Below are 277,478 nucleotides of genomic sequence, written 5' to 3'. Positions count from 1 at the left end.
TAAGATTCTATTGATAGTTTTCTATGTGTGCTTATTTGGAAAGTGCAGTGACAAGATATAAAAATGGCAACAGAGTTTGGACTTGTCTGATCGATAAAACCCAAGACTTGTAAAAAGCTATGTGTAAATCATGCATAAATAGAAGAAAGGCAATAGGAAAATGATGAAGGCAAGATTCATAAGTATGTACAAATTCTATTGGGAGTATGGCAAAAACAAAACTCAGTTGATGCTATTGACTTAGCCAATTGAGAAAATCAGATATATATAAACCATGAGATGCACTGTAAAAAGAAAGAGAGGGCTCATCAGGGAATTGAACCAGGGACCTGTCGCGCCCAAAATGAAAATCATAGAAGCGTCAAGTAAGCATGTTTTATTTGATATGTTAACCAATTTTATGTGAAAATTAAATTATTTTAAAGCAGTCACTAATGTGTACAAGGAGGAAATATTAGCATAAATAAAATATTTCCTAATAGTCAATAATATTCTAAGTATACTTGCTTGAAAATTGCTGTGCAAAGTTTTATGATGCCCAGAGGAGTTTTTCTGATGGATAAAACCCAAGACATGTCACATGCTGTGTGCAGATAAGTACTTACAAATAATTTTAGCAGTTTGACAAAAAACAAAATTCAATTGTGCAAATTAGTAAATACAATCTATTTTGAGAGTTTTGAAAAAACAACATTCAGTTGAAATTCACTCAGGAAATTGACTACAATTAGATAATAGAACCATTTCAAATAATCTGAAAATTTGGGCTCGTCCGGGATTTGAACCCGGGACCTCTCGCACCCGAAGCGAGAATCATACCCCTAGACCAACGAACCACCTACCTGAATATTTTTCTTTGGATTTTTCAATTGATTTTAAGAAAATAGCTTTTTGTTTTTAAAACACCATATACATTTATGTAAAAATTAATTTGTAGAATAAATAAAATATTTCCTTATGGTCCAGTAGATAGTTTTCTAAGGTATGCATATAGGAAAAGTGCAGGGACAAGATTTGTGAGTGCCTACAGAGTTTGGACTTCTCTCATGGACGAAGCTATAGTCTTGTCATATGCAATGTACAAATCATGCTTCCAGACACAGAAGAAAGGCAAAAGAATACCTTGCAATTTCATTTTTAAACTTTTTGTGTTTCAAAGTGAGACTATTCTTTTAAAACATTCAAAGCTATTTAGACAGAAGAGAACTTGCAGTTTTCCGGATATACCACAATACGGTTGAAATTTTAATAAGTATGCTCTTATTTGTAGTACAACTAAAATGTTTTCGTAAGATTCTATTGATAGTTTTCTATGTGTGCTTATTTGGAAAGTGCAGTGACAAGATATAAAAATGGCGACAGAGTTTGGACTTGTCTGATCGATAAAACCCAAGACTTGTAAAAAGCTATGTGTAAATCATGCATAAATAGAAGAAAGGCAATAGGAAAATGATGAAGGCAAGATTCATAAGTATGTACAAATTCTATTGGGAGTATGGCAAAAACAAAACTCAGTTGATGCTATTGACTTAGCCAATTGAGAAAATCAGATATATATAAACCATGAGATGCACCGTAAAAAGAAAGAGAGGGCTCGTCAGGGAATTGAACCAGGGACCCGTCGCGCCCAAAATGAAAATCATAGAATCATCAAGTAAGCATGTTTTATTTGATATCTTAACCAATTTTATGTGAAAATTATATTATTTTAAAGCAGTCACTAATGTGTACAAGGAGGAAATATTAGCATAAATAAAATACTTCCTAATAGTCAATAATTTTCTAAGTATACTTGCTTGAAAATTGCTGTGCAAACTTTTATGATGCCCAGCAGAGTTTTTCTGATGGATAAAACCCAAGACATGTCACATGCTGTGTGCAGATAAGTACTTACAAATAATTTTAGCAGTTTGACAAAAAACAAAATTCAATTGTGCAAATTAGTAAATACAATCTATTTTGAGAGTTTTGAAAAAACAACATTCAGTTGAAATTCACACAGGAAATTGACTACAATTAGATAATAGAACCATTTCAAAGAATCTGAAAACTTGGGCTCGTCCGGGATTTGAACCCGGGACCTCTCGCACCCGAAGCGAGAATCATACCCCTAGACCAACGAGCCACCTACCTGAAGATTTTTCTTTGGATTTTTCAATTGATTTTAAGAAAATAGCTTTATGTTTTTAAAACACCATATACATTTATGTAAAAATTAATTTGTAGAATAAATAAAATATTTCCTTATGGTCCAGTAGATAGTTTTCTAAGGTATGCATATAGGAAAAGTGCAGGGACAAGATTTGTGAGTGCCTACAGAGTTTGGACTTCTCTCATGGACGAAGCTATAGACTTGTCATATGCAATGTACAAATCATGCTTCCAGACACAGAAGAAAGGCAAAAGAATACCTTGCAATTTCATTTTTGAACTTTTTGTGTTTCAAAGTGAGACTATTCTTTTAAAACATTCAAAGCTATCTAGACAGAAGAGAACTTGCAGTTTTCCGAATATACCACAATACGGTTGAAATTTTAATAAGTATGCTCTTATTTGTAGTACAACTAAAATGTTTTCGTAAGATTCTATTGATAGTTTTCTATGTGTGCTTATTTGGAAAGTGCAGTGACAAGATATAAAAATGGCAACAGAGTTTGGACTTGTCTGATCGATAAAACCCAAGACTTGTAAAAAGCTATGTGTAAATCATGCATAAATAGAAGAAAGGCAATAGGAAAATGATGAAGGCAAGATTCATAAGTATGTACAAATTCTATTGGGAGTATGGCAAAAACAAAACTCAGTTGATGCTATTGACTTAGCCAATTGAGAAAATCAGATATATATAAACCATGAGATGCACCGTAAAAAGAAAGAGAGGGCTCGTCAGGGAATTGAACCAGGGACCCGTCGCGCCCAAAATGAAAATCATAGAATCATCAAGTAAGCATGTTTTATTTGATATCTTAACCAATTTTATGTGAAAATTATATTATTTTAAAGCAGTCACTAATGTGTACAAGGAGGAAATATTAGCATAAATATAATATTTCCTAATAGTCAATAATTTTCTAAGTATACTTGCTTGAAAATTGCTGTGCAAAGTTTTATGATGCCCAGCAGAGTTTTTCTGATGAATAAAACCCAAGACATGTCACATGCTGTGTGCAGATAAGTACTTACAAATAATTTTAGCAGTTTGACAAAAAACAAAATTCAATTGTGCAAATTAGTAAATACAATCTATTTTGAGAGTTTCGAAAAAACAACATTCAGTTGAAATTCACTCAGGAAATTGACTACAATAAGATAATAGAACCATTTCAAAGAATCTGAAAATTTGGGCTCGTCCGGGATTTGAACCCGGGACCTCTCGCACCCTAAGCGAGACCAACGAGCCACCTACCTGAAGATTTTTCTTTGGATTTTTCAATTGATTTTAAGAAAATAGCTTTTTGTTTTTAAAACACCATATACATTTATGTAAAAATGAATTTGTAGAATAAATAAAATATTTCCTTATGGTCCAGTAGATAGTTTTCTAAGGTATGCATATAGGAAAAGTGCAGGGACAAGATTTGTGAGTGCCTACAGAGTTTGGACTTCTCTCATGGACGAAGCTAAAGACTTGTCATATGCAGTGTACAAATCATGCTTCCAGACACAGAAGAAAGGGAAAAGAATACCTTGCAATTTCATTTTTGAACTTTTTGCGTTTCAAAGTGAGACTATTCTTTTAAAACATTCAAAGCTATCTAGACAGAAGGGAACTTGCAGTTTTCTTGATATACCACAATACGGTTGAAATTTTAATAAGTATGCTCTTATTTGTAGTACAACTAAAATGTTTTCGTAAGATTCTATTGATAGTTTTCTATGTGTGTTTATTTGGAAAGTGCAGTGACAAGATATAAAAATGGCGACAGAGTTTGGACTTGTCTGATCGATAAAACCCAAGACTTGTAAAAAGCTATGTGTAAATCATGCATAAATAGAAGAAAGGCAATAGGAAAATGATGAAGGCAAGATTCATAAGTATGTACAAATTCTATTGGGAGTATGGCAAAAACAAAACTCAGTTGATGCTATTGACTTAGCCAATTGAGAAAATTAGATATATATAAACCATGAGATGCACCGTAAAAAGAAAGACAGGGCTCGTCAGGGAATTGAACCAGGGACCTGTTGCGCCCAAAACGAAAATCATAGAATCATCAAGTAAGCATGTTTTATTTGATATCTTAACCAATTTTATGTGAAAATTATATTATTTTAAAGCAGTCACTAATGTGTACAAGGAGGAAATATTAGCATAAATAAAATATTTCCTAATAGTCAATAATTTTCTAAGTATACTTGCTTGAAAATTGCTGTGCCAAGTTTTATGATGCCCAGCAGAGTTTTTCTGATGGATAAAACCCAAGACATGTCACATGCTGTGTGCAGATAAGTACTTACAAATAATTTTAGCAGTTTGACAAAAAACAAAATTCAATTGTGCAAATTAGTAAATACAATCTATTTTGAGAGTTTTGAAAAAACAACATTCAGTTGAAATTCACTCAGGAAATTGACTACAATAAGATTATAGAACCATTTCAAAGAATCTGAAAATTTGGGCTCGTCCGGGATTTGAACCCGGGACCTCTCGCACCCTAAGCGAGACCAACGAGCCACCTACCTGAAGATTTTTCTTTGGATTTTTCAATTGATTTTAAGAAAATAGCTTTTTGTTTTTAAAACACCATATACATTTATGTAAAAATTAATTTGTAGAATAAATAAAATATTTCCTTATGGTCCAGTAGATAGTTTTCTAAGGTATGCATATAGGAAAAGTGCAGGGACAAGATTTGTGAGTGCCTACAGAGTTTGGACTTCTCTCATGGACAAAGCTAAAGACTTGTCATATGCAATGTACAAATCATGCTTCCAGACACAGAAGAAAGGCAAAAGAATACCTTGCAATTTCATTTTTGAACTTTTTGCATTTCAAAGTGAGACTATTCTTTTAAAACATTCAAAGCTATCTAGACAGAAGGGAACTTGCAGTTTTCTTGATATACCACAATACGGTTGAAATTTTAATAAGTATGCTCTTATTTGTAGTACAACTAAAATGTTTTCGTAAGATTCTATTGATAGTTTTCTATGTGTGTTTATTTGGAAAGTGCAGTGACAAGATATAAAAATGGCGACAGAGTTTGGACTTGTCTGATCGATAAAACCCAAGACTTGTAAAAAGCTATGTGTAAATCATGCATAAATAGAAGAAAGGCAATAGGAAAATGATGAAGGCAAGATTCATAAGTATGTACAAATTCTATTGGGAGTATGGCAAAAACAAAACTCAGTTGATGCTATTGACTTAGCCAATTGAGAAAATCAGATATATATAAACCATGAGATGCACCGTAAAAAGAAAGAGAGGGCTCGTCAGGGAATTGAACCAGGGACCTGTCGCGCCCAAAACGAAAATCATAGAATCATCAAGTAAGCATGTTTTATTTGATATCTTAACCAATTTTATGTGAAAATTATATTATTTTAAAGCAGTCACTAATGTGTACAAGGAGGAAATATTAGCATAAATAAAATATTTCCTAATAGTCAATAATTTTCTAAGTATACTTGCTTGAAAATTGCTGTGCCAAGTTTTATGATGCCCAGCAGAGTTTTTCTGATGGATAAAACCCAAGACATGTCACATGCTGTGTGCAGATAAGTACTTACAAATAATTTTAGCAGTTTGACAAAAAACAAAATTCAATTGTGCAAATTAGTAAATACAATCTATTTTGAGAGTTTCGAAAAAACAACATTCAGTTGAAATTCACTCAGGAAATTGACTACAATAAGATTATAGAACCATTTCAAAGATTCTGAAAATTTGGTCTCGTCGGGGATTTGAACCCGGGACCTCTCGCACCCTAAGCGAGAATCATACCCCTAGACTAACGAGCAACCTACCTGAAGATTTTCCTTTGGATTTTTCAATTGATTTTAAGAAAATTGCTTTTTGTTTTTAAAACACCATATACATTTATGTAAAAATGAATTTGTAGAATAAATAAAATATTTCCTTATGGTCCAGTAGATAGTTTTCTAAGGTATGCATATAGGAAAAGTGCAGGGACAAGATTTGTGAGTGCCTACAGAGTTTGGACTTCTCTCATGGACGAAGCTAAAGACTTGTCATATGCAATGTACAAATCATGCTTCCAGACACAGAAGAAAGGCAAAAGAAAACCTTGCAATTTCATTTTTGAACTTTTTGTGTTTCAAAGTGAGACTATTCTTTTAAAACATTCAAAGCTATCTAGACAGAAGGGAACCTGCAGTTTCCTGATATACCACAATACGGTTGAAATTTTAATAAGTATGCTCTTATTTGTAGTACAACTAAAATGTTTTCGTAAGATTCTATTGATAGTTTTCTATGTGTGCTTATTTGGAAAGTGCAGTGACAAGATATAAAAATGGCGACAGAGTTTGGACTTGTCTGATCGATAAAACCCAAGACTTGTAAAAAGCTATGTGTAAATCATGCATAAATAGAAGAAAGGCAATAGGAAAATGATGAAGGCAAGATTCATAAGTATGTACAAATTCTATTGGGAGTATGGCAAAAACAAAACTCAGTTGATGCTATTGACTTAGCCAATTGAGAAAATCAGATATATATAAACCATGAGATGCACCGTAAAAAGAAAGAGAGGGCTCGTCAGGGAATTGAACCAGGGACCTGTCGCGCCCAAAATGAAAATCATAGAATCATCAAGTAAGCATGTTTTATTTGATATCTTAACCAATTTTATGTGAAAATTATATTATTTTAAAGCAGTCACTAATGTGTACAAGGAGGAAATATTAGCATAAATAAAATACTTCCTAATAGTCAATAATTTTCTAAGTATACTTGCTTGAAAATTGCTGTGCAAAGTTTTATGATGCCCAGCAGAGTTTTTCTGATGGATAAAACCCAAGACATGTCACATGCTGTGTGCAGATAAGTACTTACAAATAATTTTAGCAGTTTGACAAAAAACAAAATTCAATTGTGCAAATTAGTAAATACAATCTATTTTGAGAGTTTTGAAAAAACAACATTCAGTTGAAATTCACTCAACTGAGTTTTGTTTTGCCATACTCCCAATAGAATTTGTACATACTTATGAATCTTGCCTTCATCATTTTTCAATTGCCTTTCTTCTAGTTATGCATGATTTACACATAGCTTTTGACAAGTCTTGGGTTTTATCGATCAGACAAGTTCAAACTCTGTAGCCATTTTTAAATCTTGTCACTGCACTTTCCAAATAAGCACACAAAGAAAACCATAAATAGAATCTTACGGAAACATTTTAGTTGTTCTAAAAATAAGAGCATACTTATTCAAATTTCAACTGTATTGTGGAATATTAGGAAAACTGCAGGTTCCCTACTGTCTAGATAGCTTTGAATGTTTTAAAAGAATAGTCTCATTTTGAAACACAAAAAGTTCAAAAATGAAATTGCAAGGTTTTCTTTTGCCTTTCTTCTGTGTCTGGAAGCATGATTTGTACATTGCATATGACAAGTCTTTAGCTTTGTCCATGAGAGAAGTCCAAACTCTGTAGGCACTCACAAATCTTGTCCCTGCACTTTTCCTATATGCATACTTAGAAAACTATCTACTGGACCATAAGGAAATATTTTATTTATTCTACAAATTCATTTTTACATAAATGTATATGGTGTTTTTAAAAACAAAAAGCTATTTTCTTTAAATCAATGGAAAAATCAATAGAAAAATGTTCAGGTAGGTGGCTTGTTGGTCTAGTGTTAAGATTCTCGCTTAGGGTGTGAGAGGTCCCAGGTTCAAATCATGGACGAGCCCAAATTTTCACATTCTTTGACATAGTTCCATTATCTTATTGAAGTCAATTTCCTGAGTAAAATCTTCAACTGAATATTATTTTTTAAAAACTCACAAAATAGATTGGATTTACTTATTTGCACAATTGAATTTTGTTTTTTGTCAAACTGCTAAAATTATTTGTAATTACTTACCTGCACATAGAATGTGACATGTCTTGGGTTTTATCCATCAGAAAAACTCTGCTGGGCTTCATAAAACTTTGCACAGCAATTTCCAAGCAAGAATACTTAGAAAAATATTGACTATTAGGAAATATTTTATTTATGCTAATATTTCCACCTTGTATACATTAGTGACTGCTTTAAAATAAAACAATTTTCACATAAAAACAGTTAAGAAATCAAATAAAACATGCTTACTTGATGACTCTATTATTCTCACTTTGGGTGCGAGAGGTCACAGGTTCAAATCCCGGACGAGCCCAAATTTTTAGATTCTTTGACATGGTTCCATTATCTTATTGAAGTCAATTTCCAGAGTGAATTTCAACTGAATATTGTTTTTTCAAAACTCTCAAAATAGATTGGATTTACTTATTTGCAGAATTGAACTTTGTTTTTTGTAAAACTGCTAAAATTATTTGTAAGTACTTATCTGCACATAGCATGTGACATGTCTTGGGTTTTATCCATCAGAAAAACTCTGCTGGGCATCATAAAACTTTGCACAGCAATTTCCAAGCAAGTATACTTAGAAAAATATTGACTATTAGGAAATATTTTATTTATGCTAATATTTCCTCCTTGTATACATTAGTGACTGCTTTTAAAGAACACCATTTTCACATAAAATAGTTAAGAAATCAAATAAAACAGACTTATTTCTGTTGGCTCGTTGGTCTAGGGGTATGATTCTCACTTTTGTGTGAGAGGTCCCAGAGTCAAATCCCGGACGAGCCCTCTATTTCTTTTTTACGGTGCATCTCATGGTTTATATATATATGATTTTCTCAATTGGCTAAGTCAATAGCATCAACTGAGTTTTGTTTTTGCCATACTCCCAATAGAATTTGTACATACTTATGAATCTTGCCTTCATCATTTTTCAATTGCCTTTCTTCTATTTATGCATGATTTACACATAGCTTTTGACAAGTCTTGGGTTTTATCGATCAGACAAGTCCAAACTCTGTAGCCATTTTTAAATCTTGTCACTGCACTTTCCAAATAAGCACACAAAGAAAACTATCAATAGAATCTTACGGAAACATTTTAGTTGTTCTAAAAATAAGAGCATACTTATTCAAATTTCTACTGTATTGTGGAATATTAGGAAAACTGCAGGTTCCCTACTGTCTAGATAGCTTTGAATGTTTTAAAAGAATAGTCTCATTTTGAAACACAAAAAGTTCAAAAATGAAATTGCAAGGTTTTCTTTTGCCTTTCTTCTATGTCTGGAAGCATGATTTGTACATTGCATATGACAAGTCTTTAGCTTTGTCCATGAGAGAAGTCCAAACTCTGTAGGCACTCACAAATCTTGTCCCTGCACTTTTCCTATATGCATACTTAGAAAACTATCTACTGGACCATAAGGAAATATTTTATTTATTCTACAAATTCATTTTTACATAAATGTATATGGTGTTTTTAAAAACAAAAAGCTATTTTCATTAAATCAATTGAAAAATCAATAGAAAAATGTTCAGGTAGGTGGCTTGTTGGTCTAGGGTTAAGATTCTCGCTTAGAGTGTGAGAGGTCCCATGTTCAAATCATGGATGAGCCCAAATTTTCAGATTCTTTGACATAGTTCCATTATCTTATTGAAGACAATTTCCTGAGTAAAATCTTCAAATGAATATTATTTTTTAAAAACTCACAAAATAGATTGGATTTACTTATTTGCACAATTGAATTTTGTTTTTTGTCAAACTGCTAAAATTATTTGTAAGTACTTATCTGCACATAGCAAGTGACATGTCTTGGGTTTTATCCATCAGAAAAACTCTGCTGGGCATCATAAAACTTTGCACAGCAATTTCCAAGCAAGTATACTTAGAAAAATATTGACTATTAGGAAATATTTTATTTATGCTAATATTTCCACCTTGTATACATTAGTGACTGCTTTAAAATAATACAATTTTCACATAAAAACAGTTAAGAAATCAAATAAAACATGCTTACTTGATGACTCTAACATTCTCACTTTGGGTGCTAGAGGTCACGGGTTCAAATGCCGGACGAGCCCAAATTTTTAGATTCTTTGACATGGTTCCATTATCTTATTGAAGTCAATTTCCAGAGTGAATTTCAACTGAATATTGTTTTTTCAAAACTCTCAAAATAGATTGGATTTACTTATTTGCACAATTGAATTTGTTTTTTGTCAAACTGCTAAAATTATTTGTAAGTACTTATCTGAACATAGCATGTGACATGTCTTGGGTTTTATCCATCAGAAAAACTCTGCTGGGCATCATAAAACTTTGCACAGCAATTTCCAAGCAAGTATACTTAGAAAAATATTGACTATTAGGAAATATTTTATTTATGCTAATTTTTCCTCCTTGTATACATTAGTGACTGCTTTAAAAGAACACCATTTTCACATAAAATAGTTAAGAAATCAAATAAAACAGACTTGTTTCAGTTGGCTTGTTGGTCTAGGGGTATGATTCTCGCTTTGGCTGCGAGAAGTCCCGGGTTCAAATCCCGGATGAGCCCTCTATTTCTTTTTTGTGGTGCTTCTCATGGTTTATATATATCTGATTTTCTCAATTGGCTAAGTCAATAGCATCAACTGAGCTTTGTTTTTGCCATACTCCCAATAGAATTTGTACATACTTACGAATCTTGCCTTCATCATTTTTCAATTGCCTTTCTTCTATTTATGCATGATTTACACATAGCTTTTGACAAGTCTTGGGTTTTATCGATCAGACAAGTCCAAACTCTGTAGCCATTTTTAAATCTTGTCACTGCACTTTCCAAATAAGCACACAAAGAAAACTATCAATAGAATCTTACGGAAACATTTTAGTTGTTCTAAAAATAAGAGCATACTTATTCAAATTTCAACTGTATTGTGGAATATTAGGAAAACTGCAGGTTCCCTACTGTCTAGATAGCTTTGAATGTTTTAAAAGAATAGTCTCATTTTGAAACACAAAAAGTTCAAAAATGAAATTGCAAGGTTTTCTTTTGCCTTTCTTCTTTGTCTGGAAGCATGATTTGTACATTGCATATGACAAGTCTTTAGCTTTGTCCATGAGAGAAGTCCAAACTCTGTAGGCACTCACAAATCTTGTCCCTGCACTTTTCCTATATGCATACTTAGAAAACTATCTACTGGACCATAAGGAAATATTTTATTTATTCTACAAATTCATTTTTACATAAATGTATATGGTGTTTTTAAAAACAAAAAGCTATTTTCATTAAATCAATTGAAAAATCAATAGAAAAATGTTCAGGTAGGTGGCTTGTTGGTCTAGGGTTAAGATTCTCGCTTAGAGTGTGAGAGGTCCCATGTTCAAATCATGGATGAGCCCAAATTTTCAGATTCTTTGACATAGTTCCATTATCTTATTGAAGACAATTTCCTGAGTAAAATCTTCAAATGAATATTATTTTTTAAAAACTCACAAAATAGATTGGATTTACTTATTTGCACAATTGAATTTTGTTTTTTGTCAAACTGCTAAAATTATTTGTAAGTACTTATCTGCACATAGCAAGTGACATGTCTTGGGTTTTATCCATCAGAAAAACTCTGCTGGGCATCATAAAACTTTGCACAGCAATTTCCAAGCAAGTATACTTAGAAAAATATTGACTATTAGGAAATATTTTATTTATGCTAATATTTCCACCTTGTATACATTAGTGACTGCTTTAAAATAATACAATTTTCACTAAAAACAGTTAAGAAATCAAATCAAACATGCTTACTTGATGATTCTATGACTCTCACTTTGGGTGCGAGAGGTCCCGGGTTCAAATCATGGACGAGCCCAACTTTTCAGATTCTTTGACATGGTTCCATTATCTTTTTGAAGGCAATTTCCGGAGTGAATTTCAACTGAATGTTGGTTTTTCAAAACTCTCAAAATAGATTGGATTTACTTATTTGCACAATTGAATTTAGTTTTTTGTCAAACTGCTAAAATTATTTGTAAGTACTTATCTGCACATAGCAAGTGACATGTCTTGGGTTTTATCCATCAGAAAAACTCTGCTGGGCATCATAAAACTTTGCACAGCAATTTCCAAGCAAGTATACTTAGAAAAATATTGACTATTAGGAAATATTTTATTTATGCTAATATTTCCACCTTGTATACATTAGTGACTGCTTTAAAATAAGACAATTTTCACATAAAAACAGTTAAGAAATCAAATAATACATGCTTACTTGATGACTCTTTGATTCTCACTTTGGGTGCGAGAGGTCACGGGTTCAAATCCCGGACAAGCCCAACTTTTTAGATTCTTTGACATGGTTCCATTATCTTATTGAAGTCAATTTCCAGAGTGAATTTCAACTGAATATTGTTTTTTCAAAACTCTCAAAATAGATTGGATTTACTTATTTGCAGAATTGAGTTTTGTTTTTTGTCAAACTGCTAAAATTATTTGTAAGTACTTATCTGCACATAGCATGTGACATGTCTTGGGTTTTATCCATCAGAAAAACTCTGCTGGGCATCATAAAACTTTGCACAGCAATTTCCAAGCAAGTATACTTAGAAAAATATTGACTATTAGGAAATATTTTATTTATGCTAATTTTTCCTCCTTGTATACATTAGTGACTGCTTTAAAAGAACACCATTTTCACATAAAATAGTTAAGAAATCAAATAAAACAGACTTGTTTCAGTTGGCTCGTTAGTCTAGGGGTATGATTCTCGCTTTGGGTGCGAGAAGTCCCGGGTTCAAATCCCAGACGAGCCCTCTACTTCTTTTTTATGGTGCTTCTCATGGTTTATATATATCTGATTTTCTCAATTGGCTAAGTTAATAGCATCAACTGAGTTTTGTTTTTGCCATACTCCCAATAGAATTTGTACATACTTATGAATCTTGCCTTCATCATTTTTCAATTGCCTTTCTTCTATTTATGCATGATTTACACATAGCTTTTGACAAGTCTTGGGTTTTATCGATCAGACAAGTCCAAACTCTGTAGCCATTTTTAAATCTTGTCACTGCACTTTCCAAATAAGCACACAAAGAAAACTATCAATAGAATCTTACAGAAACATTTTAGTTGTTCAAAAAATAAGAGCATACTTATTCAAATTTCAACTGTATTGTGGAATATTAGGAAAACTGCAGGTTCCCTACTGTCTAGATAGCTTTGAATGTTTTAAAAGAATAGTCTCATTTTGAAACACAAAAAGTTCAAAAATGAAATTGCAAGGTTTTCTTTTGCCTTTCTGCTTTGTCTGGAAGCATGATTTGTACATTGCATATGACAAGTCTTTAGCTTTGTCCATGAGAGAAGTCCAAACTCTGTAGGCACTCACAAATCTTGTCCCTGCACTTTTCCTATATGCATACTTAGAAAACTATCTACTGGACCATAAGGAAATATTTTATTTATTCTACAAATTCATTTTTACATAAATGTATATGGTGTTTTTAAAAACAAAAAGCTATTTTCATTAAATCAATTGAAAAATCAATAGAAAAATGTTCAGGTAGGTGGCTTGTTGGTCTAGGGTTAAGATTCTCGCTTAGAGTGTGAGAGGTCCTAGGTTCAAATCATGGACGAGCCCAAATTTTCAGATTCTCTGACATAGTTCCATTATCTTATTGAAGACAATTACCTGAGTAAAATCTTCAAATGAATATTATTTTTTAAAAACTCACAAAATAGATTGGAATTACTTATTTGCACAATTGAATTTTGTTTTTTGTCAAACTGCTAAAATTATTTGTAATTACTTACCTGCACATAGCATGTGACATGTCTTGGGTTTTATCCATCAGAAAAACTCTGCTGGGCATCATAAAACTTTGCACAGCAATTTCCAAGCAAGTATACTTAGAAAAATATTGACTATTAGGAAATATTTTATTTATGCTAATATTTCCACCTTGTATACATTAGTGACTGCTTTAAAATAAGACAATTTTCACATAAAAACAGTTAAGAAATCAAATCAAACATGCTTACTTGATGACTCTATCATTCTCACTTTGGGTGCGAGAGGTCATGGGTTCAAATCCCGGACGAGCCCAAATTTTTAGATTCTTTGACATGGTTCCATTATCTTATTGAAGTCAATTTCCAGAGTGAATTTCAAATGAATATTGTTTTTTCAAAACTCTCAAAATAGATTGGATTTACTTATTTGCACAATTGAATTTTGTTTTTTGTCAAACTGCTAAAATTATTTGTAAGTACTTATCTGAACATAGCATGTGACATGTCTTGGGTTTTATCCATCAGAAAAACTCTGCTGGGCATCATAAAACTTTGCACAGCAATTTCCAAGCAAGTATACTTAGAAAAATATTGACTATTAGGAAACATTTTATTTATGCTAATATTTCCTCCTTGTATACATTAGTGACTGCATTAAAAGAATACCATTTTCACATAAAAACAGTTAAGAAATCAAATAAACCACACTTATTTCAGTTGGCTCGTTGGTCTAGGGGTATGATTCTCGCTTTGGGTGCGAGAGGTCCCGGGTTCAAATCCCGGACGAGCCCTCTATTTCTTTTCTACGGTGCATCTCATGGTTTATATATATGTGATTTTCTCAATTGGCTAAGTCAATAGCATCAACTGAGTTTTGTTTTTGCCATACTCCCAATAGAATTTGTACATACTTATGAATCTTGCCTTCATCATTTTTCAATTGCCTTTCTTCTATTTATGCATGATTTACACATAGCTTTTGACAAGTCTTGGGTTTTATCGATCAGACAAGTCCAAACTCTGTAGCCATTTTTAAATCTTGTCACTGCACTTTCCAAATAAGCACACAAAGAAAACTATCAATAGAATCTTACGGAAACATTTTAGTTGTTCTAAAAATGAGAGCATACTTATTCAAATTTCAACTGTATTGTGGAATATTAGGAAAACTGCAGGTTCCCTACTGTCTAGATAGCTTTGAATGTTTTAAAAGAATAGTCTCATTTTGAAACACAAAAAGTTCAAAAATGAAATTGCAAGGTTTTCTTTTGCCTTTCTTCTTTGTCTGGAAGCATGATTTGTACATTGCATATGACAAGTCTTTAGCTTTGTCCATGAGAGAAGTCCAAACTCTGTAGGCACTCACAAATCTTGTCCCTGCACTTTTCCTATATGCATACTTAGAAAACTATCTACTGGACCATAAGGAAATATTTTATTTATTCTACAAATTCATTTTTACATAAATGTATAAGGTGTTTTTAAAAACAAAAAGCTATTTTCATTAAATCAATTGAAAAATCAATAGAAAAATGTTCAGGTAGGTGGCTTGTTGGTCTAGGGTTAAGATTCTCGCTTAGAGTGTGAGAGGTCCCAGGTTCAAATCATGGACGAGCCCAAATTTTCAGATTCTTTGACATAGTTCCATTATCTTATTGAATACAATTTCCTGAGTAAAATCTTCAAATGAATATTATTTTTTAAAAACTCACAAAATAGATTGGATTTACTTATTTGCACAATTGAATTTTGTTTTTTGTCAAACTGCTAAAATTATTTGTAATTACTTACCTGCACATAGCATGTGACATGTCTTGGGTTTTATCCATCAGAAAAACTCTGCTGGGCATCATAAAACTTTGCACAGCAATTTCCAAGCAAGTATACTTAGAAAAATATTGACTATTAGGAAATATTTTATTTATGCTAATATTTCCACCTTGTATACATTAGTGACTGCTTTAAAATAATACAATTTTCACTAAAAACAGTTAAGAAATCAAATCAAACATGCTTACTTGATGACTCTATCATTCTCACTTTCGGTGCGAGAGGTCACGGGTTCAAATCCCGGACGAGCCCAAATTTTTAGATTCTTTGACATGGTTCCATTATCTTATTGAAGTCAATTTCCAGAGTGAATTTCAACTGAATATTGTTTTTTCAAAACTCTCAAAATAGATTGGATTTACTTATTTGCACAATTGAATTTTGTTTTTTGTCAAACTGCTAAAATTATTTGTAAGTACTTATCTGAACATAGCATGTGACATGTCTTGGGTTTTATCCATCAGAAAAACTCTGCTGGGCATCATAAAACTTTGCACAGCAATTTCCAAGCAAGTATACTTAGAAAAATATTGACTATTAGGAAATATTTTATTTATGCTAATTTTTCCTCCTTGTATACATTAGTGACTGCTTTAAAAGAACACCATTTTCACATAAAATAGTTAAGAAATCAAATAAAACAAACTTGTTTCAGTTGGCTCGTTAGTCTAGGGGTATGATTCTCGCTTTGGGTGCGAGAAGTCCCGGGTTCAAATCCCGGACGAGCCCTCTACTTCTTTTTTATGGTGCTTCTCATGGTTTATATATATCTGATTTTCTCAATTGGCTAAGTTAATAGCATCAACTGAGTTTTGTTTTTGCCATACTCCCAATAGAATTTGTACATACTTATGAATCTTGCCTTCATCATTTTTCAATTGCCTTTCTTCTATTTATGCATGATTTACACATAGCTTTTGACAAGTCTTGGGTTTTATCGATCAGACAAGTCCAAACTCTGTAGCCATTTTTAAATCTTGTCACTGCACTTTCCAAATAAGCACACAAAGAAAACTATCAATAGAATCTTACAGAAACATTTTAGTTGTTCAAAAAATAAGAGCATACTTATTCAAATTTCAACTGTATTGTGGAATATTAGGAAAACTGCAGGTTCCCTACTGTCTAGATAGCTTTGAATGTTTTAAAAGAATAGTCTCATTTTGAAACACAAAAAGTTCAAAAATGAAATTGCAAGGTTTTCTTTTGCCTTTCTGCTTTGTCTGGAAGCATGATTTGTACATTGCATATGACAAGTCTTTAGCTTTGTCCATGAGAGAAGTCCAAACTCTGTAGGCACTCACAAATCTTGTCCCTGCACTTTTCCTATATGCATACTTAGAAAACTATCTACTGGACCATAAGGAAATATTTTATTTATTCTACAAATTCATTTTTACATAAATGTATATGGTGTTTTTAAAAACAAAAAGCTATTTTCATTAAATCAATTGAAAAATCAATAGAAAAATGTTCAGGTAGGTGGCTTGTTGGTCTAGGGTTAAGATTCTCGCTTAGAGTGTGAGAGGTCCTAGGTTCAAATCATGGACGAGCCCAAATTTTCAGATTCTCTGACATAGTTCCATTATCTTATTGAAGACAATTACCTGAGTAAAATCTTCAAATGAATATTATTTTTTAAAAACTCACAAAATAGATTGGAATTACTTATTTGCACAATTGAATTTTGTTTTTTGTCAAACTGCTAAAATTATTTGTAATTACTTACCTGCACATAGCATGTGACATGTCTTGGGTTTTATCCATCAGAAAAACTCTGCTGGGCATCATAAAACTTTGCACAGCAATTTCCAAGCAAGTATACTTAGAAAAATATTGACTATTAGGAAATATTTTATTTATGCTAATATTTCCACCTTGTATACATTAGTGACTGCTTTAAAATAAGACAATTTTCACATAAAAACAGTTAAGAAATCAAATCAAACATGCTTACTTGATGACTCTATCATTCTCACTTTGGGTGCGAGAGGTCATGGGTTCAAATCCCGGACGAGCCCAAATTTTTAGATTCTTTGACATGGTTCCATTATCTTATTGAAGTCAATTTCCAGAGTGAATTTCAAATGAATATTGTTTTTTCAAAACTCTCAAAATAGATTGGATTTACTTATTTGCACAATTGAATTTTGTTTTTTGTCAAACTGCTAAAATTATTTGTAAGTACTTATCTGAACATAGCATGTGACATGTCTTGGGTTTTATCCATCAGAAAAACTCTGCTGGGCATCATAAAACTTTGCACAGCAATTTCCAAGCAAGTATACTTAGAAAAATATTGACTATTAGGAAACATTTTATTTATGCTAATATTTCCTCCTTGTATACATTAGTGACTGCATTAAAAGAATACCATTTTCACATAAAAACAGTTAAGAAATCAAATAAACCACACTTATTTCAGTTGGCTCGTTGGTCTAGGGGTATGATTCTCGCTTTGGGTGCGAGAGGTCCCGGGTTCAAATCCCGGACGAGCCCTCTATTTCTTTTGTACGGTGCATCTCATGGTTTATATATATGTGATTTTCTCAATTGGCTAAGTCAATAGCATCAACTGAGTTTTGTTTTTGCCATACTCCCAATAGAATTTGTACATACTTATGAATCTTGCCTTCATCATTTTTCAATTGCCTTTCTTCTATTTATGCATGATTTACACATAGCTTTTGACAAGTCTTGGGTTTTATCGATCAGACAAGTCCAAACTCTGTAGCCATTTTTAAATCTTGTCACTGCACTTTCCAAATAAGCACACAAAGAAAACTATCAATAGAATCTTACGGAAACATTTTAGTTGTTCTAAAAATGAGAGCATACTTATTCAAATTTCAACTGTATTGTGGAATATTAGGAAAACTGCAGGTTCCCTACTGTCTAGATAGCTTTGAATGTTTTAAAAGAATAGTCTCATTTTGAAACACAAAAAGTTAAAAAATGAAATTGCAAGGTTTTCTTTTGCCTTTCTTCTTTGTCTGGAAGCATGATTTGTACATTGCATATGACAAGTCTTTAGCTTTGTCCATGAGAGAAGTCCAAACTCTGTAGGCACTCACAAATCTTGTCCCTGCACTTTTCCTATATGCATACTTAGAAAACTATCTACTGGACCATAAGGAAATATTTTATTTATTCTACAAATTCATTTTTACATAAATGTATATGGTGTTTTTAAAAACAAAAAGCTATTTTCATTAAATCAATTGAAAAATCAATAGAAAAATGTTCAGGTAGGTGGCTTGTTGGTCTAGGGTTAAGATTCTCGCTTAGAGTGTGAGAGGTCCCAGGTTCAAATCATGGACGAGCCCAAATTTTCAGATTCTCTGACATAGTTCCATTATCTTATTGAAGACAATTTCCTGAGTAAAATCTTCAAATGAATATTATTTTTTAAAAACTCACAAAATAGATTGGATTTACTTATTTGCACAATTGAATTTTGTTTTTTGTCAAACTGCTAAAATTATTTGTTATTACTTACCTGCACATAGCATGTGACATGTCTTGGGTTTTATCCATCAGAAAAACTCTGCTGGGCATCATAAAACTTTGCACAGCAATTTCCAAGCAAGTATACTTAGAAAAATATTGACTATTAGGAAATATTTTATTTATGCTAATATTTCCACCTTGTATACATTAGTGACTGCTTTAAAATAATACAATTTTCACATAAAAACAGTTAAGAAATCAAATCAAACATGCTTACTTGATGACTCTATCATTCTCACTTTGGGTGCGAGAGGTCACGGGTTCAAATCCCGGACGAGCCCAAATTTTTAGATTCTTTGACATGGTTCCATTATCTTATTGAAGTCAATTTCCAGAGTGAATTTCAACTGAATATTGTTTTATCAAAACTCTCAAAATATATTGGATTTACTTATTTGCACAATTGAATTTTGTTTTTTGTCAAACTGCTAAAATTATTTGTAAGTACTTATCTGAACATAGCATGTGACATGTCTTGGGTTTTATCCATCAGAAAAACTCTGCTGGGCATCATAAAACTTTGCACAGCAATTTCCAAGCAAGTATACTTAGAAAAATATTGACTATTAGGAAACATTTTATTTATGCTAATATTTCCTCCTTGTATACATTAGTGACTGCATTAAAAGAATACAATTTTCACATAAAAACAGTTAAGAAATCAAATAAACCATACTTATTTCAGTTGGCTCGTTGGTCTAGGGGTATGATTCTTGCTTTGGGTGCGAGAGGTCCCGGGTTCAAATCCCGGACGAGCCCTCTATTTCTTTTGTACGGTGCATCTCATGGTTTATATATATCTGATTTTCTCAATTGGCTAAGTCAATAGCATCAACTGAGTTTTGTTTTTGCCATACTCCCAATAGAATTTGTACATACTTATGAATCTTGCCTTCATCATTTTTCAATTGCCTTTCTTCTATTTATGCATGATTTACACATAGCTTTTGACAAGTCTTGGGTTTTATCGATCAGACAAGTCCAAACTCTGTAGCCATTTTTAAATCTTGTCACTGCACTTTCCAAATAAGCACACAAAGAAAACTATCAATAGAATCTTACGGAAACATTTTAGTTTTTCTAAAAATGAGAGCATACTTATTCAAATTTCAACTGTATTGTGGAATATTAGGAAAACTGCAGGTTCCCTACTGTCTAGATAGCTTTGAATGTTTTAAAAGAATAGTCTCATTTTGAAACACAAAAAGTTCAAAAATGAAATTGCAAGGTTTTCTTTTGCCTTTCTTCTTTGTCTGGAAGCATGATTTGTACATTGCATATGACAAGTCTTTAGCTTTGTCCATGAGAGAATTCCAAACTCTGTAGGCACTCACAAATCTTGTCCCTGCACTTTTCCTATATGCATACTTAGAAAACTATCTACTGGACCATAAGGAAATATTTTATTTATTCTACAAATTCATTTTTACATAAATGTATATGGTGTTTTTAAAAACAAAAAGCTATTTTCATTAAATCAATTGAAAAATCAAGAGAAAAATGTTCAGGTAGGTGGCTTGTTGGTCTAGGGGTAAAATTCTCGCTTAGAGTGTGAGAGGTCCCAGGTTCAAATCATGGATGAGCCCAAATTTTCAGATTCTCTGACATAGTTCCATTATCTTATTGAAGACAATTTCCTGAGTAAAATCTTCAAATGAATATTATTTTTTAAAAACTCACAAAATAGATTGGATTTACTTATTTGCACAATTGAATTTTGTTTTTTGTCAAACTGCTAAAATTATTTGTAATTACTTACCTGCACATAGCATGTGACATGTCTTGGGTTTTATCCATCAGAAAAACTCTGCTGGGCATCATAAAACTTTGCACAGCAATTTCCAAGCAAGTATACTTAGAAAAATATTGACTATTAGGAAATATTTTATTTATGCTAATATTTCCACCTTGTATACATTAGTGACTGCTTTAAAATAATACAATTTTCACATAAAAACAGTTAAGAAATCAAATCAAACATGCTTACTTGATGACTCTATCATTCTCACTTTGGGTGCGAGAGGTCACGGGTTCAAATCCCGGACAAGCCCAAATTTTTAGATTCTTTGACATGGTTCCATTATCTTATTGAAGTCAATTTCCAGAGTGAATTTCAACTGAATATTGTTTTATCAAAACTCTCAAAATAGATTGGATTTACTTATTTGCACAATTGAATTTTGTTTTTTGTCAAACTGCTAAAATTATTTGTAAGTACTTATCTGAACATAGCATGTGACATGTCTTGGGTTTTATCCATCAGAAAAACTCTGCTGGGCATCATAAAACTTTGCACAGCAATTTCCAAGCAAGTATACTTAGAAAAATATTGACTATTAGGAAACATTTTATTTATGCTAATATTTCCTCCTTGTATACATTAGTGACTGCATTAAAAGAATACCATTTTCACATAAAAACAGTTAAGAAATCAAATAAACCACACTTATTTCAGTTGGCTCGTCGGTCTAGGGGTATGATTCTCGCTTTGGGTGCGAGAGGTCCAAGGTTCAAATCCCGGACGAGCCCTCTATTTCTTTTGTACGCTGCATCTCATTGTTTATATATATCTGATTTTCTCAATTGGCTAAGTCAATAGCATCAACTGAGTTTTGTTTTTGCCATACTCCCAATAGAATTTGTACATACTTATGAATCTTGCCTTCATCATTTTTCAATTGCCTTTCTTCTATTTATGCATGATTTACACATAGCTTTTGACAAGTCTTGGGTTTTATCGATCAGACAAGTCCAAACTCTGTAGCCATTTTTAAATCTTGTCACTGCACTTTCCAAATAAGCACACAAAGAAAACTATCAATAGAATCTTACGGAAACATTTTAGTTGTTCTAAAAATAAGAGCATACTTATTCAAATTTCAACTGTATTGTGGAATATTAGGAAAACTGCAGGTTCCCTACTGTCTAGATAGCTTTGAATGTTTTAAAAGAATAGTCTCATTTTGAAACACAAAAAGTTCAAAAATGAAATTGCAAGGTTTTCTTTTGCCTTTCTTCTGTGTCTGGAAGCATGATTTGTACATTGCATATGACAAGTCTTTAGCTTTGTCCATGAGAGAAGTCCAAACTCTGTAGGCACTCACAAATCTTGTCTCTGCACTTTTCCTATATGCATACTTAGAAAACTATCTACTGGACCATAAGGAAATATTTTATTTATTCTACAAATTCATTTTTACATAAATGTATATGGTGTTTTTAAAAACAAAAAGCTATTTTCATTAAATCAATTGAAAAATCAATAGAAAAATGTTCAGGTAGGTGGCTTGTTGGTCTAGGGTTAAGATTCTCGCTTAGAGTGTGAGAGGTCCCAGGTTCAAATCATGGACGAGCCCAAATTTTCAGATTCTTTGACATAGTTCCATTATCTTATTGAATACAATTTCCTGAGTAAAATCTTCAAATGAATATTATTTTTTAAAAACTCTCAAAATAGATTGGATTTACTTATTTGCACAATTGAATTTTGTTTTTTGTCAAACTGCTAAAATTATTTGTAATTACTTACCTGCACATAGCATGTGACATGTCTTGGGTTTTATCCATCAGAAAAACTCTGCTGGGCATCATAAAACTTTGCACAGCAATTTCCAAGCAAGTATACTTAGAAAAATATTGACTATTAGGAAATATTTTATTTATGCTAATATTTCCACCTTGTATACATTAGTGACTGCTTTAAAATAATACAATTTTCACATAAAAACAGTTAAGAAATCAAATAAAACATGCTTACTTGATGACTCTATCATTCCCACTTTGGGTGCGAGAGGTCACGGGTTCAAATCCCGGACGAGCCCAAATTTTTAGATTCTTTGACATGGTTCCATTATCTTATTGAAGTCAATTTCCAGAGTGAATTTCAACTGAATATTGTTTTTGCAAAACTCTCAAAATAGATTGGATTTACTTATTTGCACAATTGAATTTTGTTTTTTGTCAAACTGCTAAAATTATTTGTAATTACTTTCCTGCACATAGCATGTGACATGTCTTGGGTTTTATCCATCAGAAAAACTCTGCTGGGCATCATAAAACTTTGCACAGCAATTTCCAAGCAAGTATACTTAGAAAAATATTGACTATTTGGAAATATTTTATTTATGCTAATATTTCCACCTTGTATATATTAGTGACTGCTTTAAAATAATAAAATTTTCACATAAAAACAGTTAAGAAATCAAATAAAACATGCTTACTTGATGACTCTATCATTCTCACTTTGGGTACGAGAGGTCACGGGTTCAAATCCCGGACGAGCCCAAATTTTTAGCTTCTTTGACATGGTTCCATTATCTTATTGAAGTCAATTTCCAGAGTGAATTTCAACTGAATATTGTTTTTTCAAAACTCTCAAAATAGATTGGATTTACTTATTTGCACAATTGAATTTTGTTTTTTGTCAAACTGCTAAAATTATTTGTAAGTACTTATCTGAACATAGCATGTGACATGTCTTGGGTTTTATCCATCAGAAAAACTCTGCTGGGCATCATAAAACTTTGCACAGCAATTTCCAAGCAAGTATACTTAGAAAAATATTGACTATTAGGAAACATTTTATTTATGCTAATATTTCCTCCTTGTATACATTAGTGACTGCATTAAAAGAATACAATTTTCACATAAAAACAGTTAAGAAATCAAATAAACCGTACTTTTTTCAGTTGGCTCGTTGGTCTAGGGGTATGATTCTCGCTTTGGGTGCGAGAGGTCCCGGGTTCAAATCCCGGACGAGCCCTCTATTTCTTTTGTACGGTGCATCTCATGGTTTATATATATCTGATTTTCTCAATTGGCTAAGTCAATAGCATCAACTGAGTTTTGTTTTTGCCATACTCCCAATAGAATTTGTACATACTTATGAATCTTGCCTTCATCATTTTTCAATTGCCTTTCTTCTATTTATGCATGATTTACACATAGCTTTTGACAAGTCTTGGGTTTTATCGATCAGACAAGTCCAAACTCTGTAGCCATTTTTAAATCTTGTCACTGCACTTTCCAAATAAGCACACAAAGAAAACTATCAATAGAATCTTACGGAAACATTTTAGTTTTTCTAAAAATGAGAGCATACTTATTCAAATTTCAACTGTATTGTGGAATATTAGGAAAACTGCAGGTTCCCTACTGTCTAGATAGCTTTGAATGTTTTAAAAGAATAGTCTCATTTTGAAACACAAAAAGTTCAAAAATGAAATTGCAAGGTTTTCTTTTGCCTTTCTTCTTTGTCTGGAAGCATGATTTGTACATTGCATATGACAAGTCTTTAGCTTTGTCCATGAGAGAATTCCAAACTCTGTAGGCACTCACAAATCTTGTCCCTGCACTTTTCCTATATGCATACTTAGAAAACTATCTACTGGACCATAAGGAAATATTTTATTTATTCTACAAATTCATTTTTACATAAATGTATATGGTGTTTTTAAAAACAAAAAGCTATTTTCATTAAATCAATTGAAAAATCAAGAGAAAAATGTTCAGGTAGGTGGCTTGTTGGTCTAGGGGTAAGATTCTCGCTTAGAGTGTGAGAGGTCCCAGGTTCAAATCATGGATGAGCCCAAATTTTCAGATTCTCTGACATAGTTCCATTATCTTATTGAAGACAATTTCCTGAGTAAAATCTTCAAATGAATATTATTTTTTAAAAACTCACAAAATAGATTGGATTTACTTATTTGCACAATTGAATTTTGTTTTTTGTCAAACTGCTAAAATTATTTGTAATTACTTACCTGCACATAGCATGTGACATGTCTTGGGTTTTATCCATCAGAAAAACTCTGCTGGGCATCATAAAACTTTGCACAGCAATTTCCAAGCAAGTATACTTAGAAAAATATTGACTATTAGGAAATATTTTATTTATGCTAATATTTCCACCTTGTATACATTAGTGACTGCTTTAAAATAATACAATTTTCACATAAAAACAGTTAAGAAATCAAATCAAACATGCTTACTTGATGACTCTATCATTCTCACTTTGGGTGCGAGAGGTCACGGGTTCAAATCCCGGACAAGCCCAAATTTTTAGATTCTTTGACATGGTTCCATTATCTTATTGAAGTCAATTTCCAGAGTGAATTTCAACTGAATATTGTTTTATCAAAACTCTCAAAATAGATTGGATTTACTTATTTGCACAATTGAATTTTGTTTTTTGTCAAACTGCTAAAATTATTTGTAAGTACTTATCTGAACATAGCATGTGACATGTCTTGGGTTTTATCCATCAGAAAAACTCTGCTGGGCATCATAAAACTTTGCACAGCAATTTCCAAGCAAGTATACTTAGAAAAATATTGACTATTAGGAAACATTTTATTTATGCTAATATTTCCTCCTTGTATACATTAGTGACTGCATTAAAAGAATACCATTTTCACATAAAAACAGTTAAGAAATCAAATAAACCACACTTATTTCAGTTGGCTCGTTGGTCTAGGGGTATGATTCTCGCTTTGGGTGCGAGAGGTCCAAGGTTCAAATCCCGGACAAGCCCTCTATTTCTTTTGTACGCTGTATCTCATGGTTTATATATATCTGATTTTCTCAATTGGCTAAGTCAATAGCATCAACTGAGTTTTGTTTTTGCCATACTCCCAATAGAATTTGTACATACTTATGAATCTTGCCTTCATCATTTTTCAATTGCCTTTCTTCTATTTATGCATGATTTACACATAGCTTTTGACAAGTCTTGGGTTTTATCGATCAGACAAGTCCAAACTCTGTAGCCATTTTTAAATCTTGTCACTGCACTTTCCAAATAAGCACACAAAGAAAACTATCAATAGAATCTTACGGAAACATTTTAGTTGTTCTAAAAATAAGAGCATACTTATTCAAATTTCAACTGTATTGTGGAATATTAGGAAAACTGCAGGTTCCCTACTGTCTAGATAGCTTTGAATGTTTTAAAAGAATAGTCTCATTTTGAAACACAAAAAGTTCAAAAATGAAATTGCAAGGTTTTCTTTTGCCTTTCTTCTGTGTCTGGAAGCATGATTTGTACATTGCATATGACAAGTCTTTAGCTTTGTCCATGAGAGAAGTCCAAACTCTGTAGGCACTCACAAATCTTGTCTCTGCACTTTTCCTATATGCATACTTAGAAAACTATCTACTGGACCATAAGGAAATATTTTATTTATTCTACAAATTCATTTTTACATAAATGTATATGGTGTTTTTAAAAACAAAAAGCTATTTTCATTAAATCAATTGAAAAATCAATAGAAAAATGTTCAGGTAGGTGGCTTGTTGGTCTAGGGTTAAGATTCTCGCTTAGAGTGTGAGAGGTCCCAGGTTCAAATCATGGACGAGCCCAAATTTTCAGATTCTTTGACATAGTTCCATTATCTTATTGAATACAATTTCCTGAGTAAAATCTTCAAATGAATATTATTTTTTAAAAACTCTCAAAATAGATTGGATTTACTTATTTGCACAATTGAATTTTGTTTTTTGTCAAACTGCTAAAATTATTTGTAATTACTTACCTGCACATAGCATGTGACATGTCTTGGGTTTTATCCATCAGAAAAACTCTGCTGGGCATCATAAAACTTTGCACAGCAATTTCCAAGCAAGTATACTTAGAAAAATATTGACTATTAGGAAATATTTTATTTATGCTAATATTTCCACCTTGTATACATTAGTGACTGCTTTAAAATAATACAATTTTCACATAAAAACAGTTAAGAAATCAAATAAAACATGCTTACTTGATGACTCTATCATTCCCACTTTGGGTGCGAGAGGTCACGGGTTCAAATCCCGGACGAGCCCAAATTTTTAGATTCTTTGACATGGTTCCATTATCTTATTGAAGTCAATTTCCAGAGTGAATTTCAACTGAATATTGTTTTTGCAAAACTCTCAAAATAGATTGGATTTACTTATTTGCACAATTGAATTTTGTTTTTTGTCAAACTGCTAAAATTATTTGTAATTACTTTCCTGCACATAGCATGTGACATGTCTTGGGTTTTATCCATCAGAAAAACTCTGCTGGGCATCATAAAACTTTGCACAGCAATTTCCAAGCAAGTATACTTAGAAAAATATTGACTATTTGGAAATATTTTATTTATGCTAATATTTCCACCTTGTATATATTAGTGACTGCTTTAAAATAATAAAATTTTCACATAAAAACAGTTAAGAAATCAAATAAAACATGCTTACTTGATGACTCTATCATTCTCACTTTGGGTACGAGAGGTCACGGGTTCAAATCCCGGATGAGCCCAAATTTTTAGCTTCTTTGACATGGTTCCATTATCTTATTGAAGTCAATTTCCAGAGTGAATTTCAACTGAATATTGTTTTTTCAAAACTCTCAAAATAGATTGGATTTACTTATTTGCACAATTGAATTTTGTTTTTTGTCAAACTGCTAAAATTATTTGTAAGTACTTATCTGAACATAGCATGTGACATGTCTTGGGTTTTATCCATCAGAAAAACTCTGCTGGGCATCATAAAACTTTGCACAGCAATTTCCAAGCAAGTATACTTAGAAAAATATTGATTATTAGGAAATATTTTATTTATGCTAATTTTTCCTCCTTGTATACATTAGTGACTGCTTTAAAAGAACACCATTTTCACATAAAATAGTTAAGAAATCAAATAAAACAGACTTGTTTCAGTTGGCTCGTTAGTCTAGGGGTATGATTCTCGCTTTGGGTGCGAGAGGTCCCGGGTTCAAATCCCGGACGAGCCCTCTATTTCTTTTTTACGGTGCTTCTCATGGTTTATATATATCTGATTTTCTCAATTGGCTAAGTTAATAGCATCAACTGAGTTTTGTTTTTGCCATACTCCCAATAGAATTTGTACATACTTATGAATCTTGCCTTCATCATTTTTCAATTGCCTTTCTTCTAGTTATGCATGATTTACACATAGCTTTTGACAAGTCTTGGGTTTTATCGATCAGACAAGTCCAAACTCTGTAGCCATTTTTAAATCTTGTCACTGCACTTTCCAAATAAGCACACAAAGAAAACTATCAATAGAATCTCACGGAAACATTTTAGTTGTTCTAAAAATAAGAGCATACTTATTCAAATTTCAACTGTATTGTGGTATATTAGGAAAACTGCAGGTTCCCTACTGTCTAGATAGCTTTGAATGTTTTAAAAGAATAGTCTCATTTTGAAACACAAAATGTTCAAAAATGAAATTGCAAGGTTTTCTTTTGCCTTTCTTCTGTATCTGGAAGCATGATTTGATCATTGCATATGACAAGTCTTTAGCTTCGTCCATGAGAGAAGTCCAAACTCTGGAGGCACTCACAAATCTTGTCCCTGCACTTTTCCTGTATGCATACTTAGAAAACTATCTACTGGACCATAAGGAAATATTTTATTTATTCTACAAATTCATTTTTACATAAATGTATATGGTGTTTTTAAAAACAAAAAGCTATTTTCATTAAATCAATTGAAAAATCAATAGAAAAATGTTCAGGTAGGTGGCTTGTTGGTCTAGGGTTAAAATTCTCGCTTAGAGTGTGAGAGGTCCCAGGTTCAAATCATGGACGAGCCCAAATTTTCAGATTCTTTGACATAGTTCCATTATCTTATTGAATACAATTTCCTGAGTAAAATCTTCAAATGAATATTATTTTTTAAAAACTCTCAAAATAGATTGGATTTACTTATTTGCACAATTGAATTTTGTTTTTTGTCAAACTGCTAAAATTATTTGTAATTACTTACCTGCACATAGCATGTGACATGTCTTGGGTTTTATCCATCAGAAAAACTCTGCTGGGCATCATAAAACTTTGCACAGCAATTTCCAAGCAAGTATACTTAGAAAAATATTGACTATTATGAAATATTTTATTTATGCTAATATTTCTACCTTGTATACATTAGTGACTGCTTTAAAATAATACAATTTTCACATAAAAACAGTTAAGAAATCAAATAAAACATGCTTACTTGATGACTCTATCATTCTCACTTTGGGTGCGAGAGGTCACGGGTTCAAATCCCGGACGAGCCCAAATTTTTAGATTCTTTGACATGGTTCCATTATCTTATTGAAGTCAATTTCCAGAGTGAATTTCAACTGAATATTGTTTTATCAAAACTCTCAAAATAGATTGGATTTACTTATTTGCACAATTGAATTTTGTTTTTTTGTCAAACTGCTAAAATTATTTGTAAGTACTTATCTGAACATAGCATGTGACATGTCTTGGGTTTTATCCATCAGAAAAACTCTGCTGGGCATCATAAAACTTTGCACAGCAATTTCCAAGCAAGTATACTTAGAAAAATATTGACTATTAGGAAACAATTTATTTATGCTAATATTTCCTCCTTGTATACATTAGTGACTGCATTAAAAGAATACCATTTTCACATAAAAACAGTTAAGAAATCAAATAAACCACACTTATCTCAGTTGGCTAGTTGGTCTAGGGGTATGATTCTCGCTTTGGTTGCGAGAGGTCCAAGGTTCAAATCCCGGACGAGCCCTCTATTTCTTTTGTACGGTGCATCTCATGGTTTATATATATCTGATTTTCTCAATTGGCTAAGTCAATAGCATCAACTGAGTTTTGTTTTTGCCATACTCCCAATAGAATTTGTACATACTTATGAATCTTGCCTTCATCATTTTTCAATTGCCTTTCTTCTATTTATGCATGATTTACACATAGCTTTTGACAAGTCTTGGGTTTTATCGATCAGACAAGTCCAAACTCTGTAGCCATTTTTAAATCTTGTCACTGCACTTTCCAAATAAGCACACAAAGAAAACTATCAATAGAATCTCACGGAAACATTTTAGTTGTTCTAAAAATAAGAGCATACTTATTCAAATTTCAACTGTATTGTGGTATATTAGGAAAACTGCAGGTTCCCTACTGTCTAGATAGCTTTGAATGTTTTAAAAGAATAGTCTCATTTTGAAACACAAAAAGTTCAAAAATGAAATTGCAAGGTTTTCTTTTGCCTTTCTTCTGTGTCTGGAAGCATGATTTGTACATTGCATATGACAAGTCTTTAGCTTCGTCCATGAGAGAAGTCCAAACTCTGGAGGCACTCACAAATCTTGTCCCTGCACTTTTCCTGTATGCATACTTAGAAAACTATCTACTGGACCATAAGGAAATATTTTATTTTATTCTACAAATTCATTTTTACATAAATGTATATGGTGTTTTTAAAAACAAAAAGCTATTTTCATTAAATCAATTGAAAAATCAAGAGAAAAATGTTCAGGTAGGTGGCTTGTTGGTCTAGGGGTAAGATTCTCGCTTAGAGTGTGAGAGGTCCCAGGTTCAAATCATGGATGAACCCAAATTTTCAGATTCTCTGACATAGTTCCATTATCTTATTGAAGACAATTTCCTGAGTAAAATCTTCAAATGAATATTATTTTTTAAAAACTCACAAAATAGATTGGATTTACTTATTTGCACAATTGAATTTTGTTTTTTGTCAAACTGCTAAAATTATTTGTAATTACTTACCTGCACATAGCAAGTGACATGTCTTGGGTTTTATCCATCAGAAAACTCTGCTGGGCATCATAAAACTTTGCACAGCAATTTCCAAGCAAGTATACTTAGAAAAATATTGACTATTAGGAAATATTTTATTTATGCTAATATTTCCACCTTGTATACATTAGTGACTGCTTTAAAATAATACAATTTTCACATAAAAACAGTTAAGAAATCAAATCAAACATGCTTACTTGATGACTCTATCATTCTCACTTTGGGTGCGAGAGGTCACGGGTTCAAATCCCGGACAAGCCCAAATTTTTAGATTCTTTGACATGGTTCCATTATCTTATTGAAGTCAATTTCCAGAGTGAATTTCAACTGAATATTGTTTTATCAAAACTCTCAAAATAGATTGGATTTACTTATTTGCACAATTGAATTTTGTTTTTTGTCAAACTGCTAAAATTATTTGTAAGTACTTATCTGAACATAGCATGTGACATGTCTTGGGTTTTATCCATCAGAAAAACTCTGCTGGGCATCATAAAACTTTGCACAGCAATTTCCAAGCAAGTATACTTAGAAAAATATTGACTATTAGGAAACATTTTATTTATGCTAATATTTCCTCCTTGTATACATTAGTGACTGCATTAAAAGAATACCATTTTCACATAAAAACAGTTAAGAAATCAAATAAACCACACTTATTTCAGTTGGCTCGTTGGTCTAGGGGTATGATTCTCGCTTTGGGTGCGAGAGGTCCAAGGTTCAAATCCCGGACGAGCCCTCTATTTCTTTTGTACGCTGCATCTCATGGTTTATATATATCTGATTTTCTCAATTGGCTAAGTCAATAGCATCAACTGAGTTTTGTTTTTGCCATACTCCCAATAGAATTTGTACATACTTATGAATCTTGCCTTCATCATTTTTCAATTGCCTTTCTTCTATTTATGCATGATTTACACATAGCTTTTGACAAGTCTTGGGTTTTATCGATCAGACAAGTCCAAACTCTGTAGCCATTTTTAAATCTTGTCACTGCACTTTCCAAATAAGCACACAAAGAAAACTATCAATAGAATCTTACGGAAACATTTTAGTTGTTCTAAAAATAAGAGCATACTTATTCAAATTTCAACTGTATTGTGGAATATTAGGAAAACTGCAGGTTCCCTACTGTCTAGATAGCTTTGAATGTTTTAAAAGAATAGTCTCATTTTGAAACACAAAAAGTTCAAAAATGAAATTGCAAGGTTTTCTTTTGCCTTTCTTCTGTGTCTGGAAGCATGATTTGTACATTGCATATGACAAGTCTTTAGCTTTGTCCATGAGAGAAGTCCAAACTCTGTAGGCACTCACAAATCTTGTCTCTGCACTTTTCCTATATGCATACTTAGAAAACTATCTACTGGACCATAAGGAAATATTTTATTTATTCTACAAATTCATTTTTACATAAATGTATATGGTGTTTTTAAAAACAAAAAGCTATTTTCATTAAATCAATTGAAAAATCAAGAGAAAAATGTTCAGCTAGGTGGCTTGTTGGTCTAGGGTTAAGATTCTCGCTTAGAGTGTGAGAGGTCCCAGGTTCAAATCATGGATGAGCCCAAATTTTCAGATTCTCTGACATAGTTCCATTATCTTATTGAAGACAATTTCCTGAGTAAAATCTTCAAATGAATATTATTTTTTAAAAACTCACAAAATAGATTGGATTTACTTATTTGCACAATTGAATTTTGTTTTTTGTCAAACTGCTAAAATTATTTGTAATTACTTACCTGCACATAGCATGTGACATGTCTTGGGTTTTATCCATCAGAAAACTCTGCTGGGCATCATAAAACTTTGCACAGCAATTTCCAAGCAAGTATACTTAGAAAAATATTGACTATTAGGAAATATTTTATTTATGCTAATATTTCCACCTTGTATACATTAGTGACTGCTTTAAAATAATACAATTTTCACATAAAAACAGTTAAGAAATCAAATCAAACATGCTTACTTGATGACTCTATCATTCTCACTTTGGGTGCGAGAGGTCACGGGTTCAAATCCCGGACAAGCCCAAATTTTTAGATTCTTTGACATGGTTCCATTATCTTATTGAAGTCAATTTCCAGAGTGAATTTCAACTGAATATTGTTTTATCAAAACTCTCAAAATAGATTGGATTTACTTATTTGCACAATTGAATTTTGTTTTTTGTCAAACTGCTAAAATTATTTGTAAGTACTTATCTGAACATAGCATGTGACATGTCTTGGGTTTTATCCATCAGAAAAACTCTGCTGGGCATCATAAAACTTTGCACAGCAATTTCTAAGCAAGTATACTTAGAAAAATATTGACTATTAGGAAACATTTTATTTATGATAATATTTCCTCCTTGTATACATTAGTGACTGCATTAAAAGAATACCATTTTCACATAAAAACAGTTAAGAAATCAAATAAACCACACTTATTTCAGTTGGCTCGTTGGTCTAGGGGTATGATTCTCGCTTTGGGTGCGAGAGGTCCAAGGTTCAAATCCCGGACGAGCCCTCTATTTCTTTTGTACGCTGCATCTCATGGTTTATATATATCTGATTTTCTCAATTGGCTAAGTCAATAGCATCAACTGAGTTTTGTTTTTGCCATACTCCCAATAGAATTTGTACATACTTATGAATCTTGCCTTCATCATTTTTCAATTGCCTTTCTTCTATTTATGCATGATTTACACATAGCTTTTGACAAGTCTTGGGTTTTATCGATCAGACAAGTCCAAACTCTGTAGCCATTTTTAAATCTTGTCACTGCACTTTCCAAATAAGCACACAAAGAAAACTATCAATAGAATCTCACGGAAACATTTTAGTTGTTCTAAAAATAAGAGCATACTTATTCAAATTTCAACTGTATTGTGGTATATTAGGAAAACTGCAGGTTCCCTACTGTCTAGATAGCTTTGAATGTTTTAAAAGAATAGTCTCATTTTGAAACACAAAAAGTTCAAAAATGAAATTGCAAGGTTTTCTTTTGCCTTTCTTCTGTGTCTGGAAGCATGATTTGTACATTGCATATGACAAGTCTTTAGCTTCGTCCATGAGAGAAGTCCAAACTCTGGAGGCACTCACAAATCTTGTCCCTGCACTTTTCCTGTATGCATACTTAGAAAACTATCTACTGGACCATAAGGAAATATTTTATTTTATTCTACAAATTCATTTTTACATAAATGTATATGGTGTTTTTAAAAACAAAAAGCTATTTTCATTAAATCAATTGAAAAATCAAGAGAAAAATGTTCAGGTAGGTGGCTTGTTGGTCTAGGGGTAAGATTCTCGCTTAGAGTGTGAGAGGTCCCAGGTTCAAATCATGGATGAACCCAAATTTTCAGATTCTCTGACATAGTTCCATTATCTTATTGAAGACAATTTCCTGAGTAAAATCTTCAAATGAATATTATTTTTTAAAAACTCACAAAATAGATTGGATTTACTTATTTGCACAATTGAATTTTGTTTTTTGTCAAACTGCTAAAATTATTTGTAATTACTTACCTGCACATAGCAAGTGACATGTCTTGGGTTTTATCCATCAGAAAACTCTGCTGGGCATCATAAAACTTTGCACAGCAATTTCCAAGCAAGTATACTTAGAAAAATATTGACTATTAGGAAATATTTTATTTATGCTAATATTTCCACCTTGTATACATTAGTGACTGCTTTAAAATAATACAATTTTCACATAAAAACAGTTAAGAAATCAAATCAAACATGCTTACTTGATGACTCTATCATTCTCACTTTGGGTGCGAGAGGTCACGGGTTCAAATCCCGGACAAGCCCAAATTTTTAGATTCTTTGACATGGTTCCATTATCTTATTGAAGTCAATTTCCAGAGTGAATTTCAACTGAATATTGTTTTATCAAAACTCTCAAAATAGATTGGATTTACTTATTTGCACAATTGAATTTTGTTTTTTGTCAAACTGCTAAAATTATTTGTAAGTACTTATCTGAACATAGCATGTGACATGTCTTGGGTTTTATCCATCAGAAAAACTCTGCTGGGCATCATAAAACTTTGCACAGCAATTTCCAAGCAAGTATACTTAGAAAAATATTGACTATTAGGAAACATTTTATTTATGCTAATATTTCCTCCTTGTATACATTAGTGACTGCATTAAAAGAATACCATTTTCACATAAAAACAGTTAAGAAATCAAATAAACCACACTTATTTCAGTTGGCTCGTTGGTCTAGGGGTATGATTCTCGCTTTGGGTGCGAGAGGTCCAAGGTTCAAATCCCGGACGAGCCCTCTATTTCTTTTGTACGCTGCATCTCATGGTTTATATATATCTGATTTTCTCAATTGGCTAAGTCAATAGCATCAACTGAGTTTTGTTTTTGCCATACTCCCAATAGAATTTGTACATACTTATGAATCTTGCCTTCATCATTTTTCAATTGCCTTTCTTCTATTTATGCATGATTTACACATAGCTTTTGACAAGTCTTGGGTTTTATCGATCAGACAAGTCCAAACTCTGTAGCCATTTTTAAATCTTGTCACTGCACTTTCCAAATAAGCACACAAAGAAAACTATCAATAGAATCTTACGGAAACATTTTAGTTGTTCTAAAAATAAGAGCATACTTATTCAAATTTCAACTGTATTGTGGAATATTAGGAAAACTGCAGGTTCCCTACTGTCTAGATAGCTTTGAATGTTTTAAAAGAATAGTCTCATTTTGAAACACAAAAAGTTCAAAAATGAAATTGCAAGGTTTTCTTTTGCCTTTCTTCTGTGTCTGGAAGCATGATTTGTACATTGCATATGACAAGTCTTTAGCTTTGTCCATGAGAGAAGTCCAAACTCTGTAGGCACTCACAAATCTTGTCTCTGCACTTTTCCTATATGCATACTTAGAAAACTATCTACTGGACCATAAGGAAATATTTTATTTATTCTACAAATTCATTTTTACATAAATGTATATGGTGTTTTTAAAAACAAAAAGCTATTTTCATTAAATCAATTGAAAAATCAATAGAAAAATGTTCAGCTAGGTGGCTTGTTGGTCTAGGGTTAAGATTCTCGCTTAGGGTGTGAGAGGTCCCAGGTTCAAATCATGGATGAGTCCAAATTTTCAGATTCTTTGACAGCGTTCCATTATCTTATTGAAGTCAATTTCCTGAGTAAAATCTTCAATTGAATATTATTTTTTAAAAACTCACAAAATAGATTGGATATACTTATTTGCACAATTGAATTTTGTTTTTTGTCAAACTGCTAAAATTATTTGTAATTACTTACCTGCACATAGCATGTGACATGTCTTGGGTTTTATCCATCAGAAAAACTCTGCTGGGCATCATAAAACTTTGCACAGCAATTTCCAAGCAAGTATACTTAGAAAAATATTGACTATTATGAAATATTTTATTTATGCTAATATTTCTACCTTGTATACATTAGTGACTGCTTTAAAATAATACAATTTTCACATAAAAACAGTTAAGAAATCAAATAAAACATGCTTACTTGATGACTCTATCATTCTCACTTTGGGTGCGAGAGGTCACGGGTTCAAATCCCGGACGAGCCCAAATTTTTAGATTCTTTGACATGGTTCCATTATCTTATTGAAGTCAATTTCCAGAGTGAATTTCAACTGAATATTGTTTTATCAAAACTCTCAAAATAGATTGGATTTACTTATTTGCACAATTGAATTTTGTTTTTTGTCAAACTGCTAAAATTATTTGTAAGTACTTATCTGAACATAGCATGTGACATGTCTTGGGTTTTATCCATCAGAAAAACTCTGCTGGGCATCATAAAACTTTGCACAGCAATTTCCAAGCAAGTATACTTAGAAAAATATTGACTATTAGGAAACATTTTATTTATGCTAATATTTCCTCCTTGTATACATTAGTGACTGCATTAAAAGAATACCATTTTCACATAAAAACAGTTAAGAAATCAAATAAACCACACTTATCTCAGTTGGCTAGTTGGTCTAGGGGTATGATTCTCGCTTTGGTTGCGAGAGGTCCAAGGTTCAAATCCCGGATGAGCCCTCTATTTCTTTTGTACGGTGCATCTCATGGTTTATATATATCTGATTTTCTCAATTGGCTAAGTCAATAGCATCAACTGAGTTTTGTTTTTGCTATACTCCCAATAGAATTTGTACATACTTATGAATCTTGCCTTCATCATTTTTCAATTGCCTTTCTTCTATTTATGCATGATTTACACATAGCTTTTGACAAGTCTTGGGTTTTATCGATCAGACAAGTCCAAACTCTGTAGCCATTTTTAAATCTTGTCACTGCACTTTCCAAATAAGCACACAAAGAAAACTATCAATAGAATCTCACGGAAACATTTTAGTTGTTCTAAAAATAAGAGCATACTTATTCAAATTTCAACTGTATTGTGGTATATTAGGAAAACTGCAGGTTCCCTACTGTCTAGATAGCTTTGAATGTTTTAAAAGAGTAGTCTCATTTTGAAACACAAAAAGTTCAAAAATGAAATTGCAAGGTTTTCTTTTGCCTTTCTTCTGTGTCTGGAAGCATGATTTGTACATTGCATATGACAAGTCTTTAGCTTCGTCCATGAGAGAAGTCCAAACTCTGGAGGCACTCACAAATCTTGTCCCTGCACTTTTCCTGTATGCATACTTAGAAAACTATCTACTGGACCATAAGGAAATATTTTATTTATTCTACAAATTCATTTTTACATAAATGTATATGGTGTTTTTAAAAACAAAAAGCTATTTTCATTAAATCAATTGAAAAATCAAGAGAAAAATGTTCAGGTAGGTGGCTTGTTGGTCTAGGGGTAAGATTCTCGCTTAGAGTGTGAGAGGTCCCAGGTTCAAATCATGGATGAGCCCAAATTTTCAGATTCTCTGACATAGTTCCATTATCTTATTGAAGACAATTTCCTGAGTAAAATCTTCAAATGAATATTATTTTTTAAAAACTCACAAAATAGATTGGATTTACTTATTTGCACAATTGAATTTTGTTTTTTGTCAAACTGCTAAAATTATTTGTAATTACTTACCTGCACATAGCATGTGACATGTCTTGGGTTTTATCCATCAGAAAACTCTGCTGGGCATCATAAAACTTTGCACAGCAATTTCCAAGCAAGTATACTTAGAAAAATATTGACTATTAGGAAATATTTTATTTATGCTAATATTTCCACCTTGTATACATTAGTGACTGCTTTAAAATAATACAATTTTCACATAAAAACAGTTAAGAAATCAAATCAAACATGCTTACTTGATGACTCTATCATTCTCACTTTGGGTGCGAGAGGTCACGGGTTCAAATCCCGGACAAGCCCAAATTTTTAGATTCTTTGACATGGTTCCATTATCTTATTGAAGTCAATTTCCAGAGTGAATTTCAACTGAATATTGTTTTATCAAAACTCTCAAAATAGATTGGATTTACTTATTTGCACAATTGAATTTTGTTTTTTGTCAAACTGCTAAAATTATTTGTAAGTACTTATCTGAACATAGCATGTGACATGTCTTGGGTTTTATCCATCAGAAAAACTCTGCTGGGCATCATAAAACTTTGCACAGCAATTTCTAAGCAAGTATACTTAGAAAAATATTGACTATTAGGAAACATTTTATTTATGATAATATTTCCTCCTTGTATACATTAGTGACTGCATTAAAAGAATACCATTTTCACATAAAAACAGTTAAGAAATCAAATAAACCACACTTATTTCAGTTGGCTCGTTGGTCTAGGGGTATGATTCTCGCTTTGGGTGCGAGAGGTCCAAGGTTCAAATCCCGGACGAGCCCTCTATTTCTTTTGTACGCTGCATCTCATGGTTTATATATATCTGATTTTCTCAATTGGCTAAGTCAATAGCATCAACTGAGTTTTGTTTTTGCCATACTCCCAATAGAATTTGTACATACTTATGAATCTTGCCTTCATCATTTTTCAATTGCCTTTCTTCTATTTATGCATGATTTACACATAGCTTTTGACAAGTCTTGGGTTTTATCGATCAGACAAGTCCAAACTCTGTAGCCATTTTTAAATCTTGTCACTTCACTTTCCAAATAAGCACACAAAGAAAACTATCAATAGAATCTTACGGAAACATTTTAGTTGTTCTAAAAATAAGAGCATACTTATTCAAATTTCAACTGTATTGTGGAATATTAGGAAAACTGCAGGTTCCCTACTGTCTAGATAGCTTTGAATGTTTTAAAAGAATAGTCTCATTTTGAAACACAAAAAGTTCAAAAATGAAATTGCAAGGTTTTCTTTTGCCTTTCTTCTGTGTCTGGAAGCATGATTTGTACATTGCATATGACAAGTCTTTAGCTTTGTCCATGAGAGAAGTCCAAACTCTGTAGGCACTCACAAATCTTGTCTCTGCACTTTTCCTATATGCATACTTAGAAAACTATCTACTGGACCATAAGGAAATATTTTATTTATTCTACAAATTCATTTTTACATAAATGTATATGGTGTTTTTAAAAACAAAAAGCTATTTTCATTAAATCAATTGAAAAATCAATAGAAAAATGTTCAGGTAGGTGGCTTGTTGGTCTAGGGTTAAGATTCTCGCTTAGAGTGTGAGAGGTCCCAGGTTCAAATCATGGACGAGCCCAAATTTTCAGATTCTTTGACATAGTTCCATTATCTTATTGAATACAATTTCCTGAGTAAAATCTTCAAATGAATATTATTTTTTAAAAACTCTCAAAATAGATTGGATTTACTTATTTGCACAATTGAATTTTGTTTTTTGTCAAACTGCTAAAATTATTTGTAATTACTTACCTGCACATAGCATGTGACATGTCTTGGGTTTTATCCATCAGAAAAACTCTGCTGGGCATCATAAAACTTTGCACAGCAATTTCCAAGCAAGTATACTTAGAAAAATATTGACTATTAGGAAATATTTTATTTATGCTAATATTTCCACCTTGTATACATTAGTGACTGCTTTAAAATAATACAATTTTCACATAAAAACAGTTAAGAAATCAAATAAAACATGCTTACTTGATGACTCTATCATTCCCACTTTGGGTGCGAGAGGTCACGGGTTCAAATCCCGGACGAGCCCAAATTTTTAGATTCTTTGACATGGTTCCATTATCTTATTGAAGTCAATTTCCAGAGTGAATTTCAACTGAATATTGTTTTTGCAAAACTCTCAAAATAGATTGGATTTACTTATTTGCACAATTGAATTTTGTTTTTTGTCAAACTGCTAAAATTATTTGTAAGTACTTATCTGAACATAGCATGTGACATGTCTTGGGTTTTATCCATCAGAAAAACTCTGCTGGGCATCATAAAACTTTGCACAGCAATTTCCAAGCAAGTATACTTAGAAAAATATTGATTATTAGGAAATATTTTATTTATGCTAATTTTTCCTCCTTGTATACATTAGTGACTGCTTTAAAAGAACACCATTTTCACATAAAATAGTTAAGAAATCAAATAAAACAGACTTGTTTCAGTTGGCTCGTTAGTCTAGGGGTATGATTCTCGCTTTGGGTGCGAGAGGTCCCGGGTTCAAATCCCGGACGAGCCCTCTATTTCTTTTTTACGGTGCTTCTCATGGTTTATATATATCTGATTTTCTCAATTGGCTAAGTTAATAGCATCAACTGAGTTTTGTTTTTGCCATACTCCCAATAGAATTTGTACATACTTATGAATCTTGCCTTCATCATTTTTCAATTGCCTTTCTTCTAGTTATGCATGATTTACACATAGCTTTTGACAAGTCTTGGGTTTTATCGATCAGACAAGTCCAAACTCTGTAGCCATTTTTAAATCTTGTCACTGCACTTTCCAAATAAGCACACAAAGAAAACTATCAATAGAATCTCACGGAAACATTTTAGTTGTTCTAAAAATAAGAGCATACTTATTCAAATTTCAACTGTATTGTGGTATATTAGGAAAACTGCAGGTTCCCTACTGTCTAGATAGCTTTGAATGTTTTAAAAGAATAGTCTCATTTTGAAACACAAAAAGTTCAAAAATGAAATTGCAAGGTTTTCTTTTGCCTTTCTTCTGTATCTGGAAGCATGATTTGATCATTGCATATGACAAGTCTTTAGCTTCGTCCATGAGAGAAGTCCAAACTCTGGAGGCACTCACAAATCTTGTCCCTGCACTTTTCCTGTATGCATACTTAGAAAACTATCTACTGGACCATAAGGAAATATTTTATTTATTCTACAAATTCATTTTTACATAAATGTATATGGTGTTTTTAAAAACAAAAAGCTATTTTCATTAAATCAATTGAAAAATCAATAGAAAAATGTTCAGGTAGGTGGCTTGTTGGTCTAGGGTTAAGATTCTCGCTTAGAGTGTGAGAGGTCCCAGGTTCAAATCATGGACGAGCCCAAATTTTCAGATTCTTTGACATAGTTCCATTATCTTATTGAATACAATTTCCTGAGTAAAATCTTCAAATGAATATTATTTTTTAAAAACTCTCAAAATAGATTGGATTTACTTATTTGCACAATTGAATTTTGTTTTTTGTCAAACTGCTAAAATTATTTGTAATTACTTACCTGCACATAGCATGTGACATGTCTTGGGTTTTATCCATCAGAAAAACTCTGCTGGGCATCATAAAACTTTGCACAGCAATTTCCAAGCAAGTATACTTAGAAAAATATTGACTATTATGAAATATTTTATTTATGCTAATATTTCTACCTTGTATACATTAGTGACTGCTTTAAAATAATACAATTTTCACATAAAAACAGTTAAGAAATCAAATAAAACATGCTTACTTGATGACTCTATCATTCTCACTTTGGGTGCGAGAGGTCACGGGTTCAAATCCCGGACGAGCCCAAATTTTTAGATTCTTTGACATGGTTCCATTATCTTATTGAAGTCAATTTCCAGAGTGAATTTCAACTGAATATTGTTTTATCAAAACTCTCAAAATAGATTGGATTTACTTATTTGCACAATTGAATTTTGTTTTTTGTCAAACTGCTAAAATTATTTGTAATTACTTACCTGCACATAGCATGTGACATGTCTTGGGTTTTATCCATCAGAAAACTCTGCTGGGCATCATAAAACTTTGCACAGCAATTTCCAAGCAAGTAAACTTAGAAAAATATTGACTATTAGGAAATATTTTATTTATGCTAATATTTCCACCTTGTATACATTAGTGACTGCTTTAAAATAATACAATTTTCACATAAAAACAGTTAAGAAATCAAATCAAACATGCTTACTTGATGACTCTATCATTCTCACTTTGGGTGCGAGAGGTCACGGGTTCAAATCCCGGACAAGCCCAAATTTTTAGATTCTTTGACATGGTTCCATTATCTTATTGAAGTCAATTTCCAGAGTGAATTTCAACTGAATATTGTTTTATCAAAACTCTCAAAATAGATTGGATTTACTTATTTGCACAATTGAATTTTGTTTTTTGTCAAACTGCTAAAATTATTTGTAAGTACTTATCTGAACATAGCATGTGACATGTCTTGGGTTTTATCCATCAGAAAACTCTGCTGGGCATCATAAAACTTTGCACAGCAATTTCCAAGCAAGTATACTTAGAAAAATATTGACTATTAGGAAACATTTTATTTATGCTAATATTTCCTCCTTGTATACATTAGTGACTGCATTAAAAGAATACCATTTTCACATAAAAACAGTTAAGAAATCAAATAAACCACACTTATTTCAGTTGGCTCGTTGGTCTAGGGGTATGATTCTCGCTTTGGGTGCGAGAGGTCCAAGGTTCAAATCCCGGACGAGCCCTCTATTTCTTTTGTACACTGCATCTCATGGTTTATATATATCTGATTTTCTCAATTGGCTAAGTCAATAGCATCAACTGAGTTTTGTTTTTGCCATACTCCCAATAGAATTTGTACATACTTATGAATCTTGCCTTCATCATTTTTCAATTGCCTTTCTTCTATTTATGCATGATTTACACATAGCTTTTGACAAGTCTTGGGTTTTATCGATCAGACAAGTCCAAACTCTGTAGCCATTTTTAAATCTTGTCACTGCACTTTCCAAATAAGCACACAAAGAAAACTTTCAATAGAATCTTACGGAAACATTTTAGTTGTTCTAAAAATAAGAGCATACTTATTCAAATTTCAACTGTATTGTGGAATATTAGGAAAACTGCAGGTTCCCTACTGTCTAGATAGCTTTGAATGTTTTAAAAGAATAGTCTCATTTTGAAACACAAAAAGTTCAAAAATGAAATTGCAAGGTTTTCTTTTGCCTTTCTTCTGTGTCTGGAAGCATGATTTGTACATTGCATATGACAAGTCTTTAGCTTTGTCCATGAGAGAAGTCCAAACTCTGTAGGCACTCACAAATCTTGTCTCTGCACTTTTCCTATATGCATACTTAGAAAACTATCTACTGGACCATAAGGAAATATTTTATTTATTCTACAAATTCATTTTTACATAAATGTATATGGTGTTTTTAAAAACAAAAAGCTATTTTCATTAAATCAATTGAAAAATCAATAGAAAAATGTTCAGGTAGGTGGCTTGTTGGTCTAGGGTTAAGATTCTCGCTTAGAGTGTGAGAGGTCCCAGGTTCAAATCATGGACGAGCCCAAATTTTCAGATTCTTTGACATAGTTCCATTATCTTATTGAATACAATTTCCTGAGTAAAATCTTCAAATGAATATTATTTTTTAAAAACTCTCAAAATAGATTGGATTTACTTATTTGCACAATTGAATTTTGTTTTTTGTCAAACTGCTAAAATTATTTGTAATTACTTACCTGCACATAGCATGTGACATGTCTTGGGTTTTATCCATCAGAAAAACTCTGCTGGGCATCATAAAACTTTGCACAGCAATTTCCAAGCAAGTATACTTAGAAAAATATTGACTATTAGGAAACAATTTATTTATGCTAATATTTCCTCCTTGTATACATTAGTGACTGCATTAAAAGAATACCATTTTCACATAAAAACAGTTAAGAAATCAAATAAACCACACTTATCTCAGTTGGCTAGTTGGTCTAGGGGTATGATTCTCGCTTTGGTTGTGAGAGGTCCAAGGTTCAAATCCCGGACGAGCCCTCTATTTCTTTTGTACGGTGCATCTCATGGTTTATATATATCTGATTTTCTCAATTGGCTAAGTCAATAGCATCAACTGAGTTTTGTTTTTGCCATACTCCCAATAGAATTTGTACATACTTATGAATCTTGCCTTCATCATTTTTCAATTGCCTTTCTTCTATTTATGCATGATTTACACATAGCTTTTGACAAGTCTTGGGTTTTATCGATCAGACAAGTCCAAACTCTGTAGCCATTTTTAAATCTTGTCACTGCACTTTCCAAATAAGCACACAAAGAAAACTATCAATAGAATCTCACGGAAACATTTTAGTTGTTCTAAAAATAAGAGCATACTTATTCAAATTTCAACTGTATTGTGGTATATTAGGAAAACTGCAGGTTCCCTACTGTCTAGATAGCTTTGAATGTTTTAAAAGAATAGTCTCATTTTGAAACACAAAAAGTTCAAAAATGAAATTGCAAGGTTTTCTTTTGCCTTTCTTCTGTGTCTGGAAGCATGATTTGTACATTGCATATGACAAGTCTTTAGCTTCGTCCATGAGAGAAGTCCAAACTCTGGAGGCACTCACAAATCTTGTCCCTGCACTTTTCCTGTATGCATACTTAGAAAACTATCTACTGGACCATAAGGAAATATTTTATTTTATTCTACAAATTCATTTTTACATAAATGTATATGGTGTTTTTAAAAACAAAAAGCTATTTTCATTAAATCAATTGAAAAATCAATAGAAAAATGTTCAGGTAGGTGGCTTGTTGGTCTAGGGTTAAGATTCTCGCTTAGGGTGTGAGAGGTCCCAGGTTCAAATCATGGATGAGCCCAAATTTTCAGATTCTTTGACAGCGTTCCATTATCTTATTGAAGTCAATTTCCTGAGTAAAATCTTCAATTGAATATTATTTTTTAAAAACTCACAAAATAGATTGGATATACTTATTTGCACAATTGAATTTTGTTTTTTGTCAAACTGCTAAAATTATTTGTAATTACTTACCTGCACATAGCATGTGACATGTCTTGGGTTTTATCCATCAGAAAAACTCTGCTGGGCATCATAAAACTTTGCACAGCAATTTCCAAGCAAGTATACTTAGAAAAATATTGACTATTATGAAATATTTTATTTATGCTAATATTTCTACCTTGTATACATTAGTGACTGCTTTAAAATAATACAATTTTCACATAAAAACAGTTAAGAAATCAAATAAAACATGCTTACTTGATGACTCTATCATTCTCACTTTGGGTGCGAGAGGTCACGGGTTCAAATCCCGGACGAGCCCAAATTTTTAGATTCTTTGACATGGTTCCATTATCTTATTGAAGTCAATTTCCAGAGTGAATTTCAACTGAATATTGTTTTATCAAAACTCTCAAAATAGATTGGATTTACTTATTTGCACAATTGAATTTTGTTTTTTGTCAAACTGCTAAAATTATTTGTAAGTACTTATCTGAACATAGCATGTGACATGTCTTGGGTTTTATCCATCAGAAAAACTCTGCTGGGCATCATAAAACTTTGCACAGCAATTTCCAAGCAAGTATACTTAGAAAAATATTGACTATTAGGAAACAATTTATTTATGCTAATATTTCCTCCTTGTATACATTAGTGACTGCATTAAAAGAATACCATTTTCACATAAAAACAGTTAAGAAATCAAATAAACCACACTTATCTCAGTTGGCTAGTTGGTCTAGGGGTATGATTCTCGCTTTGGTTGCGAGAGGTCCAAGGTTCAAATCCCGGACGAGCCCTCTATTTCTTTTGTACGGTGCATCTCATGGTTTATATATATCTGATTTTCTCAATTGGCTAAGTCAATAGCATCAACTGAGTTTTGTTTTTGCCATACTCCCAATAGAATTTGTACATACTTATGAATCTTGCCTTCATCATTTTTCAATTGCCTTTCTTCTATTTATGCATGATTTACACATAGCTTTTGACAAGTCTTGGGTTTTATCGATCAGACAAGTCCAAACTCTGTAGCCATTTTTAAATCTTGTCACTGCACTTTCCAAATAAGCACACAAAGAAAACTATCAATAGAATCTTACGGAAACATTTTAGTTGTTCTAAAAATAAGAGCATACTTATTCAAATTTCAACTGTATTGTGGAATATTAGGAAAACTGCAGGTTCCCTACTGTCTAGATAGCTTTGAATGTTTTAAAAGAATAGTCTCATTTTGAAACACAAAAAGTTCAAAAATGAAATTGCAAGGTTTTCTTTTGCCTTTCTTCTGTGTCTGGAAGCATGATTTGTACATTGCATATGACAAGTCTTTAGCTTTGTCCATGAGAGAAGTCCAAACTCTGTAGGCACTCACAAATCTTGTCTCTGCACTTTTCCTATATGCATACTTAGAAAACTATCTACTGGACCATAAGGAAATATTTTATTTATTCTACAAATTCATTTTTACATAAATGTATATGGTGTTTTTAAAAACAAAAAGCTATTTTCATTAAATCAATTGAAAAATCAATAGAAAAGTGTTCAGGTAGGTGGCTTGTTGGTCTAGGGTTAAGATTCTCGCTTAGAGTGTGAGAGGTCCCAGGTTCAAATCATAAACGAGCCCAAATTTTCAGATTCTTTGACATAGTTCCATTATCTTATTGAATACAATTTCCTGAGTAAAATCTTCAAATGAATATTATTTTTTAAAAACTCTCAAAATAGATTGGATTTACTTATTTGCACAATTGAATTTTGTTTTTTGTCAAACTGCTAAAATTATTTGTAATTACTTACCTGCACATAGCATGTGACATGTCTTGGGTTTTATCCATCAGAAAAACTCTGCTGGGCATCATAAAACTTTGCACAGCAATTTCCAAGCAAGTATACTTAGAAAAATATTGACTATTATGAAATATTTTATTTATGCTAATATTTCTACCTTGTATACATTAGTGACTGCTTTAAAATAATACAATTTTCACATAAAAACAGTTAAGAAATCAAATAAAACATGCTTACTTGATGACTCTATCATTCTCACTTTGGGTGCGAGAGGTCACGGGTTCAAATCCCGGACGAGCCCAAATTTTTAGATTCTTTGACATGGTTCCATTATCTTATTGAAGTCAATTTCCAGAGTGAATTTCAACTGAATATTGTTTTATCAAAACTCTCAAAATAGATTGGATTTACTTATTTGCACAATTGAATTTTGTTTTTTGTCAAACTGCTAAAATTATTTGTAAGTACTTATCTGAACATAGCATGTGACATGTCTTGGGTTTTATCCATCAGAAAAACTCTGCTGGGCATCATAAAACTTTGCACAGCAATTTCCAAGCAAGTATACTTAGAAAAATATTGACTATTATGAAATATTTTATTTATGCTAATATTTCTACCTTGTATACATTAGTGACTGCTTTAAAATAATACAATTTTCACATAAAAACAGTTAAGAAATCAAATAAAACATGCTTACTTGATGACTCTATCATTCTCACTTTGGGTGCGAGAGGTCACGGGTTCAAATCCCGGACGAGCCCAAATTTTTAGATTCTTTGACATGGTTCCATTATCTTATTGAAGTCAATTTCCAGAGTGAATTTCAACTGAATATTGTTTTATCAAAACTCTCAAAATAGATTGGATTTACTTATTTGCACAATTGAATTTTGTTTTTTGTCAAACTGCTAAAATTATTTGTAAGTACTTATCTGAACATAGCATGTGACATGTCTTGGGTTTTATCCATCAGAAAAACTCTGCTGGGCATCATAAAACTTTGCACAGCAATTTCCAAGCAAGTATACTTAGAAAAATATTGACTATTAGGAAACATTTTATTTATGCTAATATTTCCTCCTTGTATACATTAGTGACTGCATTAAAAGAATACCATTTTCACATAAAAACAGTTAAGAAATCAAATAAACCACACTTATCTCAGTTGGCTAGTTGGTCTAGGGGTATGATTCTCGCTTTGGTTGCGAGAGGTCCAAGGTTCAAATCCCGGACGAGCCCTCTATTTCTTTTGTACGGTGCATCTCATGGTTTATATATATCTGATTTTCTCAATTGGCTAAGTCAATAGCATCAACTGAGTTTTGTTTTTGCCATACTCCCAATAGAATTTGTACATACTTATGAATCTTGCCTTCATCATTTTTCAATTGCCTTTCTTCTATTTATGCATGATTTACACATAGCTTTTGACAAGTCTTGGGTTTTATCGATCAGACAAGTCCAAACTCTGTAGCCATTTTTAAATCTTGTCACTGCACTTTCCAAATAAGCACACAAAGAAAACTATCAATAGAATCTCACGGAAACATTTTAGTTGTTCTAAAAATAAGAGCATACTTATTCAAATTTCAACTGTATTGTGGTATATTAGGAAAACTGCAGGTTCCCTACTGTCTAGATAGCTTTGAATGTTTTAAAAGAATAGTCTCATTTTGAAACACAAAAAGTTCAAAAATGAAATTGCAAGGTTTTCTTTTGCCTTTCTTCTGTGTCTGGAAGCATGATTTGTACATTGCATATGACAAGTCTTTAGCTTCGTCCATGAGAGAAGTCCAAACTCTGGAGGCACTCACAAATCTTGTCCCTGCACTTTTCCTGTATGCATACTTAGAAAACTATCTACTGGACCATAAGGAAATATTTTATTTATTCTACAAATTCATTTTTACATAAATGTATATGGTGTTTTTAAAAACAAAAAGCTATTTTCATTAAATCAATTGAAAAATCAAGAAAAAAATGTTCAGGTAGGTGGCTTGTTGGTCTAGGGGTAAGATTCTTGCTTAGAGTGTGAGAGGTCCCAGGTTCAAATCATGGATGAGCCCAAATTTTCAGATTCTCTGACATAGTTCCATTATCTTATTGAAGACAATTTCCTGAGTAAAATCTTCAAATGAATATTATTTTTTAAAAACTCACAAAATAGATTGGATTTACTTATTTGCACAATTGAATTTTGTTTTTTGTCAAACTGCTAAAATTATTTGTAATTACTTACCTGCACATAGCATGTGACATGTCTTGGGTTTTATCCATCAGAAAACTCTGCTGGGCATCATAAAACTTTGCACAGCAATTTCCAAGCAAGTATACTTAGAAAAATATTGACTATTAGGAAATATTTTATTTATGCTAATATTTCCACCTTGTATACATTAGTGACTGCTTTAAAATAATACAATTTTCACATAAAAACAGTTAAGAAATCAAATCAAACATGCTTACTTGATGACTCTATCATTCTCACTTTGGGTGCGAGAGGTCACGGGTTCAAATCCCGGACAAGCCCAAATTTTTAGATTCTTTGACATGGTTCCATTATCTTATTGAAGTCAATTTCCAGAGTGAATTTCAACTGAATATTGTTTTATCAAAACTCTCAAAATAGATTGGATTTACTTATTTGCACAATTGAATTTTGTTTTTTGTCAAACTGCTAAAATTATTTGTAAGTACTTATCTGAACATAGCATGTGACATGTCTTGGGTTTTATCCATCAGAAAAACTCTGCTGGGCATCATAAAACTTTGCACAGCAATTTCCAAGCAAGTATACTTAGAAAAATATTGACTATTAGGAAACATTTTATTTATGCTAATATTTCCTCCTTGTATACATTAGTGACTGCATTAAAAGAATACCATTTTCACATAAAAACAGTTAAGAAATCAAATAAACCACACTTATCTCAGTTGGCTAGTTGGTCTAGGGGTATGATTCTCGCTTTGGTTGCGAGAGGTCCAAGGTTCAAATCCCGGACGAGCCCTCTATTTCTTTTGTACGGTGCATCTCATGGTTTATATATATCTGATTTTCTCAATTGGCTAAGTCAATAGCATCAACTGAGTTTTGTTTTTGCCATACTCCCAATAGAATTTGTACATACTTATGAATCTTGCCTTCATCATTTTTCAATTGCCTTTCTTCTATTTATGCATGATTTACACATAGCTTTTGACAAGTCTTGGGTTTTATCGATCAGACAAGTCCAAACTCTGTAGCCATTTTTAAATCTTGTCACTGCACTTTCCAAATAAGCACACAAAGAAAACTATCAATAGAATCTTACGGAAACATTTTAGTTGTTCTAAAAATAAGAGCATACTTATTCAAATTTCAACTGTATTGTGGAATATTAGGAAAACTGCAGGTTCCCTACTGTCTAGATAGCTTTGAATGTTTTAAAAGAATAGTCTCATTTTGAAACACAAAAAGTTCAAAAATGAAATTGCAAGGTTTTCTTTTGCCTTTCTTCTGTGTCTGGAAGCATGATTTGTACATTGCATATGACAAGTCTTTAGCTTTGTCCATGAGAGAAGTCCAAACACTGTAGGCACTCACAAATCTTGTCTCTGCACTTTTCCTATATGCATACTTAGAAAACTATCTACTGGACCATAAGGAAATATTTTATTTATTCTACAAATTCATTTTTACATAAATGTATATGGTGTTTTTAAAAACAAAAAGCTATTTTCATTAAATCAATTGAAAAATCAATAGAAAAATGTTCAGGTAGGTGGCTTGTTGGTCTAGGGTTAAGATTCTCGCTTAGAGTGTGAGAGGTCCCAGGTTCAAATCATGGACGAGCCCAAATTTTCAGATTCTTTGACATAGTTCCATTATCTTATTGAATACAATTTCCTGAGTAAAATCTTCAAATGAATATTATTTTTTAAAAACTCTCAAAATAGATTGGATTTACTTATTTGCACAATTGAATTTTGTTTTTTGTCAAACTGCTAAAATTATTTGTAATTACTTACCTGCACATAGCATGTGACATGTCTTGGGTTTTATCCATCAGAAAAACTCTGCTGGGCATCATAAAACTTTGCACAGCAATTTCCAAGCAAGTATACTTAGAAAAATATTGACTATTATGAAATATTTTATTTATGCTAATATTTCTACCTTGTATACATTAGTGACTGCTTTAAAATAATACAATTTTCACATAAAAACAGTTAAGAAATCAAATAAAACATGCTTACTTGATGACTCTATCATTCTCACTTTGGGTGCGAGAGGTCACGGGTTCAAATCCCGGACGAGCCCAAATTTTTAGATTCTTTGACATGGTTCCATTATCTTATTGAAGTCAATTTCCAGAGTGAATTTCAACTGAATATTGTTTTATCAAAACTCTCAAAATAGATTGGATTTACTTATTTGCACAATTGAATTTTGTTTTTTGTCAAACTGCTAAAATTATTTGTAAGTACTTATCTGAACATAGCATGTGACATGTCTTGGGTTTTATCCATCAGAAAAACTCTGCTGGGCATCATAAAACTTTGCACAGCAATTTCCAAGCAAGTATACTTAGAAAAATATTGACTATTAGGAAACATTTTATTTATGCTAATATTTCCTCCTTGTATACATTAGTGACTGCATTAAAAGAATACCATTTTCACATAAAAACAGTTAAGAAATCAAATAAACCACACTTATCTCAGTTGGCTAGTTGGTCTAGGGGTATGATTCTCGCTTTGGTTGCGAGAGGTCCAAGGTTCAAATCCCGGATGAGCCCTCTATTTCTTTTGTACGGTGCATCTCATGGTTTATATATATCTGATTTTCTCAATTGGCTAAGTCAATAGCATCAACTGAGTTTTGTTTTTGCCATACTCCCAATAGAATTTGTACATACTTATGAATCTTGCCTTCATCATTTTTCAATTGCCTTTCTTCTATTTATGCATGATTTACACATAGCTTTTGACAAGTCTTGGGTTTTATCGATCAGACAAGTCCAAACTCTGTAGCCATTTTTAAATCTTGTCACTGCACTTTCCAAATAAGCACACAAAGAAAACTATCAATAGAATCTCACGGAAACATTTTAGTTGTTCTAAAAATAAGAGCATACTTATTCAAATTTCAACTGTATTGTGGTATATTAGGAAAACTGCAGGTTCCCTACTGTCTAGATAGCTTTGAATGTTTTAAAAGAATAGTCTCATTTTGAAACACAAAAAGTTCAAAAATGAAATTGCAAGGTTTTCTTTTGCCTTTCTTCTGTGTCTGGAAGCATGATTTGTACATTGCATATGACAAGTCTTTAGCTTCGTCCATGAGAGAAGTCCAAACTCTGGAGGCACTCACAAATCTTGTCCCTGCACTTTTCCTGTATGCATACTTAGAAAACTATCTACTGGACCATAAGGAAATATTTTATTTATTCTACAAATTCATTTTTACATAAATGTATATGGTGTTTTTAAAAACAAAAAGCTATTTTCATTAAATCAATTGAAAAATCAAGAGAAAAATGTTCAGGTAGGTGGCTTGTTGGTCTAGGGGTAAGATTCTCGCTTAGAGTGTGAGAGGTCCCAGGTACAAATCATGGATGAGCCCAAATTTTCAGATTCTCTGACATAGTTCCATTATCTTATTGAAGACAATTTCCTGAGTAAAATCTTCAAATGAATATTATTTTTTAAAAACTCACAAAATAGATTGGATTTACTTATTTGCACAATTGAATTTTGTTTTTTGTCAAACTGCTAAAATTATTTGTAATTACTTACCTGCACATAGCATGTGACATGTCTTGGGTTTTATCCATCAGAAAACTCTGCTGGGCATCATAAAACTTTGCACAGCAATTTCCAAGCAAGTATACTTAGAAAAATATTGACTATTAGGAAATATTTTATTTATGCTAATATTTCCACCTTGTATACATTAGTGACTGCTTTAAAATAATACAATTTTCACATAAAAACAGTTAAGAAATCAAATCAAACATGCTTACTTGATGACTCTATCATTCTCACTTTGGGTGCGAGAGGTCACGGGTTCAAATCCCGGACAAGCCCAAATTTTTAGATTCTTTGACATGGTTCCATTATCTTATTGAAGTCAATTTCCAGAGTGAATTTCAACTGAATATTGTTTTATCAAAACTCTCAAAATAGATTGGATTTACTTATTTGCACAATTGAATTTTGTTTTTTGTCAAACTGCTAAAATTATTTGTAAGTACTTATCTGAACATAGCATGTGACATGTCTTGGGTTTTATCCATCAGAAAAACTCTGCTGGGCATCATAAAACTTTGCACAGCAATTTCCAAGCAAGTATACTTAGAAAAATATTGACTATTAGGAAACATTTTATTTATGATAATATTTCCTCCTTGTATACATTAGTGACTGCATTAAAAGAATACCATTTTCACATAAAAACAGTTAAGAAATCAAATAAACCACATTTATTTCAGTTGGCTCGTTGGTCTAGGGGTATGATTCTCGCTTTGGGTGCGAGAGGTCCAAGGTTCAAATCCCGGACGAGCCCTCTATTTCTTTTGTACGCTGCATCTCATGGTTTATATATATCTGATTTTCTCAATTGGCTAAGTCAATAGCATCAACTGAGTTTTGTTTTTGCCATACTCCCAATAGAATTTGTACATACTTATGAATCTTGCCTTCATCATTTTTCAATTGCCTTTCTTCTATTTATGCATGATTTACACATAGCTTTTGACAAGTCTTGGGTTTTATCGATCAGACAAGTCCAAACTCTGTAGCCATTTTTAAATCTTGTCACTTCACTTTCCAAATAAGCACACAAAGAAAACTATCAATAGAATCTTACGGAAACATTTTAGTTGTTCTAAAAATAAGAGCATACTTATTCAAATTTCAACTGTATTGTGGAATATTAGGAAAACTGCAGGTTCCCTACTGTCTAGATAGCTTTGAATGTTTTAAAAGAATAGTCTCATTTTGAAACACAAAAAGTTCAAAAATGAAATTGCAAGGTTTTCTTTTGCCTTTCTTCTGTGTCTGGAAGCATGATTTGTACATTGCATATGACAAGTCTTTAGCTTTGTCCATGAGAGAAGTCCAAACTCTGTAGGCACTCACAAATCTTGTCTCTGCACTTTTCCTATATGCATACTTAGAAAACTATCTACTGGACCATAAGGAAATATTTTATTTATTCTACAAATTCATTTTTACATAAATGTATATGGTGTTTTTAAAAACAAAAAGCTATTTTCATTAAATCAATTGAAAAATCAATAGAAAAATGTTCAGGTAGGTGGCTTGTTGGTCTAGGGTTAAGATTCTCGCTTAGAGTGTGAGAGGTCCCAGGTTCAAATCATGGACGAGCCCAAATTTTCAGATTCTTTGACATAGTTCCATTATCTTATTGAATACAATTTCCTGAGTAAAATCTTCAAATGAATATTATTTTTTAAAAACTCTCAAAATAGATTGGATTTACTTATTTGCACAATTGAATTTTGTTTTTTGTCAAACTGCTAAAATTATTTGTAATTACTTACCTGCACATAGCATGTGACATGTCTTGGGTTTTATCCATCAGAAAAACTCTGCTGGGCATCATAAAACTTTGCACAGCAATTTCCAAGCAAGTATACTTAGAAAAATATTGACTATTAGGAAATATTTTATTTATGCTAATATTTCCACCTTGTATACATTAGTGACTGCTTTAAAATAATACAATTTTCACATAAAAACAGTTAAGAAATCAAATAAAACATGCTTACTTGATGACTCTATCATTCCCACTTTGGGTGCGAGAGGTCACGGGTTCAAATCCCGGACGAGCCCAAATTTTTAGATTCTTTGACATGGTTCCATTATCTTATTGAAGTCAATTTCCAGAGTGAATTTCAACTGAATATTGTTTTTGCAAAACTCTCAAAATAGATTGGATTTACTTATTTGCACAATTGAATTTTGTTTTTTGTCAAACTGCTAAAATTATTTGTAATTACTTTCCTGCACATAGCATGTGACATGTCTTGGGTTTTATCCATCAGAAAAACTCTGCTGGGCATCATAAAACTTTGCACAGCAATTTCCAAGCAAGTATACTTAGAAAAATATTGACTATTTGGAAATATTTTATTTATGCTAATATTTCCACCTTGTATATATTAGTGACTGCTTTAAAATAATAAAATTTTCACATTAAAACAGTTAAGAAATCAAATAAAACATGCTTACTTGATGACTCTATCATTCTCACTTTGGGTACGAGAGGTCACGGGTTCAAATCCCGGACGAGCCCAAATTTTTAGATTCTTTGACATGGTTCCATTATCTTATTGAAGTCAATTTCCAGAGTGAATTTCAACTGAATATTGTTTTTTCAAAACTCTCAAAATAGATTGGATTTACTTATTTGCACAATTGAATTTTGTTTTTTGTCAAACTGCTAAAATTATTTGTAAGTACTTATCTGAACATAGCATGTGACATGTCTTGGGTTTTATCCATCAGAAAAACTCTGCTGGGCATCATAAAACTTTGCACAGCAATTTCCAAGCAAGTATACTTAGAAAAATATTGATTATTAGGAAATATTTTATTTATGCTAATTTTTCCTCCTTGTATACATTAGTGACTGCTTTAAAAGAACACCATTTTCACATAAAATAGTTAAGAAATCAAATAAAACAGACTTGTTTCAGTTGGCTCGTTAGTCTAGGGGTATGATTCTCGCTTTGGGTGCGAGAGGTCCCGGGTTCAAATCCCGGACGAGCCCTCTATTTCTTTTTTACGGTGCTTCTCATGGTTTATATATATCTGATTTTCTCAATTGGCTAAGTTAATAGCATCAACTGAGTTTTGTTTTTGCCATACTCCCAATAGAATTTGTACATACTTATGAATCTTGCCTTCATCATTTTTCAATTGCCTTTCTTCTAGTTATGCATGATTTACACATAGCTTTTGACAAGTCTTGGGTTTTATCGATCAGACAAGTCCAAACTCTGTAGCCATTTTTAAATCTTGTCACTGCACTTTCCAAATAAGCACACAAAGAAAACTATCAATAGAATCTCACGGAAACATTTTAGTTGTTCTAAAAATAAGAGCATACTTATTCAAATTTCAACTGTATTGTGGTATATTAGGAAAACTGCAGGTTCCCTACTGTCTAGATAGCTTTGAATGTTTTAAAAGAATAGTCTCATTTTGAAACACAAAAAGTTCAAAAATGAAATTGCAAGGTTTTCTTTTGCCTTTCTTCTGTGTCTGGAAGCATGATTTGTACATTGCATATGACAAGTCTTTAGCTTCGTCCATGAGAGAAGTCCAAACTCTGGAGGCACTCACAAATCTTGTCCCTGCACTTTTCCTGTATGCATACTTAGAAAACTATCTACTGGACCATAAGGAAATATTTTATTTATTCTACAAATTCATTTTTACATAAATGTATATGGTGTTTTTAAAAACAAAAAGCTATTTTCATTAAATCAATTGAAAAATCAATAGAAAAATGTTCAGGTAGGTGGCTTGTTGGTCTAGGGTTAAGATTCTCGCTTAGGGTGTGAGGGGTCCCAGGTTCAAATCATGGATGAGCCCAAATTTTCAGATTCTTTGACAGCGTTCCATTATCTTATTGAAGTCAATTTCCTGAGTAAAATCTTCAATTGAATATTATTTTTTAAAAACTCACAAAATAGATTGGATATACTTATTTGCACAATTGAATTTTGTTTTTTGTCAAACTGCTAAAATTATTTGTAATTACTTACCTGCACATAGCATGTGACATGTCTTGGGTTTTATCCATCAGAAAAACTCTGCTGGGCATCATAAAACTTTGCACAGCAATTTCCAAGCAAGTATACTTAGAAAAATATTGACTATTATGAAATATTTTATTTATGCTAATATTTCTACCTTGTATACATTAGTGACTGCTTTAAAATAATACAATTTTCACATAAAAACAGTTAAGAAATCAAATAAAACATGCTTACTTGATGACTCTATCATTCTCACTTTGGGTGCGAGAGGTCACGGGTTCAAGTCCCGGACGAGCCCAAATTTTTAGATTCTTTGACATGGTTCCATTATCTTATTGAAGTCAATTTCCAGAGTGAATTTCAACTGAATATTGTTTTTTCAATACTCTCAAAATAGATTGGATTTACTTATTTGCACAATTGAATTTTGTTTTTTGTCAAACTGCTAAAATTATTTGTAAGTACTTATCTGAACATAGCATGTGACATGTCTTGGGTTTTATCCATCAGAAAAACTCTGCTGGGCATCATAAAACTTTGCACAGCAATTTCCAAGCAAGTATACTTAGAAAAATATTGACTATTAGGAAACATTTTATTTATGCTAATATTTCCTCCTTGTATACATTAGTGACTGCATTAAAAGAATACCATTTTCACATAAAAACAGTTAAGAAATCAAATAAACCACACTTATCTCAGTTGGCTAGTTGGTCTAGGGGTATGATTCTCGCTTTGGTTGCGAGAGGTCCAAGGTTCAAATCCCGGACGAGCCCTCTATTTCTTTTGTACGGTGCATCTCATGGTTTATATATATCTGATTTTCTCAATTGGCTAAGTCAATAGCATCAACTGAGTTTTGTTTTTGCCATACTCCCAATAGAATTTGTACATACTTATGAATCTTGCCTTCATCATTTTTCAATTGCCTTTCTTCAATTTATGCATGATTTACACATAGCTTTTGACAAGTCTTGGGTTTTATCGATCAGACAAGTCCAAACTCTGTAGCCATTTTTAAATCTTGTCACTGCACTTTCCAAATAAGCACACAAAGAAAACTATCAATAGAATCTCACGGAAACATTTTAGTTGTTCTAAAAATAAGAGCATACTTATTCAAATTTCAACTGTATTGTGGTATATTAGGAAAACTGCAGGTTCCCTACTGTCTAGATAGCTTTGAATGTTTTAAAAGAATAGTCTCATTTTGAAACACAAAAAGTTCAAAAATGAAATTGCAAGGTTTTCTTTTGCCTTTCTTCTGTGTCTGGAAGCATGATTTGTACATTGCATATGACAAGTCTTTAGCTTCGTCCATGAGAGAAGTCCAAACTCTGGAGGCACTCACAAATCTTGTCCCTGCACTTTTCCTGTATGCATACTTAGAAAACTATCTACTGGACCATAAGGAAATATTTTATTTATTCTACAAATTCATTTTTACATAAATGTATATGGTGTTTTTAAAAACAAAAAGCTATTTTCATTAAATCAATTGAAATATCAATAGAAAAATGTTCAGGTAGGTGGCTTGTTGGTCTAGGGTTAAGATTCTCGCTTAGGGTGTGAGAGGTCCCAGGTTCAAATCATGGATGAGCCCAAATTTTCAGATTCTTTGACAGCGTTCCATTATCTTATTGAAGTCAATTTCCTGAATAAAATCTTCAATTGAATATTATTTTTTAAAAACTCTCAAAATAGATTGGATTTACTTATTTGCACAATTGAATTTTGTTTTTTGTCAAACTGCTAAAATTATTTGTAATTACTTACCTGCACATAGCATGTGACATGTCTTGGGTTTTATCCATCAGAAAAACTCTGCTGGGCATCATAAAACTTTGCACAGCAATTTCCAAGCAAGTATACTTAGAAAAATATTGACTATTAGGAAATATTTTATTTATGCTAATATTTCCACCTTGTATACATTAGTGACTGCTTTAAAATAATACAATTTTCACATAAAAACAGTTAAGAAATCAAATAAAACATGCTTACTTGATGACTCTATGATTCCCACTTTGGGTGCGAGAGGTCACGGGTTCAAATCCCGGACGAGCCCAAATTTTTAGATTCTTTGACATGGTTCCATTATCTTATTGAAGTCAATTTCCAGAGTGAATTTCAACTGAATATTGTTTTTGCAAAACTCTCAAAATAGATTGGATTTACTTATTTGCACAATTGAATTTTGTTTTTTGTCAAACTGCTAAAATTATTTGTAATTACTTTCCTGCACATAGCATGTGACATGTCTTGGGTTTTATCCATCAGAAAAACTCTGCTGGGCATCATAAAACTTTGCACAGCAATTTCCAAGCAAGTATACTTAGAAAAATATTGACTATTTGGAAATATTTTATTTATGCTAATATTTCCACCTTGTATATATTAGTGACTGCTTTAAAATAATAAAATTTTCACATTAAAACAGTTAAGAAATCAAATAAAACATGCTTACTTGATGACTCTATCATTCTCACTTTGGGTACGAGAGGTCACGGGTTCAAATCCCGGACGAGCCCAAATTTTTAGATTCTTTGACATGGTTCCATTATCTTATTGAAGTCAATTTCCAGAGTGAATTTCAACTGAATATTGTTTTTTCAAAACTCTCAAAATAGATTGGATTTACTTATTTGCACAATTGAATTTTGTTTTTTGTCAAACTGCTAAAATTATTTGTAAGTACTTATCTGAACATAGCATGTGACATGTCTTGGGTTTTATCCATCAGAAAAACTCTGCTGGGCATCATAAAACTTTGCACAGCAATTTCCAAGCAAGTATACTTAGAAAAATATTGATTATTAGGAAATATTTTATTTATGCTAATTTTTCCTCCTTGTATACATTAGTGACTGCTTTAAAAGAACACCATTTTCACATAAAATAGTTAAGAAATCAAATAAAACAGACTTGTTTCAGTTGGCTCGTTAGTCTAGGGGTATGATTCTCGCTTTGGGTGCGAGAGGTCCCGGGTTCAAATCCCGGACGAGCCCTCTATTTCTTTTTTACGGTGCTTCTCATGGTTTATATATATCTGATTTTCTCAATTGGCTAAGTTAATAGCATCAACTGAGTTTTGTTTTTGCCATACTCCCAATAGAATTTGTACATACTTATGAATCTTGCCATCATCATTTTTCAATTGCCTTTCTTCTAGTTATGCATGATTTACACATAGCTTTTGACAAGTCTTGGGTTTTATCGATCAGACAAGTCCAAACTCTGTAGCCATTTTTAAATCTTGTCACTGCACTTTCCAAATAAGCACACAAAGAAAACTATCAATAGAATCTCACGGAAACATTTTAGTTGTTCTAAAAATAAGAGCATACTTATTCAAATTTCAACTGTATTGTGGTATATTAGGAAAACTGCAGGTTCCCTACTGTCTAGATAGCTTTGAATGTTTTAAAAGAATAGTCTCATTTTGAAACACAAAAAGTTCAAAAATGAAATTGCAAGGTTTTCTTTTGCCTTTCTTCTGTGTCTTGAAGCATGATTTGTACATTGCATATGACAAGACTTTAGCTTCGTCCATGAGAGAAGTCCAAACTCTGGAGGCACTCACAAATCTTGTCCCTGCACTTTTCCTGTATGCATACTTAGAAAACTATCTACTGGACCATAAGGAAATATTTTATTTATTCTACAAATTCATTTTTACATAAATGTATATGGTGTTTTTAAAAACAAAAAGCTATTTTCATTAAATCAATTGAAAAATCAATAGAAAAATGTTCAGGTAGGTGGCTTGTTGGTCTAGGGTTAAGATTCTCGCTTAGGGTGTGAGGGGTCCCAGGTTCAAATCATGGATGAGCCCAAATTTTCAGATTCTTTGACAGCGTTCCATTATCTTATTGAAGTCAATTTCCTGAGTAAAATCTTCAATTGAATATTATTTTTTAAAAACTCACAAAATAGATTGGATATACTTATTTGCACAATTGAATTTTGTTTTTTGTCAAACTGCTAAAATTATTTGTAATTACTTACCTGCACATAGCATGTGACATGTCTTGGGTTTTATCCATCAGAAAAACTCTGCTGGGCATCATAAAACTTTGCACAGCAATTTCCAAGCAAGTATACTTAGAAAAATATTGACTATTATGAAATATTTTATTTATGCTAATATTTCTACCTTGTATACATTAGTGACTGCTTTAAAATAATACAATTTTCACATAAAAACAGTTAAGAAATCAAATAAAACATGCTTACTTGATGACTCTATCATTCTCACTTTGGGTGCGAGAGGTCACGGGTTCAAGTCCCGGACGAGCCCAAATTTTTAGATTCTTTGACATGGTTCCATTATCTTATTGAAGTCAATTTCCAGAGTGAATTTCAACTGAATATTGTTTTTTCAATACTCTCAAAATAGATTGGATTTACTTATTTGCACAATTGAATTTTGTTTTTTGTCAAACTGCTAAAATTATTTGTAAGTACTTATCTGAACATAGCATGTGACATGTCTTGGGTTTTATCCATCAGAAAAACTCTGCTGGGCATCATAAAACTTTGCACAGCAATTTCCAAGCAAGTATACTTAGAAAAATATTGACTATTAGGAAACATTTTATTTATGCTAATATTTCCTCCTTGTATACATTAGTGACTGCATTAAAAGAATACCATTTTCACATAAAAACAGTTAAGAAATCAAATAAACCACACTTATCTCAGTTGGCTAGTTGGTCTAGGGGTATGATTCTCGCTTTGGTTGCGAGAGGTCCAAGGTTCAAATCCCGGACGAGCCCTCTATTTCTTTTGTACGGTGCATCTCATGGTTTATATATATCTGATTTTCTCAATTGGCTAAGTCAATAGCATCAACTGAGTTTTGTTTTTGCCATACTCCCAATAGAATTTGTACATACTTATGAATCTTGCCTTCATCATTTTTCAATTGCCTTTCTTCAATTTATGCATGATTTACACATAGCTTTTGACAAGTCTTGGGTTTTATCGATCAGACAAGTCCAAACTCTGTAGCCATTTTTAAATCTTGTCACTGCACTTTCCAAATAAGCACACAAAGAAAACTATCAATAGAATCTCACGGAAACATTTTAGTTGTTCTAAAAATAAGAGCATACTTATTCAAATTTCAACTGTATTGTGGTATATTAGGAAAACTGCAGGTTCCCTACTGTCTAGATAGCTTTGAATGTTTTAAAAGAATAGTCTCATTTTGAAACACAAAAAGTTCAAAAATGAAATTGCAAGGTTTTCTTTTGCCTTTCTTCTGTGTCTGGAAGCATGATTTGTACATTGCATATGACAAGTCTTTAGCTTCGTCCATGAGAGAAGTCCAAACTCTGGAGGCACTCACAAATCTTGTCCCTGCACTTTTCCTGTATGCATACTTAGAAAACTATCTACTGGACCATAAGGAAATATTTTATTTATTCTACAAATTCATTTTTACATAAATGTATATGGTGTTTTTAAAAACAAAAAGCTATTTTCATTAAATCAATTGAAAAATCAATAGAAAGATGTTCAGGTAGGTGGCTTGTTGGTCTAGGGTTAAGATTCTCGCTTAGGGTGTGAGAGGTCCCAGGTTCAAATCATGGATGAGCCCAAATTTTCAGATTCTTTGACAGCGTTCCATTATCTTATTGAAGTCAATTTCCTGAGTAAAATCTTCAATTGAATATTATTTTTTAAAAACTCACAAAATAGATTGGATATACTTATTTGCACAATTGAATTTTGTTTTTTGTCAAACTGCTAAAATTATTTGTAATTACTTACCTGCACATAGCATGTGACATGTCTTGGGTTTTATCCATCAGAAAAACTCTGCTGGGCATCATAAAACTTTGCACAGCAATTTCCAAGCAAGTATACTTAGAAAAATATTGACTATTATGAAATATTTTATTTATGCTAATATTTCTACCTTGTATACATTAGTGACTGCTTTAAAATAATACAATTTTCACATAAAAACAGTTAAGAAATCAAATAAAACATGCTTACTTGATGACTCTATCATTCTCACTTTGGGTGCGAGAGGTCACGGGTTCAAATCCCGGACGAGCCCAAATTTTTAGATTCTTTGACATGGTTCCATTATCTTATTGAAGTCAATTTCCAGAGTGAATTTCAACTGAATATTGTTTTATCAAAACTCTCAAAATAGATTGGATTTACTTATTTGCACAATTGAATTTTGTTTTTTGTCAAACTGCTAAAATTATTTGTAAGTACTTATCTGAACATAGCATGTGACATGTCTTGGGTTTTATCCATCAGAAAAACTCTGCTGGGCATCATAAAACTTTGCACAGCAATTTCCAAGCAAGTATACTTAGAAAAATATTGACTATTAGGAAACATTTTATTTATGCTAATATTTCCTCCTTGTATACATTAGTGACTGCATTAAAAGAATACCATTTTCACATAAAAACAGTTAAGAAATCAAATAAACCACACTTATCTCAGTTGGCTAGTTGGTCTAGGGGTATGATTCTCGCTTTGGTTGCGAGAGGTCCAAGGTTCAAATCCCGGACGAGCCCTCTATTTCTTTTGTACGGTGCATCTCATGGTTTATATATATCTGATTTTCTCAATTGGCTAAGTCAATAGCATCAACTGAGTTTTGTTTTTGCCATACTCCCAATAGAATTTGTACATACTTATGAATCTTGCCTTCATCATTTTTCAATTGCCTTTCTTCTATTTATGCATGATTTACACATAGCTTTTGACAAGTCTTGGGTTTTATCGATCAGACAAGTCCAAACTCTGTAGCCATTTTTAAATCTTGTCACTGCACTTTCCAAATAAGCACACAAAGAAAACTATCAATAGAATCTTACGGAAACATTTTAGTTGTTCTAAAAATAAGAGCATACTTATTCAAATTTCAACTGTATTGTGGAATATTAGGAAAACTGCAGGTTCCCTACTGTCTAGATAGCTTTGAATGTTTTAAAAGAATAGTCTCATTTTGAAACACAAAAAGTTCAAAAATGAAATTGCAAGGTTTTCTTTTGCCTTTCTTCTGTGTCTGGAAGCATGATTTGTACATTGCATATGACAAGTCTTTAGCTTTGTCCATGAGAGAAGTCCAAACTCTGTAGGCACTCACAAATCTTGTCCCTGCACTTTTCCTATATGCATACTTAGAAAACTATCTACTGGACCATAAGGAAATATTTTATTTATTCTACAAATTCATTTTTACATAAATGTATATGGTGTTTTTAAAAACAAAAAGCTATTTTCATTAAATCAATTGAAAAATCAATAGAAAAATGTTCAGGTAGGTGGCTTGTTGGTCTAGGGTTAAGATTCTCGCTTAGAGTGTGAGAGGTCCCAGGTTCAAATCATGGACGAGCCCAAATTTTCAGATTCTTTGACATAGTTCCATTATCTTATTGAATACAATTTCCTGAGTAAAATCTTCAAATGAATATTATTTTTTAAAAACTCTCAAAATAGATTGGATTTACTTATTTGCACAATTGAATTTAGTTTTTTGTCAAACTGCTAAAATTATTTGTAATTACTTTCCTGCACATAGCATGTGACATGTCTTGGGTTTTATCCATCAGAAAAACTCTGCTGGGCATCATAAAACTTTGCACAGCAATTTCCAAGCAAGTATACTTAGAAAAATATTGACTATTAGGAAATATTTTATTTATGCTAATATTTCCACCTTGTATACATTAGTGACTGCTTTAAAATAATACAATTTTCACATAAAAACAGTTAAGAAATCAAATAAAACATGCTTACTTGATGACTCTATCATTCTCACTTTGGGTGCGAGAGGTCACGGGTTCAAATCCCGGACGAGCCCAAATTTTTAGATTCTTTGACATGGTTCCATTATCTTATTGAAGTCAATTTCCAGAGTGAATTTCAACTGAATATTGTTTTTTCAAAACTCTCAAAATAGATTGGATTTACTTATTTGCACAATTGAATTTTGTTTTTTGTCAAACTGCTAAAATTATTTGTAAGTACTTATCTGAACATAGCATGTGACATGTCTTGGGTTTTATCCATCAGAAAAACTCTGCTGGGCATCATAAAACTTTGCACAGCAATTTCCAAGCAAGTATACTTAGAAAAATATTGACTATTAGGAAATATTTTATTTATGCTAATTTTTCCTCCTTGTATACATTAGTGACTGCTTTAAAAGAACACCATTTTCACATAAAATAGTTAAGAAATCAAATAAAACAGACTTGTTTCAGTTGGCTCGTTAGTCTAGGGGTATGATTCTCGCTTTGGGTGCGAGAGGTCCCTGGTTCAAATCCCGGACGAGCCCTCTATTTCTTTTTTACGGTGCTTCTCATGGTTTATATATATCTGATTTTCTCAATTGGCTAAGTTAATAGCATCAACTGAGTTTGTTTTTGCCATACTCCCAATAGAATTTGTACATACTTATGAATCTTGCCTTCATCATTTTTCAATTGCCTTTCTTCTAGTTATGCATGATTTACACATAGCTTTTGACAAGTCTTGGGTTTTATCGATCAGACAAGTCCAAACTCTGTAGCCATTTTTAAATCTTGTCACTGCACTTTCCAAATAAGCACACAAAGAAAACTATCAATAGAATCTCACGGAAACATTTTAGTTGTTCTAAAAATAAGAGCATACTTATTCAAATTTCAACTGTATTGTGGTATATTAGGAAAACTGCAGGTTCCCTACTGTCTAGATAGCTTTGAATGTTTTAAAAGAATAGTCTCATTTTGAAACACAAAAAGTTCAAAAATTAAATTGCAAGGTTTTCTTTTGCCTTTCTTCTGTGTCTGGAAGCATGATTTGTACATTGCATATGACAAGTCTTTAGCTTTGTCCATGAGAGAAGTCCAAACTCTGGAGGCACTCACAAATCTTGTCCCTGCACTTTTCCTATATGCATACTTAGAAAACTATCTACTGGACCATAAGGAAATATTTTATTTATTCTACAAATTCATTTTTACATAAATGTATATGGTGTTTTTAAAAACAAAAAGCTATTTTCATTAAATCAATTGAAAAATCAATAGAAAAATGTTCAGGTAGGTGGCTTGTTGGTCTAGGGTTAAGATTCTCGCTTAGGGTGTGAGAGGTCCCAGGTTCAAATCATGGACGAGCCCAAATTTTTAGATTCTTTGACAGCGTTCCATTATCTTATTGAAGTCAATTTCCTGAGTAAAATCTTCAATTGAATATTATTTTTTAAAAACTCACAAAATAGATTGGATATACTTATTTGCACAATTGAATTTTGTTTTTTGTCAAACTGCTAAAATTATTTGTAATTACTTACCTGCACATAGCATGTGACATGTCTTGGGTTTTATCCATCAGAAAAACTCTGCTGGGCATCATAAAACTTTGCACAGCAATTTCCAAGCAAGTATACTTAGAAAAATATTGACTATTAGGAAATATTTTATTTATGCTAATATTTCCACCTTGTATACATTAGTGACTGCTTTAAAATAATACAATTTTCACATAAAAACAGTTAAGAAATCAAATAAAACATGCTTACTTGATGACTCTATCATTCCCACTTTGGGTGCGAGAGGTCACGGGTTCAAATCCCGGACGAGCCCAAATTTTTAGCTTCTTTGACATGGTTCCATTATCTTATTGAAGTCAATTTCCAGAGTGAATTTCAACTGAATATTGTTTTTGCAAAACTCTCAAAATAGATTGGATTTACTTATTTGCACAATTGAATTTAGTTTTTTGTCAAACTGCTAAAATTATTTGTAATTACTTTCCTGCACATAGCATGTGACATGTCTTGGGTTTTATCCATCAGAAAAACTCTGCTGGGCATCATAAAACTTTGCACAGCAATTTCCAAGCAAGTATACTTAGAAAAATATTGACTATTAGGAAATATTTTATTTATGCTAATATTTCCACCTTGTATACATTAGTGAGTGCTTTAAAATATTACAATTTTCACATAAAAACAGTTAAGAAATCAAATAAAACATGCTTACTTGATGACTCTATCATTCTCACTTTGGGTGCGAGAGGTCACGGGTTCAAATCCCGGACGAGCCCAAATTTTTAGATTCTTTGACATGGTTCCATTATCTTATTGAAGTCAATTTCCAGAGTGAATTTCAACTGAATATTGTTTTTTCAAAACTCTCAAAATAGATTGGATTTACTTATTTGCACAATTGAATTTTGTTTTTTGTCAAACTGCTAAAATTATTTGTAAGTACTTATCTGAACATAGCATGTGACATGTCTTGGGTTTTATCCATCAGAAAAACTCTGCTGGGCATCATAAAACTTTGCACAGCAATTTCCAAGCAAGTATACTTAGAAAAATATTGACTATTAGGAAATATTTTATTTATGCTAATATTTCCACCTTGTATACATTAGTGACTGCTTTAAAATAATACAATTTTCACATTAAAACAGTTAAGAAATCAAATAAAACATGCTTACTTGATGACTCTATCATTCTCACTTTGGGTGCGAGAGGTCATCGGTTCAAATCCCAGACGTGCCCAAATTTTCAGATTCTTTGACATAGTTCCATTATCTTATTGAATACAATTTCCTGAGTAAAATCTTCAAATGAATATTATTTTTTAAAAACTCACAAAATAGATTGGATTTACTTATTTGCACAATTGAATTTTGTTTTTTGTCAAACTGCTAAAATTATTTGTAATTAGTTACCTGCACATAGCATGTGACATGTCTTGGGTTTTATCCATCAGAAAAACTCTGCTGGGCATCATAAAACTTTGCACAGCAATTTCCAAGCAAGTATACTTAGAAAAATATTGACTATTAGGAAATATTTTATTTATGCTAATATTTCCACCTTGTATACATTAGTGACTGCTTTAAAATAATAAAATTTTCACATAAAAACAGTTAAGAAATCAAATCAAACATGCTTACTTGATGACTCTATCATTCTCACTTTGGGTGCGAGAGGTCAAGGGTTCAAATCCCGGACGAGCCCAAATTGTTAGATTCTTTGACATGGTTCCATTATCTTATTGAAGTCAATTTCCAGAGTGAATTTCAACTGAATATTGTTTTTTCAAAACTCTCAAAATAGATTGGATTTACTTATTTGCACAATTGAATTTTGTTTTTTGTCAAACTGCTAAAATTATTTGTAAGTACTTATCTGAACATAGCATGTGACATGTCTTGGGTTTTATCCATCAGAAAAACTCTGCTGGGCATCATAAAACTTTGCACAGCAATTTCCAAGCAAGTATACTTAGAAAAATATTGACTATTAGGAAATATTTTATTTATGCTAATTTTTCCTCCTTGTATACATTAGTGACTGCTTTAAAAGAACACCATTTTCACATAAAATAGTTAAGAAATCAAATAAAACAGACTTGTTTCAGTTGGCTCGTTAGTCTAGGGGTATGATTCTCGATTTGGGTGCGAGAGGTCCCTGGTTCAAATCCCGGACGAGCCCTCTATTTCTTTTTTACGGTGCTTCTCATGGTTTATATATATCTGATTTTCTCAATTGGCTAAGTTAATAGCATCAACTGAGTTTGTTTTTGCCATACTCCCAATAGAATTTGTACATACTTATGAATCTTGCCTTCATCATTTTTCAATTGCCTTTCTTCTAGTTATGCATGATTTACACATAGCTTTTGACAAGTCTTGGGTTTTATCGATCAGATAAGTCCAAACTCTGTAGCCATTTTTAAATCTTGTCACTGCACTTTCCAAATAAGCACACAAAGAAAACTATCAATAGAATCTCACGGAAACATTTTAGTTGTTCTAAAAATAAGAGCATACTTATTCAAATTTCAACTGTATTGTGGTATATTAGGAAAACTGCAGGTTCCCTACTGTCTAGATAGCTTTGAATGTTTTAAAAGAATAGTCTCATTTTGAAACACAAAAAGTTCAAAAATGAAATTGCAAGGTTTTCTTTTGCCTTTCTTCTGTGTCTGGAAGCATGATTTGTACATTGCATATGACAAGTCTTTAGCTTTGTCCATGAGAGAAGTCCAAACTCTGGAGGCACTCACAAATCTTGTCCCTGCACTTTTCCTATATGCATACTTAGAAAACTATCTACTGGACCATAAGGAAATATTTTATTTATTCTACAAATTCATTTATACATAAATGTATATGGTGTTTTTAAAAACAAAAAGCTATTTTCATTAAATCAATTGAAAAATCAATAGAAAAATGTTCAGGTAGGTGGCTTGTTGGTCTAGGGTTAAGATTCTCGCTTAGGGTGTGAGAGGTCCCAGGTTCAAATCATGGACGAGCCCAAATTATCAGATTCTTTGACAGCGTTCCATTATCTTATTGAAGTCAATTTCCTGAGTAAAATCTTCAATTGAATATTATTTTTTAAAAACTCACAAAATAGATTGGATATACTTATTTGCACAATTGAATTTTGTTTTTTGTCAAACTGCTAAAATTATTTGTAATTACTTACCTGCACATAGCATGTGACATGTCTTGGGTTTTATCCATCAGAAAAACTCTGCTGGGCATCATAAAACTTTGCACAGCAATTTCCAAGCAAGTATACTTAGAAAAATATTGACTATTAGGAAATATTTTATTTATGCTAATATTTCCACCTTGTATACATTAGTGACTGCTTTAAAATAATACAATTTTCACATAAAAACAGTTAAGAAATCAAATAAAACATGCTTACTTGATGACTCTATCATTCTCACTTTGGGTGCGAGAGGTCACGGGTTCAAATCCCGGACGAGCCCAAATTTTTAGATTCTTTGACATGGTTCCATTATCTTATTGAAGTCAATTTCCAGAGTGAATTTCAACTGAATATTGTTTTTTGAAAACTCTCAAAATAGATTGGATTTACTTATTTGCACAATTGAATTTTGTTTTTTGTCAAACTGCTAAAATTATTTGTAATTACTTACCTGCACATAGCATGTGACATGTCTTGGGTTTTATCCATCAGAAAAACTCTGCTGGGCATCATAAAACTTTGCACAGCAATTTCCAAGCAAGTATACTTAGAAAAATATTGACTATTAGGAAATATTTTATTTATGCTAATATTTCCACCTTGTATACATTAGTGACTGCTTTAAAATAATACAATTTTCACATAAAAACAGTTAAGAAATCAAATAAAACATGCTTACTTGATGACTCTATCATTCTCACTTTGGGTGCGAGAGGTCACGGGTTCAAATCCCGGACGTGCCCAAATTTTTAGATTCTTTGACATGGTTCCATTATCTTATTGAAGTCAATTTCCAGAGTGAATTTCAACTGAATATTGTTTTTTCAACACTCTCAAAATAGATTGGATTTACTTATTTGCACAATTGAATTTTGTTTTTTGTCAAACTGCTAAAATTATTTGTAATTACTTACCTGCACATAGCATGTGACATGTCTTGGGTTTTATCCATCAGAAAAACTCTGCTGGGCATCATAAAACTTTGCACAGCAATTTCCAAGCAAGTATACTTAGAAAAATATTGACTATTAGGAAATATTTTATTTATGCTAATATTTCCACCTTGTATACATTAGTGACTGCTTTAAAATAATACAATTTTCACATTAAAACAGTTAAGAAATCAAATAAAACATGCTTACTTGATGACTCTATCATTCTCACTTTGGGTGCGAGAGGTCATCGGTTCAAATCCCAGACGTGCCCAAATTTTCAGATTCTTTGACATAGTTCCATTATCTTATTGAATACAATTTCCTGAGTAAAATCTTCAAATGAATATTATTTTTTAAAAACTCACAAAATAGATTGGATTTACTTATTTGCACAATTGAATTTTGTTTTTTGTCAAACTGCTAAAATTATTTGTAATTAGTTACCTGCACATAGCATGTGACATGTCTTGGGTTTTATCCATCAGAAAAACTCTGCTGGGCATCATAAAACTTTGCACAGCAATTTCCAAGCAAGTATACTTAGAAAAATATTGACTATTAGGAAATATTTTATTTATGCTAATATTTCCACCTTGTATACATTAGTGACTGCTTTAAAATAATAAAATTTTCACATAAAAACAGTTAAGAAATCAAATCAAACATGCTTACTTGATGACTCTATCATTCTCACTTTGGGTGCGAGAGGTCAAGGGTTCAAATCCCGGACGAGACCAAATTGTTAGATTCTTTGACATGGTTCCATTATCTTATTGAAGTCAATTTCCAGAGTGAATTTCAACTGAATATTGTTTTTTCAAAACTCTCAAAATAGATTGGATTTACTTATTTGCACAATTGAATTTTGTTTTTTGTCAAACTGCTAAAATTATTTGTAAGTACTTATCTGAACATAGCATGTGACATGTCTTGGGTTTTATCCATCAGAAAAACTCTGCTGGGCATCATAAAACTTTGCACAGCAATTTCCAAGCAAGTATACTTAGAAAAATATTGACTATTAGGAAATATTTTATTTATGCTAATTTTTCCTCCTTGTATACATTAGTGACTGCTTTAAAAGAACACCATTTTCACATAAAATAGTTAAGAAATCAAATAAAACAGACTTGTTTCAGTTGGCTCGTTAGTCTAGGGGTATGATTCTCGATTTGGGTGCGAGAGGTCCCTGGTTCAAATCCCGGACGAGCCCTCTATTTCTTTTTTACGGTGCTTCTCATGGTTTATATATATCTGATTTTCTCAATTGGCTAAGTTAATAGCATCAACTGAGTTTGTTTTTGCCATACTCCCAATAGAATTTGTACATACTTATGAATCTTGCCTTCATCATTTTTCAATTGCCTTTCTTCTAGTTATGCATGATTTACACATAGCTTTTGACAAGTCTTGGGTTTTATCGATCAGATAAGTCCAAACTCTGTAGCCATTTTTAAATCTTGTCACTGCACTTTCCAAATAAGCACACAAAGAAAACTATCAATAGAATCTCACGGAAACATTTTAGTTGTTCTAAAAATAAGAGCATACTTATTCAAATTTCAACTGTATTGTGGTATATTAGGAAAACTGCAGGTTCCCTACTGTCTAGATAGCTTTGAATGTTTTAAAAGAATAGTCTCATTTTGAAACACAAAAAGTTCAAAAATGAAATTGCAAGGTTTTCTTTTGCCTTTCTTCTGTGTCTGGAAGCATGATTTGTACATTGCATATGACAAGTCTTTAGCTTTGTCCATGAGAGAAGTCCAAACTCTGGAGGCACTCACAAATCTTGTCCCTGCACTTTTCCTATATGCATACTTAGAAAACTATCTACTGGACCATAAGGAAATATTTTATTTATTCTACAAATTCATTTATACATAAATGTATATGGTGTTTTTAAAAACAAAAAGCTATTTTCATTAAATCAATTGAAAAATCAATAGAAAAATGTTCAGGTAGGTGGCTTGTTGGTCTAGGGTTAAGATTCTCGCTTAGGGTGTGAGAGGTCCCAGGTTCAAATCATGGACGAGCCCAAATTATCAGATTCTTTGACAGCGTTCCATTATCTTATTGAAGTCAATTTCCTGAGTAAAATCTTCAATTGAATATTATTTTTTAAAAACTCACAAAATAGATTGGATATACTTATTTGCACAATTGAATTTTGTTTTTTGTCAAACTGCTAAAATTATTTGTAATTACTTACCTGCACATAGCATGTGACATGTCTTGGGTTTTATCCATCAGAAAAACTCTGCTGGGCATCATAAAACTTTGCACAGCAATTTCCAAGCAAGTATACTTAGAAAAATATTGACTATTAGGAAATATTTTATTTATGCTAATATTTCCACCTTGTATACATTAGTGACTGCTTTAAAATAATACAATTTTCACCTAAAAACAGTTAAGAAATCAAATAAAACATGCTTACTTGATGACTCTATCATTCTCACTTTGGGTGCGAGAGGTCACGGGTTCAAATCCCGGACGAGCCCAAATTTTTAGATTCTTTGACATGGTTCCATTATCTTATTGAAGTCAATTTCCAGAGTGAATTTCAACTGAATATTGTTTTTTGAAAACTCTCAAAATAGATTGGATTTACTTATTTGCACAATTGAATTTTGTTTTTTGTCAAACTGCTAAAATTATTTGTAATTACTTACCTGCACATAGCATGTGACATGTCTTGGGTTTTATCCATCAGAAAAACTCTGCTGGGCATCATAAAACTTTGCACAGCAATTTCCAAGCAAGTATACTTAGAAAAATATTGACTATTAGGAAATATTTTATTTATGCTAATATTTCCACCTTGTATACATTAGTGACTGCTTTAAAATAATACAATTTTCACATAAAAACAGTTAAGAAATCAAATAAAACATGCTTACTTGATGACTCTATCATTCTCACTTTGGGTGCGAGAGGTCACGGGTTCAAATCCCGGACGTGCCCAAATTTTTAGATTCTTTGACATGGTTCCATTATCTTATTGAAGTCAATTTCCAGAGTGAATTTCAACTGAATATTGTTTTTTCAACACTCTCAAAATAGATTGGATTTACTTATTTGCACAATTGAATTTTGTTTTTTGTCAAACTGCTAAAATTATTTGTAATTACTTACCTGCACATAGCATGTGACATGTCTTGGGTTTTATCCATCAGAAAAACTCTGCTGGGCATCATAAAACTTTGCACAGCAATTTCCAAGCAAGTATACTTAGAAAAATATTGACTATTAGGAAATATTTTATTTATGCTAATATTTCCACCTTGTATACATTAGTGACTGCTTTAAAATAATACAATTTTCACATTAAAACAGTTAAGAAATCAAATAAAACATGCTTACTTGATGACTCTATCATTCTCACTTTGGGTGCGAGAGGTCATGGGTTCAAATCCCAGACGTGCCCAAATTTTCAGATTCTTTGACATAGTTCCATTATCTTATTGAATACAATTTCCTGAGTAAAATCTTCAAATGAATATTATTTTTTAAAAACTCACAAAATAGATTGGATTTACTTATTTGCACAATTGAATTTTGTTTTTTGTCAAACTGCTAAAATTATTTGTAATTAGTTACCTGCACATAGCATGTGACATGTCTTGGGTTTTATCCATCAGAAAAACTCTGCTGGGCATCATAAAACTTTGCACAGCAATTTCCAAGCAAGTATACTTAGAAAAATATTGACTATTAGGAAATATTTTATTTATGCTAATATTTCCACCTTGTATACATTAGTGACTGCTTTAAAATAATAAAATTTTCACATAAAAACAGTTAAGAAATCAAATCAAACATGCTTACTTGATGACTCTATCATTCTCACTTTGGGTGCGAGAGGTCAAGGGTTCAAATCCCGGACGAGACCAAATTGTTAGATTCTTTGACATGGTTCCATTATCTTATTGAAGTCAATTTCCAGAGTGAATTTCAACTGAATATTGTTTTTTCAAAACTCTCAAAATAGATTGGATTTACTTATTTGCACAATTGAATTTTGTTTTTTGTCAAACTGCTAAAATTATTTGTAAGTACTTATCTGAACATAGCATGTGACATGTCTTGGGTTTTATCCATCAGAAAAACTCTGCTGGGCATCATAAAACTTTGCACAGCAATTTCCAAGCAAGTATACTTAGAAAAATATTGACTATTAGGAAATATTTTATTTATGCTAATTTTTCCTCCTTGTATATATTAGTGACTGCTTTAAAAGAACACCATTTTCACATAAAATAGTTAAGAAATCAAATAAAACAGGCTTGTTTCAGTTGGCTCGTTAGTCTAGGGGTAAGATTCTCACTTTGGGTGCGAGAGGTCCCGGGTTCAAATCCCGGATGAGCCCTCTATTTCTTTTTTACGGTGCTTCTCATGGTTTATATATATCTGATTTTCTCAATTGGCTAAGTTAATAGCTTCAACTGAGTTTTGTTTTTGCCATACTCCCAATAGAATTTGTACATACTTATGAATCTTGCCTTCATCATTTTTCAATTGCCTTTCTTCTAGTTATGCATGATTTACACATAGCTTTTGACAAGTCTTGGGTTTTATCGATCAGACAAGTCCAAACTCTGTAGCCATTTTTAAATCTTGTCACTGCACTTTCCAAATAAGCACACAAAGAAAACTATCAATAGAATCTTACGGAAACATTTTAGTTGTTCTAAAAATAAGAGCATACTTATTCAAATTTCAACTGTATTGTGGTATATTAGGAAAACTGCAGGTTCCCTACTGTCTAGATAGCTTTGAATGTTTTAAAAGAATAGTCTCATTTTGAAACACAAAAAGTTCAAAAATGAAATTGCAAGGTTTTCTTTTGCCTTTCTTCTGTGTCTGGAAGCATGATTTGTACATTGCATATGACAAGTCTTTAGCTTTGTCCATGAGAGAAGTCCAAACTCTGGAGGCACTCACAAATCTTGTCCCTGCACTTTTCCTATATGCATACTTAGAAAACTATCTACTGGACCATAAGGAAATATTTTATTTATTCTACAAATTCATTTTTACATAAATGTATATGGTGTTTTCTAAAAACAAAAAGCTATTATCATTAAATCAATTGAAAAATCAATAGAAAAATGTTCAGGTAGGTGGCTTGTTGGTCTAGGGTTAAGATTCTCGCTTAGAGTGTGAGAGGTCCCAGGTTCAAATCATGGACGAGCCCAAATTTTCAGATTCTTTGACATAGTTCCATTATCTTATTGAATACAATTTCCTGAGTAAAATCTTCAAATGAATATTATTTTTAAAAAACTCACAAAATAGATTGGATATACTTATTTGCACAATTGAATTTTGTTTTTTGTCAAACTGCTAAAATTATTTGTAATTACTTACCTGCACATAGCATGTGACATGTCTTGGGTTTTATCCATCAGAAAAACTCTGCTGGGCATCATAAAACTTTGCACAGCAATTTCCAAGCAAGTATACTTAGAAAAATATTGACTATTAGGAAATATTTTATTTATGCTAATATTTCCACCTTGTATACATTAGTGACTGCTTTAAAATAATACAATTTTCACATAAAAACAGTTAAGAAATCAAATAAAACATGCTTACTTGATGACTCTATCATTCTCACTTTGGGTGCGAGAGGTCACGGGTTCAAATCCCGGACAAGCCCAAATTTTTAGATTCTTTGACATGGTTCCATTATCTTATTGAAGTCAATTTCCAGAGTGAATTTCAACTGAATATTGTTTTTTGAAAACTCTCAAAATAGATTGGATTTACTTATTTGCACAATTGAATTTTGTTTTTTGTCAAACTGCTAAAATTATTTGTAATTACTTACCTGCACATAGCATGTGACATGTCTTGGGTTTTATCCATCAGAAAAACTCTGCTGGGCATCATAAAACTTTGCACAGCAATTTCCAAGCAAGTATACTTAGAAAAATATTGACTATTAGGAAATATTTTATTTATGCTAATATTTCCACCTTGTATACATTAGTGACTGCTTTAAAATAATACAATTTTCACATAAAAACAGTTAAGAAATCAAATAAAACATGCTTACTTGATGACTCTATCATTCTCACTTTGGGTGCGAGAGGTCACGGGTTCAAATCCCGGACGTGCCCAAATTTTTAGATTCTTTGACATGGTTCCATTATCTTATTGAAGTCAATTTCCAGAGTGAATTTCAACTGAATATTGTTTTTTCAAAACTCTCAAAATAGATTGGATTTACTTATTTGCACAATTGAATTTTGTTTTTTGTCAAACTGCTAAAATTATTTGTAATTACTTACCTGCACATAGCATGTGACATGTCTTGGGTTTTATCCATCAGAAAAAATCTGCTGGGCATCATAAAACTTTGCACAGCAATTTCCAAGCAAGTATACTTAGAAAAATATTGACTATTAGGAAATATTTTATTTATGCTAATATTTCCACCTTGTATACATTAGTGACTGCTTTAAAATAATACAATTTTCACATAAAAACAGTTAAGAAATCAAATAAAACATGCTTACTTGATGACTCTATCATTCTCACTTTGGGTGCGAGAGGTCATGGGTTCAAATCCCGGACGTGCCCAAATTTTTAGATTCTTTGACATGGTTCCATTATCTTATTGAAGTCAATTTCCAGAGTGAATTTCAACTGAATATTGTTTTTTCAAAATTCTCAAAATAGATTGGATTTACTTATTTGCACAATTGAATTTTGTTTTTTGTCAAACTGCTAAAATTATTTGTAAGTACTTATCTGAACATAGCATGTGACATGTCTTGGGTTTAATCCATCAGAAAAACTCTGCTGGGCATCATAAAACTTTGCACAGCAATTTCCAAGCAAGTATACTTAGAAAAATATTGACTATTAGGAAACATTTTATTTATGCTAATTTTTCCTCCTTGTATACATTAGTGACTGCATTAAAAGAATACCATTTTCACATAAAAACAGTTAAGAAATCAAATAAACCACACTTATTTCAGTTGGCTCGTTGGTCTAGGGGTATGATTCTCGCTTTGGGTGCGAGAGGTCCCGGGTTCAAATTCCGGACGAGCCCTCTATTTCTTTTGTACGGTGCATCTCATAGTTTATATATATCTGATTTTCTCAATTGGCTAAGTCAATAGCATCAACTGAGTTTTGTTTTTGCCATACTCCCAATAGAATTTGTACATACTTATGAATCTTGCCTTCATCATTTTTCAATTGCCTTTCTTCTATTTATGCATGATTTACACATAGCTTTTGACAAGTCTTGGGTTTTATCGATCAGACAAGTCCAAACTCTGTAGCCATTTTTAAATCTTGTCACTGCACTTTCCAAATAAGCACACAAAGAAAACTATCAATAGAATCTTACGGAAACGTTTTAGTTGTTCTAAAAATAAGAGCATACTTATTCAAATTTCAACTGTATTGTGGAATATTAGGAAAACTGCAGGTTCCCTACTGTCTAGATAGCTTTGAATGTTTTAAAAGAATAGTCTGATTTTGAAACACAAAAAGTTCAAAAATGAAATTGCAAGGTTTTCTTTTGCCTTTCTTCTGTGTCTGGAAGCATGATTTGTACATTGCATATGACAAGTCTTTAGCTTTGTCCATGAGAGAAGTCCAAACTCTGTAGGCACTCACAAATCTTGTCCCTGCACTTTTCCTATATGCATACTTAGAAAACTATCTACTGGACCATAAGGAAATATTTTATTTATTCTACAAATTCATTTTTACATAAATGTATATGGTGTTTTTAAAAACAAAAAGCTATTTTCATTAAATCAATTGAAAAATCAATAGAAAAATGTTCAGGTAGGTGGCTTGTTGGTCTAGGGTTAAGATTCTCGCTTAGAGTGTGAGAGGTCCCAGGTTCAAATCATGGACGAACCCAAATTTTCAGATTCTTTGACATAGTTCCATTATCTTATTGAATACAATTTCCTGAGTAAAATCTTCAAATGAATATTATTTTTTAAAAACTCACAAAATAGATTGGATTTACTTATTTGCACAATTGAATTTTTTTTTTTGTCAAACTGCTAAAATTATTTGTAATTAGTTACCTGCACATAGCATGTGACATGTCTTGGGTTTTATCCATCAGAAAAACTCTGCTGGGCATCATAAAACTTTGCACAGCAATTTCCAAGCAAGTATACTTAGAAAAATATTGACTATTAGGAAATATTTTATTTATGCTAATATTTCCACCTTGTATACATTAGTGACTGCTTTAAAATAATAAAATATTCACATAAAAACAGTTAAGAAATCAAATCAAACATGCTTACTTGATGACTCTATCATTCTCACTTTGGGTGCGAGAGGTCAAGGGTTCAAATCCCGGACGAGCCCAAATTGTTAGATTCTTTGACATGGTTCCATTATCTTATTGAAGTGAATTTCAACTGAATATTGTTTTTTCAAAACTCTCAAAATAGATTGGATTTACTTATTTGCACAATTGAATTTTGTTTTTTGTCAAACTGCTAAAATTATTTGTAAGTACTTATCTGAACATAGCATGTGACATGTCTTGGGTTTTATCCATCAGAAAAACTCTGCTGGGCATCATAAAACTTTGCACAGCAATTTCCAAGCAAGTATACTTAGAAAAATATTGACTATTAGGAAATATTTTATTTATGCTAATTTTTCCTCCTTGTATATATTAGTGACTGCTTTAAAAGAACACCATTTTCACATAAAATAGTTAAGAAATCAAATAAAACAGACTTGTTTCAGTTGGCTCGTTAGTCTAGGGGTATGATTCTCACTTTGGGTGCGAGAGGTGTCGGGTTCAAATCCCGGATGAGCCCTCTATTTCTTTTTTACGGTGCTTCTCATGGTTTATATATATCTGATTTTCTCAATTGGCTAAGTTAATAGCATCAACTGAGTTTTGTTTTTGCCATACTCCCAATAGAATTTGTACATACTTATGAATCTTGCCTTCATCATTTTTCAATTGCCTTTCTTCTAGTTATGCATGATTTACACATAGCTTTTGACAAGTCTTGGGTTTTATCGATCAGACAAGTCCAAACTCTGTAGCCATTTTTAAATCTTGTCACTGCACTTTCCAAATAAGCACACAAAGAAAACTATCAATAGAATCTTACGGAAACATTTTAGTTGTTCTAAAAATAAGAGCATACTTATTCAAATTTCAACTGTATTGTGGTATATTAGGAAAACTGCAGGTTCCCTACTGTCTAGATAGCTTTGAATGTTTTAAAAGAATAGTCTCATTTTGAAACACAAAAAGTTCAAAAATGAAATTGCAAGGTTTTCTTTTGCCTTTCTTCTGTGTCTGGAAGCATGATTTGTACATTGCATATGACAAGTCTTTCGCTTTGTCCATGAGAGAAGTCCAAACTCTGGAGGCACTCACAAATCTTGTCCCTGCACTTTTCCTATATGCATACTTAGAAAACTATCTACTGGACCATAAGGAAATATTTTATTTATTCTACAAATTCATTTTTACATAAATGTATATGGTGTTTTCTAAAAACAAAAAGCTATTATCATTAAATCAATTGAAAAATCAATAGAAAAATGTTCAGGTAGGTGGCTTGTTGGTCTAGGGTTAAGATTCTCGCTTAGAGTGTGAGAGGTCCCAGGTTCAAATCATGGACGAGCCCAAATTTTCAGATTCTTTGACATAGTTCCATTATCTTATTGAATACAATTTCCTGAGTAAAATCTTCAAATGAATATTATTTTAAAAAAACTCACAAAATAGATTTGATTTACTTATTTGCACAATTGAATTTTGTTTTTTGTCAAACTGCTAAAATTATTTGTAATTAGTTACCTGCACATAGCATGTGACATGTCTTGGGTTTTATCCATCAGAAAAACTCTGCTGGGCATCATAAAACTTTGCACAGCAATTTCCAAGCAAGTATACTTAGAAAAATATTGACTATTAGGAAATATTTTATTTATGCTAATATTTCCACCTTGTATACATTAGTGACTGCTTTAAAATAATACAATTTTCACATAAAAACAGTTAAGAAATCAAATAAAACATGCTTACTTGATGACTCTATCATTCTCACTTTGGGTGCGAGAGGTCAAGGGTTCAAATCCCGGACGAGCCCAAATTGTTAGATTCTTTGACATGGTTCCATTATCTTATTGAAGTCAATTTCAAGAGTGAATTTCAACTGAATATTGTTTTTTCAAAACTCTCAAAATAGATTGGATTTACTTATTTGCACAATTGAATTTTGTTTTTTGTCAAACTGCTAAAATTATTTGTAAGTACTTATCTGAACATAGCATGTGACATGTCTTGGGTTTTATCCATCAGAAAAACTCTGCTGGGCATCATAAAACTTTGCACAGCAATTTCCAAGCAAGTATACTTAGAAAAATATTGACTATTAGGAAATATTTTATTTATGCTAATTTTTCCTCCTTGTATACATTAGTGACTGCTTTAAAAGAACACCATTTTCACATAAAATAGTTAAGAAATCAAATAAAACAGGCTTGTTTCAGTTGGCTCGTTAGTCTAGGGGTATGATTCTTGCTTTGGGTGCGAGAGGTCCCGGGTTCAAATCCCGGATGAGCCCTCTATTTCTTTTTTACGGTGCTTCTCATGGTTTATATATGTCTGATTTTCTCAATTGGCTAAGTTAATAGCATCAACTGAGTTTTGTTTTTGCCATACTCCCAATAGAATTTGTACATACTTATGAATCTTGCCTTCATCATTTTTCAATTGCCTTTCTTCTAGTTATGCATGATTTACACATAGCTTTTGACAAGTCTTGGGTTTTATCGATCAGACAAGTCCAAACTCTGTAGCCATTTTTAAATCTTGTCACTGCACTTTCCAAATTAGCACACAAAGAAAACTATCAATAGAATCTTACGGAAACATTTTAGTTGTTCTAAAAATAAGAGCATACTTATTCAAATTTCAACTGTATTGTGGTATATTAGGAAAAATGCAGGTTCCCTACTGTCTAGATAGCTTTGAATGTTTTAAAAGAATAGTCTCATTTTGAAACACAAAAAGTTCAAAAATGAAATTGCAAGGTTTTCTTTTGCCTTTCTTCTGTGTCTGGAAGCATGATTTGTACATTGCATATGACAAGTCTTTAGCTTCGTCCATGAGAGAAGTCCAAACTCTGGAGGCACTCACAAATCTTGTCCCTGCACTTTTCCTATATGCATACTTAGAAAACTATCTACTGGACCATAAGGAAATATTTTATTTATTCTACAAATTCATTTTTACATAAATGTATATGGTGTTTTTAAAAACAAAAAGCTATTTTCATTAAATCAATTGAAAAATCAATTGAAAAATGTTCAGGTAGGTGGCTTGTTGGTCTAGGGTTAAGATTCTCGCTTAGAGTGTGAGAGGTCCCAGGTTCAAATCATGGACGAGCCCAAATTTTCAGATTCTTTGACATAGTTCCATTATCTTATTGAATACAATTTCCTGAGTAAAATCTTCAAATGAATATTATTTTTTAAAAACTCACAAAATAGATTGGATTTACTTATTTGCACAATTGAATTTTGTTTTTTGTCAAACTGCTAAAATTATTTGTAATTACTTACCTGCACATAGCATGTGACATGTCTTGGGTTTTATCCATCAGAAAAACTCTGCTGGGCATCATAAAACTTTGCACAGCAATTTCCAAGCACGTATACTTAGAAAAATATTGACTATTAGGAAATATTTTATTTATGCTAATATTTCCACCTTGTATACATTAGTGACTGCTTTAAAATAATAAAATTTTCACATAAAAACAGTTAAGAAATCAAATAATACATGCTTACTTGATGACTCTTTGATTCTCACTTTGGGTGCGAGAGGTCAAGGGTTCAAATCCCGGACGAGCCCAAATTGTTAGATTCTTTGACATGGTTCCATTATCTTATTGAAGTCAATTTCCAGAGTGAATTTCAACTGAATATTGTTTTTTCAAAACTCTCAAAATAGATTGGATTTACTTATTTGCACAATTGAATTTTGTTTTTTGTCAAACTGCTAAAATTATTTGTAAGTACTTATCTGAACATAGCATGTGACATGTCTTGGGTTTTATCCATCAGAAAAACTCTGCTGGGCATCATAAAACTTTGCACAGCAATTTCCAAGCAAGTATACTTAGAAAAATATTGACTATTAGGAAATATTATATTTATGCTAATTTTTCCTCCTTGTATACATTAGTGACTGCTTTAAAAGAACACCATTTTCACATAAAATAGTTAAGAAATCAAATAAAACAGGCTTGTTTCAGTTGGCTCGTTAGTCTAGGGGTATGATTCTTGCTTTGGGTGCGAGAGGTCCCGGGTTCAAATCCCTGATGAGTCCTCTATTTCTTTTTTACGGTGCTTCTCATGGTTTATATATATCTGATTTTCTCAATTGGCTAAGTTAATAGCATCAACTGAGTTTTGTTTTTGCCATACTCCCAATAGAATTTGTACATACTTATGAATCTTGCCTTCATCATTTTTCAATTGCCTTTCTTCTAGTTATGCATGATTTACACATAGCTTTTGACAAGTCTTGGGTTTTATCGATCAGACAAGTCCAAACTCTGTAGCCATTTTTAAATCTTGTCACTGCACTTTCCAAATTAGCACACAAAGAAAACTATCAATAGAATCTTACGGAAACATTTTAGTTGTTCTAAAAATAAGAGCATACTTATTCAAATTTCAACTGTATTGTGGTATATTAGGAAAACTGCAGGTTCCCTACTGTCTAGATAGCTTTGAATGTTTTAAAAGAATAGTCTCATTTTGAAACACAAAAAGTTCAAAAATGAAATTGCAAGGTTTTCTTTTGCCTTTCTTCTGTGTCTGGAAGCATGATTTGTACATTGCATATGACAAGTCTTTAGCTTTGTCCATGAGAGAAGTCCAAACTCTGGAGGCACTCACAAATCTTGTCCCTGCACTTTTCCTATATGCATACTTAGAAAACTATCTACTGGACCATAAGGAAATATTTTATTTATTCTACAAATTCATTTTTACATAAATGTATATGGTGTTTTTAAAAACAAAAAGCTATTTTCATTAAATCAATTGAAAAATCAATTGAAAAATGTTCAGGTAGGTGGCTTGTTGGTCTAGGGTTAAGATTCTCGCTTAGAGTGTGAGAGGTCCCAGGTTCAAATCATGGACGAGCCCTAATTTTCAGATTCTTTGACATAGTTCCATTATCTTATTGAATACAATTTCCTGAGTAAAATCTTCAAATGAATATTATTTTTTAAAAACTCACAAAATAGATTGGATTTACTTATTTGCACAATTGAATTTTGTTTTTTGTCAAACTGCTAAAATTATTTGTAATTACTTACCTGCACATAGCATGTGACATGTCTTGGGTTTTATCCATCAGAAAAACTCTGCTGGGCATCATAAAACTTTGCACAGCAATTTCCAAGCAAGTATACTTAGAAAAATATTGACTATTAGGAAATATTTTATTTATGCTAATATTTCCACCTTGTATACATTAGTGACTGCTTTAAAATAATAAAATTTTCACATAAAAACAGTTAAGAAATCAAATCAAACATGCTTACTTGATGACTCTATCATTCTCACTTTGGGTGCGAGAGGTCAAGGGTTCAAATCCCGGACGAGCCCAAATTGTTAGATTCTTTGACATGGTTCCATTATCTTATTGAAGTCAATTTCCAGAGTGAATTTCAACTGAATATTGTTTTTTCAAAACTCTCAAAATAGATTGGATTTACTTATTTGCACAATTGAATTTTGTTTTTTGTCAAACTGCTAAAATTATTTGTAAGTACTTATCTGAACATAGCATGTGACATGTCTTGGGTTTTATCCATCAGAAAAACTCTGCTGGGCATCATAAAACTTTGCACAGCAATTTCCAAGCAAGTATACTTAGAAGAATATTGACTATTAGGAAATATTTTATTTATGCTAATTTTTCCTCCTTGTATATATTAGTGACTGCTTTAAAAGAACACCATTTTCACATAAAATAGTTAAGAAATCAAATAAAACAGACTTGTTTCAGTTGGCTCGTTAGTCTAGGGGTATGATTCTCGCTTTGGGTACGAGAGGTCCCGGGTTCAAATCCCGGATGAGCCCTCTATTTCTTTTTTACGGTGCTTCTCATGGTTTATATATATCTGATTTTCTCAATTGGCTAAGTTAATAGCATCAACTGAGTTTGTTTTTGCCATACTCCCAATAGAATTTGTACATACTTATGAATCTTGCCTTCATCATTTTTCAATTGCCTTTCTTCTAGTTATGCATGATTTACACATAGCTTTTGACAAGTCTTGGGTTTTATCGATCAGACAAGTCCAAACTCTGTAGCCATTTTTAAATCTTGTCACTGCACTTTCCAAATAAGCACACAAAGAAAACTATCAATAGAATCTCACGGAAACATTTTAGTTGTTCTAAAAATAAGAGCATACTTATTCAAATTTCAACTGTATTGTGGTATATTAGGAAAACTGCAGGTTCCCTACTGTCTAGATAGCTTTGAATGTTTTAAAAGAATAGTCTCATTTTGAAACACAAAAAGTTCAAAAGTGAAATTGCAAGGTTTTCTTTTGCCTTTCTTCTGTGTCTGGAAGCATGATTTGTACATTGCATATGACAAGTCTTTAGCTTCGTCCATGAGAGAAGTCCAAACTCTGGAGGCACTCACAAATCTTGTCCCTGCACTTTTCCTATATGCATACTTAGAAAACTATCTACTGGACCATAAGGAAATATTTTATTTATTCTACAAATTCATTTTTACATAAATGTATATGGTGTTTTTAAAAACAAAAAGCTATTTTCATTAAATCAATTGAAAAATCAATAGAAAAATGTTCAGGTAGGTGGCTTGTTGGTCTAGGGTTAAGATTCTCGCTTAGGGTGTGAGAGGTCCCAGGTTCAAATCATGGACGAGCCCAAATTTTCAGATTCTTTGACAGCGTTCCATTATCTTATTGAAGTCAATTTCCTGAGTAAAATCTTCAATTGAATATTATTTTTTAAAAACTCACAAAATAGATTGGATATACTTATTTGCACAATTGAATTTTGTTTTTTGTCAAACTGCTAAAATTATTTGTAAGTACTTATCTGCACACAGCATGTGACATGTCTTGGGTTTTATCCATCAGAAAAACTCTGCTGGGCATCATAAAACTTTGCACAGCAATTTCCAAGCAAGTATACTTAGAAAAATATTGACTATTAGGAAATATTTTATTTATGCTAATATTTCCACCTTGTATACATTAGTGACTGCTTTAAAATAATACAATTTTCACATAAAAACAGTTAAGAAATCAAATAAAACATGCTTACTTGATGACTCTATCATTCCCACTTTGGGTGCGAGAGGTCATGGGTTCAAATCCCGGACGAGCCCAAATTTTTAGCTTCTTTGACATGGTTCCATTATCTTATTGAAGTCAATTTCCAGAGTGAATTTCAACTGAATATTGTGTTTGCAAAACTCTCAAAATAGATTGGATTTACTTATTTGCACAATTGAATTTAGTTTTTTGTCAAACTGCTAAAATTATTTGTAATTACTTTCCTGCACATAGCATGTGACATGTCTTGGGTTTTATCCATCAGAAAAACTCTGCTGGGCATCATAAAACTTTGCACAGCAATTTCCAAGCAAGTATACTTAGAAAAATATTGACTATTAGGAAATATTATATTTATGCTAATTTTTCCTCCTTGTATACATTAGTGACTGCTTTAAAAGAACACCATTTTCACATAAAATAGTTAAGAAATCAAATAAAATAGGCTTGTTTCAGTTGGCTCGTTAGTCTAGGGGTATGATTCTTGCTTTGGGTGCGAGAGGTCCCGGGTTCAAATCCCTGATGAGTCCTCTATTTCTTTTTTACGGTGCTTCTCATGGTTTATATATATCTGATTTTCTCAATTGGCTAAGTTAATAGCATCAACTGAGTTTTGTTTTTGCCATACTCCCAATAGAATTTGTACATACTTATGAATCTTGCCTTCATCATTTTTCAATTGCCTTTCTTCTAGTTATGCATGATTTACACATAGCTTTTGACAAGTCTTGGGTTTTATCGATCAGACAAGTCCAAACTCTGTAGCCATTTTTAAATCTTGTCACTGCACTTTCCAAATTAGCACACAAAGAAAACTATCAATAGAATCTTACGGAAACATTTTAGTTGTTCTAAAAATAAGAGCATACTTATTCAAATTTCAACTGTATTGTGGTATATTAGGAAAACTGCAGGTTCCCTACTGTCTAGATAGCTTTGAATGTTTTAAAAGAATAGTCTCATTTTGAAACACAAAAAGTTCAAAAATGAAATTGCAAGGTTTTCTTTTGCCTTTCTTCTGTGTCTGGAAGCATGATTTGTACATTGCATATGACAAGTCTTTAGCTTTGTCCATGAGAGAAGTCCAAACTCTGGAGGCACTCACAAATCTTGTCCCTGCACTTTTCCTATATGCATACTTAGAAAACTATCTACTGGACCATAAGGAAATATTTTATTTATTCTACAAATTCATTTTTACATAAATGTATATGGTGTTTTTAAAAACAAAAAGCTATTTTCATTAAATCAATTGAAAAATCAATTGAAAAATGTTCAGGTAGGTGGCTTGTTGGTCTAGGGTTAAGATTCTCGCTTAGAGTGTGAGAGGTCCCAGGTTCAAATCATGGACGAGCCCTAATTTTCAGATTCTTTGACATAGTTCCATTATCTTATTGAATACAATTTCCTGAGTAAAATCTTCAAATGAATATTATTTTTTAAAAACTCACAAAATAGATTGGATTTACTTATTTGCACAATTGAATTTTGTTTTTTGTCAAACTGCTAAAATTATTTGTAATTACTTACCTGCACATAGCATGTGACATGTCTTGGGTTTTATCCATCAGAAAAACTCTGCTGGGCATCATAAAACTTTGCACAGCAATTTCCAAGCAAGTATACTTAGAAAAATATTGACTATTAGGAAATATTTTATTTATGCTAATATTTCCACCTTGTATACATTAGTGACTGCTTTAAAATAATAAAATTTTCACATAAAAACAGTTAAGAAATCAAATCAAACATGCTTACTTGATGACTCTATCATTCTCACTTTGGGTGCGAGAGGTCAAGGGTTCAAATCCCGGACGAGCCCAAATTGTTAGATTCTTTGACATGGTTCCATTATCTTATTGAAGTCAATTTCCAGAGTGAATTTCAACTGAATATTGTTTTTTCAAATCTCTCAAAATAGATTGGATTTACTTATTTGCACAATTGAATTTTGTTTTTTGTCAAACTGCTAAAATTATTTGTAAGTACTTATCTGAACATAGCATGTGACATGTCTTGGGTTTTATCCATCAGAAAAACTCTGCTGGGCATCATAAAACTTTGCACAGCAATTTCCAAGCAAGTATACTTAGAAAAATATTGACTATTAGGAAATATTTTATTTATGCTAATTTTTCCTCCTTGTATATATTAGTGACTGCTTTAAAAGAACACCATTTTCACATAAAATAGTTAAGAAATCAAATAAAACAGACTTGTTTCAGTTGGCTCGTTAGTCTAGGGGTATGATTCTCGCTTTGGGTACGAGAGGTCCCGGGTTCAAATCCCGGATGAGCCCTCTATTTCTTTTTTACGGTGCTTCTCATGGTTTATATATATCTGATTTTCTCAATTGGCTAAGTTAATAGCATCAACTGAGTTTGTTTTTGCCATACTCCCAATAGAATTTGTACATACTTATGAATCTTGCCTTCATCATTTTTCAATTGCCTTTCTTCTAGTTATGCATGATTTACACATAGCTTTTGACAAGTCTTGGGTTTTATCGATCAGACAAGTCCAAACTCTGTAGCCATTTTTAAATCTTGTCACTGCACTTTCCAAATAAGCACACAAAGAAAACTATCAATAGAATCTCACGGAAACATTTTAGTTGTTCTAAAAATAAGAGCATACTTATTCAAATTTCAACTGTATTGTGGTATATTAGGAAAACTGCAGGTTCCCTACTGTCTAGATAGCTTTGAATGTTTTAAAAGAATAGTCTCATTTTGAAACACAAAAAGTTCAAAAGTGAAATTGCAAGGTTTTCTTTTGCCTTTCTTCTGTGTCTGGAAGCATGATTTGTACATTGCATATGACAAGTCTTTAGCTTCGTCCATGAGAGAAGTCCAAACTCTGGAGGCACTCACAAATCTTGTCTCTGCACTTTTCCTATATGCATACTTAGAAAACTATCTACTGGACCATAAGGAAATATTTTATTTATTCTACAAATTCATTTTTACATAAATGTATATGGTGTTTTTAAAAACAAAAAGCTATTTTCATTAAATCAATTGAAAAATCAATAGAAAAATGTTCAGGTAGGTGGCTTGTTGGTCTAGGGTTAAGATTCTCGCTTAGGGTGTGAGAGGTCCCAGGTTCAAATCATGGACGAGCCCAAATTTTCAGATTCTTTGACAGCGTTCCATTATCTTATTGAAGTCAATTTCCTGAGTAAAATCTTCAATTGAATATTATTTTTTAAAAACTCACAAAATAGATTGGATATACTTATTTGCACAATTGAATTTTGTTTTTTGTCAAACTGCTAAAATTATTTGTAAGTACTTATCTGCACACAGCATGTGACATGTCTTGGGTTTTATCCATCAGAAAAACTCTGCTGGGCATCATAAAACTTTGCACAGCAATTTCCAAGCAAGTATACTTAGAAAAATATTGACTATTAGGAAATATTTTATTTATGCTAATATTTCCACCTTGTATACATTAGTGACTGCTTTAAAATAATACAATTTTCACATAAAAACAGTTAAGAAATCAAATAAAACATGCTTACTTGATGACTCTATCATTCCCACTTTGGGTGCGAGAGGTCATGGGTTCAAATCCCGGACGAGCCCAAATTTTTAGCTTCTTTGACATGGTTCCATTATCTTATTGAAGTCAATTTCCAGAGTGAATTTCAACTGAATATTGTTTTTGCAAAACTCTCAAAATAGATTGGATTTACTTATTTGCACAATTGAATTTAGTTTTTTGTCAAACTGCTAAAATTATTTGTAATTACTTTCCTGCACATAGCATGTGACATGTCTTGGGTTTTATCCATCAGAAAAACTCTGCTGGGCATCATAAAACTTTGCACAGCAATTTCCAAGCAAGTATACTTAGAAAAATATTGACTATTAGGAAATATTTTATTTATGCTAATATTTCCACCTTGTATACATTAGTGACTGCTTTAAAATAATACAATTTTCACATAAAAACAGTTAAGAAATCAAATAAAACATGCTTACTTGATGACTCTATCATTCTCACTTTGGGTGCGAGAGGTCACGGGTTCAAATCCCGGACGAGCCCAAATTTTTAGATTCTTTGACATGGTTCCATTATCTTATTGAAGTCAATTTCCAGAGTGAATTTCAACTGAATATTGTTTTTTCAAAACTCTCAAAATAGATTGGATTTACTTATTTGCACAATTGAATTTTGTTTTTTGTCAAACTGCTAAAATTATTTGTAAGTACTTATCTGAACATAGCATGTGACATGTCTTGGGTTTTATCCATCAGAAAAACTCTGCTGGGCATCATAAAACTTTGCACAGCAATTTCCAAGCAAGTATACTTAGAAAAATATTGACTATTAGGAAATATTTTATTTATGCTAATTTTTCCTCCTTGTATACATTAGTGACTGCTTTAAAAGAACACCATTTTCACATAAAATAGTTAAGAAATCAAATAAAACAAGCTTAATTCAGTTGGCTCGTTGGTCTAGGTGTATGATTCTCGCTTTTGGTGTGAGAGGTCCTGGGTTCAAATCCCGGACGAGCCCTCTATTTCTTTTGTACGGTGCATCTCATGGTTTATATATATATCTGATTTTCTCAATTGGCTAAGTTAATAGCATCAACTGAGTTTGTTTTTGCCATACTCCCAATAGAATTTGTACATACTTATGAATCTTGCCTTCATCATTTTTCAATTGCCTTTCTTCTAGTTATGCATGATTTACACATAGCTTTTGACAAGTCTTGGGTTTTATCGATCAGACAAGTCCAAACTCTGTAGCCATTTTTAAATCTTGTCACTGCACTTTCCAAATAAGCACACAAAGAAAACTATCAATAGAATCTCACGGAAACATTTTAGTTGTTCTAAAAATAAGAGCATACTTATTCAAATTTCAACTGTATTGTGGTATATTAGGAAAACTGCAGGTTCCCTACTGTCTAGATAGCTTTGAATGTTTTAAAAGAATAGTCTCATTTTGAAACACAAAAAGTTCAAAAATGAAATTGCAAGGTTTTCTTTTGCCTTTCTTCTGTGTCTGGAAGCATGATTTGTACATTGCATATGACAAGTCTTTAGCTTCGTCCATGAGAGAAGTCCAAACTCTGGAGGCACTCACAAATCTTGTCCCTGCACTTTTCCTATATGCATACTTAGAAAACTATCTACTGGACCATAAGGAAATATTTTATTTATTCTACAAATTCATTTTTACATAAATGTATATGGTGTTTTTAAAAACAAAAAGCTATTTTCATTAAATCAATTGAAAAATCAATAGAAAAATGTTCAGGTAGGTGGCTTGTTGGTCTAGGGTTAAGATTCTCGCTTAGGGTGTGAGAGGTCCCAGGTTCAAATCATGGACGAGCCCAAATTTTCAGATTCTTTGACAGCGTTCCATTATCTTATTGAAGTCAATTTCCTGAGTAAAATCTTCAATTGAATATTATTTTTTAAAAACTCACAAAATAGATTGGATATACTTATTTGCACAATTGAATTTTGTTTTTTGTCAAACTGCTAAAATTATTTGTAATTACTTACCTGCACATAGCATGTGACATGTCTTGGGTTTTATCCATCAGAAAAACTCTGCTGGGCATCATAAAACTTTGCACAGCAATTTCCAAGCAAGTATACTTAGAAAAATATTGACTATTAGGAAATATTTTATTTATGCTAATTTTTCCTCCTTGTATATATTAGTGACTGCTTTAAAAGAACACCATTTTCACATAAAATAGTTAAGAAATCAAATAAAACAGACTTGTTTCAGTTGGCTCGTTAGTCTAGGGGTATGATTCTCACTTTGGGTGCGAGAGGTCCCGGGTTCAAATCCCGGATGAGCCCTCTATTTCTTTTTTACGGTGCTTCTCATGGTTTATATATATATCTGATTTTCTCAATTGGCTAAGTTAATAGCATCAACTGAGTTTTGTTTTTGCCATACTCCCAATAGAATTTGTACATACTTATGAATCTTGCCTTCATCATTTTTCAATTGCCTTTCTTCTAGTTATGCATGATTTACACATAGCTTTTGACAAGTCTTGGGTTTTATCGATCAGACAAGTCCAAACTCTGTAGCCATTTTTAAATCTTGTCACTGCACTTTCCAAATAAGCAAACAAAGAAAACTATCAATAGAATCTTACGGAAACATTTTAGTTGTTCTAAAAATAAGAGCATACTTATTCAAATTTCAACTGTATTGTGGTATATTAGGAAAACTGCAGGTTCCCTACTGTCTAGATAGCTTTGAATGTTTTAAAAGAATAGTCTCATTTTGAAACACAAAAAGTTCAAAAATGAAATTGCAAGGTTTTCTTTTGCCTTTCTTCTGTGTCTGGAAGCATGATTTGTACATTGCATATGACAAGTCTTTAGCTTTGTCCATGAGAGAAGTCCAAACTCTGGAGGCACTCACAAATCTTGTCCCTGCACTTTTCCTATATGCATACTTAGAAAACTATCTACTGGACCATAAGGAAATATTTTATTTATTCTACAAATTCATTTTTACATAAATGTATATGGTGTTTTTAAAAACAAAAAGCTATTATCATTAAATCAATTGAAAAATCAATAGAAAAATGTTCAGGTAGGTGGCTTGTTGGTCTAGGGTTAAGATTCTCGCTTAGAGTGTGAGAGGTCCCAGGTTCAAATCATGGACGAGCCCAAATTTTCAGATTCTTTGACATAGTTCCATTATCTTATTGAATACAATTTCCTGAGTAAAATCTTCAAATGAATATTATTTTTAAAAAACTCACAAAATAGATTTGATTTACTTATTTGCACAATTGAATTTTGTTTTTTGTCAAACTGCTAAAATTATTTGTAATTACTTACCTGCACATAGCATGTGACATGTCTTGGGTTTTATCCATCAGAAAAACTCTGTTGGGCATCATAAAACTTTGCACAGCAATTTCCAAGCAAGTATACTTAGAAAAATATTGACTATTAGGAAATATTTTATTTATGCTAATATTTCCACCTTAAATACATTAGTGACTGCTTTAAAATAATACAATTTTCACATAAAAACAGTTAAGAAATCAAATCAAACATGCTTACTTGATGACTCTATCATTCCCACTTTGGGTGCGAGAGGTCACGGGTTCAAATCCCGGACGAGCCCAAATTTTTAGATTCTTTGACATGGTTCCATTATCTTATTGAAGTCAATTTCCAGAGTGAATTTCAACTGAATATTGTTTTTTCAAAACTCTCAAAATAGATTGGATTTACTTATTTGCACAATTGAATTTTGTTTTTTGTCAAACTGCTAAAATTATTTGTAAGTACTTATCTGAACATGGCATGTGACATGTCTTGGGTTTTATCCATCAGAAAAACTCTGCTGGGCATCATAAAACTTTGCACAGCAATTTCCAAGCAAGTATACTTAGAAAAATATTGACTATTAGGAAATATTTTATATATGCTAATTTTTCCTCCTTGTATACATTAGTGACTGCTTTAAAAGAACACAATTTTCACATAAAATAGTTAAGAAATCAAATAAAACAGACTTGTTTCAGTTGGCTCGTTAGTCTAGGGGTATGATTCTCGCTTTGGGTGCGAGAGGTCCCTGGTTCAAATCCCGGACGAGCCCTCTATTTCTTTTTTACGGTGCTTCTCATGGTTTATATATATCTGATTTTCTCAATTGGCTAAGTTAATAGCATCAACTGAGTTTGTTTTTGCCATACTCCCAATAGAATTTGTACATACTTATGAATCTTGCCTTCATCATTTTTCAATTGCCTTTCTTCTAGTTATGCATGATTTACACATAGCTTTTGACAAGTCTTGGGTTTTATCGATCAGACAAGTCCAAACTCTGTAGCCATTTTTAAATCTTGTCACTGCACTTTCCAAATAAGCACAAAAAGAAAACTATCAATAGAATCTCACGGAAACATTTTAGTTGTTCTAAAAATAAGAGCATACTTATTCAAATTTCAACTGTATTGTGGTATATTAGGAAAACTGCAGGTTCCCTACTGTCTAGATAGCTTTGAATGTTTTAAAAGAATAGTCTCATTTTGAAACACAAAAAGTTCAAAAATGAAATTGCAAGGTTTTCTTTTGCCTTTCTTCTGTGTCTGGAAGCATGATTTGTACATTGCCTATGACAAGTCTTTAGCTTCGTCCATGAGAGAAGTCCAAACTCTGGAGGCACTCACAAATCTTGTCCCTGCACTTTTCCTATATGCATACTTAGAAAACTATCTACTGGACCATAAGGAAATATTTTATTTATTCTACAGATTCATTTTTACATAAATGTATATGGTGTTTTTAAAAACAAAAAGCTATTTTCATTAAATCAATTGAAAAATCAATAGAAAAATGTTCAGGTAGGTGGCTTGTTGGTCTAGGGTTAAGATTCTCGCTTAGGGTGTGAGAGGTCCCAGGTTCAAATCATGGACGAGCCCAAATTTTCAGATTCTTTGACAGCGTTCCATTATCTTATTGAAGTCAATTTCCTGAGTAAAATCTTCAATTGAATATTATTTTTTAAAAACTCACAAAATAGATTGGATATACTTATTTGCACAATTGAATTTTGTTTTTTGTCAAACTGCTAAAATTATTTGTAAATACTTACCTGCACATAGCATGTGACATGTCTTGGGTTTTATCCATCAGAAAAACTCTGCTGGGCATCATAAAACTTTGCACAGCAATTTCCAAGCAAGTATACTTAGAAAAATATTGACTATTAGGAAATATTTTATTTATGCTAATATTTCCACCTTGTATACATTAGTGACTGCTTTAAAATAATACAATATTCACATAAAAACAGTTAAGAAATCAAATAAAACATGCTTACTTGATGACTCTATCATTCCCACTTTGGGTGCGAGAGGTCACGGGTTCAAATCCCGGACGAGCCCAAATTTTTAGCTTCTTTGACATGGTTCCATTATCTTATTGAAGTCAATTTCCAGAGTGAATTTCAACTGAATATTGTTTTTTCAAAACTCTCAAAATAGATTGGATTTACTTATTTGCACAATTGAATTTAGTTTTTTGTCAAACTGCTAAAATTATTTGTAATTACTTTCCTACACATAGCATGTGACATGTCTTGGGTTTTATCCATCAGAAAAACTCTGCTGGGCATCATAAAACTTTGCACAGCAATTTCCAAGCAAGTATACTTAGAAAAATATTGACTATTAGGAAATATTTTATTTATGCTAATATTTCCACCTTGTATACATTTGTGACTGCTTTAAAATAATACAATTTTCACAGAAAAACAGTTAAGAAATCAAATAAAACATGCTTACTTGATGACTCTATCATTCTCACTTTGGGTGCGAGAGGTCACGGGTTCAAATCCCGGACGAGCCCAAATTTTTAGATTCTTTGACATGGTTCCATTATCTTATTGAAGTCAATTTCCAGAGTGAATTTCAACTGAATATTGTTTTTTCAAAACTCTCAAAATAGATTGGATTTACTTATATGCACAATTGAATTTTGTTTTTTGTCAAACTGCTAAAATTATTTGTAAGTACTTATCTGAACATAGCATGTGACATGTCTTGGGTTTTTTCCATCAGAAAAACTCTGCTGGGCATCATAAAACTTTGCACAGCAATTTCCAAGCAAGTATACTTAGAAAAATATTGACTATTAGGAAATATTTTATTTATGCTAATTTTTCCTCCTTGTATACATTAGTGACTGCTTTAAAAGAACACCATTTTCACATAAAATAGTTAAGAAATCAAATAAAACAAGCTTAATTCAGTTGGCTCGTTGGTCTAGGTGTATGATTCTCGCTTTTGGTGTGAGAGGTCCTGGGTTCAAATCCCGGACGAGCCCTCTATTTCTTTTGTACAGTGCATCTCATGGTTTATATATATATCTGATTTTCTCAATTGGCTAAGTTAATAGCATCAACTGAGTTTGTTTTTGCCATACTCCCAATAGAATTTGTACATACTTATGAATCTTGCCTTCATCATTTTTCAATTGCCTTTCTTCTAGTTATGCATGATTTACACATAGCTTTTGACAAGTCTTGGGTTTTATCGATCAGACAAGTCCAAACTCTGTAGCCATTTTTAAATCTTGTCACTGCACTTTCCAAATAAGCACACAAAGAAAACTATCAATAGAATCTCACGGAAACATTTTAGTTGTTCTAAAAATAAGAGCATACTTATTCAAATTTCAACTGTATTGTGGTATATTAGGAAAACTGCAGGTTCCCTACTGTCTAGATAGCTTTGAATGTTTTAAAAGAATAGTCTCATTTTGAAACACAAAAAGTTCAAAAATGAAATTGCAAGGTTTTCTTTTGCCTTTCTTCTGTGTCTGGAAGCATGATTTGTACATTGCATATGACAAGTCTTTAGCTTTGTCCATGAGAGAAGTCCAAACTCTGTAGGCACTCACAAATCTTGTCCCTGCACTTTTCCTATATGCATACTTAGAAAACTATCTACTGGACCATAAGGAAATATTTTATTTATTCTACAAATTCATTTTTACATAAATGTATATGGTGTTTTTAAAAACAAAAAGCTATTTTCATTAAATCAATTGAAAAATCAATAGAAAAATGTTCAGGTAGGTGGCTTGTTGGTCTAGGGTTAAGATTCTCGCTTAGAGTGTGAGAGGTCCCAGGTTCAAATCATGGACGAACCCAAATTTTCAGATTCTTTGACATAGTTCCATTATCTTATTGAATACAATTTCCTGAGTAAAATCTTCAAATGAATATTATTTTTTAAAAACTCACAAAATAGATTGGATTTACTTATTTGCACAATTGAATTTTGTTTTTTGTCAAACTGCTAAAATTATTTGTAATTAGTTACCTGCACATAGCATGTGACATGTCTTGGGTTTTATCCATCAGAAAAACTCTGCTGGGCATCATAAAACTTTGCACAGCAATTTCCAAGCAAGTATACTTAGAAAAATATTGACTATTAGGAAATATTTTATTTATGCTAATATTTCCACCTTGTATACATTAGTGACTGCTTTAAAATAATAAAATATTCACATAAAAACAGTTAAGAAATCAAATCAAACATGCTTACTTGATGACTCTATCATTCTCACTTTGGGTGCGAGAGGTCAAGGGTTCAAATCCCGGACGAGCCCAAATTGTTAGATTCTTTGACATGGTTCCATTATCTTATTGAAGTGAATTTCAACTGAATATTGTTTTTTCAAAACTCTCAAAATAGATTGGATTTACTTATTTGCACAATTGAATTTTGTTTTTTGTCAAACTGCTAAAATTATTTGTAAGTACTTATCTGAACATAGCATGTGACATGTCTTGGGTTTTATCCATCAGAAAAACTCTGCTGGGCATCATAAAACTTTGCACAGCAATTTCCAAGCAAGTATACTTAGAAAAATATTGACTATTAGGAAATATTTTATTTATGCTAATTTTTCCTCCTTGTATATATTAGTGACTGCTTTAAAAGAACACCATTTTCACATAAAATAGTTAAGAAATCAAATAAAACAGACTTGTTTCAGTTGGCTCGTTAGTCTAGGGGTATGATTCTCACTTTGGGTGCGAGAGGTGTCGGGTTCAAATCCCGGATGAGCCCTCTATTTCTTTTTTACGGTGCTTCTCATGGTTTATATATATCTGATTTTCTCAATTGGCTAAGTTAATAGCATCAACTGAGTTTTGTTTTTGCCATACTCCCAATAGAATTTGCACATACTTATGAATCTTGCCTTCATCATTTTTCAATTGCCTTTCTTCTAGTTATGCATGATTTACACATAGCTTTTGACAAGTCTTGGGTTTTATCGATCAGACAAGTCCAAACTCTGTAGCCATTTTTAAATCTTGTCACTGCACTTTCCAAATAAGCACACAAAGAAAACTATCAATAGAATCTTACGGAAACATTTTAGTTGTTCTAAAAATAAGAGCATACTTATTCAAATTTCAACTGTATTGTGGTATATTAGGAAAACTGCAGGTTCCCTACTGTCTAGATAGCTTTGAATGTTTTAAAAGAATAGTCTCATTTTGAAACACAAAAAGTTCTAAAATGAAATTGCAAGGTTTTCTTTTGCCTTTCTTCTGTGTCTGGAAGCATGATTTGTACATTGCATATGACAAGTCTTTCGCTTTGTCCATGAGAGAAGTCCAAACTCTGGAGGCACTCACAAATCTTGTCCCTGCACTTTTCCTATATGCATACTTAGAAAACTATCTACTGGACCATAAGGAAATATTTTATTTATTCTACAAATTCATTTTTACATAAATGTATATGGTGTTTTCTAAAAACAAAAAGCTATTATCATTAAATCAATTGAAAAATCAATAGAAAAATGTTCAGGTAGGTGGCTTGTTGGTCTAGGGTTAAGATTCTCGCTTAGAGTGTGAGAGGTCCCAGGTTCAAATCATGGACGAGCCCAAATTTTCAGATTCTTTGACATAGTTCCATTATCTTATTGAATACAATTTCCTGAGTAAAATCTTCAAATGAATATTATTTTAAAAAAACTCACAAAATAGATTTGATTTACTTATTTGCACAATTGAATTTTGTTTTTTGTCAAACTGCTAAAATTATTTGTAATTAGTTACCTGCACATAGCATGTGACATGTCTTGGGTTTTATCCATCAGAAAAACTCTGCTGGGCATCATAAAACTTTGCACAGCAATTTCCAAGCAAGTATACTTAGAAAAATATTGACTATTAGGAAATATTTTATTTATGCTAATATTTCCACCTTGTATACATTAGTGACTGCTTTAAAATAATACAATTTTCACATAAAAACAGTTAAGAAATCAAATAAAACATGCTTACTTGATGACTCTATCATTCTCACTTTGGGTGCGAGAGGTCAAGGGTTCAAATCCCGGACGAGCCCAAATTGTTAGATTCTTTGACATGGTTCCATTATCTTATTGAAGTCAATTTCAACTGAATATTGTTTTTTCAAAACTCTCAAAATAGATTGGATTTACTTATTTGCACAATTGAATTTTGTTTTTTGTCAAACTGCTAAAATTATTTGTAAGTACTTATCTGAACATAGCATGTGACATGTCTTGGGTTTTATCCATCAGAAAAACTCTGCTGGGCATCATAAAACTTTGCACAGCAATTTCCAAGCAAGTATACTTAGAAAAATATTGACTATTAGGAAATATTTTATTTATGCTAATTTTTCCTCCTTGTATATATTAGTGACTGCTTTAAAAGAACACCATTTTCACATAAAATAGTTAAGAAATCAAATAAAACAGACTTGTTTCAGTTGGCTCGTTAGTCTAGGGGTATGATTCTCACTTTGGGTGCGAGAGGTGTCGGGTTCAAATCCCGGATGAGCCCTCTATTTCTTTTTTACGGTGCTTCTCATGGTTTATATATATCTGATTTTCTCAATTGGCTAAGTTAATAGCATCAACTGAGTTTTGTTTTTGCCATACTCCCAATAGAATTTGCACATACTTATGAATCTTGCCTTCATCATTTTTCAATTGCCTTTCTTCTAGTTATGCATGATTTACACATAGCTTTTGACAAGTCTTGGGTTTTATCGATCAGACAAGTCCAAACTCTGTAGCCATTTTTAAATCTTGTCACTGCACTTTCCAAATAAGCACACAAAGAAAACTATCAATAGAATCTTACGGAAACATTTTAGTTGTTCTAAAAATAAGAGCATACTTATTCAAATTTCAACTGTATTGTGGTATATTAGGAAAACTGCAGGTTCCCTACTGTCTAGATAGCTTTGAATGTTTTAAAAGAATAGTCTCATTTTGAAACACAAAAAGTTCTAAAATGAAATTGCAAGGTTTTCTTTTGCCTTTCTTCTGTGTCTGGAAGCATGATTTGTACATTGCATATGACAAGTCTTTCGCTTTGTCCATGAGAGAAGTCCAAACTCTGGAGGCACTCACAAATCTTGTCCCTGCACTTTTCCTATATGCATACTTAGAAAACTATCTACTGGACCATAAGGAAATATTTTATTTATTCTACAAATTCATTTTTACATAAATGTATATGGTGTTTTCTAAAAACAAAAAGCTATTATCATTAAATCAATTGAAAAATCAATAGAAAAATGTTCAGGTAGGTGGCTTGTTGGTCTAGGGTTAAGATTCTCGCTTAGAGTGTGAGAGGTCCCAGGTTCAAATCATGGACGAGCCCAAATTTTCAGATTCTTTGACATAGTTCCATTATCTTATTGAATACAATTTCCTGAGTAAAATCTTCAAATGAATATTATTTTAAAAAAACTCACAAAATAGATTTGATTTACTTATTTGCACAATTGAATTTTGTTTTTTGTCAAACTGCTAAAATTATTTGTAATTAGTTACCTGCACATAGCATGTGACATGTCTTGGGTTTTATCCATCAGAAAAACTCTGCTGGGCATCATAAAACTTTGCACAGCAATTTCCAAGCAAGTATACTTAGAAAAATATTGACTATTAGGAAATATTTTATTTATGCTAATATTTCCACCTTGTATACATTAGTGACTGCTTTAAAATAATACAATTTTCACATAAAAACAGTTAAGAAATCAAATAAAACATGCTTACTTGATGACTCTATCATTCTCACTTTGGGTGCGAGAGGTCAAGGGTTCAAATCCCGGACGAGCCCAAATTGTTAGATTCTTTGACATGGTTCCATTATCTTATTGAAGTCAATTTCAAGAGTGAATTTCAACTGAATATTGTTTTTTCAAAACTCTCAAAATAGATTGGATTTACTTATTTGCACAATTGAATTTTGTTTTTTGTCAAACTGCTAAAATTATTTGTAAGTACTTATCTGAACATAGCATGTGACATGTCTTGGGTTTTATCCATCAGAAAAACTCTGCTGGGCATCATAAAACTTTGCACAGCAATTTCCAAGCAAGTATACTTAGAAAAATATTGACTATTAGGAAATATTTTATTTATGCTAATTTTTCCTCCTTGTATACATTAGTGACTGCTTTAAAAGAACACCATTTTCACATAAAATAGTTAAGAAATCAAATAAAACAGGCTTGTTTCAGTTGGCTCGTTAGTCTAGGGGTATGATTCTTGCTTTGGGTGCGAGAGGTCCCGGGTTCAAATCCCGGATGAGCCCTCTATTTCTTTTTTACGGTGCTTCTCATGGTTTATATATGTCTGATTTTCTCAATTGGCTAAGTTAATAGCATCAACTGAGTTTTGTTTTTGCCATACTCCCAATAGAATTTGTACATACTTATGAATCTTGCCTTCATCATTTTTCAATTGCCTTTCTTCTAGTTATGCATGATTTACACATAGCTTTTGACAAGTCTTGGGTTTTATCGATCAGACAAGTCCAAACTCTGTAGCCATTTTTAAATCTTGTCACTGCACTTTCCAAATTAGCACACAAAGAAAACTATCAATAGAATCTTACGGAAACATTTTAGTTGTTCTAAAAATAAGAGCATACTTATTCAAATTTCAACTGTATTGTGGTATATTAGGAAAAATGCAGGTTCCCTACTGTCTAGATAGCTTTGAATGTTTTAAAAGAATAGTCTCATTTTGAAACACAAAAAGTTCAAAAATGAAATTGCAAGGTTTTCTTTTGCCTTTCTTCTGTGTCTGGAAGCATGATTTGTACATTGCATATGACAAGTCTTTAGCTTCGTCCATGAGAGAAGTCCAAACTCTGGAGGCACTCACAAATCTTGTCCCTGCACTTTTCCTATATGCATACTTAGAAAACTATCTACTGGACCATAAGGAAATATTTTATTTATTCTACAAATTCATTTTTACATAAATGTATATGGTGTTTTTAAAAACAAAAAGCTATTTTCATTAAATCAATTGAAAAATCAATTGAAAAATGTTCAGGTAGGTGGCTTGTTGGTCTAGGGTTAAGATTCTCGCTTAGAGTGTGAGAGGTCCCAGGTTCAAATCATGGACGAGCCCAAATTTTCAGATTCTTTGACATAGTTCCATTATCTTATTGAATACAATTTCCTGAGTAAAATCTTCAAATGAATATTATTTTTTAAAAACTCACAAAATAGATTGGATTTACTTATTTGCACAATTGAATTTTGTTTTTTGTCAAACTGCTAAAATTATTTGTAATTACTTACCTGCACATAGCATGTGACATGTCTTGGGTTTTATCCATCAGAAAAACTCTGCTGGGCATCATAAAACTTTGCACAGCAATTTCCAAGCAAGTATACTTAGAAAAATATTGACTATTAGGAAATATTTTATTTATGCTAATATTTCCACCTTGTATACATTAGTGACTGCTTTAAAATAATAAAATTTTCACATAAAAACAGTTAAGAAATCAAATAATACATGCTTACTTGATGACTCTTTGATTCTCACTTTGGGTGCGAGAGGTCAAGGGTTCAAATCCCGGACGAGCCCAAATTGTTAGATTCTTTGACATGGTTCCATTATCTTATTGAAGTCAATTTCCAGAGTGAATTTCAACTGAATATTGTTTTTTCAAAACTCTCAAAATAGATTGGATTTACTTATTTGCACAATTGAATTTTGTTTTTTGTCAAACTGCTAAAATTATTTGTAAGTACTTATCTGAACATAGCATGTGACATGTCTTGGGTTTTATCCATCAGAAAAACTCTGCTGGGCATCATAAAACTTTGCACAGCAATTTCCAAGCAAGTATACTTAGAAAAATATTGACTATTAGGAAATATTATATTTATGCTAATTTTTCCTCCTTGTATACATTAGTGACTGCTTTAAAAGAACACCATTTTCACATAAAATAGTTAAGAAATCAAATAAAACAGGCTTGTTTCAGTTGGCTGGTTAGTCTAGGGGTATGATTCTTGCTTTGGGTGCGAGAGGTCCCGGGTTCAAATCCCTGATGAGTCCTCTATTTCTTTTTTACGGTGCTTCTCATGGTTTATATATATCTGATTTTCTCAATTGGCTAAGTTAATAGCATCAACTGAGTTTGTTTTTGCCATACTCCCAATAGAATTTGTACATACTTATGAATCTTGCCTTCATCATTTTTCAATTGCCTTTCTTCTAGTTATGCATGATTTACACATAGCTTTTGACAAGTCTTGGGTTTTATCGATCAGACAAGTCCAAACTCTGTAGCCATTTTTAAATCTTGTCACTGCACTTTCCAAATAAGCACACAAAGAAAACTATCAATAGAATCTTACGGAAACATTTTAGTTGTTCTAAAAATAAGAGCATACTTATTCAAATTTCAACTGTATTGTGGTATATTAGGAAAACTGCAGGTTCCCTACTGTCTAGATAGCTTTGAATGTTTTAAAAGAATAGTCTCATTTTGAAACACAAAAAGTTCTAAAATGAAATTGCAAGGTTTTCTTTTGCCTTTCTTCTGTGTCTGGAAGCATGATTTGTACATTGCATATGACAAGTCTTTCGCTTTGTCCATGAGAGAAGTCCAAACTCTGGAGGCACTCACAAATCTTGTCCCTGCACTTTTCCTATATGCATACTTAGAAAACTATCTACTGGACCATAAGGAAATATTTTATTTATTCTACAAATTCATTTTTACATAAATGTATATGGTGTTTTCTAAAAACAAAAAGCTATTATCATTAAATCAATTGAAAAATCAATAGAAAAATGTTCAGGTAGGTGGCTTGTTGGTCTAGGGTTAAGATTCTCGCTTAGAGTGTGAGAGGTCCCAGGTTCAAATCATGGACGAGCCCAAATTTTCAGATTCTTTGACATAGTTCCATTATCTTATTGAATACAATTTCCTGAGTAAAATCTTCAAATGAATATTATTTTAAAAAAACTCACAAAATAGATTTGATTTACTTATTTGCACAATTGAATTTTGTTTTTTGTCAAACTGCTAAAATTATTTGTAATTAGTTACCTGCACATAGCATGTGACATGTCTTGGGTTTTATCCATCAGAAAAACTCTGCTGGGCATCATAAAACTTTGCACAGCAATTTCCAAGCAAGTATACTTAGAAAAATATTGACTATTAGGAAATATTTTATTTATGCTAATATTTCCACCTTGTATACATTAGTGACTGCTTTAAAATAATACAATTTTCACATAAAAACAGTTAAGAAATCAAATAAAACATGCTTACTTGATGACTCTATCATTCTCACTTTGGGTGCGAGAGGTCAAGGGTTCAAATCCCGGACGAGCCCAAATTGTTAGATTCTTTGACATGGTTCCATTATCTTATTGAAGTCAATTTCAAGAGTGAATTTCAACTGAATATTGTTTTTTCAAAACTCTCAAAATAGATTGGATTTACTTATTTGCACAATTGAATTTTGTTTTTTGTCAAACTGCTAAAATTATTTGTAAGTACTTATCTGAACATAGCATGTGACATGTCTTGGGTTTTATCCATCAGAAAAACTCTGCTGGGCATCATAAAACTTTGCACAGCAATTTCCAAGCAAGTATACTTAGAAAAATATTGACTATTAGGAAATATTTTATTTATGCTAATTTTTCCTCCTTGTATACATTAGTGACTGCTTTAAAAGAACACCATTTTCACATAAAATAGTTAAGAAATCAAATAAAACAGGCTTGTTTCAGTTGGCTCGTTAGTCTAGGGGTATGATTCTTGCTTTGGGTGCGAGAGGTCCCGGGTTCAAATCCCGGATGAGCTCTCTATTTCTTTTTTACGGTGCTTCTCATGGTTTATATATGTCTGATTTTCTCAATTGGCTAAGTTAATAGCATCAACTGAGTTTTGTTTTTGCCATACTCCCAATAGAATTTGTACATACTTATGAATCTTGCCTTCATCATTTTTCAATTGCCTTTCTTCTAGTTATGCATGATTTACACATAGCTTTTGACAAGTCTTGGGTTTTATCGATCAGACAAGTCCAAACTCTGTAGCCATTTTTAAATCTTGTCACTGCACTTTCCAAATTAGCACACAAAGAAAACTATCAATAGAATCTTACGGAAACATTTTAGTTGTTCTAAAAATAAGAGCATACTTATTCAAATTTCAACTGTATTGTGGTATATTAGGAAAAATGCAGGTTCCCTACTGTCTAGATAGCTTTGAATGTTTTAAAAGAATAGTCTCATTTTGAAACACAAAAAGTTCAAAAATGAAATTGCAAGGTTTTCTTTTGCCTTTCTTCTGTGTCTGGAAGCATGATTTGTACATTGCATATGACAAGTCTTTAGCTTCGTCCATGAGAGAAGTCCAAACTCTGGAGGCACTCACAAATCTTGTCCCTGCACTTTTCCTATATGCATACTTAGAAAACTATCTACTGGACCATAAGGAAATATTTTATTTATTCTACAAATTCATTTTTACATAAATGTATATGGTGTTTTTAAAAACAAAAAGCTATTTTCATTAAATCAATTGAAAAATCAATTGAAAAATGTTCAGGTAGGTGGCTTGTTGGTCTAGGGTTAAGATTCTCGCTTAGAGTGTGAGAGGTCCCAGGTTCAAATCATGGACGAGCCCAAATTTTCAGATTCTTTGACATAGTTCCATTATCTTATTGAATACAATTTCCTGAGTAAAATCTTCAAATGAATATTATTTTTTAAAAACTCACAAAATAGATTGGATTTACTTATTTGCACAATTGAATTTTGTTTTTTGTCAAACTGCTAAAATTATTTGTAATTACTTACCTGCACATAGCATGTGACATGTCTTGGGTTTTATCCATCAGAAAAACTCTGCTGGGCATCATAAAACTTTGCACAGCAATTTCCAAGCAAGTATACTTAGAAAAATATTGACTATTAGGAAATATTTTATTTATGCTAATATTTCCACCTTGTATACATTAGTGACTGCTTTAAAATAATAAAATTTTCACATAAAAACAGTTAAGAAATCAAATAATACATGCTTACTTGATGACTCTTTGATTCTCACTTTGGGTGCGAGAGGTCAAGGGTTCAAATCCCGGACGAGCCCAAATTGTTAGATTCTTTGACATGGTTCCATTATCTTATTGAAGTCAATTTCCAGAGTGAATTTCAACTGAATATTGTTTTTTCAAAACTCTCAAAATAGATTGGATTTACTTATTTGCACAATTGAATTTTGTTTTTTGTCAAACTGCTAAAATTATTTGTAAGTACTTATCTGAACATAGCATGTGACATGTCTTGGGTTTTATCCATCAGAAAAACTCTGCTGGGCATCATAAAACTTTGCACAGCAATTTCCAAGCAAGTATACTTAGAAAAATATTGACTATTAGGAAATATTATATTTATGCTAATTTTTCCTCCTTGTATACATTAGTGACTGCTTTAAAAGAACACCATTTTCACATAAAATAGTTAAGAAATCAAATAAAACAGGCTTGTTTCAGTTGGCTCGTTAGTCTAGGGGTATGATTCTTGCTTTGGGTGCGAGAGGTCCCGGGTTCAAATCCCTGATGAGTCCTCTATTTCTTTTTTACGGTGCTTCTCATGGTTTATATATATCTGATTTTCTCAATTGGCTAAGTTAATAGCATCAACTGAGTTTTGTTTTTGCCATACTCCCAATAGAATTTGTACATACTTATGAATCTTGCCTTCATCATTTTTCAATTGCCTTTCTTCTAGTTATGCATGATTTACACATAGCTTTTGACAAGTCTTGGGTTTTATCGATCAGACAAGTCCAAACTCTGTAGCCATTTTTAAATCTTGTCACTGCACTTTCCAAATTAGCACACAAAGAAAACTATCAATAGAATCTTACGGAAACATTTTAGTTGTTCTAAAAATAAGAGCATACTTATTCAAATTTCAACTGTATTGTGGTATATTAGGAAAACTGCAGGTTCCCTACTGTCTAGATAGCTTTGAATGTTTTAAAAGAATAGTCTCATTTTGAAACACAAAAAGTTCAAAAATGAAATTGCAAGGTTTTCTTTTGCCTTTCTTCTGTGTCTGGAAGCATGATTTGTACATTGCATATGACAAGTCTTTAGCTTTGTCCATGAGAGAAGTCCAAACTCTGGAGGCACTCACAAATCTTGTCCCTGCACTTTTCCTATATGCATACTTAGAAAACTATCTACTGGACCATAAGGAAATATTTTATTTATTCTACAAATTCATTTTTACATAAATGTATATGGTGTTTTTAAAAACAAAAAGCTATTTTCATTAAATCAATTGAAAAATCAATTGAAAAATGTTCAGGTAGGTGGCTTGTTGGTCTAGGGTTAAGATTCTCGCTTAGAGTGTGAGAGGTCCCAGGTTCAAATCATGGACGAGCCCTAATTTTCAGATTCTTTGACATAGTTCCATTATCTTATTGAATACAATTTCCTGAGTAAAATCTTCAAATGAATATTATTTTTTAAAAACTCACAAAATAGATTGGATTTACTTATTTGCACAATTGAATTTTGTTTTTTGTCAAACTGCTAAAATTATTTGTAATTACTTACCTGCACATAGCATGTGACATGTCTTGGGTTTTATCCATCAGAAAAACTCTGCTGGGCATCATAAAACTTTGCACAGCAATTTCCAAGCAAGTATACTTAGAAAAATATTGACTATTAGGAAATATTTTATTTATGCTAATATTTCCACCTTGTATACATTAGTGACTGCTTTAAAATAATAAAATTTTCACATAAAAACAGTTAAGAAATCAAATCAAACATGCTTACTTGATGACTCTATCATTCTCACTTTGGGTGCGAGAGGTCAAGGGTTCAAATCCCGGACGAGCCCAAATTGTTAGATTCTTTGACATGGTTCCATTATCTTATTGAAGTAAATTTCCAGAGTGAATTTCAACTGAATATTGTTTTTTCAAAACTCTCAAAATAGATTGGATTTACTTATTTGCACAATTGAATTTTGTTTTTTGTCAAACTGCTAAAATTATTTGTAAGTACTTATCTGAACATAGCATGTGACATGTCTTGGGTTTTATCCATCAGAAAAACTCTGCTGGGCATCATAAAACTTTGCACAGCAATTTCCAAGCAAGTATACTTAGAAAAATATTGACTATTAGGAAATATTATATTTATGCTAATTTTTCCTCCTTGTATACATTAGTGACTGCTTTAAAAGAACACCATTTTCACATAAAATAGTTAAGAAATCAAATAAAACAGACTTGTTTCAGTTGGCTCGTTAGTCTAGGGGTATGATTCTCGCTTTGGGTGCGAGAGGTCCCGGGTTCAAATCCCGGATGAGCCCTCTATTTCTTTTTTACGGTGCTTCTCATGGTTTATATATATCTGATTTTCTCAATTGGCTAAGTTAATAGCATCAACTGAGTTTGTTTTTGCCATACTCCCAATAGAATTTGTACATACTTATGAATCTTGCCTTCATCATTTTTCAATTGCCTTTCTTCTAGTTATGCATGATTTACACATAGCTTTTGACAAGTCTTGGGTTTTATCGATCAGACAAGTCCAAACTCTGTAGCCATTTTTAAATCTTGTCACTGCACTTTCCAAATAAGCACACAAAGAAAACTATCAATAGAATCTCACGGAAACATTTTAGTTGTTCTAAAAATAAGAGCATACTTATTCAAATTTCAACTGTATTGTGGTATATTAGGAAAACTGCAGGTTCCCTACTGTCTAGATAGCTTTGAATGTTTTAAAAGAATAGTCTCATTTTGAAACACAAAAAGTTCAAAAGTGAAATTGCAAGGTTTTCTTTTGCCTTTCTTCTGTGTCTGGAAGCATGATTTGTACATTGCATATGACAAGTCTTTAGCTTCGTCCATGAGAGAAGTCCAAACTCTGGAGGCACTCACAAATCTTGTCCCTGCACTTTTCCTATATGCATACTTAGAAAACTATCTACTGGACCATAAGGAAATATTTTATTTATTCTACAAATTCATTTTTACATAAATGTATATGGTGTTTTTAAAAACAAAAAGCTATTTTCATTAAATCAATTGAAAAATCAATAGAAAAATGTTCAGGTAGGTGGCTTGTTGGTCTAGGGTTAAGATTCTCGCTTAGGGTGTGAGAGGTCCCAGGTTCAAATCATGGACGAGCCCAAATTTTCAGATTCTTTGACAGCGTTCCATTATCTTATTGAAGTCAATTTCCTGAGTAAAATCTTCAATTGAATATTATTTTTTAAAAACTCACAAAATAGATTGGATATACTTATTTGCACAATTGAATTTTGTTTTTTGTCAAACTGCTAAAATTATTTGTAAATACTTACCTGCACATAGCATGTGACATGTCTTGGGTTTTATCCATCAGAAAAACTCTGCTGGGCATCATAAAACTTTGCACAGCAATTTCCAAGCAAGTATACTTAGAAAAATATTGACTATTAGGAAATATTTTATTTATGCTAATATTTCCACCTTGTATACATTAGTGACTGCTTTAAAATAATACAATTTTCACATAAAAACAGTTAAGAAATCAAATAAAACATGCTTACTTGATGACTCTATCATTCCCACTTTGGGTGCGAGAGGTCACGGGTTCAAATCCCGGACGAGCCCAAATTTTTAGCTTCTTTGACATGGTTCCATTATCTTATTGAAGTCAATTTCCAGAGTGAATTTCAACTGAATATTGTTTTTGCAAAACTCTCAAAATAGATTGGATTTACTTATTTGCACAATTGAATTTAGTTTTTTGTCAAACTGCTAAAATTATTTGTAATTACTTTCCTGCACATAGCATGTGACATGTCTTGGGTTTTATCCATCAGAAAAACTCTGCTGGGCATCATAAAACTTTGCACAGCAATTTCCAAGCAAGTATACTTAGAAAAATATTGACTATTAGGAAATATTTTATTTATGCTAATATTTCCACCTTGTATACATTAGTGACTGCTTTAAAATAATACAATTTTCACATAAAAACAGTTAAGAAATCAAATAAAACATGCTTACTTGATGACTCTATCATTCTCACTTTGGGTGCGAGAGGTCACGGGTTCAAATCCCGGACGAGCCCAAATTTTTAGATTCTTTGACATGGTTCCATTATCTTATTGAAGTCAATTTCCAGAGTGAATTTCAACTGAATATTGTTTTTTCAAAACTCTCAAAATAGATTGGATTTACTTATTTGCACAATTGAATTTTGTTTTTTGTCAAACTGCTAAAATTATTTGTAAGTACTTATCTGAACATAGCATGTGACATGTCTTGGGTTTTATCCATCAGAAAAACTCTGCTGGGCATCATAAAACTTTGCACAGCAATTTCCAAGCAAGTATACTTAGAAAAATATTGACTATTAGGAAATATTTTATTTATGCTAATTTTTCCTCCTTGTATACATTAGTGACTGCTTTAAAAGAACACCATTTTCACATAAAATAGTTAAGAAATCAAATAAAACAAGCTTAATTCAGTTGGCTTGTTGGTCTAGGTGTATGATTCTCGCTTTTGGTGTGAGAGGTCCTGGGTTCAAATCCCGGACGAGCCCTCTATTTCTTTTGTACGGTGCATCTCATGGTTTATATATATATCTGATTTTCTCAATTGGCTAAGTTAATAGCATCAACTGAGTTTGTTTTTGCCATACTCCCAATAGAATTTGTACATACTTATGAATCTTGCCTTCATCATTTTTCAATTGCCTTTCTTCTAGTTATGCATGATTTACACATAGCTTTTGACAAGTCTTGGGTTTTATCGATCAGACAAGTCCAAACTCTGTAGCCATTTTTAAATCTTGTCACTGCACTTTCCAAATAAGCACACAAAGAAAACTATCAATAGAATCTCACGGAAACATTTTAGTTGTTCTAAAAATAAGAGCATACTTATTCAAATTTCAACTGTATTGTGGTATATTAGGAAAACTGCAGGTTCCCTACTGTCTAGATAGCTTTGAATGTTTTAAAAGAATAGTCTCATTTTGAAACACAAAAAGTTCAAAAATGAAATTGCAAGGTTTTCTTTTGCCTTTCTTCTGTGTCTGGAAGCATGATTTGTACATTGCATATGACAAGTCTTTAGCTTCGTCCATGAGAGAAGTCCAAACTCTGGAGGCACTCACAAATCTTGTCCCTGCACTTTTCCTATATGCATACTTAGAAAACTATCTACTGGACCATAAGGAAATATTTTATTTATTCTACAAATTCATTTTTACATAAATGTATATGGTGTTTTTAAAAACAAAAAGCTATTTTCATTAAATCAATTGAAAAATCAATAGAAAAATGTTCAGGTAGGTGGCTTGTTGGTCTAGGGTTAAGATTCTCGCTTAGGGTGTGAGAGGTCCCAGGTTCAAATCATGGACGAGCCCAAATTTTCAGATTCTTTGACAGCGTTCCATTATCTTATTGAAGTCAATTTCCTGAGTAAAATCTTCAATTGAATATTATTTTTTAAAAACTCACAAAATAGATTGGATATACTTATTTGCACAATTGAATTTTGTTTTTTGTCAAACTGCTAAAATTATTTGTAATTACTTACCTGCACATAGCATGTGACATGTCTTGGGTTTTATCCATCAGAAAAACTCTGCTGGGCATCATAAAACTTTGCACAGCAATTTCCAAGCAAGTATACTTAGAAAAATATTGACTATTAGGAAATATTTTATTTATGCTAATTTTTCCTCCTTGTATATATTAGTGACTGCTTTAAAAGAACACCATTTTCACATAAAATAGTTAAGAAATCAAATAAAACAGACTTGTTTCAGTTGGCTCGTTAGTCTAGGGGTATGATTCTCACTTTGGGTGCGAGAGGTCCCGGGTTCAAATCCCGGATGAGCCCTCTATTTCTTTTTTACGGTGCTTCTCATGGTTTATATATATCTGATTTTCTCAATTGGCTAAGTTAATAGCATCAACTGAGTTTTGTTTTTGCCATACTCCCAATAGAATTTGTACATACTTATGAATCTTGCCTTCATCATTTTTCAATTGCCTTTCTTCTAGTTATGCATGATTTACACATAGCTTTTGACAAGTCTTGGGTTTTATCGATCAGACAAGTCCAAACTCTGTAGCCATTTTTAAATCTTGTCACTGCACTTTCCAAATAAGCACACAAAGAAAACTATCAATAGAATCTTACGGAAACATTTTAGTTGTTCTAAAAATAAGAGCATACTTATTCAAATTTCAACTGTATTGTGGTATATTAGGAAAACTGCAGGTTCCCTACTGTCTAGATAGCTTTGAATGTTTTAAAAGAATAGTCTCATTTTGAAACACAAAAAGTTCAAAAATGAAATTGCAAGGTTTTCTTTTGCCTTTCTTCTGTGTCTGGAAGCATGATTTGTACATTGCATATGACAAGTCTTTAGCTTTGTCCATGAGAGAAGTCCAAACTCTGGAGGCACTCACAAATCTTGTCCCTGCACTTTTCCTATATGCATACTTAGAAAACTATCTACTGGACCATAAGGAAATATTTTATTTATTCTACAAATTCATTTTTACATAAATGTATATGGTGTTTTTAAAAACAAAAAGCTATTATCATTAAATCAATTGAAAAATCAATAGAAAAATGTTCAGGTAGGTGGCTTGTTGGTCTAGGGTTAAGATTCTCGCTTAGGGTGTGAGAGGTCCCAGGTTCAAATCATGGACGAGCCCAAATTTTCAGATTCTTTGACAGCGTTCCATTATCTTATTGAAGTCAATTTCCTGAGTAAAATCTTCAATTGAATATTATTTTTTAAAAACTCACAAAATAGATTGGATATACTTATTTGCACAATTGAATTTTGTTTTTTGTCAAACTGCTAAAATTATTTGTAATTACTTACCTGCACATAGCATGTGACATGTCTTGGGTTTTATCCATCAGAAAAACTCTGCTGGGCATCATAAAACTTTGCACAGCAATTTCCAAGCAAGTATACTTAGAAAAATATTGACTATTAGGAAATATTTTATTTATGCTAATTTTTCCTCCTTGTATATATTAGTGACTGCTTTAAAAGAACACCATTTTCACATAAAATAGTTAAGAAATCAAATAAAACAGACTTGTTTCAGTTGGCTTGTTAGTCTAGGGGTATGATTCTCACTTTGGGTGCGAGAGGTCCCGGGTTCAAATCCCGGATGAGCCCTCTATTTCTTTTTTACGGTGCTTCTCATGGTTTATATATATCTGATTTTCTCAATTGGCTAAGTTAATAGCATCAACTGAGTTTTGTTTTTGCCATACTCCCAATAGAATTTGTACATACTTATGAATCTTGCCTTCATCATTTTTCAATTGCCTTTCTTCTAGTTATGCATGATTTACACATAGCTTTTGACAAGTCTTGGGTTTTATCGATCAGACAAGTCCAAACTCTGTAGCCATTTTTAAATCTTGTCACTGCACTTTCCAAATAAGCACACAAAGAAAACTATCAATAGAATCTTACGGAAACATTTTAGTTGTTCTAAAAATAAGAGCATACTTATTCAAATTTCAACTGTATTGTGGTATATTAGGAAAACTGCAGGTTCCCTACTGTCTAGATAGCTTTGAATGTTTTAAAAGAATAGTCTCATTTTGAAACACAAAAAGTTCAAAAATGAAATTGCAAGGTTTTCTTTTGCCTTTCTTCTGTGTCTGGAAGCATGATTTGTACATTGCATATGACAAGTCTTTAGCTTTGTCCATGAGAGAAGTCCAAACTCTGGAGGCACTCACAAATCTTGTCCCTGCACTTTTCCTATATGCATACTTAGAAAACTATCTACTGGACCATAAGGAAATATTTTATTTATTCTACAAATTCATTTTTACATAAATGTATATGGTGTTTTTAAAAACAAAAAGCTATTATCATTAAATCAATTGAAAAATCAATAGAAAAATGTTCAGGTAGGTGGCTTGTTGGTCTAGGGTTAAGATTCTCGCTTAGAGTGTGAGAGGTCCCAGGTTCAAATCATGGACGAGCCCAAATTTTCAGATTCTTTGACATAGTTCCATTATCTTATTGAATACAATTTCCTGAGTAAAATCTTCAAATGAATATTATTTTTAAAAAACTCACAAAATAGATTTGATTTACTCATTTGCACAATTGAATTTTGTTTTTTGTCAAACTGCTAAAATTATTTGTAATTACTTACCTGCACATAGCATGTGACATGTCTTGGGTTTTATCCATCAGAAAAACTCTGCTGGGCATCATAAAACTTTGCACAGCAATTTCCAAGCAAGTATACTTAGAAAAATATTGACTATTAGGAAATATTTTATTTATGCTAATATTTCCACCTTGAATACATTAGTGACTGCTTTAAAATAATACAATTTTCACATAAAAACAGTTAAGAAATCAAATCAAACATGCTTACTTGATGACTCTATCATTCCCACTTTGGGTGCGAGAGGTCACGGGTTCAAATCCCGGACGAGCCCAAATTTTTAGATTCTTTGACATGGTTCCATTATCTTATTGAACTCAATTTCCAGAGTGAATTTCAACTGAATATTGTTTTTTCAAAACTCTCAAAATAGATTGGATTTACTTATTTGCACAATTGAATTTTGTTTTTTGTCAAACTGCTAAAATTATTTGTAAGTACTTATCTGAACATGGCATGTGACATGTCTTGGGTTTTATCCATCAGAAAAACTCTGCTGGGCATCATAAAACTTTGCACAGCAATTTCCAAGCAAGTATACTTAGAAAAATATTGACTATTAGGAAATATTTTATATATGCTAATTTTTCCTCCTTGTATACATTAGTGACTGCTTTAAAAGAACACCATTTTCACATAAAATAGTTAAGAAATCAAATAAAACAGACTTGTTTCAGTTGGCTCGTTAGTCTAGGGGTATGATTCTCGCTTTGGGTGCGAGAGGTCCCTGGTTCAAATCCCGGACGAGCCCTCTATTTCTTTTTTACGGTGCTTCTCATGGTTTATATATATCTGATTTTCTCAATTGGCTAAGTTAATAGCATCAACTGAGTTTGTTTTTGCCATACTCCCAATAGAATTTGTACATACTTATGAATCTTGCCTTCATCATTTTTCAATTGCCTTTCTTCTAGTTATGCATGATTTACACATAGCTTTTGACAAGTCTTGGGTTTTATCGATCAGACAAGTCCAAACTCTGTAGCCATTTTTAAATCTTGTCACTGCACTTTCCAAATAAGCACAAAAAGAAAACTATCAATAGAATCTCACGGAAACATTTTAGTTGTTCTAAAAATAAGAGCATACTTATTCAAATTTCAACTGTATTGTGGTATATTAGGAAAACTGCAGGTTCCCTACTGTCTAGATAGCTTTGAATGTTTTAAAAGAATAGTCTCATTTTGAAACACAAAAAGTTCAAAAATGAAATTGCAAGGTTTTCTTTTGCCTTTCTTCTGTGTCTGGAAGCATGATTTGTACATTGCATATGACAAGTCTTTAGCTTCGTCCATGAGAGAAGTCCAAACTCTGGAGGCACTCACAAATCTTGTCCCTGCACTTTTCCTATATGCATACTTAGAAAACTATCTACTGGACCATAAGGAAATATTTTATTTATTCTACAGATTCATTTTTACATAAATGTATATGGTGTTTTTAAAAACAAAAAGCTATTTTCATTAAATCAATTGAAAAATCAATAGAAAAATGTTCAGGTAGGTGGCTTGTTGGTCTAGGGTTAAGATTCTCGCTTAGGGTGTGAGAGGTCCCAGGTTCAAATCATGGATGAGCCCAAATTTTCAGATTCTTTGACAGCGTTCCATTATCTTATTGAAGTCAATTTCCTGAGTAAAATCTTCAATTGAATATTATTTTTTAAAAACTCACAAAATAGATTGGATATACTTATTTGCACAATTGAATTTTGTTTTTTGTCAAACTGCTAAAATTATTTGTAAATACTTACCTGCACATAGCATGTGACATGTCTTGGGTTTTATCCATCAGAAAAACTCTGCTGGGCATCATAAAACTTTGCACAGCAATTTCCAAGCAAGTATACTTAGAAAAATATTGACTATTAGGAAATATTTTATTTATGCTAATATTTCCACCTTGTATACATTAGTGACTGCTTTAAAATAATACAATATTCACATAAAAACAGTTAAGAAATCAAATAAAACATGCTTACTTGATGACTCTATCATTCCCACTTTGGGTGCGAGAGGTCACGGGTTCAAATCCCGGACGAGCCCAAATTTTTAGCTTCTTTGACATGGTTCCATTATCTTATTGAAGTCAATTTCCAGAGTGAATTTCAACTGAATATTGTTTTTGCAAAACTCTCAAAATAGATTGGATTTACTTATTTGCACAATTGAATTTTGTTTTTTGTCAAACTGCTAAAATTATTTGTAAGTACTTATCTGAACATAGCATGTGACATGTCTTGGGTTTTTTCCATCAGAAAAACTCTGCTGGGCATCATAAAACTTTGCACAGCAATTTCCAAGCAAGTATACTTAGAAAAATATTGACTATTAGGAAATATTTTATTTATGCTAATTTTTCCTCCTTGTATACATTAGTGACTGATTTAAAAGAACACCATTTTCACATAAAATAGTTAAGAAATCAAATAAAACATGCTTAATTCAGTTGGCTCGTTGGTCTAGGTGTATGATTCTCGCTTTTGGTGTGAGAGGTCCTGGGTTCAAATCCCGGACGAGCCCTCTATTTCTTTTGTACAGTGCATCTCATGGTTTATATATATATCTGATTTTCTCAATTGGCTAAGTTAATAGCATCAACTGAGTTTGTTTTTTCCATACTCCCAATAGAATTTGTACATACTTATGAATCTTGCCTTCATCATTTTTCAATTGCCTTTCTTCTAGTTATGCATGATTTACACATAGCTTTTGACAAGTCTTGGGTTTTATCGATCAGACAAGTCCAAACTCTGTAGCCATTTTTAAATCTTGTCACTGCACTTTCCAAATAAGCACACAAAGAAAACTATCAATAGAATCTCACGGAAACATTTTAGTTGTTCTAAAAATAAGAGCATACTTATTCAAATTTCAACTGTATTGTGGTATATTAGGAAAACTGCAGGTTCCCTACTGTCTAGATAGCTTTGAATGTTTTAAAAGAATAGTCTCATTTTGAAACACAAAAAGTTCAAAAATGAAATTGCAAGGTTTTCTTTTGCCTTTCTTCTGTGTCTGGAAGCATGATTTGTACATTGCATATGACAAGTCTTTAGCTTCGTCCATGAGAGAAGTCCAAACTCTGGAGGCACTCACAAATCTTGTCCCTGCACTTTTCCTATATGCATACTTAGAAAACTATCTACTGGACCATAAGGAAATATTTTATTTATTCTACAGATTCATTTTTACATAAATGTATATGGTGTTTTTAAAAACAAAAAGCTATTTTCATTAAATCAATTGAAAAATCAATAGAAAAATGTTCAGGTAGGTGGCTTGTTGGTCTAGGGTTAAGATTCTCGCTTAGGGTGTGAGAGGTCCCAGGTTCAAATCATGGATGAGCCCAAATTTTCAGATTCTTTGACAGCGTTCCATTATCTTATTGAAGTCAATTTCCTGAGTAAAATCTTCAATTGAATATTATTTTTTAAAAACTCACAAAATAGATTGGATATACTTATTTGCACAATTGAATTTTGTTTTTTGTCAAACTGCTAAAATTATTTGTAAATACTTACCTGCACATAGCATGTGACATGTCTTGGGTTTTATCCATCAGAAAAACTCTGCTGGGCATCATAAAACTTTGCACAGCAATTTCCAAGCAAGTATACTTAGAAAAATATTGACTATTAGGAAATATTTTATTTATGCTAATATTTCCACCTTGTATACATTAGTGACTGCTTTAAAATAATACAATATTCACATAAAAACAGTTAAGAAATCAAATAAAACATGCTTACTTGATGACTCTATCATTCCCACTTTGGGTGCGAGAGGTCACGGGTTCAAATCCCGGACGAGCCCAAATTTTTAGCTTCTTTGACATGGTTCCATTATCTTATTGAAGTCAATTTCCAGAGTGAATTTCAACTGAATATTGTTTTTGCAAAACTCTCAAAATAGATTGGATTTACTTATTTGCACAATTGAATTTAGTTTTTTGTCAAACTGCTAAAATTATTTGTAATTACTTTCCTACACATAGCATGTGACATGTCTTGGGTTTTATCCATCAGAAAAACTCTGCTGGGCATCATAAAACTTTGCACAGCAATTTCCAAGCAAGTATACTTAGAAAAATATTGACTATTAGGAAATATTTTATTTATGCTAATATTTCCACCTTGTATACATTAGTGACTGCTTTAAAATAATACAATTTTCACATAAAAACAGTTAAGAAATCAAATAAAACATGCTTACTTGATGACTCTATCATTCTCACTTTGGGTGCGAGAGGTCACGGGTTCAAATCCCAGACGAGCCCAAATTTTTAGATTCTTTGACATGGTTCAATTATCTTATTGAAGTCAATTTCCAGAGTGAATTTCAACTGAATATTGTTTTTTCAAAACTCTCAAAATAGATTGGATTTACTTATTTGCACAATTGAATTTTGTTTTTTGTCAAACTGCTAAAATTATTTGTAAGTACTTATCTGAACATAGCATGTGACATGTCTTGGGTTTTTTCCATCAGAAAAACTCTGCTGGGCATCATAAAACTTTGCACAGCAATTTCCAAGCAAGTATACTTAGAAAAATATTGACTATTAGGAAATATTTTATTTATGCTAATTTTTCCTCCTTGTATACATTAGTGACTGCTTTAAAAGAACACCATTTTCACATAAAATAGTTAAGAAATCAAATAAAACATGCTTAATTCAGTTGGCTCGTTGGTCTAGGTGTATGATTCTCGCTTTTGGTGTGAGAGGTCCTGGGTTCAAATCCCGGACGAGCCCTCTATTTCTTTTGTACAGTGCATCTCATGGTTTATATATATATCTGATTTTCTCAATTGGCTAAGTTAATAGCATCAACTGAGTTTGTTTTTTCCATACTCCCAATAGAATTTGTACATACTTATGAATCTTGCCTTCATCATTTTTCAATTGCCTTTCTTCTAGTTATGCATGATTTACACATAGCTTTTGACAAGTCTTGGGTTTTATCGATCAGACAAGTCCAAACTCTGTAGCCATTTTTAAATCTTGTCACTGCACTTTCCAAATAAGCACACAAAGAAAACTATCAATAGAATCTCACGGAAACATTTTAGTTGTTCTAAAAATAAGAGCATACTTATTCAAATTTCAACTGTATTGTGGTATATTAGGAAAACTGCAGGTTCCCTACTGTCTAGATAGCTTTGAATGTTTTAAAAGAATAGTCTCATTTTGAAACACAAAAAGTTCAAAAATGAAATTGCAAGGTTTTCTTTTGCCTTTCTTCTGTGTCTGGAAGCATGATTTCTACATTGCATATGACAAGTCTTTAGCTTCGTCCATGAGAGAAGTCCAAACTCTGGAGGCACTCACAAATCTTGTCCCTGCACTTTTCCTATATGCATACTTAGAAAACTATCTACTGGACCATAAGGAAATATTTTATTTATTCTACAAATTCATTTTTACATAAATGTATATGGTGTTTTTAAAAACAAAAAGCTATTTTCATTAAATCAATTGAAAAATCAATAGAAAAATGTAAAGGTAGGTGGCTTGTTGGTCTAGGGTTAAGATTCTCGCTTAGGGTGTGAGAGGTCCCAGGTTCAAATCATGGACAAGACCAAATTTTCAGATTCTTTGACAGCGTTCCATTATCTTATTGAAGTCAATTTCCTGAGTAAAATCTTCAATTGAATATTATTTTTTAAAAACTCACAAAATAGATTGGATATACTTATTTGCACAATTGAATTTTGTTTTTTGTCAAACTGCTAAAATTATTTGTAATTACTTACCTGCACATAGCATGTGACATGTCTTGGGTTTTATCCATCAGAAAAACTCTGCTGGGCATCATAAAACTTTGCACAGCAATTTCCAAGCAAGTATACTTAGAAAAATATTGACTATTAGGAAATATTTTATTTATGCTAATATTTCCACCTTGTATACATTTGTGACTGCTTTAAAATAATACAATTTTCACATAAAAACAGTTAAGAAATCAAATAAAACATGCTTACTTGATGACTCTATCATTCTCACTTTGGGTGCGAGAGGTCACGGGTTCAAATCCCGGACGAGCCCAAATTTTTAGATTCTTTGACATGGTTCCATTATCTTATTGAAGTCAATTTCCAGAGTGAATTTCAACTGAATATTGTTTTTTGAAAACTCTCAAAATAGATTGGATTTACTTATTTGCACAATTGAATTTTGTTTTTTGTCAAACTGCTAAAATTATTTGTAATTACTTACCTGCACATAGCATGTGACATGTCTTGGGTTTTATCCAGCAGAAAAACTCTGCTGGGCATCATAAAACTTTGCACAGCAATTTCCAAGCAAGTATACTTAGAAAAATATTGACTATTAGGAAATATTTTATTTATGCTAATATTTCCACCTTGTATACATTAGTGACTGCTTTAAAATAATACAATTTTCACATAAAAACAGTTAAGAAATCAAATAAAACATGCTTACTTGATGACTCTATCATTCTCACTTTGGGTGCGAGAGGTCACGGGGTCAAATCCCGGACGTGCCCAAATTTTTAGATTCTTTGACATGGTTCCATTATCTTATTGAAGTCAATTTCCAGAGTGAATTTCAACTGAATATTGTTTTTTCAAAACTCTCAAAATAGATTGGATTTACTTATTTGCACAATTAAATTTTGTTTTTTGTCAAACTGCTAAAATTATTTGTAAGTACTTATCTGAACATAGCATGTGACATGTCTTGGGTTTTATCCATCAGAAAAACTCTGCTGGGCATCATAAAACTTTGCACAGCAATTTCCAAGCAAGTAAACTTAGAAAAATATTGACTATTAGGAAATATTTTATTTATGCTATTATTTCCACCTTGTATACATTAGTGACTGCTTTAAAATAATACAATTTTCACATAAAAACAGTTAAGAAATCAAATAAAACATGCTTATTTGATGACTCTATCATTCTCACTTTGGGTGCGAGAGGTCACGGGTTCAAATCCCGGACGAGCCCAAATTTTTAGATTCTTTGACATGGTTCCATTATCTTATTGAAGTCAATTTCCAGAGTGAATTTCAACTGAATATTGTTTTTTCAAAACTCTCAAAATAGATTGGATTTACTTATTTGCACAATTGAATTTTGTTTTTTGTCAAACTGCTAAAATTATTTGTAATTACTTACCTGCACATAGCATGTGACATGTCTTGGGTTTTATCCATCAGAAAAACTCTGCTGGGCATCATAAAACTTTGCACAGCAATTTCCAAGCAAGTATACTTAGAAAAATATTGACTATTAGGAAATATTTTATTTATGCTAATATTTCCACCTTGTATACATTAGTGACTGCTTTAAAATAAAACAATTTTCACATAAAAACAGTTAAGAAATCAAATAAAACATGCTTACTTGATGACTCTATCATTCTCACTTTGGGTGCGAGAGGTCACGGGTTCAAATCCCGGACGTGCCCAAATTTTTAGATTCTTTGACATGGTTCCATTATCTTATTGAAGTCAATTTCCAGAGTGAATTTCAACTGAATATTGTTTTTTCAAAACTCTCAAAATAGATTGGATTTACTTATTTGCACAATTGAATTTTGTTTTTTGTCAAACTGCTAAAATTATTTGTAAGTACTTATCTGAACATAGCATGTGACATGTCTTGGGTTTAATCCATCAGAAAAACTCTGCTGGGCATCATAAAACTTTGCACAGCAATTTCCAAGCAAGTATACTTAGAAAAATATTGACTATTAGGAAACATTTTATTTATGCTAATTTTTCCTCCTTGTATACATTAGTGACTGCATTAAAAGAATACCATTTTCACATAAAAACAGTTAAGAAATCAAATAAACCACACTTATTTCAGTTGGCTCGTTGGTCTAGGGGTATGATTCTCGCTTTGGGTGCGAGAGGTCCCGGGTTCAAATTCCGGACGAGCCCTCTATTTCTTTTGTACGGTGCATCTCATGGTTTATATATATCTGATTTTCTCAATTGGCTAAGTCAATAGCATCAACTGAGTTTTGTTTTTGCCATACTCCCAATAGAATTTGTACATACTTATGAATCTTGCCTTCATCATTTTTCAATTGCCTTTCTTCTATTTATGCATGATTTACACATAGCTTTTGACAAGTCTTGGGTTTTATCGATCAGACAAGTCCAAACTCTGTAGCCATTTTTAAATCTTGTCACTGCACTTTCCAAATAAGCACACAAAGAAAACTATCAATAGAATCTTACGGAAACGTTTTAGTTGTTCTAAAAATAAGAGCATACTTATTCAAATTTCAACTGTATTGTGGAATATTAGGAAAACTGCAGGTTCCCTACTGTCTAGATAGCTTTGAATGTTTTAAAAGAATAGTCTCATTTTGAAACACAAAAAGTTCAAAAATGAAATTGCAACGTTTTCTTTTGCCTTTCTTCTGTGTCTGGAAGCATGATTTGTACATTGCATATGACAAGTCTTTAGCTTTGTCCATGAGAGAAGTCCAAACTCTGTAGGCACTCACAAATCTTGTCCCTGCACTTTTCCTATATGCATACTTAGAAAACTATCTACTGGACCATAAGGAAATATTTTATTTATTCTACAAATTCATTTTTACATAAATGTATATGGTGTTTTTAAAAACAAAAAACTATTTTCATTAAATCAACTGCAAAATCAATAGAAAAATGTTCAGGTAGGTGGCTTGTTGGTCTAGGGTTAAGATTCTCGCTTAGAGTGTGAGAGGTCCCAGGTTCAAATCATGGACGAGCCCAAATTTTCAGATTCTTTGACATAGTTCCATTATCTTATTGAATACAATTTCCTGAGTAAAATCTTCAAATGAATATTATTTTTTAAAAACTCACAAAATAGATTGGATTTACTTATTTGCACAATTGAATTTTGTTTTTTGTCAAACTGCTAAAATTATTTGTAATTACTTACCTGCACATAGCATGTGACATGTCTTGGGTTTTATCCATCAGAAAAACTCTGCTGGGCATCATAAAACTTTGCACAGCAATTTCCAAGCAAGTATACTTAGAAAAATATTGACTATTAGGAAATATTTTATTTATGCTAATATTTCCACCTTGTATACATTAGTGACTGCTTTAAAATAATAAAATTTTCACATAAAAACAGTTAAGAAATCAAATCAAACATGCTTACTTGATGACTCTATCATTCTCACTTTGGGTGCGAGAGGTCAAGGGTTCAAATCCCGGACGAGCCCAAATTGTTAGATTCTTTGACATGGTTCCATTATCTTATTGAAGTCAATTTCCAGAGTGAATTTCAACTGAATATTGTTTTTTCAAAACTCTCAAAATAGATTGGATTTACTTATTTGCACAATTGAATTTTGTTTTTTGTCAAACTGCTAAAATTATTTGTAAGTACTTATCTGAACATAGCATGTGACATGTCTTGGGTTTTATCCATCAGAAAAACTCTGCTGGGCATCATGAAACTTTGCACAGCAATTTCCAAGCAAGTATACTTAGAAAAATATTGACTATTAGGAAATATTTTATTTATGCTAATTTTTCCTCCTTGTATATATTAGTGACTGCTTTAAAAGAACACCATTTTCACATAAAATAGTTAAGAAATCAAATAAAACAGACTTGTTTCAGTTGGCTCGTTAGTTTAGGGGTATGATTCTCACTTTGGGTGCGAGAGGTCCCGGGTTCAAATCCCGGATGAGCCCTCTATTTCTTTTTTACGGTGCTTCTCATGGTTTATATATATATGATTTTCTCAATTGGCTAAGTTAATAGCATCAACTGAGTTTTGTTTTTGCCATACTCCCAATAGAATTTGTACATACTTATGAATCTTGCCTTCATCATTTTTCAATTGCCTTTCTTCTAGTTATGCATGATTTACACATAGCTTTTGACAAGTCTTGGGTTTTATCGATCAGACAAGTCCAAACTCTGTAGCCTTTTTTAAATCTTGTCACTGCACTTTCCAAATAAGCACACAAAGAAAACTATCAATAGAATCTTACGGAAACATTTTAGTTGTTCTAAAAATAAGAGCATACTTATTCAAATTTCAACTGTATTGTGGAATATTAGGAAAACTGCAGGTTCCCTACTGTCTAGATAGCTTTGAATGTTTTAAAAGAATAGTCTCATTTTGAAACACAAAAAGTTCAAAAATGAAATTGCAAGGTTTTCTTTTGCCTTTCTTCTGTGTCTGGAAGCATGATTTGTACATTGCATATGACAAGTCTTTAGCTTCGTCCATGAGAGAAGTCCAAACTCTGGAGGCACTCACAAATCTTGTCCCTGCACTTTTCCTATATGCATACTTAGAAAACTATCTACTGGACCATAAGGAAAAATTTTATTTATTCTACAAATTCATTTTTACATAAATGTATATGTTTTTTTTAAAAACAAAAAGCTATTTTCTTTAAATCAATTGAAAAATCAATAGAAAAATGTTCAGGTAGGTGGCTTGTTGGTCTAGGGTTAAGATTCTCGCTTAGGGTGTGAGAGGTCCCAGGTTCAAATCAAGGACGAGCCCAAATTTTCAGATTCTTTGAAATGGTTCTATTATCTTATTGTAATCAATTTCCTGAGTGAATTTCAACTGAATGTTGTTTTTTCAAAACTCTCAAAATAGATTTTATTTACTAATTTGCACAATTGAATTTTGTTTTTTGTCAAACTGCTATAATTATTTGTAAGTACTTATCTGCACACAGCATGTGACATGTCTTGGGTTTTATCCATCAGAAAAACTCTGCTGGGCATCATAAAACTTTGCACAGCAATTTTCAAGCAAGTATACTTAGAAAATTATTGACTATTAGGAAATATTTTATTTATGCTAATATTTCCTCCTTGTACACATTAGTGACTGCTTTAAAATAATATAATTTTCACATAAAATTGGTTAAGATATCAAATAAAACATGCTTACTTGATGATTCTATGATTTTCGTTTTGGGCGCGACAGGTCCCTGGTTCAATTCCCTGACGAGCCCTCTCTTTCTTTTTACGGTGCATCTCATGGTTTATATATATCTGATTTTCCCAATTGGCTAAGTCAATAGCATCAACTGAGTTTTGTTTTTGCCATACTCCCAATAGAATTTGTACATACTTATGAATCTTGCCTTCATCATTTTCCTATTGCCTTTCTTCTATTTATGCATGATTTACACATAGTTTTTTACAAGTCTTGGGTTTTATCGATCAGACAAGTCCAAACTCTGTCGCCATTTTTATATCTTGTCACTGCACTTTCCAAATAAGCACACATAGAAAACTATCAATAGAATCTTACGAAAACATTTTAGTTGTACTACAAATAAGAGCATACTTATTAAAATTTCAACCGTATTGTGGTATATCAGGAAAACTGCAGGTTCCCTTCTGTCTAGATAGCTTTGAATGTTTTAAAAGAATAGTCTCACTTTGAAACACAAAAAGTTCAAAAATGAAATTGCAAGGTTTTCTTTTGCCTTTCTTCTGTGTCTGGAAGCATGATTTGTACATTGCATATGACAAGTCTTTAGCTTCGTCCATGAGAGAAGTGCAAACTCTGTAGGCACTCACAAATCTTGTCCCTGCACTTTTCCTATATGCATACCTTAGAAAACTATCTACTGGACCATAAGGAAATATTTTATTTATTCTACAAATTCATTCTTACATAAATGTATATGGTGTTTTAAAAACAAAAAGCTATTTTCTAAAAATCAATTGAAAAATCCAAAGAAAAATATTCAGGTAGGTGGCTTGTTGGTCTAGGGGTATGATTCTCACTTAGGGTGCGAGAGTTCCCGGGTTCAAATAACGGATGAGCCCAAATTTTCAGATTCTTTGAAATGGTTCTATTATCTTATTGTAGTCAATTTCCTGAGTGAATTTCAACTGAATGTTGTTTTTTCAAAACTCTCAAAATAGATTGTATTTACTAATTTGCACAATTGAATTTTGTTTTTTGTCAAACTGCTATAATTATTTGTAAGTACTTATCTGCACACAGCATGTGACATGTCTTGGGTTTTATCCATCAGAAAAACTCTGCTGGGCATCATAAAACTTTGCACAGCAATTTTCAAGCAAGTATACTTAGAAAATTATTGACTATTAGGAAATATTTTATTTATGCTAATATTTCCTCCTTGTACACATTAGTGACTGCTTTAAAATAATATAATTTTCACATAAAATTGGTTAAGATATCAAATAAAACATGCTTACTTGATGATTCTATGATTTTCGTTTTGGGCGCGACAGGTCCCTGGTTCAATTCCCTGACGAGCCCTCTCTTTCTTTTTACGGTGCATCTCATGGTTTATATATATCTGATTTTCCCAATTGGCTAAGTCAATAGCATCAACTGAGTTTTGTTTTTGCCATACTCCCAATAGAATTTGTACATACTTATGAATCTTGCCTTCATCATTTTCCTATTGCCTTTCTTCTATTTATGCATGATTTACACATAGTTTTTTACAAGTCTTGGGTTTTATCGATCAGACAAGTCCAAACTCTGTCGCCATTTTTATATCTTGTCACTGCACTTTCCAAATAAGCACACATAGAAAACTATCAATAGAATCTTACGAAAACATTTTAGTTGTACTACAAATAAGAGCATACTTATTAAAATTTCAACCGTATTGTGGTATATCAGGAAAACTGCAGGTTCCCTTCTGTCTAGATAGCTTTGAATGTTTTAAAAGAATAGTCTCACTTTGAAACACAAAAAGGTCAAAAATGAAATTGCAAGGTTTTCTTTTGCCTTTCTTCTGTGTCTGGAAGCATGACTTGTACATTGCATATGACAAGTCTTTAGCTTCGTCCATGAGAGAAGTCCAAACTCTGTAGGCACTCACAAATATTGTCCCTGCACTTTTCCTATATGCATACCTTAGAAAACTATCTACTGGACCATAAGGAAATATTTTTTTTATTCTACAAATTCATTTTTACATAAATGTATATGGTGTTTTAAAAACAAAAAGCTATTTTTTAAAAATCAATTGAAAAATCCAAAGAAAAAACGTCAGGTAGGTGGCTCGTTGGTCTAGGGGTATGATTCTCATTTAGGGTGCGAGAGGTCCCGGGTTCAAATCCCGGACGAGCCCAAATTTTCAGATTCTTTGAAATGGTTCTATTATCTTATTGTAGTCAATTTCCTGAGTGAATTTCAACTGAATGTTGTTTTTTCAAAACTCTCAAAATAGATTGTATTTACTAATTTGCACAATTGAATTTTGTTTTTTGTCAAACTGCTATAATTATTTGTAAGTACTTATCTGCACACAGCATGTGACATGTCTTGGGTTTTATCCATCAGAAAAACTCTGCTGGGCATCATAAAACTTTGCACAGCAATTTTCAAGCAAGTATACTTAGAAAATTATTGACTATTAGGAAATATTTTATTTATGCTAATATTTCCTCCTTGTACACATTAGTGACTGCTTTAAAATAATATAATTTTCACATAAAATTGGTTAAGATATCAAATAAAACATGCTTACTTGATGATTCTATGATTTTCGTTTTGGGCACGACAGGTCCCTGGTTCAATTCCCTGACGAGCCCTCTCTTTCTTTTTACGGTGCATCTCATGGTTTATATATATCTGATTTTCTCAATTGGCTAAGTCAATAGCATCAACTGAGTTTTGTTTTTGCCATACTCCCAATAGAATTTGTACATACTTATGAATCTTGCCTTCATCATTTTCCTATTGCCTTTCTTCTATTTATGCATGATTTACACATAGCTTTTTACAAGTCTTGGGTTTTATCGATCAGACAAGTCCAAACTCTGTCGCCATTTTTATATCTTGTCACTGCACTTTCCAAATAAGCACACATAGAAAACTATCAATAGAATCTTACGAAAACATATTAGTTGTACTACAAATAAGAGCATACTTATTAAAATTTCAACCGTATTGTGGTATATCAGGAAAACTGCAGGTTCCCTTCTGTCTAGATAGCTTTGAATGTTTTAAAAGAATAGTCTCACTTTGAAACACAAAAAGTTCAAAAATGAAATTGCAAGGTATTCTTTTGCCTTTCTTCTGAGTCTGGAAGCATGATTTGTACATTGCAAATGACAAGTCTTTAGCTTCGTCCATGAGAGAAGTCCAAACTCTGAAGGCACTCACAAATCTTGTCCCTGCACTTTTCCTATATTCATACCTTAGAAAACTATCTACTGGACCATAAGGAAATATTTTTTTTATTCTACAAATTCATTTTTACATAAATGTATATGGTGTTTTAAAAACAAAAAGCTATTTTCTAAAAATCAATTGAAAAATCCAAAGAAAAAAGTTCAGGTAGGTGGCTCGTTGGTCTAGGGGTATGATTCTCGCTTAGGGTGCGAGAGGTCCCGGGTTCAAATCCCGGACGAGCCCAAATTTTCAGATTCTTTGAAATGGTTCTATAATCTTATTGTAGTCAATTTCCTGAGTGAATTTCAACTGAATGTTGTTTTTTCAAAACTCTCAAAATAGATTGTATTTACTAATTTGCACATTTGAATTTTGTTTTTTGTCAAACTGCTATAATTATTTGTAAGTACTTATCTGCACACAGCATGTGACATGTCTTGGGTTTTATCCATCAGAAAAACTCTGCTGGGCATCATAAAACTTTGCACAGCAATTTTCAAGCAAGTATACTTAGAAAATTATTGACTATTAGGAAATATTTTATTTATGCTAATATTTCCTTCTTGTACACATTAGTGACTGCTTTAAAATAATATAATTTTCACATAAAATTGGTTAAGATATCAAATAAAACATGCTTACTTGATGATTCTATGATTTTCGTTTTGGGCGCGACAGGTCCCTGGTTCAATTCCCTGACGAGCCCTCTCTTTCTTTTTACGGTGCATCTCATGGTTTATATATATCTGATTTTCTCAATTGGCTAAGTAAATAGCATCAACTGAGTTTTGTTTTTGCCATACTCCCAATAGAATTTGTATATACTTATGAATCTTGCCTTCATCATTTTCCTATTGCCTTTCTTCTATTTATGCATGATTTACACATAGCTTTTTACAAGTCTTGGGTTTTATCGATCAGACAAGTCCAAACTCTGTCGCCATTTTTATATCTTGTCACTGCACTTTCCAAATAAGCACACATAGAAAACTATCAATAGAATCTTACGAAAACATTTTAGTTGTACTACAAATAAGAGCATACTTATTAAAATTTCAACCGTATTGTGGTATATCAGGAAAACTGCAGGTTCCCTTCTGTCTAGATAGCTTTGAATGTTTTAAAAGAATAGTCTCACTTTGAAACACAAAAAGTTCAAAAATGAAATTGCAAGGTTTTCTTTTGCCTTTCTTCTGTGTCTGGAAGCATGATTTGTACATTGCATATGACAAGTCTTTAGCTTCGTCCATGAGAGAAGTGCAAACTCTGTAGGCACTCACAAATCTTGTCCCTGCACTTTTCCTATATGCATACCTTAGAAAACTATCTACTGGACCATAAGGAAATATTTTATTTATTCTACAAATTCATTCTTACATAAATGTATATGGTGTTTTAAAAACAAAAAGCTATTTTCTAAAAATCAATTGAAAAATCCAAAGAAAAATATTCAGGTAGGTGGCTCGTTGGTCTAGGGGTATGATTCTCACTTAGGGTGCGAGAGTTCCCGGGTTCAAATCCCGGATGAGCCCAAATTTTCAGATTCTTTGAAATGGTTCTATTATCTTATTGTAGTCAATTTCCTGAGTGAATTTCAACTGAATGTTGTTTTTTCAAAACTCTCAAAATAGATTGTATTTACTAATTTGCACAATTGAATTTTGTTTTTTGTCAAACTGCTATAATTATTTGTAAGTACTTATCTGCACACAGCATGTGACATGTCTTGGGTTTTATCCATCAGAAAAACTCTGCTGGGCATCATAAAACTTTGCACAGCAATTTTCAAGCAAGTATACTTAGAAAATTATTGACTATTAGGAAATATTTTATTTATGCTAATATTTCCTCCTTGTACACATTATTGACTGCTTTAAAATAATATAATTTTCACATAAAATTGGTTAAGATATCAAATAAAACATGCTTACTTGATGATTCTATGATTTTCGTTTTGGGCGCGACAGGTCCCTGGTTCAATTCCCTGACGAGCCCTCTCTTTCTTTTTACGGTGCATCTCATGGTTTATATATATCTGATTTTCCCAATTGGCTAAGTCAATAGCATCAACTGAGTTTTGTTTTTGCCATACTCCCAATAGAATTTGTACATACTTATGAATCTTGCCTTCATCATTTTCCTATTGCCTTTCTTCTATTTATGCATGATTTACACATAGTTTTTTACAAGTCTTGGGTTTTATCGATCAGACAAGTCCAAACTCTGTCGCCATTTTTATATCTTGTCACTGCACTTTCCAAATAAGCACACATAGAAAACTATCAATAGAATCTTACGAAAACATTTTAGTTGTACTACAAATAAGAGCATACTTATTAAAATTTCAACCGTATTGTGGTATATCAGGAAAACTGCAGGTTCCCTTCTGTCTAGATAGCTTTGAATGTTTTAAAAGAATAGTCTCACTTTGAAACACAAAAAGGTCAAAAATGAAATTGCAAGGTTTTCTTTTGCCTTTCTTCTGTGTCTGGAAGCATGACTTGTACATTGCATATGACAAGTCTTTAGCTTCGTCCATGAGAGAAGTCCAAACTCTGTAGGCACTCACAAATATTGTCCCTGCACTTTTCCTATATGCATACCTTAGAAAACTATCTACTGGACCATAAGGAAATATTTTTTTTATTCAACAAATTCATTTTTACATAAATGTATATGGTGTTTTAAAAACAAAAAGCTATTTTTTAAAAATCAATTGAAAAATCCAAAGAAAAAACGTCAGGTAGGTGGCTCGTTGGTCTAGGGGTATGATTCTCATTTAGGGTGCGAGAGGTCCCGGGTTCAAATCCCGGACGAGCCCAAATTTTCAGATTCTTTGAAATGGTTCTATTATCTTATTGTAGTCAATTTCCTGAGTGAATTTCAACTGAATGTTGTTTTTTCAAAACTCTCAAAATAGATTGTATTTACTAATTTGCACAATTGAATTTTGTTTTTTGTCAAACTGCTATAATTATTTGTAAGTACTTATCTGCACACAGCATGTGACATGTCTTGGGTTTTATCCATCAGAAAAACTCTGCTGGGCATCATAAAACTTTGCACAGCAATTTTCAAGCAAGTATACTTAGAAAATTATTGACTATTAGGAAATATTTTATTTATGCTAATATTTCCTCCTTGTACACATTAGTGACTGCTTTAAAATAATATAATTTTCACATAAAATTGGTTAAGATATCAAATAAAACATGCTTACTTGATGATTCTATGATTTTCGTTTTGGGCACGACAGGTCCCTGGTTCAATTCCCTGACGAGCCCTCTCTTTCTTTTTACGGTGCATCTCATGGTTTATATATATCTGATTTTCTCAATTGGCTAAGTCAATAGCATCAACTGAGTTTTGTTTTTGCCATACTCCCAATAGAATTTGTACATACTTATGAATCTTGCCTTCATCATTTTCCTATTGCCTTTCTTCTATTTATGCATGATTTACACATAGCTTTTTACAAGTCTTGGGTTTTATCGATCAGACAAGTCCAAACTCTGTCGCCATTTTTATATCTTGTCACTGCACTTTCCAAATAAGCACACATAGAAAACTATCAATAGAATCTTACGAAAACATATTAGTTGTACTACAAATAAGAGCATACTTATTAAAATTTCAACCGTATTGTGGTATATCAGGAAAACTGCAGGTTCCCTTCTGTCTAGATAGCTTTGAATGTTTTAAAAGAATAGTCTCACTTTGAAACACAAAAAGTTCAAAAATGAAATTGCAAGGTATTCTTTTGCCTTTCTTCTGAGTCTGGAAGCATGATTTGTACATTGCAAATGACAAGTCTTTAGCTTCGTCCATGAGAGAAGTCCAAACTCTGAAGGCACTCACAAATCTTGTCCCTGCACTTTTCCTATATGCATACCTTAGAAAACTATCTACTGGACCATAAGGAAATATTTTTTTTATTCTACAAATTCATTTTTACATAAATGTATATGGTGTTTTAAAAACAAAAAGCTATTTTCTAAAAATCAATTGAAAAATCCAAAGAAAAAAGTTCAGGTAGGTGGCTCGTTGGTCTAGGGGTATGATTCTCGCTTAGGGTGCGAGAGGTCCCGGGTTCAAATCCCGGACGAGCCCAAATTTTCAGATTCTTTGAAATGGTTCTATAATCTTATTGTAGTCAATTTCCTGAGTGAATTTCAACTGAATGTTGTTTTTTCAAAACTCTCAAAATAGATTGTATTTACTAATTTGCACATTTGAATTTTGTTTTTTGTCAAACTGCTATAATTATTTGTAAGTACTTATCTGCACACAGCATGTGACATGTCTTGGGTTTTATCCATCAGAAAAACTCTGCTGGGCATCATAAAACTTTGCACAGCAATTTTCAAGCAAGTATACTTAGAAAATTATTGACTATTAGGAAATATTTTATTTATGCTAATATTTCCTTCTTGTACACATTAGTGACTGCTTTAAAATAATATAATTTTCACATAAAATTGGTTAAGATATCAAATAAAACATGCTTACTTGATGATTCTATGATTTTCGTTTTGGGCGCGACAGGTCCCTGGTTCAATTCCCTGACGAGCCCTCTCTTTCTTTTTACGGTGCATCTCATGGTTTATATATATCTGATTTTCTCAATTGGCTAAGTAAATAGCATCAACTGAGTTTTGTTTTTGCCATACTCCCAATAGAATTTGTATATACTTATGAATCTTGCCTTCATCATTTTCCTATTGCCTTTCTTCTATTTATGCATGATTTACACATAGCTTTTTACAAGTCTTGGGTTTTATCGATCAGACAAGTCCAAACTCTGTCGCCATTTTTATATCTTGTCACTGCACTTTCCAAATAAGCACACATAGAAAACTATCAATAGAATCTTACGAAAACATTTTAGTTGTACTACCAATAAGAGCATACTTATTAAAATTTCAACCGTATTGTGGTATATCAGGAATACTGCAGGTTCCCTTCTGTCTAGATAGCTTTGAATGTTTTAAAAGAATAGTCTCACTTTGAAACACAAAAAGTTCAAAAATGAAATTGCAAGGTTTTCTTTTGCCTTTCTTCTGTGTCTGGAAGCATGATTTGTACATTGCATATGACAAGTCTTTAGCTTCGTCCATGAGAGAAGTCCAAACTCTGTAGGCACTCACAAATCTTGTCCCTGCACTTTTCCTATATGCATACCTTAGAAAACTATCTACTGGACCATAAGGAAATATTTTTTTTATTCTACAAATTCATTTTTACATAAATGTATATGGTGTTTTAAAAACAAAAAGCTATTTTCTAAAAATCAATTGAAAAATCCAAAGAAAAATCTTCGGGTAGGTGGCTCGTTGGTCTAGGGGTATGATTCTTGCTTAGGGTGCGAGAAGTCCCGGGTTCAAATCCCGGATGAGCCCAAACTTTCAGATTCTTTGAAATGGTTCTATTATCTTATTGTAGTCAATTTCCTGAGTGAATTTCAACTGAATGTTGTTTTTTCAAAACTCTCAAAATAGATTGTATTTACTAATTTGCACATTTGAATTTTGTTTTTTGTCAAACTGCTATAATTATTTGTAAGTACTTATCTGCACACAGCATGTGACATGTCTTGGGTTTTATCCATCAGAAAAACTGTGCTGGGCATCATAAAACTTTGCACAGCAATTTTCAAGCAAGTATACTTAGAAAATTATTGACTATTAGGAAATATTTTATTTATGCTAATATTTCCTCCTTGTACACATTAGTGACTGCTTTAAAATAATATAATTTTCACATAAAATTGGTTAAGATATCAAATAAAACATGCTTACTTGATGATTCTATGATTTTCGTTTTGGGCGCGACAGGTCCCTGGTTCAATTCCCTGATGAGCCCTCTCTTTCTTTTTACGGTGCATCTCATGGTTTATATATATCTGATTTTCTCAATTGGCTAAGTCAATAGCATCAACTGAGTTTTGTTTTTGCCATACTCCCAATAGAATTTGTACATACTTATGAATCTTGCCTTCATCATTTTCCTATTGCCTTTCTTCTATTTATGCATGATTTACACATAGTTTTTTACAAGTCTTGGGTTTTATCGATCAGACAAGTCCAAACTCTGTCGCCATTTTTATATCTTGTCACTGCACTTTCCAAATAAGCACACATAGAAAACTATCAATAGAATCTTACGAAAACATTTTAGTTGTACTACAAATAAGAGCATACTTATTAAAATTTCAACCGTATTGTGGTATATCAGGAATACTGCAGGTTCCCTTCTGTCTAGATAGCTTTGAATGTTTTAAAAGAATAGTCTCACTTTGAAACACAAAAAGTTCAAAAATGAAATTGCAAGGTTTTCTTTTGCCTTTCTTCTGTGTCTGGAAGCATGATTTGTACATTGCATATGACAAGTCTTTAGCTTCGTCCATGAGAGACGTCCAAACTCTGTAGGCACTCACAAATCTTGTCCCTGCACTTTTCCTATATGCATACCTTAGAAAACTATCTACTGGACCATAAGGAAATATTTTTTTTATTCTACAAATTCATTTTTACATAAATGTATATGGTGTTTTAAAAACAAAAAGCTATTTTCTAAAAATCAATTGAAAAATCCAAAGAAAAATCTTCAGGTAGGTGGCTTGTTGGTCTAGGGGTATGATTCTCGCTTAGGGTGCGAGAGGTCCCGGGTTCAAATCCCGAATGAGCCCAAATTTTCAGATTCTTTGAAATGGTTCTATTATCTTATTGTAGTCAATTTCCTGAGTGAATTTCAACTGAATGTTGTTTTTTCAAAACTCTCAAAATAGATTGTATTTACTAATTTGCACATTTGAATTTTGTTTTTTGTCAAACTGCTATAATTATTTGTAAGTACTTATCTGCACACAGCATGTGACATGTCTTGGGTTTTATCCATCAGAAAAACTCTGCTGGGCATCATAAAACTTTGCACAGCAATTTTCAAGCAAGTATACTTAGAAAATTATTGACTATTAGGAAATATTTTATTTATGCTAATATTTCCTCCTTGTACACATTAGTGACTGCTTTAAAATAATATAATTTTCACATAAAATTGGTTAAGATATCAAATAAAACATGCTTACTTGATGATTCTATGATTTTCGTTTTGGGCGCGACAGGTCCCTGGTTCAATTCCCTGACGAGCCCTCTCTTTCTTTTTACGGTGCATCTCATGGTTTATATATATCTGATTTTCTCAATTGGCTAAGTCAATAGCATCAACTGAGTTTTGTTTTTGCCATACTCCCAATAGAATTTGTACATACTTATGAATCTTGCCTTCATCATTTTCCTATTGCCTTTCTTCTATTTATGCATGATTTACACATAGTTTTTTACAAGTCTTGGGTTTTATCGATCAGACAAGTCCAAACTCTGTTGCCATTTTTATATCTTGTCACTGCACTTTCCAAATAAGCACACATAGAAAACTATCAATAGAATCTTACGAAAACATTTTAGTTGTACTACAAATAAGAGCATACTTATTAAAATTTCAACCGTATTGTGGTATATCCGGAAAACTGCAGGTTCTCTTCTGTCTAGATAGCTTTGAATGTTTTAAAAGAATAGTCTCACTTTGAAACACAAAAATTCAAAAATGAAATTGCAAGGTTTTCTTTTGCCTTTCTTCTGTGTCTGGAAGCATGATTTGTACATTGCATATGACAAGTCTTTAGCTTCGTCCATGAGAGAAGTCCAAACTCTGAAGGCACTCACAAATCTTGTCGCTGCACTTTTCCTATATGCATACCTTAGAAAACTATCTACTGGACCATATGGGAAATATTTTTTTTATTCTACAAATTCATTTTTACATAAATGTATATGGTGTTTTAAAAACAAAAAGCTATTTTCTAAAAATCAATTGAAAAATCCAAAGAAAAAACTTCAGGTAGGTGGCTCGTTGGTCTAGGGGTATGACTCTCACTTAGGGTGCGAGAGGTCCCAGGTTCAAATCCTGGACGAGCCCAAATTTTCAGATTCTTTGAAATGGTTCTATTATCTTATTGTAGTCAATTTCCTGAGTGAATTTCAACTGAATGTTGTTTTTTCAAAACTCTCAAAATAGATTGTATTTACTAATTTGCACAATTGAATTTTGTTTTTTGTCAAACTGCTAAAATTATTTGTAAGTACTTATCTGCACACAGCATGTGACATGTCTTGGGTTTTATCCATCAGAAAAACTCTGCTGGGCATCATAAAACTTTGCACAGCAATTTTCAAGCAAGTATACTTAGAAAATTATTGACTATTAGGAAATATTTTATTTATGCTAATATTTCCTCCTTGTACACATTAGTGACTGCTTTAAAATAATATAATTTTCACATAAAATTGGTTAAGATATCAAATAAAACATGCTTACTTGATGATTCTATGATTTTCGTTTTGGGCACGACAGGTCCCTGGTTCAATTCCCTGACGAGCCCTCTCTTTCTTTTTACGGTGCATCTCATGGTTTATATATATCTGATTTTCTCAATTGGCTAAGTCAATGGCATCAACTGAGTTTTGTTTTTGCCATACTCCCAATAGAATTTGTACATACTTATGAATCTTGCCTTCATCATTTTCCTATTGCCTTTCTTCTATTTATGCATGATTTACACATAGTTTTTTACAAGTCTTGGGTTTTATCGATCAGACAAGTCCAAACTCTGTCGCCATTTTTATATCTTGTCACTGCACTTTCCAAATAAGCACACATAGAAAACTATCAATAGAATCTTACGAAAACATTTTAGTTGTACTACCAATAAGAGCATACTTATTAAAATTTCAACCGTATTGTGGTATATCAGGAATACTGCAGGTTCCCTTCTGTCTAGATAGCTTTGAATGTTTTAAAAGAATAGTCTCACTTTGAAACACAAAAAGTTCAAAAATGAAATTGCAAGGTTTTCTTTTGCCTTTCTTCTGTGTCTGGAAGCATGATTTGTACATTGCATATGACAAGTCTTTAGCTTCGTCCATGAGAGAAGTCCAAACTCTGTAGGCACTCACAAATCTTGTCCCTGCACTTTTCCTATATGCATACCTTAGAAAACTATCTACTGGACCATAAGGAAATATTTTTTTTATTCTACAAATTAATTTTTACATAAATGTATATGGTGTTTTAAAAACAAAAAGCTATTTTCTAAAAATCAATTGAAAAATCCAAAGAAAAATCTTCAGGTAGGTGGCTTGTTGGTCTAGGGGTATGATTCTCGCTTAGGGTGCGAGAGGTCCCGGGTTCAAATCCCGAATGAGCCCAAATTTTCAGATTCTTTGAAATGGTTCTATTATCTTATTGTAGTCAATTTCCTGAGTGAATTTCAACTGAATGTTGTTTTTTCAAAACTCTCAAAATAGATTGTATTTACTAATTTGCACATTTGAATTTTGTTTTTTGTCAAACTGCTATAATTATTTGTAAGTACTTATCTGCACACAGCATGTGACATGTCTTGGGTTTTATCCATCAGAAAAACTCTGCTGGGCATCATAAAACTTTGCACAGCAATTTTCAAGCAAGTATACTTAGAAAATTATTGACTATTAGGAAATATTTTATTTATGCTAATATTTCCTCCTTGTACACATTAGTGACTGCTTTAAAATAATATAATTTTCACATAAAATTGGTTAAGATATCAAATAAAACATGCTTACTTGATGATTCTATGATTTTCGTTTTGGGCGCGACAGGTCCCTGGTTCAATTCCCTGACGAGCCCTCTCTTTCTTTTTACGGTGCATCTCATGGTTTATATATATCTGATTTTCTCAATTGGCTAAGTCAATAGCATCAACTGAGTTTTGTTTTTGCCATACTCCCAATAGAATTTGTACATACTTATGAATCTTGCCTTCATCATTTTCCTATTGCCTTTCTTCTATTTATGCATGATTTACACATAGTTTTTTACAAGTCTTGGGTTTTATCGATCAGACAAGTCCAAACTCTGTTGCCATTTTTATATCTTGTCACTGCACTTTCCAAATAAGCACACATAGAAAACTATCAATAGAATCTTACGAAAACATTTTAGTTGTACTACAAATAAGAGCATACTTATTAAAATTTCAACCGTATTGTGGTATATCCGGAAAACTGCAGGTTCTCTTCTGTCTAGATAGCTTTGAATGTTTTAAAAGAATAGTCTCACTTTGAAACACAAAAATTCAAAAATGAAATTGCAAGGTTTTCTTTTGCCTTTCTTCTGTGTCTGGAAGCATGATTTGTACATTGCATATGACAAGTCTTTAGCTTCGTCCATGAGAGAAGTCCAAACTCTGAAGGCACTCACAAATCTTGTCGCTGCACTTTTCCTATATGCATACCTTAGAAAACTATCTACTGGACCATATGGGAAATATTTTTTTTATTCTACAAATTCATTTTTACATAAATGTATATGGTGTTTTAAAAACAAAAAGCTATTTTCTAAAAATCAATTGAAAAATCCAAAGAAAAAACTTCAGGTAGGTGGCTCGTTGGTCTAGGGGTATGACTCTCACTTAGGGTGCGAGAGGTCCCAGGTTCAAATCCTGGACGAGCCCAAATTTTCAGATTCTTTGAAATGGTTCTATTATCTTATTGTAGTCAATTTCCTGAGTGAATTTCAACTGAATGTTGTTTTTTCAAAACTCTCAAAATAGATTGTATTTACTAATTTGCACAATTGAATTTTGTTTTTTGTCAAACTGCTAAAATTATTTGTAAGTACTTATCTGCACACAGCATGTGACATGTCTTGGGTTTTATCCATCAGAAAAACTCTGCTGGGCATCATAAAACTTTGCACAGCAATTTTCAAGCAAGTATACTTAGAAAATTATTGACTATTAGGAAATATTTTATTTATGCTAATATTTCCTTCTTGTACACATTAGTGACTGCTTTAAAATAATATAATTTTCACATAAAATTGGTTAAGATATCAAATAAAACATGCTTACTTGATGATTCTATGATTTTCGTTTTGGGCGCGACAGGTCCCTGGTTCAATTCCCTGACGAGCCCTCTCTTTCTTTTTACGGTGCATCTCATGGTTTATATATATCTGATTTTCTCAATTGGCTAAGTAAATAGCATCAACTGAGTTTTGTTTTTGCCATACTCCCAATAGAATTTGTACATACTTATGAATCTTGCCTTCATCATTTTCCTATTGCCTTTTTTCTATTTATGCATGATTTACACATAGTTTTTTACAAGTCTTGGGTTTTATCGATCAGACAAGTCCAAACTCTGTCGCCATTTTTATATCTTGTCACTGCACTTTCCAAATAAGCACACATAGAAAACTATCAATAGAATCTTACGAAAACATTTTAGTTGTACTACCAATAAGAGCATACTTATTAAAATTTCAACCGTATTGTGGTATATCAGGAATACTGCAGGTTCCCTTCTGTCTAGATAGCTTTGAATGTTTTAAAAGAATAGTCTCACTTTGAAACACAAAAAGTTCAAAAATGAAATTGCAAGGTTTTCTTTTGCCTTTCTTCTGTGTCTGGAAGCATGATTTGTACATTGCATATGACAAGTCTTTAGCTTCGTCCATGAGAGAAGTCCAAACTCTGTAGGCACTCACAAATCTTGTCCCTGCACTTTTCCTATATGCATACCTTAGAAAACTATCTACTGGACCATAAGGAAATATTTTTTTTATTCTACAAATTCATTTTTACATAAATGTATATGGTGTTTTAAAAACAAAAAGCTATTTTCTAAAAATCAATTGAAAAATCCAAAGAAAAATCTTCAGGTAGGTGGCTTGTTGGTCTAGGGGTATGATTCTCGCTTAGGGTGCGAGAGGTCCCGGGTTCAAATCCCGGATGAGCCCAAATTTTCAGATTCTTTGAAATGGTTCTATTATCTTATTGTAGTCAATTTCCTGAGTGAATTTCAACTGAATGTTGTTTTTTCAAAACTCTCAAAATAGATTGTATTTACTAATTTGCACATTTGAATTTTGTTTTTTGTCAAACTGCTATAATTATTTGTAAGTACTTATCTGCACACAGCATGTGACATGTCTTGGGTTTTATCCATCAGAAAAACTCTGCTGGGCATCATAAAACTTTGCACAGCAATTTTCAAGCAAGTATACTTAGAAAATTATTGACTATTAGGAAATATTTTATTTATGCTAATATTTCCTCCTTGTACACATTAGTGACTGCTTTAAAATAATATAATTTTCACATAAAATTGGTTAAGATATCAAATAAAACATGCTTACTTGATGATTCTATGATTTTCGTTTTGGGCGCGACAAGTCCCTGGTTCAATTCCCTGACGAGCCCTCTCTTTCTTTTTACGGTGCATCTCATGGTTTATATATATCTGATTTTCTCAATTGGCTAAGTCAATAGCATCAACTGAGTTTTGTTTTTGCCATACTCCCAATAGAATTTGTACATACTTATGAATCTTGCCTTCATCATTTTCCTATTGCCTTTCTTCTATTTATGCATGATTTACACATAGTTTTTTACAAGTCTTGGGTTTTATCGATCAGACAAGTCCAAACTCTGTTGCCATTTTTATATCTTGTCACTGCACTTTCCAAATAAGCACACATAGAAAACTATCAATAGAATCTTACGAAAACATTTTAGTTGTACTACAAATAAGAGCATACTTATTAAAATTTCAACCGTATTGTGGTATATCAGGAAAACTGCAGGTTCCCTACTGTCTAGATAGCTTTGAATGTTTTAAAAGAATAGTCTCACTTTGAAACACAAAAAGTTCAAAAATGAAATTGCAAGGTTTTCTTTTGCCTTTCTTCTGTGTCTGGAAGCATGATTTGTACATTGCATATGACAAGTCTTTAGCTTCGTCCATGAGAGAAGTCCAAACTCTGTAGGCACTCACAAATCTTGTCCCTGCACTTTTCCTATATGCATACCTTAGAAAACTATCTACTGGACCATAAGGAAATATTTTTTTTATTCTACAAATTCATTTTTACATAAATGTATATGGTGTTTTAAAAACAAAAAGCTATTTTCTAAAAATCAATTGAAAAATCCAAAGAAAAAACTTCAGGTAGGTAGCTTGTTGGTCTAGGGGTATGACTCTCGCTTAGGGTGCGAGAGGTCCCGGGTTCAAATCCTGGACGAGCCCAAATTTTCAGATTCTTTGAAATGGTTCTATTATCTTATTGTAGTCAATTTCCTGAGTGAATTTCAACTGAATGTTGTTTTTTCAAAACTCTCAAAATAGATTGTATTTACTAATTTGCACAATTGAATTTTGTTTTTTGTCAAACTGCTAAAATTATTTGTAAGTACTTATCTGCACACAGCATGTGACATGTCTTGGGTTTTATCCATCAGAAAAACTCTGCTGGGCATCATAAAACTTTGCACAGCAATTTTCAAGCAAGTATACTTAGAAAATTATTGACTATTAGGAAATATTTTATTTATGCTAATATTTCCTCCTTGTACACATTAGTGACTGCTTTAAAATAATATAATTTTCACATAAAATTGGTTAAGATATCAAATAAAACATGCTTACTTGATGATTCTATGATTTTCGTTTTGGGCGCGACAGGTCCCTGGTTCAATTCCCTGACGAGCCCTCTCTTTCTTTTTACGGTGCATCTCATGGTTTATATATATCTGATTTTCTCAATTGGCTAAGTCAAAAGCATCAACTGAGTTTTGTTTTTGCCATACTCCCAATAGAATTTGTACATACTTATGAATCTTGCCTTCATCATTTTCCTATTGCCTTTCTTCTATTTATGCATGATTTACACATAGTTTTTTACAAGTCTTGGGTTTTATCGATCAGACAAGTCCAAACTCTGTCGCCATTTTTATATCTTGTCACTGCACTTCCCAAATAAGCACACATAGAAAACTATCAATAGAATCTTACGAAAACATTTTAGTTGTACTACAAATAAGAGCATACTTATTAAAATTTCAACCGTATTGTGGTATATCCGGAAAACTGCAGGTTCCCTTCTGTCTAGATAGCTTTGAATGTTTTAAAAGAATAGTCTCACTTTGAAACACAAAAAGTTCAAAAATGAAATTGCAAGGTTTTCTTTTGCCTTTCTTCTGTGTCTGGAAGCATGATTTGTACATTGCATATGACAAGTCTTTAGCTTCGTCCATGAGAGAAGTCCAAACTCTGTAGGCACTCACAAATCTTGTCCCTGCACTTTTCCTATATGCATACCTTAGAAAACTATCTACTGGACCATAAGGAAATATTTTTTTTATTCTACAAATTCATTTTTACATAAATGTATATGGTGTTTTAAAAACAAAAAGCTATTTTCTAAAAATCAATTGAAAAATCCAAAGAAAAAACTTCAGGTAGGTGGCTCGTTGGTCTAGGGGTATGATTCTCGCTTAGGATCTGATAGGTCCTGGGTTCAAATCCCGGATGAGCCCAAATTTTCAGATTCTTTGAAATGGTTCTATTATCTTATTGTAGTCAATTTCCTGAGTGAATTTCAACTGAATGTTGTTTTTTCAAAACTCACAAAATAGATTGTATTTACTAATTTGCACATTTGAATTTTGTTTTTTGTCAAACTGCTATAATTATTTGTAAGTACTTATCTGCACACAGCATGTGACATGTCTTGGGTTTTATCAATCAGAAAAACTCTGCTGGGCATCATAAAACTTTGCACAGCAATTTTCAAGCAAGTATACTTAGAAAATTATTGACTATTAGGAAATATTTTATTTATGCTAATATTTCCTCCTTGTACACATTAGTGACTGCTTTAAAATAATATAATTTTCACATAAAATTGGTTAAGATATCAAATAAAACATGCTTACTTGATGATTCTATGATTTTCGTTTTGGGCGCGACAGGTCCCTGGTTCAATTCCCTGACGAGCCCTCTCTTTCTTTTTACGGTGCATCTCATGGTTTATATATATCTGATTTTCTCAATTGGCTAAGTCAAAAGCATCAACTGAGTTTTGTTTTTGCCATACTCCCAATAGAATTTGTACATACTTATGAATCTTGCCTTCATCATTTTCCTATTGCCTTTCTTCTATTTATGCATGATTTACACATAGTTTTTTACAAGTCTTGGGTTTTATCGATCAGACAAGTCCAAACTCTGTCGCCATTTTTATATCTTGTCACTGCACTTTCCAAATAAGCACACATAGAAAACTATCAATAGAATCTTACGAAAACATTTTAGTTGTACTACAAATAAGAGCATACTTATTAAAATTTCAACCGTATTGTGGTATATCAGGAAAACTGCAGGTTCCCTTCTGTCTAGATAGCTTTGAATGTTTTAAAAGAATAGTCTCACTTTGAAACACAAAAAGTTCAAAAATGAAATTGCAAGGTTTTCTTTTGCCTTTCTTCTGTGTCTGGAAGCATGATTTGTACATTGCATATGACAAGTCTTTAGCTTCGTCCATGAGAGAAGTCCAAACTCTGTAGGCACTCACAAATCTTGTCCCTGCACTTTTCCTATATGCATACCTTAGAAAACTATCTACTGGACCATAAGGAAATATTTTTTTTATTCTACAAATTCATTTTTACATAAATGTATATGGTGTTTTAAAAACAAAAAGCTATTTTCTAAAAATCAATTGAAAAATCCAAAGAAAAAACTTCAGGTAGGTGGCTTGTTGGTCTAGGGGTATGACTCTCGCTTAGGGTGCGAGAGGTCCCGGGTTCAAATCCTGGACGAGCCCAAATTTTCAGATTCTTTGAAATGGTTCTATTATCTTATTGTAGTCAATTTCCTGAGTGAATTTCAACTGAATGTTGTTTTTTCAAAACTCTCAAAATAGATTGTATTTACTAATTTGCACAATTGAATTTTGTTTTTTGTCAAACTGCTAAAATTATTTGTAAGTACTTATCTGCACACAGCATGTGACATGTCTTGGGTTTAATCCATCAGAAAAACTCTGCTGGGCATCATAAAACTTTGCACAGCAATTTTCAAGCAAGTATACTTAGAAAATTATTGACTATTAGGAAATATTTTATTTATGCTAATATTTCCTCCTTGTACACATTAGTGACTGCTTTAAAATAATATAATTTTCACATAAAATTGGTTAAGATATCAAATAAAACATGCTTACTTGATGATTCTATGATTTTCGTTTTGGGCACGACAGGTCCCTGGTTCAATTCCCTGACGAGCCCTCTCTTTCTTTTTACGGTGCATCTCATGGTTTATATATATCTGATTTTCTCAATTGGCTAAGTCAATAGCATCAACTGAGTTTTGTTTTTGCCATACTCCCAATAGAATTTGTACATACTTATGAATCTTGCCTTCATCATTTTCCTATTGCCTTTCTTCTATTTATGCATGATTTACACATAGCTTTTTACAAATCTTGGGATTTATCGATCAGACAAGTCCAAACTCTGTCGCCATTTTTATATCTTGTCACTGCACTTTCCAAATAAGCACACATAGAAAACTATCAATAGAATCTTACGAAAACATTTTAGTTGTACTACAAATAAGAGCATACTTATTAAAATTTCAACCGTATTGTGGTATATCAGGAAAACTGCAGGTTCCCTTCTGTCTAGATAGCTTTGAATGTTTTAAAAGAATAGTCTCACTTTGAAACACAAAAAGTTCAAAAATGAAATTGCAAGGTATTCTTTTGCCTTTCTTCTGAGTCTGGAAGCATGATTTGTACATTGCAAATGACAAGTCTTTAGCTTCGTCCATGAGAGAAGCCCAAACTCTGTAGGCACTCACAAATCTTGTCCCTGCACTTTTCCTATATGCATACCTTAGAAAACTATCTACTGGACCATAAGGAAATATTTTATTTATTCTACAAATTCATTTTTACATAAATGTATATGGTGTTTTAAAAACAAAAAGCTATTTTCTAAAAATCAATTGAAAAATCCAAAGAAAAAACTTCAGGTAGGTGGCTTGTTGGTCTAGGGGTATGACTCTCGCTTAGGGTGCGAGAGGTCCCGGGTTCAAATCCTGGACGAGCCCAAATTTTCAGATTCTTTGAAATGGTTCTATTATCTTATTGTAGTCAATTTCCTGAGTGAATTTCAACTGAATGTTGTTTTTTCAAAACTCTCAAAATAGATTGTATTTACTAATTTGCACAATTGAATTTTGTTTTTTGTCAAACTGCTAAAATTATTTGTAAGTACTTATCTGCACACAGCATGTGACATGTCTTGGGTTTAATCCATCAGAAAAACTCTGCTGGGCATCATAAAACTTTGCACAGCAATTTTCAAGCAAGTATACTTAGAAAATTATTGACTATTAGGAAATATTTTATTTATGCTAATATTTCCTCCTTGTACACATTAGTGACTGCTTTAAAATAATATAATTTTCACATAAAATTGGTTAAGATATCAAATAAAACATGCTTACTTGATGATTCTATGATTTTCGTTTTGGGCACGACAGGTCCCTGGTTCAATTCCCTGACGAGCCCTCTCTTTCTTTTTACGGTGCATCTCATGGTTTATATATATCTGATTTTCTCAATTGGCTAAGTCAATAGCATCAACTGAGTTTTGTTTTTGCCATACTCCCAATAGAATTTGTACATACTTATGAATCTTGCCTTCATCATTTTCCTATTGCCTTTCTTCTATTTATGCATGATTTACACATAGCTTTTTACAAATCTTGGGATTTATCGATCAGACAAGTCCAAACTCTGTCGCCATTTTTATATCTTGTCACTGCACTTTCCAAATAAGCACACATAGAAAACTATCAATAGAATCTTACGAAAACATTTTAGTTGTACTACAAATAAGAGCATACTTATTAAAATTTCAACCGTATTGTGGTATATCAGGAAAACTGCAGGTTCCCTTCTGTCTAGATAGCTTTGAATGTTTTAAAAGAATAGTCTCACTTTGAAACACAAAAAGTTCAAAAATGAAATTGCAAGGTATTCTTTTGCCTTTCTTCTGAGTCTGGAAGCATGATTTGTACATTGCAAATGACAAGTCTTTAGCTTCGTCCATGAGAGAAGCCCAAACTCTGTAGGCACTCACAAATCTTGTCCCTGCACTTTTCCTATATGCATACCTTAGAAAACTATCTACTGGACCATAAGGAAATATTTTATTTATTCTACAAATTCATTTTTACATAAATGTATATGGTGTTTTAAAAACAAAAAGCTATTTTCTAAAAATCAATTGAAAAATCCAAAGAAAAATCTTCGGATAGGTGGCTCGTTGGTCTAGGGGTATGATTCTCGCTTAGGGTGCGAGAGGTCCCGGGTTCAAATCCTGGATGAGCCCAAATTTTCAGATTCTTTGAAATGGTTCTATTATCTTATTGTAGTCAATTTCCTGAGTGAATTTCAACTGAATGTTGTTTTTTCAAAACTCACAAAATAGATTGTATTTACTAATTTGCACATTTGAATTTTGTTTTTTGTCAAACTGCTATAATTATTTGTAAGTACTTATCTGCACACAGCATGTGACATGTCTTGGGTTTTATCAATCAGAAAAACTCTGCTGGGCATCATAAAACTTTGCACAGCAATTTTCAAGCAAGTATACTTAGAAAATTATTGACTATTAGGAAATATTTTATTTATGCTAATATTTCCTCCTTGTACACATTAGTGACTGCTTTAAAATAATATAATTTTCACATAAAATTGGTTAAGATATCAAATAAAACATGCTTACTTGATGATTCTATGATTTTCGTTTTGGGCGCGACAGGTCCCTGGTTCAATTCCCTGACGAGCCCTCTCTTTCTTTTTACGGTGCATCTCATGGTTTATATATATCTGATTTTCTCAATTGGCTAAGTTAATAGCATCAACTGAGTTTTGTTTTTGCCATACTCCCAATAGAATTTGTACATACTTATGAATCTTGCCTTCATCATTTTCCTATTGCCTTTCTTCTATTTATGCATGATTTACACATAGTTTTTTACAAGTCTTGGGTTTTATCGATCAGACAAGTCCAAACTCTGTCGCCATTTTTATATCTTGTCACTGCACTTTCCAAATAAGCACACATAGAAAACTATCAATAAAATCTTACGAAAACATATTAGTTGTACTACAAATAAGAGCATACTTATTAAAATTTCAACCGTATTGTGGTATATCAGGAATACTGCAGGTTCCCTTCTGTCTAGATAGCTTTGAATGTTTTAAAAGAATAGTCACACTTTGAAACACAAAAAGTTCAAAAATGAAATTGCAAGGTTTTCTTTTGCCTTTCTTCTGTGTCTGGAAGCATGATTTGTACATTGCATATGTCAAGTCTTTAGCTTCATCCATGAGAGAAGTCCAAACTCTGTAGGCACTCACAAATCTTGTCCCTGCACTTTTCCTATATGCATACCTTAGAAAACTATCTACTGGACCATAAGGAAATATTTTTTTTATTCTACAAATTCATTTTTACATAAATGTATATGGTGTTTTAAAAACAAAAAGCTATTTTCTAAAAATCAATTGAAAAATCCAAAGAAAAAACTTCAGGTAGGTGGCTCATTGGTCTAGGGGTATGATTCTCGCTTAGGGTGCGAGAGGTCCTGGGTTCAAATCCCGGATGAGCCCCAATTTTCAGATTCTTTGTAATGGTTCTATTATCTTATTGTAGTCAATTTCCTGAGTGAATTTCAACTGAATGTTGTTTTTTCAAAACTCTCAAAATAGATTGTATTTACTAATTTGCACATTTGAATTTTGTTTTTTGTCAAACTGCTATAATTATTTGTAAGTACTTATCTGCACACAGCATGTGACATGTCTTTGGTTTTATCCATCAGAAAAACTCTGCTGGGCATCATAAAACTTTGCACAGCAATTTTCAAGCAAGTATACTTAGAAAATTATTGACTATTAGGAAATATTTTATTTATGCTAATATTTCCTCCTTGTACACATTAGTGACTGCTTTAAAATAATATAATTTTCACATAAAATTGGTTAAGATATCAAATAAAACATGCTTACTTGATGATTCTATGTTTTTCGTTTTGGGCGCGACAGGTCCCTGGTTCAATTCCCTGACGAGCCCTCTCTTTCTTTTTACGGTGCATCTCATGGTTTATATATATCTGATTTTCTCAATTGGCTAAGTCAAAAGCATCAACTGAGTTTTGTTTTTGCCATACTCGCAATAGAATTTGTACATACTTATGAATCTTGCCTTCATCATTTTCCTATTGCCTTTCTTCTATTTATGCATGATTTACACATAGTTTTTTACAAGTCTTGGGTTTTATCGATCAGACAAGTCCAAACTCTGTCGCCATTTTTATATCTTGTCACTGCACTTCCCAAATAAGCACACATAGAAAACTATCAATAGAATCTTACGAAAACATTTTAGTTGTACTACAAATAAGAGCATACTTATTAAAATTTCAACCGTAGTGTGGTATATCCGGAAAACTGCAGGTTCCCTTCTGTCTAGATAGCTTTGAATGTTTTAAAAGAATAGTCTCACTTTGAAACACAAAAAGTTCAAAAATGAAATTGCAAGGTTTTCTTTTGCCTTTCTTCTGTGTCTGGAAGCATGATTTGTACATTGCATATGACAAGTCTTTAGCTTCGTCCATGAGAGAAGTCCAAACTCTGTAGGCACTCACAAATCTTGTCCCTGCACTTTTCCTATATGCATACCTTAGAAAACTATCTACTGGACCATAAGGAAATATTTTTTTTATTCTACAAATTCATTTTTACATAAATGTATATGGTGTTTTAAAAACAAAAAGCTATTTTCTAAAAATCAATTGAAAAATCAAAAGAAAAAACTTCAGGTAGGTGGCTCGTTGGTCTAGGGGTATGATTCTCGCTTAGGATCCGAGAGGTCCCGGGTTCAAATCCCGGATGAGCCCAAATTTTCAGATTCTTTGAAATGGTTCTATTATCTTATTGTAGTCAATTTCCTGAGTGAATTTCAACTGAATGTTGTTTTTTCAAAACTCTCAAAATAGATTGTATTTACTAATTTGCACATTTGAATTTTGTTTTTTGTCAACCTGCTATAATTATTTGTAAGTACTTATCTGCACACAGCATGTGACATGTCTTGGGTTTTATCCATCAGAAAAACTCTGCTGGGCATCATAAAACTTTGCACAGCAATTTTCAAGCAAGTATACTTAGAAAATTATTGACTATTAGGAAATATTTTATTTATGCTAATATTTCCTCCTTGTACACATTAGTGACTGCTTTAAAATAATATAATTTTCACATAAAATTGGTTAAGATATCAAATAAAACATGCTTACTTGATGATTCTATGATTTTCGTTTTGGGCGCGACAGGTCCCTGGTTCAATTCCCTGACGAGCCCTCTCTTTCTTTTTACGGTGCATCTCATGGTATATAAATATCTGATTTTCTCAATTGGCTAAGTCAAAAGCATCAACTGAGTTTTGTTTTTGCCATACTCCCAATAGAATTTGTACATACTTATGAATCTTGCCTTCATCATTTTCCTATTGCCTTTCTTCTATTTATGCATGATTTACACATAGTTTTTTACAAGTCTTGGGTTTTATCGATCAGACAAGTCCAAACTCTGTCGCCATTTTTATATCTTGTCACTGCACTTTCCAAATAAGCACACATAGAAAACTATCAATAGAATCTTACGAAAACATTTTAGTTGTACTACAAATAAGAGCATACTTATTAAAATTTCAACCGTATTGTGGTATATCAGGAAAACTGCAGGTTCCCTTCTGTCTAGATAGCTTTGAATGTTTTAAAAGAATAGTCTCACTTTGAAACACAAAAAGTTCAAAAATAAATTGCAAGGTTTTCTTTTGCCTTTCTTCTGTGTCTGGAAGCATGATTTGTACATTGCATATGACAAGTCTTTAGCTTCGTCCATGAGAGAAGTCCAAACTGTGTAGGCACTCACAAATCTTGTCCCTGCACTTTTCCTATATGCATACCTTAGAAAACTAATGTATACAAGGAGGAAAAATTAGCATAAATAAAATATTTCCTAATAGTCAATATTTTTCTAAGTATACTTGCTTGGAAATTGCTGTGCAAAGTTTTATGATGCCCAGCAGAGTATTTCTGATGGATAAAACCCAAGACATGTCACATGCTATGTGCAGGTAAGTAATTACAAATAATTTTAGCAGTTTGACAAAAAACAAAATTCAATTGTGCAAATAAGTAAATCCAATCTATTTTGAGAGTTTTGAAAAAACAATATTCAGTTGAAATTCACTCTGGAAATTGACTTCAATAAGATAATGGAACCATGTCAAAGAATCTAAAAATTTGGGCTCGTCCGGGATTTGAACCCGTGACCTCTCGCACCCAAAGTGAGAATGATAAAGTCATCAAGTAAGCATGTTTTATTTGATTTCTTAACTGTTTTTATGTGAAAATTGTATTATTTTAAAGCAGTCACTAATGTATACAAGGTGGAAATATTAGCATAAATAAAATATTTCCTAATAGTCAATATTTTTCTAAGTATACTTGCTTGGAAATTGCTGTGCAAAGTTTTATGATGCCCAGCAGAGTTTTTCTGACGGATAAAACCCAAGACATGTCACATGCTATGTGCAGGTAAGTAATTACAAATAATTTTAGCAGTTTGACAAAAAACAAAATTCAATTGTGCAAATAAGTATATCCAATCTATTTTGTGAGTTTTTAAAAAATAATATTCAATTGAAGAATTTACTCAGGAAATTGACTTCAATAAGATAATGGAACTATGTAAAAGAATCTGAAAATTTGGGCTCGTCCATGATTTGAACCTGGGACCTCTCACACCCTAAGCGAGAATCTTAACCCTAGACCAACAAGCCACATACCTGGACATTTTTCTATTGATTTTTCAATTGATTTAATGAAAATAGCTTTTTTTTTTTTAAAAACACCATATACATTTATGTAAAAATGAATTTGTAGAATTAATAAAATATTTCCTTATGGTCCAGTAGATAGTTTTCTAAGTGTGCATATAGGAAAAGTGCAGGGACAAGATTTGTGAGTGCCTCCAGAGTTTGGACTTCTCTCATGGATGAAGCTAAAGACTTGTCATATGCAATGTACAAATCATGCTTCCAGACACAGAAGAAAGGCAAAAGAAAACCTTTCAATTTCATTTTTGAACTTTTTGTGTTTCAAAATGAGACTATTCTTTTAAAACATTCAAAGCTATCTAGACAGTAGGGAACCTGCAGTTTTCCTAATATACCACAATACAGTTGAAATTTGAATAAGTATGCTCTTATTTTTAGAACAACTAAAATGTTTCCGTAAGATTCTATTGATAGTTTTCTTTGTGTGCTTATTTGGAAAGTGCAGTGACAAGATTTAAAAATGGCTACAGAGTTTGGACTTGTCTGATCGATAAAACCCAAGACTTGTCAAAAGCTATGTGTAAATCATGCATAAATAGAAGAAAGGCAATTGAAAAATGATGAAGGCAAGATTCATAAGTATGTACAAATTCTATTGGGAGTATGGCAAAAACAAAACTCAGTTGATGCTATTAACTTAGCCAATTGAGAAAATCTGATATATATAAACCATGAGAAGCACCGTAAAAAAGAAATAGAGGGCTCGTCCGGGATTTGAACCCGGGACCTCTCGCACCCAAAGCGAGAATAATACCCCTAGACTAACGAGCCAACTGAAACAAGTCTGTTTTATTTGATTTCTTAACTATTTTATGTGAAAATGGTGTTCTTTTAAAGCAGTCACTAATGTATACAAGGAGGAAAAATTAGCATAAATAAAATATTTCCTAATAGTCAATATTTTTCTAAGTATACTTGCTTGGAAATTGCTGTGCAAAGTTTTATGATGCCCAGCAGAGTTTTTCTGATAGATAAACCCAAGACATGTCACATGCTATGTTCAGATAAGTACTTACAAATAGTTTTAGCAGTTTGACAAAAAACAAAATTCAATTGTGCAAATAAGTAAATCCAATCTATTTTGAGAGTTTTGAAAAAACAATATTCAGTTGAAATTCACTCTGGAAATTGACTTCAATAAGATAATGGAACCATGTCAAAGAATCTAAAAATTTGGGCTCGTCCGGGATTTGAACCCGTGACCTCTCGCACCCAAAGTGAGAATGATAGAGTCATCAAAAGCATGTTTTATTTGATTTCTTAACTGTTTTTATGTGAAAATTGTATTATTGTAAAGCAGTCACTAATGTATACAAGGTGGAAATAATAGCATAAATAAAATATTTCCTAATAGTCAATATTTTTCTAAGTATACTTGCTTGGAAATTGCTGTGCAAAGTTTTATGATGCCCAGCAGAGTATTTCTGATGGATAAAACACAAGACATGTCACATGCTATGTGTATGTAAGTAATTACAAATAATTTTAGCAGTTTGACAAAAAACAAAATTCAATTGTGCAAATAAGTAAATCCAATCTATTTTGAGAGTTTTGAAAAAACAATATTCAGTTGAAATTCACTCTGGAAATTGACTTCAATAAGATAATGGAACCATGGCAAAGAATCTAAAAATTTGGGCTCGTCCGGGATTTGAACCCGTGACCTCTCGCACCCAAAGTGAGAATGATAGAGTCATCAAGTAAGCATGTTTTATTTGATTTTTAACTGTTTTTATGTGAAAATTGTATTATTTTAAAGCAGTCACTAATGTATACAAGGTGGAAATATTAGCTTAAATAAAATATTTCCTAATAGTCAATATTTTTCTAAGTATACTTGCTTGGAAATTGCTGTGCAAAGTTTTATGATGCCCAGCAGAGTTTTTCTGATGGATAAAACCCAAGACATGTCACATGCTATGTGCAGGTAAGTAATTACAAATAATTTTAGCCGTTTGACAAAAAACAAAATTCAATTGTGCAAATAAGTAAATCCAATCTATTTTGTGAGTTTTTAAAAAATAATATTCAATTGAAGATTTTACTCAGGAAATTGACTTCAATAAGATAATGAAACTAAGTCAAAGAATCTGAAAAATTGGGCTCGTCCATGATTTGAACATGGGACCTCTCACACCCTAAGCGAGAATCTTAACCCTAGACCAACAAGCCACCTACCTGAACATTTTTCTATTGATTTTTCAATTGATTTAAAGAAAATAGCTTTTTGTTTTTAAAAACACCATATACATTTATGTAAAAATGAATTTGTAGAATAAATAAAATATTTCCTTATGGTCCAGTAGATAGTTTTCTAAGTATGCATATAGGAAAAGTGCAGGGACAAGATTTGTGAGTGCCTACAGAGTTTGGACTTCTTTCATGGACGAAGCTAAAGACTTGTCATATGCAATGTACAAATCATGCTTCCAGACAAAGAAGAAAGGCAAAAGAAAACCTTGCAATTTCATTTTTGAACTTTTTGTGTTTCAAAATGAGACTATTCTTTTAAAACATTCAAAGCTATCTAGACAGTAGGGAACCTGCAGGTTTCCTAATATTCTACAATACAGTTGAAATTTGAATAAGTATGCTCTTATTTTTAGAACAACTAAAATGTTTCCGTAAGATTCTATTGATAGTTTTCTTTGTGTGCTTATTTGGAAAGTGCAGTGACAAGATTTAAAAATGGCTACAGAGTTTGGACTTGTCTGATCGATAAAACCCAAGACTTGTCAAAAGCTATGTGTAAATCATGCATAAATAGAAGAAAGGCAATTGAAAAATGATGAAGGCAAGATTCATAAGTATGTACAAATTCTATTGGGAGTATGGCAAAAACAAAACTCAGTTGATGCTATTAACTTAGCCAATTGAGAAAATCAGATAAATATAATCCATGAGAAGCACCATAAAAACGAAATAGAGGGGTCGTCCGGGATTTGAACCTGGGACCTCTCACACCCAAAGCGAGAATCATACCCCTAGACTAACGAGCCAACTGAAACAAGTCTGTTTTATTTGATTTCTTAACTATTTTATGTGAAAATGGTGTTCTTTTAAAGCAGTCACTAATGTATACAAGGAGGAAAAATTAGCATAAATAAAATATTTCCTAATAGTCAATATTTTTCTAAGTATACTTGCTTGGAAATTGCTGTGCAAAGTTTTATGATGCCCAGCAGAGTTTTTCTGATGGATATATCCCAAGACATGTCACATGCTATGTTCAGATAAGTACTTACAAATAATTATAGCAGTTTGACAAAAAACAAAATTCAATTGTGCAAATAAGTAAATCCAATCTATTTTGAGAGTTTTGAAAAAACAATATTCAGTTGAAATTCACTCTGGAAATTGACTTCAATAAGATAATGGAACCATGTCAAAGAATCTAAACATTTGGGCTCGTCCGGGATTTGAACACGTGAACTCTCGCACCCAAAGTGAGAATGATAGAGTCATCAAATAAGCATGTTTTATTTGATTTCTTTACTGTTTTTATGTGAAAATTGTATTATTTTAAAGCAGTCACTAATGTATACAAGGTGGAAATAATAGCATAAATAAAATATTTCCTAATAGTCAATATTTTTCTAAGTATACTTGCTTGGAAATTGCTGTGCAAAGTTTTATGATGCCCAGCAGAGTTTTTCTGATGGATAAAACCCAAGATATGTCACATGCTATGTTCAGATAAGTACTTACAAATAATTTTAGCAGTTTGACAAAAAACAAAATTTAATTGTGCAAATAAGTAAATCCAATCTATTTTGAGAGTTTTGAAAAACAATATTCAGTTGAAATTCACTCTGGAAATTGACTTCAATAAGATAATGGAACCATGTCAAAGAATCTAAAAATTTGGGCACGTCCGGGAGTTGAACCCATGACCTCTCGCACCCAAAGTGAGAATGATAGAGTCATCAAGTAAGCATGTTTTATTTGATTTCTTAACTGTTTTTATGTGAAAATTGTATTATTTTAAAGCAGTCACTAATGTATACAAGGTGGAAATATTAGCATAAATAAAATATTTCCTAATAGTCAATATTTTTCTAAGTATATTTGCTTGGAAATTGCTGTGCAAAGTTTTATGATGCCCAGCAGAGTATTTCTGATGGATAAAACCCAAGACATGTCACATGCTATGTGCAGGTAAGTAATTACAAATAATTTTAGCAGTTTGACAAAAAACAAAATTCAATTGTGCAAATAAGTAAATCCAATCTATTTTGAGAGTTTTGAAAAAACAATATTCAGTTGAAATTCACTCTGGAAATTGACTTCAATAAGATAATGGAACCATGTCAAAGAATCTAAAAATTTGGGCTCGTCCGGGATTTGAACCCGTGACCTCTCGCACCCAAAGTGAGAATGATAGAGTCATCAAGTAAGCATGTTTTATTTGATTTCTTAACTGTTTTTATGTGAAAATTGTATTATTTTAAAGCAGTCACTAATGTATACAAGGTGGAAATATTAGCATAAATAAAATATTTCCTAATAGTCAATATTTTTCTAAGTATAGTTGCTTGGAAATTGCTGTGCAAAGTTTTATGATGCCCAGCAGAGTTTTTCTGATGGATAAAACCCAAGACATGTCACATGCTATGTGCAGGTAAGTAATTACAAATAATTTTAGCCGTTTGACAAAAAACAAAATTCAATTGTGCAAATAAGTAAATCCAATCTATTTTGTGAGTTTTTAAAAAATAATATTCAATTGAAGATTTTACTCAGGAAATTGACTTCAATAAGATAATGAAACTAAGTCAAAGAATCTGAAAAATTGGGCTCGTCCATGATTTGAACATGGGACCTCTCACACCCTAAGCGAGAATCTTAACCCTAGACCAACAAGCCACCTACCTGAACATTTTTCTATTGATTTTTCAATTGATTTAAAGAAAATAGCTTTTTGTTTTTAAAAACACCATATACATTTATGTAAAAATGAATTTGTAGAATAAATAAAATATTTCCTTATGGTCCAGTAGATAGTTTTCTAAGTATGCATATAGGAAAAGTGCAGGGACAAGATTTGTGAGTGCCTACAGAGTTTGGACTTCTTTCATGGACGAAGCTAAAGACTTGTCATATGCAATGTACAAATCATGCTTCCAGACAAAGAAGAAAGGCAAAAGAAAACCTTGCAATTTCATTTTTGAACTTTTTGTGTTTCAAAATGAGACTATTCTTTTAAAACATTCAAAGCTATCTAGACAGTAGGGAACCTGCAGGTTTCCTAATATTCTACAATACAGTTGAAATTTGAATAAGTATGCTCTTATTTTTAGAACAACTAAAATGTTTCCGTAAGATTCTATTGATAGTTTTCTTTGTGTGCTTATTTGGAAAGTGCAGTGACAAGATTTAAAAATGGCTACAGAGTTTGGACTTGTCTGATCGATAAAACCCAAGACTTGTCAAAAGCTATGTGTAAATCATGCATAAATAGAAGAAAGGCAATTGAAAAATGATGAAGGCAAGATTCATAAGTATGTACAAATTCTATTGGGAGTATGGCAAAAACAAAACTCAGTTGATGCTATTAACTTAGCCAATTGAGAAAATCAGATAAATATAATCCATGAGAAGCACCATAAAAACGAAATAGAGGGGTCGTCCGGGATTTGAACCTGGGACCTCTCACACCCAAAGCGAGAATCATACCCCTAGACTAACGAGCCAACTGAAACAAGTCTGTTTTATTTGATTTCTTAACTATTTTATGTGAAAATGGTGTTCTTTTAAAGCAGTCACTAATGTATACAAGGAGGAAAAATTAGCATAAATAAAATATTTCCTAATAGTCAATATTTTTCTAAGTATACTTGCTTGGAAATTGCTGTGCAAAGTTTTATGATGCCCAGCAGAGTTTTTCTGATGGATATATCCCAAGACATGTCACATGCTATGTTCAGATAAGTACTTACAAATAATTTTAGCAGTTTGACAAAAAACAAAATTCAATTGTGCAAATAAGTAAATCCAATCTATTTTGAGAGTTTTGAAAAAACAATATTCAGTTGAAATTCACTCTGGAAATTGACTTCAATAAGATAATGGAACCATGTCAAAGAATCTAAACATTTGGGCTCGTCCGGGATTTGAACACGTGAACTCTCGCACCCAAAGTGAGAATGATAGAGTCATCAAATAAGCATGTTTTATTTGATTTCTTTACTGTTTTTATGTGAAAATTGTATTATTTTAAAGCAGTCACTAATGTATACAAGGTGGAAATAATAGCATAAATAAAATATTTCCTAATAGTCAATATTTTTCTAAGTATACTTGCTTGGAAATTGCTGTGCAAAGTTTTATGATGCCCAGCAGAGTTTTTCTGATGGATAAAACCCAAGATATGTCACATGCTATGTTCAGATAAGTACTTACAAATAATTTTAGCAGTTTGACAAAAAACAAAATTTAATTGTGCAAATAAGTAAATCCAATCTATTTTGAGAGTTTTGAAAAACAATATTCAGTTGAAATTCACTCTGGAAATTGACTTCAATAAGATAATGGAACCATGTCAAAGAATCTAAAAATTTGGGCACGTCCGGGAGTTGAACCCATGACCTCTCGCACCCAAAGTGAGAATGATAGAGTCATCAAGTAAGCATGTTTTATTTGATTTCTTAACTGTTTTTATGTGAAAATTGTATTATTTTAAAGCAGTCACTAATGTATACAAGGTGGAAATATTAGCATAAATAAAATATTTCCTAATAGTCAATATTTTTCTAAGTATATTTGCTTGGAAATTGCTGTGCAAAGTTTTATGATGCCCAGCAGAGTATTTCTGATGGATAAAACCCAAGACATGTCACATGCTATGTGCAGGTAAGTAATTACAAATAATTTTAGCAGTTTGACAAAAAACAAAATTCAATTGTGCAAATAAGTAAATCCAATCTATTTTGAGAGTTTTAAAAAAACAATATTCAGTTGAAATTCACTCTGGAAATTGACTTCAATAAGATAATGGAACCATGTCAAAGAATCTAAAAATTTGGTCTCGTCCGGGATTTGAACCCGTGACCTCTCGCACCCAAAGTGAGAATGATAGAGTCATCAAGTAAGCATGTTTTATTTGATTTCTTAACTGTTTTTATGTGAAAATTGTATTATTTTAAAGCAGTCACTAATGTATACAAGGTGGAAATATTAGCATAAATAAAATATTTCCTAATAGTCAATATTTTTCTAAGTATAGTTGCTTGGAAATTGCTGTGCAAAGTTTTATGATGCCCAGCAGAGTTTTTCTGACGGATAAAACCCAAGACATGTCACATGCTATGTGCAGGTAAGTAATTACAAATAATTTTAGCAGTTTGACAAAAAACAAAATTCAATTGTGCAAATAAGTATATCCAATCTATTTTGTGAGTTTTTAAAAAATAATATTCAATTGAAGAATTTACTCAGGAAATTGACTTCAATAAGATAATGGAACTATGTAAAAGAATCTGAAAATTTGGGCTCGTCCATGATTTCAACCTGGGACCTCTCACACCCTAAGCGAGAATCTTAACCCTAGACCAACAAGCCACATACCTGAACATTTTTCTATTGATTTTTCAATTGATTTAATGAAAATAGCTTTTTGTTTTTAAAAACACCATATACATTTATGTAAAAATGAATTTGTAGAATAAATAAAATATTTCCTTATGGTCCAGTAGATAGTTTTCTAAGTATGCATATAGGAAAAGTGCAGGGACAAGATTTGTGAGTGCCTACAGAGTTTGGACTTCTCTCATGGACAAAGCAAAATACTTGTCATATGCAATGTACAAATCATGCTTCCAGACACAGAAGAAAGGCAAAAGAAAACCTTGCAATTTCATTTTTGAACTTTTTGTGTTTCAAAATGAGACTATTCTTTTAAAACATTCAAAGCTATCTAGACAGTAGGGAACCTGCAGGTTTCCTAATATTCTACAATACAGTTGAAATTTGAATAAGTATGCTCTTATTTTTAGAACAACTAAAATGTTTCCGTAAGATTCTATTGATAGTTTTCTTTGTGTGCTTATTTGGAAAGTGCAGTGACAAGATTTAAAAATGGCTACAGAGTTTGGACTTGTCTGATCGATAAAACCCAAGACTTGTCAAAAGCTATGTGTAAATCATGCATAAATAGAAGAAAGGCAATTGAAAAATGATGAAGGCAAGATTCATAAGTATGTACAAATTCTATTGGGAGTATGGCAAAAACAAAACTCAGTTGATGCTATTAACTTAGCCAATTGAGAAAATCAGATAAATATAATCCATGAGAAGCACCATAAAAACGAAATAGAGGGGTCGTCCGGGATTTGAACCTGGGACCTCTCACACCCAAAGCGAGAATCATACCCCTAGACTAACGAGCCAACTGAAACAAGTCTGTTTTATTTGATTTCTTAACTATTTTATGTGAAAATGGTGTTCTTTTAAAGCAGTCACTAATGTATACAAGGAGGAAAAATTAGCATAAATAAAATATTTCCTAATAGTCAATATTTTTCTAAGTATACTTGCTTGGAAATTGCTGTGCAAAGTTTTATGATGCCCAGCAGAGTTTTTCTGATGGATATATCCCAAGACATGTCACATGCTATGTTCAGATAAGTACTTACAAATAATTTTAGCAGTTTGACAAAAAACAAAATTCAATTGTGCAAATAAGTAAATCCAATCTATTTTGAGAGTTTTGAAAAAACAATATTCAGTTGAAATTCACTCTGGAAATTGACTTCAATAAGATAATGGAACCATGTCAAAGAATCTAAACATTTGGGCTCGTCCGGGATTTGAACACGTGAACTCTCGCACCCAAAGTGAGAATGATAGAGTCATCAAATAAGCATGTTTTATTTGATTTCTTTACTGTTTTTATGTGAAAATTGTATTATTTTAAAGCAGTCACTAATGTATACAAGGTGGAAATAATAGCATAAATAAAATATTTCCTAATAGTCAATATTTTTCTAAGTATACTTGCTTGGAAATTGCTGTGCAAAGTTTTATGATGCCCAGCAGAGTTTTTCTGATGGATAAAACCCAAGATATGTCACATGCTATGTTCAGATAAGTACTTACAAATAATTTTAGCAGTTTGACAAAAAACAAAATTTAATTGTGCAAATAAGTAAATCCAATCTATTTTGAGAGTTTTGAAAAACAATATTCAGTTGAAATTCACTCTGGAAATTGACTTCAATAAGATAATGGAACCATGTCAAAGAATCTAAAAATTTGGGCACGTCCGGGAGTTGAACCCATGACCTCTCGCACCCAAAGTGAGAATGATAGAGTCATCAAGTAAGCATGTTTTATTTGATTTCTTAACTGTTTTTATGTGAAAATTGTATTATTTTAAAGCAGTCACTAATGTATACAAGGTGGAAATATTAGCATAAATAAAATATTTCCTAATAGTCAATATTTTTCTAAGTATATTTGCTTGGAAATTGCTGTGCAAAGTTTTATGATGCCCAGCAGAGTATTTCTGATGGATAAAACCCAAGACATGTCACATGCTATGTGCAGGTAAGTAATTACAAATAATTTTAGCAGTTTGACAAAAAACAAAATTCAATTGTGCAAATAAGTAAATCCAATCTATTTTGAGAGTTTTAAAAAAACAATATTCAGTTGAAATTCACTCTGGAAATTGACTTCAATAAGATAATGGAACCATGTCAAAGAATCTAAAAATTTGGTCTCGTCCGGGATTTGAACCCGTGACCTCTCGCACCCAAAGTGAGAATGATAGAGTCATCAAGTAAGCATGTTTTATTTGATTTCTTAACTGTTTTTATGTGAAAATTGTATTATTTTAAAGCAGTCACTAATGTATACAAGGTGGAAATATTAGCATAAATAAAATATTTCCTAATAGTCAATATTTTTCTAAGTATAGTTGCTTGGAAATTGCTGTGCAAAGTTTTATGATGCCCAGCAGAGTTTTTCTGACGGATAAAACCCAAGACATGTCACATGCTATGTGCAGGTAAGTAATTACAAATAATTTTAGCAGTTTGACAAAAAACAAAATTCAATTGTGCAAATAAGTATATCCAATCTATTTTGTGAGTTTTTAAAAAATAATATTCAATTGAAGAATTTACTCAGGAAATTGACTTCAATAAGATAATGGAACTATGTAAAAGAATCTGAAAATTTGGGCTCGTCCATGATTTGAACCTGGGACCTCTCACACCCTAAGCGAGAATCTTAACCTTAGACCAACAAGCCACATACCTGAACATTTTTCTATTGATTTTTCAATTGATTTAATGAAAATAGCTTTTTGTTTTTAAAAACACCATATACATTTATGTAAAAATGAATTTGTAGAATAAATAAAATATTTCCTTATGGTCCAGTAGATAGTTTTCTAAGTATGCATATAGGAAAAGTGCAGGGACAAGATTTGTGAGTGCCTACAGAGTTTGGACTTCTCTCATGGACAAAGCAAAATACTTGTCATATGCAATGTACAAATCATGCTTCCAGACACAGAAGAAAGGCAAAAGAAAACCTTGCAATTTCATTTTTGAACTTTTTGTGTTTCAAAATGAGACTATTCTTTTAAAACATTCAAAGCTATCTAGACAGTAGGGAACCTGCAGGTTTCCTAATATTCTACAATACAGTTGAAATTTGAATAAGTATGCTCTTATTTTTAGAACAACTAAAATGTTTCCGTAAGATTCTATTGATAGTTTTCTTTGTGTGCTTATTTGGAAAGTGCAGTGACAAGATTTAAAAATGGCTACAGAGTTTGGACTTGTCTGATCGATAAAACCCAAGACTTGTCAAAAGCTATGTGTAAATCATGCATAAATAGAAGAAAGGCAATTGAAAAATGATGAAGGCAAGATTCATAAGTATGTACAAATTCTATTGGGAGTATGGCAAAAACAAAACTCAGTTGATGCTATTAACTTAGCCAATTGAGAAAATCAGATATATATAAACCATGAGATGCACCGTAAAAAAGAAATAGAGGGCTCGTCCGGGATTTGAACCCGGGACCTCTCGCACCCAAAGCGAGAATCATACCCCTAGACTAACGAGCCAACTGAAACAGGTCTGTTTTATTTGATTTCTTAACTATTTTTTGTGAAAATGGTATTCTTTTAAAGCAGTCACTAATGTATACAAGGAGGAAAAATTAGCATAAATAAAATATTTCCTAATAGTCAATATTTTTCTAAGTATACTTGCTTGGAAATTGCTGTGCAAAGTTTTATGATGCCCAGCAGAGTTTTTCTGATGGATATATCCCAAGACATGTCACATGCTATGTTCAGATAAGTACTTACAAATAATTTTAGCAGTTTGACAAAAAACAAAATTCAATTGTGCAAATAAGTAAATCCAATCTATTTTGAGAGTTTTGAAAAAACAATATTCAGTTGAAATTCACTCTGGAAATTGACTTCAATAAGATAATGGAACCATGTCAAAGAATCTAAAAATTTGGGCTCGTCCGGGATTTGAACCCGTGACCTCTCGCACCCAAAGTGAGAATGATAGAGTCATCAAATAAGCATGTTTTATTTGATTTCTTTACTGTTTTTATGTGAAAATTTTATTATTTTAAAGCAGTCACTAATGTATACAAGGTGGAAATAATAGCATAAATAAAATATTTCCTAATAGTCAATATTTTTCTAAGTATACTTGCTTGGAAATTGCTGTGCAAAGTTTTATGATGCCCAGCAGAGTTTTTCTGATGGATAAAACCCAAGATATGTCACATGCTATGTTCAGATAAGTACTTACAAATAATTTTAGCAGTTTGACAAAAAACAAAATTTAATTGTGCAAATAAGTAAATCCAATCTATTTTGAGAGTTTTGAAATACAATATTCAGTTGAAATTCACTCTGGAAATTGACTTCAATAAGATAATGGAACCATGTCAAAGAATCTAAAATTTTGGGCACGTCCGGGAGTTGAACCCATGACCTCTCGCACCCAAAGTGAGAATGATAGAGTCATCAAGTAAGCATGTTTTATTTGATTTCTTAACTGTTTTTATGTGAAAATTGTATTATTTTAAAGCAGTCACTAATGTATACAAGGTGGAAATATTAGCATAAATAAAATATTTCCTAATAGTCAATATTTTTCTAAGTATATTTGCTTGGAAATTGCTGTGCAAAGTTTTATGATGCCCAGCAGAGTATTTCTGATGGATAAAACCCAAGACATGTCACATGCTATGTGCAGGTAAGTAATTACAAATAATTTTAGCAGTTTGACAAAAAACAAAATTCAATTGTGCAAATAAGTAAATCCAATCTATTTTGAGAGTTTTGAAAAAACAATATTCAGTTGAAATTCACTCTGGAAATTGACTTCAATAAGATAATGGAACCATGTCAAAGAATCTAAAAATTTGGGCTCGTCCGGGATTTGAACCCGTGACCTCTCGCACCCAAAGTGAGAATGATAGAGTCATCAAGTAAGCATGTTTTATTTGATTTCTTAACTGTTTTTATGTGAAAATTGTATTATTTTAAAGCAGTCACTAATGTATACAAGGTGGAAATATTAGCATAAATAAAATATTTCCTAATAGTCAATATTTTTCTAAGTATATTTGCTTGGAAATTGCTGTGCAAAGTTTTATGATGCCCAGCAGAGTATTTCTGATGGATAAAACCCAAGACATGTCACATGCTATGTGCAGGTAAGTAATTACAAATAATTTTAGCAGTTTGACAAAATACAAAATTCAATTGTGCAAATAAGTATATCCAATCTATTTTGTGAGTTTTTAAAAAATAATATTCAATTGAAGAATTTACTCAGGAAATTGACTTCAATAAGATAATGGAACTATGTAAAAGAATCTGAAAATTTGGGCTCGTCCATGATTTGAACCTGGGACCTCTCACACCCTAAGCGAGAATCTTAACCCTAGACCAACAAGCCACATACCTGAACATTTTTCTATTGATTTTTCAATTGATTTAATGAAAATAGTTTTTTGTTTTTAAAAACACCATATACATTTATGTAAAAATGAATTTGTAGAATAAATAAAATATTTCCTTATGGTCCAGTAGATAGTTTTCTAAGTATGCATATAGGAAAAGTGCAGGGACAAGATTTGTGAGTGCCTACAGAGTTTGCACTTCTCTCATGGACAAAGCTAAATACTTGTCATATGCAATGTACAAATCATGCTTCCAGACACAGAAGAAAGGCAAAAGAAAACCTTGCAATTTCATTTTTGAACTTTTTGTGTTTCAAAATGAGACTATTCTTTTAAAACATTCAAAGCTATCTAGACAGTAGGGAACCTGCAGGTTTCCTAATATTCTACAATACAGTTGAAATTTGAATAAGTATGCTCTTATTTTTAGAACAACTAAAATGTTTCCGTAAGATTCTATTGATAGTTTTCTTTGTGTGCTTATTTGGAAAGTGCAGTGACAAGATTTAAAAATGGCTACAGAGTTTGGACTTGTCTGATCGATAAAACCCAAGACTTGTCAAAAGCTATGTGTAAATCATGCATAAATAGAAGAAAGGCAATTGAAAAATGATGAAGGCAAGATTCATAAGTATGTACAAATTCTATTGGGAGTATGGCAAAAACAAAACTCAGTTGATGCTATTAACTTAGCCAATTGAGAAAATCAGATATATATAAACCATGAGATGCACCGTAAAAAAGAAATAGAGGGCTCGTCCGGGATTTGAACCCGGGACCTCTCGCACCCAAAGCGAGAATCATACCCCTAGACTAACGAGCCAACTGAAACAAGTCTGTTTTATTTGATTTCTTAACTATTTTATGTGAAAATGGTGTTCTTTTAAAGCAGTCACTAATGTATACAAGGAGGAAAAATTAGCATAAATAAAATATTTCCTAATAGTCAATATTTTTCTAAGTATACTTGCTTGGAAATTGCTGTGCAAAGTTTTATGATGCCCAGCAGAGTTTTTCTGATGGATATATCCCAAGACATGTCACATGCTATGTTCAGATAAGTACTTACAAATAATTTTAGCAGTTTGACAAAAAACAAAATTCAATTGTGCAAATAAGTAAATCCAATCTATTTTGAGAGTTTTGAAAAAACAATATTCAGTTGAAATTCACTCTGGAAATTGACTTCAATAAGATAATGGAACCATGTCAAAGAATCTAAAAAATTGGGCTCGTCCGGGATTTGAACCCGTGACCTCTCGCACCCAAAGTGAGAATGATAGAGTCATCAAATAAGCATGTTTTATTTGATTTCTTTACTGTTTTTATGTGAAAATTTTATTATTTTAAAGCAGTCACTAATGTATACAAGGTGGAAATAATAGCATAAATAAAATATTTCCTAATAGTCAATATTTTTCTAAGTATACTTGCTTGGAAATTGCTGTGCAAAGTTTTATGATGCCCAGCAGAGTTTTTCTGATGGATAAAACCCAAGATATGTCACATGCTATGTTCAGATAAGTACTTACAAATAATTTTAGCAGTTTGACAAAAAACAAAATTTAATTGTGCAAATAAGTAAATCCAATCTATTTTGAGAGTTTTGAAAAACAATATTCAGTTGAAATTCACTCTGGAAATTGACTTCAATAAAATAATGGAACCATGTCAAAGAATCTAAAAATTTGGGCACGTCCGGGAGTTGAACCCATGACCTCTCGCACCCAAAGTGAGAATGATAGAGTCATCAAGTAAGCATGTTTTATTTGATTTCTTAACTGTTTTTATGTGAAAAATGTATTATTTTAAAGCAGTCACTAATGTATACAAGGTGGAAATATTAGCATAAATAAAATATTTCCTAATAGTCAATATTTTTCTAAGTATATTTGCTTGGAAATTGCTGTGCAAAGTTTTATGATGCCCAGCAGAGTAATTCTGATGGATAAAACCCAAGACATGTCACATGCTATGTGCAGGTAAGTAATTACAAATAATTTTAGCAGTTTGACAAAAAACAAAATTCAATTGTGCAAATAAGTAAATCCAATCTATTTTGAGAGTTTTGAAAAAACAATATTCAGTTGAAATTCACTCTGGAAATTGACTTCAATAAGATAATGGAACCATGTCAAAGTATCTAAAAATTTGGGCTCGTCCGGGATTTGAACCCGTGACCTCTCGCACCCAAAGTGAGAATGATAGAGTCATCAAGTAAGCATGTTTTATTTGATTTCTTAACTGTTTTTATGTGAAAATTGTATTATTTTAAAGCAGTCACTAATGTATACAAGGTGGAAATATTAGCATAAATAAAATATTTCCTAATAGTCAATATTTTTCTAAGTATACTTGCTTGGAAATTGCTGTGCAAAGTTTTATGATGCCCAGCAGAGTTTTTCTGATGGATAAAACCCAAGACATGTCACATGCTATGTGCAGGTAAGTAATTACAAATAATTTTAGCAGTTTGACAAAAAACAAAATTCAATTGTGCAAATAAGTATATCCAATCTATTTTGTGAGTTTTTAAAAAATAATATTCAATTGAAGAATTTACTCAGGAAATTGACTTCAATAAGATAATGGAACTATGTAAAAGAATCTGAAAATTTGGGCTCGTCCATGATTTGAACCTGGGACCTCTCACACCCTAAGCGAGAATCTTAACCCTAGACCAACAAGCCACATACATGAACATTTTTCTATTGATTTTTCAATTGATTTAATGAAAATAGCTTTTTGTTTTTAAAAACACCATATACATTTATGTAAAAATGAATTTGTAGAATAAATAAAATATTTCCTTATGGTCCAGTAGATAGTTTTCTAAGTATGCATATAGGAAAAGTGCAGGGACAAGATTTGTGAGTGCCTACAGAGTTTGGACTTCTCTCATGGACAAAGCTAAAGACTTGTCATATGCAATGTACAAATCATGCTTCCAGACACAGAAGAAAGGCAAAAGAAAACCTTGCAATTTCATTTTTGAACTTTTTGTGTTTCAAAATGAGACTATTCTTTTAAAACATTCAAAGCTATCTAGACAGTAGGGAACCTGCAGGTTTCCTAATATTCTACAATACAGTTGAAATTTGAATAAGTATGCTCTTATTTTTAGAACAACTAAAATGTTTCCGTAAGATTCTATTGATAGTTTTCTTTGTGTGCTTATTTGGAAAGTGCAGTGACAAGATTTAAAAATGGCTACAGAGTTTGGACTTGTCTGATCGATAAAACCCAAGACTTGTCAAAAGCTATGTGTAAATCATGCATAAATAGAAGAAAGGCAATTGAAAAATGATGAAGGCAAGATTCATAAGTATGTACAAATTCTATTGGGAGTATGGCAAAAACAAAACTCAGTTGATGCTATTAACTTAGCCAATTGAGAAAATCAGATATATATAAACCATGAGATGCACCGTAAAAAAGAAATAGAGGGCTCGTCCGGGATTTGAACCCGGGACCTCTCGCACCCAAAGCGAGAATCATACCCCTAGACTAACGAGCCAACTGAAACAAGTCTGTTTTATTTGATTTCTTAACTATTTTATGTGAAAATGGTGTTCTTTTAAAGCAGTCACTAATGTATACAAGGAGGAAAAATTAGCATAAATAAAATATTTCCTAATAGTCAATATTTTTCTAAGTATACTTGCTTGGAAATTGCTGTGCAAAGTTTTATGATGCCCAGCAGAGTTTTTCTGATGGATATATCCCAAGACATGTCACATGCTATGTTCAGATAAGTACTTACAAATAATTTTAGCAGTTTGACAAAAAACAAAATTTAATTGTGCAAATAAGTAAATCCAATCTATTTTGAGAGTTTTGAAAAACAATATTCAGTTGAAATTCACTCTGGAAATTGACTTCAATAAGATAATGGAACCATGTCAAAGAATCTAAAAATTTGGGCACGTCTGGGAGTTGAACCCATGACCTCTCGCACCCAAAGTGAGAATGATAGAGTCATCAAGTAAGCATGTTTTATTTGATTTCTTAACTGTTTTTATGTGAAAATTGTATTATTTTAAAGCAGTCACTAATGTATACAAGGTGGAAATATTAGCATAAATAAAATATTTCCTAATAGTCAATATTTTTCTAAGTATATTTGCTTGGAAATTGCTGTGCAAAGTTTTATGATGCCCAGCAGAGTATTTCTGATGGATAAAACCCAAGACATGTCACATGCTATGTGCAGGTAAGTAATTACAAATAATTTTAGCAGTTTGACAAAAAACAAAATTCAATTGTGCAAATAAGTAAATCCAATCTATTTTGAGAGTTTTGAAAAAACAATATTCAGTTGAAATTCACTCTGGAAATTGACTTCAATAAGATAATGGAACCATGTCAAAGAATCTAAAAATTTGGGCTCGTCCGGGATTTGAACCCGTGACCTCTCGCACCCAAAGTGAGAATGATAGAGTCATCAAGTAAGCATGTTTTATTTGATTTCTTAACTGTTTTTATGTGAAAATTGTATTATTTTAAAGCAGTCACTAATGTATACAAGGTGGAAATATTAGCATAAATAAAATATTTCCTAATAGTCAATATTTTTCTAAGTATACTTGCTTGGAAATTGCTGTGCAAAGTTTTATGATGCCCAGCAGAGTTTTTCTGATGGATAAAACCCAAGATATGTCACATGCTATGTGCAGGTAAGTACTTACAAATAATTTTAGCAGTTTGACAAAAAACAAAATTTAATTGTGCAAATAAGTAAATCCAATCTATTTTGAGAGTTTTGAATAACAATATTCAGTTGAAATTCACTCTGGAAATTGACTTCAATAAGATAATGGAACCATGTCAAAGAATCTAAAAATTTGGGCACGTCCGGGAGTTGAACCCATGACCTCTCGCACCCAAAGTGAGAATGATAGAGTCATCAAGTAAGCATGTTTTATTTGATTTCTTAACTGTTTTTATGTGAAAATTGTATTATTTTAAAGCAGTCACTAATGTATACAAGGTGGAAATATTAGCATAAATAAAATATTTCCTAATAGTCAATATTTTTCTAAGTATATTTGCTTGGAAATTGCTGTGCAAAGTTTTATGATGCCCAGCAGAGTATTTCTGATGGATAAAACCCAAGACATGTCACATGCTATGTGCAGGTAAGTAATTACAAATAATTTTAGCAGTTTGACAAAAAACAAAATTCAATTGTGCAAATAAGTAAATCCAATCTATTTTGAGAGTTTTGAAAAAACAATATTCAGTTGAAATTCACTCTGGAAATTGACTTCAATAAGATAATGGAACCATGTCAAAGAATCTAAAAATTTGGGCTCGTCCGGGATTTGAACCCGTGACCTCTCGCACCCAAAGTGAGAATGATAGAGTCATCAAGTAAGCATGTTTTATTTGATTTTTAACTGTTTTTATGTGAAAATTGTATTATTTTAAAGCAGTCACTAATGTATACAAGGTGGAAATATTAGCATAAATAAAATATTTCCTAATAGTCAATATTTTTCTAAGTATTCTTGCTTGGAAATTGCTGTGCAAAGTTTTATGATGCCAAGCAGAGTTTTTCTGACGGATAAAACCCAAGACATGTCACATGCTATGTGCAGGTAAGTAATTACAAATAATTTTAGCAGTTTGACAAAAAACAAAATTCAATTGTGCAAATAAGTATATCCAATCTATTTTGTGAGTTTTTAAAAAATAATATTCAATTGAAGAATTTACTCAGGAAATTGACTTCAATAAGATAATGGAACTATGTAAAAGAATCTGAAAATTTGGGCTCATCCATGATTTGAACCTGGGACCTCTCACACCCTAAGCGAGAATCTTAACCCTAGACCAACAAGCCACATACCTGAACATTTTTCTATTGATTTTTCAATTGATTTAATGAAAATAGCTTTTTGTTTTTAAAAACACCATATACATTTATGTAAAAATGAATTTGTAGAATAAATAAAATATTTCCTTATGGTCCAGTAGATAGTTTTCTAAGTATGCATATAGGAAAAGTGCAGGGACAAGATTTGTGAGTGCCTACAGAGTTTGGACTTCTCTCATGGACAAAGCTAAAGACTTGTCATATGCAATGTACAAATCATGCTTCCAGACACAGAAGAAAGGCAAAAGAAAACCTTGCAATTTCATTTTTGAACTTTTTGTGTTTCAAAATGAGACTATTCTTTTAAAACATTCAAAGCTATCTAGACAGTAGGGAACCTGCAGGTTTCCTAATATTCTACAATACAGTTGAAATTTGAATAAGTATGCTCTTATTTTTAGAACAACTAAAATGTTTCCGTAAGATTCTATTGATAGTTTTCTTTGTGTGCTTATTTGGAAAGTGCAGTGACAAGATTTAAAAATGGCTACAGAGTTTGGACTTGTCTGATCGATAAAACCCAAGACTTGTCAAAAGCTATGTGTAAATCATGCATAAATAGAAGAAAGGCAATTGAAAAATGATGAAGGCAAGATTCATAAGTATGTACAAATTCTATTGGGAGTATGGCAAAAACAAAACTCAGTTGATGCTATTAACTTAGCCAATTGAGAAAATCAGATATATATAAACCATGAGATGCACCGTAAAAAAGAAATAGAGGGCTCGTCCGGGATTTGAACCCGGGACTTCTCGCACCCAAAGCGAGAATCATACCCCTAGACTAACGAGCCAACTGAAACAAGTCTGTTTTATTTGATTTCTTAACTATTTTATGTGAAAATGGTGTTCTTTTAAAGCAGTCACTAATGTATACAAGGAGGAAAAATTAGCATAAATAAAATATTTCCTAATAGTCAATATTTTTCTAAGTATACTTGCTTGGAAATTGCTGTGCAAAGTTTTATGATGCCCAGCAGAGTTTTTCTGATGGATATATCCCAAGACATGTCACATGCTATGTTCAGATAAGTACTTACAAATAATTTTAGCAGTTTGACAAAAAACAAAATTTAATTGTGCAAATAAGTAAATCCAATCTATTTTGAGAGTTTTGAAAAACAATATTCAGTTGAAATTCACTCTGGAAATTGACTTCAATAAGATAATGGAACCATGTCAAAGAATCTAAAAATTTGGGCACGTCTGGGAGTTGAACCCATGACCTCTCGCACCCAAAGTGAGAATGATAGAGTCATCAAGTAAGCATGTTTTATTTGATTTCTTAACTGTTTTTATGTGAAAATTGTATTATTTTAAAGCAGTCACTAATGTATACAAGGTGGAAATATTAGCATAAATAAAATATTTCCTAATAGTCAATATTTTTCTAAGTATATTTGCTTGGAAATTGCTGTGCAAAGTTTTATGATGCCCAGCAGAGTATTTCTGATGGATAAAACCCAAGACATGTCACATGCTATGTGCAGGTAAGTAATTACAAATAATTTTAGCAGTTTGACAAAAAACAAAATTCAATTGTGCAAATAAGTAAATCCAATCTATTTTGAGAGTTTTGAAAAAACAATATTCAGTTGAAATTCACTCTGGAAATTGACTTCAATAAGATAATGGAACCATGTCAAAGAATCTAAAAATTTGGGCTCGTCCGGGATTTGAACCCGTGACCTCTCGCACCCAAAGTGAGAATGATAGAGTCATCAAGTAAGCATGTTTTATTTGATTTCTTAACTGTTTTTATGTGAAAATTGTATTATTTTAAAGCAGTCACTAATGTATACAAGGTGGAAATATTAGCATAAATAAAATATTTCCTAATAGTCAATATTTTTCTAAGTATACTTGCTTGGAAATTGCTGTGCAAAGTTTTATGATGCCCAGCAGAGTTTTTCTGACGGATAAAACCCAAGACATGTCACATGCTATGTGCAGGTAAGTAAATACAAATAATTTTAGCAGTTTGACAAAAAACAAAATTCAATTGTGCAAATAAGTAAATCCAATCTATTTTGAGAGTTTTGAAAAAACAATATTCAGTTGAAATTCACTCTGGAAATTGACTTCAATAAGATAATGGAACCATGTCAAAGAATCTAAAAATTTGGGCTCGTCCGGGATTTGAACCCGTGACCTCTCGCACCCAAAGTGAGAATGATAGAGTCATCAAATAAGCATGTTTTATTTGATTTCTTTACTGTTTTTATGTGAAAATTTTATTATTTTAAAGCAGTCACTAATGTATACAAGGTGGAAATAATAGCATAAATAAAATATTTCCTAATAGTCAATATTTTTCTAAGTATACTTGCTTGGAAATTGCTGTGCAAAGTTTTATGATGCCCAGCAGAGTTTTTCTGATGGATAAAACCCAAGATATGTCACATGCTATGTTCAGATAAGTACTTACAAATAATTTTAGCAGTTTGACAAAAAACAAAATTTAATTGTGCAAATAAGTAAATCCAATCTATTTTGAGAGTTTTGAAAAACAATATTCAGTTGAAATTCACTCTGGAAATTGACTTCAATAAGATAATGGAACCATGTCAAAGAATCTAAAAATTTGGGCACGTCCGGGAGTTGAACCCATGACCTCTCGCACCCAAAGTGAGAATGATAGAGTCATCAAGTAAGCATGTTTTATTTGATTTCTTAACTGTTTTTATGTGAAAATTGTATTATTTTAAAGCAGTCACTAATGTATACAAGGTGGAAATATTAGCATAAATAAAATATTTCCTAATAGTCAATATTTTTCTAAGTATATTTGCTTGGAAATTGCTGTGCAAAGTTTTATGATGCCCAGCAGAGTATTTCTGATGGATAAAACCCAAGACATGTCACATGCTATGTGCAGGTAAGTAATTACAAATAATTTTAGCAGTTTGACAAAAAACAAAATTCAATTGTGCAAATAAGTAAATCCAATCTATTTTGAGAGTTTTGAAAAAACAATATTCAGTTGAAATTCACTCTGGAAATTGACTTCAATAAGATAATGGAACCATGTCAAAGAATCTAAAAATTTGGGCTCGTCCGGGATTTGAACCCGTGACCTCTCGCACCCAAAGTGAGAATGATAGAGTCATCAAGTAAGCATGTTTTATTTGATTTTTAACTGTTTTTATGTGAAAATTGTATTATTTTAAAGCAGTCACTAATGTATACAAGGTGGAAATATTAGCATAAATAAAATATTTCCTAATAGTCAATATTTTTCTAAGTATACTTGCTTGGAAATTGCTGTGCAAAGTTTTATGATGCCCAGCAGAGTTTTTCTGATGGATAAAACCCAAGACATGTCACATGCTATGTGCAGGTAAGTAATTACAAATAATTTTAGCAGTTTGACAAAAAACAAAATTCAATTGTGCAAATAAGTAAATCCAATCTATTTTGAGAGTTTTGAAAAAACAATATTCAGTTGAAATTCACTCTGGAAATTGACTTCAATAAGATAATGGAACCATGTCAAAGTATCTAAAAATTTGGGCTCGTCCGGGATTTGAACCCGTGACCTCTCGCACCCAAAGTGAGAATGATAGAGTCATCAAGTAAGCATGTTTTATTTGATTTCTTAACTGTTTTTATGTGAAAATTGTATTATTTTAAAGCAGTCACTAATGTATACAAGGTGGAAATATTAGCATAAATAAAATATTTCCTAATAGTCAATATTTTTCTAAGTATACTTGCTTGGAAATTGCTGTGCAAAGTTTTATGATGCCCAGCAGAGTTTTTCTGATGGATAAAACCCAAGACATGTCACATGCTATGTGCAGGTAAGTAATTACAAATAATTTTAGCAGTTTGACAAAAAACAAAATTCAATTGTGCAAATAAGTATATCCAATCTATTTTGTGAGTTTTTAAAAAATAATATTCAATTGAAGAATTTACTCAGGAAATTGACTTCAATAAGATAATGGAACTATGTAAAAGAATCTGAAAATTTGGGCTCGTCCATGATTTGAACCTGGGACCTCTCACACCCTAAGCGAGAATCTTAACCCTAGACCAACAAGCCACATACATGAACATTTTTCTATTGATTTTTCAATTGATTTAATGAAAATAGCTTTTTGTTTTTAAAAACACCATATACATTTATGTAAAAATGAATTTGTAGAATAAATAAAATATTTCTTTATGGTCCAGTAGATAGTTTTCTAAGTATGCATATAGGAAAAGTGCAGGGACAAGATTTGTGAGTGCCTACAGAGTTTGGACTTCTCTCATGGACAAAGCTAAAGACTTGTCATATGCAATGTACAAATCATGCTTCCAGACACAGAAGAAAGGCAAAAGAAAACCTTGCAATTTCATTTTTGAACTTTTTGTGTTTCAAAATGAGACTATTCTTTTAAAACATTCAAAGCTATCTAGACAGTAGGGAACCTGCAGGTTTCCTAATATTCTACAATACAGTTGAAATTTGAATAAGTATGCTCTTATTTTTAGAACAACTAAAATGTTTCCGTAAGATTCTATTGATAGTTTTCTTTGTGTGCTTATTTGGAAAGTGCAGTGACAAGATTTAAAAATGGCTACAGAGTTTGGACTTGTCTGATCGATAAAACCCAAGACTTGTCAAAAGCTATGTGTAAATCATGCATAAATAGAAGAAAGGCAATTGAAAAATGATGAAGGCAAGATTCATAAGTATGTACAAATTCTATTGGGAGTATGGCAAAAACAAAACTCAGTTGATGCTATTAACTTAGCCAATTGAGAAAATCAGATATATATAAACCATGAGATGCACCGTAAAAAAGAAATAGAGGGCTCGTCCGGGATTTGAACCCGGGACCTCTCGCACCCAAAGCGAGAATCATACCCCTAGACTAACGAGCCAACTGAAACAAGTCTGTTTTATTTGATTTCTTAACTATTTTATGTGAAAATGGTGTTCTTTTAAAGCAGTCACTAATGTATACAAGGAGGAAAAATTAGCATAAATAAAATATTTCCTAATAGTCAATATTTTTCTAAGTATACTTGCTTGGAAATTGCTGTGCAAAGTTTTATGATGCCCAGCAGAGTTTTTCTGATGGATATATCCCAAGACATGTCACATGCTATGTTCAGATAAGTACTTACAAATAATTTTAGCAGTTTGACAAAAAACAAAATTTAATTGTGCAAATAAGTAAATCCAATCTATTTTGAGAGTTTTGAAAAACAATATTCAGTTGAAATTCACTCTGGAAATTGACTTCAATAAGATAATGGAACCATGTCAAAGAATCTAAAAATTTGGGCACGTCTGGGAGTTGAACCCATGACCTCTCGCACCCAAAGTGAGAATGATAGAGTCATCAAGTAAGCATGTTTTATTTGATTTCTTAACTGTTTTTATGTGAAAATTGTATTATTTTAAAGCAGTCACTAATGTATACAAGGTGGAAATATTAGCATAAATAAAATATTTCCTAATAGTCAATATTTTTCTAAGTATATTTGCTTGGAAATTGCTGTGCAAAGTTTTATGATGCCCAGCAGAGTATTTCTGATGGATAAAACCCAAGACATGTCACATGCTATGTGCAGGTAAGTAATTACAAATAATTTTAGCAGTTTGACAAAAAACAAAATTCAATTGTGCAAATAATTAAATCCAATCTATTTTGAGAGTTTTGAAAAAACAATATTCAGTTGAAATTCACTCTGGAAATTGACTTCAATAAGATAATGGAACCATGTCAAAGAATCTAAAAATTTGGGCTCGTCCGGGATTTGAACCCGTGACCTCTCGCACCCAAAGTGAGAATGATAGAGTCATCAAGTAAGCATGTTTTATTTGATTTCTTAACTGTTTTTATGTGAAAATTGTATTATTTTAAAGCAGTCACTAATGTATACAAGGTGGAAATATTAGCATAAATAAAATATTTCCTAATAGTCAATATTTGTCTAAGTATACTTGCTTGGAAATTGCTGTGCAAAGTTTTATGATGTCCAGCAGAGTTTTTCTGACGGATAAAACCCAAGACATGTCACATGCTATGTGCAGGTAAGTAATTACAAATAATTTTAGCAGTTTGACAAAAAACAAAATTCAATTGTGCAAATAAGTAAATCCAATCTATTTTGAGAGTTTTGAAAAAACAATATTCAGTTGAAATTCACTCTGGAAATTGACTTCAATAAGATAATGGAACCATGTCAAAGAATCTAAAAATTTGGGCTCGTCCGGGATTTGAACCCGTGACCTCTCGCACCCAAAGTGAGAATGATAGAGTCATCAAATAAGCATGTTTTATTTGATTTCTTTACTGTTTTTATGTGAAAATTTTATTATTTTAAAGCAGTCACTAATGTATACAAGGTGGAAATAATAGCATAAATAAAATATTTCCTAATAGTCAATATTTTTCTAAGTATACTTGCTTGGAAATTGCTGTGCAAAGTTTTATGATGCCCAGCAGAGTTTTTCTGATGGATAAAACCCAAGATATGTCACATGCTATGTTCAGATAAGTACTTACAAAGAATTTTAGCAGTTTGACAAAAAACAAAATTTAATTGTGCAAATAAGTAAATCCAATCTATTTTGAGAGTTTTGAAAAACAATATTCAGTTGAAATTCACTCTGGAAATTGACTTCAATAAGATAATGGAACCATGTCAAAGAATCTAAAAATTTGGGCACGTCCGGGAGTTGAACCCATGACCTCTCGCACCCAAAGTGAGAATGATAGAGTCATCAAGTAAGCATGTTTTATTTGATTTCTTAACTGTTTTTATGTGAAAATTGTATTATTTTAAAGCAGTCACTAATGTATACAAGGTGGAAATATTAGCATAAATAAAATATTTCCTAATAGTCAATATTTTTCTAAGTATATTTGCTTGGAAATTGCTGTGCAAAGTTTTATGATGCCCAGCAGAGTATTTCTGATGGATAAAACCCAAGACATGTCACATGCTATGTGCAGGTAAGTAATTACAAATAATTTTAGCAGTTTGACAAAAAACAAAATTCAATTGTGCAAATAAGTAAATCCAATCTATTTTGAGAGTTTTGAAAAAACAATATTCAGTTGAAATTCACTCTGGAAATTGACTTCAATAAGATAATGGAACCATGTCAAAGAATCTAAAAATTTGGGCTCGTCCGGGATTTGAACCCGTGACCTCTCGCACCCAAAGTGAGAATGATAGAGTCATCAAGTAAGCATGTTTTATTTGATTTTTAACTGTTTTTATGTGAAAATTTTATTATTTTAAAGCAGTCACTAATGTATACAAGGTGGAAATATTAGCATAAATAAAATATTTCCTAATAGTCAATATTTTTCTAAGTATTCTTGCTTGGAAATTGCTGTGCAAAGTTTTATGATGCCAAGCAGAGTTTTTCTGACGGATAAAACCCAAGACATGTCACATGCTATGTGCAGGTAAGTAATTACAAATAATTTTAGCAGTTTGACAAAAAACAAAATTCAATTGTGCAAATAAGTATATCCAATCTATTTTGTGAGTTTTTAAAAAATAATATTCAATTGAAGAATTTACTCAGGAAATTGACTTCAATAAGATAATGGAACTATGTAAAAGAATCTGAAAATTTGGGCTCATCCATGATTTGAACCTGGGACCTCTCACACCCTAAGCGAGAATCTTAACCCTAGACCAACAAGCCACATACCTGAACATTTTTCTATTGATTTTTCAATTGATTTAATGAAAATAGCTTTTTGTTTTTAAAAACACCATATACATTTATGTAAAAATGAATTTGTAGAATAAATAAAATATTTCCTTATGGTCCAGTAGATAGTTTTCTAAGTATGCATATAGGAAAAGTGCAGGGACAAGATTTGTGAGTGCCTACAGAGTTTGGACTTCTCTCATGGACAAAGCTAAAGACTTGTCATATGCAATGTACAAATCATGCTTCCAGACACAGAAGAAAGGCAAAAGAAAACCTTGCAATTTCATTTTTGAACTTTTTGTGTTTCAAAATGAGACTATTCTTTTAAAACATTCAAAGCTATCTAGACAGTAGGGAACCTGCAGGTTTCCTAATATTCTACAATACAGTTGAAATTTGAATAAGTATGCTCTTATTTTTAGAACAACTAAAATGTTTCCGTAAGATTCTATTGATAGTTTTCTTTGTGTGCTTATTTGGAAAGTGCAGTGACAAGATTTAAAAATGGCTACAGAGTTTGGACTTGTCTGATCGATAAAACCCAAGACTTGTCAAAAGCTATGTGTAAATCATGCATAAATAGAAGAAAGGCAATTGAAAAATGATGAAGGCAAGATTCATAAGTATGTACAAATTCTATTGGGAGTATGGCAAAAACAAAACTCAGTTGATGCTATTAACTTAGCCAATTGAGAAAATCAGATATATATAAACCATGAGATGCACCGTAAAAAAGAAATAGAGGGCTCGTCCGGGATTTGAACCCGGGACCTCTCGCACCCAAAGCGAGAATCATACCCCTAGACTAACGAGCCAACTGAAACAAGTCTGTTTTATTTGATTTCTTAACTATTTTATGTGAAAATGGTGTTCTTTTAAAGCAGTCACTAATGTATACAAGGAGGAAAAATTAGCATAAATAAAATATTTCCTAATAGTCAATATTTTTCTAAGTATACTTGCTTGGAAATTGCTGTGCAAAGTTTTATGATGCCCAGCAGAGTTTTTCTGATGGATATATCCCAAGACATGTCACATGCTATGTTCAGATAAGTACTTACAAATAATTTTAGCAGTTTGACAAAAAACAAAATTTAATTGTGCAAATAAGTAAATCCAATCTATTTTGAGAGTTTTGAAAAAACAATATTCAGTTGAAATTCACTCTGGAAATTGACTTCAATAAGATAATGGAACCATGTCAAAGAATCTAAAAATGTGGGCACGTCTGGGAGTTGAACCCATGACCTCTCGCACCCAAAGTGAGAATGATAGAGTCATCAAGTAAGCATGTTTTATTTGATTTCTTAACTGTTTTTATGTGAAAATTGTATTATTTTAAAGCAGTCACTAATGTATACAAGGTGGAAATATTAGCATAAATAAAATATTTCCTAATAGTCAATATTTTTCTAAGTATATTTGCTTGGAAATTGCTGTGCAAAGTTTTATGATGCCCAGCAGAGTATTTCTGATGGATAAAACCCAAGACATGTCACATGCTATGTGCAGGTAAGTAATTACAAATAATTTTAGCAGTTTGACAAAAAACAAAATTCAATTGTGCAAATAAGTAAATCCAATCTATTTTGAGAGTTTTGAAAAAACAATATTCAGTTGAAATTCACTCTGGAAATTGACTTCAATAAGATAATGGAACCATGTCAAAGAATCTAAAAATTTGGGCTCGTCCGGGATTTGAACCCGTGACCTCTCGCACCCAAAGTGAGAATGATAGAGTCATCAAGTAAGCATGTTTTATTTGATTTCTTAACTGTTTTTATGTGAAAATTGTATTATTTTAAAGCAGTCACTAATGTATACAAGGTGGAAATATTAGCATAAATAAAATATTTCCTAATAGTCAATATTTTTCTAAGTATACTTGCTTGGAAATTGCTGTGCAAAGTTTTATGATGCCCAGCAGAGTTTTTCTGACGGATAAAACCCAAGACATGTCACATGCTATGTGCAGGTAAGTAAATACAAATAATTTTAGCAGTTTGACAAAAAACAAAATTCAATTGTGCAAATAAGTAAATCCAATCTATTTTGAGAGTTTTGAAAAAACAATATTCAGTTGAAATTCACTCTGGAAATTGACTTCAATAAGATAATGGAACCATGTCAAAGAATCTAAAAATTTGGGCTCGTCCGGGATTTGAACCCGTGACCTCTCGCACCCAAAGTGAGAATGATAGAGTCATCAAATAAGCATGTTTTATTTGATTTCTTTACTGTTTTTATGTGAAAATTTTATTATTTTAAAGCAGTCACTAATGTATACAAGGTGGAAATAATAGCATAAATAAAATATTTCCTAATAGTCAATATTTTTCTAAGTATACTTGCTTGGAAATTGCTGTGCAAAGTTTTATGATGCCCAGCAGAGTTTTTCTGATGGATAAAACCCAAGATATGTCACATGCTATGTTCAGATAAGTACTTACAAATAATTTTAGCAGTTTGACAAAAAACAAAATTTAATTGTGCAAATAAGTAAATCCAATCTATTTTGAGAGTTTTGAAAAACAATATTCAGTTGAAATTCACTCTGGAAATTGACTTCAATAAGATAATGGAACCATGTCAAAGAATCTAAAAATTTGGGCACGTCCGGGAGTTGAACCCATGACCTCTCGCACCCAAAGTGAGAATGATAGAGTCATCAAGTAAGCATGTTTTATTTGATTTCTTAACTGTTTTTATGTGAAAATTGTATTATTTTAAAGCAGTCACTAATGTATACAAGGTGGAAATATTAGCATAAATAAAATATTTCCTAATAGTCAATATTTTTCTAAGTATATTTGCTTGGAAATTGCTGTGCAAAGTTTTATGATGCCCAGCAGAGTATTTCTGATGGATAAAACCCAAGACATGTCACATGCTATGTGCAGGTAAGTAATTACAAATAATTTTAGCAGTTTGACAAAAAACAAAATTCAATTGTGCAAATAAGTAAATCCAATCTATTTTGAGAGTTTTGAAAAAACAATATTCAGTTGAAATTCACTCTGGAAATTGACTTCAATAAGATAATGGAACCATGTCAAAGAATCTAAAAATTTGGGCTCGTCCGGGATTTGAACCCGTGACCTCTCGCACCCAAAGTGAGAATGATAGAGTCATCAAATAAGCATGTTTTATTTGATTTCTTTACTGTTTTTATGTGAAAATTTTATTATTTTAAAGCAGTCACTAATGTATACAAGGTGGAAATAATAGCATAAATAAAATATTTCCTAATAGTCAATATTTTTCTAAGTATACTTGCTTGGAAATTGCTGTGCAAAGTTTTATGATGCCCAGCAGAGTTTTTCTGATGGATAAAACCCAAGATATGTCACATGCTATGTTCAGATAAGTACTTACAAATAATTTTAGCAGTTTGACAAAAAACAAAATTTAATTGTGCAAATAAGTAAATCCAATCTATTTTGAGAGTTTTGAAAAACAATATTCAGTTGAAATTCACTCTGGAAATTGACTTCAATAAGATAATGGAACCATGTCAAAGAATCTAAAAATTTGGGCACGTCCGGGAGTTGAACCCATGACCTCTCGCACCCAAAGTGAGAATGATAGAGTCATCAAGTAAGCATGTTTTATTTGATTTCTTAACTGTTTTTATGTGAAAATTGTATTATTTTAAAGCAGTCACTAATGTATACAAGGTGGAAATATTAGCATAAATAAAATATTTCCTAATAGTCAATATTTTTCTAAGTATATTTGCTTGGAAATTGCTGTGCAAAGTTTTATGATGCCCAGCAGAGTATTTCTGATGGATAAAACCCAAGACATGTCACATGCTATGTGCAGGTAAGTAATTACAAATAATTTTAGCAGTTTGACAAAAAACAAAATTCAATTGTGCAAATAAGTAAATCCAATCTATTTTGAGAGTTTTGAAAAAACAATATTCAGTTGAAATTCACTCTGGAAATTGACTTCAATAAGATAATGGAACCATGTCAAAGAATCTAAAAATTTGGGCTCGTCCGGGATTTGAACCCGTGACCTCTCGCACCCAAAGTGAGAATGATAGAGTCATCAAGTAAGCATGTTTTATTTGATTTTTAACTGTTTTTATGTGAAAATTGTATTATTTTAAAGCAGTCACTAATGTATACAAGGTGGAAATATTAGCATAAATAAAATATTTCCTAATAGTCAATATTTTTCTAAGTATACTTGCTTGGAAATTGCTGTGCAAAGTTTTATGATGCCCAGCAGAGTTTTTCTGATGGATAAAACCCAAGACATGTCACATGCTATGTGCAGGTAAGTAATTACAAATAATTTTAGCAGTTTGACAAAAAACAAAATTCAATTGTGCAAATAAGTATATCCAATCTATTTTGTGAGTTTTTAAAAAATAATATTCAATTGAAGAATTTACTCAGGAAATTGACTTCAATAAGATAATGGAACTATGTAAAAGAATCTGAAAATTTGGGCTCGTCCATGATTTGAACCTGGGACCTCTCACACCCTAAGCGAGAATCTTAACCCTAGACCAACAAGCCACATACCTGGACATTTTTCTATTGATTTTTCAATTGATTTAATGAAAATAGCTTTTTGTTTTTAAAAACACCATACACATTTATGTAAAAATGAATTTGTAGAATAAATAAAATATTTCCTTATGGTCCAGTAGATAGTTTTCTAAGTATGCATATAGGAAAAGTGCAGGGACAAGATTTGTGAGTGCCTCCAGAGTTTGGACTTCTCTCATGGATGAAGCTAAAGACTTGTCATATGCAATGTACAAATCATGCTTCCAGACACAGAAGAAAGGCAAAAGAAAACCTTTCAATTTCATTTTTGAACTTTTTGTGTTTCAAAATGAGACTATTCTTTTAAAACATTCAAAGCTATCTAGACAGTAGGGAACCTGCAGTTTTCCTAATATACCACAATACAGTTGAAATTTGAATAAGTATGCTCTTATTTTTAGAACAACTAAAATGTTTCCGTAAGATTCTATTGATAGTTTTCTTTGTGTGCTTATTTGGAAAGTGCAGTGACAAGATTTAAAAATGGCTGCAGAGTTTGGACTTGTCTGATCGATAAAACCCAAGACTTGTCAAAAGCTATGTGTAAATCATGCATAAATAGAAGAAAGGCAATTGAAAAATGATGAAGGCAAGATTCATAAGTATGTACAAATTCTATTGGGAGTATGGCAAAAACAAAACTCAGTTGATGCTATTAACTTAGCCAATTGAGAAAATCTGATATATATAAACCATGAGAAGCACCGTAAAAAAGAAATAGAGGGCTCGTCCGGGATTTGAACCCGGGACCTCTCGCACCAAAAGCGAGAATCATACCGCTAGACTAACGAGCCAACTGAAACAAGTCTGTTTTATTTGATTTCTTAACTATTTTATGTGAAAATGGTGTTCTTTTAAAGCAGTCACTAATGTATACAAGGAGGAAAAATTAGCATAAATAAAATATTTCCTAATAGTCAATATTTTTCTAAGTATACTTGCTTGGAAATTGCTGTGCAAAGTTTTATGATGCCCAGCAGAGTTTTTCTGATGGATAAAACCCAAGACATGTCACATGCTATGTTCAGATAAGTACTTACAAATAGTTTTAGCAGTTTGACAAAAAACAAAATTCAATTGTGCAAATAAGTAAATCCAATCTATTTTGAGAGTTTTGAAAAAACAATATTCAGTTGAAATTCACTCTGGAAATTGACTTCAATAAGATAATGGAACCATGTCAAAGAATCTAAAAATTTGGGCTCGTCCGGGATTTGAACCCGTGACCTCTCGCACCCAAAGTGAGAATGATAGAGTCATCAAAAGCATGTTTTATTTGATTTCTTAACTGTTTTTATGTGAAAATTGTATTATTTTAAAGCAGTCACTAATGTATACAAGGTGGAAATATTAGCATAAATAAAATATTTCCTAATAGTCAATATTTTTCTAAGTATACTTGCTTGGAAATTGCTGTGCAAAGTTTTATGATGCCCAGCAGAGTTTTTCTGATGGATAAAACCCAAGACATGTCACATGCTATGTGCAGGTAAGTAATTACAAATAATTTTAGCCGTTTGACAAAAAACAAAATTCAATTGTGCAAATAAGTAAATCCAATCTATTTTGTGAGTTTTTAAAAAATAATATTCAATTGAAGATTTTACTCAGGAAATTGACTTCAATAAGATAATGAAACTAAGTCAAAGAATCTGAAAATTTGGGCTCGTCCATGATTTGAACCTGGGACCTCTCACACCCTAAGCGAGAATCTTAACCCTAGACCAACAAGCCACCTACCTGAACATTTTCCTATTGATTTTTCAATTGATTTAAAGAAAATAGCTTTTTGTTTTTAAAAACACCATATACATTTATGTAAATATGAATTTGTAGAATAAATAAAATTTTTCCTTATGGTCCAGTAGATAGTTTTCTAAGTATGCATATAGGAAAAGTGCAGGGACAAGATTTGTGAGTGCCTACAGAGTTTGGACTTCTCTCATGGACGAAGCAAAAGACTTGTCATATGCAATGTACAAATCATGCTTCCAGACAAAGAAGAAAGGCAAAAGAAAACCTTGCAATTTCATTTTTGAACTTTTTGTGTTTCAAAATGAGACTATTCTTTTAAAACATTCAAAGCTATCTAGACAGTAGGGAACCTGCAGTTTTCCTAATATACCACAATACAGTTGAAATTTGAATAAGTATGCTCTTATTTTTAGAACAACTAAAATGTTTCCGTAAGATTCTATTGATAGTTTTCTTTGTGTGCTTATTTGGAAAGTGCAGTGACAAGATTTAAAAATGGCTACAGAGTTTGGACTTGTCTGATCGATAAAACCCAAGACTTGTCAAAAGCTATGTGTAAATCATGCATAACTAGAAGAAAGGCAATTGAAAAATGATGAAGGCAAGATTCATAACTATGTACAAAATCTATTGGGAGTATGGCAAAAACAAAACTCAGTTGATGCTATTAACTTAGCCAATTGCGAAAATCAGATATATATAAACCATGAGAAGCACCGTAAAAAAGAAATAGAGGGGTAGTCCGGGATTTGAACCCGGGACCTCTCGCACCCAAAGCGAGAATCATACCCCTAGACTAACGAGCCAACTGAAACAAGTCTGTTTTATTTGATTTCTTAACTATTTTATGTGAAAATGGTGTTCTTTTAAAGAGGTCACTAATGTATACAAGGAGGAAAAATTAGCATAAATAAAATATTTCCTAATAGTCAATATTTTTCTAAGTATACTTGCTTGGAAATTGCTGTGCAAAGTTTTATGATGCCCAGCAGAGTTTTTCTGATGGATAAAACCCAAGACATGTCACATGCTATGTTCAGATAAGTACTTACAAATAATTTTAGCAGTTTGACAAAAAACAAAATTTAATTGTGCAAATAAGTAAATCCAATCTATTTTGAGAGTTTTGAAAAAACAATATTCAGTTGAAATTCACTCTGGAAATTGACTTCAATAAGATAATGGAACCATGTCAAAGAATGTAAAAATTTGGGCACATCCGGGATTTGAACCCGGGACCTCTCGCACCCAAAGTGAGAATGATAGAGTCATCAAGTAAGCATGTTTTATTTGATTTCTTAACTGTTTTTATGTGAAAATTGTATTATTTTAAAGCAGTCACTAATGTATACAAGGTGGAAATATTAGCATAAATAAAATATTTCCTAATTGTCAATATTTTTCTAAGTATACTTGCTTGGAAATTGCTGTGCAAAGTTTTATGATGCCCAGCAGAGTTTTTCTGATGGATAAAACCCAAGACATGTCACATGCTATGTGCAGGTAAGTAATTACAAATAATTTTAGCAGTTTGACAAAAAACAAAATTCAATTGTGCAAATAAGTAAATCCAATCTATTTTGAGAGTTTTGAAAAAACAATATTCAGTTGAAATTCACTCTGGAAATTGACTTCAATAAGATAATGGAACCATGTCAAAGAATCTAAAAATTTGGGCTCGTCCGGGATTTGAACCCGTGACCTCTCGCACCCAAAGTGAGAATGATAGAGTCATCAAGTAAGCATGTTTTATTTGATTTCTTAACTGTTTTTATGTGAAAATTGTTTTATTTTAAAGCAGTCACTAATGTATACAAGGTGGAAATATTAGCATAAATAAAAAATTTCCTAATAGTCAATATTTTTCTAAGTATACTTGCTTGGAAATTGCTGTGCAAAGTTTTATGATGCCCAGCAGAGTTTTTCTGACGGATAAAACCCAAGACATGTCACATGCTATGTGCAGGTAAGTAATTACAAATAATTTTAGCAGTTTGACAAAAAACAAAATTCAATTGTGCAAATAAGTAAATCCAATCTATTTTGAGAGTTTTGAAAAAACAATATTCAGTTGAAATTCACTCTGGAAATTGACTTCAATAAGATAATGGAACCATGTCAAAGAATCTAAAAATTTGGGCTCATCCGGGATTTGAACCCGTGACCTCTCGCACCCAAAGTGAGAATGATAGAGTCATCAAGTAAGCATGTTTTATTTGATTTCTTAACTGTTTTTATGTGAAAATTGTATTATTTTAAAGCAGTCACTAATGTATACAAGGTGGAAATATTAGCATAAATAAAATATTTCCTAATAGTCAATATTTTTCTAAGTATACTTGCTTGGAAATTGCTGTGCAAAGTTTTATGATGCCCAGCAGAGTTTTTCTGACGGATAAAACCCAAGACATGTCACATGCTATGTGCAGGTAAGTAATTACAAATAATTTTAGCAGTTTGACAAAAAACAAAATTCAATTGTGCAAATAAGTAAATCCAATCTATTTTGAGAGTTTTGAAAAAACAATATTCAGTTGAAATTCACTCTGGAAATTGACTTCAATAAGATAATGGAACCATGTCAAAGAATCTAAAAATTTGGGCTCGTCCGGGATTTGAACCCGTGACCTCTCGCACCCAAAGTGAGAATGATAGAGTCATCAAATAAGCATGTTTTATTTGATTTCTTTACTGTTTTTATGTGAAAATTTTATTATTTTAAAGCAGTCACTAATGTATACAAGGTGGAAATAATAGCATAAATAAAATATTTCCTAATAGTCAATATTTTTCTAAGTATACTTGCTTGGAAATTGCTGTGCAAAGTTTTATGATGCCCAGCAGAGTTTTTCTGATGGATAAAACCCAAGATATGTCACATGCTATGTTCAGATAAGTACTTACAAATAATTTTAGCAGTTTGACAAAAAACAAAATTTAATTGTGCAAATAAGTAAATCCAATCTATTTTGAGAGTTTTGAAAAACAATATTCAGTTGAAATTCACTCTGGAAATTGACTTCAATAAGATAATGGAACCATGTCAAAGAATCTAAAAATTTGGGCACGTCCGGGAGTTGAACCCATGACCTCTCGCACCCAAAGTGAGAATGATAGAGTCATCAAGTAAGCATGTTTTATTTGATTTCTTAACTGTTTTTATGTGAAAATTGTATTATTTTAAAGCAGTCACTAATGTATACAAGGTGGAAATATTAGCATAAATAAAATATTTCCTAATAGTCAATATTTTTCTAAGTATATTTGCTTGGAAATTGCTGTGCAAAGTTTTATGATGCCCAGCAGAGTATTTCTGATGGATAAAACCCAAGACATGTCACATGCTATGTGCAGGTAAGTAATTACAAATAATTTTAGCAGTTTGACAAAAAACAAAATTCAATTGTGCAAATAAGTAAATCCAATCTATTTTGAGAGTTTTGAAAAAACAATATTCAGTTGAAATTCACTCTGGAAATTTACTTCAATAAGATAATGGAACCATGTCAAAGAATCTAAAAATTTGGGCTCGTCCGGGATTTGAACCCGTGACCTCTCGCACCCAAAGTAAAAATGATAGAGTCATCAAGTAAGCATGTTTTATTTGATTTTTAACTGTTTTTATGTGAAAATTGTATTATTTTAAAGCAGTCACTAATGTATACAAGGTGGAAATATTAGCATAAATAAAATATTTCCTAATAGTCAATATTTTTCTAAGTATACTTGCTTGGAAATTGCTGTGCAAAGTTTTATGATGCCCAGCAGAGTTTTTCTGACGGATAAAACCCAAGACATGTCACATGCTATGTGCAGGTAAGTAATTACAAATAATTTTAGCAGTTTGACAAAAAACAAAATTCAATTGTGCAAATAAGTATATCCAATCTATTTTGTGAGTTTTTAAAAAATAATATTCAATTGAAGAATTTACTCAGGAAATTGACTTCAATAAGATAATGGAACTATGTAAAAGAATCTGAAAATTTGGGCTCGTCCATGATTTGAACCTGGGACCTCTCACACCCTAAGCGAGAATCTTAACCCTAGACCAACAAGCCACATACCTGGACATTTTTCTATTGATTTTTCAATTGATTTAATGAAAATAGCTTTTTGTTTTTAAAAACACCATACACATTTATGTAAAAATGAATTTGTAGAATAAATAAAATATTTCCTTATGGTCCAGTAGATAGTTTTCTAAGTATGCATATAGGAAAAGTGCAGGGACAAGATTTGTGAGTGCCTCCAGAGTTTGGACTTCTCTCATGGATGAAGCTAAAGACTTGTCATATGCAATGTACAAATCATGCTTCCAGACACAGAAGAAAGGCAAAAGAAAACCTTTCAATTTCATTTTTGAACTTTTTGTGTTTCAAAATGAGACTATTCTTTTAAAACATTCAAAGCTATCTAGACAGTAGGGAACCTGCAGTTTTCCTAATATACCACAATACAGTTGAAATTTGAATAAGTATGCTCTTATTTTTAGAACAACTAAAATGTTTCCGTAAGATTCTATTGATAGTTTTCTTTGTGTGCTTATTTGGAAAGTGCAGTGACAAGATTTAAAAATGGCTGCAGAGTTTGGACTTGTCTGATCGATAAAACCCAAGACTTGTCAAAAGCTATGTGTAAATCATGCATAAATAGAAGAAAGGCAATTGAAAAATGATGAAGGCAAGATTCATAAGTATGTACAAATTCTATTGGGAGTATGGCAAAAACAAAACTCAGTTGATGCTATTAACTTAGCCAATTGAGAAAATCTGATATATATAAACCATGAGAAGCACCGTAAAAAAGAAATAGAGGGCTCGTCCGGGATTTGAACCCGGGACCTCTCGCACCAAAAGCGAGAATCATACCGCTAGACTAACGAGCCAACTGAAACAAGTCTGTTTTATTTGATTTCTTAACTATTTTATGTGAAAATGGTGTTCTTTTAAAGCAGTCACTAATGTATACAAGGAGGAAAAATTAGCATAAATAAAATATTTCCTAATAGTCAATATTTTTCTAAGTATACTTGCTTGGAAATTGCTGTGCAAAGTTTTATGATGCCCAGCAGAGTTTTTCTGATGGATAAAACCCAAGACATGTCACATGCTATGTTCAGATAAGTACTTACAAATAGTTTTAGCAGTTTGACAAAAAACAAAATTCAATTGTGCAAATAAGTAAATCCAATCTATTTTGAGAGTTTTGAAAAAACAATATTCAGTTGAAATTCACTCTGGAAATTGACTTCAATAAGATAATGGAACCATGTCAAAGAATCTAAAAATTTGGGCTCGTCCGGGATTTGAACCCGTGACCTCTCGCACCCAAAGTGAGAATGATAGAGTCATCAAAAGCATGTTTTATTTGATTTCTTAACTGTTTTTATGTGAAAATTGTATTATTTTAAAGCAGTCACTAATGTATACAAGGTGGAAATATTAGCATAAATAAAATATTTCCTAATAGTCAATATTTTTCTAAGTATACTTGCTTGGAAATTGCTGTGCAAAGTTTTATGATGCCCAGCAGAGTTTTTCTGATGGATAAAACCCAAGACATGTCACATGCTATGTGCAGGTAAGTAATTACAAATAATTTTAGCCGTTTGACAAAAAACAAAATTCAATTGTGCAAATAAGTAAATCCAATCTATTTTGTGAGTTTTTAAAAAATAATATTCAATTGAAGATTTTACTCAGGAAATTGACTTCAATAAGATAATGAAACTAAGTCAAAGAATCTGAAAATTTGGGCTCGTCCATGATTTGAACCTGGGACCTCTCACACCCTAAGCGAGAATCTTAACCCTAGACCAACAAGCCACCTACCTGAACATTTTCCTATTGATTTTTCAATTGATTTAAAGAAAATAGCTTTTTGTTTTTAAAAACACCATATACATTTATGTAAATATGAATTTGTAGAATAAATAAAATTTTTCCTTATGGTCCAGTAGATAGTTTTCTAAGTATGCATATAGGAAAAGTGCAGGGACAAGATTTGTGAGTGCCTACAGAGTTTGGACTTCTCTCATGGACGAAGCAAAAGACTTGTCATATGCAATGTACAAATCATGCTTCCAGACAAAGAAGAAAGGCAAAAGAAAACCTTGCAATTTCATTTTTGAACTTTTTGTGTTTCAAAATGAGACTATTCTTTTAAAACATTCAAAGCTATCTAGACAGTAGGGAACCTGCAGTTTTCCTAATATACCACAATACAGTTGAAATTTGAATAAGTATGCTCTTATTTTTAGAACAACTAAAATGTTTCCGTAAGATTCTATTGATAGTTTTCTTTGTGTGCTTATTTGGAAAGTGCAGTGACAAGATTTAAAAATGGCTACAGAGTTTGGACTTGTCTGATCGATAAAACCCAAGACTTGTCAAAAGCTATGTGTAAATCATGCATAACTAGAAGAAAGGCAATTGAAAAATGATGAAGGCAAGATTCATAACTATGTACAAAATCTATTGGGAGTATGGCAAAAACAAAACTCAGTTGATGCTATTAACTTAGCCAATTGCGAAAATCAGATATATATAAACCATGAGAAGCACCGTAAAAAAGAAATAGAGGGGTAGTCCGGGATTTGAACCCGGGACCTCTCGCACCCAAAGCGAGAATCATACCCCTAGACTAACGAGCCAACTGAAACAAGTCTGTTTTATTTGATTTCTTAACTATTTTATGTGAAAATGGTGTTCTTTTAAAGAGGTCACTAATGTATACAAGGAGGAAAAATTAGCATAAATAAAATATTTCCTAATAGTCAATATTTTTCTAAGTATACTTGCTTGGAAATTGCTGTGCAAAGTTTTATGATGCCCAGCAGAGTTTTTCTGATGGATAAAACCCAAGACATGTCACATGCTATGTTCAGATAAGTACTTACAAATAATTTTAGCAGTTTGACAAAAAACAAAATTTAATTGTGCAAATAAGTAAATCCAATCTATTTTGAGAGTTTTGAAAAAACAATATTCAGTTGAAATTCACTCTGGAAATTGACTTCAATAAGATAATGGAACCATGTCAAAGAATGTAAAAATTTGGGCACATCCGGGATTTGAACCCGGGACCTCTCGCACCCAAAGTGAGAATGATAGAGTCATCAAGTAAGCATGTTTTATTTGATTTCTTAACTGTTTTTATGTGAAAATTGTATTATTTTAAAGCAGTCACTAATGTATACAAGGTGGAAATATTAGCATAAATAAAATATTTCCTAATTGTCAATATTTTTCTAAGTATACTTGCTTGGAAATTGCTGTGCAAAGTTTTATGATGCCCAGCAGAGTTTTTCTGATGGATAAAACCCAAGACATGTCACATGCTATGTGCAGGTAAGTAATTACAAATAATTTTAGCAGTTTGACAAAAAACAAAATTCAATTGTGCAAATAAGTAAATCCAATCTATTTTGAGAGTTTTGAAAAAACAATATTCAGTTGAAATTCACTCTGGAAATTGACTTCAATAAGATAATGGAACCATGTCAAAGAATCTAAAAATTTGGGCTCGTCCGGGATTTGAACCCGTGACCTCTCGCACCCAAAGTGAGAATGATAGAGTCATCAAGTAAGCATGTTTTATTTGATTTCTTAACTGTTTTTATGTGAAAATTGTTTTATTTTAAAGCAGTCACTAATGTATACAAGGTGGAAATATTAGCATAAATAAAAAATTTCCTAATAGTCAATATTTTTCTAAGTATACTTGCTTGGAAATTGCTGTGCAAAGTTTTATGATGCCCAGCAGAGTTTTTCTGACGGATAAAACCCAAGACATGTCACATGCTATGTGCAGGTAAGTAATTACAAATAATTTTAGCAGTTTGACAAAAAACAAAATTCAATTGTGCAAATAAGTAAATCCAATCTATTTTGAGAGTTTTGAAAAAACAATATTCAGTTGAAATTCACTCTGGAAATTGACTTCAATAAGATAATGGAACCATGTCAAAGAATCTAAAAATTTGGGCTCATCCGGGATTTGAACCCGTGACCTCTCGCACCCAAAGTGAGAATGATAGAGTCATCAAGTAAGCATGTTTTATTTGATTTCTTAACTGTTTTTATGTGAAAATTGTATTATTTTAAAGCAGTCACTAATGTATACAAGGTGGAAATATTAGCATAAATAAAATATTTCCTAATAGTCAATATTTTTCTAAGTATACTTGCTTGGAAATTGCTGTGCAAAGTTTTATGATGCCCAGCAGAGTTTTTCTGACGGATAAAACCCAAGACATGTCACATGCTATGTGCAGGTAAGTAATTACAAATAATTTTAGCAGTTTGACAAAAAACAAAATTCAATTGTGCAAATAAGTAAATCCAATCTATTTTGAGAGTTTTGAAAAAACAATATTCAGTTGAAATTCACTCTGGAAATTGACTTCAATAAGATAATGGAACCATGTCAAAGAATCTAAAAATTTGGGCTCGTCCGGGATTTGAACCCGTGACCTCTCGCACCCAAAGTGAGAATGATAGAGTCATCAAATAAGCATGTTTTATTTGATTTCTTTACTGTTTTTATGTGAAAATTTTATTATTTTAAAGCAGTCACTAATGTATACAAGGTGGAAATAATAGCATAAATAAAATATTTCCTAATAGTCAATATTTTTCTAAGTATACTTGCTTGGAAATTGCTGTGCAAAGTTTTATGATGCCCAGCAGAGTTTTTCTGATGGATAAAACCCAAGATATGTCACATGCTATGTTCAGATAAGTACTTACAAATAATTTTAGCAGTTTGACAAAAAACAAAATTTAATTGTGCAAATAAGTAAATCCAATCTATTTTGAGAGTTTTGAAAAACAATATTCAGTTGAAATTCACTCTGGAAATTGACTTCAATAAGATAATGGAACCATGTCAAAGAATCTAAAAATTTGGGCACGTCCGGGAGTTGAACCCATGACCTCTCGCACCCAAAGTGAGAATGATAGAGTCATCAAGTAAGCATGTTTTATTTGATTTCTTAACTGTTTTTATGTGAAAATTGTATTATTTTAAAGCAGTCACTAATGTATACAAGGTGGAAATATTAGCATAAATAAAATATTTCCTAATAGTCAATATTTTTCTAAGTATATTTGCTTGGAAATTGCTGTGCAAAGTTTTATGATGCCCAGCAGAGTATTTCTGATGGATAAAACCCAAGACATGTCACATGCTATGTGCAGGTAAGTAATTACAAATAATTTTAGCAGTTTGACAAAAAACAAAATTCAATTGTGCAAATAAGTAAATCCAATCTATTTTGAGAGTTTTGAAAAAACAATATTCAGTTGAAATTCACTCTGGAAATTTACTTCAATAAGATAATGGAACCATGTCAAAGAATCTAAAAATTTGGGCTCGTCCGGGATTTGAACCCGTGACCTCTCGCACCCAAAGTAAAAATGATAGAGTCATCAAGTAAGCATGTTTTATTTGATTTTTAACTGTTTTTATGTGAAAATTGTATTATTTTAAAGCAGTCACTAATGTATACAAGGTGGAAATATTAGCATAAATAAAATATTTCCTAATAGTCAATATTTTTCTAAGTATACTTGCTTGGAAATTGCTGTGCAAAGTTTTATGATGCCCAGCAGAGTTTTTCTGACGGATAAAACCCAAGACATGTCACATGCTATGTGCAGGTAAGTAATTACAAATAATTTTAGCAGTTTGACAAAAAACAAAATTCAATTGTGCAAATAAGTATATCCAATCTATTTTGTGAGTTTTTAAAAAATAATATTCAATTGAAGAATTTACTCAGGAAATTGACTTCAATAAGATAATGGAACTATGTAAAAGAATCTGAAAATTTGGGCTCGTCCATGATTTGAACCTGGGACCTCTCACACCCTAAGCGAGAATCTTAACCCTAGACCAACAAGCCACATACCTGAACATTTTTCTATTGATTTTTCAATTGATTTAATGAAAATAGCTTTTTGTTTTTAAAAACACCATATACATTTATGTAAAAATGAATTTGTAGAATAAATAAAATATTTCTTTATGGTCCAGTAGATAGTTTTCTAAGTATGCATATAGGAAAAGTGCAGGGACAAGATTTGTGAGTGCCTACAGAGTTTGGACTTCTCTCATGGACAAAGCTAAAGACTTGTCATATGCAATGTACAAATCATGCTTCCAGACACAGAAGAAAGGCAAAAGAAAACCTTGCAATTTCATTTTTGAACTTTTTGTGTTTCAAAATGAGACTATTCTTTTAAAACATTCAAAGCTATCTAGACAGTAGGGAACCTGCAGGTTTCCTAATATTCTACAATACAGTTGAAATTTGAATAAGTATGCTCTTATTTTTAGAACAACTAAAATGTTTCCGTAAGATTCTATTGATAGTTTTCTTTGTGTGCTTATTTGGAAAGTGCAGTGACAAGATTTAAAAATGGCTACAGAGTTTGGACTTGTCTGATCGATAAAACCCAAGACTTGTCAAAAGCTATGTGTAAATCATGCATAAATAGAAGAAAGGCAATTGAAAAATGATGAAGGCAAGATTCATAAGTATGTACAAATTCTATTGGGAGTATGGCAAAAACAAAACTCAGTTGATGCTATTAACTTAGCCAATTGAGAAAATCAGATATATATAAACCATGAGATGCACCGTAAAAAAGAAATAGAGGGCTCGTCCGGGATTTGAACCCGGGACCTCTCGCACCCAAAGCGAGAATCATACCCCTAGACTAACGAGCCAACTGAAACAAGTCTGTTTTATTTGATTTCTTAACTATTTTATGTGAAAATGGTGTTCTTTTAAAGCAGTCACTAATGTATACAAGGAGGAAAAATTAGCATAAATAAAATATTTCCTAATAGTCAATATTTTTCTAAGTATACTTGCTTGGAAATTGCTGTGCAAAGTTTTATGATGCCCAGCAGAGTTTTTCTGATGGATAAAACCCAAGACATGTCACATGCTATGTTCAGATAAGTACTTACAAATAGTTTTAGCAGTTTGACAAAAAACAAAATTCAATTGTGCAAATAAGTAAATCCAATCTATTTTGAGAGTTTTGAAAAAACAATATTCAGTTGAAATTCACTCTGGAAATTGACTTCAATAAGATAATGGAACCATGTCAAAGAATCTAAAAATTTGGGCTCGTCCGGGATTTGAACCCGTGACCTCACGCACCCAAAGTGAGAATGATAGAGTCATCAAAAGCATGTTTTATTTGATTTCTTAACTGTTTTTATGTGAAAATTGTATTATTGTAAAGCAGTCACTAATGTATACAAGGTGGAAATAATAGCATAAATAAAATATTTCCTAATAGTCAATATTTTTCTAAGTATACTTGCTTGGAAATTGCTGTGCAAAGTTTTATGATGCCCAGCAGAGTATTTCTGATGGATAAAACCCAAGACATGTCACATGCTATGTGTATGTAAGTAATTACAAATAATTTTAGCAGTTTGACAAAAAACAAAATTCAATTGTGCAAATAAGTAAATCCAATCTATTTTGAGAGTTTTGAAAAAACAATATTCAGTTGAAATTCACTCTGGAAATTGACTTCAATAAGATAATGGAACCATGTCAAAGAATCTAAAAATTTGGGCTCGTCCGGGATTTGAACCCGTGACCTCTCGCACCCAAAGTGAGAATGATAGAGTCATCAAGTAAGCATGTTTTATTTGATTTTTAACTGTTTTTATGTGAAAATTGTATTATTTTAAAGCAGTCACTAATGTATACAAGGTGGAAATATTAGCATAAATAAAATATTTCCTAATAGTCAATATTTTTCTAAGTATACTTGCTTGGAAATTGCTGTGCAAAGTTTTATGATGCCCAGCAGAGTTTTTCTGATGGATAAAACCCAAGACATGTCACATGCTATGTGCAGGTAAGTAATTACAAATAATTTTAGCCGTTTGACAAAAAACAAAATTCAATTGTGCAAATAAGTAAATCCAATCTATTTTGTGAGTTTTTAAAAAATAATATTCAATTGAAGATTTTACTCAGGAAATTGACTTCAATAAGATAATGGAACTATGTCAAAGAATCTGAAAATTTGGGCTCGTCCTTGATTTGTACCTGGGACCTCTCACATCCTAAGCGAGAATCTTAACCCTAGACCAACAAGCCACCTACCTGAACATTTTTCTATTGATTTTTCAATTGATTTAAAGAAAATAGCTTTTTGTTTTTAAAAACACCATATACATTTATGTAAAAATGAATTTGTAGAATAAATAAAATTTTTCCTTATGGTCCAGTAGATAGTTTTCTAAGTATGCATATAGGAAAAGTGCAGGGACAAGATTTGTGAGTGCCTACAGAGTTTGGACTTCTCTCATGGACGAAGCTAAAGACTTGTCATATGCAATGTACAAATCATGCTTCCAGACAAAGAAGAAAGGCAAAAGAAAACCTTGCAATTTCATTTTTGAACTTTTTGTGTTTCAAAATGAGACTATTCTTTTAAAACATTCAAAGCTATCTAGACAGTAGGGAACCTGCAGTTTTCCTAATATACCACAATACAGTTGAAATTTGAATAAGTATGCTCTTATTTTTAGAACAACTAAAATGTTTCCGTAAGATTCTATTGATAGTTTTCTTTGTGTGCTTATTTGGAAAGTGCAGTGACAAGATTTAAAAATGGCTACAGAGTTTGGACTTGTCTGATCGATAAAACCCAAGACTTGTCAAAAGCTATGTGTAAATCATGCATAACTAGAAGAAAGGCAATTGAAAAATGATGAAGGCAAGATTCATAAGTATGTACAAATTCTATTGGGAGTATGGCAAAAACAAAACTCAGTTGATGCTATTAACTTAGCCAATTGCGAAAATCAGATATATATAAACCATGAGAAGCACCGTAAAAAAGAAATAGAGGGGTAATCCGGGATTTGAACCCGGGACCTCTCGCACCCAAAGCGAGAATCATACCCCTAGACTAACGAGCCAACTTAGACAAGTCTGTTTTATTAGATTTCTTAACTATTTTATGTGAAAATGGTGTTCTTTTAAAGCAGTCACTAATGTATACAAGGAGGAAAAATTAGCATAATTAAAATATTTCCTAATAGTCAATATTTTTCTAAGTATACTTGCTTGGAAATTGCTGTGCAAAGTTTTATGATGCCCAGCAGAGTTTTTCTGATGGATAAAACCCAAGACATGTCACATGCTATGTTCAGATAAGTACTTACAAATAATTTTAGCAGTTTGACAAAAAACAAAATTCAATTGTGCAAATAAGTAAATCCAATCTATTTTGAGAGTTTTGAAAAAGCAATATTCAGTTGAAATTCACTCTGGAAATTGACTTCAATAAGATAATGGAACCATGTCAAAGAATCTAAAAATTTGGGCTCGTCCGGGATTTGAACCCTTGACCTCTCGCACCCAAAGTGAGAATGATAGAGTCATCAAATAAGCATGTTTTATTTGATTTCTTAACTGTTTTTATGTGAAAATTGTATTATTTTAAAGCAGTCACTAATGTATACAACGTGGAAATAATAGCATAAATAAAATATTTCCTAATAGTCAATATTTTTCTAAGTATACTTGCTTGGAAATTGCTGTGCAAAGTTTTATGATGCCCAGCAGAGTTTTTCTGATGGATAAAACCCAAGACATGTCACATGCTATGTTCAGATAAGTACTTACAAATAGTTTTAGCAGTTTGACAAAAAACAAAATTCAATTGTGCAAATAAGTAAATCCAATCTATTTTGAGAGTTTTGAAAAAACAATATTCAGTTGAAATTCACTCTGGAAATTGACTTCAATAAGATAATGGAACCATGTCAAAGAATCTAAAAATTTGGGCACATCCGGAATTTGAACCCGTGACCTCTCGCACCCAAAGTGAGAATGATAGAGTCATCAAGTAAGCATGTTTTATTTGAATTCTTAACTGTTTTTATGTGAAAATTGTATTATTGTAAAGCAGTCACTAATGTATACAAGGTGGAAATAATAGCATAAATAAAATATTTCCTAATAGTCAATATTTTTCTAAGTATACTTGCTTGGAAATTGCTGTGCAAAGTTTTATGATGCCCAGCAGAGTTTTTCTGATGGATAAAACCCAAGACATGTCACATGCTATGTGCAGGTAAGTAATTACAAATAATTTTAGCAGTTTGACAAAAAACAAAATTCAATTGTGCAAATAAGTAAATCCAATCTATTTTGAGAGTTTTGAAAAAACAATATTCAGTTGAAATTCACTCTGGAAATTGACTTCAATAAGATAATGGAACCATGTCAAAGAATCTAAAAATTTGGGCTCGTCCGGGATTTGAACCCGTGACCTCTCGCACCCAAAGTGAGAATGATAGAGTCATCAAGTAAGCATGTTTTATTTGATTTCTTAACTGTTTTTATGTGAAAATTGTATTATTTTAAAGCAGTCACTAATGTATACAAGGTGGAAATATTAGCATAAATAAAATATTTCCTAATAGTCAATATTTTTCTAAGTATACTTGCTTGGAAATTGCTGTGCAAAGTTTTATGATGCCCAGCAGAGTTTTTCTGATGGATAAAACCCAAGACATGTCACATGCTATGTGCAGGTAAGTAATTACAAATAATTTTAGCCGTTTGACAAAAAACAAAATTCAATTGTGCAAATAAGTAAATCCAATCTATTTTGTGAGTTTTTAAAAAATAATATTCAATTGAAGATTTTACTCAGGAAATTGACTTCAATAAGATAATGAAACTAAGTCAAAGAATCTGAAAATTTGGGCTCGTCCATGATTTGAACCTGGGACCTCTCACACCCTAAGCGAGAATCTTAACCCTAGACCAACAAGCCACCTACCTGAACATTTTTCTATTGATTTTTCAATTGATTTAAAGAAAATAGCTTTTTGTTTTTAAAAACACCATATACATTTATGTAAAAATGAATTTGTAGAATAAATAAAATTTTTCCTTATGGTCCAGTAGATAGTTTTCTAAGTATGCATATAGGAAAAGTGCAGGGACAAGATTTGTGAGTGCCTACAGAGTTTGGACTTCTCTCATGGACGAAGCTAAAGACTTGTCATATGCAATGTACAAATCATGCTTCCAGACAAAGAAAAAAGGCAAAAGAAAACCTTGCAATTTCATTTTTGAACTTTTTGTGTTTCAAAATGAGACTATTCTTTTAAAACATTCAAAGCTATCTAGACAGTAGGGAACCTGCAGTTTTCCTAATATACCACAATACAGTTGAAATTTGAATAAGTATGCTCTTATTTTTAGAACAACTAAAATGTTTCCGTAAGATTCTATTGATAGTTTTCTTTGTGTGCTTATTTGGAAAGTGCAGTGACAAGATTTAAAAATGGCTACAGAGTTTGGACTTGTCTGATCGATAAAACCCAAGACTTGTCAAAAGCTATGTGTAAATCATACATAACTAGAAGAAAGGCAATTGAAAAATGATGAAGGCAAGATTCATAAGTATGTACAAATTCTATTGGGAGTATGGCAAAAACAAAACTCAGTTGATGCTATTAACTTAGCCAATTGCGAAAATCAGATATATATAAACCATGAGAAGCACCGTAAAAAAGAAATAGAGGGGTAGTCCGGGATGTGAACCCGGGACCTCTCGCACCCAAAGCGAGAATCATACCCCTAGACTAACGAGCCAACTGAAACAAGTCTGTTTTATTTGATTTCTTAACTATTTTATGTGAAAATGGTGTTCTTTTAAAGCAGTCACTAATGTATACAAGGAGGAAAAATTAGCATAAATAAAATATTTCCTAATAGTCAATATTTTTCTAAGTATACTTGCTTGGAAATTGCTGTGCAAAGTTTTATGATGCCCAGCAGAGTTTTTCTGATGGATAAAACCCAAGACATGTCACATGCTATGTTCAGATAAGTACTTACAAATAATTTTAGCAGTTTGACAAAAAACAAAATTCAATTGTGCAAATAAGTAAATCCAATCTATTTTGAGAGTTTTGAAAAAGCAATATTCAGTTGAAATTCACTCTGGAAATTGACTTCAATAAGATAATGGAACCATGTCAAAGAATCTAAAAATTTGGGCTCGTCCGGGATTTGAACCCGTGACCTCTCGCACCCAAAGTGAGAATGATAGAGTCATCAAATAAGCATGTTTTATTTGATTTCTTAACTGTTTTTATGTGAAAATTGTATTATTTTAAAGCAGTCACTAATGTATACAAGGTGGAAATAATAGCATAAATAAAATATTTCCTAATAGTCAATATTTTTCTAAGTATACTTGCTTGGAAATTGCTGTGCAAAGTTTTATGATGCCCAGCAGAGTTTTTCTGATGGATAAAACCCAAGACATGTCACATGCTATGTTCAGATAAGTACTTACAAATAATTTTAGCAGTTTGACAAAAAACAAAATTTAATTGTGCAAATAAGTAAATCCAATCTATTTTGAGAGTTTTGAAAAAACAATATTCAGTTGAAATTCACTCTGGAAATTGACTTCAATAAGATAATGGAACCATGTCAAAGAATCTAAAAATTTGGGCACATCCGGGATTTGAACCCGTGACCTCTCGCACCCAAAGTGAGAATGATAGAGTCATCAAGTAAGCATGTTTTATTTGATTTCTTAACTGTTTTTATGTGAAAATTGTATTATTTTAAAGCAGTCACTAATGTATACAAGGTGGAAATATTAGCATAAATAAAATATTTCCTAATAGTCAATATTTTTCTAAGTATACTTGCTTGGAAATTGCTGTGCAAAGTTTTATGATGCCCAGCAGAGTTTTTCTGATGGATAAAACCCAAGACATGTCACATGCTATGTGCAGGTAAGTAATTACAAATAATTTTAGCAGTTTGACAAAAAACAAAATTCAATTGTGCAAATAAGTAAATCCAATCTATTTTGAGAGTTTTGAAAAAACAATATTCAGTTGAAATTCACTCTGGAAATTGACTTCAATAAGATAATGGAACCAGGTCAAAGAATCTAAAAATTTGGGCTCGTCCGGGATTTGAACCCGTGACCTCTAGCACCCAAAGTGAGAATGATAGAGTCATCAAGTGAGCATGTTTTATTTGATTTCTTAACTGTTTTTATGTGAAAATTGTATTATTTTAAAGCAGTCACTAATGTATACAAGGTGGAAATATTAGCATAAATAAAATATTTCCTAATAGTCAATATTTTTCTAAGTATACTTGCTTGGAAATTGCTGTGCAAAGTTTTATGATGCCCAGCAGAGTTTTTCTGACGGATAAAACCCAAGACATGTCACATGCTATGTGCAGGTAAGTAATTACAAATAATTTTAGCAGTTTGACAAAAAACAAAATTCAATTGTGCAAATAAGTATATCCAATCTATTTTGTGAGTTTTTAAAAAATAATATTCAATTGAAGAATTTACTCAGGAAATTGACTTCAATAAGATAATGGAACTATGTAAAAGAATCTGAAAATTTGGGCTCGTCCATGATTTGAACCTGGGACCTCTCACACCCTAAGCGAGAATCTTAACCCTAGACCAACAAGCCACATACCTGAACATTTTTCTATTGATTTTTCAATTGATTTAATGAAAATAGCTTTTTGTTTTTAAAAACACCATATACATTTATGTAAAAATGAATTTGTAGAATAAATAAAATATTTCCTTATGGTCCAGTAGATAGTTTTCTAAGTATGCATATAGGAAAAGTGCAGGGACAAGATTTGTGAGTGCCTCCAGAGTTTGGACTTCTCTCATGGATGAAGCTAAAGACTTGTCATATGCAATGTACAAATCATGCTTCCAGACACAGAAGAAAGGCAAAAGAAAACCTTGCAATTTCATTTTTGAACTTTTTGTGTTTCAAAATGAGACTATTCTTTTAAAACATTCAAAGCTATCTAGACAGTAGGGAACCTGCAGTTTTCCTAATATACCACAATACAGTTGAAATTTGAATAAGTATGCTCTTATTTTTAGAACAACTAAAATGTTTCCGTAAGATTCTATTGATAGTTTTCTTTGTGTGCTTATTTGGAAAGTGCAGTGACAAGATTTAAAAATGGCTACAGAGTTTGGACTTGTCTGATCGATAAAACCCAAGACTTGTCAAAAGCTATGTGTAAATCATGCATAAATAGAAGAAAGGCAATTGAAAAATGATGAAGGCAAGATTCATAAGTATGTACAAATTCTATTGGGAGTATGGCAAAAACAAAACTCAGTTGATGCTATTAACTTAGCCAATTGAGAAAATCTGATATATATAAACCATGAGAAGCACCGTAAAAAAGAAATAGAGGGCTCGTCCGGGATTTGAACCCGGGACCTCTCGCACCCAAAGCGAGAATCATACCCCTAGACTAACGAGCCAACTGAAACAAGTCTGTTTTATTTGATTTCTTAACTATTTTATGTGAAAATGGTGTTCTTTTAAAGCAGTCACTAATGTATACAAGGAGGAAAAATTAGCATAAATAAAATATTTCCTAATAGTCAATATTTTTCTAAGTATACTTGCTTGGAAATTGCTGTGCAAAGTTTTATGATGCCCAGCAGAGTTTTTCTGATGGATAAAACCCAAGACATGTCACATGCTATGTTCAGATAAGTACTTACAAATAGTTTTAGCAGTTTGACAAAAAACAAAATTCAATTGTGCAAATAAGTAAATCCAATCTATTTTGAGAGTTTTGAAAAAACAATATTCAGTTGAAATTCACTCTGGAAATTGACTTCAATAAGATAATGGAACCATGTCAAAGAATCTAAAAGTTTGGGCTCGTCCGGGATTTGAACCCGTGACCTCTCGCACCCAAAGTGAGAATGATAGAGTCATCAAGTAAGCATGTTTTATCTGATTTCTTAACTGTTTTTATGTGAAAATTGTATTATTTTAAAGCAGTCACTAATGTATACAAGGTGGAAATATTAGCATAAATAAAATATTTCCTAATAGTCAATATTTTTCTAAGTATACTTGCTTGGAAATTGCTGTGCAAAGTTTTATGATGCCCAGCAGAGTTTTTCTGACGGATAAAACCCAAGACATGTCACATGCTATGTGCAGGTAAGTAATTACAAATAATTTTAGCAGTTTGACAAAAAACAAAATTCTATTGTGCAAATAAGTATATCCAATCTATTTTGTGAGTTTTTAAAAAATAATATTCAATTGAAGAATTTACTCAGGAAATTGACTTCAATAAGATAATGGAACTATGTAAAAGAATCTGAAAATTTGGGCTCGTCCATGATTTGAACCTGGGACCTCTCACACCCTAAGCGAGAATCTTAACCCTAGACCAACAAGCCACATACCTGAACATTTTTCTATTGATTTTTCAATTGATTTAATGAAAATAGCTTTTTGTTTTTAAAAACACCATATACATTTATGTAAAAATGAATTTGTAGAATAAATAAAATATTTCCTTATGGTCCAGTAGATAGTTTTCTAAGTATGCATATAGGAAAAGTGCAGGGACAAGATTTGTGAGTGCCTCCAGAGTTTGGACTTCTCTCATGGATGAAGCTAAAGACTTGTCATATGCAATGTACAAATCATGCTTCCAGACACAGAAGAAAGGCAAAAGAAAACCTTGCAATTTCATTTTTGAACTTTTTTGTGTTTCAAAATGAGACTATTCTTTTAAAACATTCAAAGCTATCTAGACAGTAGGGAACCTGCAGTTTTCCTAATATTCCACAATACAGTTGAAATTTGAATAAGTATGCTCTTATTTTTAGAACAACTAAAATGTTTCCGTAAGATTCTATTGATAGTTTTCTTTGTGTGCTTATATGGAAAGTGCAGTGACAAGATTTAAAAATGGCTACAGAGTTTGGACTTGTCTGATCGATAAAACCCAAGACTTGTCAAAAGCTATGTGTAAATCATGCATAAATAGAAGAAAGGCAATTGAAAAATGATGAAGGCAAGATTCATAAGTATGTACAAATTCTATTGGGAGTATGGCAAAAACAAAACTCAGTTGATGCTATTAACTTAGCCAATTGAGAAAATCTGATATATATAAACCATGAGAAGCACCGTAAAAAAGAAATAGAGGGCTCGTCCGGGATTTGAACCCGGGACCTCTCGCACCCAAAGCGAGAATCATACCCCTAGACTAACGAGCCAACTGAAACAAGTCTGTTTTATTTGATTTCTTAACTATTTTATGTGAAAATGGTGTTCTTTTAAAGCAGTCACTAATGTATACAAGGAGGAAAAATTAGCATAATTAAAATATTTCCTAATAGTCAATATTTTTCTAAGTATACTTGCTTGGAAATTGCTGTGCAAAGTTTTATGATGCCCAGCAGAGTTTTTCTGGTGGATAAAACCCAAGACATGTCACATGCTATGTTCAGATAAGTACTTACAAATAGTTTTAGCAGTTTGACAAAAAACAAAATTCAATTGTGCAAATAAGTAAATCCAATCTATTTTGAGAGTTTTGAAAAAACAATATTCAGTTGAAATTCACTCTGGAAATTGACTTCAATAAGATAATGGAACCATGTCAAAGAATCTAAAAATTTGGGCTCGTCCGGGATTTGAACCCGTGACCTCTCGCACCCAAAGTGAGAGTGATAGAGTCATCAAATAAGCATGTTTTATTTGATTTCTTAACTGTTTTTATGTGAAAATTGTATTATTTTAAAGCAGTCACTAATGTATACAAGGTGGAAATAATAGCATAAATAAAATATTTCCTAATAGTCAATATTTTTCTAAGTATACTTGCTTGGAAATTGCTGTGCAAAGTTTTATGATGCCCAGCAGAGTTTTTCTGATGGATAAAACCCAAGACATGTCACATGCTATGTGCAGGTAAGTAATTACAAATAATTTTCGCAGTTTGACAAAAAACAAAATTCAATTGTGCAAATAAGTAAATCCAATCTATTTTGTGAGTTTTTAAAAAATAATATTCATTTGAAGATTTTACTCAGGAAATTGTCTTCAATAAGATAATGGAACTATGTCAGAGAATCTGAAAATTTGGGCTCGTCCATGATTTGAACCTGGGACCTCTCACACTCTAAGCGAGAATCTTAACCCTAGACCAACAAGCCACCTACCTGAACATTTTTCTATTGATTTTTCAATTGATTTAATGAAAATAGCTTTTTGTTTTTAAAAACACCATATACATTTATGTAAAAATGAATTTGTAGAATAAATAAAATATTTCCTTATGGTCCAGTAGATAGTTTTCTAAGTATGCATATAGGAAAAGTGCAGGGACAAGATTTGTGAGTGCCTCCAGAGTTTGGACTTCTCTCATGGACAAAGCTAAAGACTTGTCATATGCAATGTACAAATCATGCTTCCAGACACAGAAGAAAGGCAAAAGAAAACCTTGCAATTTCATTTTTGAACTTTTTGTGTTTCAAAATGAGACTATTCTTTTAAAACATTCAAAGCTATCTAGACAGTAGGGAACCTGCAGTTTTCCTAATATTCCACAATACAGTTGAAATTTGAATAAGTATGCTCTTATTTTTAGAACAACTAAAATGTTTCCGTAAGATTCTATTGATAGTTTTCTTTGTGTGCTTATTTGGAAAGTGCAGTGACAAGATTTAAAAATGGCTACAGAGTTTGGACTTGTCTGATCGATAAAACCCAAGACTTGTCAAAAGCTATGTGTAAATCATGCATAAATAGAAGAAAGGCAATTGAAAAATGATGAAGGCAAGATTCATAAGTATGTACAAATTCTATTGGGAGTTTGGCAAAAACAAAACTCAGTTGATGCTATTAACTTAGCCAATTGAGAAAATCAGATATATATACACCATGAGAAGCACCGTAAAAAAGAAATAGAGGGCTCGTCCGGGATTTGAACCCGGGACCTCTCGCACCCAAAGCGAGAATCATACCCCTAGACTAACGAGCCAACTAAAACAAGTCTGTTTTATTTGATTTCTTAACTATTTTATGTGAAAATGGTGTTCTTTTAAAGCAGTCACTAATGTATACAAGGAGGAAAAATTAGCATAAATAAAATATTTCCTAATAGTCAATATTTTTCTAAGTATACTTGCTTGGAAATTGCTGTGCAAAGTTTTATGATGCCCAGCAGAGTTTTTCTGAAGGATAAAACCCAAGACATGTCACATGCTATGTTCAGATAAGTACTTACAAATAATTTTAGCAGTTTGACAAAAAACAAAATTCAATTGTGCAAATAAGTAAATCCAATCTATTTTGAGAGTTTTGAAAAAACAATATTCAGTTGAAATTCACTCTGGAAATTGACTTCAATAAGATAATGGAACCATGTCAAAGAATCTAAAAATTTGGGCTCGTCCGGGATTTGAACCCGTGACCTCTCGCACCCAAAGTGAGAATGATAGAGTCATCAAGTAAGCATGTTTTATTTGATTTCTTAACTGTTTTTATGTGAAAATTTTATTATTTTAAAGCAGTCACTAATGTATACAAGGTGGAAATATTAGCATAAATAAAATATTTCCTAATAGTCAATATTTTTCTAAGTATACTTGCTTGGAAATTGCTGTGCAAAGTTTTATGATGCCCAGCAGAGTTTTTCTGATGGATAAAACCCAAGACATGTCACATGCTATGTGCAGGTAAGTAATTACAAATAATTTTAGCAGTTTGACAAAAAACAAAATTCAATTGTGCAAATAAGTAAATCCAATCTATTTTGTGAGTTTTTAAAAAATAATATTCATTTGAAGATTTTACTCAGGAAATTGTATTCAATAAGATAATGGAACTATGTCAAAGAATCTGAAAATTTGGGCTCGTCCATGATTTGAACCTGGGACCTCTCACACTCTAAGCGAGAATCTTAACCCTAGACCAACAAGCCACCTACCTGAACATTTTTCTATTGATTTTTCAATTGATTTAATGAAAATAGCTTTTTGTTTTTAAAAACACCATATACATTTATGTAAAAATGAATTTGTAGAATAAATAAAATCTTTCCTTATGGTCCAGTAGATAGTTTTCTAAGTATGCATATAGGAAAAGTGCAGGGACAAAATTTGTGAGTGCCTACAGAGTTTGGACTTCTCTCATGGACAAAGCTAAAGACTTGTCATATGCAATGTACAAATCATGCTTCCAGACACAGAAGAAAGGCAAAAGAAAACCTTGCAATTTCATTTTTGAACTTTTTGTGTTTCAAAATGAGACTATTCTTTTAAAACATTCAAAGCTATCTAGTCAGTAGGGAACCTGCAGTTTTCCTAATATTCCACAATACAGTTGAAATTTGAATAAGTATGCTCTTATTTTTAGAACAACTAAAATGTTTCCGTAAGATTCTATTGATAGTTTTCTTTGTGTGCTTATTTGGAAAGTGCAGTGACAAGATTTAATAATGGCTACAGAGTTTGGACTTGTCTGATCGATAAAACCCAAGACTTGTCAAAAGCTATGTGTAAATCATGCATAAATAGAAGAAAGGCAATTGAAAAATGATGAAGGCAAGATTCATAAGTATGTACAAATTCTATTGGGAGTTTGGCAAAAACAAAACTCAGTTGATGCTATTGACTTAGCCAATTGAGAAAATCAGATATATATAAACCATGAGATGCACCGTACAAAAGAAATAGAGGGCTCGTCCGGGATTTGAACCCGGGACCTCTCGCACCCAAAGCGAAATTCATACCCCTAGACCAACGAGCCAACTGAAATAAGTGTGGTTTATTTGATTTCTTAACTGTTTTTATGTGAAAATGGTATTCTTTTAATGCAGTCACTAATGTATACAAGGAGGAAATATTAGCATAAATGAAATGTTTCCTAATATTCAATATTTTTCTATGTATACTTGCTTGGAAATTGCTGTGCAAAGTTTTATGATGCCCAGCAGAGTTTTTCTGATGGATAAAACCCAAGACATGTCACATGCTATGTGCAGGTAAGTAATTACAAATAATTTTAGCAGTTTGACAAAAAACGAAATTCAATTGTGCAAATAAGTAAATCCAATCTATTTTGAGAGTTTTGAAAAAACAATATTCAGTTGAAATTCACTCAGGAAATTGACTTCAATAAGATAATGGAACCATGTCAAAGAATCTAAAAATTTGGGCTCGTCCGGGATTTGAACCCGTGACCTCTCGCACCCAAAGTGAGAATGATAGAGTCATCAAGTAAGCATGTTTTATTTGATTTCTTAACTGTTTTTATGTGAAAATTGTATTATTTTAAAGCAGTCACTAATGTATACAAGGTGGAAATATTAGCATAGATAAAATATTTCCTAATAGTCAATATTTTTCTAAGTATACTTGCTTGGAAATTGCTGTGCAAAGTTTTATGATGCCCAGCAGAGTTTTTCTGATGGATAAAACCCAAGACATGTCACATGCTATGTGCAGGTAAGTAATTACAAATAATTTTAGCAGTTTGACAAAAAACAAAATTCAATTGTGCAAATAAGTATATCCAATCTATTTTGTGAGTTTTTAAAAAATAATATTCAATTGAAGATTTTACTCAGGAAATTGACTTCAATAAGATAATGGAACTATGTCAAAGAATCTGAAAATTTTGCTCGTCCATGATTTGAACCTGGGACCTCTCACACCCTAAGCGAGAATCTTAACCCTAGACCAACAAGCCACCTACCTGAACATTTTTCTATTGATTTTTCAATTGATTTAATGAAAATAGCTTTTTGTTTTTAAAAACACCATATACATTTATGTAAAAATGAATTTGTAGAATAAATAAAATATTTCCTTATGGTCCAGTAGATAGTTTTCTAAGTATGCATATAGGAAAAGTGCAGGGACAAGATTTGTGAGTGCCTCCAGAGTTTGGACTTCTCTCATGGACGAAGCTAAAGACTCGTCATATGCAATGTACAAATCATGCTTCCAGACACAGAAGATAGGCAAAAGAAAACCTTGCAATTTCATTTTTGAACTTTTTGTGTTTCAAAATGAGACTATTCTTTTAAAACATTCAAAGCTATCTAGACAGTAGGGAACTTGCAGTTTTCCGGATATACCACAATACGGTTGAAATTTTAATAAGTATGCTCTTATTTGTAGTACAACTAAAATGTTTTCGTAAGATTCTATTGATAGTTTTCTATGTGTGCTTATTTGGAAAGTGCAGTGACAAGATATAAAAATGGCGACAGAGTTTGGACTTGTCTGATCGATAAAACCCAAGACTTGTAAAAAGCTATGTGTAAATCATGCATAAATAGAAGAAAGGCAATAGGAAAATGATGAAGGCAAGATTCATAAGTATGTACAAATTCTATTGGGAGTATGGCAAAAACAAAACTCTGTTGATGCTATTGACTTAGCCAATTGAGAAAATCAGATATATATAAACCATGAGATGCACCGTAAAAAGAAAGAGAGGGCTCGTCAGGGAATTGAACCAGGGACCTGTCGCGCCCAAAACGAAAATCATAGAATCATCAAGTAAGCATGTTTTATTTGATATCTTAACCAAATTTATGTGAAAATTATATTATTTTAAAGCAGTCACTAATGTGTACAAGGAGGAAATATTAGCATAAATAAAATATTTCCTAATAGTCAATAATTTTCTAAGTATACTTGCTTGAAAATTGCTGTGCAAAGTTTTATGATGCCCAGCAGAGTTTTTCTGATGGAAAAAACCCAAGACATGTCACATGCTGTGTGCAGATAAGTACTTACAAATAATTTTAGCAGTTTGACAAAAAACAAAATTCAATTGTTCAAATTAGTAAATACAATCTATTTTGAGAGTTTTGAAAAAACAACATTCAGTTGAAATTCACTCAGGAAATTGACTACAATAAGATAATAGAACCATTTCAAAGAATCTGAAAATTTGGGCTAGTCCGGGATTTGAACCCGGGACCTCTCGCACCCAAAGCGAGAATCATACCCCTAGACCAACGAGCCACCTACCTGAAGATTTTTCTTTGGATTTTTCAATTGATTTTAAGAAAATAGCTTTTTGTTTTTAAAACAACATATACATTTATGTAAAAATTAATTTGTAGAACAAATAAAATATTTCCTTATGGTCCAGTAGATAGTTTTCTAAGGTATGCATATAGGAAAAGTGCAGGGACAAGATTTGTGAGTGCCTACAGAGTTTGGACTTCTCTCATGGACGAAGCTAAAGACTTGTCATATGCAATGTACAAATCATGCTTCCAGACACAGAAGAAAGGCAAAAGAATACCTTGCAATTTCATTTTTGAACTTTTTGTGTTTCAAAGTGAGACTATTCTTTTAAAACATTCAAAGCTATCTAGACAGAAGGGAACTTGCAGTTTTCCGGATATACCACAATACGGTTGAAATTTTAATAAGTATGCTCTTATTTGTAGAACAACTAAAATGTTTTCGTAAGATTCTATTGATAGTTTTCTATGTGTGCTTATTTGGAAAGTGCAGTGACAAGATATAAAAATGGCAACAGAGTTTGGACTTGTCTGATCGATAAAACCCAAGACTTGTAAAAAGCTATGTGTAAATCATGCATAAATAGAAGAAAGGCAATAGGAAAATGATGAAGGCAAGATTCATAAGTATGTACAAATTCTATTGGGAGAATGGAAAAAACAAAACTCAGTTGATGCTATTGACTTAGCCAATTGAGAAAATCAGATATATATAAACCATGAGATGCACCGTAAAAAGAAAGAGAGGGCTCATCAGGGAATTGAACCAGGGACCTGTCGCGCCCAAAATGAAAATCATAGAATCATCAAGTAAGCATGTTTTATTTGATATCTTAACCGTTTTAATGTGAAAATTATATTATTTTAAAGCAGTCACTAATGTGTACAAGGAGGAAATATTAGCAGAAATAAAATATTTCCTAATAGTCAATAATTTTCTAAGTATACTTGCTTGAAAATTGCTGTGCAAAGTTTTATGATGCCCAGCAGAGTTTTTCTGATGGATAAAACCCAAGACATGTCACATGCTGTGTGCAGATAAGTACTAACAAATAATTTTAGCAGTTTGACAAAAAACAAAATTCAATTGTGCAAATTAGTAAATACAATCTATTTTGAGAGTTTTGAAAAAACAACATTCAGTTGAAATTCACTCAGGAAATTGACTACAATAAGATAATAGAACCATTTCAAAGAATCTGAAAATTTGGGCTCGTCGGGATTTGAACCCGGGACCTCTCGCACCCTAAGCGAGAATCATACCCCTAGACCAACGAGCCACCTACCTGAAGATTTTTCTTTGGATTTTTCAATTGATTTTAAGAAAATAGCTTTTTGTTTTTAAAACACCATATACATTTATGTAAAAATTAATTTGTAGAACAAATAAAATATTTCCTTATGGTCCAGTAGATAGTTTTCTAAGGTATGCATATAGGAAAAGTGCAGGGACAAGATTTGTGAGTGACTACAGAGTTTGGACTTCTCTCATGGACGAAGCTAAAGACTTGTCATATGCAATGTACAAATCATGCTTCCAGACACAGAAGAAAGGCAAAAGAATACCTTGCAATTTCATTTTTGAACTTTTTGTGTTTCAAAGTGAGACTATTCTTTTAAAACATTCAAAGCTATCTAGACAGAAGGGAACTTGCAGTTTTCCGGATATACCACAATACGGTTGAAATTTTAATAAGTATGCTCTTATTTGTAGAACAACTAAAATGTTTCCGTAAGATTCTATTGATAGTTTTCTATGTGTGCTTATTTGGAAAGTGCAGTGACAAGATATAAAAATGGCTGCAGAGTTTGGACTTGTCTGATCGATAAAACCCAAGACTTGTAAAAAGCTATGTGTAAATCATGCATAAATAGAAGAAAGGCAATAATAAAATTATGAATGCAAGATTCATAAGTATGTACAAATTCTATTGGGAGTATGGCAAAAACAAAACTCAGTTGATGCTATTGACTTAGCCAATTGAGAAAATCAGAAATATATAAACCATGAGATGCACCGTAAAAAGAAAGAGAGTGCTCGTCAGGGAATTGAACCAGGGACCTGTCGCGCCCAAAACGAAAATCATAGAATCATCAAGTAAGCATGTTTTATTTGATATCTTAACCAATTTTAGGTGAAAATTATATTATTTTAAAGCAGTCACTAATGTGTACAAGGAGGAAATATTAGCATAAATAAAATATTTCCTAATAGTCAATAATTTTCTAAGTATACTTGCTTGAAAATTGCTGTGCAAAGTTTTATGATGCCCAGCTGAGTTTTTCTGATGGATAAAACCCAAGACATGTCACATGATGTGTGCAGATAAGTACTTACAAATAATTTTAGCAGTTTGACAAAAAACAAAATTCAATTGTGCAAATTAGTAAATACAATCTATTTTGAGAGTTTTATAAAAACAACATTCAGTTGAAATTCACTCAGGAAATTGACTACAATAAGATAATAGAACCATTTCAAAGAATCTGAAAATTTGGGCTCGTCCGGGATTTGAACCCGGGACCTCTCGCACCCTAAGCGAGAATCATACCCCTAGACCAACGAGCCACCTACCTGAAGATTTTTCTTTGGATTTTTCAATTGATTTTAAGAAAATAGCTTTTTGTTTTTAAAACACCATATACATTTATGTAAAAATTAATTTGTAGAATAAATAAAATATTTCCTTATGGTCCAGTAGATAGTTTTCTAAGGTATGCATATAGGAAAAGTGCAGGGACAAGATTTGTGAGTGCCTACAGAGTTTGGACTTCTCTCATGGACGAAGCTATAGACTTGTCATATGCAATGTACAAATCATGCTTCCAGACACAGAAGAAAGGCAAAAGAATACCTTGCAATTTCATTTTTGAACTTTTTGTGTTTCAAAGTGAGACTATTCTTTTAAAACATTCAAAGCTATCTAGACAGAAGGGAACTTGCAGTTTTCCGGATATACCACAATACGGTTGAAATTTTAATAAGTATGCTCTTATTTGTAGTACAACTAAAATGTTTTCGTAAGATTCTATTGATAGTTTTCTATGTGTGCTTATTTGGAAAGTGCAGTGACAAGATATAAAAATGGCTGCAGAGTTTGGACTTGTCTGATCGATAAAACCCAAGACTTGTAAAAAGCTATGTGTAAATCATGCATAAATAGAAGAAAGGCAATAATAAAATTATGAATGCAAGATTCATAAGTATGTACAAATTCTATTGGGACTATGGCAAAAACAAAACTCTGTTGATGCTATTGACTTAGCCAATTGAGAAAATCAGATATATATAAACCATGAGATGCACCGTAAAAAGAAAGAGAGGGCTCATCAGGGAATTGAACCAGGGACCTGTCGCGCCCAAAACGAAAATCATAGAATCATCAAGTAAGCATGTTTTATTTGATATCTTAACCAATTTTATGTGAAAATTATATTATTTTAAAGCAGTCACTAATGTGTACAAGGAGGAAATATTAGCATAAATAAAATATTTCCTAATAGTCAATAATTTTCTAAGTATACTTGCTTGAAAATTGCTGTGCAAAGTTTTATGATGCCCAGCAGAGTTTTTCTGATGGATAAAAATCAAGACATGTCACATGCTGTGTGCAGATAAGTACTTACAAATAATTGTAGCAGTTTGACAAAAAACAAAATTCAATTGTGCAAATTAGTAAATACAATCTATTTTGAGAGTTTTGAAAAAACAACATTCAGTTGAAATTCACTCAGGAAATTGACTACAATAAGATAATAGAACCATTTCAAAGAATCTGAAAATTTGGGCTCATCCGGGATTTGAACCCGGGACCTCTCGCACCCGAAGTGAGAATCATACCCCTAGACCAACGAGCCACCTACTATTCTTTTAAAACATTCAAAGCTATCTAGACAGAAGGGAACTTGCAGTTTTCCGGATATACCACAATACGGTTGAAATTTTAATAAGTATGCTCTTATTTGTAGTACAACTAAAATGTTTTCGTAAGATTCTATTGATAGTTTTCTATGTGTGCTTATTTGGAAAGTGCAGTGACAAGATATAAAAATGGTGACAGAGTTTGGACTTGTCTGATCGATAAAACCCAAGACTTGTAAAAAGCTATGTGTAAATCATGCATAAATAGAAGAAAGGCAATAGGAAAATGATGAAGGCAAGATTCATAAGTATGTACAAATTCTATTGGGAGAATGGCAAAAACAAAACTCAGTTGATGCTATTGACTTAGCCAATTGAGAAAATCAGATATATATAAACTATTGACTTAGCCAATTGAGAAAATCAGATATATATAAACCATGAGATGCACCGTAAAAAGAAAGAGAGGGCTCATCAGGGAATTGAACCAGGGACCTGTCGCGCCCAAAACGAAAATCATAGAATCATCAAGTAAGCATGTTTTATTTGATATCTTAACCAATTTTATGTGAAAATTATATTATTTTAAAGCAGTCACTAATGTGTACAAGGAGGAAATATTAGCATAAATAAAATATTTCCTAATAGTCAATAATTTTCTAAGTATACTTGCTTGAAAATTGCTGTGCAAAGTTTTATGATGCCCAGCAGAGTTTTTCTGATGGATAAAAATCAAGACATGTCACATGCTGTGTGCAGATAAGTACTTACAAATAATTGTAGCAGTTTGACAAAAAACAAAATTCAATTGTGCAAATTAGTAAATACAATCTATTTTGAGAGTTTTGAAAAAACAACATTCAGTTGAAATTCACTCAGGAAATTGACTACAATAAGATAATAGAACCATTTCAAAGAATCTGAAAATTTGGGCTCATCCGGGATTTGAACCCGGGACCTCTCGCACCCTAAGCGAGACAAGCGAGCCACCTACCTGAAGATTTTTCTTTGGATTTTTCAATTGATTTTAAGAAAATAGCTTTTTGTTTTTAAAACACCATATACATTTATGTAAAAATTAATTTGTAGAATAAATAAAATATTTCCTTATGGTCCAGTAGATAGTTTTCTAAGGTATGCATATAGGAAAAGTGCAGGGACAAGATTTGTGAGTGCCTACAGAGTTTGGACTTCTCTCATGGACGAAGCTATAGACTTGTCATATGCAATGTACAAATCATGCTTCCAGACACCGAAGAAAGGCAAAAGAATACCTTGCAATTTCATTTTTGAACTTTTTGTGTTTCAAAGTGAGACTATTCTTTTAAAACATTCAAAGCTATCTAGACAGAAGTGAACTTGCAGTTTTCCGGATATACCACAATACGGTTGAAATTTTAATAAGTATGCTCTTATTTGTAGTACAACTAAAATGTTTTCGTAAGATTCTATTGATAGTTTTCTATGTGTGCTTATTTGGAAAGTGCAGTGACAAGATATAAAAATGGTGACAGAGTTTGGACTTGTCTGATCGATAAAACCCAAGACTTGTAAAAAGCTATGTGTAAATCATGCATAAATAGAAGAAAGGCAATAGGAAAATGATGAAGGCAAGATTCATAAGTATGTACAAATTCTATTGGGAGAATGGCAAAAACAAAACTCAGTTGATGCTATTGACTTAGCCAATTGAGAAAATCAGATATATATAAACTATTGACTTAGCCAATTGAGAAAATCAGATATATATAAACCATGAGATGCACCGTAAAAAGAAAGAGAGGGCTCATCAGGGAATTGAACCAGGGACCTGTCGCGCCCAAAACGAAAATCATAGAATCATCAAGTAAGCATGTTTTATTTGATATCTTAACCAATTTTATGTGAAAATTATATTATTTTAAAGCAGTCACTAATGTGTACAAGGAGGAAATATTAGCATAAATAAAATATTTCCTAATAGTCAATAATTTTCTAAGTATACTTGCTTGAAAATTGCTGTGCAAAGTTTTATGATGCCCAGCAGAGTTTTTCTGATGGCTAAAAATCAAGACATGTCACATGCTGTGTGCAGATAAGTACTTACAAATAATTGTAGCAGTTTGACAAAAAACAAAATTCAATTGTGCAAATTAGTAAATACAATCTATTTTGAGAGTTTTGAAAAAACAACATTCAGTTGAAATTCACTCAGGAAATTGACTACAATAAGATAATAGAACCATTTCAAAGAATCTGAAAATTTGGGCTCATCCGGGATTTGAACCCGGGACCTCTCGCACCCTAAGCGAGACAAGCGAGCCACCTACCTGAAGATTTTTCTTTGGATTTTTCAATTGATTTTAAGAAAATAGCTTTTTGTTTTTAAAACACCATATACATTTATGTAAAAATTAATTTGTAGAATAAATAAAATATTTCCTTATGGTCCAGTAGATAGTTTTCTAAGGTATGCATATAGGAAAAGTGCAGGGACAAGATTTGTGAGTGCCTACAGAGTTTGGACTTCTCTCATGGACGAAGCTATAGACTTGTCATATGCAATGTACAAATCATGCTTCCAGACACCGAAGAAAGGCAAAAGAATACCTTGCAATTTCATTTTTGAACTTTTTGTGTTTCAAAGTGAGACTATTCTTTTAAAACATTCAAAGCTATCTAGACAGAAGGGAACTTGCAGTTTTCCGGATATACCACAATACGGTTGAAATTTTAATAAGTATGCTCTTATTTGTAGTACAACTAAAATGTTTTCGTAAGATTCTATTGATAGTTTTCTATGTGTGCTTATTTGGAAAGTGCAGTGCCAAGATATAAAAATGGCGACAGAGTTTGGACTTGTCTGATCGATAAAACCCAAGACTTGTAAAAAGCTATGTGTAAATCATGCATAAATAGAAGAAAGGCAATAGGAAAATGATGAAGGCAAGATTCATAAGTATGTACAAATTCTATTGGGAGAATGGCAAAAACAAAACTCAGTTGATGCTATTGACTTAGCCAATTGAGAAATTCAGATATATATAAACCATGAGATGCACTGTAAAAAGAAAGAGAGGGCTCATCAGGGAATTGAACCAGGGACCTGTCGCGCCCAAAATGAAAATCATAGAATCATCAAGTAAGCATGTTTTATTTGATATCTTAACCAATTTTATGTGAAAATTATATTATTTTAAAGCAGTCACTAATGTGTACAAGGAGGAAATATTAGCATAAATAAAATATTTCCTAATAGTCAATAATTTTCTAAGTATACTTGCTTGAAAATTGCAGTGCAAAGTTTTATGATGCCCAGCTGAGTTTTTCTGATGGATAAAACCCAAGACATGTCACATGATGTGTGCAGATAAGTACTTACAAATAATTTTAGCAGTTTGACAAAAAACAAAATTCAATTGTGCAAATTAGTAAATACAATCTATTTTGAGAGTTTTGAAAAAACAACATTCAGTTGAAATTCACTCAGGAAATTGACTACAATAAGATAATAGAACCATTTCAAAGAATCTGAAAATTTGGGCTCATCCGGGATTTGAACCCGGGACCTCTCGCACCCGAAGCGAGAATCATACCCCTAGACCAACGAGCCACCTACCTGAAAATTTTTCATTGGATTTTTCAATTGATTTTAAGAAAATAGCTTTTTGTTTTTAAAACACCATATACATTTATGTAAAATGAATTTGTAGAATAAATAAAATATTTCCTTATGGTCCAGTAGATAGTTTTCTAAGGTATGCATATAGGAAAAGTGCAGGGACAAGATTTGTGAGTGCCTACAGAGTTTGGACTTCTCTCATGGACGAAGCTATAGACTTGTCATATGCAATGTACAAATCATGCTTCCAGACACAGAAGAAAGGCAAAAGAATACCTTGCAATTTCATTTTTGAACTTTTTGTGTTTCAAAGTGAGACTATTCTTTTAAAACATTCAAAGCTATCTAGACAGAAGGGAACTTGCAGTTTTCCGGATATACCACAATACGGTTGAAATTTTAATAAGTATGCTCTTATTTGTAGTACAACTAAAATGTTTTCGTAAGATTCTATTGATAGTTTTCTATGTGTGCTTATTTGGAAAGTGCAGTGACAAGATATAAAAATGGCTGCAGAGTTTGGACTTGTCTGATCGATAAAACCCAAGACTTGTAAAAAGCTATGTGTAAATCATGCATAAATAGAAGAAAGGCAATAATAAAATTATGAATGCAAGATTCATAAGTATGTACAAATTCTATTGGGAGTATGGCAAAAACAAAACTCAGTTGATGCTATTGACTTAGCCAATTGAGAAAATCAGATATATATAAACCATGAGATGCACCGTAAAAAGAAAGAGAGGGCTCGTCAGGGAATTGAACCAGGGACCTGTCGCGCCCAAAATGAAAATCATAGAATCATCAAGTAAGCATGTTTTATTTGATATCTTAACCAATTTTATGTGAAAATTATATTATTTTAAAGCAGTCACTAATGTGTACAAGGAGGAAATAGCATAAATAAAATATTTCCTAATAGTCAATAATTTTCTAAGTATACTTGCTTGAAAATTGCTGTGCAAAGTTTTATGATGCCCAGCAGAGTTTTTCTGATGGATAAAACCCAAGACATGTCACATGCTGTGTGCAGATAAGTACTTACAAATAATTTTAGCAGTTTGACAAAAAACAAAATTCAATTGTGCAAATTAGTAAATACAATCTATTTTGAGAGTTTTGAAAAAACAACATTCAGTTGAAATTTACTCAGGAAAATGACTACAATAAGATAATAGAACCATTTCAAAGAATCTGAAAATTTGGGCTCATCCGGGATTTGAACCCGGGACCACTCGCACCCTAAGCGAGACCAGCAAGCCACCTACCTGAAGATTTTTCTTTGGATTTTTCAATTGATTTTAAGAAAATAGCTTTTTGTTTTTAAAACACCATATACATTTATGTAAAAATTAATTTGTAGAATAAATAAAATATTTCCTTATGGTCCAGTAGATAGTTTTCTAAGGTATGCATATAGGAAAAGTGCAGGGACAAGATTTGTGAGTGCCTACAGAGTTTGGACTTCTCTCATGGACGAAGCTATAGACTTGTCATATGCAATGTACAAATCATGCTTCCAGACACAGAAGAAAGGCAAAAGAATACCTTGCAATTTCATTTTTGAACTTTTTGTGTTTCAAAGTGAGACTATTCTTTTAAAACATTCAAAGCTATCTAGACAGAAGGGAACTTGCAGTTTTCCGGATATACCACAATACGGTTGAAATTTTAATAAGTATGCTCTTATTTGTAGTACAACTAAAATGTTTTCGTAAGATTCTATTGATAGTTTTCTATGTGTGCTTATTTGGAAAGTGCAGTGACAAGATATAAAAATGGCTGCAGAGTTTGGACTTGTCTGATCGATAAAACCCAAGACTTGTAAAAAGCTATGTGTAAATCATGCATAAATAGAAGAAAGGCAATAATAAAATTATGAATGCAAGATTCATAAGTATGTACAAATTCTATTGGGAGTATGGCAAAAACAAAACTCAGTTGATGCTATTGACTTAGCCAATTGAGAAAATCAGATATATATAAACCATGAGATGCACCGTAAAAAGAAAGAGAGGGCTCATCAAGGATTTGAACCAGGGACCTGTCGCGCCCAAAACGAAAATCATAGAATCATCAAGTAAGCATGTTTTATTTGATATCTTAACCAATTTTATGTGAAAATTATAATATTTTAAAGCAGTCACTAATGTGTACAAGGAGGAAATATTAGCATAAATAAAATATTTCCTAATAGTCAATAATTTTCTAAGTATACTTGCTTGAAAATTGCTGTGCAAAGTTTTATGATGCCCAGCAGAGTTTTTCTGATGGAAAAAACCCAAGACATGTCACATGCTGTGTGCAGATAAGTACTTACAAATAATTTTAACAGTTTGACAAAAAACAAAATTCAATTGTTCAAATTAGTAAATACAATCTATTTTGAGAGTTTTGAAAAAACAACATTCAGTTGAAATTCACTCAGGAAATTGACTACAATAAGATAATAGAACAATTTCAAAGAATCTGAAAATTTGGGCTCGTCCGGGATTTGAACCCGGGACCTCTCGCACCCAAAGCGAGAATCATACCCCTAGACCAACGAGCCACCTACCTGAAAATTTTTCATTGGATTTTTCAATTGATTTTAAGAAAATAGCTTTTTGTTTTTAAAACACCATATACATTTATGTAAAAATTAATTTGTAGAACAAATAAAATATTTCCTTATGGTCCAGTAGATAGTTTTCTAAGGTATGCATATAGGAAAAGTGCAGGGACAAGATTTGTGAGTGCCTACAGAGTTTGGACTTCTCTCATGGACGAAGCTAAAGACTTGTCATATGCAATGTACAAATCATGCTTCCAGACACAGAAGAAAGGCAAAAGAATACCTTGCAATTTCATTTTTGAACTTTTTGTGTTTCAAAGTGAGACTATTCTTTTAAAACATTCAAAGCTATCTAGACAGAAGGGAACTTGCAGTTTTCCGGATATACCACAATACGGTTGAAATTTTAATAAGTATGCTCTTATTTGTAGAACAACTAAAATGTTTCCGTAAGATTCTATTGATAGTTTTCTATGTGTGCTTATTTGGAAAGTGCAGTGACAAGATATAAAAATGGCTGCAGAGTTTGGACTTGTCTGATCGATAAAACCCAAGACTTGTAAAAAGCTATGTGTAAATCATGCATAAATAGAAGAAAGGCAATAATAAAATTATGAATGCAAGATTCATAAGTATGTACAAATTCTATTGGGAGTATGGCAAAAACAAAACTCAGTTGATGCTATTGACTTAGCCAATTGAGAAAATCAGATATATATAAACCATGAGATGCACCGTAAAAAGAAAGAGAGGGCTCATCAGGGAATTGAACCAGGGACCTGTCGCGCCCAAAACGAAAATCATAGAATCATCAAGTAAGCATGTTTTATTTGATATCTTAACCAATTTTATGTGAAAATTATATTATTTTAAAGCAGTCACTAATGTGTACAAGGAGGAAATATTAGCATAAATAAAATATTTCCTAATAGTCAATAATTTTCTAAGTATACTTGCTTGAAAATTGCTGTGCAAAGTTTTATGATGCCCAGCAGAGTTTTTCTGATGGATAAAAATCAAGACATGTCACATGCTGTGTGCAGATAAGTACTTACAAATAATTGTAGCAGTTTGACAAAAAACAAAATTCAATTGTGCAAATTAGTAAATACAATCTATTTTGAGAGTTTTGAAAAAACAACATTCAGTTGAAATTCACTCAGGAAATTGACTACAATAAGATAATAGAACCATTTCAAAGAATCTGAAAATTTGGGCTCATCCGGGATTTGAACCCGGGACCTCTCGCACCCGAAGCGAGAATCATACCCCTAGACCAACGAGCCACCTACCTGAAGATTTTTCATTGGATTTTTCAATTGATTTTAAGAAAATAGCTTTTTGTTTTTAAAACACCATATACATTTATGTAAAAATGAATTTGTAGAATAAATAAAATATTTCCTTATGGTCCAGTAGATAGTTTTCTAAGGTATGCATATAGGAAAAGTGCAGGGACAAGATTTGTGAGTGCCTACAGAGTTTGGACTTCTCTCATGGATGAAGCTATAGACTTGTCATATGCAATGTACAAATCATGCTTCCAGACACAGAAGAAAGGCAAAAGAATACCTTGCAATTTTATTTTTGAACTTTTTGTGTTTCAAAGTGAGACTATTCTTTTAAAACATTCAAAGCTATCTAGACAGAAGGGAACTTGCAGTTTTCCGGATATACCACAATACGGTTGAAATTTTAATAAGTATGCTCTTATTTGTAGTTCAACTAAAATGTTTTCGTAAGATTCTAATGATAGTTTTCTATGTGTGCTTATTTGGAAAGTGCAGTGACAAGATATAAAAATGGTGACAGAGTTTGGACTTGTCTGATCGATAAAACCCAAGACTTGTAAAAAGCTATGTGTAAATCATGCATAAATAGAAGAAAGGCAATAGGAAAATGATGAAGGCAAGATTCATAAGTATGTACAAATTCTATTGGGAGAATGGCAAAAACAAAACTCAGTTGATGCTATTGACTTAGCCAATTGAGAAATTCAGATATATATAAACCATGAGATGCACCGTAAAAAGAAAGAGAGGGCTCATCAGGGAATTGAACCAGGGACCTGTCGCGCCCAAAATGAAAATCATAGAATCATCAAGTAAGCATGTTTTATTTGATATCTTAACCAATTTTATGTGAAAATTATATTATTTTAAAGCAGTCACTAATGTGTACAAGGAGGAAATATTAGCATAAATAAAATATTTCCTAATAGTCAATAATTTTCTAAGTATACTTGCTTGAAAATTGCTGTGCAAAGTTTTATGATGCCCAGCTGAGTTTTTCTGATGGATAAAACCCAAGACATGTCACATGATGTGTGCAGATAAGTACTTACAAATAATTTTAGCAGTTTGACAAAAAACAAAATTCAATTGTGCAAATTAGTAAATACAATCTATTTTGAGAGTTTTGAAAAAACAACATTCAGTTGAAATTCACTCAGGAAATTGACTACAATAAGATAATAGAACCATTTCAAAGAATCTGAAAATTTGGGCTCGTCCGGGATTTGAACCCGGGACCTCTCGCACCCTAAGCGAGAATCATACCCCTAGACCAACAAGCCACCTACCTGAAGATTTTTCTTTGGATTTTTCAATTGATTTTAAGAAAATAGCTTTTTGTTTTTAAAACACCATATACATTTATGTAAAAATTAATTTGTAGAACAAATAAAATATTTCCTTATGGTCCAGTAGATAGTTTTCTAAGGTATGCATATAGGAAAAGTGCAGGGACAAGATTTGTGAGTGCCTACAGAGTTTGGACTTCTCTCATGGACGAAGCTATAGACTTGTCATATGCAATGTACAAATCATGCTTCCAGACACAGAAGAAAGGCAAAAGAATACCTTGCAATTTCATTTTTGAACTTTTTGTGTTTCAAAGTGAGACTATTCTTTTAAAACATTCAAAGCTATCTAGACAGAAGGGAACTTGCAGTTTTCCGGATATACCACAATACGGTTGAAATTTTAATAAGTATGCTCTTATTTGTAGTACAACTAAAATGTTTTCGTAAGATTCTATTGATAGTTTTCTATGTGTGCTTATTTGGAAAGTGCAGTGACAAGATATAAAAATGGCTGCAGAGTTTGGACTTGTCTGATCGATAAAACCCAAGACTTGTAAAAAGCTATGCATAAATCATGCATAAATAGAAGAAAGGCAATAATAAAATTATGAATGCAAGATTCATAAGTATGTACAAATTCTATTGGGAGTATGGCAAAAACAAAACTCAGTTGATGCTATTGACTTAGCCAATTGAGAAAATCAGATATATATAAACCATGAGATGCACCGTAAAAAGAAAGAGAGGGCTCATCAGGGAATTGAACCAGGGACCTGTCGCGCCCAAAACGAAAATCATAGAATCATCAAGTAAGCATGTTTTATTTGATATCTTAACCAATTTTATGTGAAAATTATATTATTTTAAAGCAGTCACTAATGTGTACAAGGAGGAAATATTAGCATAAATAAAATATTTCCTAATAGTCAATAATTTTCTAAGTATACTTGCTTGAAAATTGCTGTGCAAAGTTTTATGATGCCCAGCAGAGTTTTTCTGATGGATAAAAATCAAGACATGTCACATGCTGTGTGCAGATAAGTACTTACAAATAATTGTAGCAGTTTGACAAAAAACAAAATTCAATTGTGCAAATTAGTAAATACAATCTATTTTGAGAGTTTTGAAAAAACAACATTCAGTTGAAATTCACTCAGGAAATTGACTACAATAAGATAATAGAACCATTTCAAAGAATCTGAAAATTTGGGCTCATCCGGGATTTGAACCCGGGACCTCTCGCACCCGAAGCGAGAATCATACCCCTAGACCAACGAGCCACCTACCTGAAGATTTTTCATTGGATTTTTCAATTGATTTTAAGAAAATAGCTTTTTGTTTTTAAAACACCATATACATTTATGTAAAAATGAATTTGTAGAATAAATAAAATATTTCCTTATGGTCCAGTAGATAGTTTTCTAAGGTATGCATATAGGAAAAGTGCAGGGACAAGATTTGTGAGTGCCTACAGAGTTTGGACTTCTCTCATGGATGAAGCTATAGACTTGTCATATGCAATGTACAAATCATGCTTCCAGACACAGAAGAAAGGCAAAAGAATACCTTGCAATTTTATTTTTGAACTTTTTGTGTTTCAAAGTGAGACTATTCTTTTAAAACATTCAAAGCTATCTAGACAGAAGGGAACTTGCAGTTTTCCGGATATACCACAATACGGTTGAAATTTTAATAAGTATGCTCTTATTTGTAGTTCAACTAAAATGTTTTCGTAAGATTCTAATGATAGTTTTCTATGTGTGCTTATTTGGAAAGTGCAGTGACAAGATATAAAAATGGTGACAGAGTTTGGACTTGTCTGATCGATAAAACCCAAGACTTGTAAAAAGCTATGTGTAAATCATGCATAAATAGAAGAAAGGCAATAGGAAAATGATGAAGGCAAGATTCATAAGTATGTACAAATTCTATTGGGAGAATGGCAAAAACAAAACTCAGTTGATGCTATTGACTTAGCCAATTGAGAAATTCAGATATATATAAACCATGAGATGCACCGTAAAAAGAAAGAGAGGGCTCATCAGGGAATTGAACCAGGGACCTGTCGCGCCCAAAATGAAAATCATAGAATCATCAAGTAAGCATGTTTTATTTGATATCTTAACCAATTTTATGTGAAAATTATATTATTTTAAAGCAGTCACTAATGTGTACAAGGAGGAAATATTAGCATAAATAAAATATTTCCTAATAGTCAATAATTTTCTAAGTATACTTGCTTGAAAATTGCTGTGCAAAGTTTTATGATGCCCAGCTGAGTTTTTCTGATGGATAAAACCCAAGACATGTCACATGATGTGTGCAGATAAGTACTTACAAATAATTTTAGCAGTTTGACAAAAAACAAAATTCAATTGTGCAAATTAGTAAATACAATCTATTTTGAGAGTTTTGAAAAAACAACATTCAGTTGAAATTCACTCAGGAAATTGACTACAATAAGATAATAGAACCATTTCAAAGAATCTGAAAATTTGGGCTCGTCCGGGATTTGAACCCGGGACCTCTCGCACCCTAAGCGAGAATCATACCCCTAGACCAACAAGCCACCTACCTGAAGATTTTTCTTTGGATTTTTCAATTGATTTTAAGAAAATAGCTTTTTGTTTTTAAAACACCATATACATTTATGTAAAAATTAATTTGTAGAACAAATAAAATATTTCCTTATGGTCCAGTAGATAGTTTTCTAAGGTATGCATATAGGAAAAGTGCAGGGACAAGATTTGTGAGTGCCTACAGAGTTTGGACTTCTCTCATGGACGAAGCTATAGACTTGTCATATGCAATGTACAAATCATGCTTCCAGACACAGAAGAAAGGCAAAAGAATACCTTGCAATTTCATTTTTGAACTTTTTGTGTTTCAAAGTGAGACTATTCTTTTAAAACATTCAAAGCTATCTAGACAGAAGGGAACTTGCAGTTTTCCGGATATACCACAATACGGTTGAAATTTTAATAAGTATGCTCTTATTTGTAGTACAACTAAAATGTTTTCGTAAGATTCTATTGATAGTTTTCTATGTGTGCTTATTTGGAAAGTGCAGTGACAAGATATAAAAATGGCTGCAGAGTTTGGACTTGTCTGATCGATAAAACCCAAGACTTGTAAAAAGCTATGCGTAAATCATGCATAAATAGAAGAAAGGCAATAATAAAATTATGAATGCAAGATTCATAAGTATGTACAAATTCTATTGGGAGTATGGCAAAAACAAAACTCAGTTGATGCTATTGACTTAGCCAATTGAGAAAATCAGATATATATAAACCATGAGATGCACCGTAAAAAGAAAGAGAGGGCTCATCAGGGAATTGAACCAGGGACCTGTCGCGCCCAAAACGAAAATCATAGAATCATCAAGTAAGCATGTTTTATTTGATATCTTAACCAATTTTATGTGAAAATTATATTATTTTAAAGCAGTCACTAATGTGTACAAGGAGGAAATATTAGCATAAATAAAATATTTCCTAATAGTCAATAATTTTCTAAGTATACTTGCTTGAAAATTGCTGTGCAAAGTTTTATGATGCCCAGCAGAGTTTTTCTGATGGATAAAAATCAAGACATGTCACATGCTGTGTGCAGATAAGTACTTACAAATAATTGTAGCAGTTTGACAAAAAACAAAATTCAATTGTGCAAATTAGTAAATACAATCTATTTTGAGAGTTTTGAAAAAACAACATTCAGTTGAAATTCACTCAGGAAATTGACTACAATAAGATAATAGAACCATTTCAAAGAATCTGAAAATTTGGGCTCATCCGGGATTTGAACCCGGGACCTCTCGCACCCGAAGCGAGAATCATACCCCTAGACCAACGAGCCACCTACCTGAAGATTTTTCATTGGATTTTTCAATTGATTTTAAGAAAATAGCTTTTTGTTTTTAAAACACCATATACATTTATGTAAAAATGAATTTGTAGAATAAATAAAATATTTCCTTATGGTCCAGTAGATAGTTTTCTAAGGTATGCATATAGGAAAAGTGCAGGGACAAGATTTGTGAGTGCCTACAGAGTTTGGACTTCTCTCATGGATGAAGCTATAGACTTGTCATATGCAATGTACAAATCATGCTTCCAGACACAGAAGAAAGGCAAAAGAATACCTTGCAATTTTATTTTTGAACTTTTTGTGTTTCAAAGTGAGACTATTCTTTTAAAACATTCAAAGCTATCTAGACAGAAGGGAACTTGCAGTTTTCCGGATATACCACAATACGGTTGAAATTTTAATAAGTATGCTCTTATTTGTAGTTCAACTAAAATGTTTTCGTAAGATTCTAATGATAGTTTTCTATGTGTGCTTATTTGGAAAGTGCAGTGACAAGATATAAAAATGGTGACAGAGTTTGGACTTGTCTGATCGATAAAACCCAAGACTTGTAAAAAGCTATGTGTAAATCATGCATAAATAGAAGAAAGGCAATAGGAAAATGATGAAGGCAAGATTCATAAGTATGTACAAATTCTATTGGGAGAATGGCAAAAACAAAACTCAGTTGATGCTATTGACTTAGCCAATTGAGAAATTCAGATATATATAAACCATGAGATGCACCGTAAAAAGAAAGAGAGGGCTCATCAGGGAATTGAACCAGGGACCTGTCGCGCCCAAAATGAAAATCATAGAATCATCAAGTAAGCATGTTTTATTTGATATCTTAACCAATTTTATGTGAAAATTATATTATTTTAAAGCAGTCACTAATGTGTACAAGGAGGAAATATTAGCATAAATAAAATATTTCCTAATAGTCAATAATTTTCTAAGTATACTTGCTTGAAAATTGCTGTGCAAAGTTTTATGATGCCCAGCTGAGTTTTTCTGATGGATAAAACCCAAGACATGTCACATGATGTGTGCAGATAAGTACTTACAAATAATTTTAGCAGTTTGACAAAAAACAAAATTCAATTGTGCAAATTAGTAAATACAATCTATTTTGAGAGTTTTGAAAAAACAACATTCAGTTGAAATTCACTCAGGAAATTGACTACAATAAGATAATAGAACCATTTCAAAGAATCTGAAAATTTGGGCTCGTCCGGGATTTGAACCCGGGACCTCTCGCACCCTAAGCGAGAATCATACCCCTAGACCAAAGAGCCACCTACCTGAAGATTTTTCTTTGGATTTTTCAATTGATTTTAAGAAAATAGCTTTTTGTTTTTAAAACACCATATACATTTATGTAAAAATTAATTTGTAGAACAAATAAAATATTTCCTTATGGTCCAGTAGATAGTTTTCTAAGGTATGCATATAGGAAAAGTGCAGGGACAAGATTTGTGAGTGCCTACAGAGTTTGGACTTCTCTCATGGACGAAGCTATAGACTTGTCATATGCAATGTACAAATCATGCTTCCAGACACAGAAGAAAGGCAAAAGAATACCTTGCAATTTCATTTTTGAACTTTTTGTGTTTCAAAGTGAGACTATTCTTTTAAAACATTCAAAGCTATCTAGACAGAAGGGAACTTGCAGTTTTCCGGATATACCACAATACGGTTGAAATTTTAATAAGTATGCTCTTATTTGTAGTACAACTAAAATGTTTTCGTAAGATTCTATTGATAGTTTTCTATGTGTGCTTATTTGGAAAGTGCAGTGACAAGATATAAAAATGGCTGCAGAGTTTGGACTTGTCTGATCGATAAAACCCAAGACTTGTAAAAAGCTATGCGTAAATCATGCATAAATAGAAGAAAGGCAATAATAAAATTATGAATGCAAGATTCATAAGTATGTACAAATTCTATTGGGAGTATGGCAAAAACAAAACTCAGTTGATGCTATTGACTTAGCCAATTGAGAAAATCAGATATATATAAACCATGAGATGCACCGTAAAAAGAAAGAGAGGGCTCATCAGGGAATTGAACCAGGGACCTGTCGCGCCCAAAACGAAAATCATAGAATCATCAAGTAAGCATGTTTTATTTGATATCTTAACCAATTTTATGTGAAAATTATATTATTTTAAAGCAGTCACTAATGTGTACAAGGAGGAAATATTAGCATAAATAAAATATTTCCTAATAGTCAATAATTTTCTAAGTATACTTGCTTGAAAATTGCTGTGCAAAGTTTTATGATGCCCAGCAGAGTTTTTCTGATGGATAAAAATCAAGACATGTCACATGCTGTGTGCAGATAAGTACTTACAAATAATTGTAGCAGTTTGACAAAAAACAAAATTCAATTGTGCAAATTAGTAAATACAATCTATTTTGAGAGTTTTGAAAAAACAACATTCAGTTGAAATTCACTCAGGAAATTGACTACAATAAGATAATAGAACCATTTCAAAGAATCTGAAAATTTGGGCTCATCCGGGATTTGAACCAGGGACCTCTCGCACCCGAAGCGAGAATCATACCCCTAGACCAACGAGCCACCTACCTGAAGATTTTTCATTGGATTTTTCAATTGATTTTAAGAAAATAGCTTTTTGTTTTTAAAACACCATATACATTTATGTAAAAATGAATTTGTAGAATAAATAAAATATTTCCTTATGGTCCAGTAGATAGTTTTCTAAGGTATGCATATAGGAAAAGTGCAGGGACAAGATTTGTGAGTGCCTACAGAGTTTGGACTTCTCTCATGGATGAAGCTATAGACTTGTCATATGCAATGTACAAATCATGCTTCCAGACACAGAAGAAAGGCAAAAGAATACCTTGCAATTTTATTTTTGAACTTTTTGTGTTTCAAAGTGAGACTATTCTTTTAAAACATTCAAAGCTATCTAGACAGAAGGGAACTTGCAGTTTTCCGGATATACCACAATACGGTTGAAATTTTAATAAGTATGCTCTTATTTGTAGTTCAACTAAAATGTTTTCGTAAGATTCTAATGATAGTTTTCTATGTGTGCTTATTTGGAAAGTGCAGTGACAAGATATAAAAATGGTGACAGAGTTTGGACTTGTCTGATCGATAAAACCCAAGACTTGTAAAAAGCTATGTGTAAATCATGCATAAATAGAAGAAAGGCAATAGGAAAATGATGAAGGCAAGATTCATAAGTATGTACAAATTCTATTGGGAGAATGGCAAAAACAAAACTCAGTTGATGCTATTGACTTAGCCAATTGAGAAATTCAGATATATATAAACCATGAGATGCACCGTAAAAAGAAAGAGAGGGCTCATCAGGGAATTGAACCAGGGACCTGTCGCGCCCAAAATGAAAATCATAGAATCATCAAGTAAGCATGTTTTATTTGATATCTTAACCAATTTTATGTGAAAATTATATTATTTTAAAGCAGTCACTAATGTGTACAAGGAGGAAATATTAGCATAAATAAAATATTTCCTAATAGTCAATAATTTTCTAAGTATACTTGCTTGAAAATTGCTGTGCAAAGTTTTATGATGCCCAGCTGAGTTTTTCTGATGGATAAAACCCAAGACATGTCACATGATGTGTGCAGATAAGTACTTACAAATAATTTTAGCAGTTTGACAAAAAACAAAATTCAATTGTGCAAATTAGTAAATACAATCTATTTTGAGAGTTTTGAAAAAACAACATTCAGTTGAAATTCACTCAGGAAATTGACTACAATAAGATAATAGAACCATTTCAAAGAATCTGAAAATTTGGGCTCGTCCGGGATTTGAACCCGGGACCTCTCGCACCCTAAGCGAGAATCATACCCCTAGACCAACGAGCCACCTACCTGAAGATTTTTCTTTGGATTTTTCAATTGATTTTAAGAAAATAGCTTTTTGTTTTTAAAACACCATATACATTTATGTAAAAATTAATTTGTAGAACAAATAAAATATTTCCTTATGGTCCAGTAGATAGTTTTCTAAGGTATGCATATAGGAAAAGTGCAGGGACAAGATTTGTGAGTGCCTACAGAGTTTGGACTTCTCTCATGGACGAAGCTATAGACTTGTCATATGCAATGTACAAATCATGCTTCCAGACACAGAAGAAAGGCAAAAGAATACCTTGCAATTTCATTTTTGAACTTTTTGTGTTTCAAAGTGAGACTATTCTTTTAAAACATTCAAAGCTATCTAGACAGAAGGGAACTTGCAGTTTTCCGGATATACCACAATACGGTTGAAATTTTAATAAGTATGCTCTTATTTGTAGTACAACTAAAATGTTTTCGTAAGATTCTATTGATAGTTTTCTATGTGTGCTTATTTGGAAAGTGCAGTGACAAGATATAAAAATGGCTGCAGAGTTTGGACTTGTCTGATCGATAAAACCCAAGACTTGTAAAAAGCTATGCGTAAATCATGCATAAATAGAAGAAAGGCAATAATAAAATTATGAATGCAAGATTCATAAGTATGTACAAATTCTATTGGGAGTATGGCAAAAACAAAACTCAGTTGATGCTATTGACTTAGCCAATTGAGAAAATCAGATATATATAAACCATGAGATGCACCGTAAAAAGAAAGAGAGGGCTCATCAGGGAATTGAACCAGGGACCTGTCGCGCCCAAAACGAAAATCATAGAATCATCAAGTAAGCATGTTTTATTTGATATCTTAACCAATTTTATGTGAAAATTATATTATTTTAAAGCAGTCACTAATGTGTACAAGGAGGAAATATTAGCATAAATAAAATATTTCCTAATAGTCAATAATTTTCTAAGTATACTTGCTTGAAAATTGCTGTGCAAAGTTTTATGATGCCCAGCAGAGTTTTTCTGATGGATAAAAATCAAGACATGTCACATGCTGTGTGCAGATAAGTACTTACAAATAATTGTAGCAGTTTGACAAAAAACAAAATTCAATTGTGCAAATTAGTAAATACAATCTATTTTGAGAGTTTTGAAAAAACAACATTCAGTTGAAATTCACTCAGGAAATTGACTACAATAAGATAATAGAACCATTTCAAAGAATCTGAAAATTTGGGCTCATCCGGGATTTGAACCCGGGACCTCTCGCACCCGAAGCGAGAATCATACCCCTAGACCAACGAGCCACCTACTATTCTTTTAAAACATTCAAAGCTATCTAGACAGAAGGGAACTTGCAGTTTTCCGGATATACCACAATACGGTTGAAATTTTAATAAGTATGCTCTTATTTGTAGTACAACTAAAATGTTTTCGTAAGATTCTATTGATAGTTTTCTATGTGTGCTTATTTGGAAAGTGCAGTGACAAGATATAAAAATGGTGACAGAGTTTGGACTTGTCTGATCGATAAAACCCAAGACTTGTAAAAAGCTATGTGTAAATCATGCATAAATAGAAGAAAGGCAATAGGAAAATGATGAAGGCAAGATTCATAAGTATGTACAAATTCTATTGGGAGAATGGCAAAAACAAAACTCAGTTGATGCTATTGACTTAGCCAATTGAGAAAATCAGATATATATAAACTATTGACTTAGCCAATTGAGAAAATCAGATATATATAAACCATGAGATGCACCGTAAAAAGAAAGAGAGGGCTCATCAGGGAATTGAACCAGGGACCTGTCGCACCCAAAACGAAAATCATAGAATCATCAAGTAAGCATGTTTTATTTGATATCTTAACCAATTTTATGTGAAAATTATATTATTTTAAAGCAGTCACTAATGTGTACAAGGAGGAAATATTAGCATAAATAAAATATTTCCTAATAGTCAATAATTTTCTAAGTATACTTGCTTGAAAATTGCTGTGCAAAGTTTTATGATGCCCAGCAGAGTTTTTCTGATGGATAAAAATCAAGACATGTCACATGCTGTGTGCAGATAAGTACTTACAAATAATTGTAGCAGTTTGACAAAAAACAAAATTCAATTGTGCAAATTAGTAAATACAATCTATTTTGAGAGTTTTGAAAAAACAACATTCAGTTGAAATTCACTCAGGAAATTGACTACAATAAGATAATAGAACCATTTCAAAGAATCTGAAAATTTGGGCTCATCCGGGATTTGAACCCGGGACCTCTCGCACCCGAAGCGAGACCAGCGAGCCACCTACCTGAAGATTTTTCTTTGGATTTTTCAATTGATTTTAAGAAAATAGCTTTTTGTTTTTAAAACACCATATACATTTATGTAAAAATTAATTTGTAGAACAAATAAAATATTTCCTTATGGTCCAGTAGATAGTTTTCTAAGGTATGCATATAGGAAAAGTGCAGGGACAAGATTTGTGAGTGCCTACAGAGTTTGGACTTCTCTCATGGACGAAGCTAAAGACTTGTCATATGCAATGTACAAATCATGCTTCCAGACACAGAAGAAAGGCAAAAGAATACCTTGCAATTTCATTTTTGAACTTTTTGTGTTTCAAAGTGAGACTATTCTTTTAAAACATTCAAAGCTATCTAGACAGAAGGGAACTTGCAGTTTTCCTGATATACCACAATACGGTTGAAATTTTAATAAGTATGCTCTTATTTGTAGAACAACTAAAATGTTTCCGTAAGATTCTATTGATAGTTTTCTATGTGTGCTTATTTGGAAAGTGCAGTGACAAGATATAAAAATGGCTGCAGAGTTTGGACTTGTCTGATCGATAAAACCCAAGACTTGTAAAAAGCTATGTGTAAATCATGCATAAATAGAAGAAAGGCAATAATAAAATTATGAATGCAAGATTCATAAGTATGTACAAATTCTATTGGGAGTATGGCAAAAACAAAACTCAGTTGATGCTATTGACTTAGCCAATTGAGAAAATCAGATATATATAAACCATGAGATGCACCGTAAAAAGAAAGAGAGGGCTCATCAGGGAATTGAACCAGGGACCTGTCGCGCCCAAAACGAAAATCATAGAATCATCAAGTAAGCATGTTTTATTTGATATCTTAACCAATTTTATGTGAAAATTATATTATTTTAAAGCAGTCACTAATGTGTACAAGGAGGAAATATTAGCATAAATAAAATATTTCCTAATAGTCAATAATTTTCTAAGTATACTTGCTTGAAAATTGCTGTGCAAAGTTTTATGATGCCCAGCACAGTTTTTCTGATGGATAAAAATCAAGACATGTCACATGCTGTGTGCAGATAAGTACTTACAAATAATTGTAGCAGTTTGACAAAAAACAAAATTCAATTGTGCAAATTAGTAAATACAATCTATTTTGAGAGTTTTGAAAAAACAACATTCAGTTGAAATTCACTCAGGAAATTGACTGCAATAAGATAATAGAACCATTTCAAAGAATCTGAAAATTTGGGCTCATCCGGGATTTGAACCCGGGACCTCTCGCACCCGAAGTGAGAATCATACCCCTAGACCAACGAGCCACCTACCTGAAGATTTTTCATTGGATTTTGTAATTGATTTTAAGAAAATAGCTTTTTGTTTTTAAAACACCATATACATTTATGTAAAAATTAATTTGTAGAATAAATAAAATATTTCCTTATGGTCCAGTAGATAGTTTTCTAAGGTATGCATATAGGAAAAGTGCAGGGACAAGATTTGTGAGTGCCTACAGAGTTTGGACTTCTCTCATGGACGAAGCTATAGACTTGTCATATGCAATGTACAAATCATGCTTCCAGACACAGAAGAAAGGCAAAAGAATACCTTGCAATTTCATTTTTGAACTTTTTGTGTTTCAAAGTGAGACTATTCTTTTAAAACATTCAAAGCTATCTAGACAGAAGGGAACTTGCAGTTTTCCGGATATACCACAATACGGTTGAAATTTTAATAAGTATGCTCTTATTTGTAGTACAACTAAAATGTTTTCGTAAGATTCTATTGATAGTTTTCTATGTGTGCTTATTTGGAAAGTGCAGTGACAAGATATAAAAATGGCGACAGAGTTTGGACTTGTCTGATCGATAAAACCCAAGACTTGTAAAAAGCTATGTGTAAATCATGCATAAATAGAAGAAAGGCAATAGGAAAATGATGAAGGCAAGATTCATAAGTATGCACAAATTCTATTGGGAGAATGGCAAAAACAAAACTCAGTTGATGCTATTGACTTAGCCAATTTGGAAAATCAGATATATATAAACCATGAGATGCACCGTAAAAAGAAAGAGAGGGCTCATCAGGGAATTGAACCAGGGACCTGTCGCGCCCAAAATGAAAATCATAGAATCATCAAGTAAGCATGTTTTATTTGATATCTTAACCAATTTTATGTGAAAATTATATTATTTTAAAGCAGTCACTAATGTGTACAAGGAGGAAATATTAGCATAAATAAAATATTTCCTAATAGTCAATAATTTTCTAAGTATACTTGCTTGAAAATTGCTGTGCAAAGTTTTATGATGCCCAGCTGAGTTTTTCTGATGGATAACACCCAAGACATGTCACATGATGTGTGCAGATAAGTACTTACAAATAATTTTAGCAGTTTGACAAAAAACAAAATTCAATTGTGCAAATTAGTAAATACAATCTATTTTGAGAGTTTTGAAAAAACAACATTCAGTTGAAATTCACTCAGGAAATTGACTACAATAAGATAATAGAACCATTTCAAAGAATCTGAAAATTTGGGCTCGTCCGGGATTTGAACCCGGGACCTCTCGCACCCTAAGCGAGAATCATACCCCTAGACCAACGAGCCACCTACCTGAAGGTTTTTCATTGGATTTTTCAATTGATTTTAAGAAAATAGCTTTTTGTTTTTAAAACACCATATAGATTTATGTAAAAATTAATTTGTAGAACAAATAAAATATTTCCTTATGGTCCAGTAGATAGTTTTCTAAGGTATGCATATAGGAAAAGTGCAGGGACAAGATTTGTGAGTGCCTACAGAGTTTGGACTTCTCTCATGGACGAAGCTAAAGACTTGTCATATGCAATGTACAAATCATGCTTCCAGACACAGAAGAAAGGCAAAAGAATACCTTGCAATTTCATTTTTGAACTTTTTGTGTTTCAAAGTGAGACTGTTCTTTTAAAACATTCAAAGCTATCTAGACAGAAGGGAACTTGCAGTTTTCCTGATATACCACAATACAGTTGAAATTTTAATAAGTATGCTCTTATTTGTAGTACAACTAAAATGTTTTCGTAAGATTCTAATGATAGTTTTCTATGTGTGCTTATTTGGAAAGTGCAGTGACAAGATATAAAAATGGCGACAGAGTTTTGACTTGTCTGATCGATAAAACCCAAGACTTGTAAAAAGCTATGTGTAAATCATGCATAAATAGAAGAAAGGCAATAGGAAAATGATGAAGGCAAGATTCATAAGTATGTACAAATTCTATTGGGAGTATGGCAAAAACAAAACTCAGTTGATGCTATTGACTTAGCCAATTGAGAAAATCAGATATATATAAACCATGAGATGCGCCGTAAAAAGAAAGAGAGGGCTCGTCAGGGAATTGAACCAGGGACCTGTAGCGCCCAAAATGAAAATCATAGAATCATCAAGTAAGCATGTTTTATTTGATATCTTAACCAATTTTATGTGAAAATTATATTATTTTAAAGCAGTCACTAATGTGTACAAGGAGGAAATATTAGCATAAATAAAATATTTCCTAATAGTCAATAATTTTCTAAGTATACTTGCTTGAAAATTGCTGTGCAAAGTTTTATGATGCCCAGCAGAGTTTTTCTGATGGATAAAACCCAAGACATGTCACATGCTGTGTGCAGATAAGTACTTACAAATAATTGTAGCAGTTTGACAAAAAACAAAATTCAATTGTGCAAATTAGTAAATACAATCTATTTTGAGAGATTTGAAAAAACAACATTCAGTTGAAATTCACTCAGGAAATTGACTACAATAAGATAATAGAACCATTTCAAAGAATCTGAAAATTTGGGCTCGTCCGGGATTTGAACCCGGGACCTCTCGCACCCTAAGCGAGAATCATACCCCTAGACCAACGAGCCACCTACCTGAAGGTTTTTCATTGGATTTTTCAATTGATTTTAAGAAAATAGCTTTTTGTTTTTAAAACACCATATAGATTTATGTAAAAATTAATTTGTAGAACAAATAAAATATTTCCTTACGGTCCAGTAGATAGTTTTCTAAGGTATGCATATAGGAAAAGTGCAGGGACAAGATTTGTGAGTGCCTACAGAGTTTGGACTTCTCTCATGGACGAAGCTAAAGACTTGTCATATGCAATGTACAAATCATGCTTCCAGCCACAGAAGAAAGGCAAAAGAATACCTTGCAATTTCATTTTTGAACTTTTTGTGTTTCAAAGTGAGACTGTTCTTTTAAAACATTCAAAGCTATCTAGACAGAAGGGAACTTGCAGTTTTCCTGATATACCACAATACAGTTGAAATTTTAATAAGTATGCTCTTATTTGTAGTACAACTAAAATGTTTTCGTAAGATTCTAATGATAGTTTTCTATGTGTGCTTATTTGGAAAGTGCAGTGACAAGATATAAAAATGGCGACAGAGTTTTGACTTGTCTGATCGATAAAACCCAAGACTTGTAAAAAGCTATGTGTAAATCATGCATAAATAGAAGAAAGGCAATAGGAAAATGATGAAGGCAAGATTCATAAGTATGTACAAATTCTATTGGGAGTATGGCAAAAACAAAACTCAGTTGATGCTATTGACTTAGCCAATTGAGAAAATCAGATATATATAAACTATTGACTTAGCCAATTGAGAAAATCAGATATATATAAACCATGAGATGCACCGTAAAAAGAAAGAGAGGGCTCATCAGGGAATTGAACCAGGGACCTGTCGCACCCAAAACGAAAATCATAGAATCATCAAGTAAGCATGTTTTATTTGATATCTTAACCAATTTTATGTGAAAATTATATTATTTTAAAGCAGTCACTAATGTGTACAAGGAGGAAATATTAGCATAAATAAAATATTTCCTAATAGTCAATAATTTTCTAAGTATACTTGCTTGAAAATTGCTGTGCAAAGTTTTATGATGCCCAGCAGAGTTTTTCTGATGGATAAAAATCAAGACATGTCACATGCTGTGTGCAGATAAGTACTTACAAATAATTGTAGCAGTTTGACAAAAAACAAAATTCAATTGTGCAAATTAGTAAATACAATCTATTTTGAGAGTTTTGAAAAAACAACATTCAGTTGAAATTCACTCAGGAAATTGACTACAATAAGATAATAGAACCATTTCAAAGAATCTGAAAATTTGGGCTCATCCGGGATTTGAACCCGGGACCTCTCGCACCCTAAGCGAGACCAGCGAGCCACCTACCTGAAGATTTTTCTTTGGATTTTTCAATTGATTTTAAGAAAATAGCTTTTTGTTTTTAAAACACCATATACATTTATGTAAAAATTAATTTGTAGAACAAATAAAATATTTCCTTATGGTCCAGTAGATAGTTTTCTAAGGTATGCATATAGGAAAAGTGCAGGGACAAGATTTGTGAGTGCCTACAGAGTTTGGACTTCTCTCATGGACGAAGCTAAAGACTTGTCATATGCAATGTACAAATCATGCTTCCAGACACAGAAGAAAGGCAAAAGAATACCTTGCAATTTCATTTTTGAACTTTTTGTGTTTCAAAGTGAGACTATTCTTTTAAAACATTCAAAGCTATCTAGACAGAAGGGAACTTGCAGTTTTCCTGATATACCACAATACGGTTGAAATTTTAATAAGTATGCTCTTATTTGTAGAACAACTAAAATGTTTCCGTAAGATTCTATTGATAGTTTTCTATGTGTGCTTATTTGGAAAGTGCAGTGACAAGATATAAAAATGGCTGCAGAGTTTGGACTTGTCTGATCGATAAAACCCAAGACTTGTAAAAAGCTATGTGTAAATCATGCATAAATAGAAGAAAGGCAATAATAAAATTATGAATGCAAGATTCATAAGTATGTACAAATTCTATTGGGAGTATGGCAAAAACAAAACTCAGTTGATGCTATTGACTTAGCCAATTGAGAAAATCAGATATATATAAACCATGAGATGCACCGTAAAAAGAAAGAGAGGGCTCATCAGGGAATTGAACCAGGGACCTGTCGCGCCCAAAACGAAAATCATAGAATCATCAAGTAAGCATGTTTTATTTGATATCTTAACCAATTTTATGTGAAAATTATATTATTTTAAAGCAGTCACTAATGTGTACAAGGAGGAAATATTAGCATAAATAAAATATTTCCTAATAGTCAATAATTTTCTAAGTATACTTGCTTGAAAATTGCTGTGCAAAGTTTTATGATGCCCAGCACAGTTTTTCTGATGGATAAAAATCAAGACATGTCACATGCTGTGTGCAGATAAGTACTTACAAATAATTGTAGCAGTTTGACAAAAAACAAAATTCAATTGTGCAAATTAGTAAATACAATCTATTTTGAGAGTTTTGAAAAAACAACATTCAGTTGAAATTCACTCAGGAAATTGACTGCAATAAGATAATAGAACCATTTCAAAGAATCTGAAAATTTGGGCTCATCCGGGATTTGAAACCGGGACCTCTCGCACCCGAAGTGAGAATCATACCCCTAGACCAACGAGCCACCTACCTGAAGATTTTTCATTGGATTTTGTAATTGATTTTAAGAAAATAGCTTTTTGTTTTTAAAACACCATATACATTTATGTAAAAATTAATTTGTAGAATAAATAAAATATTTCCTTATGGTCCAGTAGATAGTTTTCTAAGGTATGCATATAGGAAAAGTGCAGGGACAAGATTTGTGAGTGCCTACAGAGTTTGGACTTCTCTCATGGACGAAGCTATAGACTTGTCATATGCAATGTACAAATCATGCTTCCAGACACAGAAGAAAGGCAAAAGAATACCTTGCAATTTCATTTTTGAACTTTTTGTGTTTCAAAGTGAGACTATTCTTTTAAAACATTCAAAGCTATCTAGACAGAAGGGAACTTGCAGTTTTCCGGATATACCACAATACGGTTGAAATTTTAATAAGTATGCTCTTATTTGTAGTACAACTAAAATGTTTTCGTAAGATTCTATTGATAGTTTTCTATGTGTGCTTATTTGGAAAGTGCAGTGACAAGATATAAAAATGGCGACAGAGTTTGGACTTGTCTGATCGATAAAACCCAAGACTTGTAAAAAGCTATGTGTAAATCATGCATAAATAGAAGAAAGGCAATAGGAAAATGATGAAGGCAAGATTCATAAGTATGCACAAATTCTATTGGGAGAATGGCAAAAACAAAACTCAGTTGATGCTATTGACTTAGCCAATTTGGAAAATCAGATATATATAAACCATGAGATGCACCGTAAAAAGAAAGAGAGGGCTCATCAGGGAATTGAACCAGGGACCTGTCGCGCCCAAAATGAAAATCATAGAATCATCAAGTAAGCATGTTTTATTTGATATCTTAACCAATTTTATGTGAAAATTATATTATTTTAAAGCAGTCACTAATGTGTACAAGGAGGAAATATTAGCATAAATAAAATATTTCCTAATAGTCAATAATTTTCTAAGTATACTTGCTTGAAAATTGCTGTGCAAAGTTTTATGATGCCCAGCTGAGTTTTTCTGATGGATAACACCCAAGACATGTCACATGATGTGTGCAGATAAGTACTTACAAATAATTTTAGCAGTTTGACAAAAAACAAAATTCAATTGTGCAAATTAGTAAATACAATCTATTTTGAGAGTTTTGAAAAAACAACATTCAGTTGAAATTCACTCAGGAAATTGACTACAATAAGATAATAGAACCATTTCAAAGAATCTGAAAATTTGGGCTCGTCCGGGATTTGAACCCGGGACCTCTCGCACCCTAAGCGAGAATCATACCCCTAGACCAACGAGCCACCTACCTGAAGGTTTTTCATTGGATTTTTCAATTGATTTTAAGAAAATAGCTTTTTGTTTTTAAAACACCATATAGATTTATGTAAAAATTAATTTGTAGAACAAATAAAATATTTCCTTATGGTCCAGTAGATAGTTTTCTAAGGTATGCATATAGGAAAAGTGCAGGGACAAGATTTGTGAGTGCCTACAGAGTTTGGACTTCTCTCATGGACGAAGCTAAAGACTTGTCATATGCAATGTACAAATCATGCTTCCAGACACAGAAGAAAGGCAAAAGAATACCTTGCAATTTCATTTTTGAACTTTTTGTGTTTCAAAGTGAGACTGTTCTTTTAAAACATTCAAAGCTATCTAGACAGAAGGGAACTTGCAGTTTTCCTGATATACCACAATACAGTTGAAATTTTAATAAGTATGCTCTTATTTGTAGTACAACTAAAATGTTTTCGTAAGATTCTAATGATAGTTTTCTATGTGTGCTTATTTGGAAAGTGCAGTGACAAGATATAAAAATGGCGACAGAGTTTTGACTTGTCTGATCGATAAAACCCAAGACTTGTAAAAAGCTATGTGTAAATCATGCATAAATAGAAGAAAGGCAATAGGAAAATGATGAAGGCAAGATTCATAAGTATGTACAAATTCTATTGGGAGTATGGCAAAAACAAAACTCAGTTGATGCTATTGACTTAGCCAATTGAGAAAATCAGATATATATAAACCATGAGATGCGCCGTAAAAAGAAAGAGAGGGCTCGTCAGGGAATTGAACCAGGGACCTGTAGCGCCCAAAATGAAAATCATAGAATCATCAAGTAAGCATGTTTTATTTGATATCTTAACCAATTTTATGTGAAAATTATATTATTTTAAAGCAGTCACTAATGTGTACAAGGAGGAAATATTAGCATAAATAAAATATTTCCTAATAGTCAATAATTTTCTAAGTATACTTGCTTGAAAATTGCTGTGCAAAGTTTTATGATGCCCAGCAGAGTTTTTCTGATGGATAAAACCCAAGACATGTCACATGCTGTGTGCAGATAAGTACTTACAAATAATTGTAGCAGTTTGACAAAAAACAAAATTCAATTGTGCAAATTAGTAAATACAATCTATTTTGAGAGATTTGAAAAAACAACATTCAGTTGAAATTCACTCAGGAAATTGACTACAATAAGATAATAGAACCATTTCAAAGAATCTGAAAATTTGGGCTCGTCCGGGATTTGAACCCGGGACCTCTCGCACCCTAAGCGAGAATCATACCCCTAGACCAACGAGCCACCTACCTGAAGGTTTTTCATTGGATTTTTCAATTGATTTTAAGAAAATAGCTTTTTGTTTTTAAAACACCATATAGATTTATGTAAAAATTAATTTGTAGAACAAATAAAATATTTCCTTACGGTCCAGTAGATAGTTTTCTAAGGTATGCATATAGGAAAAGTGCAGGGACAAGATTTGTGAGTGCCTACAGAGTTTGGACTTCTCTCATGGACGAAGCTAAAGACTTGTCATATGCAATGTACAAATCATGCTTCCAGACACAGAAGAAAGGCAAAAGAATACCTTGCAATTTCATTTTTGAACTTTTTGTGTTTCAAAGTGAGACTGTTCTTTTAAAACATTCAAAGCTATCTAGACAGAAGGGAACTTGCAGTTTTCCTGATATACCACAATACAGTTGAAATTTTAATAAGTATGCTCTTATTTGTAGTACAACTAAAATGTTTTCGTAAGATTCTAATGATAGTTTTCTATGTGTGCTTATTTGGAAAGTGCAGTGACAAGATATAAAAATGGCGACAGAGTTTTGACTTGTCTGATCGATAAAACCCAAGACTTGTAAAAAGCTATGTGTAAATCATGCATAAATAGAAGAAAGGCAATAGGAAAATGATGAAGGCAAGATTCATAAGTATGTACAAATTCTATTGGGAGTATGGCAAAAACAAAACTCAGTTGATGCTATTGACTTAGCCAATTGAGAAAATCAGATATATATAAACCATGAGATGCGCCGTAAAAAGAAAGAGAGGGCTCGTCAGGGAATTGAACCAGGGACCTGTAGCGCCCAAAATGAAAATCATAGAATCATCAAGTAAGCATGTTTTATTTGATATCTTAACCAATTTTATGTGAAAATTATATTATTTTAAAGCAGTCACTAATGTGTACAAGGAGGAAATATTAGCATAAATAAAATATTTCCTAATAGTCAATAATTTTCTAAGTATACTTGCTTGAAAATTGCTGTGCAAAGTTTTATGATGCCCAGCAGAGTTTTTCTGATGGATAAAACCCAAGACATGTCACATGCTGTGTGCAGATAAGTACTTACAAATAATTGTAGCAGTTTGACAAAAAACAAAATTCAATTGTGCAAATTAGTAAATACAATCTATTTTGAGAGATTTGAAAAAACAACATTCAGTTGAAATTCACTCAGGAAATTGACTACAATAAGAAAATAGAACCATTTCAAAGAATCTGAAAATTTGGGCTCGTCCGGGATTTGAACCCGGGACCTCTCGCACCCTAAGCGAGACCAGCGAGCCACCTACCTGAAGATTTTTCTTTGGATTTTTCAATTGATTTTAAGAAAATAGCTTTTTGTTTTTAAAACACCATATACATTTATGTAAAAATTAATTTGTAGAATAAATAAAATATTTCCTTATGGTCCAGTAGATAGTTTTCTAAGGTATGCATATAGGAAAAGTGCAGGGACAAGATTTGTGAGTGCCTACAGAGTTTGGACTTCTCTCATGGACGAAGCTATAGACTTGTCATATGCAATGTACAAATCATGCTTCCAGACACCGAAGAAAGGCAAAAGAATACCTTGCAATTTCATTTTTGAACTTTTTGTGTTTCAAAGTGAGACTATTCTTTTAAAACATTCAAAGCTATCTAGACAGAAGGGAACTTGCAGTTTTCCTGATATACCACAATACGGTTGAAATTTTAATAAGTATGCTCTTATTTGTAGAACAACTAAAATGTTTCCGTAAGATTCTATTGATAGTTTTCTATGTGTGCTTATTTGGAAAGTGCAGTGACAAGATATAAAAATGGCTGCAGAGTTTGGACTTGTCTGATCGATAAAACCCAAGACTTGTAAAAAGCTATGTGTAAATCATGCATAAATAGAAGAAAGGCAATAATAAAATTATGAATGCAAGATTCATAAGTATGTACAAATTCTATTGGGAGTATGGCAAAAACAAAACTCAGTTGATGCTATTGACTTAGCCAATTGAGAAAATCAGATATATATAAACCATGAGATGCACCGTAAAAAGAAAGAGAGGGCTCATCAGGGAATTGAACCAGGGACCTGTCGCGCCCAGAACGAAAATCATAGAATCATCAAGTAAGCATGTTTTATTTGATATCTTAACCAATTTTATGTGAAAATTATATTATTTTAAAGCAGTCACTAATGTGTACAAGGAGGAAATATTAGCATAAATAAAATATTTCCTAATAGTCAATAATTTTCTAAGTATACTTGCTTGAAAATTGCTGTGCAAAGTTTTATGATGCCCAGCACAGTTTTTCTGATGGATAAAAATCAAGACATGTCACATGCTGTGTGCAGATAAGTACTTACAAATAATTGTAGCAGTTTGACAAAAAACAAAATTCAATTGTGCAAATTAGTAAATACAATCTATTTTGAGAGTTTTGAAAAAACAACATTCAGTTGAAATTCACTCAGGAAATTGACTGCAATAAGATAATAGAACCATTTCAAAGAATCTGAAAATTTGGGCTCATCCGGGATTTGAACCCGGGACCTCTCGCACCCGAAGCGAGAATCATACCCCTAGACCAACGAGCCACCTACCTGAAGATTATTCATTGGATTTTGTAATTGATTTTAAGAAAATAGCTTTTTGTTTTTAAAACACCATATACATTTATGTAAAAATTAATTTGTAGAATAAATAAAATATTTCCTTATGGTCCAGTAGATAGTTTTCTAAGGTATGCATATAGGAAAAGTGCAGGGACAAGATTTGTGAGTGCCTACAGAGTTTGGACTTCTCTCATGGACGAAGCTATAGACTTGTCATATGCAATGTACAAATCATGCTTCCAGACACAGAAGAAAGGCAAAAGAATACCTTGCAATTTCATTTTTGAACTTTTTGTGTTTCAAAGTGAGACTATTCTTTTAAAACATTCAAAGCTATCTAGACAGAAGGGAACTTGCAGTTTTCCAGATATACCACAATACGGTTGAAATTTTAATAAGTATGCTCTTATTTGTAGTACAACTAAAATGTTTTAGTAAGATTCTATTGATAGTTTTCTATGTGTGCTTATTTGGAAAGTGCAGTGACAAGATATAAAAATGGCGACAGAGTTTGGACTTGTCTGATCGATAAAACCCAAGACTTGTAAAAAGCTATGTGTAAATCATGCATAAATAGAAGAAAGGCAATAGGAAAATGATGAAGGCAAGATTCATAAGTATGCACAAATTCTATTGGGAGAATGGCAAAAACAAAACTCAGTTGATGCTATTGACTTAGCCAATTTGGAAAATCAGATATATATAAACCATGAGATGCACCGTAAAAAGAAAGAGAGGGCTCATCAGGGAATTGAACCAGGGACCTGTCGCGCCCAAAATGAAAATCATAGAATCATCAAGTAAGCATGTTTTATTTGATATCTTAACCAATTTTATGTGAAAATTATATTATTTTAAAGCAGTCACTAATGTGTACAAGGAGGAAATATTAGCATAAATAAAATATTTCCTAATAGTCAATAATTTTCTAAGTATACTTGCTTGAAAATTGCTGTGCAAAGTTTTATGATGCCCAGCTGAGTTTTTCTGATGGATAACACCCAAGACATGTCACATGATGTGTGCAGATAAGTACTTACAAATAATTTTAGCAGTTTGACAAAAAACAAAATTCAATTGTGCAAATTAGTAAATACAATCTATTTTGAGAGTTTTGAAAAAACAACATTCAGTTGAAATTCACTCAGGAAATTGACTACAATAAGATAATAGAACCATTTCAAAGAATCTGAAATTTTGGGCTCGTCCGGGATTTGAACCCGGGACCTCTCGCACCCTAAGCGAGACCAGCGAGCCACCTACCTGAAGATTTTTCTTTGGATTTTTCAATTGATTTTAAGAAAATAGCTTTTTGTTTTTAAAACACCATATACATTTATGTAAAAATTAATTTGTAGAATAAATAAAATATTTCCTTATGGTCCAGTAGATAGTTTTCTAAGGTATGCATATAGGAAAAGTGCAGGGACAAGATTTGTGAGTGCCTACAGAGTTTGGACTTCTCTCATGGACGAAGCTATAGACTTGTCATATGCAATGTACAAATCATGCTTCCAGACACCGAAGAAAGGCAAAAGAATACCTTGCAATTTCATTTTTGAACTTTTTGTGTTTCAAAGTGAGACTATTCTTTTAAAACATTCAAAGCTATCTAGACAGAAGGGAACTTGCAGTTTTCCGGATATACCACAATACGGTTGAAATTTTAATAAGTATGCTCTTATTTGTAGTACAACTAAAATGTTTTCGTAAGATTCTATTGATAGTTTTCTATGTGTGCTTATTTGGAAAGTGCAGTGACAAGATATAAAAATGGCGACAGAGTTTGGACTTGTCTGATCGATAAAACCCAAGACTTGTAAAAAGCTATGTGTAAATCATGCATAAATAGAAGAAAGGCAATAGGAAAATGATGAAGGCAAGATTCATAAGTATGTACAAATTCTATTGGGAGTATGGCAAAAACAAAACTCAGTTGATGCTATTGACTTAGCCAATTGAGAAAATCAGATATATATAAACCATGAGATGCACTGTAAAAAGAAAGATAGGGCTCGTCAGGGAATTGAACCAGGGACCTGTCGCGCCCAAAATGAAAATCATAGAATCATCAAGTAAGCATGTTTTATTTGATATCTTAACCAATTTTATGTGAAAATTATATTATTTTAAAGCAGTCACTAATGTGTACAAGGAGGAAATATTAGCATAAATAAAATATTTCCTAATAGTCAATAATTTTCTAAGTATACTTGCTTGAAAATTGCTGTGCAAAGTTTTATGATGCCCAGCAGAGTTTTTCTGATGGATAAAACCCAAGACATGTCACATGCTGTGTGCAGATAAGTACTTACAAATAATTTTAGCAGTTTGACAAAAAACAAAATTCAATTGTGCAAATTAGTAAATACAATCTATTTTGAGAGTTTTGAAAAAACAACATTCAGTTGAAATTCACTCAGGAAATTGACTACAATAAGATAATAGAACCATTTCAAAGAATCTGAAAATTTGGGCTCATCCGGGATTTGAACCCGGGACCTCTCGCACCCTAAGCGAGACCAGCGAGCCACCTACCTGAAGATTTTTCTTTGGATTTTTCAATTGATTTTAAGAAAATAGCTTTTTGTTTTTAAAACACCATATACATTTATGTAAAAATTAATTTGTAGAATAAATAAAATATTTCCTTATGGTCCAGTAGATAGTTTTCTAAGGTATGCATATAGGAAAAGTGCAGGGACAAGATTTGTGAGTGCCTACAGAGTTTGGACTTCTCTCATGGACGAAGCTATAGACTTGTCATATGCAATGTACAAATCATGCTTCCAGACACCGAAGAAAGGCAAAAGAATACCTTGCAATTTCATTTTTGAACTTTTTGTGTTTCAAAGTGAGACTATTCTTTTAAAACATTCAAAGCTATCTAGACAGAAGGGAACTTGCAGTTTTCCGGATATACCACAATACGGTTGAAATTTTAATAAGTATGCTCTTATTTGTAGTACAACTAAAATGTTTTCGTAAGATTCTATTGATAGTTTTCTATGTGTGCTTATTTGGAAAGTGCAGTGACAAGATATAAAAATGGCGACAGAGTTTGGACTTGTCTGATCGATAAAACCCAAGACTTGTAAAAAGCTATGTGTAAATCATGCATAAATAGAAGAAAGGCAATAGGAAAATGATGAAGGCAAGATTCATAAGTATGTACAAATTCTATTGGGAGTATGGCAAAAACAAAACTCAGTTGATGCTATTGACTTAGCCAATTGAGAAAATCAGATATATATAAACCATGAGATGCACCATAAAAAGAAAGAGAGGGCTCGTCAGGGAATTGAACCAGGGACCTGTCGCACCCAAAATGAAAATCATAGAATCATCAAGTAAGCATGTTTTATTTGATATCTTAACCAATTTTATGTGAAAATTATATTATTTTAAAGCAGTCACTAATGTGTACAAGGAGGAAATATTAGCATAAATAAAATATTTCCTAATAGTCAATAATTTTCTAAGTATACTTGCTTGAAAATTGCTGTGCAAAGTTTTATGATGCCCAGCAGAGTTTTTCTGATGGATAAAACCCAAGACATGTCACATGCTGTGTGCAGATAAGTACTTAAAAATAATTTTAGCAGTTTGACAAAAAACAAAATTCAATTGTGCAAATTAGTAAATACAATCTATTTTGAGAGTTTTGAAAAAACAACATTCAGTTGAAATTCACTCAGGAAATTGACTACAATAAGATAATAGAACCATTTCAAAGAATCTGAAAATTTGGGCTCATCCGGGATTTGAACCCGGGACCACTCGCACCCTAAGCGAGACCAGCGAGCCACCTACCTGAAGATTTTTCTTTGGATTTTTCAATTGATTTTAAGAAAATAGCTTTTTGTTTTTAAAACACCATATACATTTATGTAAAAATTAATTTGTAGAATAAATAAAATATTTCCTTATGGTCCAGTAGATAGTTTTCTAAGGTATGCATATAGGAAAAGTGCAGGGACAAGATTTGTGAGTGCCTACAGAGTTTGGACTTCTCTCATGGACGAAGCTATAGACTTGTCATATGCAATGTACAAATCATGCTTCCAGACACAGAAGAAAGGCAAAAGAATACCTTGCAATTTCATTTTTGAACTTTTTGTGTTTCAAAGTGAGACTATTCTTTTAAAACATTCAAAGCTATCTAGACAGAAGGGAACTTGCAGTTTTCCGGATATACCACAATACGGTTGAAATTTTAATAAGTATGCTCTTATTTGTAGTACAACTAAAATGTTTTCGTAAGATTCTAATGATAGTTTTCTATGTGTGCTTATTTGGAAAGTGCAGTGACAAGATATAAAAATGGTGACAGAGTTTGGACTTGTCTGATCGATAAAACCCAAGACTTGTAAAAAGCTATGTGTAAATCATGCATAAATAGAAGAAAGGCAATAGGAAAATGATGAAGGCAAGATTCATAAGTATGTACAAATTCTATTGGGAGAATGGCAAAAACAAAACTCAGTTGATGCTATTGACTTAGCCAATTGAGAAAATCAGATATATATAAACCATGAGATGCACCGTAAAAAGAAAGAGAGGGCTCATCAGGGAATTGAACCAGGGACCTGTCGCGCCCAAAATGAAAATCATAGAATCATCAAGTAAGCATGTTTTATTTGATATCTTAACCAATTTTATGTGAAAATTATATTATTTTAAAGCAGTCACTAATGTGTACAAGGAGGAAATATTAGCATAAATAAAATATTTCCTAATAGTCAATAATTTTCTAAGTATACTTGCTTGAAAATTGCTGTGCAAAGTTTTATGATGCCCAGCTGAGTTTTTCTGATGGATAAAACCCAAGACATGTCACATGATGTGTGCAGATAAGTACTTACAAATAATTTTAGCAGTTTGACAAAAAACAAAATTCAATTGTGCAAATTAGTAAATACAATCTTTTTGGAGAGTTTTGAAAAAACAACATTCAGTTGAAATTCACTCAGGAAATTGACTACAATAAGATAATAGAACAATTTCAAAGAATCTGAAAATTTGGGCTCGTCCGGGATTTGATCCCGGGACCTCTCGCACCCTAAGCGAGAATCATACCCCTAGACCAACGAGCCACCTACCTGAAGATTTTTCTTTGGATTTTTCAATTGATTTTAAGAAAATAGCTTTTTGTTTTTAAAACACCATATACATTTATGTAAAAATTAATTTGTAGAACAAATAAAATATTTCCTTATGGTCCAGTAGATAGTTTTCTAAGGTATGCAAATAGGAAAAGTGCAGGGACAAGATTTGTGAGTGCCTACAGAGTTTGGACTTCTCTCATGGACGAAGCTAAAGACTTGTCATATGCAATGTACAAATCATGCTTCCAGACACAGAAGAAAGGCAAAACAATACCTTGCAATTTCATTTTTGAACTTTTTGTGTTTCAAAGTGAGTCTATTCTTTTAAAACATTGAAAGCTATCTAGACAGAAGGGAACTTGCAGTTTTCCGGATATACCACAATACGGTTGAAATTTTAATAAGTATGCTCTTATTTGTAGTACAACTAAAATGTTTTCGTAAGATTCTATTGATAGTTTTCTATGTGTGCTTATTTGGAAAGTGCAGTGACAAGATATAAAAATGGCGACAGAGTTTGGACTTGTCTGATCGATAAAACCCAAGACTTGTAAAAAGCTATGTGTAAATCATGCATAAATAGAAGAAAGGCAATAGGAAAATGATGAAGGCAAGATTCATAAGTATGTACAAATTCTATTGGGAGAATGGCAAAAACAAAACTCAGTTGATGCTATTGACTTAGCCAATTGAGAAAATCAGATATATATAAACCATGAGATGCACCGTAAAAAGAAAGAGAGGGCTCATCAGGGAATTGAACCAGGGACCTGTCGCGCCCAAAATGAAAATCATAGAATCATCAAGTAAGCATGTTTTATTTGATATCTTAACCAATTTTATGTGAAAATTATATTATTTTAAAGCAGTCACTAATGTGTACAAGGAGGAAATATTAGCATAAATAAAATATTTCCTAATAGTCAATAATTTTCTAAGTATACTTGCTTGAAAATTGCTGTGCAAAGTTTTATGATGCCCAGCTGAGTTTTTCTGATGGATAAAACCCAAGACATGTCACATGATGTGTGCAGATAAGTACTTACAAATAATTTTAGCAGTTTGACAAAAAACAAAATTCAGTTGTGCAAATTAGTAAATACAATCTATTTTGAGAGTTTTGAAAAAACAACATTCAGTTGAAATTCACTCAGGAAATTGACTACAATAAGATAATAGAACCATTTCAAAGAATCTGAAAATTTGGGCTCGTCCAGGATTTGAACCCGGGACCTTTCGCACCTTAAGCGAGAATCATACCCCTAGACCAACGAGCCACCTACCTGAAGATTTTTCTTTGGATTTTTCAATTGATTTTAAGAAAATAGCTTTTTGTTTTTAAAACACCATATACATTTATGTAAAAATTAATTTGTAGAACAAATAAAATATTTCCTTATGGTCCAGTAGATAGTTTTCTAAGGTATGCATATAGGAAAAGTGCAGGGACAAGATTTGTGAGTGCCTACAGAGTTTGGACTTCTCTCATGGACGAAGCTAAAGACTTGTCATATGCAATGTACAAATCATGCTTCCAGACACAGAAGAAAGGCAAAAGAATACCTTGCAATTTCATTTTTGAACTTTTTGTGTTTCAAAGTGAGACTATTCTTTTAAAACATTCAAAGCTATCTAGACAGAAGGGAACTTGCAGTTTTCCGGATATACCACAATACGGTTGAAATTTTAATAAGTATGCTCTTATTTGTAGTACAACTAAAATGTTTTCGTAAGATTCTATTGATAGTTTTCTATGTGTGCTTATTTGGAAAGTGCAGTGACAAGATATAAAAATGGCGACAGAGTTTGGACTTGTCTGATCGATAAAACCCAAGACTTGTAAAAAGCTATGTGTAAATCATGCATAAATAGAAGAAAGGCAATAGGAAAATGATGAAGGCAAGATTCATAAGTATGTACAAATTCTATTGGGAGAATGGCAAAAACAAAACTCAGTTGATGCTATTGACTTAGCCAATTGAGAAAATCAGATATATATAAACCATGAGATGCACCGTAAAAAGAAAGAGAGGGCTCATCAGGGAATTGAACCAGGGACCTGTCGCGCCCAAAATGAAAATCATAGAATCATCAAGTAAGCATGTTTTATTTGATATCTTAACCAATTTTATGTGAAAATTATATTATTTTAAAGCAGTCACTAATGTGTACAAGGAGGAAATATTAGCATAAATAAAATATTTCCTAATAGTCAATAATTTTCTAAGTATACTTGCTTGAAAATTGCTGTGCAAAGTTTTATGATGCCCAGCTGAGTTTTTCTGATGGATAAAACCCAAGACATGTCACATGATGTGTGCAGATAAGTACTTACAAATAATTTTAGCAGTTTGACAAAAAACAAAATTCAATTGTGCAAATTAGTAAATACAATCTTTTTGGAGAGTTTTGAAAAAACAACATTCAGTTGAAATTCACTCAGGAAATTGACTACAATAAGATAATAGAACAATTTCAAAGAATCTGAAAATTTGGGCTCGTCCGGGATTTGAACCCGGGACCTCTCGCACCCTAAGCGAGAATCATACCCCTAGACCAACGAGCCACCTACCTGAAGATTTTTCTTTGGATTTTTCAATTGATTTTAAGAAAATAGCTTTTTGTTTTTAAAACACCATATACATTTATGTAAAAATTAATTTGTAGAACAAATAAAATATTTCCTTATGGTCCAGTAGATAGTTTTCTAAGGTATGCAAATAGGAAAAGTGCAGGGACAAGATTTGTGAGTGCCTACAGAGTTTGGACTTCTCTCATGGACGAAGCTAAAGACTTGTCATATGCAATGTACAAATCATGCTTCCAGACACAGAAGAAAGGCAAAACAATACCTTGCAATTTCATTTTTGAACTTTTTGTGTTTCAAAGTGAGTCTATTCTTTTAAAACATTGAAAGCTATCTAGACAGAAGGGAACTTGCAGTTTTCCGGATATACCACAATACGGTTGAAATTTTAATAAGTATGCTCTTATTTGTAGTACAACTAAAATGTTTTCGTAAGATTCTATTGATAGTTTTCTATGTGTGCTTATTTGGAAAGTGCAGTGACAAGATATAAAAATGGCGACAGAGTTTGGACTTGTCTGATCGATAAAACCCAAGACTTGTAAAAAGCTATGTGTAAATCATGCATAAATAGAAGAAAGGCAATAGGAAAATGATGAAGGCAAGATTCATAAGTATGTACAAATTCTATTGGGAGAATGGCAAAAACAAAACTCAGTTGATGCTATTGACTTAGCCAATTGAGAAAATCAGATATATATAAACCATGAGATGCACCGTAAAAAGAAAGAGAGGGCTCATCAGGGAATTGAACCAGGGACCTGTCGCGCCCAAAATGAAAATCATAGAATCATCAAGTAAGCATGTTTTATTTGATATCTTAACCAATTTTATGTGAAAATTATATTATTTTAAAGCAGTCACTAATGTGTACAAGGAGGAAATATTAGCATAAATAAAATATTTCCTAATAGTCAATAATTTTCTAAGTATACTTGCTTGAAAATTGCTGTGCAAAGTTTTATGATGCCCAGCTGAGTTTTTCTGATGGATAAAACCCAAGACATGTCACATGATGTGTGCAGATAAGTACTTACAAATAATTTTAGCAGTTTGACAAAAAACAAAATTCAATTGTGCAAATTAGTAAATACAATCTTTTTGGAGAGTTTTGAAAAAACAACATTCAGTTGAAATTCACTCAGGAAATTGACTACAATAAGATAATAGAACAATTTCAAAGAATCTGAAAATTTGGGCTCGTCCGGGATTTGAACCCGGGACCTCTCGCACCCTAAGCGAGAATCATACCCCTAGACCAACGAGCCACCTACCTGAAGAATTTTCTTTGGATTTTTCAATTGATTTTAAGAAAATAGCTTTTTGTTTTTAAAACACCATATACATTTATGTAAAAATTAATTTGTAGAACAAATAAAATATTTCCTTATGGTCCAGTAGATAGTTTTCTAAGGTATGCAAATAGGAAAAGTGCAGGGACAAGATTTGTGAGTGCCTACAGAGTTTGGACTTCTCTCATGGACGAAGCTAAAGACTTGTCATATGCAATGTACAAATCATGCTTCCAGACACAGAAGAAAGGCAAAAGAATACCTTGCAATTTCATTTTTGAACTTTTTGTGTTTCAAAGTGAGACTATTCTTTTAAAACATTCAAAGCTATCTAGACAGAAGGGAACTTGCAGTTTTCCGGATATACCACAATACGGTTGAAATTTTAATAAGTATGCTCTTATTTGTAGTACAACTAAAATGTTTTCGTAAGATTCTATTGATAGTTTTCTATGTGTGCTTATTTGGAAAGTGCAGTGACAAGATATAAAAATGGCGACAGAGTTTGGACTTGTCTGATCGATAAAACCCAAGACTTGTAAAAAGCTATGTGTAAATCATGCATAAATAGATGAAAGGCAATAGGAAAATGATGAAGGCAAGATTCATAAGTATGTACAAATTCTATTGGGAGAATGGCAAAAACAAAACTCAGTTGATGCTATTGACTTAGCCAATTGAGAAAATCAGATATATATAAACCATGAGATGCACCGTAAAAAGATAGAGAGGGCTCATCAGGGAATTGAACCAGGGACCTGTCGCGCCCAAAATGAAAATCATAGAATCATCAAGTAAGCATGTTTTATTTGATATCTTAACCAATTTTATGTGAAAATTATATTATTTTAAAGCAGTCACTAATGTGTACAAGGAGGAAATATTAGCATAAATAAAATATTTCCTAATAGTCAATAATTTTCTAAGTATACTTGCTTGAAAATTGCTGTGCAAAGTTTTATGATGCCCAGCTGAGTTTTTCTGATGGATAAAACCCAAGACATGTCACATGATGTGTGCAGATAAGTACTTACAAATAATTTTAGCAGTTTGACAAAAAACAAAATTCAATTGTGCAAATTAGTAAATACAATCTATTTTGAGAGTTTGAAAAAACAACATTCAGTTGAAATTCACTCAGGAAATTGACTACAATAAGATAATAGAACCATTTCAAAGAATCTGAAAATTTGGGCTCGTCCGGGATTTGAACCCGGGACCTCTCGCACCCTAAGCGAGAATCATACCCCTAGACCAACGAGCCACCTACCTGAAGATTTTTCTTTGGATTTTTCAATTGATTTTAAGAAAATAGCTTTTTGTTTTTAAAACACCATATACATTTATGTAAAAATTAATTTGTAGAACAAATAAAATATTTCCTTATGGTCCAGTAGATAGTTTTCTAAGGTATGCATATAGGAAAAGTGCAGGGACAAGATTTGTGAGTGCCTACAGAGTTTGGACTTCTCTCATGGACGAAGCTAAAGACTTGTCATATGCAATGTACAAATCATGCTTCCAGACACAGAAGAAAGGCAAAAGAATACCTTGCAATTTCATTTTTGAACTTTTTGTGTTTCAAAGTGAGACTATTCTTTTAAAACATTCAAAGCTATCTAGACAGAAGGGAACTTGCAGTTTTCCGGATATACCACAATACGGTTGAAATTTTAATAAGTATGCTCTTATTTGTAGTACAACTAAAATGTTTTCGTAAGATTCTATTGATAGTTTTCTATGTGTGCTTATTTGGAAAGTGCAGTGACAAGATATAAAAATGGCGACAGAGTTTGGACTTGTCTGATCGATAAAACCCAAGACTTGTAAAAAGCTATGTGTAAATCATGCATAAATAGATGAAAGGCAATAGGAAAATGATGAAGGCAAGATTCATAAGTATGTACAAATTCTATTGGGAGAATGGCAAAAACAAAACTCAGTTGATGCTATTGACTTAGCCAATTGAGAAAATCAGATATATATAAACCATGAGATGCACCGTAAAAAGATAGAGAGGGCTCATCAGGGAATTGAACCAGGGACCTGTCGCGCCCAAAATGAAAATCATAGAATCATCAAGTAAGCATGTTTTATTTGATATCTTAACCAATTTTATGTGAAAATTATATTATTTTAAAGCAGTCACTAATGTGTACAAGGAGGAAATATTAGCATAAATAAAATATTTCCTAATAGTCAATAATTTTCTAAGTATACTTGCTTGAAAATTGCTGTGCAAAGTTTTATGATGCCCAGCTGAGTTTTTCTGATGGATAAAACCCAAGACATGTCACATGATGTGTGCAGATAAGTACTTACAAATAATTTTAGCAGTTTGACAAAAAACAAAATTCAATTGTGCAAATTAGTAAATACAATCTATTTTGAGAGTTTGAAAAAACAACATTCAGTTGAAATTCACTCAGGAAATTGACTACAATAAGATAATAGAACCATTTCAAAGAATCTGAAAATTTGGGCTCGTCCGGGATTTGAACCCGGGACCTCTCGCACCCTAAGCGAGAATCATACCCCTAGACCAACGAGCCACCTACCTGAAGATTTTTCTTTGGATTTTTCAATTGATTTTAAGAAAATAGCTTTTTGTTTTTAAAACACCATATACATTTATGTAAAAATTAATTTGTAGAACAAATAAAATATTTCCTTATGGTCCAGTAGATAGTTTTCTAAGGTATGCATATAGGAAAAGTGCAGGGACAAGATTTGTGAGTGCCTACAGAGTTTGGACTTCTCTCATGGACGAAGCTAAAGACTTGTCATATGCAATGTACAAATCATGCTTCCAGACACAGAAGAAAGGCAAAAGAATACCTTGCAATTTCATTTTTGAACTTTTTGTGTTTCAAAGTGAGACTATTCTTTTAAAACATTCAAAGCTATCTAGACAGAAGGGAACTTGCAGTTTTCCTGATATACCACAATACGGTTGAAATTTTAATAAGTATGCTCTTATTTGTAGAACAACTAAAATGTTTCCGTAAGATTCTATTGATAGTTTTCTATGTGTGCTTATTTGGAAAGTGCAGTGACAAGATATAAAAATGGCTGCAGAGTTTGGACTTGTCTGATCGATAAAACCCAAGACTTGTAAAAAGCTATGTGTAAATCATGCATAAATAGAAGAAAGGCAATAATAAAATTATGAATGCAAGATTCATAAGTATGTACAAATTCTATTGGGAGTATGGCAAAAACAAAACTCAGTTGATGCTATTGACTTAGCCAATTGAGAAAATCAGATATATATAAACCATGAGATGCACCGTAAAAAGAAAGAGAGGGCTCATCAGGGAATTGAACCAGGGACCTGTCGCGCCCAAAACGAAAATCATAGAATCATCAAGTAAGCATGTTTTATTTGATATCTTAACCAATTTTATGTGAAAATTATATTATTTTAAAGCAGTCACTAATGTGTACAAGGAGGAAATATTAGCATAAATAAAATATTTCCTAATAGTCAATAATTTTCTAAGTATACTTGCTTGAAAATTGCTGTGCAAAGTTTTATGATGCCCAGCAGAGTTTTTCTGATGGATAAAACCCAAGACATGTCACATGCTGTGTGCAGATAAGTACTTACAAATAATTTTAGCAGTTTGACAAAAAACAAAATTCAATTGTGCAAATTAGTAAATACAATCTATTTTGAGAGTTTTGAAAAAACAACATTCAGTTGAAATTCACTCAGGAAATTGACTACAATAAGATAATAGAACCATTTCAAAGAATCTGAAAATTTGGGCTCATCCGGGATTTGAACCCGGGACCTCTCGCACCCTAAGCGAGACCAGCGAGCCACCTACCTGAAGATTTTTCTTTGGATTTTTCAATTAATAGCTTTTTGTTTTTAAAACACCATATACATTTATGTAAAAATTAATTTGTAGAATAAATAAAATATTTCCTTATGGTCCAGTAGATAGTTTTCTAAGGTATGCATATAGGAAAAGTGCAGGGACAAGATTTGTGAGTGCCTACAGAGTTTGGACTTCTCTCATGGACGAAGCTATAGACTTGTCATATGCAATGTACAAATCATGCTTCCAGACACCGAAGAAAGGCAAAAGAATACCTTGCAATTTCATTTTTGAACTTTTTGTGTTTCAAAGTGAGACTATTCTTTTAAAACATTCAAAGCTATCTAGACAGAAGGGAACTTGCAGTTTTCCGGATATACCACAATACGGTTGAAATTTTAATAAGTATGCTCTTATTTGTAGTACAACTAAAATGTTTTCGTAAGATTCTATTGATAGTTTTCTATGTGTGCTTATTTGGAAAGTGCAGTGACAAGATATAAAAATGGCGACAGAGTTTGGACTTGTCTGATCGATAAAACCCAAGACTTGTAAAAAGCTATGTGTAAATCATGCATAAATAGAAGAAAGGCAATAGGAAAATGATGAAGGCAAGATTCATAAGTATGTACAAATTCTATTGGGAGTATGGCAAAAACAAAACTCAGTTGATGCTATTGACTTAGCCAATTGAGAAAATCAGATATATATAAACCATGAGATGCACCGTAAAAAGAAAGAGAGGGCTCGTCAGGGAATTGAACCAGGGACCTGTCGCGCCCAAAATGAAAATCATAGAATCATCAAGTAAGCATGTTTTATTTGATATCTTAACCAATTTTATGTGAAAATTATATTATTTTAAAGCAGTCACTAATGTGTACAAGGAGGAAATATTAGCATAAATAAAATATTTCCTAATAGTCAATAATTTTCTAAGTATACTTGCTTGAAAATTGCTGTGCAAAGTTTTATGATGCCCAGCAGAGTTTTTCTGATGGATAAAACCCAAGACATGTCACATGATGTGTGCAGATAAGTACTTACAAATAATTTTAGCAGTTTGACAAAAAACAAAATTCAATTGTGCAAATTAGTAAATACAATCTATTTTGAGAGTTTTGAAAAAACAACATTCAGTTGAAATTCACTCAGGAAATTGACTACAATAAGATAATAGAACCATTTCAAAGAATCTGAAAATTTGGGCTCATCCGGGATTTGAACCCGGGACCACTCGCACCCTAAGCGAGACAAGCGAGCCACCTACCTGAAGATTTTTCTTTGGATTTTTCAATTGATTTTAAGAAAATAGCTTTTTGTTTTTAAAACACCATATACATTTATGTAAAAATTAATTTGTAGAATAAATAAAATATTTCCTTATGGTCCAGTAGATAGTTTTCTAAGGTATGCATATAGGAAAAGTGCAGGGACAAGATTTGTGAGTGCCTACAGAGTTTGGACTTCTCTCATGGACGAAGCTATAGACTTGTCATATGCAATGTACAAATCATGCTTCCAGACACAGAAGAAAGGCAAAAGAATACCTTGCAATTTCATTTTTGAACTTTTTGTGTTTCAAAGTGAGACTATTCTTTTAAAACATTCAAAGCTATCTAGACAGAAGGGAACTTGCAGTTTTCCGGATATACCACAATACGGTTGAAATTTTAATAAGTATGCTCTTATTTGTAGTACAACTAAAATGTTTTCGTAAGATTCTAATGATAGTTTTCTATGTGTGCTTATTTGGAAAGTGCAGTGACAAGATATAAAAATGGTGACAGAGTTTGGACTTGTCTGATCGATAAAACCCAAGACTTGTAAAAAGCTATGTGTAAATCATGCATAAATAGAAGAAAGGCAATAGGAAAATGATGAAGGCAAGATTCATAAGTATGTACAAATTCTATTGGGAGAATGGCAAAAACAAAACTCAGTTGATGCTATTGACTTAGCCAATTGAGAAAATCAGATATATATAAACCATGAGATGCACCGTAAAAAGAAAGAGAGGGCTCATCAGGGAATTGAACCAGGGACCTGTCGCGCCCAAAATGAAAATCATAGAATCATCAAGTAAGCATGTTTTATTTGATATCTTAACCAATTTTATGTGAAAATTATATTATTTTAAAGCAGTCACTAATGTGTACAAGGAGGAAATATTAGCATAAATAAAATATTTCCTAATAGTCAATAATTTTCTAAGTATACTTGCTTGAAAATTGCTGTGCAAAGTTTTATGATGCCCAGCTGAGTTTTTCTGATGGATAAAACCCAAGACATGTCACATGATGTGTGCAGATAAGTACTTACAAATAATTTTAGCAGTTTGACAAAAAACAAAATTCAGTTGTGCAAATTAGTAAATACAATCTATTTTGAGAGTTTTGAAAAAACAACATTCAGTTGAAATTCACTCAGGAAATTGACTACAATAAGATAATAGAACCATTTCAAAGAATCTGAAAATTTGGGCTCGTCCGGGATTTGAACCCGGGACCTCTCGCACCTTAAGCGAGAATCATACCCCTAGACCAACGAGCCACCTACCTGAAGATTTTTCTTTGGATTTTTCAATTGATTTTAAGAAAATAGCTTTTTGTTTTTAAAACACCATATACATTTATGTAAAAATTAATTTGTAGAACAAATAAAATATTTCCTTATGGTCCAGTAGATAGTTTTCTAAGGTATGCATATAGGAAAAGTGCAGGGACAAGATTTGTGAGTGCCTACAGAGTTTGGACTTCTCTCATGGACGAAGCTAAAGACTTGTCATATGCAATGTACAAATCATGCTTCCAGACACAGAAGAAAGGCAAAAGAATACCTTGCAATTTCATTTTTGAACTTTTTGTGTTTCAAAGTGAGACTATTCTTTTAAAACATTCAAAGCTATCTAGACAGAAGGGAACTTGCAGTTTTCCGGATATACCACAATACGGTTGAAATTTTAATAAGTATGCTCTTATTTGTAGTACAACTAAAATGTTTTCGTAAGATTCTATTGATAGTTTTCTATGTGTGCTTATTTGGAAAGTGCAGTGACAAGATATAAAAATGGCGACAGAGTTTGGACTTGTCTGATCGATAAAACCCAAGACTTGTAAAAAGCTATGTGTAAATCATGCATAAATAGATGAAAGGCAATAGGAAAATGATGAAGGCAAGATTCATAAGTATGTACAAATTCTATTGGGAGAATGGCAAAAACAAAACTCAGTTGATGCTATTGACTTAGCCAATTGAGAAAATCAGATATATATAAACCATGAGATGCACCGTAAAAAGATAGAGAGGGCTCATCAGGGAATTGAACCAGGGACCTGTCGCGCCCAAAATGAAAATCATAGAATCATCAAGTAAGCATGTTTTATTTGATATCTTAACCAATTTTATGTGAAAATTATATTATTTTAAAGCAGTCACTAATGTGTACAAGGAGGAAATATTAGCATAAATAAAATATTTCCTAATAGTCAATAATTTTCTAAGTATACTTGCTTGAAAATTGCTGTGCAAAGTTTTATGATGCCCAGCTGAGTTTTTCTGATGGATAAAACCCAAGACATGTCACATGATGTGTGCAGATAAGTACTTACAAATAATTTTAGCAGTTTGACAAAAAACAAAATTCTATTGTGCAAATTAGTAAATACAATCTATTTTGAGAGTTTGAAAAAACAACATTCAGTTGAAATTCACTCAGGAAATTGACTACAATAAGATAATAGAACCATTTCAAAGAATCTGAAAATTTGGGCTCGTCCGGGATTTGAACCCGGGACCTCTCGCACCCTAAGCGAGAATCATACCCCTAGACCAACGAGCCACCTACCTGAAGATTTTTCTTTGGATTTTTCAATTGATTTTAAGAAAATAGCTTTTTGTTTTTAAAACACCATATACATTTATGTAAAAATTAATTTGTAGAACAAATAAAATATTTCCTTATGGTCCAGTAGATAGTTTTCTAAGGTATGCATATAGGAAAAGTGCAGGGACAAGATTTGTGAGTGCCTACAGAGTTTGGACTTCTCTCATGGACGAAGCTAAAGACTTGTCATATGCAATGTACAAATCATGCTTCCAGACACAGAAGAAAGGCAAAAGAATACCTTGCAATTTCATTTTTGAACTTTTTGTGTTTCAAAGTGAGACTATTCTTTTAAAACATTCAAAGCTATCTAGACAGAAGGGAACTTGCAGTTTTCTGGATATACCACAATACGGTTGAAATTTTAATAAGTATGCTCTTATTTGTAGTACAACTAAAATGTTTTCGTAAGATTCTATTGATAGTTTTCTATGTGTGCTTATTTGGAAAGTGCAGTGACAAGATATAAAAATGGCGACAGAGTTTGGACTTGTCTGATCGATAAAACCCAAGACTTGTAAAAAGCTATGTGTAAATCATGCATAAATAGATGAAAGGCAATAGGAAAATGATGAAGGCAAGATTCATAAGTATGTACAAATTCTATTGGGAGAATGGCAAAAACAAAACTCAGTTGATGCTATTGACTTAGCCAATTGAGAAAATCAGATATATATAAACCATGAGATGCACCGTAAAAAGATAGAGAGGGCTCATCAGGGAATTGAACCAGGGACCTGTCGCGCCCAAAATGAAAATCATAGAATCATCAAGTAAGCATGTTTTATTTGATATCTTAACCAATTTTATGTGAAAATTATATTATTTTAAAGCAGTCACTAATGTGTACAAGGAGGAAATATTAGCATAAATAAAATATTTCCTAATAGTCAATAATTTTCTAAGTATACTTGCTTGAAAATTGCTGTGCAAAGTTTTATGATGCCCAGCTGAGTTTTTCTGATGGATAAAACCCAAGACATGTCACATGATGTGTGCAGATAAGTACTTACAAATAATTTTAGCAGTTTGACAAAAAACAAAATTCAATTGTGCAAATTAGTAAATACAATCTATTTTGAGAGTTTGAAAAAACAACATTCAGTTGAAATTCACTCAGGAAATTGACTACAATAAGATAATAGAACCATTTCAAAGAATCTGAAAATTTGGGCTCGTCCGGGATTTGAACCCGGGACCTCTCGCACCCTAAGCGAGACCCTAAGCGAGAATCATACCCCTAGACCAACGAGCCACCTACCTGAAGATTTTTCTTTGGATTTTTCAATTGATTTTAAGAAAATAGCTTTTTGTTTTTAAAACACCATATACATTTATGTAAAAATTAATTTGTAGAATAAATAAAATATTTCCTTATGGTCCAGTAGATAGTTTTCTAAGGTATGCATATAGGAAAAGTGCAGGGACAAGATTTGTGAGTGCCTACAGAGTTTGGACTTCTCTCATGGACGAAGCTATAGACTTGTCATATGCAATGTACAAATCATGCTTCCAGACACCGAAGAAAGGCAAAAGAATACCTTGCAATTTCATTTTTGAACTTTTTGTGTTTCAAAGTGAGACTATTCTTTTAAAACATTCAAAGCTATCTAGACAGAAGGGAACTTGCAGTTTTCCGGATATACCACAATACGGTTGAAATTTTAATAAGTATGCTCTTATTTGTAGTACAACTAAAATGTTTTCGTAAGATTCTATTGATAGTTTTCTATGTGTGCTTATTTGGAAAGTGCAGTGACAAGATATAAAAATGGCGACAGAGTTTGGACTTGTCTGATCGATAAAACCCAAGACTTGTAAAAAGCTATGTGTAAATCATGCATAAATAGAAGAAAGGCAATAGGAAAATGATGAAGGCAAGATTCATAAGTATGTACAAATTCTATTGGGAGTATGGCAAAAACAAAACTCAGTTGATGCTATTGACTTAGCCAATTGAGAAAATCAGATATATATAAACCATGAGATGCACCGTAAAAAGAAAGAGAGGGCTCGTCAGGGAATTGAACCAGGGACCTGTCGCGCCCAAAATGAAAATCATAGAATCATCAAGTAAGCATGTTTTATTTGATATCTTAACCAATTTTATGTGAAAATTATATTATTTTAAAGCAGTCACTAATGTGTACAAGGAGGAAATATTAGCATAAATAAAATATTTCCTAATAGTCAATAATTTTCTAAGTATACTTGCTTGAAAATTGCTGTGCAAAGTTTTATGATGCCCAGCAGAGTTTTTCTGATGGATAAAACCCAAGACATGTCACATGCTGTGTGCAGATAAGTACTTACAAATAATTTTAGCAGTTTGACAAAAAACAAAATTCAATTGTGCAAATTAGTAAATACAATCTATTTTGAGAGTTTTGAAAAAACAACATTCAGTTGATATTCACTCAGGAAATTGACTACAATAAGATAATAGAACCATTTCAAAGAATCTGAAAATTTGGGCTCATCCGGGATTTGAACCCGGGACCACTCGCACCCTAAGCGAGACCAGCGAGCCACCTACCTGAAGATTTTTCTTTGGATTTTTCAATTGATTTTAAGAAAATAGCTTTTTGTTTTTAAAACACCATATACATTTATGTAAAAATTAATTTGTAGAACAAATAAAATATTTCCTTATGGTCCAGTAGATAGTTTTCTAAGGTATGCAAATAGGAAAAGTGCAGGGACAAGATTTGTGAGTGCCTACAGAGTTTGGACTTCTCTCATGGACGAAGCTAAAGACTTGTCATATGCAATGTACAAATCATGCTTCCAGACACAGAAGAAAGGCAAAACAATACCTTGCAATTTCATTTTTGAACTTTTTGTGTTTCAAAGTGAGACTATTCTTTTAAAACATTAAAAGCTATCTAGACAGAAGGGAACTTGCAGTTTTCCGGATATACCACAATACGGTTGAAATTTTAATAAGTATGCTCTTATTTGTAGTACAACTAAAATGTTTTCGTAAGATTCTATTGATAGTTTTCTATGTGTGCTTATTTGGAAAGTGCAGTGACAAGATATAAAAATGGCGACAGAGTTTGGACTTGTCTGATCGATAAAACCCAAGACTTGTAAAAAGCTATGTGTAAATCATGCATAAATAGAAGAAAGGCAATAGGAAAATGATGAAGGCAAGATTCATAAGTATGTACAAATTCTATTGGGAGAATGGCAAAAACAAAACTCAGTTGATGCTATTGACTTAGCCAATTGAGAAAATCAGATATATATAAACCATGAGATGCACCGTAAAAAGAAAGAGAGGGCTCATCAGGGAATTGAACCAGGGACCTGTCGCGCCCAAAATGAAAATCATAGAATCATCAAGTAAGCATGTTTTATTTGATATCTTAACCAATTTTATGTGAAAATTATATTATTTTAAAGCAGTCACTAATGTGTACAAGGAGGAAATATTAGCATAAATAAAATATTTCCTAATAGTCAATAATTTTCTAAGTATACTTGCTTGAAAATTGCTGTGCAAAGTTTTATGATGCCCAGCTGAGTTTTTCTGATGGATAAAACCCAAGACATGTCACATGATGTGTGCAGATAAGTACTTACAAATAATTTTAGCAGTTTGACAAAAAACAAAATTCAATTGTGCAAATTAGTAAATACAATCTTTTTGGAGAGTTTTGAAAAAACAACATTCAGTTGAAATTCACTCAGGAAATTGACTACAATAAGATAATAGAACAATTTCAAAGAATCTGAAAATTTGGGCTCGTCCGGGATTTGAACCCGGAACCTCTTGCACCCTAAGCGAGTATCATACCCCTAGACCAACGAGCCACCTACCTGAAGATTTTTCTTTGGATTTTTCAATTGATTTTAAGAAAATAGCTTTTTGTTTTTAAAACACCATATACATTTATGTAAAAATTAATTTGTAGAACAAATAAAATATTTCCTTATGGTCCAGTAGATAGTTTTCTAAGGTATGCAAATAGGAAAAGTGCAGGGACAAGATTTGTGAGTGCCTACAGAGTTTGGACTTCTCTCATGGACGAAGCTAAAGACTTGTCATATGCAATGTACAAATCATGCTTCCAGACACAGAAGAAAGGCAAAACAATACCTTGCAATTTCATTTTTGAACTTTTTGTGTTTCAAAGTGAGACTATTCTTTTAAAACATTCAAAGCTATCTAGACAGAAGGGAACTTGCAGTTTTCCGGATATACCACAATACGGTTGAAATTTTAATAAGTATGCTCTTATTTGTAGTACAACTAAAATGTTTTCGTAAGATTCTATTGATAGTTTTCTATGTGTGCTTATTTGGAAAGTGCAGTGACAAGATATAAAAATGGCGACAGAGTTTGGACTTGTCTGATCGATAAAACCCAAGACTTGTAAAAAGCTATGTGTAAATCATGCATAAATAGAAGAAAGGCAATAGGAAAATGATGAAGGCAAGATTCATAAGTATGTACAAATTCTATTGGGAGAATGGCAAAAACAAAACTCAGTTGATGCTATTGACTTAGCCAATTGAGAAAATCAGATATATATAAACCATGAGATGCACCGTAAAAAGAAAGAGAGGGCTCATCAGGGAATTGAACCAGGGACCTGTCGCGCCCAAAATGAAAATCATAGAATCATCAAGTAAGCATGTTTTATTTGATATCTTAACCAATTTTATGTGAAAATTATATTATTTTAAAGCAGTCACTAATGTGTACAAGGAGGAAATATTAGCATAAATAAAATATTTCCTAATAGTCAATAATTTTCTAAGTATACTTGCTTGAAAATTGCTGTGCAAAGTTTTATGATGCCCAGCTGAGTTTTTCTGATGGATAAAACCCAAGACATGTCACATGATGTGTGCAGATAAGTACTTACAAATAATTTTAGCAGTTTGACAAAAAACAAAATTCAATTGTGCAAATTAGTAAATACAATCTATTTTGAGAGTTTTGAAAAAACAACATTCAGTTGAAATTCACTCAGGAAATTGACTACAATAAGATAATAGAACCATTTCAAAGAATCTGAAAATTTGGGCTCATCCGGGATTTGAACCCGGGACCTCTCGCACCTTAAGCGAGAATCATACCCCTAGACCAACGAGCCACCTACCTGAAGATTTTTCTTTGGATTTTTCAATTGATTTTAAGAAAATAGCTTTTTGTTTTTAAAACACCATATACATTTATGTAAAAATTAATTTGTAGAATAAATAAAATATTTCCTTATGGTCCAGTAGATAGTTTTCTAAGGTATGCATATAGGAAAAGTGCAGGGACAAGATTTGTGAGTGCCTACAGAGTTTGGACTTCTCTCATGGACGAAGCTATAGACTTGTCATATGCAATGTACAAATCATGCTTCCAGACACCGAAGAAAGGCAAAAGAATACCTTGCAATTTCATTTTTGAACTTTTTGTGTTTCAAAGTGAGACTATTCTTTTAAAACATTCAAAGCTATCTAGACAGAAGGGAACTTGCAGTTTTCCGGATATACCACAATACGGTTGAAATTTTAATAAGTATGCTCTTATTTGTAGTACAACTAAAATGTTTTCGTAAGATTCTATTGATAGTTTTCTATGTGTGCTTATTTGGAAAGTGCAGTGACAAGATATAAAAATGGCGACAGAGTTTGGACTTGTCTGATCGATAAAACCCAAGACTTGTAAAAAGCTATGTGTAAATCATGCATAAATAGAAGAAAGGCAATAGGAAAATGATGAAGGCAAGATTCATAAGTATGTACAAATTCTATTGGGAGTATGGCAAAAACAAAACTCAGTTGATGCTATTGACTTAGCCAATTGAGAAAATCAGATATATATAAACCATGAGATGCACCGTAAAAAGAAAGAGAGGGCTCGTCAGGGAATTGAACCAGGGACCTGTCGCGCCCAAAATGAAAATCATAGAATCATCAAGTAAGCATGTTTTATTTGATATCTTAACCAATTTTATGTGAAAATTATATTATTTTAAAGCAGTCACTAATGTGTACAAGGAGGAAATATTAGCATAAATAAAATATTTCCTAATAGTCAATAATTTTCTAAGTATACTTGCTTGAAAATTGCTGTGCAAAGTTTTATGATGCCCAGCAGAGTTTTTCTGATGGATAAAACCCAAGACATGTCACATGCTGTGTGCAGATAAGTACTTACAAATAATTTTAGCAGTTTGACAAAAAACAAAATTCAATTGTGCAAATTAGTAAATACAATCTATTTTGAGAGTTTTGAAAAAACAACATTCAGTTGAAATTCACTCAGGAAATTGACTACAATAAGATAATAGAACCATTTCAAAGAATCTGAAAATTTGGGCTCATCCGGGATTTGAACCCGGGACCTCTCGCACCCTAAGCGAGACCAGCGAGCCACCTACCTGAAGATTTTTCTTTGGATTTTTCAATTGATTTTAAGAAAATAGCTTTTTGTTTTTAAAACACCATATACATTTATGTAAAAATTAATTTGTAGAATAAATAAAATATTTCCTTATGGTCCAGTAGATAGTTTTCTAAGGTATACATATAGGAAAAGTGCAGGGACAAGATTTGTGAGTGCCTACAGAGTTTGGACTTCTCTCATGGACGAAGCTATAGACTTGTCATATGCAATGTACAAATCATGCTTCCAGACACAGAAGAAAGGCAAAAGAATACCTTGCAATTTCATTTTTGAACTTTTTGTGTTTCAAACTGAGACTATTCTTTTAAAACATTCAAAGCTATCTAGACAGAAGGGAACTTGCAGTTTTCCGGATATACCACAATACGGTTGAAATTTTAATAAGTATGCTCTTATTTGTAGTACAACTAAAATGTTTTCGTAAGATTCTATTGATAGTTTTCTATGTGTGCTTATTTGGAAAGTGCAGTGACAAGATATAAAAATGGCGACAGAGTTTGGACTTGTCTGATCGATAAAACCCAAGACTTGTAAAAAGCTATGTGTAAATCATGCATAAATAGAAGAAAGGCAATAGGAAAATGATGAAGGCAAGATTCATAAGTATGTACAAATTCTATTGGGAGTATGGCAAAAACAAAACTCAGTTGATGCTATTGACTTAGCCAATTGAGAAAATCAGATATATATAAACCATGAGATGCACCGTAAAAAGAAAGAGAGGGCTCGTCAGGGAATTGAACCAGGGACCTGTCGCGCCCAAAATGAAAATCATAGAATCATCAAGTAAGCATGTTTTATTTGATATCTTAACCAATTTTATGTGAAAATTATATTATTTTAAAGCAGTCACTAATGTGTACAAGGAGGAAATATTAGCATAAATAAAATATTTCCTAATAGTCAATAATTTTCTAAGTATACTTGCTTGAAAATTGCTGTGCAAAGTTTTATGATGCCCAGCAGAGTTTTTCTGATGGATAAAACCCAAGACATGTCACATGCTGTGTGCAGATAAGTACTTACAAATAATTTTAGCAGTTTGACAAAAAACAAAATTCAATTGTGCAAATTAGTAAATACAATCTATTTTGAGAGTTTTGAAAAAACAACATTCAGTTGAAATTCACTCAGGAAATTGACTACAATAAGATAATAGAACCATTTCAAAGAATCTGAAAATTTGGGCTCATCCGGGATTTGAACCCGGGACCTCTCGCACCCTAAGCGAGACCAGCGAGCCACCTACCTGAAGATTTTTCTTTGGATTTTTCAATTGATTTTAAGAAAATAGCTTTTTGTTTTTAAAACACCATATACATTTATGTAAAAATTAATTTGTAGAATAAATAAAATATTTCCTTATGGTCCAGTAGATAGTTTTCTAAGGTATGCATATAGGAAAAGTGCAGGGACAAGATTTGTGAGTGCCTACAGAGTTTGGACTTCTCTCATGGACGAAGCTATAGACTTGTCATATGCAATGTACAAATCATGCTTCCAGACACCGAAGAAAGGCAAAAGAATACCTTGCAATTTCATTTTTGAACTTTTTGTGTTTCAAAGTGAGACTATTCTTTTAAAACATTCAAAGCTATCTAGACAGAAGGGAACTTGCAGTTTTCCGGATATACCACAATACGGTTGAAATTTTAATAAGTATGCTCTTATTTGTAGTACAACTAAAATGTTTTCGTAAGATTCTATTGATAGTTTTCTATGTGTGCTTATTTGGAAAGTGCAGTGACAAGATATAAAAATGGCGACAGAGTTTGGACTTGTCTGATCGATAAAACCCAAGACTTGTAAAAAGCTATGTGTAAATCATGCATAAATAGAAGAAAGGCAATAGGAAAATGATGAAGGCAAGATTCATAAGTATGTACAAATTCTATTGGGAGTATGGCAAAAACAAAACTCAGTTGATGCTATTGACTTAGCCAATTGAGAAAATCAGATATATATAAACCATGAGATGCACCGTAAAAAGAAAGAGAGGGCTCGTCTGGGAATTGAACCAGGGACCTGTCGTGCCCAAAATGAAAATCATAGAATCATCAAGTAAGCATGTTTTATTTGATATCTTAACCAATTTTATGTGAAAATTATATTATTTTAAAGCAGTCACTAATGTGTACAAGGAGGAAATATTAGCATAAATAAAATATTTCCTAATAGTCAATAATTTTCTAAGTATACTTGCTTGAAAATTGCTGTGCAAAGTTTTATGATGCCCAGCAGAGTTTTTCTGATGGATAAAACCCAAGACATGTCACATGCTGTGTGCAGATAAGTACTTACAAATAATTTTAGCAGTTTGACAAAAAACAAAATTCAATTGTGCAAATTAGTAAATACAATCTATTTTGAGAGTTTTGAAAAAACAACATTCAGTTGAAATTCACTCAGGAAATTGACTACAATAAGATAATAGAACCATTTCAAAGAATCTGAAAATTTGGGCTCATCCGGGATTTGAACCCGGGACCACTCGCACCCTAAGCGAGACCAGCGAGCCACCTACCTGAAGATTTTTCTTTGGATTTTTCAATTGATTTTAAGAAAATAGCTTTTTGTTTTTAAAACACCATATACATTTATGTAAAAATTAATTTGTAGAATAAATAAAATATTTCCTTATGGTCCAGTAGATAGTTTTCTAAGGTATGCATATAGGAAAAGTGCAGGGACAAGATTTGTGAGTGCCTACAGAGTTTGGACTTCTCTCATGGACGAAGCTATAGACTTGTCATATGCAATGTACAAATCATGCTTCCAGACACCGAAGAAAGGCAAAAGAATACCTTGCAATTTCATTTTTGAACTTTTTGTGTTTCAAAGTGAGACTATTCTTTTAAAACATTCAAAGCTATCTAGACAGAAGGGAACTTGCAGTTTTCCGGATATACCACAATACGGTTGAAATTTTAATAAGTATGCTCTTATTTGTAGTACAACTAAAATGTTTTCGTAAGATTCTATTGATAGTTTTCTATGTGTGCTTATTTGGAAAGTGCAGTGACAAGATATAAAAATGGCGACAGAGTTTGGACTTGTCTGATCGATAAAACCCAAGACTTGTAAAAAGCTATGTGTAAATCATGCATAAATAGAAGAAAGGCAATAGGAAAATGATGAAGGCAAGATTCATAAGTATGTACAAATTCTATTGGGAGTATGGCAAAAACAAAACTCAGTTGATGCTATTGACTTAGCCAATTGAGAAAATCAGATATATATAAACCATGAGATGCACCGTAAAAAGAAAGAGAGGGCTCGTCAGGGAATTGAACCAGGGACCTGTCGCGCCCAAAATGAAAATCATAGAATCATCAAGTAAGCATGTTTTATTTGATATCTTAACCAATTTTATGTGAAAATTATATTATTTTAAAGCAGTCACTAATGTGTACAAGGAGGAAATATTAGCATAAATAAAATATTTCCTAATAGTCAATAATTTTCTAAGTATACTTGATTGAAAATTGCTGTGCAAAGTTTTATGATGCCCAGCAGAGTTTTTCTGATGGATAAAACCCAAGACATGTCACATGCTGTGTGCAGATAAGTACTTACAAATAATTTTAGCAGTTTGACAAAAAACAAAATTCAATTGTGCAAATTAGTAAATACAATCTATTTTGAGAGTTTTGAAAAAACAACATTCAGTTGAAATTCACTCAGGAAATTGACTACAATAAGATAATAGAACCATTTCAAAGAATCTGAAAATTTGGGCTCATCCGGGATTTGAACCCGGGACCTCTCGCACCCTAAGCGAGACCAGCGAGCCACCTACCTGAAGATTTTTCTTTGGATTTTTCAATTGATTTTAAGAAAATAGCTTTTTGTTTTTAAAACACCATATACATTTATGTAAAAATTAATTTGTAGAATAAATAAAATATTTCCTTATGGTCCAGTAGATAGTTTTCTAAGGTATGCATATAGGAAAAGTGCAGGGACAAGATTTGTGAGTGCCTACAGAGTTTGGACTTCTCTCATGGACGAAGCTATAGACTTGTCATATGCAATGTACAAATCATGCTTCCAGACACCGAAGAAAGGCAAAAGAATACCTTGCAATTTCATTTTTGAACTTTTTGTGTTTCAAAGTGAGACTATTCTTTTAAAACATTCAAAGCTATCTAGACAGAAGGGAACTTGCAGTTTTCCGGATATACCACAATACGGTTGAAATTTTAATAAGTATGCTCTTATTTGTAGTACAACTAAAATGTTTTCGTAAGATTCTATTGATAGTTTTCTATGTGTGCTTATTTGGAAAGTGCAGTGACAAGATATAAAAATGGCGACAGAGTTTGGACTTGTCTGATCGATAAAACCCAAGACTTGTAAAAAGCTATGTGTAAATCATGCATAAATAGAAGAAAGGCAATAGGAAAATGATGAAGGCAAGATTCATAAGTATGTACAAATTCTATTGGGAGTATGGCAAAAACAAAACTCAGTTGATGCTATTGACTTAGCCAATTGAGAAAATCAGATATATATAAACCATGAGATGCACCGTAAAAAGAAAGAGAGGGCTCGTCTGGGAATTGAACCAGGGACCTGTCGCGCCCAAAATGAAAATCATAGAATCATCAAGTAAGCATGTTTTATTTGATATCTTAACCAATTTTATGTGAAAATTATATTATTTTAAAGCAGTCACTAATGTGTACAAGGAGGAAATATTAGCATAAATAAAATATTTCCTAATAGTCAATAATTTTCTAAGTATACTTGCTTGAAAATTGCTGTGCAAAGTTTTATGATGCCCAGCAGAGTTTTTCTGATGGATAAAACCCAAGACATGTCACATGCTGTGTGCAGATAAGTACTTACAAATAATTTTAGCAGTTTGACAAAAAACAAAATTCAATTGTGCAAATTAGTAAATACAATCTATTTTGAGAGTTTTGAAAAAACAACATTCAGTTGAAATTCACTCAGGAAATTGACTACAATAAGATAATAGAACCATTTCAAAGAATCTGAAAATTTGGGCTCGTCCGGGATTTGAACCCGGGACCTCTCGCACCCGAAGCAAGACCAGCAAGCCACCTACCTGAAGATTTTTCTTTGGATTTTTCAATTGATTTTAAGAAAATAGCTTTTTGTTTTTAAAACACCATATACATTTATGTAAAAATTAATTTGTAGAATAAATAAAATATTTCCTTATGGTCCAGTAGATAGTTTTCTAAGGTATGCATATAGGAAAAGTGCAGGGACAAGATTTGTGAGTGCCTACAGAGTTTGGACTTCTCTCATGGACGAAGCTATAGACTTGTCATATGCAATGTACAAATCATGCTTCCAGACACCGAAGAAAGGCAAAAGAATACCTTGCAATTTCATTTTTGAACTTTTTGTGTTTCAAAGTGAGACTATTCTTTTAAAACATTCAAAGCTATCTAGACAGAAGGGAACTTGCAGTTTTCCGGATATACCACAATACGGTTGAAATTTTAATAAGTATGCTCTTATTTGTAGTACAACTAAAATGTTTTCGTAAGATTCTATTGATAGTTTTCTATGTGTGCTTATTTGGAAAGTGCAGTGACAAGATATAAAAATGGCGACAGAGTTTGGACTTGTCTGATCGATAAAACCCAAGACTTGTAAAAAGCTATGTGTAAATCATGCATAAATAGAAGAAAGGCAATAGGAAAATGATGAAGGCAAGATTCATAAGTATGTACAAATTCTATTGGGAGTATGGCAAAAACAAAACTCAGTTGATGCTATTGACTTAGCCAATTGAGAAAATCAGATATATATAAACCATGAGATGCACCGTAAAAAGAAAGAGAGGGCTCGTCAGGGAATTGAACCAGGGACCTGTCGCGCCCAAAATGAAAATCATAGAATCATCAAGTAAGCATGTTTTATTTGATATCTTAACCAATTTTATGTGAAAATTATATTATTTTAAAGCAGTCACTAATGTGTACAAGGAGGAAATATTAGCATAAATAAAATATTTCCTAATAGTCAATAATTTTCTAAGTATACTTGCTTGAAAATTGCTGTGCAAAGTTTTATGATGCCCAGCAGAGTTTTTCTGATGGATAAAACCCAAGACATGTCACATGCTGTGTGCAGATAAGTACTTACAAATAATTTTAGCAGTTTGACAAAAAACAAAATTCAATTGTGCAAATAAGTAAATACAATCTATTTTGAGAGTTTTGAAAAAACAACATTCAGTTGAAATTCACTCAGGAAATTGACTACAATAAGATAATAGAACCATTTCAAAGAATCTGAAAATTTGGGCTCGTCCGGGATTTGAACCCGGGACCTCTCGCACCCGAAGCGAGAATCATACCCCTAGACCAACGAGCCACCTACCTGAAGATTTTTCTTTGGATTTTTCAATTGATTTTAAGAAAATAGCTTTTTGTTTTTAAAACACCATATACATTTATGTAAAAATTAATTTGTAGAATAAATAAAATATTTCCTTATGGTCCAGTAGATAGTTTTCTAAGGTATGCATATAGGAAAAGTGCAGGGACAAAATTTGTGAGTGCCTACAGAGTTTGGACTTCTCTCATGGACGAAGCTATAGACTTGTCATATGCAATGTACAAATCATGCTTCCAGACACCGAAGAAAGGCAAAAGAATACCTTGCAATTTCATTTTTGAACTTTTTGTGTTTCAAAGTGAGACTATTCTTTTAAAACATTCAAAGCTATCTAGACAGAAGGGAACTTGCAGTTTTCCGGATATACCACAATACGGTTGAAATTTTAATAAGTATGCTCTTATTTGTAGTACAACTAAAATGTTTTCGTAAGATTCTATTGATAGTTTTCTATGTGTGCTTATTTGGAAAGTGCAGTGACAAGATCTAAAAATGTCGACAGAGTTTGGACTTGTCTGATCGATAAAACCCAAGACTTGTAAAAAGCTATGTGTAAATCATGCATAAATAGAAGAAAGGCAATAGGAAAATGATGAAGGCAAGATTCATAAGTATGTACAAATTCTATTGGGAGTATAGCAAAAACAAAACTCAGTTGATGCTATTGACTTAGCCAATTGAGAAAATCAGATATATATAAACCATGAGATGCACCGTAAAAAGAAAGAGAGGGCTCGTCAGGGAATTGAACCAGGGACCTGTCGCACCCAAAACAAAAATCATAGAATCATCAAGTAAGCATGTTTTATTTGATATCTTAACCAATTTTTTGTGAAAATTATATTATTTTAAAGCAGTCACTAATGTGTACAAGGAGGAAATATTAGCTTAAATAAAATATTTCCTAATAGTCAATAATTTTCTAAGTATACTTGCTTGAAAATTGCTGTGCAAAGTTTTATGATGCCCAGCAGAGTTTTTCTGATGGATAAAACCCAAGACATGTCACATGCTGTGTGCAGATAAGTAATTACAAATAATTTTAGCAGTTTGACAAAAAACAAAATTCAATTGTGCAAATTAGTAAATACAATCTATTTTGAGAGTTTTGAAAAAACAACATTCAGTTGAAATTCACTCAGGAAATTGCCTACAATAAGATAATAGAACCATTTCAAAGAATCTGAAAATTTGGGCTCGTCCGCGATTTGAACCCGGGACCTCTAGCACCTTAAGCGAGAATCATACCCCTAGTCTAACAAGCCACCTACCTGAAGATTTTTCTTTGGATTTTTCAATTGATTTTAAGAAAATAGCTTTTTGTTTTAAAACACCATATACATTTATGTAAAAATTAATTTGTAGAACAAATAAAATATTTCCTTATGGTCCAGTAGATAGTTTTCTAAGGTATGCATATAGGAAAAGTGCAGGGACAAGATTTGTGAGTGCCTACAGAGTTTGGACTTCTCTCATGGACGAAGCTAAAGACTTGTCATATGCAATGTAGAAATCATGCTTCAAGACACAGAAGAAAGGCAAAAGAATACCTTGCAATTTCATTTTTGAACTTTTTGTGTTTCAAAGTGAGACTATTCTTTTAAAACATTCAAAGCTATCTAGACAGAAGGGAACTTGTAGTTTTCCTGATATACCACAATACGGTTGAAATTTTAATAAGTATGCTCTTATTTGTAGAACAACTAAAATGTTTCCGTAAGATTCTATTGATAGTTTTCTATGTGTGCTTATTTGGAAAGTGCAGTGACAAGATATAAAAATGGCTGCAGAGTTTGGACTTGTCTGATCGATAAAACCCAAGACTTGTAAAAAGCTATGTTTAAATCATGCATAAATAGAAGAAAGGCAATAATAAAAATATGAATTCAAGATTCATAAGTATGTACAAATTCTATTGGGAGTATGGCAAAAACAAAACTCAGTTGATGCTATTGACTTAGCCAATTGAGAAAATCAAATATATATAAACCATGAGATGCACCATAAAAAGAAAGAGAGGGCTCGTCAGGGAATTGAACCAGGGACCTGTCGCGCCCAAAACGAAAATCATAGAATCATCAAGTATGCATGTTTTATTTGATATCTTAACCAATTTTATGTGAAAATTATATTATTTTAAAGCAGTCACTAATGTGTACAAGGAGGAAATATTAGCATAAATAAAATATTTCCTAATAGTCAATAATTTTCTAAGTATACTTGCTTGAAAATTGCTGTGCAAAGTTTTATGATGCCCAGCAGAGTTTTTCTGATGGATAAAACCCAAGACATGTCACATGCTGTGTGCAGATAAGTACTTACAAATAATTTTAGCAGTTTGACAAAAAACAAAATTCAATTGTGCAAATTAGTAAATACAATCTATTTTGAGAGTTTTGAAAAAACAACATTCAGTTGAAATTCACTCAGGAATTTGACTACAATAAGATAATAGAACCATTTCAAAGAATCTGAAAATTTGGGCTCGTCCAGGATTTGAACACAGGACCTCTCGCACCCGAAGCGAGAATCATACCCCTAGACCAACGAGCCACCTACCTGAAGATTTTTCTTTGGATTTTTCAGTTGATTTTAAGAAAATAGCTTTTTGTTTTTAAAACACCATATACATTTATGTAAAAATTAATTTGTAGAATAAATAAAATATTTCCTTATGGTCCAGTAGATAGTTTTCTATGGTATGCATATAGGAAAAGTGCAGGGACAAGATTTGTGAGTGCCTACAGAGTTTGGACTTCTCTCATGGACGAAGCTATAGACTTGTCATATGCAATGTACAAATCATGCTTCCAGACACAGAAGAAAGGCAAAAGAATACCTTGCAATTTCATTTTTGAACTTTTTGTGTTTCAAAGTGAGACTATTCTTTTAAAACATTCAAAGCTATCTAGACAGAAGGGAACTTGCAGTTTTCCTGATATACCACAATACGGTTGAAATTTTAATAAGTATGCTCTTATTTGTAGAACAACTAAAATGTTTCCGTAAGATTCTATTGATAGTTTTCTATGTGTGCTTATTTGGAAAGTGCAGTGACAAGATATAAAAATGGCTGCAGAGTTTGGACTTGTCTGATCGATAAAACCCAAGACTTGTAAAAAGCTATGTGTAAATCATGCATAAATAGAAGAAAGGCAATAATAAAAATATTAATGCAAGATTCATAAGTATGTACAAATTCTATTGGGAGTATGGCAAAAACAAAACTCAGTTGATGCTATTGACTTAGCCAATTGAGAAAATCAAATATATATAAACCATGAGATGCACCATAAAAAGAAAGAGAGGGCTCGTCAGGGAATTGAACCAGGGACCTGTCGCGCCCAAAACGAAAATCATAGAATCATCAAGTATGCATGTTTTATTTGATATCTTAACCAATTTTATGTGAAAATTATATTATTTTAAAGCAGTCACTAATGTGTACAAGGAGGAAATATTAGCATAAATAAAATATTTCCTAATAGTCAATAATTTTCTAAGTATACTTGCTTGAAAATTGCTGTGCAAAGTTTTATGATGCCCAGCAGAGTTTTTCTGATGGATAAAACCCAAGACATGTCACATGATGTGTGCAGATAAGTACTTACAAATAATTTTAGCAGTTTGACAAAAAACAAAATTCAATTGTGCAAATTAGTAAATACAATCTATTTTGAGAGTTTTGAAAAAACAACATTCAGTTGAAATTCACTCAGGAAATTGACTACAATAAGATAATAGAACCATTTCAAAGAATCTGAAAATTTGGGCTCGTCCAGGATTTGAACCCGGGACCTCTCGCACCCGAAGCGAGAATCATACCCCTAGACCAACGAGCCACCTACCTGAAGATTTTTCTTTGGATTTTTCAATTGATTTTTAGAAAATAGCTTTTTGTTTTTAAAACACCATATACATTTATGTAAAAATTAATTTGTAGAATAAATAAAATATTTCCTTATGGTCCAGTAGATAGTTTTCTAAGGTATGCATATAGGAAAAGTGCAGGGACAAGATTTGTGAGTGCCTACAGAGTTTGGACTTCTCTCATGGACGAAGCTATAGACTTGTCATATGCAATGTACAAATCATGCTTCCAGACACCGAAGAAAGGCAAAAGAATACCTTGCAATTTCATTTTTGAACTTTTTGTGTTTCAAAGTGAGACTATTCTTTTAAAACATTCAAAGCTATCTAGACAGAAGGGAACTTGCAGTTTTCCGGATATACCACAATACGGTTGAAATTTTAATAAGTATGCTCTTATTTGTAGTACAACTAAAATGTTTTCGTAAGATTCTATTGATAGTTTTCTATGTGTGCTTATTTGGAAAGTGCAGTGACAAGATATAAAAATGGCGACAGAGTTTGGACTTGTCTGATCGATAAAACCCAAGACTTGTAAAAAGCTATGTGTAAATCATGCATAAATAGAAGAAAGGCAATAGGAAAATGATGAAGGCAAGATTCATAAGTATGTACAAATTCTATTGGGAGTATGGCAAAAACAAAACTCAGTTGATGCTATTGACTTAGCCAATTGAGAAAATCAGATATATATAAACCATGAGATGCACCGTAAAAAGAAAGAGAGGGCTCGTCAGGGAATTGAACCAGGGACCTGTCGCGCCCAAAATGAAAATCATAGCATCATCAAGTAAGCATGTTTTATTTGATATCTTAACCAATTTTATGTGAAAATTATATTATTTTAAAGCAGTCACTAATGTGTACAAGGAGGAAATATTAGCATAAATAAAATATTTCCTAATAGTCAATAATTTT

General features: G+C 32.2%; 97 non-coding genes across 97 annotated transcripts; 49 read left to right on the top strand and 48 right to left on the bottom strand.

The window, feature by feature from the left end:
• Nucleotides 1–764: 764 nt before the first annotated feature.
• On the bottom strand, nucleotides 765–836 carry TRNAP-CGG (transfer RNA proline (anticodon CGG)). Its single transcript has one exon. It is a non-coding gene; the product is annotated as a tRNA-Pro (tRNA).
• Nucleotides 837–2,053: 1,217 nt separating this feature from the next.
• On the bottom strand, nucleotides 2,054–2,125 carry TRNAP-CGG (transfer RNA proline (anticodon CGG)). The gene has a single exon. It is a non-coding gene; the product is annotated as a tRNA-Pro (tRNA).
• An 8,391-nt stretch (nucleotides 2,126–10,516) lies between these two features.
• Nucleotides 10,517–10,588, top strand: TRNAP-UGG (transfer RNA proline (anticodon UGG)). The gene has a single exon. It is a non-coding gene; the product is annotated as a tRNA-Pro (tRNA).
• A 2,159-nt stretch (nucleotides 10,589–12,747) lies between these two features.
• On the top strand, nucleotides 12,748–12,819 carry TRNAP-UGG (transfer RNA proline (anticodon UGG)). The gene has a single exon. It is a non-coding gene; the product is annotated as a tRNA-Pro (tRNA).
• Nucleotides 12,820–14,517: 1,698 nt separating this feature from the next.
• Nucleotides 14,518–14,589, top strand: TRNAP-UGG (transfer RNA proline (anticodon UGG)). The gene has a single exon. It is a non-coding gene; the product is annotated as a tRNA-Pro (tRNA).
• A 1,696-nt stretch (nucleotides 14,590–16,285) lies between these two features.
• On the top strand, nucleotides 16,286–16,357 carry TRNAP-UGG (transfer RNA proline (anticodon UGG)). The gene has a single exon. It is a non-coding gene; the product is annotated as a tRNA-Pro (tRNA).
• A 1,698-nt stretch (nucleotides 16,358–18,055) lies between these two features.
• TRNAP-UGG (transfer RNA proline (anticodon UGG)) lies at nucleotides 18,056–18,127 on the top strand. The gene has a single exon. It is a non-coding gene; the product is annotated as a tRNA-Pro (tRNA).
• Nucleotides 18,128–19,825: 1,698 nt separating this feature from the next.
• Nucleotides 19,826–19,897, top strand: TRNAP-UGG (transfer RNA proline (anticodon UGG)). Its single transcript has one exon. It is a non-coding gene; the product is annotated as a tRNA-Pro (tRNA).
• A 3,931-nt stretch (nucleotides 19,898–23,828) lies between these two features.
• Nucleotides 23,829–23,900, top strand: TRNAP-UGG (transfer RNA proline (anticodon UGG)). Its single transcript has one exon. It is a non-coding gene; the product is annotated as a tRNA-Pro (tRNA).
• Nucleotides 23,901–27,830: 3,930 nt separating this feature from the next.
• Nucleotides 27,831–27,902, top strand: TRNAP-UGG (transfer RNA proline (anticodon UGG)). Its single transcript has one exon. It is a non-coding gene; the product is annotated as a tRNA-Pro (tRNA).
• A 3,469-nt stretch (nucleotides 27,903–31,371) lies between these two features.
• Nucleotides 31,372–31,443, top strand: TRNAP-UGG (transfer RNA proline (anticodon UGG)). Its single transcript has one exon. It is a non-coding gene; the product is annotated as a tRNA-Pro (tRNA).
• A 1,697-nt stretch (nucleotides 31,444–33,140) lies between these two features.
• TRNAP-UGG (transfer RNA proline (anticodon UGG)) lies at nucleotides 33,141–33,212 on the top strand. Its single transcript has one exon. It is a non-coding gene; the product is annotated as a tRNA-Pro (tRNA).
• A 1,698-nt stretch (nucleotides 33,213–34,910) lies between these two features.
• TRNAP-UGG (transfer RNA proline (anticodon UGG)) lies at nucleotides 34,911–34,982 on the top strand. Its single transcript has one exon. It is a non-coding gene; the product is annotated as a tRNA-Pro (tRNA).
• A 3,467-nt stretch (nucleotides 34,983–38,449) lies between these two features.
• Nucleotides 38,450–38,521, top strand: TRNAP-UGG (transfer RNA proline (anticodon UGG)). Its single transcript has one exon. It is a non-coding gene; the product is annotated as a tRNA-Pro (tRNA).
• Nucleotides 38,522–40,218: 1,697 nt separating this feature from the next.
• TRNAP-UGG (transfer RNA proline (anticodon UGG)) lies at nucleotides 40,219–40,290 on the top strand. Its single transcript has one exon. It is a non-coding gene; the product is annotated as a tRNA-Pro (tRNA).
• Nucleotides 40,291–42,449: 2,159 nt separating this feature from the next.
• On the top strand, nucleotides 42,450–42,521 carry TRNAP-UGG (transfer RNA proline (anticodon UGG)). The gene has a single exon. It is a non-coding gene; the product is annotated as a tRNA-Pro (tRNA).
• Nucleotides 42,522–53,068: 10,547 nt separating this feature from the next.
• TRNAP-UGG (transfer RNA proline (anticodon UGG)) lies at nucleotides 53,069–53,140 on the top strand. The gene has a single exon. It is a non-coding gene; the product is annotated as a tRNA-Pro (tRNA).
• A 2,160-nt stretch (nucleotides 53,141–55,300) lies between these two features.
• Nucleotides 55,301–55,372, top strand: TRNAP-UGG (transfer RNA proline (anticodon UGG)). Its single transcript has one exon. It is a non-coding gene; the product is annotated as a tRNA-Pro (tRNA).
• A 3,930-nt stretch (nucleotides 55,373–59,302) lies between these two features.
• TRNAP-UGG (transfer RNA proline (anticodon UGG)) lies at nucleotides 59,303–59,374 on the top strand. The gene has a single exon. It is a non-coding gene; the product is annotated as a tRNA-Pro (tRNA).
• A 5,237-nt stretch (nucleotides 59,375–64,611) lies between these two features.
• TRNAP-UGG (transfer RNA proline (anticodon UGG)) lies at nucleotides 64,612–64,683 on the top strand. The gene has a single exon. It is a non-coding gene; the product is annotated as a tRNA-Pro (tRNA).
• Nucleotides 64,684–74,088: 9,405 nt separating this feature from the next.
• On the top strand, nucleotides 74,089–74,160 carry TRNAP-UGG (transfer RNA proline (anticodon UGG)). The gene has a single exon. It is a non-coding gene; the product is annotated as a tRNA-Pro (tRNA).
• A 2,625-nt stretch (nucleotides 74,161–76,785) lies between these two features.
• TRNAP-UGG (transfer RNA proline (anticodon UGG)) lies at nucleotides 76,786–76,857 on the top strand. Its single transcript has one exon. It is a non-coding gene; the product is annotated as a tRNA-Pro (tRNA).
• Nucleotides 76,858–80,311: 3,454 nt separating this feature from the next.
• TRNAP-UGG (transfer RNA proline (anticodon UGG)) lies at nucleotides 80,312–80,383 on the top strand. Its single transcript has one exon. It is a non-coding gene; the product is annotated as a tRNA-Pro (tRNA).
• A 3,466-nt stretch (nucleotides 80,384–83,849) lies between these two features.
• Nucleotides 83,850–83,921, top strand: TRNAP-UGG (transfer RNA proline (anticodon UGG)). The gene has a single exon. It is a non-coding gene; the product is annotated as a tRNA-Pro (tRNA).
• Nucleotides 83,922–87,386: 3,465 nt separating this feature from the next.
• On the top strand, nucleotides 87,387–87,458 carry TRNAP-UGG (transfer RNA proline (anticodon UGG)). The gene has a single exon. It is a non-coding gene; the product is annotated as a tRNA-Pro (tRNA).
• A 3,466-nt stretch (nucleotides 87,459–90,924) lies between these two features.
• On the top strand, nucleotides 90,925–90,996 carry TRNAP-UGG (transfer RNA proline (anticodon UGG)). The gene has a single exon. It is a non-coding gene; the product is annotated as a tRNA-Pro (tRNA).
• A 1,699-nt stretch (nucleotides 90,997–92,695) lies between these two features.
• Nucleotides 92,696–92,767, top strand: TRNAP-UGG (transfer RNA proline (anticodon UGG)). The gene has a single exon. It is a non-coding gene; the product is annotated as a tRNA-Pro (tRNA).
• A 7,443-nt stretch (nucleotides 92,768–100,210) lies between these two features.
• Nucleotides 100,211–100,282, top strand: TRNAP-UGG (transfer RNA proline (anticodon UGG)). Its single transcript has one exon. It is a non-coding gene; the product is annotated as a tRNA-Pro (tRNA).
• A 3,466-nt stretch (nucleotides 100,283–103,748) lies between these two features.
• On the top strand, nucleotides 103,749–103,820 carry TRNAP-UGG (transfer RNA proline (anticodon UGG)). The gene has a single exon. It is a non-coding gene; the product is annotated as a tRNA-Pro (tRNA).
• A 3,466-nt stretch (nucleotides 103,821–107,286) lies between these two features.
• On the top strand, nucleotides 107,287–107,358 carry TRNAP-UGG (transfer RNA proline (anticodon UGG)). The gene has a single exon. It is a non-coding gene; the product is annotated as a tRNA-Pro (tRNA).
• A 3,466-nt stretch (nucleotides 107,359–110,824) lies between these two features.
• Nucleotides 110,825–110,896, top strand: TRNAP-UGG (transfer RNA proline (anticodon UGG)). The gene has a single exon. It is a non-coding gene; the product is annotated as a tRNA-Pro (tRNA).
• Nucleotides 110,897–112,130: 1,234 nt separating this feature from the next.
• TRNAP-UGG (transfer RNA proline (anticodon UGG)) lies at nucleotides 112,131–112,202 on the top strand. The gene has a single exon. It is a non-coding gene; the product is annotated as a tRNA-Pro (tRNA).
• Nucleotides 112,203–113,899: 1,697 nt separating this feature from the next.
• Nucleotides 113,900–113,971, top strand: TRNAP-UGG (transfer RNA proline (anticodon UGG)). Its single transcript has one exon. It is a non-coding gene; the product is annotated as a tRNA-Pro (tRNA).
• Nucleotides 113,972–121,060: 7,089 nt separating this feature from the next.
• TRNAP-UGG (transfer RNA proline (anticodon UGG)) lies at nucleotides 121,061–121,132 on the top strand. Its single transcript has one exon. It is a non-coding gene; the product is annotated as a tRNA-Pro (tRNA).
• Nucleotides 121,133–122,829: 1,697 nt separating this feature from the next.
• On the top strand, nucleotides 122,830–122,901 carry TRNAP-UGG (transfer RNA proline (anticodon UGG)). The gene has a single exon. It is a non-coding gene; the product is annotated as a tRNA-Pro (tRNA).
• A 3,333-nt stretch (nucleotides 122,902–126,234) lies between these two features.
• On the top strand, nucleotides 126,235–126,306 carry TRNAP-AGG (transfer RNA proline (anticodon AGG)). The gene has a single exon. It is a non-coding gene; the product is annotated as a tRNA-Pro (tRNA).
• A 1,217-nt stretch (nucleotides 126,307–127,523) lies between these two features.
• TRNAP-AGG (transfer RNA proline (anticodon AGG)) lies at nucleotides 127,524–127,595 on the top strand. Its single transcript has one exon. It is a non-coding gene; the product is annotated as a tRNA-Pro (tRNA).
• A 2,506-nt stretch (nucleotides 127,596–130,101) lies between these two features.
• TRNAP-AGG (transfer RNA proline (anticodon AGG)) lies at nucleotides 130,102–130,173 on the top strand. The gene has a single exon. It is a non-coding gene; the product is annotated as a tRNA-Pro (tRNA).
• A 1,217-nt stretch (nucleotides 130,174–131,390) lies between these two features.
• TRNAP-AGG (transfer RNA proline (anticodon AGG)) lies at nucleotides 131,391–131,462 on the top strand. The gene has a single exon. It is a non-coding gene; the product is annotated as a tRNA-Pro (tRNA).
• A 1,217-nt stretch (nucleotides 131,463–132,679) lies between these two features.
• On the top strand, nucleotides 132,680–132,751 carry TRNAP-AGG (transfer RNA proline (anticodon AGG)). Its single transcript has one exon. It is a non-coding gene; the product is annotated as a tRNA-Pro (tRNA).
• Nucleotides 132,752–133,968: 1,217 nt separating this feature from the next.
• On the top strand, nucleotides 133,969–134,040 carry TRNAP-AGG (transfer RNA proline (anticodon AGG)). Its single transcript has one exon. It is a non-coding gene; the product is annotated as a tRNA-Pro (tRNA).
• A 1,217-nt stretch (nucleotides 134,041–135,257) lies between these two features.
• TRNAP-AGG (transfer RNA proline (anticodon AGG)) lies at nucleotides 135,258–135,329 on the top strand. Its single transcript has one exon. It is a non-coding gene; the product is annotated as a tRNA-Pro (tRNA).
• Nucleotides 135,330–136,546: 1,217 nt separating this feature from the next.
• TRNAP-AGG (transfer RNA proline (anticodon AGG)) lies at nucleotides 136,547–136,618 on the top strand. Its single transcript has one exon. It is a non-coding gene; the product is annotated as a tRNA-Pro (tRNA).
• Nucleotides 136,619–137,835: 1,217 nt separating this feature from the next.
• On the top strand, nucleotides 137,836–137,907 carry TRNAP-AGG (transfer RNA proline (anticodon AGG)). The gene has a single exon. It is a non-coding gene; the product is annotated as a tRNA-Pro (tRNA).
• A 1,217-nt stretch (nucleotides 137,908–139,124) lies between these two features.
• Nucleotides 139,125–139,196, top strand: TRNAP-AGG (transfer RNA proline (anticodon AGG)). Its single transcript has one exon. It is a non-coding gene; the product is annotated as a tRNA-Pro (tRNA).
• A 1,217-nt stretch (nucleotides 139,197–140,413) lies between these two features.
• On the top strand, nucleotides 140,414–140,485 carry TRNAP-AGG (transfer RNA proline (anticodon AGG)). The gene has a single exon. It is a non-coding gene; the product is annotated as a tRNA-Pro (tRNA).
• Nucleotides 140,486–142,991: 2,506 nt separating this feature from the next.
• TRNAP-AGG (transfer RNA proline (anticodon AGG)) lies at nucleotides 142,992–143,063 on the top strand. Its single transcript has one exon. It is a non-coding gene; the product is annotated as a tRNA-Pro (tRNA).
• A 1,217-nt stretch (nucleotides 143,064–144,280) lies between these two features.
• Nucleotides 144,281–144,352, top strand: TRNAP-AGG (transfer RNA proline (anticodon AGG)). Its single transcript has one exon. It is a non-coding gene; the product is annotated as a tRNA-Pro (tRNA).
• A 1,217-nt stretch (nucleotides 144,353–145,569) lies between these two features.
• Nucleotides 145,570–145,641, top strand: TRNAP-AGG (transfer RNA proline (anticodon AGG)). The gene has a single exon. It is a non-coding gene; the product is annotated as a tRNA-Pro (tRNA).
• Nucleotides 145,642–146,858: 1,217 nt separating this feature from the next.
• TRNAP-AGG (transfer RNA proline (anticodon AGG)) lies at nucleotides 146,859–146,930 on the top strand. The gene has a single exon. It is a non-coding gene; the product is annotated as a tRNA-Pro (tRNA).
• A 1,217-nt stretch (nucleotides 146,931–148,147) lies between these two features.
• On the top strand, nucleotides 148,148–148,219 carry TRNAP-AGG (transfer RNA proline (anticodon AGG)). Its single transcript has one exon. It is a non-coding gene; the product is annotated as a tRNA-Pro (tRNA).
• A 2,705-nt stretch (nucleotides 148,220–150,924) lies between these two features.
• Nucleotides 150,925–150,996, bottom strand: TRNAP-UGG (transfer RNA proline (anticodon UGG)). The gene has a single exon. It is a non-coding gene; the product is annotated as a tRNA-Pro (tRNA).
• Nucleotides 150,997–161,234: 10,238 nt separating this feature from the next.
• TRNAP-UGG (transfer RNA proline (anticodon UGG)) lies at nucleotides 161,235–161,306 on the bottom strand. Its single transcript has one exon. It is a non-coding gene; the product is annotated as a tRNA-Pro (tRNA).
• Nucleotides 161,307–163,928: 2,622 nt separating this feature from the next.
• On the bottom strand, nucleotides 163,929–164,000 carry TRNAP-UGG (transfer RNA proline (anticodon UGG)). The gene has a single exon. It is a non-coding gene; the product is annotated as a tRNA-Pro (tRNA).
• A 2,622-nt stretch (nucleotides 164,001–166,622) lies between these two features.
• Nucleotides 166,623–166,694, bottom strand: TRNAP-UGG (transfer RNA proline (anticodon UGG)). The gene has a single exon. It is a non-coding gene; the product is annotated as a tRNA-Pro (tRNA).
• Nucleotides 166,695–169,777: 3,083 nt separating this feature from the next.
• Nucleotides 169,778–169,849, bottom strand: TRNAP-UGG (transfer RNA proline (anticodon UGG)). The gene has a single exon. It is a non-coding gene; the product is annotated as a tRNA-Pro (tRNA).
• A 4,009-nt stretch (nucleotides 169,850–173,858) lies between these two features.
• On the bottom strand, nucleotides 173,859–173,930 carry TRNAP-UGG (transfer RNA proline (anticodon UGG)). Its single transcript has one exon. It is a non-coding gene; the product is annotated as a tRNA-Pro (tRNA).
• Nucleotides 173,931–177,476: 3,546 nt separating this feature from the next.
• On the bottom strand, nucleotides 177,477–177,548 carry TRNAP-UGG (transfer RNA proline (anticodon UGG)). The gene has a single exon. It is a non-coding gene; the product is annotated as a tRNA-Pro (tRNA).
• Nucleotides 177,549–182,020: 4,472 nt separating this feature from the next.
• Nucleotides 182,021–182,092, bottom strand: TRNAQ-UUG (transfer RNA glutamine (anticodon UUG)). The gene has a single exon. It is a non-coding gene; the product is annotated as a tRNA-Gln (tRNA).
• Nucleotides 182,093–187,869: 5,777 nt separating this feature from the next.
• TRNAQ-UUG (transfer RNA glutamine (anticodon UUG)) lies at nucleotides 187,870–187,941 on the bottom strand. Its single transcript has one exon. It is a non-coding gene; the product is annotated as a tRNA-Gln (tRNA).
• Nucleotides 187,942–193,718: 5,777 nt separating this feature from the next.
• Nucleotides 193,719–193,790, bottom strand: TRNAP-UGG (transfer RNA proline (anticodon UGG)). The gene has a single exon. It is a non-coding gene; the product is annotated as a tRNA-Pro (tRNA).
• A 7,547-nt stretch (nucleotides 193,791–201,337) lies between these two features.
• Nucleotides 201,338–201,409, bottom strand: TRNAP-UGG (transfer RNA proline (anticodon UGG)). The gene has a single exon. It is a non-coding gene; the product is annotated as a tRNA-Pro (tRNA).
• A 1,698-nt stretch (nucleotides 201,410–203,107) lies between these two features.
• TRNAP-UGG (transfer RNA proline (anticodon UGG)) lies at nucleotides 203,108–203,179 on the bottom strand. Its single transcript has one exon. It is a non-coding gene; the product is annotated as a tRNA-Pro (tRNA).
• Nucleotides 203,180–204,876: 1,697 nt separating this feature from the next.
• TRNAP-UGG (transfer RNA proline (anticodon UGG)) lies at nucleotides 204,877–204,948 on the bottom strand. The gene has a single exon. It is a non-coding gene; the product is annotated as a tRNA-Pro (tRNA).
• Nucleotides 204,949–206,645: 1,697 nt separating this feature from the next.
• On the bottom strand, nucleotides 206,646–206,717 carry TRNAP-UGG (transfer RNA proline (anticodon UGG)). Its single transcript has one exon. It is a non-coding gene; the product is annotated as a tRNA-Pro (tRNA).
• Nucleotides 206,718–208,876: 2,159 nt separating this feature from the next.
• Nucleotides 208,877–208,948, bottom strand: TRNAP-UGG (transfer RNA proline (anticodon UGG)). The gene has a single exon. It is a non-coding gene; the product is annotated as a tRNA-Pro (tRNA).
• A 2,505-nt stretch (nucleotides 208,949–211,453) lies between these two features.
• On the bottom strand, nucleotides 211,454–211,525 carry TRNAP-AGG (transfer RNA proline (anticodon AGG)). The gene has a single exon. It is a non-coding gene; the product is annotated as a tRNA-Pro (tRNA).
• A 1,217-nt stretch (nucleotides 211,526–212,742) lies between these two features.
• Nucleotides 212,743–212,814, bottom strand: TRNAP-CGG (transfer RNA proline (anticodon CGG)). Its single transcript has one exon. It is a non-coding gene; the product is annotated as a tRNA-Pro (tRNA).
• Nucleotides 212,815–216,338: 3,524 nt separating this feature from the next.
• Nucleotides 216,339–216,410, bottom strand: TRNAP-CGG (transfer RNA proline (anticodon CGG)). Its single transcript has one exon. It is a non-coding gene; the product is annotated as a tRNA-Pro (tRNA).
• Nucleotides 216,411–218,898: 2,488 nt separating this feature from the next.
• TRNAP-UGG (transfer RNA proline (anticodon UGG)) lies at nucleotides 218,899–218,970 on the bottom strand. Its single transcript has one exon. It is a non-coding gene; the product is annotated as a tRNA-Pro (tRNA).
• A 1,217-nt stretch (nucleotides 218,971–220,187) lies between these two features.
• Nucleotides 220,188–220,259, bottom strand: TRNAP-CGG (transfer RNA proline (anticodon CGG)). The gene has a single exon. It is a non-coding gene; the product is annotated as a tRNA-Pro (tRNA).
• A 1,217-nt stretch (nucleotides 220,260–221,476) lies between these two features.
• On the bottom strand, nucleotides 221,477–221,548 carry TRNAP-AGG (transfer RNA proline (anticodon AGG)). The gene has a single exon. It is a non-coding gene; the product is annotated as a tRNA-Pro (tRNA).
• A 1,217-nt stretch (nucleotides 221,549–222,765) lies between these two features.
• On the bottom strand, nucleotides 222,766–222,837 carry TRNAP-CGG (transfer RNA proline (anticodon CGG)). The gene has a single exon. It is a non-coding gene; the product is annotated as a tRNA-Pro (tRNA).
• A 1,217-nt stretch (nucleotides 222,838–224,054) lies between these two features.
• Nucleotides 224,055–224,126, bottom strand: TRNAP-AGG (transfer RNA proline (anticodon AGG)). The gene has a single exon. It is a non-coding gene; the product is annotated as a tRNA-Pro (tRNA).
• Nucleotides 224,127–225,343: 1,217 nt separating this feature from the next.
• Nucleotides 225,344–225,415, bottom strand: TRNAP-CGG (transfer RNA proline (anticodon CGG)). The gene has a single exon. It is a non-coding gene; the product is annotated as a tRNA-Pro (tRNA).
• A 1,217-nt stretch (nucleotides 225,416–226,632) lies between these two features.
• TRNAP-AGG (transfer RNA proline (anticodon AGG)) lies at nucleotides 226,633–226,704 on the bottom strand. Its single transcript has one exon. It is a non-coding gene; the product is annotated as a tRNA-Pro (tRNA).
• A 1,217-nt stretch (nucleotides 226,705–227,921) lies between these two features.
• On the bottom strand, nucleotides 227,922–227,993 carry TRNAP-CGG (transfer RNA proline (anticodon CGG)). Its single transcript has one exon. It is a non-coding gene; the product is annotated as a tRNA-Pro (tRNA).
• Nucleotides 227,994–229,210: 1,217 nt separating this feature from the next.
• Nucleotides 229,211–229,282, bottom strand: TRNAP-AGG (transfer RNA proline (anticodon AGG)). The gene has a single exon. It is a non-coding gene; the product is annotated as a tRNA-Pro (tRNA).
• Nucleotides 229,283–230,499: 1,217 nt separating this feature from the next.
• Nucleotides 230,500–230,571, bottom strand: TRNAP-CGG (transfer RNA proline (anticodon CGG)). The gene has a single exon. It is a non-coding gene; the product is annotated as a tRNA-Pro (tRNA).
• A 2,209-nt stretch (nucleotides 230,572–232,780) lies between these two features.
• Nucleotides 232,781–232,852, bottom strand: TRNAP-CGG (transfer RNA proline (anticodon CGG)). Its single transcript has one exon. It is a non-coding gene; the product is annotated as a tRNA-Pro (tRNA).
• A 1,217-nt stretch (nucleotides 232,853–234,069) lies between these two features.
• TRNAP-AGG (transfer RNA proline (anticodon AGG)) lies at nucleotides 234,070–234,141 on the bottom strand. Its single transcript has one exon. It is a non-coding gene; the product is annotated as a tRNA-Pro (tRNA).
• Nucleotides 234,142–235,358: 1,217 nt separating this feature from the next.
• Nucleotides 235,359–235,430, bottom strand: TRNAP-AGG (transfer RNA proline (anticodon AGG)). The gene has a single exon. It is a non-coding gene; the product is annotated as a tRNA-Pro (tRNA).
• Nucleotides 235,431–239,251: 3,821 nt separating this feature from the next.
• TRNAP-AGG (transfer RNA proline (anticodon AGG)) lies at nucleotides 239,252–239,323 on the bottom strand. The gene has a single exon. It is a non-coding gene; the product is annotated as a tRNA-Pro (tRNA).
• A 1,217-nt stretch (nucleotides 239,324–240,540) lies between these two features.
• TRNAP-AGG (transfer RNA proline (anticodon AGG)) lies at nucleotides 240,541–240,612 on the bottom strand. Its single transcript has one exon. It is a non-coding gene; the product is annotated as a tRNA-Pro (tRNA).
• A 2,492-nt stretch (nucleotides 240,613–243,104) lies between these two features.
• TRNAP-CGG (transfer RNA proline (anticodon CGG)) lies at nucleotides 243,105–243,176 on the bottom strand. Its single transcript has one exon. It is a non-coding gene; the product is annotated as a tRNA-Pro (tRNA).
• A 5,042-nt stretch (nucleotides 243,177–248,218) lies between these two features.
• TRNAP-AGG (transfer RNA proline (anticodon AGG)) lies at nucleotides 248,219–248,290 on the bottom strand. Its single transcript has one exon. It is a non-coding gene; the product is annotated as a tRNA-Pro (tRNA).
• A 2,506-nt stretch (nucleotides 248,291–250,796) lies between these two features.
• On the bottom strand, nucleotides 250,797–250,868 carry TRNAP-AGG (transfer RNA proline (anticodon AGG)). The gene has a single exon. It is a non-coding gene; the product is annotated as a tRNA-Pro (tRNA).
• Nucleotides 250,869–252,085: 1,217 nt separating this feature from the next.
• On the bottom strand, nucleotides 252,086–252,157 carry TRNAP-AGG (transfer RNA proline (anticodon AGG)). The gene has a single exon. It is a non-coding gene; the product is annotated as a tRNA-Pro (tRNA).
• A 1,216-nt stretch (nucleotides 252,158–253,373) lies between these two features.
• TRNAP-AGG (transfer RNA proline (anticodon AGG)) lies at nucleotides 253,374–253,445 on the bottom strand. The gene has a single exon. It is a non-coding gene; the product is annotated as a tRNA-Pro (tRNA).
• A 1,216-nt stretch (nucleotides 253,446–254,661) lies between these two features.
• Nucleotides 254,662–254,733, bottom strand: TRNAP-AGG (transfer RNA proline (anticodon AGG)). The gene has a single exon. It is a non-coding gene; the product is annotated as a tRNA-Pro (tRNA).
• A 3,756-nt stretch (nucleotides 254,734–258,489) lies between these two features.
• TRNAL-AAG (transfer RNA leucine (anticodon AAG)) lies at nucleotides 258,490–258,561 on the bottom strand. Its single transcript has one exon. It is a non-coding gene; the product is annotated as a tRNA-Leu (tRNA).
• Nucleotides 258,562–259,777: 1,216 nt separating this feature from the next.
• TRNAP-AGG (transfer RNA proline (anticodon AGG)) lies at nucleotides 259,778–259,849 on the bottom strand. Its single transcript has one exon. It is a non-coding gene; the product is annotated as a tRNA-Pro (tRNA).
• A 1,216-nt stretch (nucleotides 259,850–261,065) lies between these two features.
• Nucleotides 261,066–261,149, bottom strand: TRNAP-AGG (transfer RNA proline (anticodon AGG)). The gene is given in 2 exon segments: nucleotides 261,066–261,101; nucleotides 261,114–261,149. It is a non-coding gene; the product is annotated as a tRNA-Pro (tRNA).
• Nucleotides 261,150–263,641: 2,492 nt separating this feature from the next.
• Nucleotides 263,642–263,713, bottom strand: TRNAP-AGG (transfer RNA proline (anticodon AGG)). The gene has a single exon. It is a non-coding gene; the product is annotated as a tRNA-Pro (tRNA).
• A 1,217-nt stretch (nucleotides 263,714–264,930) lies between these two features.
• TRNAL-AAG (transfer RNA leucine (anticodon AAG)) lies at nucleotides 264,931–265,002 on the bottom strand. The gene has a single exon. It is a non-coding gene; the product is annotated as a tRNA-Leu (tRNA).
• Nucleotides 265,003–272,594: 7,592 nt separating this feature from the next.
• On the bottom strand, nucleotides 272,595–272,666 carry TRNAP-CGG (transfer RNA proline (anticodon CGG)). The gene has a single exon. It is a non-coding gene; the product is annotated as a tRNA-Pro (tRNA).
• A 3,794-nt stretch (nucleotides 272,667–276,460) lies between these two features.
• TRNAP-CGG (transfer RNA proline (anticodon CGG)) lies at nucleotides 276,461–276,532 on the bottom strand. Its single transcript has one exon. It is a non-coding gene; the product is annotated as a tRNA-Pro (tRNA).
• Nucleotides 276,533–277,478: the final 946 nt, after the last annotated feature.

This window comes from Taudactylus pleione, unplaced genomic scaffold (assembly GCF_031769625.1).
Source record: "Taudactylus pleione unplaced genomic scaffold, aTauple2 ptg000317l, whole genome shotgun sequence".
Taxonomy (NCBI): domain Eukaryota; kingdom Metazoa; phylum Chordata; class Amphibia; order Anura; family Myobatrachidae; genus Taudactylus; species Taudactylus pleione.
This window is presented reverse-complemented; position numbering and strand designations above follow the sequence as displayed.